The sequence below is a fragment of the Stigmatopora nigra genome, chromosome 11, assembly GCF_051989575.1.
Source record: "Stigmatopora nigra isolate UIUO_SnigA chromosome 11, RoL_Snig_1.1, whole genome shotgun sequence".
NCBI lineage: Eukaryota > Metazoa > Chordata > Actinopteri > Syngnathiformes > Syngnathidae > Stigmatopora > Stigmatopora nigra.
In genome coordinates, this window is record NC_135518.1 from 13,142,201 (window position 1) to 13,426,171 (window position 283,971).

The window sequence follows — 283,971 nt, forward strand, 5'->3', positions numbered from 1 at the left end:
AGGCCGTAATGTTACATAAGTGGAAGACAAAAAATTATTTTGCCTTTAAGATTTTCTGCTACGTCGTCATCGGATAGTAATTAAACAATCAAAGACTTTATTAGAATGTTTATTATATTATATATTTTGTGATAGGACAGTTTTGGAAGATCTAGGCAAGGAATATGATCTTTAAAACCTTCAGACTAGTGTGCAGTAACCTCAGTCTCAGTTTGCTGGTCCCTATCTTGTGGACTTTATATATGTGGCTCCACTTTTTTGAACTAGGTCTACAATGTCTTCTGTGTCTGTCTTGATACTGCAACCAAGAAATTTCCCAAATATGGGATGAAATAAAGTTCTAATCTAATATAATCTAATGACATTGTTTCATAGGTCTCTGCAAAACTGTTTATTAACAGTAAAAGATTTGTAATGTTTACCAATGTTAGCTTTCTCTCAGGACCGAAAGCTATGTGTTAATGCTAATCAAGACACAGAAAAACGGCATGTTTTCCTATTCAAATTTTGTATGTCAATTATTTAAAATTCTTTATGAAAGCATTAAAATAGATTGGAAAAATAATGAAATATTTCTTGTCGTCCTCACAGGCTCGTTATACAAGCATGGAAAGGCTGAAAAAACCCAACAACAACAACAACAATTGAGAACACAGAAGGAACTGTGCCCGCCTTTATCGTCACGGTGAGTAAAAAAAATAGCCAAAAACCTCAAATCAACATCTGCTCGCACAAACGTGTATAATTGCGCTCGCGGCTGCAGGAAAAGGCGCTAAAGCGGACAAATCCGCCATGACGGCCAAACGAGGGCGAAAGAAAACGGCTGAGGACGGAAAACGGGGACGGGGCTCGGATTTCCCCATTCGCAAGACGGCTCGGACATTTGTCTTCATTTTTCACGCCGGCTTAGGGCGCGGCCCCCTCGGCTGGAAATAGTTCCGCTTGGGTTTCAGGCCTTCGGAAACATACGGCGCTCCCACCGCATGTGTTTATTGGAGCGGGCCGCCCGCCGCCTTCTATTTTTTGACCGAGACCCGAGCCCACGTCGCCTTCTCTTGCGGCTCCTGCCGTTTATGTTCCGAAGCGTTCTTTGGGGTAAAATGGGCGATGTTTTTGGGGTTTTTGGGATTGGACCGGTCTTCGGTTTGACTCTAAAACTCGAGTACGTTGTCTTAGATTCGATGAGTTAAATCGATGTGTCAAAGTGGCTGCCCGGGGGCTAAATCTGGCCCTTTGCATCATTTTGTGTGGCCCGAAAACATAAATCATGAGTGCTGACTTTCTGTTTTAGGATGAAATTAAAATGAAGAGTATAGATGTTTATTACATTTTCTGATTTTCCCCCTTTTAAATCAATAATTGTCATGTTTTATTCAATTTTTTGCTGTTTTTAGTTCAAAAATCATTTAGTAAACTGTAAAAATATATTCTAAAAAAAGCTAAAATAAACATTGTTTTAGATCTATAAAAAAACTGTATATTCAGGGCTTTTAATCCAGTTCTTTTAATCCATTTATTTAAAAAAAGCAATCTAAATTTTATATCTAAAATAGTCTTACATGATCAAAAAGTATACGGCTTTCAAAGTTCAATTATTTACAGCTTATCCTCACAAGGGTTACTGACCTTATACAACAAGAGAACCCGAAAAAAATGATAAAAAAACACACTTTCACCATTTTTGTCAGTTATACTTCTTACTAAGTTATATTTCTTACTAGTTATACTACTTATTTATCCGTTTTTGACCTTGATTTGTGCTCAGAATTGGCTAGATTTTTTTGTTGTTGCCTTTTTTAATTTGTCTGTGACGTTTTGTTTTGTTGTAACTATTTTTTTGTTGCCACTCATTTGTTATGATGCCCTCAGATGCTCTTTTGCCAGTAACACAGGGGCAGCCTGGCACCTGCCCAGGTAAAAAAATATCTAAGAAATGCACTCCAATGACTTTCTCCAAAGTCTATTTTCAATTTCTGAGCTCCAACACGTAAAGGGATAAGATTAGCCTGACATGTTTCTAGGAAGATTAAGGACTTTGTACCATACAACCTTTTTAGAAATAACCGCCACTGAGTACAAATATGTCGTATTTTGCATTTTGCATGGGAAAAATCTTCTTTAAAAAATGATTCATGACGTTTTTGTTTAGATTTTCCTGCAGGAATTTTCTCAAAATGATCTTATGGAGGGTGGGGCTCTTTCTGCTAATTTTAGGAGAAAATCTGTGCAAAAAATGGGAAGGAAATTGGACAGCTGCAACCAAACAAAAAGAAGTAAATTTGGAATTGTGGCCAAATCTGGTGAAGCGTGGCCGCCCGCTTACGGGACGGGATGTCCCGTCTTTTCCCTGAAGCCACGCCGTACCGTGGTGTGCCGTGGCGCTTCCTGACGGAATAACTCCGCGACCTCCCGGGTGTCAATGTGTTCACATTGTCGAGCCACACATATGACACCTGTGTTCTTACACACACACTTACACATACATAGAGACACACATTGACACACAATGACAAGTGCTTTATTTTTGGCGAGCGCTCACTTGGCTGCTGTTCGTTTATTGGCAAGATGTACGCGCTAGTTGCTCCAAATTCTGTTCATTTTTTTTTGTTCCTGGACATCCTTTTGGACACTTTCATTTATTATGTATTTCTGCTTTTTTTATTTGGATCCGTTTATGCACACGTTAGGATTTTTTTTCAACTTGCAGCCCAGAATACAACAGGGCGTGTATAGGTATAGGTTATAGGTATAGGTATAGGTTGTAGGTATAGGTTGTAGGTATGGGTTATAGGTATAGGTCATAGGTTATAGGTCATAGGTCATAGGTTATAGGTCATAGGTTATAGGTCATAGGGTATATGTTATAGGTATAGGTTATAGGTATTCTCATTTAAATAATAGATATAAAATGAAAAGCAGACATAAGTAGATAAATATTAATAGTAATTCAAATTATTTTTTTAAATCCCCTTTTAAAGAAATAGTCATAAAAACATGCATTCCAAAAAATAAATATACCTTTTTCCACAGTAAAAAAAAAAACTTTTGCAAGTAACATGAGGAAAGAATACTATATATAAATGAATATTTATATCTGTCTAACCCTCTTTTTTTGTTATTGTTGCTTGTTTTGCAGGTCTTCTTTCCATATTCCAAAGACGGCCAATCTTACTCATTTGGATCATTTTTGAGGTAATTTTTTAACATTCCTTAACAAAAAAAAAAACTATATTTTTATCACAATATCTGGCAAACCAGCAGCCAACTTTTATGACATGTTTTCAATTACGTTCAAAAGCAACTTTTTGATTGGCGGGCGGCTATTGGGGAACCATTTCGACTGGCAGCTAATTGCAATCATCATTTTAATCAATGAAAATCAAGAGCCCTCATTAATCTATTAACTCCTATTAGTGATGTCACGGAAAATGACGTCACATCCAACAGACCATCACACACTGGAAAAAAAATACATTTTTCCAGCTCAAATTGGCCTTATTAATCGTCTCACTCCACCATGACCGCATTCCTAAGCAATAGGGGGCGCTACACTAACCGCAATCACTGATAGGCCAGTTTAGCTAATGAGAGAAAGGGCAATAATAAGTCTGAGTACTTACTATATTTTACTTTTCAAATTTTATGAGTGTAAAATGTGAAACTAATACGAATAGTGTACTTTGAAATGACGGCGACTTGTGATTTACGACGTTTTGGAAGTAACTGAGCCTCCAAATGCGCACATAAAATATAAAACCATAACACAACATAAAACCAAAAGTTTATGGCACTGCAGGTGGTGCAGGGTGTTGTTCTTCTCACCCTCTAAAACGGGGACGGGCGACTCGCCGCCAAAAGCGCCATCTGTCGCCCTAGACGTCGCTAAAAGCTACTCTGAATCGCACCCGAATAAATCATCTGACGGGAATAAATCATATGTTGGGAATAAATTATCGGACGGGAATACTTCATACGTTGGGGATGTCTTCTTTACAGCATGACCTTTTTGGGTCTAGGATAGACATGGGCAAACTACGGCCCGCGGGCCACATATGGCCCGTTAGGCCTTTAAATCCGGCCCGCCGACGTTGTCCAAATATTTTTTCCCCAAGATGGCGCCGTCATGCGGAAGCCAGTGGCAGTAGCTCTGTCCACTCTTATTTGTTTTTTGTGTTTTACAGCCCCTCTATATTTTTTTAAATGACATTTTAATATTTCTTAATACATTCCTTTACTTACTTGACTTTGTACTTTATACTTTTTACTTTAATGATGACTAATGAGTATGTTAATACTTTAGTCCTTTTTTCTGTTTATGTTTCATATGTACTGTTAACGGATGCACTTTTTTATCTGTATCATATCTTTGCTGACCCATCTATCAAATTTTTAAAGTCAATGTGGCCCCCGGGCCCAAAAGTTTGCCCACCCCTGCTCTTCTACCAAATATTTTAAGTTTCTAAGTCAAACTGTCCTTGGGGAGTTGATTTTAACAATCATTTTAGTTTCTCACTGTCGTATTTTATGGACTATAAGGAAAACCTTAAAGTTTGACTGCGAATATGAACGTTAAGACGTTCCGGACAAAAGCTTGATCCGATCCGGTTTCCGTGAGAATGTCACAGGACGACTCGAGCTCGGAGCTTAGCCGTCTTACAGCTGCGACGTCGGTAGCCAAGGAAGGGTACCCCCTTCGGCACTTGGAAGCCGCCCCCCCTCCCGATCCCCTCCCCAGGCCTGATTGACAGGTGTCTGCCGATCCCCCCGGCTTTGCGCCGGAGATCCCGGGGTCCTCGCTTGGCTCATCGATAGCATTCATTACTCCCGAGCTGAAGGCGACAGGTGCTAAGGCCTGAAAACTTCGTGCCCCCAACAAATTGAAATTTATTGCAACCCCCCCCCCCCCCACCCCAACCTCCTCCTTAATTAGCTGAGCCGGAACATAAGACACAGGCACGAAAGCTGGCAGCCCATAAAACAACACTTTGATGTTCACGTCTTTAGAATCGTCTTAAAAACCAACAAAAATTTAATACAATTTGATTCATTTGTGAATTAAAAACAAGCAGTTAACTATTAAAAATATGCTTGCGATTAATGACAATGAACAAAATTATGCACAAATTATTTTATTTTCAATCTCACAGAAAATTAAATTAAAGTATCAACCATTTAATGAATAAAGTTTAATTTAATCTAATGTAATTATCCATCCTCTCAGTCCAAGTTTGCTTGAGCAATGTCATGCTTTTAGCTTCAGGCTATTATATAATGGAAAAATCCATTGACAAGCTAATAGATAGCATTGGAAGTACTTATATTGTATTTAATATTTCTACCGCAAAGTGTCATAGGAACAAAAATGTAAAAACAAAATGACAATACCACAAAGGATTTTATATTCTTTGATATTAACATTCAATAAAACAGTTTACTTAATTATTTCAGATATATTTATATAATTATATTTATTTATATTTATATATATAATTTCAGTCATTTTTCCTCGTCGAAATGCCTTTGAACTCCAAATTTCAACCCGCCGGACTGAAATTTTTCGCCACATTCTTGTCCCGCGGGCCTAAAACGGCACACCTAATAAAATTATTTCAAATGAAGTTAACGCTAAACCTTGAGAACCTCTTCACCTTTCTGTCATCTATAGGACGACCTCCAAACATCTTCAGGTGGCCTCGGCGGCTTTGACGGGTGCCCGGTTACCTCCTACGCCGGACCCACTGTGTGTGGATTAGATTAGATGATTGGATTAGGTATGGCCACACCACACAAACACACACACACACACACATATATTGCCGTTTGCTGGAGGCCACATGATGGTCGAAGGGAGATTTGAGAAGGCTTATCCCAGGACAGATAGAGTGGCAGAGCACAGCTGTGCTGAAATGGTTTATGTGGGCATGCACACACACAAAAACACACAAAAAACACACACTCTGGACACACACGCATTCACACAAATGCTTGAGTGTAAAATTGATTTGCACATTTGGCTGTGACCTCCACGGAATGATGTCAAGCGGTCAAGGATTTTGCAAAAAAAGGCTTCCCGTTTTCCAAAAAGTCTAATGTGAGGTCAATAAATGACCTGTTTTTGAATGCATTCATATACTTATGCCATGGCATCTCTGCCTGTCTGACCTATCTTACCTTTTTGTTTTAGTTGTTGGTGCTCCCCAAGTGTGCTCGGATGATTTCCTCAGGTGAGAATAGTTCTATCTTTGAATGGTGAAGGTCTTAGGTTGTTTTTGGTTTTTGATCTTTTTTGCAAAATCGCATTAGGCGTTTCAAAGCGCAGTTTTTGGGGTTATCTTGGGCAAGAGTTTGCAGCTCCTAAAAAAACGACATAGTATAGTAAGGCTATTTTTTTTATTAAAAACTACATAGTATTGTAAGGCTTTTTTCTTTTAAAAAACGACATAGTATAGTAAGGCTATTTTTTCATTAAAAACTACATAGTATTGTAAGGCTTTTTTTCTCTTAAAAAACGACATAGTATAGTAAGGCTTTTTTCATTAAAAACTACATAGTATTGTAAGGCTTTTTTCTTTTAAAAAACGACATAGTATAGTAAGGCTATTTTTTCATTAAAAACTACATAGTATTGTAAGGCTTTTTTTCTCTTAAAAAACGACATAGTATAGTAAGGCTATTTTTTCATTAAAAACTACGTAGTATTATAAGGCTTTTTTCTCTTAAAAAACGACATAGTATAGTAAGGCTATTTTTTCATTAAAAACTACATAGTATTGTAAGGCTTTTTTCACTTAAAATACGACATAGTATGGTAAGGCTATTTTTTCATTAAAAACTACATAGTATTGTAAGGCTTTTTTTTCTTTAAAAAACGACATAGTATAGTAAGGCTTTTTTTTCTTTAAAAAGTTTGCAGCTCTTACAGTAACTTTTACGCGAGAGTCGCCGGACAGTTCATGGACACGGCGGGGGCGGCCCACTTTCATATCCACCAAAAAGATGGAAGACGGCCTCCGTCCCGTCCTGGGCTGATATCGTTAGCAGACACGGGCGTCATTACGCCGCCGTAAATATCCCGCTGACGTTTATCGTCCTCAAGAGGGCTCAAAGCGCTAAAGCCGTCCGATCCCGCTTGATCCTTTTGTCAAAGAGCGAGATAGCTAGCCACAGAGACCTGCTCACCATGGACCCCTCCCCCTAACAAAAAATTATCTCACCAATGCAAAAGTATCAACCAAAGGTCACAAAGGTCAAGGCCTTTGTCAATAATTCTTCGGATAGGTGTGTCCCAAAATTTATTTTTAAATACATTTTTCTTGATTTAGTAGCTTGAAGCAAAGTATTATAATATTTTCCCTGTGCCTCCACTAAGAGAGCCATTTTTGATTCGGGTTTGAACTTTGCTTGCAGGCCGCTCGGGACCAAATAAAGCGGACAGACGAGACGTGAAAACCAAACGGCCCGTTGAAAATAGACATCCGGCGTGGTGTTGTTGGCGCAGACGGTTTTGTGTGTCAGGTGTTTATGTGGCGACAACGCCGTGCCTCGCGCTGCTCTGGCGCTCATCCTCGTCTTCGTCTTCATCTCCCTTTCTAGGTCTGTGTGAGGGTTGACTTCCCAATTGGAAACTGGCAACGTTTTCCACTTTCAACCTGTGCAAGAAGCCATTGAAAATGCCAAGACTTCCAAGGGGACCTTTGACAGCCGCCTCAGTATTCAAAAACAGGCCATAAAGTAAGGTAAATTAGGCAGTATAGTAAGGCTTTTTGCTTAAAAAACGACATAGTATAGTAAGGCTTTTTGCTTAAAAAACGACATAGTATAGTAAGGCTTTTGACTTAAAAACGACATAGAATAGTAAGGCTTTTGACTTGAAAATGACATAGTATAGTAAGGCTTTTTTTCTTAAAAAACGACATAGTATAGTAAGGCTTTTTTTCTTAAAAAACGACATACTAAAGTAAGGCTTTTTTTCTTAAAAAACGACATACTATAGTAAGGCTTTTTTTCTTAAAAAACGACGTAGTATAGTAAGGCTTTTTTTCTTTAAAAAACGACATAGTATAGTAAGGCTTTTTTTCTTTAAAAAACGACATAGTATAGTAAGCTTTTTTTCTTAAAAAACGACATACTATAGTAAGGCTTTTTTTCTTGAAAAACGACATAGTATAGTAAGGCTTTTTTTTCTTAAAAAAACGACATAGTATAGTAAGGCTATTTTTCTTAAAAAACGACATAGTATAGTAAGGCTTTTTTTTCTTAAAAAACGACATACTATAGTAAGGCTTTTTTTCTTGAAAAACGACATAGTATAGTAAGGCTTTTTTTTCTTAAAAAAACGACATAGTATAGTAAGGCTATTTTTCTTAAAAAACGACATAGTATAGTAAGGCTTTTTTTTCTTAAAAAAACGACATACTATAGTAAGGCTTTTTTCTTTAAAAAACGACATAGTATAGTAAGGCTTTTTTTCTCAAAAAACGACATAGTATAGTAAGGCTTTTTTTTTCTTAAAAAACGACATAGTATAGTAAGGCTTTTTTTCTCAAAAAAACGACATAGTATAGTTAGGCTTTTTTTTTCTTAAAAAACGACATAGTATAGTAAGGCTTTTTTTCTTAAAAAACGACATAGTATAGTAAGGCTTTTTTTCTTAAAAAACGACATACTATAGTAAGGCTTTTTTTCTTAAAAAACGACAAACTATAGTAAGGCTTTTTATTCTTAAAAAACGACATAGTATAGTAAGGCTTTTTTTCTCAAAAAACGACAGTATAGTAAGGCTTTTTTTTCTTAAAAAACGACATAGTATAGTAAGGCTTTTTTTCTCAAAAAAACGACATAGTATAGTAAGGCTTTTTTTCTTCTTAAAAAACGACATAGTATAGTAAGGCTTTTTTTCTTAAAAAACGACATAGTATAGTAAGGCTTTTTTTCTCAAAAAACGACATAGTATAGTAAGGCTTTTTTTTTCTTAAAAAACGACATAGTATAGTAAGGCTTTTTTTCTCAAAAAAACGACATAGTATAGTAAGGCTTTTTTTTCTTAAAAAACGACATAGTATAGTAAGGCTTTTTTTCTTAAAAAACGACATAGTATAGTAAGGCTTTTATTCTTAAGAAACGACATACTATAGTAGGGCTTTTTTTTCTTAAAAAACGACATAGTATAGTAAGGCTTTTTTTTTCTTAAAAAAACGACATAGTATAGTAAGGCTATTTTTCTTAAAAAACGACATAGTATAGTAAGGCTTTTTTTCTTAAAAAAACGACATACTATAGTAAGGCTTTTTTTTCTTAAAAAAACGACATAGTATAGTAAGGCTATTTTTCTTAAAAAACGACATAGTATAGTAAGGCTTTTTTTTCTTAAAAAAACGACATACTATAGTAAGGCTTTTTTTTCTTAAAAAAACGACATAGTATAGTAAGGCTATTTTTCTTAAAAAACGACATAGTATAGTAAGGCTTTTTTTTCTTAAAAAAACGACATACTATAGTAAGGCTTTTTTCTTTAAAAAACGACATAGTATAGTAAGGCTTTTTTTCTCAAAAAAACGACATAGTATAGTTAGGCTTTTTTTTTCTTAAAAAACGACATAGTATAGTAAGGCTTTTTTTCTTAAAAAACGACATAGTATAGTAAGGCTTTTTTTTCTTAAAAAACGACATAGTATAGTAAGGCTTTTTTTCTTAAAAAACGACATAGTATAGTAAGGCTTTTTTTTTCTTAAAAAACGACATACTATAGTAAGGCTTTTTATTCTTAAAAAACGACATAGTATAGTAAGGCTTTTTTTCTCAAAAAACGACATAGTATAGTAAGGCTTTTTTTTCTTAAAAAACGACATAGTATAGTAAGGCTTTTTTTCTCAAAAAAACGACATAGTATAGTAAGGCTTTTTTTTCTTAAAAAACGACATAGTATAGTAAGGCTTTTTTTTTCTTAAAAAAACGACATAGTATAGTAAGGCTATTTTTCTTAAAAAACGACATAGTATAGTAAGGCTTTTTTTCTTAAAAAAACGACATACTATAGTAAGGCTTTTTTCTTTAAAAAACGACATAGTATAGTAAGGCTTTTTTTTCTTAAAAAAACGACATACTATAGTAAGGCTTTTTTCTTTAAAAAACGACATAGTATAGTAAGGCTTTTTTTTCTTAAAAAACGACATAGTATATAGTAAGGCTTTTTTCTCAAAAAACGACATAGTATAGTAAGGCTTTTTTTTCTTAAAAAACGACATAGTATAGTAAGGCTTTTTTTCTCAAAAAAACGACATAGTATAGTAAGGCTTTTTTTTTCTTAAAAAACGACATAGTATAGTAAGGCTTTTTTTCTTAAAAAACGACATAGTATAGTAAGGCTTTTTATCTTAAAAAACGACATACTATAGTAGGGCTTTTTTTTCTTAAAAAACGACATAGTATAGTAAGGCTTTTTTTTCTTAAAAAAACGACATAGTATAGTAAGGCTATTTTTCTTAAAAAACGACATAGTATAGTAAGGCTTTTTTTTTCTTAAAAAAACGACATACTATAGTAAGGCTTTTTTCTTTTAAAAACAACATACTATAGTAAGGCTTTTTTCCTTAAAAAACGACATACTATAGTAAGGCTTTTTTTTCTTAAAAAACGACATAGTATAGTAAGGCTTTTTTTTCTTAAAAAAACGACATACTATAGTAAGGCTTTTTTCTTTAAAAAACGACATAGTATAGTAAGGCTTTTTTCCTTAAAAAACGACATACTATAGTAAGGCTTTTTTTTCTTAAAAAACGACATAGTATAGTAAGGCTTTTTTTCTCAAAAAGCGACATAGTATAGTAAGGCTTTTTTTTCTTAAAAAACAACATAGTATAGTAAGGCTTTTTTTCTCAAAAAAACGACATAGTATAGTAAGGCTTTTTTTCTTTAAAAAATGACATAGTATAGTAAGGCTTTTTTTTCTTAAAAAAACGACATAGTATAGTAAGGCTTTTTTTCTTAAAAAACGAAATACTATAGTAAGGCTTTTTTTTTCTTAAAAAACGACATAGTATAGTAAGGCTTTTTTCTTTAAAAAACGACATAGTATAGTAAGGCTTTTTCCCTTAAAAAATATATACTATGTCGTTTTTTAAGAATAAAAAGCCTTACTATACTATGTCGTTTTTTAAGAAAAAAAGCCTTACTATACTTGACGTTTTTTAAGAAAAAAAAGCCTTACTATAGTATGTCGTTTTTTAAGAAAAAAAGCCTTACTATAGTATGTCGTTTTTTAAGAAAAAAAGCCTTACTATAGTATGTCGTTTTTTTAAGAAAAAAAGCCTTACTATACTATGTCGTTTTTTAAGAAAAAAAGCCTTACTATACTATGTCGTTTTTTAAGAAAAAAAAGCCTTACTATACTATGTCGTTTTTTTGAGAAAAAAAGCCTTACTATACTATGTCGTTTTTTAAGAAAAAAAAGCCTTACTATACTATGTCGTTTTTTGAGAAAAAAAGCCTTACTATACTATGTCGTTTTTTAAGAATAAAAAGCCTTACTATAGTATGTCGTTTTTTAAGAAAAAAAAAGCCTTACTATACTATGTCGTTTTTTAAGAAAAAAAGCCTTACTATACTATGTCGTTTTTTAAGAAAAAAAGCCTTACTATACTATGTCGTTTTTTAAGAAAAAAAAGCCTTACTATACTATGTCGTTTTTTAAGAAAAAAAAGCCTTACTATACTATGTCGTTTTTTAAGAAAAAAAAGCCTTACTATACTGTCGTTTTTTAAGAATAAAAAGCCTTACTATAGTTTGTCGTTTTTTAAGAAAAAAAGCCTTACTATAGTATGTCGTTTTTTAAGAAAAAAAGCCTTACTATACTATGTCGTTTTTTAAGAAAAAAAGCCTTACTATACTATGTCGTTTTTTAAGAAAAAAAGCCTTACTATACTATGTCGTTTTTTTGAGAAAAAAAGCCTTATTATACTGTGTCGTTTTTTAAGAAAAAGTTCTTAAAAAAATGACCATGTATAGTAAGGCATATTTTCTATAAAAATGACCATGTATAGTAAGGCTATTTTCTTTAAAAAAAAACACATGATGCATTTGAGCAATAAGTCATATTTGCCTTTATTGTTCACATAATGAATGAATCAAGACTTCTGTATGTACAAGATATCTGTTGAATGTAAGTTACAGTAAACATCATAACTTTGGTCATGTGACTTTTATGTCATTCACAGCATCCAGTTGGGAAGGGTACGCTGACCGGCTGCAGGAGGAGTTGGGAGAGATGCACGTCGCCACCGCCTTCATCATGCCAGGTAGAAAATCATGTCACCACTGTAAAGATAAAAGTGTCATAAGACAAAAATGTTGTCATCTTGGACAGTGTTGAGAAATAATTGTCTTTGTGTCATTAAAGAAGCTTTCAACAATGTGGAAGAAGAGCAGGAGGAGGAGAAAAATGGAGAGCAAAAACATTCCCACTATTATTCAGGTAAATCAAAGAGATCAAAGTATAAGTACTACTGACCACACTTACAGGGTGGTGGCCCAGTGGATAAGTCATCAGTCTTCCACCTTTGTGGTCCTGGGTTCAAATCCCTGTGCCTGCAAAGATTTTCATACTATTGTTCAAGTAAATGAAAGAGGTAAAAGTATAAGTACTACTACTTACTCACACAGGGTGGTGGCCCAGTGGTTAAGTCATCAGTCTTCCACCCCTTTGGTCTTGGGTTCAAGTCCCAGTGCCTGCAAAGATTTTCCCAATATTATTCAAGTAAATGGAAAAGGTAAAAGTATAAGTACTACTATCTGCTCTCACAGGTTGGTGTCCCAGTGGTTAAGTCATCAGTCTTCCACCCCTTTGGTCTTTGGTTCAAGTCCCAGTGCCTGCAAAGATTTTTCCACTATTATTCAGGTAAATGAAAGAGGTAAAAGTATAAGTACTACTACTTACTCTCACAGGGTGGTGGCCTAGTGGTTAAGTCATCCGTCTTCCACCTCTGTGGTTCTGGGTTCAAATCCAAGTGCCGGCAAAGATTTTCATACTATTGTTCAAGTTAATGAAAGAGGTAAAAGTATAAGTACTACTGACTACACTTACAGGGTGGTGGCCTAGTGGCTAAGTCATCAGTCTTCCACCTCTGTGGTTCTGGGTTCAAATCCAAGTGCCTGCAAAGATTTTCATACTATTGTTCAAGTTAATGAAAGAGGTAAAAGTATAAGTATTACAAATTACTCTTACAGCGTGGTGGCCCAGTGGCTAAGTCATCAGTCTTCCACCTCTGTGGTTGTGGGTTCAAGTCCCAGTGCCTGCAAAGATTTTTCCACTATTATTCAGGTAAGTGAAAAGGGTAAAAGTACAAGTACTACTACCTACTCCCACTGGGTGGTGGCCCAGTGGCTAAGTCATCAGTCCACCACCTCTGTGGTCGTGGGTTCAAATCCCAGTGCAGGCAAAGATTTTCCCAATATTATTCAGTTAAAAGAATAAGTCAAAATGCCTAAGTGTGTAACTGAATAAAGTATTCAGTGGTGGATGAAGCATTTTGACAAAAAAATGACTAAGTGTTTCACCCCATATCCAAGGATAAAACGTTTCAACACCTATGTATAAGTGGGGCACGAGTTGGTGTAGTGGGTTGCACACTCGCCTTTGCACCGAGAGAACGTGAGTTCGCTTCCCGGTGTCGGCGGTTCACTGACCAAGCAAGCGGTCGAGGGTCGGCCGAAGGCCGACCCGAGAACGCCTTTCGCACAGACAGGTCCTTCAACTGTCTTCCGAACTGCCGAAGGCAGTTCGGAATATAACCTTTTGCTGAAAAGTATGACTAAGTGTTTTATATAAATTAAAAAGTTTTTTTTTTTTCTTCCTCCTTCTTGTTCCATTTTCCAGACTACTTGGTTCGGCTTTCAGCCAAAGGGCGACAGCGGGAATCGAACCCTGGTCTCCCAGACGGGAGTCCAGTGATCTAACCTCTGCGCCAACCAAGTGACTACACTTTCCTAAGTCATCATCTGAGTTTCTTGACAAGAAGTACACAGAAACAACTAAGTGAAAATGTGTCCCGACCCGGGAATTGAACCCAGGCCTCCCAGACAATAGACAGGTGACTTACCCACTGCGCCATGCTGTCCACACCTTACCCTCAAGCAAGGATGCGTAATATGGAGAATGAATGAACAACAACTATACTATGTCTGTTTTTTTAGGGGGAAAAAAAGAAGCCTTACTATACTTTGTCATTTTTCACTGCAACAAGACGAGATGACATGACATACCAAGCCAATACGAAGGCGACCGGTCGGGGTAGAACTTCATCCGCAAGCTGGTCCCAAACGTACTCAATCCTGTCAGAGAGACCACAAGAAGGAATCCTTACTATATTATGTCATTTTTAATAAATAAAAGCTTTACTATACTATGTCATTTTTTACTTTTTAAAAAGTTTAACTATACTATGTCATTTTTTACTTTTTAAAAAGCCTTACTATTTTATGTGCTTTTTACTTAAAAAAAAAGCCTTAATATACTATGTATGTATTGCAGTTTTCTACTTGTATACCTTTGTCACACCACCACTTAAGCCTCCGTCTCTCTCGGTGGCGTCGTCTCCTCCGGCGGTCTGCCAGGAGACGATGATCACGGCCCCCTGCCCCCAACCCCACCACCCCCATGCGGCGTCGTGTTGTCAGCACCACCGGCGCTGAGTGAGCGCTCGGCGTTTATCGGTCCGCTGGGAACCGCCTGTCATTGCCGGATTCCTGCCAGTGAAGTATCGCACTGGCGCAACTGCTGCAACTGGCGCAAGTGGCGGCCGGAACTGGCGCAAGTGCCACACAACTGGCGCAATCACGGCAACTGGCGCTTGTTTCCACCGCCGCACGTCATCGTCAAATTGCCTAAAAAGATACAGAGACGTTCAATACATTCATCATTGACTTAAACCAAGGGTGTCAGACTCTATTTAGAATCTTTTAAATTTATAAATGGATTAAAAGCCCTAAATATTCCATTTTTATAGATCTAAAACAATGCTTATTTTAGTTTATTTTGTATATATTTTTAGATTTTACAAAATTATTTTTGAACTAAAAAAAATGATTAAAATATGACAATTATTGATTTAAAAAGGGTAAAAAAAAAATCAAGAAATGTAATATACATCTATACTCTTCATTTTAATTTGATCCTAAAACAGAAAGTTGGCCTACTTTTCCGGGCCACAAAAAATGATGCAACGGGCCAGATTTAGCCCCCGTGGACACCCGTGACTTAAACACTACACTTGAAAGAAAAGACAAGTGTATAGTCATACCTCTACTTAAGAATGTATGCCTCGAGGTACAACATTTTCAGAGTACAAAAGAGTGGGACATACCTGTGAATACTTGGTGACCAGTCTAGTTTGTGATCCTTCCATCGCCTGAAGTCAGCTGAGTTGAGACTCCAGCACCTCACAATTCTGAAATGATATAAAGAAAAAGTAGTTTAGGGATATTAACACAAACAAAGTATAGTTGTTTCTCGAGGCAACTGCATTTGATTTGAAGAAATAAAATAAGGAGCACACACTTTCTTCTCACTTGTTTATTTTGGGGTATAAATGTTGGGAATGGTATGACATTGTTCCTAAAAAAAATAATAATAACAATAAAAATGTATCTTTAGTATGAATTGCCAAAGCGACGAGCTCCATCTCCTGCGCGGGCCAAAATGATATTTTTGGGCAGCTAAAACTTTTTCCATATGCCTTCCCAAGATTCTACGCTATGCCTTGGCGCCATTGGTCCGTTATTTGGGGGTCTTCCTCAGTTCCAGAGTCTCTTGTAGAAGACGGCAGCCACGCAGAGGGCCAACAGGCAGGCAAACGCCAGCACCCCGACGGCCACGGCCAGCCCCGACGAGGCGCCGTCCGTCGGGGCCTCCTCCTGGGACAATCCGGCGGCGTCAACCAGCTCCGTCTTGGTGACCAGCAATGGCGAGGTGATGGTGTACGGCTCGGTGACATCCGGCAGCTGTCTCTTCTTGCGCCTGTTGTTGCACTGCTTGAAGGTGGCGCAAGTACTGGTTTCACACAAGCGGGTGATGCAGTGCAGGTAGTACGTGGACACCGTCTGGTTCTGCTGTTCCACGAAGCGGAACGCCGGGAAGTGGAAGCGAGCGCTCTGGCTCTCGCCGTTTTCCACCACCGTGGTCAGCTGGTCCTGCGAGCACGGTACGAAGAGATTGAAGAAGCTGGAGTTGCTGGGCAGCGGCGAAATTGAGGCGTAGCAACGATCCAGGAGGACGTGGTATTGCCCCGTCAAGTTGGTGGCTTTCACTTCCACGTAGACGTCGGTCCGGAGCTCCAGGCCCAGCTTGGGGACCACCAGGGGCTCCAGGTAGGCGGCGTCTCGGAACAGCTCCATGGTCAGCGTGCTGAGGAAACTGCCATTGTTGTCGTCAATGGCGATGGATGAGCCCGATACATCCATCTGGGTGTTGTTCAGGAGGTACTCTAAGGGGTAGGCGCATGAGTAGTAGTACTTGAGCTCAGCGTTGTAGGTTATAGTGCCGCTGGTGGGGTCCACTGAGCGTACGATGCCGCTGACGTTGACCGTCTGGATGTTGGAGAAGTCGGAGAAGACGCCGGTACCCGTGGCGCTGGTGGTGAGGAAGGTGCTGCCACAGCCGTACGTGCTATTGAGGGGGAAGCTGAAGCGAGCCACCGGGGGTGACACCGTCTCGTCCAAGGTGGCGCGGCACTCTGGGCCTGTAACGTGGTTGAGGATCAGGTGGCTGTCGTTGTAGCCCGTGTAGATGACCGGGCAGATCTGGATGGCTAGGTTCAGTGAGGATGTACCGCACTCTACCGTCAAGTCGTCCCATTGTGGACGCCGGGCGTGGCTGCCGCATTCGGCTAGGGTTAGGCAATGGATTCTCGTTATGGTGGACAGGAATATTAGTAGAGGGAGCTTCATCGTTGAAGTTGGCGGTGGAGAATCGGCGACTTGGAGTTGCACTGGAGGTTCTTTATAGGCCGGGGTCTTCGGGGATTGGACCAAAATAAGGTCAAAGCAGCTCGGTTTAGGTACGGGCGGACCGTGGCCTGGGGGTAACCTCCTGAAATCCGAAGCATGGGGATCGTCTAGAAATACGGGAGACACACAGAGCTCCAAGATTCAGTTTCGGGGGGTTTGATTCCCGAAGAACAATGGCGAAGAATGATGACTTTCTGGCCGTGGGCTTCATCCCTGACCCACTTTGCGTGACCTACGAAACAAAAACCAGGTTTATCAACGTGGCTCTAATGGTGTATTGGAACGCAAAATCTTGAGTGGGGTGATGGTCCAGGCGTTATTCAGTTTTAGGGATTTTTGGGCTTTCTCTAATTTGGGGAAACATGTTAGCTGCTCAGAAAATATTGCATGGCGGAAGGGTTCTTGAGGCATTTTTAGTGGGTCAGGATTGAGATGCTCCAAGGCAAGACACATTGTTTGCCGAAAGAAAATCCGGCAAATGTCACAGAGACGATGATGATGAGCCTTCAATTAGTCTTGCATAAATACGAGATGGAAAGAGGATGCTTTGCTTCTTAATAGTCACGACATCATTGTTTGAGAGCAGATATTTGATCCAGGTCAACGGGACTCTAGTTTTGGGAATATTAACACACTAGGTTGACAATTGTAGTTATTTTTGGGGGTTTTCAGAGAAGCTCAAAGGTCTCACTTTGGTTTTTCATTCCAACTGAGGTTCTATCTTCGGTTTTTCATACCAACTGAGGTTCCATCTTCAAAAATTAAAATCTTACCTTATTTACATTGAAATGGTCACGTTTTTTTAAAACTTGGAACTGCATTCTCAGCCTTTGACCCGGTTCACACCAGATAAAATATCATCTTTTGTGAAGCCGGCATTCCTCATCGCTTTATGATAAAACTATAAAATATCATATATGGAAAAAGAAAGAAAGAAAGAAAAAACGCTGTAGGGTGTTTTGGGATCTAGTGTGTAAGTAACATCAAAAATAAATGTCCTCATCTATTGTACGTGTACTTGTACTTGTTTAAGATTGACCTTAAAAAATGACGTCGGCTCATTTCAACTCGACAAAGTATGTAATAAAAATATTTAGACAATTTAATGTCAAAATATGAGATAAAGGAGAAACTATTGTCTTGCACCAAAAATAAATATCTGCAAATTACTTTTTACCTGAATAAAAATAACTATTTTACAGAAAACAATACACTAATAAAATATTTTTTGAGTATTTTTGTAACTTTAGTACTATGTTACATGCAATTTTTCCAGGCTCAGCGTATTCTTCCACTTTGCATTTTTAATACGGTAAATTCCACACGTATGCTTCCCTTAATTTCCAAATCCTTTAACACGAACTCAGACAATAGCGTGGCTGTGACGTAGCGGCGTTGATTTACGAGGTACTGATAGTTGTTAGCGAAGGCTGTAGCTGCCTTTCTCTTTCAAGTCTGACACACGCACATTGACACGCAGAAAAACACACAGTTGTCCTTTCATGTGCGCTGGAGAGCAACTGTTAGGCCCAGCTGTTCTTAGCCCATATATTCATCACGCGCACGCATGAATTCTGTCCAGAACAACGCAATACTGGGAACAGATATGATCCCGTGCAAAATCCTCAAGGCCTAGCACTAAAATATTTTTTTATTTATTTTTTTAAATCTCTAAAAAGTACAGGAATCCGGCGTAAATCTAGGCTTCAACTTTTGCGGCTTCACTACATGGGTGGATTTTTTTTCCTGGGGGAATTTAAATTTTTTTGATTGTTTATTTATTTTTTATTTCATAAAAATGTGAAAGTCAACACTGAAACTCAAGTGTACTAATGTAACAAAATATATATATTATTTTTTTAAGTTCATAAAAATAAGAAAATCAGTGCTGAAACTGAATAAATTTTTAATTTTTATTTTTTTTTAAATAGGAGTGACTACTTTACGTTTTTTTGTTTATCACGACCATGTCTGTGCACATTAACCGCACTAATCGAGGGATTACTGTACTTAAAATTTCAAGTATTACCACGCTTTTTCATTAACAAATATATATGTTGCCATATTGCCATTCTTTTAAATTTCACATTACCAAGAGTTGCCCTACGATTGACTGGCCACCCAATTCAAAGTGTCTCCAGCACCCCCCTATTAACCTCACTAGTATAAGCAGTCTGGAAAATGAATCAATATCATTAACAGTATGCATAACATTAGAACCCACACTAAAAAAAGTGTATATATTCCACCACATCCAAACACACACTTGTCGGGTCGCCCCGTCATGGTAATGGATGGGCCGTGTGCGGACGCCGTTGTTATTGTAGTGTGTGCGTTTGTGCGCGTATACACCTGCTAGTATATGGACGGCGAGTTGGTCCGGAGCAGCTGGATGCTGGGATTTAAGCTGCGACGGGATAGGATCAGACCACAGCTCGTAAAATACACACACACACACACACACACACACACACGCAAGCTTTATGTGGCCGGCTCACTACAACAACTGTGTGTGTGTGTGTTTTTCAACCGCACCAAATTAAAGCGCGGCCCGAGGTGTCGGCCTCACGTCTGGGTTTGCGTGCTTCGCGCCATACACTCGACGTATATACGTGCAAAGTCTATAAAGGGTTCTCACAGAAACTCGCAGCTGCGCGTCTGTTTGGGAACCCAGCGCCACGGCGTTGGAGGCTCGGCCTGACCTTTGACCCGAGGGAGGTGCTAGGGTAGCTTTACCATTACGTGGGGGTTATTATTATTTGCGTGGTATTAAAATTTCATTTGAGCCAAAGGCTCACTCCCTAACTCGACTCTGCAAAATCTATTTGCGGAATGGAGGCTGCCTGTGCATATGTACAAGTCATTAGCATTAGCGTGCGTGTGTGTGTGTGTGTGTGTGTAGCCCGACTAGCGTACCTGCCCTCCTTAGCGTAGACCGGCACCCGCCGCGCGGGATCTGCGGTCCACTCCATCATGTCGGTTCTCAGGGACGGCGCAGGAGATGGATGCCCCCCCATTGTTCTTCGGCTGTCACGTAAAAAGTTCCCCACCTGTAAAAAAAGCATCGGCAAAAATTAGTTTGGAGAAGTGACTTGAACATTTGGTGCATGAAATTACATAACATTCTGTTAATGAGAGCCTTACGACAACAAATTCATTCATTCAAACATTAATTCAAACATTCATTCATTCAAACATCCATTCATTCCAACATACTATAATTCATTCATACATACATTCATTCAAACATTCATTCATTCAAACATTCATTACAACATTCATTCATTCAAATATTCATTCAATCATTCAAACCATCAAAGCAAAAAACAAACTGCGTCATAAGCTAAAACAACCAAAGTAACAATTTCCGACTACATCCAAATTTCTAAATCAAGCAGCCAAACTAGAAAATCCCAAAATCATTCAAAGTAACAAACATACCAGCTGACCCCCCCAAAGAAAAACAACAAACCTAACAAACACTACCGACCTACCTACCTACCAAAGGTAACCCATCACCAATAAACCAAACGAGCGACCAGGGTTAAGAATCCAAGCCAGCAACTAAAGAAACAAACTCTGCGTCCACCCTTGCTCCTTTCAGCAGCTGTTTCCATGACGACAGCCACTGATTCACAACGCTTTACCCACGCTAAATTATACTGTACAGAGAGGAAACGAGCTGCCAGACGGGAAATGGCCACTGAAAAAAAAAGCCTCCAAGGTCAATGACTCACTGGACGCCACTCAGGAGGACCGCGGGGCCCTCTTTACGGGGGCCGGCTCGCAGCTTGACACGCGGATCGGGGCCCGGGGCTCGTCGCCGTCGCCCCCCAACAAAGCCAGATGTCCGGCGAGGGCGACGGGAACTTTTCCATTTGGGAAAGCCATCAAGAGCGCTTTCCATATTTGACCTTCACTTGTCCGTGTGCAGTAAATAAAAAGTCTCGCCGGTCTCGGGACGGGCGTCAGAAAGACTCGGGGGACCAGAGCGAGATGGCAAAAGACTCCCAGGGAAGAACATCTGGAGGTCAGGACAGGTCTCTAATCTTCTGGGTAGACTTGGGAACTCAACGGTCAGAAAAACATGGCTTGGCGGTCCGATACGAGTTCAAACTAGCTTAGCAAAACCAAGCAACTATGTCAATCGACCCTTAAAATGCCAAAGCTAAAATGTTACCAGCAAACAAAGTAGGACCCTCAAAACCAGACCCATTTAATAAGTAAATTGCAGTCGTCATTACAATTTAAACCAGTCCCGATTGGTCGGGAAGAAGAAGAAGCCAGTTTGTTTTTAGCCATGCCAAAATGAGTTGGACTATTTGGAGTAATGCCCCCCAATCCATTCATTAGCTCCCCCTAAGCATGTGGGCCTTTGTCAAGGACAATGTGTTGATCCTCCTGAGCCGCAGACAATGTTGTTAAAATCCCATTTTTCCTACATCTTGTTTGTCAAATACACAATACGGATTTCCAATGGTTAACAATGAAACGTGACCAATCCCTCAGTAAAAGACCTGAATCTTAGAGGTGCCATCTTTTGCAAAAAAAAAAACAGCAGCTTGTTCTGATCCAGGAGCAGCTGTGGAAACACGCCTGATCAGGATTTCCCTCCAAACAGCTGGACAAACAACACACACACAAATGCAAGACACCAATGTGCACGAGTGACGACATTTGGACAACATGGTACAATAGACACTTGTGTTTAATGTGAGTGTGTGGTGTTTATGAATGAATTTCAAGTGTGTCTATCTGACAAACAGTCATCCACTATCATTCACACACTAAGCAGGTCATCACCCACCATAATATAACTCACTAACCAACAAACTACCATAATAAGAATGCAATACATTAACAAAGCCACTCCAATGATCAAACTCCCGAAGTAACAATCATCCTAAACCAACCAACCCCAACAAATAATCCAAGTCCACCCAAAGTAATTACCTATATCCTTATAACAAAGCAATTTACAGAAAAAAACCTAAAATAGAAACCAACTCAACACTCAAAACAAATGAAATAAATGTCCAAACAAGCAAAGTTTGACATAGACTACTAACAAACTGTGAAATATCATTTTGGAAGTGACCAATCGCCAATGGAGAGCCGACAATTTCACTTAAGCTGCCCCGTTTGCGGTTTCGCAGACAATTGCCAATTAGAAATCCGCTCCATTCTGACACGCGGTCTTTTCCACAATGTCGTGTGTGTGTGTGTACGCACAAGACCGCAGATCAGCAAGGTGCTGAAACCTCTCGGCTTCACACACTCGCACGGAAACACAAAGCCTGTTGTAATGAACACATTAGCATACATCAGCTATGCCTCACCCGCTATTTATAGGCCGCTTTCATGTGTGTGTGTGTGTGGTGTGTGTGTCAGTGTGCAAGTTGCATATTTGGCGTGCCTGACCACAACTAAAACCACACGCTCGTCTTACAAGGTACGACAAGGTTGGCCAGCTTTCGGGAACAATTACGTACTCAATCATCTGAGAAAAAATGTGTGTGTGTGTGTGTGTCCCAAATTAGAAGAAGAAATGTAATTGAGGTGATCATTTCAAACATAATATTCTATAGTAATATAGTGCAGTTTCATAATAGATTTAAAAAAACAAAGGTGATTGTACTAAATTCAAATACTATTGTGCAAAACTAAAAGTATTGAAATGAAATATAAAAGTAACTCAATAATTTAGAATTATGTTTTTATGTACTTTGTTTATACTATTTTTAATTGAAGGGGCAAATATTAAAATTGTATTAACAATAATTGTAATCAGTTTAATTTTGTTTACTTATTAAAATTAAGCAATGGTGTAACTTTCAGCTGCTTTTTATTATTGAAATGTTGAAGTTTTTGAAAATATCTAAAAGTACACCTACAATTTAAAATGTCCCAAGTACTTGCAGTTAGATTTTATTTTCAAAGTACATTCATATATGTATATATTTATTATTTATCTAAAAATGTTACTGTACACTGAGAATAATGAATTAATTCTTCTTCACCACTTTAAGAATTTCCGTGAAATGATTAAGAACGATGACAGATCAAATCTAACACATTCCGAACTAATGACCAGAATGGCGCTTTCCGGCCTCGAAGTTAAAGGGAGGGAAACAAAAAAAACAAAAAAGTATAATCAGGTCATCTGTCGTCAACATTTGCGGTAATCCTTGGTCGTGTTTCTCTCCGAGTGAGCAACTTTGCGGATTGGAACCCAGCTGGTCGCTCATGTCTGTCAATGCGGCTATTACCATCCAACTCCCCCCCACTGGTGTGTGTGTGTGTTTGTGCATGTGTGTGTGTGTGTGTGTGTGTGTGCGACCTTGAAACTAATGCTTGAACATTACACCCAACACCTTGCCACATGCACAAACGTTAGCCCGAAGCTAATGACCCTTTTGCGGTTATATAGCAGGCCTCCGCTGCCATAGCAACAACATTCTACACTGTACGTATGCAAGTTGTGTATTTTTAAATGACGGGAGGCGACGTTGCATAGCTAAACTTACTAAGTATTTATAGCGCTTGATCTATACAAGGTTATTGCGGTGACAAACTGATTGTCAAAATGTGGCTGGAGTATCGCCAGTGGCACCCTCTAGTGGGAGGTGAAAGTATCTGAGAGGGAAAAAAATGCAAAAAAAAAGGGAAACTATTTAGGAAAATGTTTTTAGTACTTGATTCTGTTTTGAAAAGTGTTTTAAATGTTATATTATGTTTAAATGTTAGATCAGTAGAAAAAATATACAAATATACACTATACAAGAGCATATGTACTGTAAGTATTGTAAAAACTAGCTAGTAGCTTAGCGATATTTAATTTTACTTTTCTAGATTTTCATAATGGGCAGATTTTTTTTATCTTTTTTTGTTTTTTCAACAAAGTTGTACATTTACGTTTTTTTCTAAATCACCGTTGTAAAAATTAACCGGCAAACATCCCAAGTACTTCTGTTTTTTTCCCCTCTCAGGCAGAGCTGAAGTGTCACAGTGCTAAAGCGGCTAGGACAATGCGCTAATGCTACAATGGCTCACTAACGAGAGAGTGTGCCGTGCTAATTACCCTGCAGAACAAAAGGGACAGCAGGTGTGTGTGTGTGAGAGACTTTTACTGAAAAAGAATGTGCTAGCTCAAAATGCTACTGTTTACATAGCTGGCATGTATCACATTGGCGTGTGTAAGTGTTAAAAATGTTGTGTATGACTTTGTGAGTGTGTCTGTGTTTTAGTATTCACGGTGACCCCCTCCTCCTTTGGAAGGGGGAGTTGCGGACACGACAGCTTGAGCGACAGGCCGCCCGCAGCTCCACCGTGCTGATGAGTTTAGCTGTCACCGTTAGCTAGGTTGATTGTAGGAAGGTTAATGGGTCAATGGGTAGCATTGTAGGGAATTGATTTGGAAGTAGAATGTGGTAAAGTTAACTGTTTTTCCGTAATTTGACGGATTGTTCTTAGGCGGATCGCATTATCGTGCGGTCAGTTGGTTGTTGAATCAAAAGTTGGAAGATTCTAGGGGTCTAAGGTTCTGGAATAGCAATCTGGTCTACAGATGCACCCGTATGATCTTCAGGGTCAACTTCAGAGGTTCACTTGTCACACAAACGCTGATTTTAGAGTTTACTTAGAACTGGTCCCACTAGGTTTAGGGGTCTTAGGGGTCTTTTTTTTTTAGAGAAGGGGCGCTTGAACTGTTTTGCACATTGACATTGCTCAGTCTATAAAAACTTGTAGTCATTGCTAGGTATTTTGGTCAAGTTCAATGTCGTTCATCTCATTTTTCGGGAAATGAAAATGCGCCCCCGCAACGGTCATGTGGTATACGGACGGCAAATTGATTTTCACATGAAGTTCAAGTGAACGGCGCAGTTTTCACGCGCCTCGTATCGAGTGACGGCGATGTGCCGAACTCCAGATTATCCCCCAGCTGTCCCTGGCAACTTGGTCTTCTGCACACGGGGTAACCTTTCCGTCTCAAGGGAGTGGATGGGGGTGGGGGGCGCCGAGGTCCACCCGACACCGGATCCGCCCTCCCTTCGGTGGAATTCCCGAAATGGCGCGGCGCGGACGACGGGTGGATGTCGTCTTTGAATGGCGTTTATTTGTTGGCACTCGCCGATGAAAAGCTTCCCATCAACTGCATGTTAATCTTGTCTTTTAATTGTTGTCGCTTTCTTTTTTGCCGTCACTACTGCGTAACTCATCTTTTTTGTGCCCGCCCCCATGCATTCTTGCCACTCCACACACACACAAAAACACATACCCTGACATACATTCTAGTTTCTGCAAAGCCACAATTATTCTATAAACTTACCTTCACAGAATCAAGAGATATATACTATATGCACAACTATACACCATAGCGCCCAACAAACCAGTAATAAATGTATGTATACCTAACCTGCACAATCTACCTTACATCAAGTTCTACCTAGCAACAAAACATAATTTACCTAGCAACAATTAGCAATCAAAATACCACTATCTGCACACATATATAGCAAGAAACTTTTAATATCAATTTACAAGCTTACTTACAGTAAAGAGGGTCTCCAAACTGGTTGTCAAGGGTAACCAATGAGGTGTCTGCTAAAAGATCAGCACCTGGCTGGAATCCACTGATGACACCTGCAATACATCAATTTGGTTAAAACCTTAGCCACTGTATACAGTATACTTGAATATTTACATAACTAAATAGTAACTACCTTAGATCTTCCCTTTAATTTGTCATATATCTAGGAATTAAAGACAACCTCACTGAGCACACTGAGCAAACACAAATATCAAACCTGCATAGCTGCTGCATGCCTATTACACATAAATGATCTAGTCATAAAAAAACAATGATTATAACATCTTAATAAATATCACTAGAATATGCACAAATCAGACTTAAATTTTACCTTATGTTTCACATCTGTCCGTCTCACTTCTCATTCAGATGGTCAATTCGGCGTCGTCCAAACTTTTCCATCGTTACACTCCCTTACTTTAGCTTCGCGGCATCTTTTTCGGAGATCTTTTCTCACCCAATTTCTTCTATTTGCGCATACCTCGACAGCCGTTCCATCTTTTAAAAATCGGATTTCTATTTTACTTTTACTTAGCACGATCGTTTCGCCATGAGGCCTAGATGCAGCTCCGTAGAGCCGTTAGCTAGATGCTAACCTGAAAAACGCATGGACGTAGGTATAACGCAATGTTAATGACATTGATTGGCTGTGTAACTAACGTAGCCAATCAAAAGTTAACATTTACTCGTGTTGCGGAAGTAAACACATGTGACGTAAAATGCATCTTATCATGGGCTGGACGTAGTGTTCGTCATAGTGTGCTGCACGCTCGTTGTGCGCGGAGTAGTGCGCTATTGCGCCTGCGCAAGGTGAACATAGAGGGTTATTACTATAATCAAGATATTAGAAAATTAAACACCGAATGTAAACAAAAAAAAAAGCCAACGAGGTCAGATTGAAAATGTCCAATACATTTTTAACTGATTTTGTTCCCCTGTTATGGAATTGGAAATTGGTCCTTGCATCTTTTAATATTTTTGAAAACTTAAAATTTACATCTATTCATCTGTGTTGAAGATTTAAAAATTGTTGGATTTCCTCAAGTTAATTCAAAGCATTGATTTTCTGCAGACTTAACTTTTGGATGTGGAAAAAGAAAGAAAAACTAGCTATTATATGATTATTTTGACAGCAGCGAGGTGGAACATTGTGTCCCCCAGGCTAAAAACCTGAAACGGGTAAAAAAAGAAAATAAAACAAAACAGTGTGCAAACGTGCCCTGAAAGATGGCAGAAAAAGACTTCAATTGAGTTATTACACTTGGGAGAGCGAGAAAAATCTTAACTAAATTAAACCCTAACGAGAAGCAGTCACTGCCCTCACTAAGGGTGTCCAAACTGCAGCCTGCGGGACAACTGTCCACTTTTTTCCAGGCCCCGAAACAAATTAGGAAAACATCATTGAACAAATAGGAGCTTAGATTATATTGCATTTCTCATCTTTAACGCTAGAGGGAGATTGTCACTTCACTATTATTTATATTGTATATCAATGTAATTTGCTTTACATAAATAAATTAGTTATTTTTTTAAATCTGATGTGAAGAGCTATCTTGGTGATTTTATTGACTAAATTTGACATATTTTCTATGTTCAGGCCAACATAAACAAATGGAAATATTACAGCTGTCAATCACAAAATGCAAAAGTGATTATAAAAATTTAAATTTCCTTACCTTAGGATGATTTAACTGCTTGAAGCCTTGAATGGTCGCTGTCAGCAAAGAATGGATTTGACGTCCATCACCATCAATGGCAGCCAAGGAATACTACTATTTTTTGACTCAATTCCTATCCATTATTTAATAACTATAACTGGAAATTAGCCTTTAATTTGATGCAAAAAAAATCCTAATTGTGTATTAAATAGTGCTGTTTTCTCCGTATTTAGTTTCCTCTCCTTAATGATGATGTTTTTAGACTGCGAAAATTCTCCTCACATGAGTCACATGACCAAAGTCTGGCACGGGGTCAAGAGGTCATGTTTGGAGCCATGTTAGTAGCGTGGCTTATAATGAGGCCCGAGCTCAAGCCTTTGTGCTGACAGACAACTTTGCCCTGGAGACACACGCTCACACACACACACACACACACACACACACACACACACACACACACACACACACACACACACACACACACACACACACACACACACACACACACACACACACACACACACACACACACACACACACACACACACACACACACACACACACACACACACACTATGTTTACGCACGTGTGTGTTTACGATGGCCACTTGAAAGCGGCTGGCTAATTGAATTAACTCACCTAAAAGTGTCTGAGGAGACTAAATTGATGCCATGAGACACACGTGTTTCATCCATGTGCTCAAAAAGCAAAGAAAAGCCTGTAAAAGTCAGTTAAACGGATTAAAAAATATAATAATAAAAAAAATCTAATATAGAATTAAAGTATTAAAAGCCTGTAAAGTAAAACGCTGTTGTTTATTCTCTGAGTGACATGATTGACAGCTCGTGTCCTTCTTGGGTGGTCTCAAATGTGTGTGTGTGTGTGTGTATTAATGTTAGCCTTTCAGCTAGTTTTCAACTTCTCAATAACTTCAAAAAATATACCAAAAGTTATTGCTGTTTTTAGAGTGGCATTGCGCAAGTCCAAATATGTTAATTTTCCCTTTTACGTTCAGATATTTTTTTTTACATTTTGAGTAGTCATTTAATTTTTGTAAATAGCATGAGAGATAAATAGACACTTGTAAAATCTGTGGGTAATACATAGGGGATTGTTAAAAGCAAAGGATGTGATTTTGGTGGCTCAGTTTGACATGAAAGGCAAATTTGTGGCAATTATATTTGACAAAAATAGTCTGCAGATAAATTAGACACACTTTATATAATATTGGCATTTTGAGAGTCAAACATGGGAATTTGCAGTAAAGAACACATGCATTTTCTATGAATAGAGGTTTAAAGTTTTTTTAGGCAAAAGTGGGAAGTTTTTGCATAAAATCTAAACTTTTGAAGAAAAATCAGTAATCAAAGTTGCTCATCAGTGATAAAAAACGATTTTGAGGGCTACAAATAGCAAAAACAAAGATGAGCATGGACGCCATTTGTTGACTTAATGGCATTAAGGGGGCAATTTTTTTGCAGGTTGACCACGAAAGACACACCACCAGCATTCTTGCGAATGTTTCTCATTAGCGGCCATTCTTTCTGCTTTCCTGCGCCGACACCTCCATCCCACGGCACAGACTAAACACGACGACTGACAGACAGCCCAGCCTGCAGCGTTACGGCACCCCCATATTATCCACACAATTTAATAGCTGGAGTATGTGGCAAAAATTTCATGCAAAATCTTGCCTTCCAATTCCCATTTAAAAATATCTCTTCTTCTACTTTAGGATTTTTTTCAAAACGTCTACTTCAGGGAAACCATGTGTTTTCAAGTGTTCCTATTATTTATGAGGTGCGCCTCTGTATACTCCAAATGAATGGACACCCATTTTTGATGAATTTTGCCAGTAAATAGCGAGGAAATTGATTCAAAAAATTTACAGGAGGAAATATTCTCGCCTGATGACGTACGTCGCCCTAAAAAAATTATTTTACGCTGTCTTATTCCTTCTTCCTCCTTTTTTTTAGTGTTTTCCGCTGCGTATGGATTGAGTGAGTGGTTTTCTCGCACAGGAAATTGCGAGTCTGTCAAGGGGATTGCGGCGCGGAGTCAACCTCGTAAATCACCGCTATAACGGCGGCCACCTTAAAAATGAGCAACTCCTCGTAGTTAAGATATTTTGAGGGGGGTTTAGGGTTCAGGGGATTTCAAAGTGGGGTACATAGACGTCATTTTCAAAGCTTAAATGCTACTTAAGTGAATTTTTTTGCCATTTTTTTGGAAGGGTTAACGTCAAATGGTGGATTTTTCAAGTTAGCTTAGCTCGTAAAAAGTGTTTTTGCAGAAAACGCCAGGCTCGCTCCGTTTTGCTGTTTATTTTTGGTGCTTTTAATGGGCCGAAATGAACAGTATTGTGGCTTTTGGGGAGCGCACAGTGGCATTATTGTTTGGGGGAGAATAAACACGCAAGGCCACGTACGCCGCGCGACTATAAAAGCGTAGAATAAACAGGCCGGCATGGAAGGAGCGGGATTGAATGTCTGTTTACGACTTGTCATGTGAAGCGCGGCCCTTTAAAAAAATCACTAATTACATCAGCTATGTATGGAGGTTGCCTGGAAAGTAACTTAATATAGCCGCTTTGTTAATGTACTTTAGTGTACATTTGTCTCTTGGGTATTCGTTTATTTTTAAATTTAAAAAATAAAAAAGCAAATTTGACTGATTGGTGATTGGTCCAGACTCTTTTTGATGCGTATAGATATCAATTTTGGATCAATTTGTGAAACTAGCCTTTAAATGTTTTAACAAATAAAATCCTAAATGATTGTTTTTTCCAAAATAGCCAAGGAATTCACATTTGGGTGTTTTGGTCTATAATTTTATGATTGACAGTTCAACTTTGGCTCAACTAGTGTCTAATGGCTTTGATTATTTAATTATTTTTAGTCCAATTTGGAAACCCGAAATATATTTACTCAATTTTATCTGTATAACTGGCCAAGTTATAAAATTCAGCAGAAATTTCTCCATCCTTTAACTTATATACTGAATTAAAGTTGTAAAATGCGTCCATTTAACACAACCTTCTTTTCTATCAAAGTCAATTTAGCCCCCATTTAAGTCAAATGCACGTGTTGACCTCATTAAAGGCCAAAAGGGGGTAAAATGGCTTCCTCCTCCATGATCTGGGTCAACTGTGGTTATTAAAACATGTTTCTCCCTTCCGCTCACATGAGGAGGTGTGATGGCCCCTAACCCCCTGCCTAGGCGCCCCCCAATCACTTCCCAGAGCCCCCAACACGTGTCGCGTGCAGAGCACTTTTTCAACAAGCCAATCACTTCTTTCTTTGTATTGAACTGGATATCCTGGAGTAAGACCAGATAAAAAACAAGTTCAAAATGAAATACGACCACCAGGCCGGAAACGTCTCATGAACCAGGGCACAACCCAAGAGTGCACACGAAGAAATAGCAAGAGTCAAGTGAGCAAGGCTTTAAGAACTCCCAATTTCCAGCCAATTGGATCAAATGTAGCCTTTTGAGATGCGATTCCTGCCCGGCAACCACATCCCGGAATTTGTCAGACGTCAAATCGACGAGGCGGTCGCCAGGTATGATTGAGGAAAGAAAGTCCTGCGCCATGATGGTGCAGAGAGGAAATGTGAAAAGGTGGACTCGGGTTCAAGCACCCTTGGCTAGACTTGCGCCGGTCCAAGGCAGGCCGCCATCACCTCATCACTCAAGACGCCGCCATGATGAAATTGGCCGGCGTGCAGCGAAACGAGCCGCCACCTCATTCATATCTCAAAAGCCTCTCAGTGCCAGATGTGCCTCCAAGTCTTATTGGACGGCGCCATTGACGGCCAGACAGTATCCTTAGATATTAAACGATATACTTAGATATTAAACAGTATACTTAGATATTAAACAGTATACTTAGATATTAAACAGTATACTTAGATAATAAACAGTATACTTAGATAATAAACAGTATACTTAGATATTAAACAGTATACTTAGATATTAAACAGTATACTTGGATATTAAACAGTATACTTAGATATTAAACAGTATCCATAAATATTAAACAGTATACTTAGATATTAAACAGTATACTTAAGATATTAAACAGTATACTTAAGATATTAAACAGTATACTTAAGATATTAAACAGCATACTTAAGATATTAAACAGTATACTTAAGATATTAAACAGTATACTTAAGATATTAAACAGTATACTTAAGATATTAAACAGTATACTTAGATATTAGACAGTATACTTAGATATTAGACAGTACTTGGATATTAATCAGTATACTTAGATATTAAAAAGTATACTTAGATATTAAACAGTACTTGGATATTAAACAGTATACTTAGATATTAAACAGTATACTTAGATATTAAACAGTACTTGAATATTAAAGAGTATACTTAGATATTAAACAGTACTTGTATATTAAAACAGTACTTGTATATTAAACAGTACTTGTATATTAAACAGTACTTGTATATTAAACAGTACTTAGAGATTAAACAGTACTTAGATATTAAACTTATCTCTCATGAATATAATTTTGAGAGCTGGTTTCAACAGTAAGACCGGCGACCATACGTCCGGTCACGCACGTACAGTATGAACGAGCTACAAAGTCAGGTTGGAAATCCCCGTGGGCCAGATTTGACCTCCTACCAAACTGTATGTTTGACACCGCCGAGTTAAATCGTCAAGTCAGAGAAGAACAAGAGTTTCTTTCTTGGTCGTTGTGACAGGTAGAAAAAAAAATGCCGTCTAGAGATGAAGTCAAAGAAAGATGGAGGAGGTCAAAGTCCATTTATAGTTGCACGCCGCACTATACATATCGCGGTCACGCGGCCGCCGCCACAAACTTGATCTTAGGAAACAGCACCCGCCGTCAATCAAAACGGCACCCGAGCGGCCGAGCGCCGACGGCCAATACGGGGAAAAACAGGCCGTGAGTGACAGGTGATAATTGAATTGAGGCAGAACGCCGTTTCGGCAAAGCGGAACCATCTCCGATCTTATCTTTCCAACCCGTTGAGAAATGAAGGCAAATCTTGGAAAGAAGCCTACAATGTGATTTATGCTCACATCCGGAACTTCCAGGCTTAAATTACTGTCTTTATTTATCAAAGTTATGTTTAACGAGGTCAACTCATTGGGTGATGTTAGGGGTCCAATTCATTTGGAGTAGGGAGGTTTGGCAGTAATTTTGCTGGGGGTGGGGGGGGGGGGGGTTAATGTATATATACACTATTTGTTTTACTATTATAGCATATAATCTGGGAATATTATTTGACTGTGTAGGGAATAAGTTGACGTCAACATTGTCCTGTTTAGCTTATTTTTTAAAATGTTTACATTTAATTCCAGTTTTAAAAATACTATACATGAGTTCTATGGTCTAAAAAAGTTGAAATATGCAAAAAATTGTTTTCATTGATCGGGGAGGGGTCGCAAACACAAACGCGCCAACATCGCCCCCTATAGGCTATTTTCCCATTTGCAATTCTGTCCATCTGGACCTATACTTAAAATAAAGGCTCACTAATCAATTACAGACTTATTGTTGCTTGCATATTTCAATTTAGCATGCGTATCTTTAGCCCGTTTTAGCACAAAATATTCTTGTTTATTTACTAACCTTGACTTCCGAGCATAATTTCAATATGTTTTAAAAATTAAGGGCAATGGATTATGACAGTTTATTATTAGGATTGATCAAAAAGGTATTAAAAAAAAGAAAAAGTTTACTTTGCGGTATGGTGTTAAGCGATGGTGAGGACGGCCTTCTCGCGTTTCCTTTGTCGCTTCCGTTTGGTGGCCAATCGTCCCGTGGCTTCGGCAAAGAACATCACTTCTTCCTTGCTCTCTACTTCCCGCTGGAGGAACTGCAAGCCGGCGCCATTGAAGCCCATAAGGTCCTAAAAGGAGGGAAGAGGAGAGATGACAAGGGTGAACAAAAAATGGCGCTCGGGAGTGGGTGGACTTACGTGGATGTCCTGCACCCTGGACAGGGTGTTGCCACGCAGGTCGTCAATGATTGGAAGAAGCTTCTGGCTGCTGGAGATCTGACCAAAATGAATTCTGAGGATGGATAAAGAAGAAAGAAGCCATTAAAATTGTATTTTTTGTTCACAAGTATTGGAGGGAGGAATGAGTGTAGTAGTACCTTGATTTGTAATCAAATAGTAACATAAAGCAAACCATTGTGAGTTCAATGCGGGGGGAAAAACATGAAGGTCAACAAAATATAGTACAGTAAGAAGAAACATGGCCGCGAACATTGAAAAAAAATTGCCTAATAGGGTCAGAGTTTCAGCATGAATTTTCATTTTTATGAACTTAAAAAATATATATATTTTTTAGAGTGGATTTTCATGTTTTTATGAACTTAATTTTTTTTAAATTAGAATTAATAACATAAAAATTCCTCGATTATCGTGATAAGTGAAGTCATGATAATCGAGGGAAGACTGTATATCCCTATTGAAATGAATACAAATGTTAGCTTTGCTATATTTTCAAATGAGGGGGCAGACTACAGGTGAGTCATTTTTTTTGGGAAAATATTTTAAATTGGAGGGCAGTAAATGAAGTGGACTCACTTGAGCAGGAAAAAGAGGCAACGGCACACCAGTTCCACTTGCAGTCCTTGTTGGATGAAGCCATTAAAAAGTTCCAAGAGATCCGGAACATACGGGAATGGTAAAACCAGCAGGGACACTTCCAGCTCGCTGACACACCACAACAATTCCATTTATATTTATATTTTTTATAGTTTTTATTTTTTGGGAGTCACTCCTTACCTGGATCTGACTTTCCTGATGACGTCAAGAACGTAGCGGGATGGCTGCAAGTGGGAAGTTTTAATTTTAGCTCTTGTATTTTGGGAAAAACGTGAAGAATGAATAAAAAGAGGAAAACAGTATTGATAGTAAAAAACCCAAAAAAGACGACTATGGCAGTTTCTAAAGCCAAAAAGGAAGAGAATTGTGAGAAAAAAAACGTGGAAAGGATACAAAGGGAATTTGGGAAGAATAATTATGATGAATTTATTCATGATTCTAAAATATTGGCTTACAAATAGTGGAAAATATCAATTGGCAACATTTCCTTTGGTTGTGTGTGAATTGCAAGTTGTAAAATTTGATATACTCACAGATATGTTTCCAAAAGCCAGAAGAATGGGATTTGGTCTGGGGAGTTCCAACTACAAGTGCAACAACAACAACAACATTTTTCACTTAGCAAACAAACTCTCACTTTTGAGACTCAATAAAAAATAAAAAAAACATCTGACCTTTTTCCCTGCTCGCTCACAATCATATTCATATTCTTCCATCTTTCTCTTTTCCCCACGAAGGACCTCCAAAGCCTCCATGATCCGTTCAGCCTGCCCATCACAAAAAAAACAGGCCGATTAGAATCCAAAAATTAAGAGTAACAATTTACATTTACTTCAGTAACATTTGTAGAAAAAAAACGAAAAAAACAAGCACTGCTAACATTATTTATACTTGAGATTTATGAAGGAGAAACTCTATTCTTGCTCACCTTTTGTGGGCTACACTAGAGTGCCATTCTACAGGCAAAATTGATAAATATGAACCAAAATGCACAAAATACTCACAGCTTTGACCGTCTCCACTGTTTTCTTGGTGGCCGGCGCGGTTTCGCCCTGCGCCTCTCCGGGTACCTGTGGAGAACATTTGCGGAAACGTGATTGGCTACGGTGTATGAGACTGAAAACCGCACATTAACGTCCACTATGTAAAATATCTTCCATCGTTAATGTAGAATAGTACACAATATAAATCAAAGATATTATTCTATGGCATGATGCTTACCACGGGGGCGTCACCTTTGTTCAGGCTCTCCTCAAACTCCGCCTCTCGCTCCTGTCAAAAAGCCACGTGTTTAATGTGGATGGGGAATCTTAAAACAAAAAGGATTTGTTCTTGTTCTTTCAACTGGATTCTTACCACTTCCCGTTCCTCCTCCAGGATGATGGGTTCCCGGGTCCTCTCCCACAGTCGCAGAGACCGGTCGTGCGATGCTGTCGCCAGGTGGTCGCCGTTGGAGCTGATGCTCAGACACCACACCTCGCGATGGTGGCCCTGGGGTGGTTCGCCATTTCAACAGAATTTCACATTGGATCGTAGTTTTTTTTTCTCTTTTCCTAGGTCTTCAATGTCTTGTGTATGTGTTGCTACTCCAACCAAGGAAATTTCCCGAATATATGATGAAATAAAATTATAATCTAACCTAAATCGAATCTAAATCTAATCCAGATCTAATACAAATCGAATCCAGATCGAACCCAGATCGAATCCAAACTAAATATAAACCAAATCTAAACTAAATCTAATCCAATTCTAATCTAAATCTAATTTAAATTTAAACTAAATCGAATCCAATTCTAATCCAAACCTAATCTGAATCTAATCTAAAACCATTCACATAATCTAAAACAAAATGGACCCTCCAGCCATTTTTCCAGAGAAACTGACCTCCAAAGTCTGGATGTGTTCAAACTTGTCGGCGTCCCACTGCTTAATCTTCTTGTCCTTTCCCGCCGTGAAGAACAAATGCGTCTTGGGGACAAACTGCAAAGACGTGACACTACACACAAAGGGGGGAGTTTTTTAAACTCTGATTGGACCGCGGGGAACCTCGACGTAACCAACCTGTCATCATGGGCAAACATCGAACGGTGACAGTCGCCGAAGTCCAGACCCCAGATCTTCACGTTGCGATCCGCCGAGCCCGTGGCGATCAGAGTGCTGTCCTGGGTAATGCCACCAGAAAAATACTCATTTCAGAAATCTTTCTTAAATTTAATGCCAGAATTTTGACTTGATTCTCAGACTTTAAAATGATAATTGCGACTTTAATTCCAACGATTTTAACGTTACTTACGTGCGTGATGTCCAGACAAAGAACAGGCAGTTTGTGTCCATACAGCGACAAGAAGAACTTCAGGGAGAAGACGACAAAAGCAGCAAAGAACCATCACGTGAGCGCATTGCTGATAAAATGTGGGTCTCCGTCCATCTCCCCGTCCAGCCTGTTTACCTTGAGCGTATCTGTGTAGAAGATTTTGACAGTGCAGTCCAGCAGGGAGACGGCCAGCAGGCGATGATTAGGAGAGAACTTCACACACAAGACGTCTTCCTCTAGCTGTAATGTGCGTGTATGCTTCAACGTCAACCTCCTGCAAAACATTCCAAACAGAAGTAAAACCATGAACTAGCAAATAGCGAGAAACAGGGGGTCAAAGAGGCTAAAATATCCTATATAAAACTTAAGACTGTCTCTGGAATAATTGAATTAAAAGTTACTTGTGTCCGCCAGTTTCATCCTTGACCAACTCAAAGTCCCACAACTTGACCGTCTTGTCTGCGCCTCCGGTCACGATCCCCCGCTGAAAACATCACAAACACAAAAACACAACACGCTATTATATATAACAAAAGGAATTATGTAACTACTATTAGCATAGCAGTATTTGTAGTAATATAGACAGCTCATGCCACATAGGGATGCCTTAATCACATTTTTGCATGAGTCCAAATCCAAGTCAGCAAATTTTGTCAATCCATCCAAAAGTCCCAAAATTAGTTTAAAAAATATATTTAATTTTAAATAAAAACCCCCAAAGTAATGATTTGAGCTATTTATAATAGCTTCACATTATTATTTATTTTTACAGATGAGATTTTCATTATGTAGCTGTAGTCAAACCTGGTCTGGGGAAAGACACATGGACCACAGGGCCCCTTCATGGCCGCTGATTATCTCCAGGAGGGTTCCGGATGCCAACTCGAAAATCTGCAGAGAGCCAGCCTGACGCGGGCAAAGAAAAACAATGAGTTTTGCAGTGAGATGAGGCAACAAAAATGTGTGGTAGACGGGTTGTACCTTGGTTCCCAGGATGATTTGCCTATCACCGGGCACAAAGAGGGAGCACAGGGCGTATTCGCACTCCATGGTACGTACCACCTGAAGTGTTGACCTACAACAGCAGAAAATACACAAACTCAGTTGATTTTATAGCATACTTACTTACTCTTACTATGAATTATTTAAATGACCACTGTTTTTATGAAGTTATCTATATAATTATTCCACATTAAAGACCCATATCATTGATATTCTTATTGATATGTGGCTCTGTGTATTCTTTAGAATAGTTTTTTTCAAATACTACATTAATACAGTACATTATGTTATTATTTTCCATCCAGTTTAGCACTTTTTAAATTTGACTAAAGGACAAATACTTTTAAAGAATTTGTATTTAAAGGAAATGCCCTTAAAATAGAACTTTTAGAATTATTTTCTTCATAAAAATTCAAGTAACTAATATTTTATTGACTATAAAATTAGACATGCGCAAAAAATACTACATGCACTTAAAATTAGACAATAATTGAGGCTGAAAAGTACCTTTGACAAAAACTTTTAAAAAGTGAAAATGATAAAATGAATCAAATATTGCACCTCACCTATTCCATACTTTGACAGTTTCGCCAGACGCCGACAACAGAGCCAAGTTGTCGGAACTAAACGCAACCGTGCGCACGTCGCTACGGTGTCCGCCCAGTGTCAGACGCGCCGTTTTCCCGACTATTGCCGGCGCCTTGTCCTGCGTCTTTACACTATACGTCTCCAACGTGTTGTTGTGCAGCAGCAGCGCCACCTTCAGCTCGCCGCCAGCACACCGGAGACAGTCGGCCCATCTGAGGTAATCAATTTGGACTCAAAGCTCAGCTGGGGTCGAATCAGGTCATGTGACCCGGCTTTAACCTCACCTAATTTTGTGAGAGGCCTTGATGTTGCTCAGTGGAACGATCTCGTCCTTCAGAAACTTCTCCACGACCGGCTCCTCTACCTCTATGCCTTTTTCCGCGTTTCTGAAATAAAAAAAATGCTCATCTTTATCATAAGATAACGAGTCATAATCGGTCAATATGTGCTCTCCAACATGAGGTTGTGCAATACAAGTATTCATTGAATCATGATCTGTTTGTTGTTATTTGTTCAATTCCCCCCTGTTGTGAGTACTCATTTATTTATTACATATTCATTGATTATTAATGTGTTTGCTTGTTGGTTGTTGAAATTTGTGCACTTTGTAGTGAAGCTTGAATCTCACTACGCTTGTATAATGACAAAAAAAATCACCAATAAAAAGTACTTACTTGGCCGCCTTTTTCTTGGCTTTCTTCAACTTCTTGGCCATACTTTTGTGCACTTCTTCCTCTGACAGCACAGTGAAAAGCTCCAAATTTGAGGTGTTACCCTAAAGGATGACATCCAGAAAAAAAATTCACCTTTTTTTATGAAACGCGGTGGTTTTCATTTTCACCAAAACCGTTTTTGACTTACGTGACAGGCCACGATTCTGCCCTTGCTGTCGGTTGTCAAAGACACAACTCTGTCTGTGGCCTGGCGGAGGATGGACCCCGCTTTGGTGCAAGTCAAAATGCGCTAAAAAACAACCAAAAAAAAAAAAAAAAAAACAATCAGTGTTGCACTCCAATCATAAAGACATTATTTATGTTTTTTTTTTACATCTTCTGGGCTGTCATCCGCCTCTTCTTCATTCCCCTCGTCTTCCTCCAGCACACTTTTTTCCTTCTTTATTTTGGGTTCACCTTCAGCTGGCTCCTAGACATCATTTTGGACACATTGTCATCAGCCAGGAGGCAACCAAAGACTTATTGGCATCTATAAAGTGTTTTGGCTCTGGGTTTACCTCCTCCAGGTAGTCGATGTCCCACGCTCGAAGCTCGCTGTCGGACGAGCCCGTCAGAAGCCGTTGCTCATCATTGAGGAAGGCCATGGCCCAAACCTGAGGACGTCACAAAAAGTCAAATTATGTATTCGGTGCTACAATTCACCATTGAATGGATACTTCTTTTAAGAGAAGAATCCCTTGCTTAACTTCATTAATTCCCGTATTCTGGAAATTTCATTGTCACAGTAGCAAGAGGGTGAGAATACAGACACAGAAAAATACATTTTAGACATAAATAAATAGGTAATAAATAAGTTGATAAATAAATTTTTCATATTATGTGAGTTATGTAGTATATTAGTGGTATGAATAAATTAGTTGTAGTGGGAGTCATGTTACAGTTGAACTATATTTTTACATTGCAAATTGTGGACAGCTCTTCAAATTTGCACTTTTTAGTTGACATTTGTGTAACATTCATTATTTACAAGCATAGAATGAATGCAACAATAAAAAATATTAGATAATATATCAAATTTGGAACTGTATTGTGATTAGGTAGGAGTATTTTTTTAATTGGTTCAAAAAACATGGCAAAACCGTTTTTATTTAAGTACCAACCAAGTAGCACCCGGAATTGTATACAATGATTTTGAGTATGAAACTATCAATAAAAAAAAATCAGGTCAATCTGTCACTCACCTCACTACGATGGCCCACCATAGTTTTAAAGCAATGTTGTGTATCCAAATCCCACCACTTGACAAAACTGTCCTTGGAACTGTCAAAAAACAACACAACATTCTCCATAAAGAGGAATAAAGTTATTCCGTTTTCAATGAGATGTTACCTAGTCACAAGGAGGTTCTTATCTTTGAGGAAGAACGCTTGCGTGACCTCTCCTTTGTGTCCTCGCAGTCGGTAGAGACCACTTTCGTTGATGACATCCCATACGATGACTTCTGTGTCCTACCAACCAAAATAATGTAAATTAGTGGCAAGTTTTGTTCATTGTGGACTTTAACTTTTACACATGACTTACTCTGGAGCCTGTGACGAGTCTGGCTCCTAGTGCGTCGTATTGTATAACCGTGACGGCGGACTTATGCCCGTTAAAGCAGACGTTGCTTTCTCCATTGATCAGGCTGAATATCCGTACGGCGCCATCATCGTAACCCACGGCGATGTGAATTTTGTCTGGCGATGGCCGTATGAAGCTCACCTCGTGTTTTAGGCCGGGAAGGATCATCACCTGGAGGATGGAAAAATACCTGAGCATAAAGTATGAAAAAGAAAAGTATTTTGCTCACCTTTTCAGCTTTACGGGTGTCCCAGATGAAGACATGCTCGCACGCTGCCACGGCAACATGACGACCCTGCTCGCCACCGCGGAGGGTGACGTAGCAGATGTTGGCCTTCTGGCTGCCGATTAAGCCGAAGACGGGGCCGGATACATAGCGTAGGTATTGTTTGGTTAAGCCCATGATGAGCCAGATCCCTGAGAAAAAAACACAGAAACACAAATTTATAAACAAGAAAATACAGTTTGTGAGGTGTTGCACTTCAACAAATATTTTTTTGTGATCATATAGTTCGGCATCCATGGTAGCTTTCCTATTTATTTGGGTGGGAAGTCAAATGATGTGACGTTTTACAGAGAAATATTTGCATACTGTAAGAAAATGGGTTGATTTTTCTGCTACTATTTTTTGTTGTTGATGTAGATTTCTGGACATTTTACAGCAGTAGTTTGATGGATTAAGATCGGCTACTTTAAAGAGAATGATTACTTTTACAGAAACTCCCAGACGGAAGGGGATCACGAATAGAATCAATGAAAATCATTTTTAATGCTTTTAAGTCGGCCGATCCGGATAGCAATGTGCCATAAATCGCTGTATACTGACACAAGCTTGTACACACGTGTTGATGTTTCGAAATCGACAGATCGCCCCCTCACATTGACCATAAATGCATCCCCATTATGTACAGCACTTTTGAGATCTAAATGATATCCATCAAATGTAAAATATGAAGTTATTTACCTCAGAATTGTTGCAACCAGCGTGTCCTGTCTGGCACTCGTGTGGAAAACGCTAAAAAAAATATCTAAGGCATAGTTAATCGATCCAAGATTCACATAGGCAACTGCTAAAGTTTTTTTTAGTTTTAGTTTGTTTAAACGGATATTTTACAGATACACCACTTTTGTTAGATTTCCGAATGATGAACAATAGGATATAGAAGTACTTTTAAAACAGTATGTTTAGTATCTTATCATTTTCATTCATTTGCTTCTGTCTTGGAGCCGAAATGCATGCTGGTACATTTTGACTTGCACTGTTTATGACACGAAAAAGAGTTGCTTCTCTTCTTTTTCGTTCTTTAATGTGTCTAATTTGATTTAATCTTGATCAACTATGTCTTCAAAAGAGAACAATGTCCAGGACATAGACACCAAACTTGCTGAACGTAAAGCAGAGCTCAACAAACAGGTATTGTAAATAAATGACTACTATTGACAAAGAATAAAACTGAATTAATTGCAAATCTGATTATTAATTATTGAATATATTATATATTATCATTTAGATCACGGAGCAAAAAGTGGCAGTTGACGAACTATCAAATTTGAAGAAGGACAGGGTGAGTCTTCCTGGATCTAAGTCATTTATGTATAATCTATAGCATATTTGTATTAATCTGATTAAAAACATGTCTCCTTTTAGAAAGTGTACGTCCAACAGAGGAACAGCAACGTTTTATTCCTGGCCGATAAAGGACAAACCTTGAGTTCCTGCAAAAGTAAGATTTTTTCAACCTCCAATCATATCCTCAATTCTCAAATAGGTCTCAAGTATATATTTCTTGTCCAACAGAGAAGGTTGACACCCTGACTAAGGAACTACAAAGCCTGTAAAACTGACCACTCCGACAACCATGTGTGGCATCTTTTGTATCGTTTGTCCAGAGTCTGGTCCCTTAACAAAGGACGACGTAGTATGTGATAATTTGAAAAGGAGAGGACCTGATTCTAGTGTAGATTTAACCGTCTCAGGCTCCAATCCGTCATACCAATGTTATTTCTCAGCCCATGTCCTCCACATGAGAGGTCTCCTCACCCCACAGCCCCTCCAAGACCATGCTGGAAACCTCCTACTCTGGAACGGGGAGGTCTTTGGAGGTTTAGAAGTCCCCCCTACTGAGAATGATACTTCAGTTGTCCTGAGACATTTGTTTAATTGTAGCGATCAGACTGATATTTTGTCTGTCCTGTCCGCCATAAGAGGTCCTTGGGGTTTTGTGTATTACCAAAAGAACCAGGACTGCCTTTGGTTTGGTAGAGATTACTTTGGAAGGAGAAGTTTACTGTGGAAATATGACCAAGAACGGAAGGCCTTGACACTTAGCTCTGTTGGAAGCTGTGGTCAGTCTGACTTGGGTTCAAGTCCGTGGAAGGAGGTCCCAGCCATTGGTGTGTACAGGATTGACCTTAAGTCATTTGTACAATCTGGATCACCTACAATAGAACTTTATCCCTGGTTTCAGGTCCGAGATATCGCCACCACCATGGAGACTACCCAGGAAATAGTCCTGGGTAGCTGTGTCATACTGAAAAAGCCTACAGATCTGCTCAGATCTCCTATTTGTCCTCTGAATACAATACTGTATGAGCCCCAATCAAATCCACCATTTGGGGGTGATCTGGGGGAGCTTTTGGACAAAATTAAAAAGGACAAAGCAGTGAAAGGTCTCATCGAGGTCCTCAGTGAGGCTGTCAGGAGACGGGTTCAGACTTCGCCTGATGAACTACTGGATAAGAATCATTCCAGTGTGGCTATACTCTTCTCAGGTGGTATTGATTCTATGATTCTGGCAGTTTTAGCTAACAGGCACGTTCCTAGCTGTCAATCAATAGACCTTCTCAATGTGGCTTTTCAACGCCAAGAGACAACCAAAAGTCAAAAACCTAGTCAGAGTAAATCTGAAGCTGAAACTTGCAGTAAATTTGATGTGCCAGACAGAATAACTGGCCGGTCTGGACTTAAGGAACTACAAGTCTTAGCTCCGGAGAGGCAGTGGAACTTTGTGGAAGTGGACGTTACACGAGAGGAGCTCCAGCAAATGCGGCGTGAACGCATCAGTCACTTACTACACCCGTTGGACACGGTATTGGACGACAGTATCGGGTGTGCTGTGTGGTTCGCGGCCAGGGGTAAAGGTTTCCTAGTCCAAGATCACAACCCAAGCAGTTTCACGTCTTCAGCTAAGGTATGGAGTTGCTACCTGCCAATGCATGAAGTTCCTTAGGTGAATAATTTACCTTTAAATGGGTCATTTTTACTCTGTTTTCAGGTTATTCTGACTGGAATTGGAGCAGATGAACAGCTAGCAGGCTATGCAAGACACAGAGTGAGGTTCAAGACATCTGGACATGAAGGACTGGTCCAAGAAATAGCCATGGAGATTGGCAGGATCTCTTCTAGGAACTTGGGCAGGGATGACCGCACCATTGCAGACCACGGGAAAGAGGCCAGGTGGGACGTTTAAGTCAATTCTGTGCTTTTTAGTTACTTTGGAAGTTCAGTATTTCAGGATTTTGTCAAGAATTGAATTGCCAAGAAATGCCAAACAAAGGTCTCTTACTTTAGATATTCACTAGTGGAAGCTGAAATTATTGACTTTTATTTAACTGGCTCAGTCTCATTCTAGCAGTACAGTTCAGTTGTATTTCACTTTTTTAGTCATATTAAGGTGCAAAAATGGAATGGATGTTTTCTTCAGGTTCCCCTACTTGGATGAGAGCGTGGTGAACTACCTGAACACTCTGCCAATGGGAGAGAAGGCTGATCTGACGCTCCCACGGGGTGTCGGAGAGAAACTGCTGCTCAGGCTGGCCGCCCGTCAACTGGGTCTTGGCCCATCTGCTGTCTTGCCCAAGAGGGCCATGCAGTTTGGGTCGCGGATCGCCAAGATGGAGAATGGCCGTGAGAAGGCATCGGATCGCTGTGGGAGGCTAATTGGCGTGTAGGAGAAAAAATCCATGTCATTGTCTTTGAATGAGATTATTCAATAAAATTAAAAATGACATACCTTGTGGTTTCTTTACACCATATAGGAGTTCAGGTCTTGAAGTCTCTCTTTAAAATACTCGTCACACTCCATGTAAGACTGCAAGTTCCCAACATCGAAACGTCCACCAATCTCGTATACATAAACCGGTTTTCTGTAATAAATATGTTGTATTATCTGAAAGAATGCCATGACAGAACATGTTGTTTTACCTTGGAATAAGCCAAGACAAAAAGTTTCCCGGGGCATCTTTTTCCGGCATAGGAGCATCCTGCCATGGTGGAAATATTAATTTAAATGAAAAATCATGACTGAATGATTAGCATTTACCTTTTTCTCGTGGAGAAAGTTAGCCAATAGGGGCAGACTTTTCTTGGACAACACGTAGAAACAAGGACACTGGGAAGGAGGATAACCCAACAAATTTAGTTTTAAATCTTTTATACTTTCTTTTAAATCTTTTAAAAGTGCATTAAAAAACAATTTCAGGCTTTACTTACCGCCCTTCTTGACTTGGTGTCGGAGGGAAGCGGTTTTTCCTTCATATGTGTGGCTTGAAGTTTAGCATCAACTTCTACTATTCCATATTTGTGGGTTTCTGCAAAATAAGGAATGCAATAAAGTCAATAAAAAAAAGCTATCTAAGAAACTAGTTCTTCACCATCGTCTCTGCACTGGTAGGACAGAAGCACACTGTTGTCCTCACATTCTTCTTGAAGCTCAAAAAACCTGGACTTGAGCTGAACCAGGCTGAAATCTTCTTTGAAGAGAGTATCACTATTTCCAAAATTTTACTGGTTAACATTTTTACTTTTTAATTTAATTAAGAAACTTACCCTCCAATAACAAAGACATGGTCTTCAATCTGAAAGTGGCTCACAGCCAGTTGAAGACAGGCCACTGCACCAAGGCGATCCTAGAAATAAAATAAAATAAAAAACATTGAAATTTAAGATGCACAGCTTTTTGAAAAATTATAACGTTATTACGTACATCGTTGCTTCTGGTTTGGTCACAAACAATGCTGACATTTGGGAAGTTTGCAGCCCATTCTTCGAAGGCGGACAGGTAAACAGCATTGGTCTAGGGAAAAACAATATCAAATTTGTCATCATTTTAGCACCAGTTTCTCAAATGGATATGACATTCTATCTCATATGGATGGCCATACAAAACAAGGTCAAAAAAGTGAGCAAAGTCCATTTAACTAAACCTTATAAAATGCCTATTCATCTAACAAAGTACTCACCACGACATAGATTCCATCCACCGCATTCGAGGTAGTCAGTGCTCGGACCCAGTGGCTGAGGAGAGCGCGGTTCCCTACCGGCAGAAGCGGTTTGGCGACGCCGGCCAGGTGAGCGAAGCGCCGGCTACGGTCAGCGGCGACGTCCCGCTGGAGCCTGGTTCCATAGCCTGCGGCAAGGATCACCGCCTTCATCGATGCTCAAAAGGAGGGCGACAACTACAAGAAATTAGAGCAATATTCATTATTTCATATTGATTAAAAATCCGTTAAAGTCACAGTTTTAAAGACAATAAACTTATACTTACTGGTTAGCGCTTGACTGCTATTTTTCCGGGGTGAATGTCACGTGGTGTTGTGACGTTCAGGAACAATTGGAATATTTTCAACCTTAGGGTAGAGGATTAGGACTAGAAATATAAATATGATGCATTTCTTAGCATGGTTATCATTAAAAAACACAATGTTTCACTGCAATAACAACATTGTTTCATTAAAAAAAAGTTACTTTGGAAAATGAAGCAGATGTGACATTTCTGCAATGTGTTTGAGGTGATTTATTTACTACATAGCAACCTACACATATTTTCTTTAAGTAGAAAAAAAGAGGGAACAACCCAGTGAAAGTTTTTGTCTATTTTTTTAGTGCTTTTTTACTGCGCTTCTTCACAGCTCCTCTCAACGTCCTGAGCCACGTTTTCATCCTTATCCTTTTTAAGCACCACTTGTGTTTGCGAAGGCTCCACTACAGATGTCTCCATTGGTTCCTCGGATGCTTCGGGTTCCAAATCGGCATCCGTTTTACCATTTGGTTCCTGATCAAGTTTGACAACAGTTTCAACTTGAGTTTCAGGTTCAAGATCTGCTTGAGACGCCGTCATAATTTTAAGTTCGGCTTCTGGTTCGGCCTGCGATTCAGGTTCGGCCTCGGGTTCAGGTGTTGGTGTTGCGTCAGCTCTTGCCAACTCCCCCTTTAAGATATTAAAAATAAGGTTAAAATGTCATCATAGGTCCACTTGTAACAGAATTACAGTAAAAAAAATGTCAAGTTGCATACAAATGATGAAATATACCTTTTTCTATTTTCCTATACTTTTGGGTCATTAGGCAAAACTAATGCAAAACATAACATCATTTCATTTTCTTTCAAAACTGTATTTACCTCCGAGGGGGTGTTGACTACCTTCTGTGGTCTCCCTTGATCTACTTGTTCCTGCTCCATAGGCTCCTCCTCTTCTTCCTTATTCTCACTAACCATGACAGTATCCGGTTCTCGCTCCAACACTTGCGTTTTTGGTTGTGGTTGTGGTTCTTCCTCCACCATGACAGGAACCTTCTCAATTTGAGGGATCTCCTTCACCATGGGCTCCACCGGTTTGGGTTCTGCTTTTTTAGTGGCTTCCAGGACCGTCATGATGGATTGTGGGATGTGAGCTTGCTGTTTCACGCAAAAAAAAACAAAACAAAAGACAGCTGTTTGGTATACTAAGGACTTCTTAAGATGTATTTTAGGCTAAATCTTGCCTGGTGTAATGTGAAAGATCGAACGTGGTGCAGCAGGGGCTCCCTCATCTCGGGGCAACGTTCAAAAACGCTGGATAATTGAGCGTGAGGCAGCTGTAGTAGGACGCTGTACGACTGAGGTTTGGTCCTTTGACAGCATTTGACGAAGCCTTCCCACACTTTAGGGTATTTCCATACCTTGTGGGAGGGGGAATACAAATAAAAATCATTTTTTGGGTACCATAAGGATAATGAACACAAACCCAGAAAATGTAATATGTAGCTTCTGATGAAAATATTGCCATGGCTTGTTCACCTGCTTGATGATGAGCCTGGATAGGATGTTCATAACGAAGGCACAGAGTCGTGGGTACATGGTGAGCGACTGGATGACGGTCCTCATGAGGAGCATGGGGAGGGGGTGGAGCTCCATCAGCTGCTGCATCACCACGGCGAGAACCTCAGATGTGTACACGTTCTTCTCGCCAAAGCACAAGTTGGTCGCTGAAGATAACACACTTGGTTAAAACATATCAATGATCCATTTAAGAGACATTTTCTGTCATGGATTTGAGCATCTGTGTAGTTAGGTCACCTTTGATGATGGATTTCATGTCACATTTGTTGGAGTCAATGTGGTGCAAAGCTATGAGCAGATCTCCTGGGGTCAGCGGGGACACCGATGAACTTCCTTCACCTGAAGAACCACACGTGTCGTCAAAGAACAGTCATAGCATACTAAAAGTATTTTGCATGAAATGATCTCACACCACGGACATTTGGTCGCCGGTCAAATGGTGACAGAGAGTTGAAACCAGCTCTCAAAATTATATTCATGAGAGAGAGTTTAATATCTAAGTATACTGTTTAATATCCAAGTATACTGTTTAATATCAAAGTATACTGTTTAATATCTAAGTATACTGTTTAATATCTAAGTATACTGTTTAATATCTAAGTATACTGTTTAATATCTAAGTATACTGTTTAATATCTAAGTATACTGTTTAATATCTAAGTACGGTTTAATATCCAAGTACTGTTTAATATCTAAGTACTGTTTAATATCTATATACCTTGCATCCAACCTCCTGGTTAAACGACTTACTGTGCTGTGTTCCCAAGAGTCGATTAAAAACCTCCTTGACCACAATGGGGTTGAGTTTGATCAGCTTTGGGAGAGCTTGGATGACCTCCGCCTTTCACATCAAGACAAAAAAACAAAAGTTAGTTTTTCATTTTTAACCTAAAATTACCAAGACAAATTACCTTTTCTAGCCCGTTGATGACTGGGATGAGGAAGCGAACATCCGGTACCCGTTTATGGTAAAGATCTCGTACCCGTTCCACCAGCTCCGGAGATGGAGGCACTGTGTAAGTGGAGGGTGGATATGATGTCATCATTTCGAATAAAACATGTACTAGTAATACTCCATTTTTTTTAGCTCAGCGTTACCTTTATCTGTCAAAATGTGCAGGCAGCGGGTCACAAGAGTCTCCGCCCCTTTTGGGCAGTTTTCAACCAGAAGCAAAAGCTCAGGAGACGCCATGCCCATTCCACGAATCTTTAATAAGGACATATGTTAAAACATCAGTTATTACCATTGTCAAACTGCCCAGAAGATCAAGTATGCGAGTAAAAAAAAAAATTAAACCAATTTGGCAGATTTGGATTTTTTTATGCTGCTTCTGACAAGTTTAGAATTTTGGCTCTTTATGGCTAACTTATTGCAAATTGGTAACTCACCGGTAGCTCGATGGCTCGAAGCACGCCACGCTTGATGTCCGCAATGGCCTCCGTGTAGACAGACGCCAACTCGTGCACCAACTTGTGGTTCAAGGGCAGCAAAGACAGGTAGAGGAACAGGCACTGGCGCACAGTCTCTTCAGTCCAAGGGGACGCCACCTCTGTCCCCACAAAACCACAACCAGGGAGTTTAGACAAGGACTGAGGCTTAAAATGGCGGCCGGGTTCAAACCTGTATCTTTATCAGCACCAAAAAGCAGAGACGGGGGGTTGGGGTGGACCAGAAGTTGCATGTAGTTCAAAGCAAACTTCTCAATGTAGTCGCGGAGATGGTCTTTGTCGTACATTCGCTTCAGAAAAGCCAAGGCCGTCGATCTCACCTAAAAAAAAAGATTTTAAAAGTGCTCAATTTGAGCAAAAAAAGATGATGAATCAAGTGAAATTGGAATAGTTTGGTCCTCACCTTCTCCTTTTCATGAGAGCTGAGATCAAGGAGCACGTGAAGGTACTGGAATTGCCTTGAAGGCCTTTTAATGATGAGCTCCTTCAACGTGGACATGCCCAAATACACACGAGACTGCAATAACATTGACAGAAAGTCAATAGATGGTCTTCTGTCTGTTTATCTTGTTGACATACCTCATCTTCACAGTAACGTCGGATGACTTCTAAGGCCGACTCTGTGATGATGGGAGCTTCAAGGACCAGTTTGGTGAAGAGTCTACCAGAAAACAGAAAGAATTACCGGAAAGAGTCAATCCGTGGAGTCAATTTCATGCAACAATGCAACATTTGGAATGAGCTAGAGTCTGTTAGTTGGGTCCTCACCCATCTTTCTGCTCAGGCTTCTCCTGCAGTCCAGACAAAAGCGTGTACAGACATTGGTCATAGCTATCCAGCAGGCCCGTAGGAAGCTGGCTAAGGTAAGTGTTGTACTCTTGATAGAGGAGCGAAAAGGCCAGCTCGCTCCTGGTGCGGATGTCTTCCAAGATAAAATGCAGTACGTCTTCCTTCATGATGCCCTCAAACTGTGTTACTAGCTTGGAGAGGAGCTTAGTTCGGACCTAGCAAAACACATGACATTTATTAGGAAAGCATTATAATATTTAACAAATGGCTGAATGTTAAGACCAACCAACATATGTGCAACTATGTGTATGTATAAGCTTACATGGGACAAGCCACTCTGAGTGATGGTCTTTTCCGAATGGAGGATGCGTTTGACAGTCTTGGAGGTCAACTGCTCGATCTGCGTCTCCGATAAAGGCTGGACCACATCTGACAGCTTGAAGACTTTCTTCCTCCCGGTGGAACCCGCCACTCTATTTCCACAAAGACAAAATAAGGAGGGATGCTAGGTTTTTGGTTATCGTCATGGCAACTCACTTGTTCTGCATGGATGGAATGATGGGATCGGGAAGCCTCTTGACGACGCCCGTAGTAAGAGGCTTTTCTTTTTCGGGGTGACCCAACACCGAGATAGCCTGGCCCAACATCAGTGGGACTTTGCGCTTAATGAGCTGGTCCTTAGAACCCGTTCCATCATCGTCGGGGTCCGCGTTACCCATGTCGTTCTCTCTCGCTTTGCACTCCTCTAATCCTATCGGCGGTACCCCCAAAAAAAACAAAATTTGACGCATTTCAAGGCACTGAAACGCCCCATTTTCCCCCGGCTGGGACCAACCTGGACCGATGCCAGCCGCGGTCATCTGCGTAGCCATGAGTCTGGCTAAATGTTTAATCTGGGCATCAGTGCCTGCAGACTCCACGGGTGTATACGTGGCCTGGAAGGAGGCCGGCATGGTGTCGGGTAGATACACCATGCTGATCAGCACCTGGAGAATCAGCATTATCAGGTTTATTACATGGACTAAAAACCTGGTCAGGTCATGTTAGGTGCTCTTACCAGATTAGCCACGTTGTCAGCGTTGAGCAGTGGGCGCAAGAAGTCGGCGGTGAGGTCAATGGCCGACTGCGTCGCCGGAACCGGAGCTTGCTTGGGGGCCGAAAGAGGGGCCGGCTCTTCCTTGTCCTCGTCGTCTTCCATCAGCACTGGCTCTGAAAATAAAAGTTAGCTTAACCCAGGGGTGGGTAAACTTTTGGGCCCGGGGGCCATATTGACTTTAAAAATGTGACAGATGGGCGGGTCAGGGGAAGATAGGATACATATAAAAAAGTGCATCCGTTAATAGTACATATGAAACATAAAGGGAAAAAAGGACTAAAGTATTAACATACCCATTACTTATCATTAAAGTATAAAGTACAAAGTAAAGGAATGTATTAGGAAATATTAAAATGTCATTTAAAAAAAGATAGAGGGGCTGTAAAACATTTTTACCCAGTTTGCCCATGTCTGGCTTAACCAGTGAGTACAAGGAAACGGGTTGCATTTTACAAAAGTGTCAAACCAGCTCACCCATTTTGACCTTCTTCCCTTCCGTGTACTGGTCATGCCGCGGCCTCTTGCGCTGCTCTCTGACGGCCGGTGTGGATCGTGTTATTTCATTCTGGGGCATACCCAAATCCAGCAGCAAAGTGCTGATCTGGCCCTGGAACTCCAGACTGCATGGATGCTTGAGAACCGCCACCAGGTGAAGTTTCAGATTCTTTCGCACGCTGCTCACTTGCGACTTAGCCAGGGTGGGTGGAAGATTGGCTAAATAAAGAGGAAATATGCTGTTTATTATTATTATTTTTTAGATATTTGTATGGTAACTATGATTTGTTTACTCACCATGTAAAGTCTCATAAGCCTGTACCACCTTAGACATAAACATAGGCCTCTGACGGGCTAAGGTTGCTAACGATCCTAGCGCGGTGGTCAGGTTAATGCTGGAAATGGCAGGATGGACCATAAACTTGAGCAGCTTGTCCAGCGCCAACTTTCCCTCATCGCAGAGAACACCTGTAGAGCAAAATGTCAATCTTGGGTCTGTGGGTAGTCAGTACTTTATTCATTTTTTTCTGTTCATGTTTCATATATACTGTTAACGGATGCACTTTTTTATATGTTATTTTATCTTGTGCTGACCCCACCCATCTGTCATTTTTTTTAAAAAGTCAATGTGGCCCCCGGGCCCAAAAAGTTTGCCCACCCTTGCAATAGATCCATTATTATACGGCGTTACTCATACCGTAGCGGATGTACGCGTGGTCTTGAGGTACTTTGTCCAAGGTGATGTCGCTCTCCTGCCTTTTGGGAACGTCCGAGTCGGCCACACGGGGCGACAAGGTGACGATGAGCGACTCGGTGAATTTGATGGCGTGGGTCCGCACGCCGTCGTTTTCCGAGTCCAGAAGTGAGAGGACGTCACCTTTCATTTGAGTCACCATCTCCCAGCAGGCCTCTTGCATGTCAGATACGCTTTTGGCTCTGACTAACCACTGGAGTGGAGAAGGTAGCAGATAAAATAGGGTTAGCTTAGAAATTCTTTTTGGCAAGGTGGTTTTGACTTGGAGGATTTCTCATAAAATGACCTGAAGAGCAATTTTGTGTATTTGGGTGAGCGTGAGGATAGCTTTCTTCACCACATTGACACTTTCATCTTTGAGGAGCATGTTCAAGTTTGCGATTAACCTGAGGAGCAACTCGTTGTCTCGTTTACTGGAGAGATAAAAAATAAAATAAGTGTCTTAACTCAGCAATGGTTTGTTTTGCTGCCATTGGATTAGAATAAAAGCACCCACCATGCTTCCTCGATAAAGCCAATGACAAACTTTCTCACTTCGATGGATTTGTCGGTCTGAAAGGCGATCATTTCCTACACAGTGAGGAATAAAAAAAAGATGATTATAAATTGGCCATCTAAAGCACACTAATGTGTCCTTACGTCTATAAAATTGTCAAGGAGAGATGGATTTTTGTTGATGATGAGCTCCTGCACCTGTTAAAGTAAATTCCGATACTTTAAATCAATAAACTTGGAGAAGAGACAATGAAAGAAGAATATTTTGATTTGAAAATAATAATAATTTAATTCAATGTTGAAGAGAGTGCATACTTGTTTGAGTACTGCTAGCTTCTCATCTGTGGGAATCAAGGCAGCTTGATTTAAAAGATCCACCACCTAAAAGCAGAAATATTCTTCACTATATGTCCAAGTTACATTTTAGTAATATTTTGGATAGATTAAGATATGTAGTACATACCTTTTCGCTGGTGGTCATGTCTATGACATGGGTTGCCTCTCCGTCTTTGACGGAGAGCGCCATGTTGCCTTTTTCTCTTTTATTCGGGGTATAACATGATCATATCATTGATTCTGAAAATATTGACATAGATCCAATGTCAGATCCGAATCCGATCTCAAGTAGCAAGTGACATAGAAGGTAAATTCTTATTTGCTGCTAATGTGCTAGCCACCGACATGCTAAGAACATAGCAGATCTCAAGATAAAGTTAGTCAAAAGTGTGACATCAAGGATCCCTAAATAACACGATTTCTATACGCAACGCATACAAACGACAAATTTAACATGAAATACCTGAAATCAAAAGAACAGATCTTGTGCTATTCGTAAATAAAGCCGCCAGAGCTTGAGTGCGGCGGTGGTTCTTCTTCATGTATTAAACCTTAACAGCCTGCAGCTGCACTGCCCCTATCGGAGACACTTCGTAATACATTTCCGCCTGTTGTTATTACTCGAGTTTAGGATTACATTCATAATCGAACAACATAGTGGTTTAAAACCCATAAAAATGTCAAATTAATAAATACAGTTATGGGTTCTGAGTATGATATTGAAACGCCGCAATAATGTATTTTTTAAGTTGAGCAGTTTCCTTTTCGCTATATTAACTTTCTATTATTTTGAAAGCTCCTCCCGGAAGCCTTCTTGTGCAGCTGTTGGTTAGCGGACAAACTCATAAAAAAATGGCGGCGATAATCACCCCAGGAAGGAATGCAAAAACCTCAAAACATAAGTTTTAACCAAGCAAGCGGAGGAGCACATAAATTTCCAAAATATTTTTGGGTGAAACCTTTTTTGGCTTTCCAATTGTGTCTAAAAAGGAAAAGGCGTCGTCGATCGTGAGTGACATTAGATTTAAGCTTTTTTCCCCTTGCATATATAATAGCAGCTATCAACAGCTGTATGTTTAACCGTCGACTCTCTTTTCCTTATTTACAACATGTCTACTCTGCTGATCTGCTGTCAGATGATGTTTTTCATGCAATAATTGCACGGATCTGTTGTTTTCTGTCAATGACACGATTTGCAGTGAACTCAAAAGCCAAATTGGGGGGGGGGAAATGTCGTATCTGTCATGCTTTTTTCTCATACTGATCCATTTTTTTTTTATGTTGTCTACATAGTGTGGCGATGGAGTGTATGTTTATCATGAACCGGGTGGGCTCACCGGGTACCTCGGTTGCAGCCCAGCGAAGGCGGATGGCCCTGGGGGTGATCATACTCTTACTTGTGGACGTCATCTGGGTGGCCTCTTCTGAGCTCACATCAGTAAGCAGCACCTTGCCTACGGAAGCCTGATTTCAAAATAAAGAGGAAACAATAAATCATCATGCAATCCATTACATTTGACACTTACTTATTTGTTATAACAAAGTCATTAAAAGTGATTCAATTATTTATGTTATCTAGGTTTTAATAGGTGAAAATGTTCTCTATTGATTAGCATTTGTTATTTTATTTTTTTAAGTGAATATTTTCCAATAACTAGAGCCATTGCCAAGGAGACTGAATTTTTACCCATTTTAATTATTATTATTTTTAAGTGAATATTTTCCAATAACCAGAGTCATGGCCAAGTGGACTGAAATTTTACCCATTTTAATTTTGACAAAAATATCAAATTTACACAAACTTGTCGCAATTTATTTGGAAATTTATGAACCTGTTTTAATTCCATTTCCCATTCCAGTATATTTTCAGGAGACAGGAATACAACAAGCCCTTTTTTAGCACCTTTACCAAAACATCCATGTTTGTGCTCTACCTGCTGGGCTTTCTGTTGTGGCGGCCATGGAGGCAACAGTGTACCGGTTCGCTTAAACGCCGACACCCTTCGCGCGTAAGTACTCTGAACTTCCAGGGAAATCCGAATAAATTTCAAAATGACGTAAACGTGCCCTGATATGCCCGAAAACTACATATTTTTTCATTGTCTGTCCACAGTTCAGCGACGCGGAAGCCTACTTTGCACCCTGCGCCAGCGACACGGCTATGAACAACTGCTTGGTAATTATCCCATTAAATTCAGTTTGTCTTCGTCCACGTTTTCCATTCTGCGACTCACGTGAACCATTTAAATAGCGGCGTTTCCAGGTTCACTGGAATGAGAATGTGGAATGTGTCTCCTTTTTTTAGGGCTACATTGTTTGCTATGTGGAAAAAAATAGGTCATCCTGATCTGATTTTTCTCTCTTTCAATGTCTTGTAATTGGAGAAAAAAAATTGGAACCTATTGGAAATGAAGGATGCAGACTTACCGTATTTTCCGGACTATAAGGCGCACTTAAAAGTCTGAAATTTTCTACAAAATAGACGCGCCTTATAATCAAAAATTAAAATGTGTCATTCATTGAGGGTGCGCTTTATAGTCGAGGAAATACGGTATTAGCTCAAACATGTAATTCCTTTAAAAAAATCCTTTCTATTCTCTTACCTTTCAATTAAATGATCCAAAAATGTGACTGGTTGTATGAAAATGTCATCAATCATTGGGGAAAAAATGGAACCTACAAAAAAATGGAGAAAGCAGACTTATTAGCTCAAAAATGCCATCGCTTAAACATTTTAATTAATTTCTATTCTCTTACCTCTAAATTAAATGCTCCAAAAAATTTGACTGATAATACGAAAATGTCATCAATCAGGTCACTCGCGCTGTCCATTTTTATCACATTTCATGCTATAAAATGTCCCATTTTAACCCATCATGTCTCTTTTACCACACAGAGTGAACCACTATATGTCCCAGTCAAATTTCAGGAGGTACCCAGCGACCTCTCCAACTGTTTAATGGACGCAGACTGCCATTCCCGTGAGTGTACATCTCGGTATTTTCCATCCTCCCACTCGTGGATTCCAATCCACCCCCCTATTTTCCCAACATTTGTGTTTAGCAGCTTCCAAAAAGCATCGAGTACGTTTTAGCAACATCATGGAGGTTCGGCAACTGCCCTCCACGCAAGCCTTGGAGGCCAAACTGTCTCGCATGTCTTACCCGGCCGCCAAAGACCACGAGGCCATGTTACGTACGGTGGGGAAACTAACCATCACCGACGTGGCCAAAATCAGCTTCTTCTTCTGTTTTGTGGTAAGCCCCTCATTTTTAACAACATATTCCTTAATTTACAAAATATTCCATTACATAGCTCCTCCCCCACTGCAAAATTTTCTACAAAAAAATGCAACATATCAACAAAGGCTGGCTCTAGAGGTGAATGTGTTGTTCCACCAAATAGCAATTAGCAAATGTGTCATCATATAAATAAATCTGATTATTAATATGTGCCATCCCTTATTAACAAAGACTTTTTTTGAGCAGTGGTTCCTGGCCAACCTGTCCTATCAGGAAGCACTTTCCGACACACAAGTGGCCATTGTCAACATTTTGTCATCCACGTCAGGTGACTCACCAGTTAGCCAAGATTGCTGTTTTTTTTTGGCGCACTTGCTTAAATTGTCTTTTCCGAACAGGCCTGTTCACCCTCATCTTGGCGGCTATTTTCCCCAGCAACAGCAGCGACCGCTTCACCTTGTCCAAGTTGTTAGCAGTGGCTTTGAGGTAAGTTGTGTCAAAAACTGAAAAACCAAAAAAAAAAAAATACATTTAAAAATTACTTTCACCCATAGGTGTCAATTATGTATATATTAATCATAATTTTTGCCCTGGTTTTAGTTTTGTGTGTATGTATAATTCCAGAAAGAATGAAAGGGTTATCCTATTTTATTTTGTAATAGAGACGCCATTACATTTTGGGATAAAAGGGCCAAATTGAAAATGTTTTTGTCTTCAAGATAACCCAAAAATGAAGAAAGGGCTTTTTAGGATATGTTAAATATGTTCAAATAAAAGGTTAGATAATATTTTGGAGTCCTCAAGTCAAGCTGACCAAATTCTTTAAAATAATGACGTCATTTTTATGAATGACTACAATTACTACAATGAATAAAAACAGAAATGCACGTATGGCTTACCAATTACAGTATGGGAGGAGTTGCCCTGGTCAGCCTCTCCGCCATGGACCGGCCAGACGAGAAAGCCACCATCGGTAAGCGCCAAGATCCGAAATAGCGGAACAAGAAGACGTAGAAACCTCTCCAACGTCCTCCTCTTCGTCATTTGTCCAGGTTCCTTGTGGTCACTGGCCGGTGCCATTTTATACGCCATCTACATTGTGATGATCAAAAGAAGGGTGGATCGGGAGGATAAGCTGGACATTCCCATGTTCTTCGGTAAGGTCCTCGTCATTCAAAGGCGACCCATTCGAGTCTAGGTCTGAGACTTTTGTTTTTTTTGTGTTTTTCAGGGTTTGTAGGTCTCTTCAACCTTCTTCTGCTATGGCCAGGCTTCCTCCTTCTTCACTACACAGGATTCGAGGCCTTTGAGCTTCCAAGCCAGCTAGTGTGGACCTACATCCTCATCAATGGCCTCATTGGGACCGTTCTCTCCGAGTTCCTTTGGCTATGGTGGGGGAATGCGCCAATGCCAATACAAATATGGGCTTTTAGAATTTTGAACAAGACTTGAATTTGCCTTCTCAGGGGATGCTTCCTCACATCTTCACTGGTTGGGACCCTAGCCCTCAGCCTCACCATACCGCTATCCATTTTAGCTGATATTTTCTTACAGAAGGTCAGTTTTTGAGTCCCTTGGGGCAATTGGAATGGTTTTAAGGGAGCGTTGTGTGCTTTTAGGTTCAAGATATTTCTTGGTCCTCTTAGAAAAATGTACTAACAAATGATAAGGATGTGGACTTAGCTTGTTTTCTGGTTTTTGTTCAGGTACGCTTCTCCTGGCTGTTTTTCGCAGGGGCCATCCCAGTTTTCCTCTCCTTCTTTATTGCCACGCTGTTATGTCACTACAATAACTGGGACCCGGTCATGGTGGGCTTGAGGAGACTGTACGCCTTCGTTTTTAGAAGACATCGCATTCATAGGTGAGCTCACTTTTTAATCCTGACTACAATTTATCTCGGATTCCATTACAGTAATCCCTCAATTATCGCAAATTAACGATTTTTGTTTTATTTTAACCTTGGATGTGTTTGATAAGCCAAAACAGTCAGGAAAACTCATTTTTAAAATGAGATATTGCATGTTTGGTTCATATTTGTGATGAAATATTAATCATGGTAAGTAAAATGGACTCTGAACTAAATGTTCAAGCCAAATTTAATTTGGGCGTGGCCAAAACTAGTCTTTAAATGGCATTATTTATGACTAATCACGCTTCTCCTCCCTAGGATCCCTGAGGACAACGAACTATGCGAAAGCTTGATCCCTTTGCACACTGTCTCCCTCAACCAAGGAAGTTTGTGCTCGTGATTTACCGTCAAGTAAGTTTTCATCTCTCTCACTTCCCAACTAGTGTGCAAACATCCTCCTCCCACATCACTAAATATTTCCAAAAGCTATCCATCTCACCATTGCGAACAGCAAAACATCTTCTTGACTCACCACCACCACTCATCCAAAGCCGTGTGTTTGTTCAAACAGAAAACTCTGATAAGATACGTACCTGGTCATTGCGCAAATATTTCCAGTCTGGAAAAATGTGGAGTTCTTTGGGGTCCCTTTTTCCTTAACATTGGCTGAAATGTGGATAAAGATGAAACAAAAATTAGAAGGAAAGACAAAGTTTAATATCTAAGTACTGTTTAATATCTAAGTACTGTTTAATATCGAAGTACTGTTTAATATCCAAGTACTGTTTAATATCCAAGTATACTGTTTAATATCTAAGTATACTGTTTCATATCTAAGTATACTGTTTAATATCTAAGTATACTGTTTAATATCTAAGTACTGTTTAATATCTCAGCACTGTTTAATATCTAAGTATATTTGACCAGCGACCAAAAATCCGGCGACCAAACGTCCGGTCACGAAATAAACTAGCCTGTTAGCTATTTTTTAAATTTATTTTTTTAGTAATTTCATTTTTTTTCACCAAACACACATTCCACAAATTAGAAACAAACTCCTATAGCTCCAATCAAGACAAATGTATAGACATAAGCTCCGCCTTCTGCATATTTTAAAGATTTTGTGTTGTTTTTCTAGGTGGCCCACATTTGGTAGTAGACAGAGACAATGATCCAATCATCCATTCATCCATTCATCCAGCCAATCAGTGCCTATCTACCATTTGAATGCTCACCTTTTCCCCTAAAAAACGTTTAAAAAAGAGAGGTACTACTCAAGATACCGGACATGGCAGATGGTTATTATCGTCGGGATAGGACAAAGAGGTACGATGAAATTCCACCCGCAAAAATCACCACAAGTCTTCGTGCATTGGGACAAATTTTTGCACTTTTTCACTTTTTGCCTTTTCTTTTTATGGCCTTTTTTTTCTCCGGGAGATTACTGACAAAAACACTTTGGAAATATTGTCATGGACTTGACCTTTTTTATTATTTAAAATGGCGGGTTACTTGGTGGTCACGTGGACTCATTTTTGGGTTAAAAAATGGCGCTCTTTAATGTGAAATTTTACCTTTTTAGTTCATTACATTTATTTTAAGACACTTTTTGGGTCATTTATCGGAGTCAAATTGACATGGAGTCATTTAAATCACTTTTTCTGATAATGGTGTTAATATTATCTCATAATTGACTTAATAATTTCAACTTTTTGGAGGGTTTAACGTGAACTGCTTCCACATTATAAGCTACCAAGCCTGTTTTTGTTGTATTTTTTGACCACTACACTTTATATTTTCTGTGTCACTGTAATTTATAACTTCTACTTTTGAGCCAAATCATTTTTTTGTGTGTTTATGTCCGATTCCCAATAAGGAGATGAAAAAAAAAACATGGTGGAGTGTCCGTCTTTAACTGGAGCAACGAAAAAGTCGCCAGTTTTCGGTAAATGAACAGATTCAGCACTTTAAAAACAAAAAATGTCCGTTCTTCTATTCCACGTAAATATGGTGTCGTGTTGCTTGATTTGTATGATAAAACTAAGGAAATACTTTATGAATTCTTATTGAAATGTTTGTTTGTTTGCTTTTTTTCTGTCTCAGGTACTGTCTTGATTGTTTGGAAAATAGCGCGTGGCTTTTAAATGTCAATCACTTCTTTTTCTATTGGATTTCTTTTTTTTTTCATTGTAAGGATTCTATTTCCTGCCTTCGATACGCTATTAAAGAAATATCTTTTTAATTTTGGGCTTCTCTCATTCATTTTTCTAATGGTTTTAATATAGCTTGAAAAATTAATGAAAATCAAACATATTCAAATATATAACTTACCTCAAATAGAACCCAACATTTGTCATACTGCATTTTCCATTTAGTGTATCCACTCAAGGGTTTCAGGGGGTGCTGGAGCCTATCTCAGGTCCACTAAAGTCTGTAAGCAGGGCAAAAGAAGACAAAGAAGTGAGTTAAATAAGAAAAGATAAGATTTTTTACCATGAAATGATCTATTTTGAATATTATCTTGAATATGAACCAAAATTTGAGTTGTTAACGCTATAAAAAGTCCTCAATTTAGGGGCTCAATTCAAATCCTTTCAATTAGGGATCTGGTATTTGAGACCATTGGATTTTGACTTGTTCACCCCCAAAAAAGTGAACTTTGAGTGAACTTCAAGTCTGAATATTTCTTGGTTTCAGCGCACGTATATGGACGACATCAGTCCATATCAGTGGTTAAGCCAAACCCATTAGTGCTAATGATAAGAAAGTAAAGCTAACCTCTGTCATGCTGTTTAATGTTTAACCGTCCTGCCTTGGTGGGAGGGACCAAAACACTCATCCCAAGTTCAGCCCTATGTTTAAACCTTTCATTTTCATAGACTGAAGTCAGAATACTCGACTTTGGAGAGTAACACCATAAGAAGTCATTTTTTTCCTTCTGAGGACTTCTAAGGCAGTTTTTCCAGTATTTTAGGGTCAAAACTTTGGAGTCCTGGTCTCAATCACGGTAACTGCACCCAGGAGTTGATAAGCTGCAATCAGTATGAGCAAAATCCAATCCAGCCTCGGAAATAAGATAGCGCTTGAAAAAGCCTGGACACAACCGGAACTCAATGGCGACTTCAAGATCTTTTTGTCCTTATTTCTTTGCTGAGTTGGAGTTGGAGCTTTTTCTTCTGTATGAGATATTTGGGTGATATATTGGGTGAGTTGGAACCCACCTTGGGGTTGTCTACGGTCAAAACGGGACATCCAAGTACCTGTTTTCTTCAAAAAATGACCCATATAGACTTTTTTTTAAATGTTGAAACTGGGAACACACTGGACTGACTTAAAAAACTCAATTGAATGGAAATTGAAACCAAAATTGAGTCAAAAATCCTTAAAATGTGGTTGGTTTTGGACCAAAACCATTCTCAAATGACGTCCTAAGAATTCCATCTAAATTCCAACTCAACAGGATTTAATCTTGAACCAAACAAGGCCATTTTGCAACCCTTTGGGTCTTTGCTTCAAGCCCATCAAAGACACCAAAGACACGCCACCCAATGGAGACAGAAGAAGAAATTCCTGAGGAGAAGGATTGGAGTCAGTTGGAATCCAATTATGGCGTAAAAATCTTCCTGACCATCTTGTATACCCTCATCCTGGTCATTGGCATTGTAGGTAACTCGGCCACCATCCGAGCCACGCGAGTCCTCCTGCGAAACGGCTACCTTCAACGGAACGTGACGGACCATGTGGTGAGCCTGGCTTGCTCAGACCTCCTGGTTCTACTGGTGGGGTTGCCTGTGGAGCTCTATAGCGCCATCTGGTTTCCCTTCACCTCAGCGTCTGGCGGGGATGGCGCTTGCAAGCTTTATAACTTTGTTTTGGAGGCGTGTAGCTACGCTACCATCCTCAATGTAGCCACGTTGAGCTTCGAGCGCTACGTAGCTATATGCCATCCCTTCCGATTCCGGACCCTGAGCGGTCGCCGCACCTCGGGATTGGTCGCCCTGGCCTGGCTGGTGTCGGTGTTAGTGGCGCTGCCCCTGCTGGTGGCCACCGGGACACAGGGTCACGTCCCGGTCTCGGCCCAGGAACCGGTCCAGAACTTGACTTTTTGTACTAACCTGAGGGAACGTTGGCAGATGTATCGGGTTAGTATCTTTGTGGCCTTTGTGGTCTATCTGCTGGTTTTGGGGGGAGTGGCCTTCATGTGTCGGGCCATGATCCTGGTCCTGAGGAAGTCCGCGGGGGTGTCGGATGGAGACTGTGGGACAAGTGGCATAGCGGTCAGGCATCAAAGTAATAAGGTGAAGATGGCCAGGAAGCAGACTATCATTTTCTTGGGTAAGATTTTGCATTGAATTATGTTCTTTATAGGGTTTGGATCTGGGGTTTGGCTATTTAGAGATGTGGTTGGTGGTAGTACAAACCTGGTGTAAAAAGTAAGATTCAAAAATTTGAAAAACTAATGAGTTTGAAACAAAAGTACTGTATTTTCACGACTATAAGGCGCACCTAAAAGTCTGAAATTTTCTACAAAATAGACACGCCTATGTTTAAATATAACATGAGTTTTGCAGTAAAATGATGAGGATGCCAAAGTAGAAGCGACAAATAGTCACAAAATGTCTCTTTTTATAACAATTCTAAATGCACGTCTGTATGCTAATTCAATTCCACCATAGAAAAATAAGACCTATTAATTGAACTAATCACAATGATCCTACCAACCAAATTGCTTCTTAACGTGCTTTGATTAGAAATGTCACTTTTGCAACCTGAATGACAATCAATGAAAAAAACAACACGATTAATATTCCTCCCAAATACCCAGAGAAAAACAACAAAAAAGTCATTATTCTAACTTTACCTCCTACAAACGTCCGCTAGACAATTTAATACCTTTTTATTTTGACTCTGGAAACTCAACAGCCAGCTTCCTATCAACAAATAAATAAAGGAACCTTGACAATATCATGAGGTCATTTCAGTTGGCTGAGATTCATTAATACGCAATCTTTTCGCAATCACAGTCCATTTCAAATTCAAACTCCTCAATAAATTATTTATTTGGGCTATGCGCTGTGGAGTAATTCAGAAAATAAATGACGCCAGCATTGAGACCCTTCAAAATCCCTCAGTTAGATTTTTTTTTTAAAAGTATTCTCCATTTTCTGGGGCTCTTTTGCCATTAAAATGGTTCTTATAATAGAAAATTGATGTTTTTTTTAGTTTTAATTCACCTGTGCAAGTTACCGTATTTTCACGACTATAAGGCGCACCCTCAATAAATGACACATTTTATTTTTTTTGCCTTATATAAAGCAAACTGGATTATAAGGCGCATGTATTTTGTAGAAAATTGGGATTGCAATGTTTAAATTATGTGCTAATACTACTATTAATACTACTACTACTACTAATAATAATAATACTAGTACTAATAAAGACAAAAATGAAAAAATAAAAAAATGTGTAATTTTGCAGATGACCCAAAAAGTGGGAAGAATACAAATACTCGATTTTTGTTTGTAACAATCAGCAGGGTTGTTCCCAACACCCTGACGTCTCAAAATGCCAATTTCCCTCCTAGGCCTCATCGTGGTCTCCCTGTTGGTGTGTTGGTTCCCCAACCAAATCCGCCGCCTGATGATGGCCGGCGCCCCAAAGTCCGCCTGGACCACGACCTACTTCCACATTTACATCACCCTCCACCCGGTGGCCGACGCCTTCTTCTACCTGAGCTCTGCCCTCAACCCCTTCCTATACAACGTGTCTTCTCGGCAATTTCGCCAGGTTTTCGTCCAAGCGCTTCGCTGCCGTTTGGCCGTGCGGCACGTCAACGAGCGAACCGTGACCGTCTCCGGCGCCCCGTCTGGCCGATCACTGCGACCCCTGCTCTTCAAATCTCTCCGGCGAAGTCGGGGTGACACCAAAACAGACCCCGCCCATTTCGAAGAACGTAAACATGGGAACGGAGACGCCACGTCAACATCTGCGTAAAATGCTTTATTCACTTAAAAAATGAATAAGTGATGAGATGAACATACACCATAATATCAGTGATTCTGTCCAATGAAAAATAGGCGTACTAACAACAACCCCCCCCCCTCAATACAGAAGTTATTATCTATAATATTGACATGCATAACAATTCAATGCTCATCCACAAGATGGCCGACCAATGCTTTTCTCATTCGCAATTTTTGCCACAATATTTACAAGCCTAGATGAGTTAATTTGAGATGATTGCAGTTAATATTATTAAAGTATTTTGGTATTTTTCAATTAGTAGTATGCCATTAGATTTCAATAAAAATAAGGAACCATCTTATACTGCATATCCATATTGACAAATATCATATTTTATAATCTCCACTGATTTTTCCAGGCCACATAGATAAATAAGACTTAACATGCAATAAAATAATTTAGTAGAGGCAAAAAATATAAGCCTATATACAGGATTAAGGCACTTTGTAGTAGTTTTACCCCTACCTATACCAGCACCTGGTCTCGAATTTAGCTCCTAAAATGTGTACTTTATAGGGTTGAAGTCTGGGAGCATGACAAAAAACTTCCAAATCTCACACTGGACACATTTTGCCATCTTGCCATTAACATTTTTAGTATATTTTTGACCATTAACTACTATTTTCCTTGACTTTGGCTGAGGAATGAAGAAAGCACCACCGAGAGGCCTAAAACCGACAAACACGGCATGGCTAGTCTAACAGAAGCCGAAGCTTGGGTCCGCTTTTTATGTCGTTGGCCGTTACAGAGCGGCGTGTTGCAGCAGGTGATGCAAACCGAGTTCATCTTGCCCGTGCAGAACTGTTGGTAGCCCGAAGAAGCGATAAGACAGGCTCCTGAGGACGCACAGGATTTGCGGTAGTGGATTCCTGAAAGGAGGATCCAAGATAGTCAAAGAGGATGGATAGATTTAAAGATGATGGGAAGACGTGATGACACAAATGCCAATGCAGACACAAGACAACAAAGAATGAAAATGAGTCCACTTTGAGCAATGTTCCCTCTATTTTTTGATTGTTCTGGGCAGAAAGACAAACTCCCTGAGTGCACTGAAAACCAGTGTGAGTGACATCATTGGTCGCTATGGGTATAACACTTGCCTTAAGCAGGTGCATGTCAATGTTTCCTCCAATTTTTCATGTAAAACATGCTGTAAAACATGAAAAACATAAGAATGGACAGAGGGAAAGGGGTATAAAAATAACAAATAAATACAAAAAAACAAGTTTGGATTTTATTTACTACGCGCCATATGATTGCTGCTGCGCAAAGAAGACAAGAATAGTGCACAATTGCGCACAGCTTAGAGGGAAAATTGACTTTGCAAGAAGCACAATTGCGCTACAACAGGCTGAAAGATGCTCACTAACAAGCAAGGATGAGTTCATGAACAATGAATGAAAAAAATGAAATTTCCAGATTTAAACCCTATCAAGCAAGCACTAAACAACAACAATGCATTGAAATGTAAAGCATGCCAGAATTGAACCCCATAGAGTCATTTTTTTTATCTGTTAAAGACAAAACAATGCAGAGTTCATCTTGGTTTAGATTTTCTTTTGCGTCATTCCACTAATGCAGTTGCTGGGAAAATGCCAATTTGTTTGTCACGCATGGTGACGCTTGATGGAAGTAAATTACGCTCACTCTTAAGCGCAAGTAAGAACATTTCTTGTCAAATTAGGAGCAGCGTTTGCTCTTTTAAATGACAGGCATGAAAAGAACGGGGGGCAGCGTCGGCTGAAATAGAAGCAAAGGGAAAAAAACAACTTGTTTTTGAGGACAAGGAGTCTTCATGATTGTACTTTTTTTCCCTTTCTGCTAGAAGAGAAATTAAATGACTCATCAAAATGACCCAGTGAGTTGAAATGAATGAGAAATGACGAATATTCATGTAAGAAAGACAGAAAGATGAAAATACTGACTGAGATGTCTTAACATATTGCTCTAAAATTCGTATAGATTTTTTGAGACGCTTAACCACGCCCACTATACATCCCAAAAACCTGATAGGCTAGAGTAGGGATGACGAATAAGTTAGACCAAAATAGCGCAAAATTTGAAACTGTCACAAGAAAAATCAGCCAAATCGTTTTTTAAATTGAATTACCGTATTTTCACAACTATAAGGCGCACTTGAAAGTCTGATATTTTCAACAAAATAGATGCGTCTTATAATCCAGTGTGCTTTATATATGGAAAAATTATTTAAATGTGCCATTCAGTATAATGCAGTGCACCTTATAGTCATGAAAATATTTGTTTTGATGAATTGGAGTGAGTTTTAAGAGCAAATAAAAATAAGAGAAGCATTAATTCAGGCAAGGAACCACAGTTGATAAGAAATATGAAGCAAAGAGCTGCATTAATTTAGGCTTGGAGCCGCACGGGGCTCGAGAGCAATGTGTTGGCAAATTCCATGTACCCCCTAACCTCCATGTATTGAAAAAAAAACAAAAATAAAAAAATGAAATGTACATACCATCTTCCTTGACCAGAACCTCATTCTGGCATGTGTCCTGCACATTAATGGTGCAGTTGACCACAAAATCTGGCGTGGTGCAGTCGTGGGTGATCTCCTCGCATTGGTAGCATTGAATTTGCAAAGCCAGTCCTATGCCATAAAAAAAATCAAATATACTTGGTCATCCAAATTGTTAAATTGTTTTTAACTAGGTCTACAATGTCTTCTGTGTCTGTCTTGCTACTGAAAACCAAGGAAATGTCCCAAATAAGGGATGATATAAAGTTCTTATCTTACCTTATTTTATCTATAAAAAAATGGCCACATTTATGAAATTTCAATAGGAATGCAAACAAAATTAGCCCACGATTCAGCTTAGTGCAGATCACGTGTTGATAGAAGAGGCATTTTTTGTTCACCGGTCAACTCAAACAGGGCAAAACTTAAAAAAAAAAAAAAATGTAAAATTAAAATCAAAAATAAAAAAAAATGTAAAATTTAAAATTTTTAAAAAATTGATAAGAAAAGCAACAAACCCTAAGAATCCATACCTGTAGCTGCCTATAGAGGTTCACTCGCCTAACTTTGGCGCAGGCAGACGCGGGCTCAATTCCCTCAAATTGGGTTTGCACACCTGACTGGCGACCAATCTAGGGCATCATCTGCCTTTCGCCCAAAAAAGTCAGCTGGATGAGTCTCCAGCAACCCCCTCGTAGCTTTCAAGGATGCACGTAATGGAAGATGAATGAATGAATGAATGATGAGTCCATACCTGACTTGAAGAAGAGAAAGTGGAACAAAGTAAGAAGAGTGAAGATAAACATGTTCCTTTCAAAGTGGAGAATTGCAAGCCGAGTAGTGGAGGAGGAGGCTCAGTGCAGGACATACTGTAGTATAGTCTGACACCTACCGGCACTCCCAACCTCTCTTCTTATGCTCAGCACACACACACATTTACACACACTCCCTATCTCTTCACTGATTGGACAACCAGCATCAAATAGCCTGCAACGCTTCATGAATACAATGACATTTGAATAGTTTGCATGCAAAAAAATGCATTTACGCACAATAAATCAGCTTTTTGTGAGCTAAAATTGACTCCAGCACCCCGAAATAAAAATCCTTACCGTTTCATAATGTGTTTCCACAGTAAAAAATGTAAAAATACCATTTGTAATGATTATTTGTGACAAAAAATGCACTAATGTTTCCACAAAAATGTGAAAAACATAGTTTTTGACAAAAAAATGCCCCAAAAAAGAACAAAAATCCAGTCCCAAGTACTGAAATAGTTCCTTTTTTTATTTTCCCCCTCCAACATAAAACAAATTAATATACAATTTCATAATCACTGCAAAGGAAACAGACACCAAAAACACCACCAAAAATATGTAATGGCTCAATATTTTTTTCCAATAGGAGTTACAATAAATGTGCAATAAACGGAAGCGTCATAAGTGTCGTAAATACTAGATGAATATTAGAAAAATACAATATGCCTTCTCATTATTATGAGCCTTTTTTTGTGTATTTCCGCAATAATAACACATTTTTTTTTCTACCCGTATGTCAGCATTACCAATTTTTCTCTTCCCTGATCGATTAATAATTAAAAAAAAACATTTGCTACTAATACAAACACCACTGCTATTTTTTTTTGTTTTTAATCAACATGCAAGTTAGCATAGTTGGGAAAATAAGAGGTAAATAAGAGGTTTAATGCTACAATACCTCTAAAATATATAGATATAAATATGGCTCAGTTGTGAAAGGGTTTTAAGGACTTTAACGTTATTGCCTTCATTTTCTGTTTTTGGCTAAAATTTACATGGAAATTTAAGTTTGGGGGAAAATCCTGCTCTTTGTGATTTTTATAATTGTGAAAAAAAGTTCTGTTATTTGATTGGACGGATGTTTTTTTTGGAGCTTGGGAATGCAAATATGTTCAATTTGTTCGGTTAAAAAAATTGGAGAATGTTGACAGGTTATTTCAGCCAAATTTTGGATGTTTTCCAAGGCTTTTACTTTATGAAAAAGTCATCTGGACTCCCAAGGACTGGTTTTAGTAATCAACAAGAAATTTAAGTGGACATGTCTTGCATAAATCATGTCCAAAAGTATGAAGAAACCGTGCTATCAATAGAATGTGAAGTCAGCCATTTTGGCTCGAAGTTTTAGCAAACTTGCCCTGGAAAAGTTTCAAAGACTTCCACTAGAAATTATTTCACCGTAAGAAATGAATCTAAAAATCATCCCATGTTTTCTAGATTAAAAAAAGAAGAGTTAATCGCCATTTTCCTGACCTCAAAACAGAATTTGCGAGCCAAACACGTCAAAGTCGAATACACGCTATGTGGGAATGTCAATAATCACACTAAAACATCACTAAAAAGACAGAATACGCCATAAAGTGAGAATGTAAACAAACAGCGGCGTGGTTTTTCCTTTTAGCGGACAAACTAAGACAAGTTAAAGTCGTCTTTTAAAGCCGCAGCGTCAATCGGGGACAAAAATGCCAGTGAGGACGTTAAGGTCCCGTTCCGAAAGTTCGCCAAGTTGCCCCCGATGTCATCGCTACGTGCGGAATAACCGCAAAAAAATGCACCGTGGAGAGATTTGCACGTCCCAGAGTTGCAAAGTGACAGGATACATAATATGTGATATGTGACAAATACTTTTCACGTCATATTTTTTTTCCCGTGGTGGTAATTTGTAATGAAAATGCTTAAAATGGCATTTATTTGCATAAAAAAAGACCATGCAGTAAAAATTATGATAATAATCAGAGATATGGTTGTGGATGTGGGAAAAAGTGCATATTGTTTGATGACCTTAATTTAAAACACAATTTAGAGGATTTGTTTACTAACTGAAAATTGGATTCAATGATCCCTGGTTGCCAGATTCACAAATCCCTCTTTAAAAAAAATATGTTCCATTTTAACGCAGAAAAGATTATTTTTATCATTTGCGTTGTCATACGCTGACATTTGCGTCATAGTGCGTAATGGATGGTACTTTTTTTTTTTTTTGGCTTTCATTTCTTACGTCGTTTTCACCTCCAATAGCAACAACGATTGTGAAAGTATAGCAGCTGTGAGCCGGATGTGAAAAAAAAATCACCACCTTAGGGGAAATAATTAGTTTTTTTTGTTAGTTTTGTCAGCTTTTTGTAGACAAATGTGTGGCCAGATGGTGACTAATGTTGTGCACTATTTCCAACTGGATGACGGGAACGGATGTAGCCATTTTTGCGCTACGTTGTGATTGGATGACAGAGATGTGTGTTTGTGTGTGTACTTGTCGAGCCACGATTGGCTGGTGTGGACATCAACGTTCCAGTCTTGCGTGACGTCCGTCCACTTGGGCTTGAAAACTGGGAGCGTTGAGGCTCTTCTGGAGGAGCTTTCCAAGGTCAAAAGCTCTAGAAGAGAAAGTATTAAAACATGCAATTAGTCTAAAATACACATGTTCCGATCCAACACTATTTTTGGTGTATCAGACAAGATGGGATCCGATTTGGAAGTGTATGACCAATTTCTTAATTGGAATGTACATAATTCTGGAACGATAAAGTCACATTGACGATGGGTGGTCTTACAGTTGGCGAGCTGAAGCCTGGTGGGCTCATTCTGTTGACTCTGAGGGCTTCTCGTCTTGGCTTTGACGTAGGTCAGCCTCTTTGGTTCCAATCCACCTGAGGAAAAAGACACACCAACAGCAGAAAAGGCTTTAGTTTACAAAACAAGGACAACAAGGACTTAAGGGACTCTGTTACAGTTCACCCAATGTGTATTTGGTTCTATTGACCTCCAGTTTTTTTTACCTAGGTCTACAATGTCTTCTGTGTCTGTATTACTACTGCAACCAATGGAAATTTCCTGAATACGGGTTGAAACAAATCTAAATGTACTCTTCCATCTCGTTTAGTTGCATTAGTTTTTCAAAAAAGGCCAGGTACTCCTTGGTATAAATAAATAACATTTGTCGTTTCCAAGCAAGACTATATTTTCTGCGCTAATGTCAGAAAAATGGTACTGATATTGTTTGTGGAGTAAACATTTTATAGTCATACATTTCACCTGTTTTCCAAGCCACTTATCCTCACTAGGGTCGCGGGGGTGCTGGAGTCTATCCCAGCTGACAGGTTAGCTTCTGAATCAGGAATTTTATGCCATTTATTCCTATTTTAAGTGTTAAAAAACAGCTAAAAAACGAGATAAGACTCTCTATCAAAGTCTAAAGGTGTTAGCATCCACCTGCAATTTCCATTGGGTTTCCTTAACTTTACCTTGCGGGGGTCTCTGGGTTCCATGGCGGGTATCACACACACGGGCGGACGTCACAACGGGTTGAGGCGGGGGGAAGGCCACGGGAGGGAAAGGCACTGACTGAACCTGGGCGCCCTCGTACAGGGGGCCGGGCAACCCGGCGCGGTCGTCCCGGAAACCCGAGGGTATCCTCCACCGGGGTAACGGGGGCGCCTCGTCGCCGGGGGAGTCCGGGACGATCCGGGCCGGAGGCGGCTCGGCCTCGGGGGCGGACGAGGGGGGCTTGGGGAGGAGGTGCAGGATGGAGGAGAAGAAGGAGCAGGATTCGGGGAGGGGGATAGTCCCGATTCCGCTGTCCAAGGTTCGCATCTGGCAACCGGACCCTGGGGCACAAGGAGAGCCATTGACGGAAGGCTTGGTTTTTTTTTTGGGGGGGGGGGGTTAAAGGGGGCGGGGTTTAACCAGCATGCGACCACCACACTGACAATGAAATGCACCATGGGATGGCATTCAAATACGCAACATGTGTGCGTATTTTATATGCAAGACATTCTTCTGACTGCATCGTGCCATTAAACACATCTTCCCGTTTTTGTACTATAAATTCAGCCGTGAACACGAAAATATGGCGTCTTAGCATGAAATGTCGGCCATTTTCACTGCACATATTAAAATTACCATACAACGAAGATAAGAGCACTTTTGTCGCAATTTTCCACAAAAAAATGACACGTACACCCAAAATAAGCATCGAAACAATCAGTGGCGATCTAATTAAGAGAATTAGATCGAAAAATGAGGTCAAGCCCTGACATAGGATGACGACAAAGCTGGCGTCGGCGGCGGCGTGGAGACGCGATGGAGGTGACACCGCCGAGGTGACCTTTACCTTCACAAGGCAGAATGTCCAGATTGCTCCAAAGTGGCTCCTGTCACGATGACGGTACATCTTTTAAAGTTCACATTACTACCTCGGGGGTGAGTTATGAAGGGGTGACGCGCGGGGGTGCCGCGTTGCCGTCCAGCTCAATTAAAAACACCCAGAATCAAATTGGAATCAATCTATTATTCATTCCAATGACAATGGCCATTTCATTTCCTTCCTTGCCTACAAAGTCCATTTGAATTTATTTTTTTTAGCCAAAGCCTACAATTATTATGCGTACCCCGTATACTCTGGGCGCCGGAGCCAATCCCAGAGCCAATATGTGGGCCCTGAACTGGTTGACAGCCAACTTCAATTTTGGTAACATGCATTAATCGTTTTGGAAAAGCAAATTATGTATTCTACAGAAATTGTGTTTTTTGTGTAAAAAATTGGCTTTAAATACCTGATCTTAGAATTAAAAAAAATAGTTATTTGAATAAAATCGGTGCCTCTTATTCATATACAAACTATATATGGGCCACTTTAATTTTGGAAAAATGCATTAATCATTTTGAAAAATGATGATGGATTCTACAGAAATTGTGTTATTTGTGTCAAGAAAAATGTCTTTTTCTGGTTTAAAAAATAAAAAAACATTGAAAAGTAAAATAGTTCCTCTTGTCTATATATCACCTATAAATGGGCTACTTTAAACTTCGTTTTTAAACTGTTTTTCACGTTGTACATAGTCCTAAATAAACGTAGAATGTAAAATAGCATATGCAAACAAAACCTTATTATTCCTCAAAAGATAGTTACTATACTTGACTATGACAGGCAGTCGTGCTATATGCTAGCTAAACGTACAAAAAAGTAAAAACAAAAACTTACCGATAACTGCATCCTGTAGGGTGGTTTTGATGAGAGCTCCATTTTCTCCGTCAAATCTCTGGTTCATCGTCTGCATTATCAGGAAAGCATCCAAAACGAGTGAGTTAAAGGCGTACGAGCCGCCACTTGGCGGCGCTGGCCTTACCTGAGCACCCCCGACGACCTGCGTTTCGTGAAGTGATATCCCCGGGCAAGGCATGGCGATGAACGCTCGCACCGCATCGTGCGACTCTCTTCTTCCCGCAGGGCTAAAAACGAAAAAAAAAACAGCCGTTCATCGCCAACAATTTGTCCAGCCAGCGTCACATGAAGATGGCAGAAAAGGACCTTACCACTCTTTTCCGTCACTTTTCCTCCGATCTCTCTTCTTCTCCGACTTAGTCTGCTTCCCTCCCAGCAACGAGGTGATCTTCTGATCCCTTTTTTCGTCTTTGACCTTGGCCAAGTCGGGTTTTTTGGCACTGGGCGTCGGTAGTTTCCCCTTACGGAAGCCAAACCAGTTAGCCAAGGTAGACCCGGATTTGGGTTTGACTTCGGCGCTCCTCTCCTGTTCCTGAGACTTGTGTAAATTCTCCTCGATGCCCAGCATGACCTTCTCCTCGATGGTAGTGATGGTACTCTGTCTCTCCGGTTCTTCGCAGACGGGTTCTCCGAAAGCGCTGCAGAACTGTTGCTCGATCTGCAGACGTCTGGCTTGTTCTCGTTGGAGTTTTAGACTCTGGAGTCTTTCGCTAGAGGAGCCCAGACATGGAGGACACGCCAGGCCTTCTTCAATGAGGAAGTTGTTCAGTAGGGAACGGTTAGTAGGGCAATGGTAGCTACTGGAGCAACTCATACTCCCTGGAAGAACGTCCCCGAGGGAGTTTAAAGAGCTCCCTGAGTGGGTTTTGATCTGAGTGCGCACTTTGCCAGACCGGTTGAAGCTGGGTCGGTCTGCGTAGCGGGCTCCGAAGCTCTGGCTACGAGCCTTGGCACCGTTCATACCCATGACCGGCTTCAACGGGGGTCTGGTGGACACGGAGACGGAACGCTTGAAAAGCCAGCCTTCCTCGTCAAAACCCCAGTCCAGGACTACGGCGCCATCCGGGGCGACCGGAGGACCGCAGGGCTCGGAATCTAGAGAATTGCACCGGGTTTCAATCTTCCGCCGGACTTTGGCGTGGTCTGGCATCATGTGCGGGTCGCAGAGGTACGTTTGGTAGGTCTGGATGCTTTTTAGAGCCGGCTTTGGATCGTCTTGGTTGTGGCGGTTCAATGCTAGGAAGGTACCGCTTTCTGGTCCTGAGATGGCTTCGTGGGATCTGGCATTTGCAGGAAGAGACATTTTAACAGCTCTGGACCCGGAACTTTGACAGTTGTGGTAGAACACGTTGGAGTACGTCTGAGGCGGGACTTCGGAAAGTTTGGGCTCGCTGATGCTTTGTTGGGATCTTTGCAAAATGTTTGGATTTGGCAACAGGGAGGGCGGAGCCATTCCGCCGTGGTACGCAATGGCCGATTCTGAATCTTCTGTACTTGGGAGTGGTGCCATCCTAGAAGAATGGGCGTTAAAGACGACTTGATTCTCGGTTGAGACGTTAGTCTGGTGTCCGGACATGGTTTTCCCAACAGTGGCGCTCTGAGGGCGACTAGCACGGCCGGAATCTGACGAAGTTCTGAGGAGGAGAGACGTTGTCCGACCTGGCGGCATCGGTGGTGATGGAGAAACTAGCTCTGAAGAAAACGGCTCGGCGACGACTTGTTCCTGTTTGTTGTCCGCCTCCTCGTGATTGGACAGAATCTTGGCGGACTGCAGATTCTTTGAGCCTTCATCAACTGCAGATGGTTTCGTCAAAGTGGCGCTTTTAACAGGCGAGGCAAGCGGCGATCGCTGTTGCAGTCGTTCAAGAGACTTGCAAGTAGACGCTGACTCCTCCTCTTTCTCCGTATCATGACCTGAACCATGTAGTTTACCGTGATTGGGTCGTTTATTGGGACTACCAGATTTATGGCTCCAGAAGAGGTTTTGGTGAAGAGGCGAGTGGATATGTTTGTGCTGTTCTGGCCCGGCGTCGGCGCTCTTGCTACGTAGGATGAACGCTTTCCTGGCCGAGTCGCAGAGTTGCGGTTTGGGTTTGAGGTTCCGGGAAGTCCCGGCCTCGCCGTGGTGAGAAACCTCTGCCGACGAACTACGTTGCCTGGCTTCGCAAACGCAGCTCAAAGCCCTAGTGGCCGAATGGCCAATGGCGGGATTGGCATCCCTGGTTCGAGATTCCAAGTCCATGCGGTCTAGTCTGGATTTACGGTCACTGGATCGTTCTGGGTTGTTGTTGTTGTCACTCAAAACGTCACTGAAGTTCTCCTTTTGGACTGGTGGGTGTTCCATTAAGCCGCCATTTTCAAGATGGGTCAAGTTCTTCGAAGTGGCGCTAGCTAAAGGTTCTTTCGGACTATCTGTGCGAACTGACGTGCTATCACTTGATTCCTGACTTTGAGACATCCGAGAATCATTGCTACTCTCATCAGAATCCACTATGGCGATTCCTCCATTGACATTTTTGTTTACCTTGTCCTTCCCTCCCGCCAGATTATTTTTCCCACCCATTGAGTAGATACCCTCATTTGAGGTCATACAGTCCTGGCAATGTGGTACAGATCGAGGAGTTGGTTTTTCCCTGGAGACCCCGGTCTGGAGACGCTTCAATCCTTTGAGAATATGGCCTTCCTTCCAGCCAAAGTCTGGGTGTTGACCCGATACGGAACCAGCACTCATTCTTTTGTCCCGGCTGGCTGGGCACTAGATCGGGATAACAATCACCGATTAATCGGAGACCTAAAATTCCCAGAAGTTTTGAGAAGGGAGACTTACTTGTTTGGACAGGCCTCGACCCTCGGCCCAAGTATGTGAGCCGCTAGAGTACTCGCTACCGGATAAAGACAGGTCACTACCGCTACTTCGTGGACACGTTAGGCTTAGCAGACTGGGCCATCGTCCTGTTCCAATAGCTATCTTTCCATTCCTTTGAATTACCTGTAAAAGAAGTCAATATTTTTGCGTTTCAGTCCATTTTCGAACAAACTGTCAAGGACTGAAGGTCTGATTGAGGCTTCTTTGACATAATTTCATTAAATTGATGAAACTACAGAACTATTTTGCAGTTTTTGGACCGTGTATGAGACCTGAGAACCTGAAATGGGCCCCAATTGTAAAGAGTTAGTTAGCATGAAGCTAGAAAGAATCTCATTTTGAAGGAATTTAGTGTGGCAATTTCTCGGATCATCGTTTATGCAAAATATCGTGTGCAACCTCTGTGGGACTCATAAAGGATGATGTGTTTTGTTTGCGACTTCTCTGGAGACGGGAGCATTTCAAATTCTAGCCTAAGGTGAAGGAAAAACAGTATTTTCCATGGCTGGGGATGTTGCAATAAATTAAGAATTTAACATTTGCGCAAGATTAGAGATATATTTTAATCTAGTCCCTTGGGCCACTTTGATATTTGGTTGATATATTTTAATGACGAGTCTTACGAAAATGGCTTATGAAGTCATGCATTAACAAAACAACAACATTTTAGCGACATTTTACATCAATTCTAGACACAAAATTTCCCAATTTTTAAATATCCTTCAAAGACAAACCTGTACTAGAGGTTTTGTGCGGTAATGCTCGTGTTGTTTCTAAAAGCTTTGAGCATTGTTGAGGTAATGCATACAGATGGTTTACAAAGGCCAAACCTCTGTCAAGTCTAAAAGTATGACCTTTCAGAAAAGGTTAAAGACCAAAGACAGCATTCCTCGACCAGATCACCTCACAGCATACTAAATTAGCGGGTTAGACTCCCCTGGATGCATGGCGTTACATTACGTACCGTATTTTCATGACTATAAGGCGCACTTAAAAGTCTGACATTTTCTACAAAATAGACAGTGCGTCTTATAATACAGTGTGCTTTATATATGGAAAAAAATAAAAGTGTGTCATTCCTTGAGGGTGCGCCTTATAATGCAGTGCGCCTTATCGTTGTCAAACTACAGTACACATTTGTACTTCCCGTCTGGATGTATTAACAATGCAGACTCAACAAAATGGAGAAAAATGCTCAAATGTGCTCAAAAAGCCAGTTTCTTTCTACCACTTACCCATGTTGACTACCACTTATACTACTTATTTATCCCTTACTATTTATTGATTATCTATATATTAGTTTGTTGTTGAGTCCATAGACAACAACAACTTGGCACTGAACATCTCCAAAACCATGGAACTCATCCTGCACTACTTATTAATTCATTTATTTCTTATTTATTGGTTTATGTTGTTGTTATTTGCACACTATGTGGTGAAAGCTTTAAATCTCATTATACTTTTATAATGACAATAAAAGCATTCAATTCTCCTACCTGGGGTGCAGGACTGGAAGACTTTCGGACTCGTTGTTGGAACAAGACGTTGAGGATACGGTTCTGCTGCTCCAGGTCGAAGACTCGCGTCCGCAACTTGACGCATTCTTCTTTTAAGTCCTGTCCAATTCATAAAATGTAGAAAATATATAAGTACAATGTATACAGTTTCTCTGTTGTAATGACATCAAGTCTTACCTTTTGAGTGAGAAGAGCCTGAACGACTTGATTGGCCACCTGGATCAGGAAAGACAATGGACATTTAAAGCAACATTGCAAAAAAATCTCAAAGTCAATCATACCTCATCCAGGCAGCGCTCATATTGCTTCCTCTGGTTGTCGTTTTCCAAAGACAAAGCCGAGTTTTCAGCCTGAAAGAGTCACAAATGACAAAAAACAATGCGTTACGGTCAATATGGCGTCTTCCCCTAATACTTGAGAGCTAAAAAAAATGTTTAGGAAAGACTTTGAGGGTTCTTTTGGACTTGGTTGGCCTCACAAAGGTCACGTCGGCTCGAAACTCGACAATCAAAGCGCGGAAAAGGTCAAACGTGTCCAAGTTTGGAGTCGCAAGTGTTGTGTGCGTTTACTTGAAAGACTTCACTGCGTCCCATTCTCTTGTTAATTGGCATTTTAGGCCATGTTAAATTTAATGAGGGAAGGGAAGCAGGCTGCTCAAGACAGCTGCTGATTTGAGCCTCAACATCTCCTACTCAGTCTTAATGAAGTGACTGGAAAGAGTGAAGAGAAGAAGAAGAAAAAAATCACCCTATCGCCTACCTCGAGAGCTTTCAGTCGTACGAGAAGCGAATTGCTGTTGTTTTCTTCTGGAACGCCGCCGGCCTCTACAGATTCCGAAGTCGTCGTCTCCATTTCCGGAGGAATTGGACCCTCCAGACTGTCCTGCTGCTTCCACATTTCCTCCAAAAGTTTATCCTGGAGAGACAGGAGAACAACTCAAGTACATGTTGGAGGTTTTCCAAGAGCTAATTTGATCCAATAACATGACTTGGGATGTTTTTTTGTACCTTGTATGCTTTCATCAGGTCCAGCGGGTCCACTTTTGGGCCTTCTAATGAATCCTGGTTCTGCAGTAGTGTTCGTACAGTCTCCTCCATTCTGTATTTGGGGAAAAAATGGTTAAAAGTATGGCTAAGGGTGATTTTGTTAAACTTATTTTTTAAGGGATGTTAAGTCTGTCACAATTGATTGGTTAATGAACGGATGGTAAGTCGGAATGCAGACCTGGAAGGACGTTTATCAAAATGCTGATGCAGAGTGATGGCTATCCAACAACCTTCGTGATTACTTGCATATTGTCGTTAATCGTGATGCTCTTTTTACTTGATTATGGAATTATTTTGCCGAATTTGCGCTTAAATTGTTTAATTTCCAATGGAGTTGTTTTTAAGTTCCGACCTTAATTGTTATTATTGAATACCTAATATGCGATGATTGTTACAGCTGTTGTTTTTGCTTATGCAATTGGATTAATCAATAACCTTGTAATTGTTTTGATTTATGGCCTTAAATTCATCAGAGATGCCAAATTAATTAAATATCCTTAATTAAATCAAACATCCCCCTGTATTGTTTTATAATTATATTAAAGTATAATTATTAATGAACCTAACACACCTGCATTTGTCTACCATTCCTCATCCCATAAATACCACAAACAGCCAAATCGGCTTCTGATCATCTAAATCCCAAAAACAATTTCTTTATCAACATTTCTAACCCTTTGATATCTTGTTTTTCAAGCCTTTTATCACTCTGTTCATAATAAAAATACATATTTGGCGCTGCAGGATCCTCCAGAGTATCAGCAGCACCATTTCTACAGTCCCCCAGGGACAAATGTCTTTTTAGGCACAACAAAACTAATGAGAAGCTCCACTTAGAATACAAAAAACGCCCCAAAAATTGAAGGGAATAATTAAGAAACTGCTCTTTTCTGGCCAATGTCCCCAACATGTTTGATTTTGTTGTGTAACTCCGCCCATTTGGCATATTATTCGGCAGATCACCTCGGAACTCATCACACACTTGGCTGAGCAGATGCGGAAATGGTCAGAGTTCATCCAAATATTATTCCTCTTCATCAGGCGGATGGGAAATCGATAGTGTAGTCAAAGTCGAGTTTATATTACATTACGGTATTGCAATGTCAATGGAGCATATGAATTATACATTTGGATTTGTAGTGGGCTTTCTCATTAGGATTTTGTTGAGGGTTGATTATTTCAACAAAGACATGTGTAGTGACATTTTCTAAACTGCTTCACTAATGACATTTGTCATTTAAGATTATCTTAATTCCAGAATACTTAGTCTTAAATCAGTATTCTGAAAAGACACCTGATGAGGTCTGTGATTGATTTTTAGGTTGAAATAGAAGGCAGAATATATTGCGGTATTTTTTTAAGAAATAAATGTACATTTAAAGAGGGAAATTTAATTCAAGTTAGAACCTGGTTTTTGCACATTTCTTCAATTTGACATTAAATTGGACATCTTACAGAGCAAAAATTCTTGTCTTGCCGCTTAATCATGTTTCATTTGGGCAAAATTACTTGTATGAATTAATTAAAAAATTCAGGTTTCATTTAGGCAAAATTGTCCGAATTAATTTAATATATGTATATAATTAAATTTGCTCCAACTGTCAGCACTTGAAATTAAAATGGCCAATTTACAGCTTAATATAGACGAAACATTGAGAAAAACTGTTACTCACAGCTGACTTTTTATGTTAAAAAATTATATACTTGTGCCTAAAATTAGCTTTAAAAATGCTGCATTTCTAACAAAAATAGCTGACTTGCTATTCAACTTCCCCCTTTGCTAGATAGACCTGTCCACCATATTTTGCATCAGCCTAACATCATTTGTTTCCCTTTAAAAGACTGTATTTGTACTTCTATATAAAAAAAAAATCACCTGGAGAAGTTTTTTGTCAGTGTGACCATCTGCCGGGCCCTCCACCACAAAGTCGGCCTTCTACCACACGCAGATGTCGCCGATCCGCCGAGTTCTATCGAGGATCCGGATCGCTATCAATAGCTGCGGGGTACAGAAAAAAAAAGAAAAAAAACATTGTCTTGTTGTTTCGCTACACGGAGCGCATTTTAATTGCACTGAGAATTGCAGATAAAGTCAAGTGCATCTGTTTTTCTCCCTCTTTATGCCTCAAAAGTTCCATTTGTTTATTTATTTTTCCCTTTCAAATAGAACCGGTAACATTAGTCAGTGCAATGCGTATATATTGTATTTCTCATTGACAAATGGTCGTGCGCTATCCTATTAGTGTGCATATTGGGAATACAAATTCAATCAAGTAGTATTCTATTAAACATATTTTATTACTATTAACTATGGGTTGGATAAACATATTTTAGTACTTTCAACTATGGGTTGGATATATATTTTTTTAAAATTAACTTCCGTCAACAGTGGGAAAAAAGCGGGGGTGGTGTCTATCGTAGCGTGCATTCAAATGACACGGATAGGCCATCGGAAAAGTGCGTTGAAATGATAATACTCGCAAGACTGATAAAATCGGGGTCAACTGCCATGACACTTTTGCTTGAGGCCATTTGTGATCTTTGTAGCGCTTTTCCACGCTGATGCTCTCAAACTAAATACACAAAAGACGTACTCTTGCTACTAAAGTAAAGAAAAAATACTATGCTTGGGATAGAAAGGAGCACAGTGAAGGCTTTCCTAGAAAGAGTGAAAAAGATAAGAATAGTGCATAGAAAAACTGTAGGAATATCTTGTACTGAGTGGCACAGCCATCTAGTGGTAGCAGGAAGAATGTTACATAAGGAACTGAATATTTGCTATTATATCTTATTTAAATAAAGTTCTCATAAGTGCGTTAAGTATATTTGACTTAAGAAAAAATAGAGAATGACTATTACAGTGTAATCAATCAATATTTGGTGCATTTTTTGCGGGTATTGGTCAGTAAGGTTATGTTGATCCCTTTTTGTGTTAATATTTCTAAAATGGCTTTTTTTATACTTTCCAATTCAAAACAGGATTATTTAAGCCACCATATAAGAATGTAAAAACACTTTGAATAAAAAGTAAATTGAAAAGAATTGTTAAAGTGCCTTACTTTTCCATAAATATTGGAATGACATCCAGCATTTATGAATACAATATAGTAATATAGTCATAAATATGCAAAGATGAGCTTCAAACATAAAATGTCCACGAGATGGAGTTGTGCACTCACTTCTTCTAGCTGCTAATCTTGCATCATCCCAATTTCTAAAAAGCCTCACATTAAAATTTAAACAAGAGATGGATGAGATGAACATCACGACTCAGTGTGCGACCAGTCATGAAAGACATTTGTCTATTAAACAATAACAATGCAAAAATGGCTAAATGTTGATCATTTTGAATTTCCCAATGGCAAAGAATACCAAAAACGACGTAAGGAAAAAAACAGAGGAATGATTTTAATCCTCCAAAATGAACTTTTTGACAAAAACAAAGCAGTCCAATTAAAAAAGGAACAAAATGACTTTACTCAAACAAGCCAAGCCATTGTGTAACATGACAGAGAAACTCACTGGCTGCTCTTCGTCTGGGAAACTTTGTCATTGTCCCGCGCCACAAAAGAACCTCGGCAAGTCGCGGGTGGCGTACTATGAGAGCCCGTCGTTTATCGTCGCTGGGGGGACAAACGCCGACGTTTGTCCCGCTTGGCTATAGGCAGACAAACAAAAGCTAGCCAACGCGTGCCGAGGAATGGACTCCCGTGTAAATGGCGTGATTATACGTCTTCCTTTGGGCCGGGAGGGGAGGCCAATTGATGTAATCAAAGCAGCAATTGAGCCTCCGGCGTGGCCGGAATTAGGACGAGGCCTCTCGAGGACGCACGCGTCCGCTCCTTTCACGACAAACGCTTTTACAAGCTAATGCGAAGCTCGTTAGAGTCTTAGTAGGTTTACAATTGGAAACAAATGAGGTTTTCATCCATTTTTGTGTTTTTTTTCCTATTGAGGCCTTGATAAGTTTACCAAAAGTACAAATAAAATTCAATTTTAAGGAGCTGAGCTATCATAAATTTCTATTGGTCTTTAAAAAGTCCTTAGCAAACTTTTGTTTTTCAAAATAAAGGAATAGCTACATTTAAAATCAGCTTTTTAAAATGGAAACATTGATTTTTTTTCATTTTTTTGGGCTATTTGAGCAAGTTTTGTGATGTTTCTCCTTGCAAAAATACTTTGGAATGCCAATCTCCAAGTGAATGTTTCTGGGGTGAGAGTTTATTCAAAAATCATTTTTGAAATGCTGACATTAAAGAAATTTGCAATATGATAGAATCACATTACGTTCAAATAATATCAGCCATTTAACAATGTGTACTACATGTTCCTTACTTATACCCTTGAGGGGTGCCGCAGTCGAGCTAAAATATCGTATACATTCTTTTTTAAAAGTACTTTGTGAGTCTAGAATGATTCATTGTGATAGAAATAGTAGCTAGACATTTTCAGCTCTATTTTTTCGCTGATATACTTTGATTCTGTGGCGGTATTTTTATCCGTTTTTGATGTTGCAAAGGTTGTTACCCCGCCGAGACGACGTTACCATTCTGTCGCTCTCGCATTCTAATCTGGTCCCGCAGTGTCTTTTCTAAAAATAATTTAAAAAAATCTACTCCAAGTAGACGAGTTCAATCTTGGAGCAAAAGCTATTTATTGCTATTATCAAAAAAAAAATTAAAAAACAACTCCATTTGATACTTTTTTATCCAGGTGGGAACAATCAGAATTATTTTGGACATGAGATCGTCGGTTTAATGTTAAGTTTGGGGGAAAAAAAATCAAAATAGCTTTTATTTTGAAAGTTGTGATGGGCAAAAATTCAAGCAAACTTGCAACTGGAAAAAAAAGCCTTGTGAGCATTTAAATGAATATTAAATTAAATGCTGTTGATATTTGGCGCCCCTTGGCGAACTTGAGATGTGTCATTTGGATTTTGGCTTTGAACTAGATGCGTCAATTGGGGGTCCTCAAAAGGGTTTTTGCAGAATGTTTTGTGACAGCTTAGACCTTCAATGGTGGATTTCTCCATGGGATGAGTTGAAAGTCGCCAAACAGCAATTTTGCCAACCCGTTTTTAGTCCGCTCAAAGAAATATGAATTGAGTTCCTTCCCCAAAGAACTGTGAGCCCAATGCACTAAGCACTGCCGCTCTCAACCGGTGCTCGGACGTTTGGTCGCCGGTCTTTTGGTCCCTTTTGGTCAAATGGTGACAGAGTTTACTGTTGAAACCAGCTCTCAAAATTATAATCATGAGTGAGAGTTTAATATCTAAGTACTGTTTAATATCTAAGTAGTGTTTAATATCCAAGTACTGTTTAATATCTAAGTAGTGTTTAATATCCAAGTACTGTTTAATATCCAAGTACTGTTTAATACCAAAGTACTGTTTAATATCTAAGTACTGTTTAATATCTAAGTATTGTTTAATATCTAAGAACTGTTTAATATCTAAATACTGTGTAATATCCAAGTACTGTGTAATATCTAAGTATACTGATTAATATCTAAGTACTGTTTAATATCCAAGTACTGTTTAATATCTAAGTATACTGTTTAATATCTAAGTACTATTTAATATCTAAGTACTGTTTAATATCTAAGTACTGTTTAATATCTAACTGCTGTTTAATATCTAATTTTCGCAGCTTCACTACAGTGTGAATTTAAAAAAAATACATTTAAAGTTCATAAAATTGTATTTTTTGCTACTAGGACTCAGCACCAAAGAAGAAAAAAAATATACAATTAATTTTTGTGACCCTATTATAGCAGTTTTTCGATTACAGCAACCATATCTGGTCCACATTAACCACAATATCAGAAGGATTACTGTATTAAAGCTAAACCTTCTCCTCTCCATTGAAATCCACATAAAAGCATTCTACGTTCCATATAGAATAAACCACATGGCCATTTTCTTTATGCCTTTACAGCCTTCTTCCATACTTTCATCATGGTATCCACTTGGTGGGACCCTCTCACCTCTGGGCTAATGTTGACCCCCTTTTTTATTTTTTAATGGCGCAGTCGTATCGACTCCATTAGACGGTCGAACGGCCAACAATGGCCGTTTCCCTTCTCGGAGATCGAGAACGTGCAGCTCTTTTGTCCAGACTTCATCTACGCGGGGGTCAACGCGATCATACTTTACGCTTAACATTCTTCGCAAAACATAAAGAGGCAGAGCGGATGGCGGGTAGCGGGTTCTTTAAGCGGTTACCGTGACAACCGGGCTCCAGAGTGCCCAAATTCGATTTGGTGACGGTACAGCGGGCACGGCGACAGACACACAAAAAAAATGGAGCATATTTAAGGGTGTTAGCAGAGCACTAATATGGCACAGATTGGGTTAACTCTTGAGTACGAGAATGAGTCAACTTTTTATTGGCCGGCGGAAAATTTTAGGGTACTTTTGGGTCACTTTTGGTCAATTTTTTACTTTGAGGGATGCTTTTTTTTGGTTACTGCTGAATTTTGACATTATATGAAATCCTTGACTCACTACATATTCAAATACACACAAAAAAGTCCATATAATATATACAAAAGTATTTTTTTAAAAACACTAAGCACAAATATGTCCCCCCTAAATCCCATTGGAATCTTTTTACCTTTAGCAGCTCATATTTTTGAATTGGAGGTTGATTTGCGACGCCATTGTTTCATTCCTTCCACGAGCAGAAACAATCCCAGAGGCACCGGCGGTGGCTAAATTATTGACGCGGGTCTTAGCTTAGCCTAGTTTCTCCACGACTTTAGGGGAAGGAAGCATGGTGACTTGTTGCCTTGCGTGACACTTCTCCTCCCTGCTGCATTATACATGCACACAGTCTGTGTAACACACTTTTGCCCAGGTTAACTCTTAACGCTTATATGTATATGTATATATGTGTATATGTATACGTATGTATATATGTGTATGTATATATGTGTATATGTATACGTATGTATATATGTGTATGTATATATGTGTATATGTTTATATGTGTATACGTTTATATGTGTATATGTATATATGTGTATATCTATATGTATATATGTGTACTATATGTGTATACGTGTATATGTATATATGTGTATATGTATATATGTGGATATGTATATATGTATATATGTGTGTATGTATGTATATATGTGTATATGTATGTATGTATGTATGTATGTATGTATGTATGTGTATATGTATATATGTGTATGTATATGTGTATGTAGTGTATGTATGTGAATATCTATGTAGTATGTGTATATGTATATGTATGTATGTATGTGTATATGTATATGTATGTATGTATGTGTATATGTATATGTGTATATGCATATGTGGTTATGTATATGTATATGCATATGTGTATGTAGTGTATGTATGTGTATGTATGCATATATGTATATGCATATGCATGTGTATGTAGTGTATGTATATGTGTATGTATATGTGTATGTATATGTGTATGTATGCATATATGTGTATGTATGTGTATGTATCTATATGTTTATGTATATGTATGTAGTGTGTATATGTATGTGTATATGTATATGTGCAAATATGTATATATGCATATGTGTATATGTAAAAACATGGTCACTTTGTACCTGAACACAATGACAAGAGATATTCCCATGTTATCTCTAACCACAATATGCTAAAAAAAAGAGCATTTCCATCATTTTTTTGCCAAAATCCATCTCTCTAACCCGAACCCACATTTCCCCACCATCATTTCTCCCCTCCAAAACAAAATCTGACTCCCCCTGTCATTTTTCCTGCCCTCCCCCCCAACGTAAACAACTTTTCTCCTACCTCCACGAGAGTGATGACTATGCTGGAGCCGGCCGGCCGGCCACCCGGAAGTACTACGACACCCGATGCTATGCGACCTCATCAAATCATTCAACGTGATTAAACCCATATTTTTTTAATCAAGAAACATCTTCCTTCTCCACAACAAATCCCGACAACCCGTCAAATCTCGCAATCCTTACCTCACCACAGAGGACGGACGCGTGTCAGTCACATTCCGAGAACACCGGCGACCGGTCCCATCTCCCCAATCTGGGTCGGCGCCGTTTCCATCCCGTCATCCATCATTGGGAAATATCCACTGCCTTATTACACACACAAAAACAGCAAAAATTACCCAAAAATGTCAAGAGAGAGGATGTTGAAGGCAGCAGCGACGTGACAAGGACTCGGCAGTTTTTCCTCTGCCTCCTCTTCCTCTTCCTCCCTCCTTCCCCTTTCCTCCTCCCCTCCTCGCCGTCGCCTGGCTGCCTAATTCGCCGCTTTATCGCTCTATTTGTGTCTTTCTGTGATGCTCACCCGCGTTTCCACCTCACTGCTCTCTCTCGCTCTCTCTCTCTCTTTTTTGCTCTCTCTCTCGCTTTCTCAGCTGCCCAGAGGATGCTGAACATGTGTCGGGGTGGGGGGATGGGGGCCATACACTTTGTAGGTGACATAGGTGGACTACTTTTTGGGGGTTTGTTTTGGGTTTTTGAGGGGGGAGATGGGGGGATTTTTATTTTTGGCTAATGTTCTCGTTTCTGTGAGACACTTTTGTGATTTTGGAATCTTAAGGATGGGAGGAAAAGGCTTAAGGGGAAAAGAAATGATAGTGAAAAGTGGGGGAGATTTGGACGGGAATTGTAGAAGTGGGCGTGGATTAGTTGTTTGTTTTTCCATTATATGAATATATTATCTTTTCATGCTAATTTACTTTGCAGTTGTTTTAATGGGAAAGTCAAATTAGTGCATATTTTTAGTATTTAAAAATACTGCGAATACTACGGAAAAATGCACCAAACAAGTATACATTCTATATTTTTAATGATTTCATTTTTTCTCCATTTCTCTGAAATGAAAAATTAAGTATATTGATGGCAAATGCCCCAAAAAATTATATATTCAATGATGATTGCATTTTTTATGATTTCATTTTTTTCCCCATTTCTTTAAAATTAAAAAAAAGTATGTTGATGACAAATGCCCCAAAAAATTATATAATTCTAAGATTATATTTTTTTATGATTTCATTTTTAATCCATATCTTTGAAATGAAAAAAGTAAGTACATGAATGACAAATGCCAAAAAATATATACATTCTATAATAATTATAATTAATAATTCGATAATATTTTCTATGATTTCAAATGTTCTCAATATTTTTTAAATTAAAAAGTATGTTAATGACTTATTTTCTTCTAAAAACCACCCACTTTTCCTGTTTGCTATGCTCATTAACATTAAATAAAACAAGCTTCCACCAATGCTCCCCCAACCACAAAACAACCATTTTTTTTTCCTCGAGTCTGGCCACGCGTGTCTCCACGCCACATCGCGGCGTCGGTGGAAAGAAGATGAAGTGGAAAGAAGCAATTATGAGGAAAAATTGGACAAACATCGCAGTGGGCGGGGTAGGGGGGCGATGCGCCGTATATTTATAGAAAAAAAGCCTTGGCGGAGGACTACGCGAGAAAATAAGCTTCTCTATTTCCTCCACGCCATCACACGTCTTCCAAATGACGTGTTGATGGAGCATCATCATCCCTCCCCCAAAATGCGCTTAGTCAAGGTGGTCCTGAGCTAAATGATAAAAGTGGGCCGGCTTATTAAAGATGAGAAATTAATATTAAGGAGGATTTGAAAGATGCATTGATATGAACGCATACAAACGTGCCACTACCACAAAAACCTCCGGGCTTATGCTTTGACCTAGATTACGTGGTGATGCTCGCCAGCGTGACAGCCGCTGAGCATTCCTGTAGTATGCGAGGGGTGCATGAGCAGAGGAGGGGAAAAAAATACATTGGTGTGGAGGAAAAAAGATGGAGGGGGGATTGTGTGTGTTAAGACGCGGAGAGAAAAGATGAGAGGCTGCCATGCTTGTGTGACTAAAGCTGGGCTTGGATGGCGTACAAAGACTTACCGGGAGGAGGGGGCGGGGGGGCTTGAGCTGGAGGATGAAAACCGCCTCGAAAAGGGAACGGGGTGACTGGGAGGGGGTCTTCTTATGTAACTTGAAAACCTGCAATACAAGGAAAACTGTTAATTTTGGTGAAATAAAGGACAATATATGTGTAATTCAAGTGATGAGGACTTTTTATGTGACTTGAGGGTCGATATCATCCAAAAATGACTAAAAAATATGGACGCTATGTTGAATTTCAGGGAAATTGTAGGGAAAATATTGAAGAATTGAAATTGATACAAGTGATTAGTCGTTTTTAAGGTTATTAGGATGGTGTTGAGGTTTAGTTTGCTAGTAAGATGAGAGGCTATGCAATGAAATGAGATGGTTGCTGGAAATATATACAGTATTGATGGCGCTCCATCTATTAAATATGACGTGAAAATTGCACAGGCTCGCTCATGAAACATTGAAATCAAATCCATTTTGGTCACGCCATTCTAGGGATTTTCACATCGGGCCTCTCGGTCAAAATCATCGTGAGTATGTGGGAAGCTTTCATTTTCCAAGGGTCGCGGGGGGTGCTGGAGCTTATCCCAGATAAATATTGGATGCAGGTGGAGGAGGAGGGCACCCTGAATCCGCCAATCACAGGGCAAAAGGAGACAAAAGACAACCAATCACAGCTAGGGTTAGGCAAATTTTAAGTGTTAAACCAGCTGGCTTAGTATGCATGTTTTTTTGGGATTACCCAGAGAAAACCCACGCAATAATGTGCAAACTCCACACAGAGAGGACCGACCCAGGTTCGAACCCACGACCCCAGAACCATTTTGTTGTCAGGTCGCTCTGTGTGAAGCATTTTTGCCAAAAACAAATTCAACCACATTGAAAGTGTGGAAAATGCAGGTTTAATTTCACATGCGCACCCTTTGCTGTTCTTTCCAAAATGGGCCGATATCTCGAGCCAGGGCCCATTCGGCCAATCCTCGACACTCATTGGGGGTGAAACCCACCAGGGCGGTGCCCTTAGTGACTACTCCATGGCCCCCTGCCAACTCGGCGACCCTGGCCGTGATGAGGGAAGCCGGGACGTGGCAGTAAGGCCGACCCCCGACGTTAAAGGTCGGCCAGGGCGTTGTGTCGTCGTTTTGCCCGGGCGGAGCACCAGGCACGCTCTCCACATTGCAGGCGATCTCCACAGCGCCCTCATGAGGCAAAGCCAGGACCTGGACGCCCGGAAGACCTCCTGGGGTGGATTCTCGGATGGCGGCGGCGATATGGCGTCCTATGGCGATGTCTTGGGTGTCGATGGTGACGTTACAGTTCATAACGTAAGGACCGGCCCCAACACCTATGAAAAAAATAATAATAATCAATACATTGGATTTGCATTCATTCATTCATTTTCTGAACCGCCCATCCTCATATAGGTCACAGGGGGTGCTGGAGTCAATCCCAATTAAGACAAGGGGAGACCCTGAATTGCTAGTTAGCTAATTTTAGCTCACTTGAACACTATAATAGATACAGGAGCTAAATAGATAAAATTCTGATTATATTATTGCACTCGCCAGTAAGGCCGAAACGTTTTTGCGGCACCGGTCCAACGCAGGCCTGGATACTTTGCAAATCCGCCATCTTTTTGAACCAGCCCATCTCCTTCCTCCTCTGCGCCAGCCCACGTTGAAGCGGGGTGTCGGCCCACCCGAAGAGGAAGACGCTGGTGCCTGGTACTCGCTGGGTGAGACCCATGGCGATAGCTAAAGATGTCCAGGGAGAAGTCCAAATCAGACTTACTCAACATAAGGGAAAAGCTAACAAAAAAAAACGTTATCTTACCACGTGATTCTCGAACGCAGTCTTCAATTCCTACATCCTCCCCTAGAGGGTAGATGGGTACCAGATCCACAGCGCCCATTCGTGGGTGGAGCCCCGAGTGGGTTCGCATGTCAATCAACTCACAGGCCTTCTCGCAGGCGGACAAGACAGCCTCCCCTGGTGGAGAAGAAAAAAAAGTTTTTCCTCGAATAATCACGAAAATGGCGTACGACTCACGGATAGATTCGATGCTGGCCACGATGGTGATGACAGAACGGTTGTAGTCGCGGTCATTAAAGATGTTCAATACCGTCGTTCCATTTCTTGGAGTACCTGCTTAATAAAAAAATATATTTGGGAATTGTAGTTAACATAATGGCTGTTTTATGGCATTTATTGTATTATGGACTTGCCTTGGTAGTCATATAAGGCCGCTTTGGCCACGTTTTCCACCAAATCCTTCCTACGAGCCTCAGATACGTTAAGAAGACATGTCACCAGACGTCTTCCCAATGAAGTCGCTGTCATTTTTCTGCAGGATTGATAATAATACATTCATAAAAAATTACAGTATAAAATATGTTCCATGCATTGCATTAATAGGAAAATTGTCGGCTTTTTAAGGACAGTGAAGTAGTTTCTCTCCAAGTATTTCTCAATACTTAGCAATAGTTTGTCTTATTTTCAGAAAACTGCCACATCGATGCAATAACATTTTAAAAGGTGGAAATATATGAAATATGTATTGTACGGACTACCTTTTTCTTCAATGATGGCCATTCGTGTAGGAAAACACAACTTTATACAAAGTTTGTTATTCTATTTTGGTATTTAGTTGATTCACGATCGGACTTGAGCGTTTTGCAGAACAATTTGGATCTTTCCCAGTGTCTTTTGTGAGAATTATTTTAATCATCGCGATTGTTTGCAAACAATAAAACTTGGAAATGTTTGGCACGATTTGGCGTGCAACTCATTAAAAGCCATTTCGCAGACTAGATAAAAAAACACTTCCGGGTCCGTACATGAATACATTCCGTATGGAACCCACACGAAGTTTTTTAGAAACACATTTAACAATGCAAAAATAAGATTACCTTGTGAGGTGACAACTTGAATTACAATTCAAATTAATGCCTGAACGTTTGACAAGAACTCACTAATTATCAGTGACAGTGGTACAAAGTACAGACATTGTGGACAAAGTCCACGTTGCGTTGTTGTGGGCAGACTGCAGTATTTTTGCGAAACAGCGACTCACTGTGGACACAAACCATATAAAAATAAACCAAACGCCACAAATTGGACACATTGGCGTGCGCTCCCTGAAAAAGATTACCAAAAGGATACCGAGACGTCATGTAATGTATATTATGAAGTATTAGGAAACAAGAATTCCATTTGTTTGGGGGATCCGGGAGCGTATTGCAGTGCTAAAATTCGATTGAACGCGGAGCTAAACGCTTGTTTTGGGTTGGATTGAAGGATTACAATAGTGACAGACAGGACGATGACGACCACGGTGACTCCGGGATCGAGTAGCCGCCCGGTGGGAGTCTCCAATAGTCCGGGAAAGCAGAGGCTTCACAAACTGCTGGCCGTGCCCGGTTTTAAAGCCAATATGATCAACGATCTTCTCCTCCTACGGCCCGGAGATGAACACGAACCACAAGGAAGCAACAATAGTAGTAGTAGTAGTTGCAAGCATGTGGTGTTTTTTCATGGGGATATTCAGGTAAGCCCAATTTTCTCCAAAATCGACTGATTAGTGGGTACTCTTTCTTTTTTTCTGCATAATTTCTACAATAAATTCAAAATTATCATTTTTTTCATGACTGGAGGTTCCATAGAATTATTTTTACTAGTTTTTTGGGGGATTATGGGACAAAATGCAAAGTACATCCAGGAAGAAATCCAGAGTTTTTAACCCTTGACCTTGGTTCATTTTTTTTTTTTTTGCAGATTGTGCTAAGCACTTAACAACCTTGCTCATTTACAATTGAAATTAAATTTAATGATAGTTATATTGCCTTCATAAAAGACAGTAGTCTTAGATTTCCTTATGGAAATAAAATGAGAGCATGTTTATAGTGTCCATGATGACCTATTTAAAAAAAGGGCCTATCAAATATCAGAAATGGATCATGAGACAAAATAAATCATTAAAAAAATTACGTCATAATATAAGTTAAATGTAAGATGTTGTATTTTATCTTTCAAGAAAGCCAATTAGAAATAAAAAAAATTCCACTGATCATCACAAGGGTGCTCAGCTAAATTAAGGCATTCATAAATTATTGCTAACCAATCACAGATGTTAATTTAAAAAAAAATGCATTTTTTTGTAGTAACTTTACTAACCGATATTATGCAGAAGAAATGCCCATAATAACCTTCCTCTTAAATCTGGTGTTATTTAAGACTAAAATTTCAATATCTGGTACAAAAGAAGAATATTTTCTGACTTACAGGACTTCCACGAGGAAATGGCGTCCCAGCCGGATTGCGCCCAGTGGATGGCGTGGAATCTGGAGCAGGTTGTGGTCACCTTAGGGCGCCGTTTCCCGGGTCACTACGTGTGGGTGGTGCGCGCCTCCCGGAGGTACTTACGAAAATTCAGCAGCTACTGCAACTTCGTGGAGAGCAACATGTTCGGCGCCCCAGAACACGCGCCGTACTCCCCCGACGGGGGGGCGCTGAGCCACCTCAGGTCACCATACCCGTCTTCCATTCTCCGCCAAAGTGGGAATTTACTAAGTTTTTTTTTTCCACGCTACAGGTCTTTGTTGATCCACGGGATGGAGCGTGTCGGCTTGCAAAACCACCTCCAGCCACAGGGCGGCGCCACCGCTGGGTTTTCTCTGACTCTGGTGGGCTTCAGTAAAGGATGCGTGGTCCTGAACCAGGTGCTTTACGAACTGGACGGCGCCAAGGCCGATCCAAGTCTGGGGGACTTTGCCGGGAGTATTTCGGACATTTTCTGGTTGGATGGGGGTCACCCGGGGGGTAGCGAGACGTGGGTGACGGACCAGAAGCTGCTGGGACATTTGGCCGCAAGTGGGATTCGAGTCCACGCCCATGTTACCCCGTATGAGGTCAGGGACCCCATGCGAGCCTGGGTAGGCCGAGAACATGAGAGCTTTGTGAAGACCTTGGAGGAATTGGGGGCGTGTCTACATCGCAAAGTCCATTTTGAAGACCAACCGCCGTCCATTGAAAACCACTTTAAGGTCATTCAGGAATTTTGAATTTTCTAAAACTTAGTGGTTGATGGGTGAGCTAAAAAATTGCAAAAATTGGATTATCTTGAAATTGGAGAAAGAAAAAGGTTATGTGAGGACATGCTTGAATTATTTTTGGTCTTGTTGGAAATTGCGCTGTTTTTTTCCAGGAATTTTACTTGCAATGACGCATTTTGACCTATTTTTTTTTAGTTTTTTTCCGTGTTTTGACTGAAATTATAGGCCCAGATTCCACTATGACCACGACGGTCGTTATTGTTGAATGTGACAAAGTTATAATCATCATTCCATTTTATTTTTTATTTTAGCTTTCAACACTGTAAAAAATGTTCACAGTCAAATTGGGAAATAAAGTATTGGCATTAAAGTTTTGCAGGCCTTTTTCTTCATTTATTAGGATTTTAATTTGATTTAATCTTTGGTAATAATGCTAGTTGGATATAAAAAAGTCAAAATTTGTAACTTATTTTATGGTTTTGTCCAATTTGTCTGTAAAATCTATCAAAATTTTGTCATTTTATGATCAATGAAAGAAAATGTTAACACATCTGATATTATGCATTAAAAATAAAAACTATTATGAGATAGATTCCCAAACATGACATTTATAGGATTTTTTAAAGTTGCAATGCATTATTTTTTTTGAATTTTCACTAAATGGCCATTTTGCAGCAGCAAAAACAATCGAATGATTCAGATTTTTGTTCTATTTTTATCTTTAACTTTATTTCTACCACTCCCGAGGTTACAAATGAACCTTTCAATAATATTTTATCTGTTAAACATGACTTTTGAAGACAAAGGCCAACACATAGAAGCCAAAAGTCACATTCTCCATACTTTAATGAGCATTTTTTTGCAGAATACGCATTTGTGCTTTCCCACAATTCATTAGCTTGTTCTTTTCTTTTTTTTGCTAATCCGGTAAATAAGAAATCCAAAATAATCAAACGTCTCTGGAGACGCTCATATCATGAAAATCTGACTTCTTAAAGGATATTAAAATATTTCAATGAATTTTTTGCTGGCATAACAGCACAATTGAATCAGTCACTTAATAGAAAAAATAAAAAAAACAAAAACTAAAGAATCTGAGTAGCTTTTTTAGCCCAAATTAGAAAGATCTATTTAAATTAGCACAATAACTATTGCTTAAAAATTGAAAAAAAACATTTAATTCAAATTTAGGAAGCTAAATTTTGAGCATTTTCCCCAAATTTTGACAATTTTAGAGAGAAAAAATTCTCTGAGTGATCATTTCCTTCAATTAATTGTGTAACCATTTAATATTTTTGCTATTAGATCTTACAGTAAAAAACATAAATGTGCATAACACATTTTAGACCTTGAAGCTTATTTCTCGATTCCTCCGAGACGGCTAAATTAGATCTTATATACAGTATATATATACTATAATTTCATGGTCACCTATTTATCAATCTGAAGAAAACCCAGCTGGATTTTTTGCTCTCTCAGAGTAGCCCTCCAGTTCTTTCGGGTGACAGCATTACGGAAGAAAACATGGCCGTTCTATGCAAAAAAAGGCCTTCCTGTGTTTGCTGGTGATCATAACAACAACAACAACAAAAACAACAACAAACAAGAGCTCCCCCTCCTTTTCCATGCCATTTCAAGTCCACTTTTCAAAACTTTCGTCATCACATTCACTAGCGCCCATCCTATCTATCCTCAACCTTCTTAAATGCCAAAATTTGGACCCACTTTTCCATCAAAACCCTTTCTCCAACTTATCTTAACTCTCCAACATACAACAACCAAAAAAGAACAAAGTATGAAATCCAGCACATAAATAAAAACAATAAGAATAGTAATGGTTTTTTTGTCTATTTATATATATAAAGCGCCATCGGACACTTCTCTAAAAAAAAAGCGTGAATGCAAGAACTTTTTGTGCTAATGAGGAAGTGCTAAATGCTGGTTCCCTTTTCTTCAGGCGTTTTTTTACGCAAGCGGAATAACATTGCGTCAATCACTTATATTTGATCACCTGAGAATCCGATTAACACTGAATTTAAGCCTAAAGTTGAACAATTTCAAAACAAAATGTTTTCTTGTAAAAACCCTGAGCTAAATTTAATCGCTCCAAACATTGGAATCGCGAGGAAGTATCAGGAATGTTTTTCTCATGGCACTATTAATAGCATCCACCTGGACAAATTTAAGCCACGCCCCCTCACGACAAATTGGCTGTCAATCAGAACAGCCGTGGACGACCATAGAAGACATTTTCAATACTTTTAGTTTAGACGAGGCGGCTTTTCGTTATTCAGTCTTAGCTGGAACTACAGTCGGGAAAATGTCGTTTTGGGGCGACATTAAATCTATAAAAACAAAGAAATAAACAGTTAAGACATTTGAAAATCTCTTTGCCGGCCAATTAACAAGGCGACTTCACATACTGCATCCATTTCCGTTAATTAGCAGCATTTTTAACGACCAAAAAGAGACCAAAACGGGACCAAAAACCCAACAACTAATGGCTAATCTGATTATCTTTGGCTTGTGTTAATCTGGCAATTAACAAATGACGTAAAGTATAAATAAATGGCCCGTCGGTCTAAAAAAAATAGTTTTAAAAGCTATTTGTGGCCGGCTAAATATTTTTTAGAAGTCACCGTCTCCGAGAAAGCCGTGCTCGTCCAAGCGTGAGCGTTTGGCGTGAGAATGCGAGGTCTCCAGGAAGTTCTCCTTGTCCTCGGGGTCGTCCAGCGGGGGCGCCGCCCACTTGCTGCCACAGCTACGCTCGCGGACCTCGCGGCTCGGCGCCGGTTCGGGTCCAGGCGTGTGCCATAGCCAAGGGTGGGTCATGCACTCTGCGGCACTGGGACGGTCCCTGTCAATCACAATTTATAGTCAGCGGTATAAAAATGGAAAAAAAATTCCAAATCGACGAGGAAAAGTGAGTCAAACCGTTTGGAATGTTTGGAGATGATATAAACTGCAATTTAGGGAATAAATGGGAATATTAGGGTTAAAAAATAAGCAGCAAAACCCTAAATATGTTTGTTTTTCCACTACAATCCATTGTTTATTGGCCCGAAGAAATTTATGAAAATATCCTTGAATTTTGTCCACACAGGAATCTTAAATTCAACCTACAAAGTCAAAATCGGAGCTGTAGAACTTCAAGATTTTGGTTTCCATGAATAAATGAATCAACGTTTCAAGCCACCACTGTAGCTTTTAGATAATCAGACATAAACCCAATAGAGAATGCTTTTCTGCCTATGTCAAAAACATTTTCGTCTGTACCTCCAAAACCAGGAAGCCTTTCACACAAAACAGAATAAAAAGTAAACTAACGGGAAAGTGAAGATGATGAAGGGGGTGTGGCCTAATTGTTACTTTCGACCACATTCTGGGACTTAAAATAAATGACACTTTGTGGTTATGAACTGTGCAAACAGCCATTGACAGGTGACCTTAAAAAAAACAAAAACCACAAAACAAAACCAATGGTGCTGATCTAAAATAAAACTCACTCGGGTGCTTTGACCAGCAGTTTGCGAATGAAATCTACAGCCAGTTCAGAAACCCTGGAGAAGGTCTCACGGCTGTAGTCCACGTTAACCTGCGACACGTTCAAGTACGTCTCCTGTTTGTCGTCGCCGACGAATGGAGACTCGCCCGTTACTAGCATGTAGGCGATGACGCCTACGCTCCTGGTTGGGGAGAAAATATGGCAGGATTTAACAACACAGAATACTAAAAATGAGAAATAAAAAAAATATGAGGAATGTTACCACTCACCAAAGATCTGTCGATGTTGTGATGGGCTCATAGTTCAAAATTTCTGGGGCTGAGTAAAGAAAAATAGAGATGTTTATTAGTATTGTTATGTTAAGTGAAACCCTGGAATTTACAGATGGTCTCCATTTTTCCAGTTTTTTTGTGGTGCAGCGCAAAATAGGGGAACGCAAAAAACGTGAAAAACGGGGGAATGCTGTACTTTAAATTGTTGACTTTCTATTTCATTTTGGACTACGCTTTTGAGTTTTTGACGTTCCGACCTAATTCCAAGTACAAAGTGGGCAAATTAATACAGAGGTTAATAAAAATAATAGTACAATTTGTAAATTTCTGGATCTGTATGAGTCTTGTTTATTTTTATATAGTATAAATAGATAATTTATTGTGTGGATGTGAAAGTAAATATATTGTGTATTTTAACAAAAAAAGGGTTTTTACTTTGAAAGAAAAAATCATGTGTCCCCTTTAAATGACCTTTTAGTGAATCCTCCACGGGAAGTGACATTGACATCATCTGTCGCCAGGCAAACGCTTGTGTTGTTATTTTTTATGCTTACCCACATACTCAGGTGTGCCAAGAATCTCTCTGAGCTCCCCAACCGCGCCCAATCTGCGTGCCAGACCAAAGTCTACAATCTTTATGTCTCCGGGAGGGGAAAGGCTGGTCAGGAGGATATTCTGGGGCTAAAATACAGAAGGGAATAAAGTCAATGTGAGGTTGAAAACAAAAAAAAAATGGACGTGACTATCCACCTTGAGGTCCAAATGCACCAGGTTGCTCTGGTGGAGGAGGTGAACGCCTTCCAACGTTTGCCTGATCAGACGGGTGATTTGGGCTTCGGGTAACAGCTCCTCGGACACACAGTGATCGAAAATCTCGCCGCCAGCCGCGCTGGTTGGAAAAAAAAGTCATTGTGATATAAATTTATGTATTTTATAATCATTTGAAAAGTTGCAAATACATTTCAGAGGCAGTACTTTGAAAATTTAACAGTTTCAAGCCTTCAAATGACTATTTTTGGTCAATTATTAAGAAAATAACATTCATTTTTGAAGATTTAACCCTTTATAGGGCAACTGAGCAATGATTGTTACTTTTTTAAGTTTTATTTTTTGTTGTATTTGTTTTTTATTATTGTAGATCATTAGAAAGGAATGCATAGTTCATAAAAGTTAAGAATAAAACCAATACACCAATAGATTTTTCCCCTCAATCACTCATTATATGCCAGTATGCCCATAAACGTCCAATTCATTTAAACTGGGAGGTCTGGCCATGAATGTTCATCTTTCAGTGTCACAGAATTTGACTTGGGTGGGCAAATGAAAGCTGGTTTATTGGTCAATGGCAGCCAATGAGTTACATAAGTGGTTAAAAAAATGCTTTGAAAAATAATAAAAGGGTTGAATGTGACTCACCAATAGAAAAGCTCTCAACCATGTCACCCACTTAAACTTTAAATATTTGTTTTGCATGAATTACAACTAAAGTCTTGCACACACACACACACACCTAACCCACAAAACAATACTAAGTCCTTCAAAATAACTTTGACTTGTTTTTTATGAGGACAAAAGAACGTTGCTGGGAAACAAACGTTGATTTTCTGCCGCTAAAGGTTAATTTCCAAATAATTTTGACTCACTATTCCAGCACGAGAACGATGTCGTGGTCCGTCTCGTGAGCGGCGTACAGGTTTACCACCCTGGGGTTGTTGCGGGCCGTCTCCAGGACGGCCATCTCGTGGACCACGTCGGCCCGGCAGTCGCGGCCCCGCCTCCTTTTGCGTAGGAACTTGGCGGCGAACACCTTACCCGTGGCTTTCTCCACACAACGTTTCACCACTGCAAACTTGCCCCTTCAAACATAAGAAAGTTGTGTCAATTCCACATCTGATTTACTATTCCGCGGTCTAATCTAAAAAAATGGATGGGGAAACTAATTTATATATGTTTCTGGGAGGTTTTATAGTTTTAAGAGTACTTGCATAAAGGTGAAAGCGCAAAAAAAATAACAAGTGTTTCCATCAAGTTGTCATGACGTCATACTTTTGACTGCAGGAATAACACAAGTTAAACCTAAAGGAGGAAAACCGCTAAAACTGGTTGGACCAAAAAGCAAAGTTCATGTTTACAAATCATGGATGCGGCAATGCTAGAACACAATGTAAAAGGAACCGGGATTTGCACAACGGTAACGTGAAACCACTTTGTACTGTATATGTGGAGAGTAAATACTAACAAGTATGGTGTCACTAATTAGGAAAATAAAAGACAGTTATCAGACAAAATGTCAGCAGTTTCTTCCAGAAAAAAAAAACATTTTTTTTACCCAAAAAATAAAGAAGTCGTGTTTTCTGCAAAAAAAAAAGTGACTTCATTCCAGATGATTACAACTTTACAATGCAACATTATTTGCTTCTGTTCTGAAGAATACTGCAGTACTTATTCCATGAAAAATAACACTTTTGTTTTTATAACATGGAATTGTTCCACTCTTCAAAATGTTTGGGTAAAATCCAAAGTTTTTTATTCTTATTTTTGTTTTGACACTGTTTACTTGGCGTTAGGACTAAGAAATGATGTCATTTAAAAGCTGTTTCCCGTGAAATGTTGTGGGGAAACCCCCGATCTAAATGTTTCCGACTCACCTTCCCAACTCCCCGGTGACTTCGAATACAGCGTCCAGGGGCTCCGCGGTGATCGGCGTGTGACTTTCGACCAGCAGCCCGGCGGCGGTGAGCCCGCTGCGACTGTCAAGCCGCTTCCGAGACATCGTCCCCTCCAGCAGCAAGGCCTAAAAAACCGGATCACGAGTCGAGATGAACAACGGAGCCGGATCAGTGAAACCAAAATTGGGCGTTCGAAGCTAACACGACCGGCCGGCGGCTGCTACTTCCATGCTAACTCTGGTTAGCTTCCTCTGTTAGCGATTTTGTCAAATTAAAAGGGAGGAGCTAATGTACACACAAAAATAAAAGCTGCAAGCAACACATTCCCTGCGTTGACTAGCACATCCATTCGGTCGCCCATGTGTAAAATTACTTTTAGTCAGCTCCCTGTTGTTTTCTGGTCATTATCTTGCACGTCCTTCTTGATTAACACTTTTTCTACATAAATATCACATACATACGAAGCGCTAGATGCGTAATGGGGGCCATGAGCCTATCAGGACGGCTGCTATCTTTGTCGACCGTTTTGTGTCAGCGCCATTCGCTAAACGTAATACTAGATCGTGTACTTTTAGATTACTGTAAAATGCTAATATGTATTATAATAATGAAACACAACTATCTATCTGCCAGTCTACTATGAGAAAATCACTTACTTTGAGGTCTCCACAAGAGGTCACATGAGAAATACACTGCTTTAAGATGGCCGTCAGTTGGTGACGTCGCCAACTTTTTGCATTCAGCTCCGTGTAATATTGACGCTTCTTGGTAGATCGGCCTTATGCGCGTGCGCCCGTTTGAATTTTACTGGCGTTCAGCTCCGTGAAATATTGACGCTCCTTGGCAGTGGCCCAATGCGCATGCGCCCGCTTTAATTTTGTGCGCATGATTACGGTGTTTTATAAGTTTAAAATATGATATTGGGATCATGAAACTCAAACAAAAGTTTTGAGTGCAAATACGCCAATAAATTAGGCAATATCAAACTTACAAGGAAGTGATACATTATACTAATGCTACATTTTTAAATGTGGATATTGACATTACTGTAATAATTAAAAGTGCCAAGGGAACTGACCTGGCAGGCTTATATTATTTCCTTATTACTTTTTTTATGTCAAATGCTGCACCCAAACAGAATGATGCAAAAACAAATGTTTCGCAATTTAGCATGGCCGGATATTATAGTTCTAAATGAGGTCACCTCAAGCATTGCAACATGAATTGCAACAAGTTAAAAGAATTTGCTCCAGGACAATGAGGGGCGGGGCTATTGTCATAGGCATTATGAATCGCTTATCAAAACACAAACATCCTGATCCAGCCAGCCTAGCCGACCTTAAATTAAATGTGTGGCCCTCAGGCTCAAAAATCCCACTGCAAACGAAAACAGAGCCAACGCTTGACTTCTCGAGCCCCATTTGTACATTCAGTGCAAAATATATATTTATACACACAACAGGACAGATATGCTGTACATTTACAGTTATATACAAATAAGAGACAAACATGATGACTGCACACATGATCCACATACATGTGTTGTTGTATTTTTTGGAGTCAAAACAGCCCTATTGGTTCACACCCCGACTCACTTAGCAATGAACCATAACCGTCGACCTATTCCTAAAAAAAATAGGCTGGAAACGCGTGGAAAGTGACATTATTCGGGTAACATGCCATAATCGGACACATTCAAACTACATTGCACATTCCCAGAGCTCATTCAAAGTGACATATGCGGACTACTTGTTAGTTTTTCAACGCTTGGGTTATGACCGTGTAAAGCACAAAGGGCTCATGACTTGGATTTCCACAATGAAAAAAAAACAAAACAAAAAGAGAAACCCATCAATTGTTCCCAATGTCCTTTTTTTCTGATAACAATATCCTCATGCAGGAAAAGCTAGCAAGGACTGCCAGTGTCTTGCAATAGTTGAGCATGCAAATATCAAGCGAGAACACCACGTCGTGGTCACAGGTTTCACGGCACCCCCGGCGCAGCTCACGGAGCTGACCGAGGACCACTTCGCATGCACGATGCCATATAAAAGTGTTGCCATGGCGACCCACATGAGCGCTACTCTAGCCTCGGCCGATCTGGCGCCATGACACTTCTTTGTACAGTAAAGTTTGGTTTTGCATGCACCCCCATATAAACAAAAAAATAAGAGCATTTGAAATGTCACATGACGTGAAAAGTTTGGTGGTGTGTACTCAACAGTCTGCTTTTTATCTCATGCTGCCAAGGCAAAAAGTAATGGGATGGATGAGTCCCACATTAAGTACAAAGTAAGTTAGTGGGTTTTGTTCTGGATGCAGAATCATGTGACACCATCCCACCTAAACCAGTAATTCTATGTTATTCTTCACCAGTGGATTCAATACATTCCTTTTTTTAAGCAATTTGTAGGATAGGGAAAATCCATTGACAATGTTGTACATAGCATAAAAGACCAGATTTTTGCTCTAGGTTGTTTTAGAGACTTTGGAAAGGGTTCGTTTTCTGGCAAAGGACCCCCATAATTGAACATTTGGGATTGGCAAAAAAGTTTTTGGTCATTTCAAGGGCCCAACTGATTCGTTTTTTGGAATAATATTGCTTTATTGGGCCAATAGTAAGCATATTTTGGCTTTAAAAGGGTAAGATTGTACATTTCAGGTTTGTAAACGACTCTAATGATTGTGTTTAGCTCAAAATTTTGTCGATTATTTCCCTAGACACTTAAATAAGAATATTTTTCATCCCTTTTGGTTCCGGGCCGGACATTTGGTCGCCCAGACGTTTGGTGGCCCAGACGTTTGGTCGCTCAGACGTTTGGCCGCCTGGACTTTTGGTTACATTGGTTTTCCTTTGGGTATCCTACAAACAGCCCATTGACAAGTAAAAAACGCTCAAGTCAACTTGAACGTTTCCCCGTGTGAGCTTTCTCGTCCTAAGACGTACATTCAGTCAAAAATGGAATACATTCGTGTCTTCCTGTGCGTCAGCCGTCTTTGCAAAACCAGCGATTGGCCGTGACTCACGACACGGTCAATCAGTTTTAGTTAAGAGGGAATTTCTATGGTAACTGAGAGGCGTGTCGAGGTGGTAAACATCCGTGCGGCGGATTTTCCACGTGACTAGAAAAGTGCGCTGAAAGCATCGTGGGTATCCGTTCGTTTGTGATTGCAGCGACCAATCGACCATCTTCATTTTTCCTTCGTAAACAAATCACTCATCACGTCTGTACTAAAATACAGATATTGCATCATTCCAAATGAACCCTCCTGCTATGCCGGTTGGATTTGAAGTACTTCATCATATTTCTGAGTTCAAAATGAACGAGAATTGCCCGGCTCCCTCTGCTGGCAATTCGAAAACCAACAGGCAACAATAAGTCCGTGATTTATTGATGTAATTAATCTGCCGGTGAGTTAAATGAGGGTAAAAAAAGTTGTAATTCCTGCCTTAAAGTTTCTATTGATTTACAAAACCTGAAATTGACTTCAAAATGTTTACATTTTGAAATGAGCCTTTTTTTCAAATCATATTTGATCAATTTCTAACTTCTTATCTGAAAAATTTAAGTAAAACTTCCTTATTAATTTCTGATGTAAAACATTCAGCATTTTCAGCTAAATTATGATTATTTTGTATATAGTACAACTACTCTAGTTCTATTAGTTGTACTTTGTATACACATAGCTATTCACTTTCTATAGTATCTTATCTAACCTAAACACATCCACCCATATTACTATTATTTGGTAAGAGTAGTGCCATTTTGGATCCTATTTTGGACATGACAGGAGGGTTACAAGAATACATTCAACTTAGAACCAAACGTGCCTTCCTCAGCCTTTTCCCGTAGCACAAATGTCTAAAAAAAGCATTCTTTCGTGCCGTTAAAAATGAGCGATGGGGAAAATGTGAATGTGGCAGGAATTGGGCGACACAGTTTTGAGGTCCAGAGAGTTCTTCGCGGTCTCTCTCTCTAAGGTGCAGAAAGGAGGAGGAAGAAGAGGAGGAGGAAGAGGAGGAGGACCGACCAGTGAATCCGGTCCACTCATTGCAGTTCACTCAAGGCATAAAGCACACGTGTTTTTTTTTTGTCCGCTGGCTCGGCGAAGCAAATATGAACGATCGCCGTGGCGCTTTTTTGAAAATTGACTTCACCTCACTCACTCCAGGCCGAAGGTGCTGGTCTCCTCCACGGCCGTCACCAGTTTCTCGTAGAGCATGGAGAAGGATGGGTAGGGTGGCAAGTCCAGTCGGTTGAAACAAGTGTGCGCCCTGGGCAACAAACAGGTTGAAGATATTATTAGTATTATTATTCTTTTCAGTGTTTGGGAGCCACTCACTCTTCAAATTCATCATGTGTTTACTGTGAAATTTTGAATATGAAAAAAGGGATATATTTATATACATACATACATACACATACATACATATATATATATATATATATATATATATATATATATATATATATATATATATATATATATATATATATATATATATATATATATATATATATATATATATATATATATATATATATATATATATATATATATATATATATATATATATATATATATATATATATATATATATATATATATATATATGTACATACACATACATACATATATATATATATATATATATATATATATATATATATATATATATATATATATATATATATATGTACATACACATACATACATACACATACATACATATATATATATATATATATATATATATATATATATATATATATATATATATATATATATATATATATATATATATATATATATATATATATATATATATATATATATATATATATATATATATATATATATATATACATACATACACATATACATACATCTTTCCTACCTGGGTAAGGAAGTGATTTTCCCCCACTTCTCCACACAGAACCTGCGAGGCCCGTTACTTCCTCGTAGCGAGGCAAAGCCCTCGTAGGGAATACTGGATGTGCCGGTCACAAACTATACACAAAAGAGATATTAAAGGAAAATGAATGTATTGAACTAACAGTGTACTATTTTATACAGGTTGGGTAAAAAAAAAATAGAATAATTGCTCATTGTGTTTTTTCAAATTTTTTAAATGACAGTACTAGTGGTGGCCCGAGGAGGGCAGAACTGGCGCATGTGCAGGTCCACGTGCTCTAGCTACCTGCAGTAGTCGCAGCCTCTGCTCGTTGTTGAACCTCTCCACGGCTGCCCAGAACCAACGTATCACTATGTGGTTGTCATGGTAACCTGAGTGAGGAAAGGATGGAGGGAGGGAAGGAGGCAGAGATTTTATTGGTAGGATGCTTGGATGATGGCAGAGGCATGAGTCAGAGGAATAACAAATACCAAGTCCCGAAGTAATGAAAATTACGTTCTACGTCTTTTCAAAATGAATTCTTAATGGTGACGCTGTCCCGACCAAAGCGGGATTAAAGTTTTTGGTACTGACCTCCTCTGTACTCGGTGTTGTTCCTCCAGTCGGCCAGATCGATCTCGGCGGTACCGGCAATCACCAGCTCCAACTCCCTGGCGTCAAAAACCGACACCAGCCGGACGTCCACCACCTGAAACGTCGTACAAAAAGACCCAATTATGTGTAAATAATGTCCCTAGTCCAAAAAAAATCAACTTGCTTATTACCTCATAAAAGCCTCGCACTAGGCTTTCGGTCTGCTGAGCCACGCCCCTCTCGATGCGCCACTTGACCATCCTCTCAATGTACTCCTTCTTGTTCTTCTCCGACACTGGGATGGCGGCCCCGCCCGGCTTCAGCTCTCTCTCAGTGATCTGCCAGGTCAGGGAAAACGTTGACTCGTACTGGGCGCCATGTCTCCAGAGACTCAAGTCTTTACCTGTCCAAAGACCTCCTCGTTGACGGTGAACGTGAGGTCCAGCATGTCCTCGATGTCGTTGTCTTTCATCCATTGCAGGCTCTGGTGGAATTCCTCGTCCAGGAACTCCAGGTCGCTCAGATCACATGGTCTGTATGAAGCGCATGATAGGATGAAAAACTAAAAAAATCACCTTATCTAATCTAATTCTAGACCTGGAAGCTAAAATTTCCCAACTTACATGCGTAGAAGCCCCTTGTAGAAGGGACGAGTGAAGAAGGCATCCAGTAAATATTGATGAACCAGAGCCAGTCCAAGAATACGGCCACTGAAACGAAACCTAGTGCAAAATGCGAGTGTTACCACCAAAGCGGGCCCGAAAGAAAGACCGGTAGGCTGCCTCACCATTCGTGGTGATTGTCCACAAAAGCGGACATGGGGCTGATTTGGACTGTGTAGGTGTCGTTGGCGGAATATTCGAAGAGGCCGTAGTAAGGGTTGAAAAGTTCCCGGGAAACCAGGAAGAAGAACTCCCGGGAAGGCCCGCTGTAGTCCAACCTGCCCAAGAAAAAAAATATAATAAAATTAATCAAATTGTGTCATTGAAAATTGCATGAACCTCACAAACTGCTCACGACAGTGGACATATATTTTTTTAAAAGTTGATGTCATCTTAACTGCTGTTTGTTCTTGGTTTACATTTCAGTTTATTTCACAATGAAAAAACTGTCCCCAAAAATTCTTATATTATACTCCAGTGTAACATATATCTAAATTTTTATAGCCTGCAAATGTGGTCATTAATTTTCAGGTTCAATTCAATATAAAAATTATACATATCTATTTTTCATTTTATTTTACATGGCAAAGTATGTGTAGGCAAGACTACTCCTACTATTGCATGTTAAATAGGGGCTTCATTCAAATAAAAGTGTTACCAAATGTGTCCTCAGCCTTCAATAAATGTAACAAAAACATTTTTTTAACCATAATTCCTCCATAGAAAGACAAAATTCTTCTTCTCACCCGTCCTCGCCTACGAAGCTGACATAAAGTTTGCTTCTCTGAAGGTCTTTTCGGGAATAACACATGATTTGGTTAAAAGCGTCCTCCAGAAGGTGGTCCCGCCGTATGATGAGCCTAAACACACACACACGCACATTGTTGCCTTTCATTATTATTGCTACGCGCAGCATAATAAATCAATAGTTAGACCTTCCAGGTCACGGGAGTCGTAATTAAAAGTGAATTATGAGCGTTAACCACACAATGAATATTCAAGCTGTTCTGTAGAATGAAAGCATTTCCACCCACTTGACTTTGCCTGGTCCTTGTCCATAGCCTTTGGTCTCCAACTTCCGGTAGAAGTTCCTCAGTTTAGCTTCAAAATCTCGTTTGTAGGGCGCTGGAGCGCGAGCGTTGGCTCTTTGGGTGCCTAAAATATAAAAATAAATGAATGTATAAAGGTCTGTCGTGTATCCGGGTGAGGCTCGGCTTGTGTTACCAGGCGAACTCTGAGGAGACGAGGAGAGGCTGTAATTGGGGTGGAGCAATGGCGGCACGTAAGACATCACCTCCTCTTCGAATAAGCTGTTTTGGGTGAAGAAATTGAGCAAATAAGCAAACATAAACTGCCTGGATGGTGAATTTTGATACTTTTTCTTCATTCCATTGAATTGGATTACAAATGTTGGCGAGCACCCTCACCACAATTGTAGTAATTTTTAATTTCAATAACTAATAACCAATTATAAGTCCAAACTAACATCATTGGACTGTGGCCATGTCAAGAAAATTGAAAAAAAACGTTATAAAGTATGTGTATTTTAGTGTAAAAGTCATCAAAACTAATCTGGCACGCCAGGAATCGAACCTACGACTGTCTGAACCCAAGTCCAGCCAGTGAACCACTACACGGGCGTCAAAATAAGTTTAAAGAATTATCAAAATTATTTCAGGTATTAAAATAAAGATCAAATCCTTTCAAAAACCAAATTAGATTGATATCACCTGTCCACCATTCATGCAAATCCCGCCCCCTTTTGCTTGGACTCACCTGAGCAACATGACCAGGTCGGCGTCCCCTGACAGACGTGCCAGCCCATTGGCTCCTTCGCTACGGATGAACTGCACCTTTTCCCTAAATTCAAGCACACAATCACATGAACGTAAGCATCCATCATTGGATTCAAGGTTAGTTCTGAAGAAGTAGCAGATCTTACTTGAGCGAGTTGTTCCTGGCCAGCTCTGGTTGCCTCTCTTGGAGTATCTCAAAGACGTTGGGTTGCCTCAGAAAAGCCACAATCTTGTCATTGTACGCTGGACGGAAGGAGAAAGATTGACTTTAAAAATGTGCCAGAGGGGCGGGGTCAGCACATGATACGATACAGATAAAAAAGTGCGTCCGTTAACAGTACATATGAAAAAAAGGACTAAAGGATTAACATACTCATCACTCATCATTAAACTAAAAAGTGTAGAGTACAAAGTCAAGTAAGTAGAGGAATGTATTCAGAAATATTAAAAGGTGGTCTTTGTTTTTGCCCACTTACCTACAGGAACCACGTGGTCGTGGTATTGGCTGGAGCGACTGGACCCGCTGAAGGTGCTGGAAGGCCGAGGAACGGCGGACGAATTACTCTGCCGGGATTCGTCGGCCACCTGAGTGGAGAAAAGACACTAGAGTTACAGATGGCGTCCCCGGTTCGTCCATTTTGTTTTCATCGAGGGAAGTGCTCGTTAAAAATTTGGGGGAGTTCCAAAGGAAGGAAGACGGATGGAGCCATTGAACGGACACGACCTGGCCACGCGTTTTCTTTTGCGCTGCGGTGACGTGACTGCGCTACTGCGGTGGCGTGCGGTCGCCGGGTGGGTTTCTTACCTCGCCGGCGCTGTGGCTCCGCTGGCGGCTCAGGTGCTGGCGGTGGGCCAGCAAGCCGGTGGAGCGAGAGCTCTGGAGAGGTAGCCGCGGGTCGATGAAGGTGGTGGAGCGACAGTTGTGGTCCACAAAGAAGGGCTGAAAGGGGGTAGGACGTAAACATGATTTTAGGGGTCAGGCAAGTCTTCATTTGGAGATGGTCTCCACCAAAAAACAACTGAGCCTGTCAAGACTAGATGCACTTTTTTTTTTCTGGAATCTGTCACTAAGCCAAAGTACCAAAAACAGTTTTTTTAGAACCCTTACAAAACAGTTCCTACATTTTAGCAAATATTTTGGTAAACCTTGGGATCTTAGTAGTTTTGAGCTACATTTCCCTTTAGTGTGTAGAGGTTTACTACACAGACTTCACACTCTAGAATAGAATTCATAACTCTATAATAGAATTCACAACTCTAGAATAAAATTCACAACTCTAGAATAGAATTCATAACTCTAGAATAGAACCCAATTGAGAATGCAATTGGTGAAAGGAAAACAAGCAACAATAATGAAACTCTAAGACGGCCAGGACCAAAACACTTTGACAAATTTTAACTCTAATTTTAACTTTCCACTGAAAAATCTCCAGACTCAAACCTGACAGAGAATGCATTTTACATTCTAGAAAGGAGACTGACAGGATGAACCCCTCCAAAAACAAAGGAGGTAAAACGATGGATTGACCTTTCCAGTATGGTCATGTTTCATTTCCCATCCACGAGGAAGCTCCAGCTGCTTGTTGGAGAACATGTTGAGGAAGGTGACCAGGTCTCGGTTATGCTGGTAGCGCTCGAAGTAGTGAGCGTCTCGCCGCACCTTGCTGATCATGTGCTTCAGGCAGGTGTTGCTCGTAAACATGCGGTAGGCACTCTGGTTCAGGAGACAAAACCAAAATGTGTCAGATTCTATTTTTAAAGCCACAAAAACTGAATACAATGCAACCGCTTAAAATCTGTAACTTCTCTTGGGACTCCAAGTAATGATCCACAATGGACTTATTTTCTAAATCATGACAATTGAACGAAAATCCACAAATGGCAAAAGACACTGACGGGGTTTGAATGCAGCACAGTAAAGAAGTCAGGACTGCACAGGAACTTGGCGCTGGGGGACTGGAGCAGCAAGGAGAGACGAGATCGACTGCTTAAGTGACCCGCCGCACTTTCTCGTCTGTATTCTAAAAAATATCAACACAAGAAGATACCACACAACATTAGTTAACAAAATCTCCTCTTCCACTCCAAGATTTTATACAAAAACAATTCAGACACATAAACAAGTGCTGGCTCTAGAGGTGACTGTGTAGTTCCCTTCAAAAATAGTGCAAACTGGTATAAGTTGTCTATCCGTTTATCCGTTTTCTGACCGACCGACCAGAAATGTGAGGCATCATCTCGGCTTCGGGTTCGGGGATCATGTCGGGCGCGGGGTCCTCGGTTCGATCGCTGCTGGTTATGGTCCTCCTGATGCTCTGGTATCTGATGGGCCGAGAAAATTGAATCAGGTTTGAGGTATTTTAAATGGTGGATGGAGGCAAATAGTATTTTCTTCATGTAAATGTTGTCATTGGTCACCTGCGGTTCAGTTGCTCCATCTGCTGAATGGAGTTAGAGCGGGTCAAGCCCTGCGGCGCGGGGGGTCCGGTGGGTCTCTGCCATGTGGTGGTTCTGTTCACGTGATCCACAAAGAAGATTCTGCCGTGACTGTCGATCCGGGCCTCCCAGTCTGAGGGGGTACAGAAGGGAAAATTGTGTTAACCTGCGATCCGAACTGATGATTTGACTATTTTTGGAGATAAAGACTCACTAGGTGGCAATGGCTCGTCCACTCGCTGGTAACGGTGAATATCATGTCGAACAGACGGAAGAGACCGTACAGGATGCCCGTTGACGGGAGTACCTGATTCCGGAAAAAAAAAAAAAAATAGTTGTCCCCGACATATTTGACCTAAAGTTCCGTGCATCTGAGTACTGTTTAATATCTAAGTACTGTTTAATATCTAAGTACTGTTTAATATCTAAGTACTGTTTAATATCTAAGTACTGTTTAACATCTAAGTACTCTTTAATATCTAAGTACTGTTTAACATCTAAGTACTGTTTAATATTTAAGTACAGTTTAATACCTAAGTACTGTTTAATATCTAAGTAATGTTTAATATCTAAGTACTGTATAATATCTAAGTACTGTTTAACATCTAAGTACTGTTTAATATCTAAGTACTGTTTAATATCAAAGTACTGTTTAATATCTAATTACTGTTGAAAACAATATATATTTAAATGTTAAACTTTCACATGAATATAATTTTGAGAGCTGGTTTCAACAGTAAACTCTCAGTCACCATTTGATCGGCGACCAAAAGACCAAAAGCCTTTAGTTAGTTTAGCAAACCTGGCCATACCTTCCTCTCCATCTGTTTCTGTGGTAACTTGCTCTGAATCCGCCGAGCCCGTCTCCTCCGGCGGCTTGGCTTCGTTCCCGTCTGGCTCTTCGGACTCGCTTCCCGCCCCTTGCAGACTCGGTCTCCTGACCACAATCTCCACGGACTCCGGCGCCGAGGCCGCTCCTCCTTCCGCCTCCTCCGAGCTAACGCCTTGCCCGCCGCTAGCCTCACACTCGGCGGGTGGACTAGACGGCGGGGTTCCGGCAAAGGCATCTCCCCCCGGATCGATGGCGGCGTCGGCCCCTTCCTCCGCCTCCTAGGAGATGATCAAAACGGGAAACTATTATCTAGGCCATCTAAAAATAAATTCACTAACACTTTATTTGAACGTTTGGATGTGCCGGCGTCAAAAGACTGTCGTGATTGCGACGCGACACCTGTCATAATATAATAATCATAACATGACCCCTGTCATAATAACATACTCCTGACATGATCCCTGTCATAATAACATACTCAAGATATGAACGAATGCTTTTGTCAGATGTTGTTAGTGTCATAAGCCAAAAAAATAGCCAGAAGCAATAAAAACAATGTCAAATTTTCAACAAATGTGTTTACTATTAATATTTATGACATTTATGAGGGTCCTATAACACTGTCATGAGAGATACTCAAAAATGTGACCTCAAACTTGACCACGATACACCAACTGCTAAGGTCATAAATCTCCTGGCTACAAAATACCATAGGATAGTATGTAACACAGTTTACTTTTCTCTTTTTTTTACAGTTGACAAATGTATGTAACTATTGTAATGAAGTACTTTCTACATTGTGGTACTTCCTACCATTGAAAAGCATCTAATGTGTGTAAACAATAAGGTGATCTCAATATCACATAAAATAAGCATAAACTCACCATGGCCGTAGTCAACGTGATTGGACAACTATCCGATGAAGACACCACCGTCTGCTGTGCCGTAGCCATGGAACACGTGTCCACCTCTGAAGAAGGTTCCTCGGCCGTTCCTCTTCCCACCTCCGGGGGCTCTCCACCCTCGGGCGAAGTGTGTGAAACAGTCTCCGCGAACGGTGCTTCCTCCGCCTCGGAGAAGACTTCGGCGTCCAGGACATCATCCTCTTCAATACCCGTATGGACCACCGGGGGTCCTTGAACCGCCTCATCTGTTGCCCCATCCTCCTCTTCCTCAATCTTCTCCTCAACCGGCTTTGGCCCAGGAGACGCCCCGTCTTCATAAGGACCCCCGATATCCGGGGGGTCCCCGTTATGGAGCAGCGGAGACGGCGGCACGGGGCCCATTTCGGAAAACCCGGACCTCTCGTCGTCCTCGTCGGAGTCAATGTGCAACATGGCGCTCAACCTAGTGTGCGTGGGGAAGCTGGACCGAAGTTTGGGAGAGGCGGCGCCCAACGGTCTTTCCCCGGGACCCTTGGGGGCCTCGATAGCATCCAGGCCTTCGCTTAGTGACCTCTGAAGCAATTCGTGGCCCTCCAAAAACCTCGCCCGAGTTCCCATGAGCAGCAGCTCCTTATCCGGGTACGCCGTGGCTGCTGCCGCCATTGCCCCGCCTTCCCAGGTACCTTGAGAACCTTGCGATCCAGTAGGGGAGGGTCCCGCAGAAACCACCACGCCTGGGAGGTGATGTGGAAGATCCTCATCATCTGATGGCGTCCCCGGAGCTCCATTGAAGTTGGAAAGGCCAATGATGGAATCTGGAGAGGCACCTGACCAGGGAAGAAGATCTTAGATGAACACCTCCTAATTTTGTCCTTTGGGTCTTGATCCCCAATTCTTACCATCAGGTCCAGTGGAGGTGAGTTCCACTTTGAACTGCAGCTGTCCACTGACATGTTCCGTGGGTAAGCGTCGACATAGGGGGAAAGTTACAGGCTGGATTCTGAGAAAAAGCAAAGTACTCATGATTACTTTGTGGTAAAGTACCCACAACACCCACCTGGGTGGTGACCTACCCTGGTATTTTCTCAATGAGGCGTTGCACAGGGATGGTCAACTGCCCCAGGAAGCGCTTGATAATGGGTCGACTTTTAGCAAACTTGTCCTTCACCTCAATGTACAAGATGTCCGTCATCAGGGCGACAAAAGTATATTTCTGGAGAAGGGCGCAGAGGGTTACGATTAGGACCAGAGGATTGGGGTTCAAGTTTTTTCCAGGATATGGTAGTGACCTCTCCATGCCAAACCGGATTGACGGTGTTGGCAATAATGGCCGAGCGGCGTTCCTGCCCGTGGTGACTGAAGACCGGGAAGACGCTCCTCTTCCCAGGGTGAATGGACATTTTCAGGTACGGATCCGGATGGAAAAACATGCCCTTTTTCAGGCCTATAGCACGAAGATCTGAAAAACAGGAACAAAAATGGCCGTCAGGAACTCCAATCTGACCTACTGGGTTTTTCTGTCTGACAGTCACTTTGTAATACATTAAAACTCAACATATAGAATTAAATACTATCATTTTCCCCCAAAAAACAGATATTTTATACTTTTGTGATCAACCTTGGTTTCCAGAACTATCATTCAAAATGTATAGTATTTGGCACCCATAATTTAGAGCATTTCAGTACACGGGTATCCCGCTATATTCTATGTATCTACTCACCCGTCAAAGTAAAGCTTATGAGTTTCCGAGGATGTTCGATGCCCACCTGCTCTGCAAGACCCTCAACCTAAAATAAAAAAGGCAATATTCACGATTTTGCCAATGGTTTCATGATTGGGTACGTCACCCACCAGGACTGCTGTATTCTTCACGGTGATACAGGGGGTTGTTGCTCTCAAGGCTCCGCTTACGCCGTGATAGTACTTGAAACAGATCTTGGTTTCGGCTGTGGGAACAAGTTTTAGAAAGGAATTCATGATTTGAGCAGTCCCAAAAGCTTTTATTGAGATTTCTCCAGGAAAAAGCTACTCACGTTCCATAAAGTATGGCCCGGCTTCCAGCCTCCAAACGATCTGACCCTTTTGAGTCCCGTTCACCCCTCGGTTCTTACAGTCCCACACGTTGGATGGACTGGTTTCATCTGAAGGACAGTAGAAATGAATGTGATTTGAGACCAGTAAGACCCTCACATGATGGTAGTATTCCTGGAATAGTCAAATGTAATAAACAAACAAATGACAACATGGTAAAGGAATAGCTTTTCCCCCTTTTTTCAGTATTGTACTGGTCTACATTGTTATTTTTATTAAATATTATTAGGGTTATTGTTATAGTTATTATTAATGATGTGCATATTCTGTCTTGTGCTAGGTGCTGAAATCACAGGGAGGGATGAACTTGCTGACCTGGTTAATGCGCAGATCAATGACGGCATCATTGAATGTCAGCTTAGTCAAGGAAGCCACTAAGGGTGTTAAGACCTTGGCGTCTGTAATCAAGTCCTGCATTCATACGATCAATATCAAGCCACCTGGATGCCACCTCCTGTTTTTCACCCTTAGACAACTTCAAGGTTTGGGTGTGGGTTGCACCAGAATGGATGAGAAATATACATGCTCAAAAAAGCCAAAAAAAAAACCGAAACAAAACTATCTTCCAATGATCCAGTAAAAGTATTGGGTTTCCGTGTTCCAAAACTTTTGAAGTGGAGCAAAGACTCTTGATAAGAAATTTGCCTGTTGGACACTATTACTCCAGTATTACTTTTCATCACCGTCAGAGAGATGCAGAGCCCGATAGCCTTGATCAGCATTCGCTTGTTTCACCCGGCAAGCACAATTCCGAGTGGGATCACGTTAGATTGGTTAGTATCACGTCAATGTATTTGTCTTTTAATATCTTCTTTTTGTTAATTATTAGGTGAAACTTAAGGTTGTGTATTCGGTTCGATATGACCTATATTCTAGCGCCAAATTCATAAAAGTGGGAAAAAGTATCAGGCATACTTTTGGGGGACATCAGAATGCATCTCGCTACTCCTTAATAATTATCTTGACTACTACTTATTATGTTGACTACTAATTTATTATGTTGACGACTACTTCTTTTTTATCATCTTGACTACTACTTATTTATCATGTTGACTACTACTAATGTATTATGTTGACTACTAATTATTTATTTTGTTGACTACTAATAATTTATGATGTTGACTATTTATTCATTATGTTGACTAATTCTTATTTATTATCTTTATTATGTGTATAAATGATTTTAAAAAACACACCTAAAGTCCCAAGCAAATTTTCCATTCATAAAAACCCCTCCCAATCTCAAAATCACCAACCAATAATGACACTATATTTTTTTATCTCCGTTTTCTGTTACAATGACCTATTCTATTCAGATGGAGCTGTCCTGTGTTACTCAAATATTACATCACCTTGCCCCCCATCCTTTCTCACCTATATGGTAGAGTCCAATCCAGTCGGTAGCATCCACCTCCTCCTTAATATCCCAAGATATGACGAGCGTCTGACCCCGGTTGAGGGTAAAGTCCAGCGTGGAAGCGGTCAGCGAAGACCGGCTCTGCGAGCTGACCAGGTCGGTATCGCTGTTGGCGCGGGGCAAACCCACCGGCCCGCTCACCATAGAAATGGCGTCCACGGAAGCCCCGCCCCTCTCCGCCAGACTGCGCAGGTTCTCCGGGCTCAGGGTGTGGCGCAGGTTAGGGCTACGCCTACGGGGGGCCGAGAGGTGTTCACGGCCCCCTACCGCCAAATTGGGCGCGTTGTGGGTTCGAGTCCGGGCGGGTAGGACGGCGGTGGCCAAGGAGGGACGCATCTTGAGTTCTTGACTCGGATTGGAGGTGGCTGTTTAGAAAGAAAGATTTTTTTTCTTCCCCTGCAGGTTTAAGCGGGTTTAACGTGGCTTAAGTTTGGATAACACTTGTCGGTGTGCTCCATTGCACCAGCGTTTCTGTTCCATCACCACCTGGAGACAAGAAAAACAAAAGAGAGATGGTTTAATTGTGTTGTGTGGTGGCGACCAATCCCAAGCAATCTCCGAAGGTCACGTTTTTTATTTGAGTTGGTCACGGCAGAACGACAACAGCAAGCGTGGCGCTTACCCAACACACTCCATTTGGATCCTTTCCACGTTACGTTTAATCTCCATTCCATTACTTTTGACCTAACGGCGGATTACGGATTGATTCGGAGAAGATGACAGGAGGGGCTGATTGTTATAAGCGTCTAAAAATAACTTCCCTGGCATCGTGAGAATACGTACTCATCTGACACCTGGGAACAGTCATGATTGGGACCATGTAAGAGCAAGATTATTCTTATATGTTATTCATATATTTGCATCACAATCATAGGCATGATCATAGTATCATATGCTGTGAAAAAGTAAGTAATTGTGCATTGTACGAGTGCTCTAGATTGGGAGTGAACGCAATAAGTAGCAAAAATTTCCAAAAATACAAATCTTTCAGGCAACAAAAACACTGACTTCAAAATCACACTAATTGGAAAATTACACTGGATTTAAACTCAAATGTACAACCCTAAAACACGTTTTGTTCAACCTTAACCTTGCTTAAAACTCAAATTCAGAAACCTAAGCCTTACATAAAACCTTTGTGTTAAAACCCCAGATGTTTATGATTGTCATCAACTCGTCTCTGTGTATTTAAACCCTTTGTATTATTTTGTATATTTGCTTTTTGATTAAAATCCCAAATTTTGCACCAACACTTCTCTTGTGTTAGCCTACTTTTGGGTTCTACTTTACTCCCCAATTCATGCCAGAACAATAAATACAAAAACACGGGGTTTAAATACACATGGGGTTGATGACAATCACAAACACCTGGGCCACAAAAAGCAAGCATAGCAAAACATCAACAAAACATGAAAAAAACCTTCCATGAAACCCCAACCCTGCTCTCAATAACACATTTGTATATAAACCATCCCCATTAGAATCTTCTATATACATTGCCATTAAATAAAACTTAAAAAGCCATTAGTGCTAACATTTGCTCACCTAAATTTCCAAACCTATGGGCTTGAACCCCTATTTTGAGACCCTAAATGCTCTTACGGCGTACTGATTGAAATGTTAATTAATTGCACCACAGCGCCTTACTGCTGACCATCTGCTATGTGTGTGTGTGTGTGTGTGTGTGTGTGTGTGTGTGTGTGTGTGTGTGTGTGTGTGTGTGTGTGTGTGTGTGTGTGAAGACGAGAAAGCCTTCTGTGCCCTGGTGGAGGTGACTGCAGCACTTTAGTGTATAGCACAACGACTACTTTGGGGGCCACGGGGTCATGTATAAAAAGTACATTTGGGGATAGGGACGAAGAAATGATGAAGAGGAGTACAACTTTACGGAGTAATTTTTTTTGCGTGTCGCCAGCTGCCGTGGAAATCCGCCGGTCAGACGCTTTTTGTGCAAAAATTCTACGCTGACTTGCAACAACTCTGCCTTTTTTCAGTTGTTGTTTTTTTGGGGGGTGACGGAGACATATGCAAGTGTTCACTAGACTTAGAGTGTGCATATTTTCTGCCAGAAGTGAAAAATTTATGGAAAAAACACAATAGCACAACACCCACCACAAAAAAAACCATCAATGGAGTTTGACTAGGCCCCAAATTTCCAAACACTCAAAAAAAATACCCTAAAATCCCAATTCCACATCTTCCATGGGAATCCCTTGACCTCCGCATCTATAAAAGTCAGTCATCAACTCCAATTTGAACACCAGCACACAGAATATCCCAAATCGATACAGTCATCGTAGCTCTCATAAATCAAGGTGCAGCCTCTTTGACGCCATCCCCCGCGAAAAAATTCGTACAGTCAAGGCCTCACTTTTCCGATACTACTTGTCCGGGATCTCATCCACAGGTTGGCGAACCCTGCCATCTTTGTTTACCTTACCACACACACATCAATACCCACAAAAAAAAAATTCTCGTGACTCCAGATCTACTTATGCAAGACCCCGAAGCCAATAGGCGTCTTCGAAAAACCAGATCATCTTCCACCACCATGGCTTCCGGATAACTGGAATGCTTTCCCCCTTAATCGACGAGGGTCTCGGCTACACTACCTGCATACATGGACGCATATGCATGCGTGGCTATTGGATTACTGTGGGAATTCCCTACGTCATTTTTCCCCCTTCCCTTCCACGCTCTGGTAGCGCTTTCCCAGGAGATGCACACACGTTAAACGACGCGTCGAGAAGCCGTCGCGCTTACCTTTGACGCAGAGGCGAGGAAAAAAAAAGGAATCAGGGGGAGGATGAGGAGGAGGAGAGGATGGCGCCCGGTTTCGTCTTCCCTCCTCACAGCTCGTTATCCCCGCAGTCCAAATGAGGCGAGACGGGCGGGGTGCAACCGCGGTGGCGGTGGGCCCCTCCCACAGCCGCACACAGAGCCACCAGCAGCCGGGGGGCGAGTCACGTAGAACGGGGGATGGATGGATGAATGACAGGATGGATGCACGGTGGTCCTGGACGGGCAGCCTCCCTTTAAAAAAAGAAAAATACACAAAATAAGCCTGAGGATGGTGTTGTGAGTCCTCCTGACTGCAGCCTAAGAGAAGTTCTACCATGAACATGCATGCATGGGAACCAGACAGCGTTTTTTTAGTAGCCACATGACGTCTTCAGGGGTTCCTGTGCACCACTATGAGGGAAAAAAAACTGGTGCTTGCCGCAGAGCACGATTGAAGCGTGATTGGCAACACAATAGCGCCCCCTGCAAGGTTTCTGGTACAGCGTACAATCTAGCTAATGTTGGTGTATATATTGGCATTTTTTAGGAGTTTTATTTGGATTGTTTGGACTATGGACTAGTGTTGTGAGCGTTGTTTTAGGGATTGGTGCATCATAGAAATATACATATATTCAAAAATATGTTGACATTCACACTGAAATATTGTATAAGTTTAGGGAAGACTACAAATGAAGTCTAAATTCGAACCCAGAAATGCTTAACCGAGGCAAACGTACTCACCAATAAAAACTCTGACAACACAGAGATAGACGACCACTGCCTAAGAAGCCAAATTCAAAGCATATTAAGTGACTAGTTAGGTGATATATTAAGTGACAATACTTTACTACTGTAAAAGTTATTTTTGTACAAAAAATACACATATATATGTATTTTTTGTGTACGAAAATAACTTTTGCAGTAATAAACAAAACATGCTGGTGCAAACCAATTACAACTAACCTGGGTGTGCAATGTTAAAAAAAACAGAAAACAAGTAGTTTGAAACCTTTTACTATTTTTCCTTCAATAAATATCTATAAAACAACATTACTTATTGCGATTACTATTGCAAAACCAATTTCTACATGATAGAATATCAAGAGTCTACTCCAAAATAACATACTATACACTATCTAAATACATACATTATATACAATTTAGAGTAGAGACCAAAATGCAATGATTTTGTACATTTCTGCGTTATTCAAGTATAACAACACCGACCTGTTTGACATGATAATGTCCACAAACCTCATATTCCACTTGTAGAAATGCTATGAAATTCAATGCATTGATGAAATATAGAAAGGGATCCAGCAGTGGTCAGTTTCTGTGAAGAAATGATAAAAGATTGAAAAAATAAACAAACATTGTCATAAAAATACAGTATCTCAATTTCAGCATGAACTCACTGGCAGTCATTTTTCATAATACAGTACAAAGGAGCTGCTCCAATGTTTTTTGTTTTGTTTTTCATTTAAATACATCCCAACAGCAGCTCTATGAAGCATCAATGAAATATTTACAACAATGAAACATGACTTCTCCAATATTTATGGCTCTTGTCTGAAGAGCTCTTTGAAAGTGGAGAGTTGAGTCACTCGGTACATTCAGCGATCTCAGCTCCGTCCACCAGAAGAGTGTGAATGAGTCCATCTCGTCGTTTTCCGCTGCTCACCGCCTTCACGCAGCAGTTGTGGTCGCCCAGACTGAAGTGGGTTTCTGTGCCATCGTCTACAAATTCACCCTGTGGGAACAAATCAGACGTTTGACACTTTCATTGGCGACTTCTGCTTCATCAGAAATAGAAACTAGTACAAACATGGGCAAACTTTTGGGCCCGGGGGCCACATTGACTTTAAACATTTGACAGATGGGCTGGCCGGGTCAGCACAAGATACGATACAAATAAAAAAGTGCGTCCGTTAACAGTACATATGAAACATAAACAGAAAAAAAGGACTACTTACTGCGGTTTCGATCTTCTGTCCATTGCACCAAATATCCATGGTGTCTTTCTCTGTAAAATGAGTAAATTTGATATAAGAGCAAAAAGAAGACAAAAGTGCATTAAGGGTCTATTGATGAGCACGACCTATTTGAACAGTGTGTCACTTATAAACGGATTAACAAGGCTAACAATAAAATGGGCACCTATAAGAAGCCTAAATGCTAACTCAGCGGTTCACTTCGACAAAGCATAAAGGGACCCTCATGTGTAAACTTGGGAAAATGTGTCGATATCAGTGCATTTTGTAGCCGAAGCTCACCCAAGACCACCCTGGAATCCGTCCCGTCAAGGTTGAGCAACCAAGTGCTGGTCATCTTGGCCCTGTTTTCCATATACTTTTTCAAGCTCTTGCCATTGATCTCCAACGTGTACTCGTAGGCAAAACCGCTGACTGCGTCGATGTTGATGGTGGCTTTGGTGTCCAGTTTGCCCACCACGAAAGTCTCCTTGCCCACCAGCTTGAACATCCAATCTCGCCTCAGCACCTCCTGCAAGAACAAAATTGAGGAATTGATGACCAGCATGTTAGAATAATAATAGATGGAAAACTCTAGAAAACATCTGATGTAGTACCTTTCCATCCACGTAGATGACTCTCTTGCCGGTGGTCGTACCGTGTTCGAAGGCAATCCTGTGGACCCCATCGCTCAGCGCGACCTCCCACACGCCGGCGAGGTCGCCAGACATGCTCGCTGCAGACGACAATGATACAAGCCCGGTGAGGGATCCACTTCACTCTGGATATCAAATATCATCTAAAGAGCAACATCAACCCTGACTGAGGGATGCTGGCATCATGACGTCATAATTACGTCGCGAAAAACGCAGAAAAGTGGGACGAGGATAACAATTCGAGCGGGTGTTTCAATTTGCTTTTGTTATTAATGCATCGCCGGAAACTCCTTGTCAAATAAAAGCAGCAAATGCACCAGTGACAAGTACTTAGTTCACATGTATTGTTAATGTTCGATATCAATTCGACTTAATACTTATAGAATCATATATTTCGATACTAGATCGATGCTTCTGAATTCGTACGAGTGTCACGCAGCCCTTGCAGTATTTATTTTGAAATACAAAACGTAACCCGGTGCGAGAAACATGCTTATAGTGTAATCTTAACCATTAGCTTTTAGCCAGCGCTAACCCGAACGGATATCTACTGAGAATATGCCTATCTGAACATCAATTTCGACTTAATTATACTTAATTCACCCTTGTACATTACCTTGGCTTCCTTGTGCGCTGGGGTCTAGCATAGATGCAAAGTTCTTGAGTGACTTTCGACAGTAGTTTTACGGTGCAGCGTTAGCTCGAGCTGGTAGCGATCCTGTAACCATAGCAACTGACATCCGCTTACGTGTACGCGTACTCCAAGCAATGCGCGTTTATATTAAAAACTAAACAAAACCGAAAAAAGACGTGGCCATTGCATACCTTAATAAAATTATTGTACCCCATGTGGAATATATATTAAAATAAGTATGCGTGTAAACGGTTTAGTTATCGCTCATAATTTAAAATGTACACTCATCGTCTTGCTTGTAAAAGTGCTATGAAGTTCAAGTATACTAAGGATACTATACAAATAATCATTCTAGCATGCCAGGTTAGCCAAGAGTAGTAGTAGTCGCAGTAAAAGAAGAATCTGCTTACCTAAAACCACCTTTGAATCCACCAAATCCAGGTTAAGCAACCAGTTGTTCATCACTTCAGCCCTATTCTCCATATTCTTCATACTCTTGCCGTTAATCTTCAGAATGTACTCGTAGGCGAAACCGTTATCCGAGACATAGATGGTGGCTTTGGTGTCCGGATAACCCACCATGAACGTTACCCTACCCACCTGCCCGAACATCCAGTCCCGCCTCAGCACCTCCTGCAAGGACCAAATTTGGATGAAATTGGACCAAATTTGGATGAAATTGGACCATCCCCATCAAAACAGTCTATCTTCACAATAATAGATCCGTTCAGGGTGAAAAAAGCACCTTTCCATTGACGTAAACGACCCTCTTGCCGGTGACAAACCCGTGCACGAAGACGATTCTGTGGATCCCATCGCCCAGCGCGACCTCCCACATCCCGGCGAGGTCTTCAAACATTCTTGCTGTTGTCTACAGCAAGACCATCCGTGGTGAAGTTTAAACTTCATCCTGGACGTCAAATATAAGCAAATTGAAACGCGATGTCAAAGCCGGGGAAAGTATTGACGCCACGAAACGAGGCAAAGTGCAACGAGGGTGAAAAGTCCAACGAGTGTTTGAATTCAGACCGTTGACGTTTTAACTTTTGGTAAAATAAAAGCAGAAAACCTCTAGTGTGAAGAGAAGAATACTCATAATTCTTGATGGCGTCTGTCAAGTTTTCTTAATAATTGTAAATAAAATACTTTGTAATACTAAATTAAGGAGGTTTGATTTGCTTGGGCGTCAGAAGGGGACGCTGTACATTTACTTTGAAACTAAAATCGGAAACCTCTAAGTGTAGAGTGCTGTCTACATGACATTTGTCAAACTGTAACAAACACGTGTTTATTATTTCTTTTCAATTCAAGATAGACATAATATATGTTCTTTTCACATCGGTTAATTATTCGTAAATATTTACAATTGGTTCCTAGACCAGGTAAACTGTTGGTTGACTTTTAACAATAGTTATACATTGAACTTGATCCGGTTGTTATCGTCATCAAAGCAACATTGTTAAGCCCTTGTATGCTTAACCCTCGGTAGGTGCTTATTATTTACGTATTTATTCATTTTATAAGTATTTTTTAAAATCCTCATAAGGCTATATGAGTGGTAAAATGAATGTCGTTTAAAATCATATCATTCGATGCTAAATTTAACGCAATCCAATTTAGACATCTTTTCTCAGCGATATATATATATATATAATATCAAAATACTGTTGAACGTTGAAAAACATAAATACTAAACATTTGAAGAACACTATGCAGTAGTATTTTGGTTGAATGTTTTTACTGTTGCAATCCCTCTCCAACCGCTAGGAGGCAGTAGTGGGCAACATCTGCAGTATAACACACACAAAAAAAACAGCAGTCGTTTGGTCTCCCCGTTCGTCACCCTAAAGCAAAAAACAATGAATAAAGCAGTTAACAGTCCTTCTATTCTTCTCCTCTTTCCCTACTTGTGACACTTTTTCACATCTTCCTCCATTCCTCTCATACCCCTTGAATTCATCCTTTCATCACATCCCCATTTTTCCCATCCTTCCTTTATTTCCCCTTCTTTTCTTCCTTTCATCCACTTTTCCATCATTCCGACCATAACATCCTTTTTCACTGTTGCTGTTTTTGGTTCATTTCACCATTCCTCCATCTTCCAGTCCTTTGACCTTTGACCCACCTTTTACCAACATAGTCTCATTTTACTGTGACTAAGCCCAACCTCGAAAAAAAAACAAAATGAGCCATCCTGTGAATGTCAGCGGAATTTATTAGCTCTCGCTCATTTCATTACAGGAGTTGCGACGCCTTCAATTGTCTTCCGTCTCCTCTGTCTTCTTGCCTTCCAGGCCTCCTTTGTTTCAAAAATTGGGGCCACCTTGCCAACACGCTTACTCCCTCTGTCTATGAAGCCAAGTTACAGTGTTTTTCTTTGTTTTTGTCCACGGGATGGCAAGAGATTAAGTTTGTGGACACAGGATAGAAGAGGCCAAGCTGTACTATATTGTGTGTGCTCAGTTGCGTGAGAGAACAGTAGCTCCTGTTTGGCTAGGAGAAGATCGCAATCTTTGTAACAATGCCTACACCCTCCTGAAACTCCCACTGGACATGTGGATTGTCTTCCAGGTTTTTTTTGGTCAAATGTAAGATCCTTTACTTAAAGAAGTTTTATATACCACTTGTCGCCATGAGGGATGATGGTGACCAATTCATTTTTTTGGACTATAAGTCGCACCTGAGTATTAGTCACTACGGCCAAAGAATGACCTATAAAGTGAAAAAAAAATTATATAGAGGTCAGACTAATTGTATTTTTGGAAGGGCTTTTAAAAAATGTTTTTAAAAATGTGTCTGTAACCAAGAAGGAACATACTTTACAGTAACAATAGTAAAAAAAATGGAGAACAGCATGCTTAGTAGGCATAACATAAGTTTTTCACATAACTAACCTAAAAAAACAACAAGAAAAAAACATAAAAGGACAAAGATAAAAATAAAAAAACAAAAGTCTTGCAAGACCAACCAAACAATGAAAAAAAGTGCGACTTATAGTCCGCACAATCCAGTAAATACACAAAAAACATGCAATTTTTCACAAAACCAGTTTTTTTGGGTCAAAAATTTCATCATCAAAAGACAAATGCTAACAAACCGGTCATTTCCATTCAAATCTATTGGATAGAAAAAAAAACTTACAATAAAAGTTTCAAAACAAACCAGTTCTCCCAGATGAATTGCAAATATTTTTGGAGTTAGCATTTGAATCAAAGCTTTTCATTGTAGTCTCCATTGTTATGAATGAAGGCTTTTTTTTGACTTATATAGTACTTGGTAGGCAACTAGTCTGGGCGTTTCCCACTTTTTGGTCAAAAGTCTTTTGGAATCGCCTCCAGCTAACTCCCAGTGTGATTCTTCCCCAGCATAAGATTGCGTCACGCTACAGTCTCATTTTTCCAGTCCTCCATTCAATTGGTCGTCAGCTTCCATTACAGCCGCTTTGATTTGTCCTCCCCAAAAAAACCTGAGCCACTACACTTATGTTCTCAAAGTATAAGTCTCAATCGCGGTCAACCACGCTTATGCTGACTCTGTTATTTTCCTGCCTTCCCAGTCTAAAGCTCCCAGAAAATAACCACGCGCAAACCAAAGCCATGGAAATGCACACTGGCCTGTTTAAATGTCCAAAACAGAAGACGACTTGTTAAGGATAAAAGTGGAGAAAAAAAATAAGGTATCAGTGTGACTTTAACAAATGTGTTTAAGACTGTGGATGTTGTTGACATTCCTTTCCAATACAGAAGGCTTCTGTGAGCCTTCAGATACAAAGATGAAATCATAAAGTATTTATAGGTTGGAGTCAAAAAATAATGTATGTGATATTCCCATAAAAATGTGTCCAATTGATTTGTAATGTCGTTGACTTTCTTGCTCGGGAGCTAAACTTTTGGCTATTTTACACACTTTATTGTCACTAAATTAAAGACGATTATGTTCACGACAGTTTTAGTGCGCAAACAAACGATGGCCCAAAAATGAAGATTATATGGCGCTAAAAGAAACAAGAGATATCCATCAAGCGGCTAAAGATATTCCTCTGATTTAGTCATTTTATGATACACGGTGGACAATTTCTGCTGATGTTTTAAGAAAATTGGCCTTTCAATCACTTTTGATGAATAGACACCAGTCAAAGCAATTTATATATAAATTACATTAAACTTTATTCATCCCGTATTCGGGGAAGTACTGTTGAAAACAGTAAATATTTAGATATTAAACTCTCATCAATATAATTTTGAGAGCTGATTTCAACAGTACTTGGATATTAAACAGTACTTGGATATGAAACCGTGCTTAGATATTAAACAGTACTCAGATATTAAACAGTACTTGGATATTAAACAGTACTTAGATATGAAACAGTACTTAGATATGAAACAGTACTTAGATATTAAATAGTACTTAGATGTTAAACAGTACTTAGATATTAAACAGTACTTAGATATTAAACAGTACTTAGATATTAAACAGCACTTAGATATTAAACAGTACTTACATATTAAACAGTGCTTGGATATTAAACAGTACTTATATATTAAACAGTACTTCGATATTAAACAGTACTTCGATATTAAACAGTACTTAGATGTTAAACAGTACTTGGATATTAAACTGTACTTAGATATTAAACAGTACTTAGATATTAAACTCTCTCTCTTAGATATAAAACGTCCGGTCACGCATTGCAAGCCACTGCAACCATTCTTAAACGTTACATACAACAGTTAGTGACATGGAAATTGATTTTCATTTCTTTTGCATTCTTCCACTAGGATGGCACAGCCAATGAAAAGCGTGCTGAAGGAATTCCAAGGAGAGGAAATAGAAGAAACCTTGTCCACAGCCTGCTCAGACTGGTATTTAATGCTGAATCATCTGGGCCAGAGTGAACAAATAACATCACTAATCAACGCCGTGGCATACGTCTGACAAGAACGAATTCTATTCACAAAGTAAGTAGCAAACACTCTTATCTGGCAGTACTTCAAATGTGACTTATACACTACGTCAAACTCCATAATCCTGATGGAAAGAATAATTAAGTGTGTAAAGGTCAAGAAAATTAGATTTAAGCAAATGGAAGTCCAAATAATTCTACATAGGGTGAAGTGGGTGCAGATTTTGTTCCAATGGATCCAGAAGGGACAGTTCAACCCAGGGGTGGGCAAACTATGGCCCGCGGGCCACATGTGGCCCGTTAGGCTTTTTAATCCGGCCCGCAGACGTTGTCTAAATAATAATATATATTTTTTTTACCCAATATGGCGCCATCATGCCGAAATGGATAAAACCAGATTGGTTTTACATAAATTATATTAGATTTTTTTTGTACAAAAGTTGTTGTACGATATACACTATTTGAAATGACAAAATACGGGGAAAAACCTATAAGTTGCTCAGCTTTTGAAGTTCACATGCGTGACTCTTTGTGAACCACTAAAATAAGAACAAACACATTATTCTGATACAGCATCTTGAAACCAGATAGAAGACAGATTGTTTTTTTTCCCCCACAACTGAAAACAATTTCCTGCTTAAAGTCGTTTGTGGCTAAAAATTCCACAATCGAGTATTGTGCAACTTAACTCTAGAATAACCCAGCATTTTCACTCAATTCTCTCTCCATGTCGTCCACTTCTGTTTGACCTTTGACCCCTTCCCTAATTTTCCTCTCTACATGCATAGTTGGCATTTTTTTCATGAAGTTGCAAAGACGGGACGTCACGAAAATGAGAAGTCAAGCCGGTAACCACGGTGATGAACCCAGATTTTTTTTTTGTTTCCATATAAGCATTGCCTAAGTCTCTAAAAAACTCCATTGATAAAAAACGCTGACTGGTCGCAACGCCTGCGGTCAATGCTTGAGTGATGACCGTCAAAACTGCGGTCAACCGCCGATAATACAATTTTGCGGCGGCGACGTTAACCGCCTTGAGTCTTCAACGTGTCAGGAAAACAAACAACACTATCAGTTAAAAAAACAAAAACAAAAAACTGTTGAAAAACTGAATTTTGTGTTTTATTGCGACAGAAGTTCTGAATTGCTGACTAATTGCTAAAAAAATTGACTATAGTAAGATCTTTTTCATCAAAAACAACTTTTAAACAAAAAAATGCAGTATACCGTTTAAACCAGGATGTTTTGGTGAACTCTAGTTTTAGTTTTTTTTTAACTAAAAGGAGATTCAACTGTCTTAAGGTCTGAATTGCTGACAAATTGCTTAACAATTGAATAGAGTAAGACCCTTTTCAACAAAAACAACTTTTTAACATAAAATGCAGTATACCGTTTAAACCAGGATGTTTTTGTGAACTCTAGTTTTAGTTTGTTTTTAACTAAAAACAGATTCAACAGGCCTCAACTTTAACATATCAAAGGCAAGACTGTCAGTAAAAAATGCAAATGTTTTGGAAAAAAAGGCCATGAAAAGCGCTTTCTCCAATCAAACCTTTTTTTTAAACTTCTGAAGTAGATTTTATTGTTTTTATTCTCCTTTTTTTGTGGTCGCTAACTACTTCTCCGTCATTTTGAAACATGCTCGCTTTGTTTTATAGGCCGACATAAATCAGTCCAATTTTCTTTCCTATTTATTTTTTGCATAAACACTGATTAATTTAGGGCAGCCTTCAGCCTATAGTAGCACATTAGTGCCTATTTGAGTTAAAACAGGCCCTCTAAAATAGCAAAAAAATACAATATAATGGCATTAATGCACCATGTTGTGTACAACTACTTGGTACATAATATGTACATCTTGTTTTTTTACTGGTTTTCCAACTGGTTATTTAACCAAGCTTTGAAGGCTTAATTTTCTCTCCAGCAATAACTTTTTTTGGGCGTGTGTCGACATGCCAGCTCAAAGTTTTTCTCTGCAGTTGCTTACCAAACGGCCGTTGCTCCACTTGGATGCGCTCGGTTTGCTGGAATGTGAGAAAAAAAAACAATATTCAGCAGCTGCTTGAGGAATCAACAAACGGCTGAAAATGTTTTTGCTTTTATTCATCTAAATTCTATCAAAAATAACAACAAGCACATTTAAAAAATCCTTAAAATCTCCCTTCCAATAGAATTGAATTCATTTCATAGTATTTAGCACCAAAAAAATTGAAGTCATGAGCAGAGAAGTAGTGTCTAACTCCATTACCAATGTTGAGTAAGAGTAACATAAACAACAGAAATTTCATTCTCGTCATAAACGTGCCAGTTTTTCAATTTTTCCCTTCCCTAAACCAATGATTTTGTTTTTCTTTTTATAGTTTTTAGCACTCTCTCAAAAAATGAAGTCATGAGCAGACAAGTAGTGTCTTAACTCAATTACCAATGTTGAGTAAGACTAACATAAAGGACCGGAATTCCATTCTCGTCATAAACGTGCCTGTTTTTTCTATTTTTCCCCCTCCCTACACTAAGGATCTTGTTTTTTTTCCCCTTCCCTACTCAGATTGTCAAAACACTGCATTCAAATCCCAAATTTGTGAAAACCGAGTCATGTCCTATTTTCTTGGCCTGAAAACAATGACTCACCAGCCCAAATCCCACTCGTCTGCTAGGAAAGTGAGTATCATTTTTAACCAATATGCGTCAAAATCTCCCCGTTAGAATGTCGGGACACCCCAAACCCGTCTTATTTTATGACCTCACCACTAAAACATGACTGGGCGAGGCCAAGCGGGGTAAACAGATGTTGCGTATAAGACAGACAAGGCTTCCTCTGTGCAGTGTCATGCTAATCCAAGACATTTTTTTCCGACTTTGGATATTATTTTCCAATCCAATGGCTTTACAACGCATCTTTCAATACAATTTATATCACCCGCAGTGCAAATTTGGCCCCATTTGTCAGAGTTGTGCTGAATCAATAAATCTTTTTGGGGTTTTTCTCAGGCTGGCTGCCAACCTGCACCTTTTATTTACATTTGACACTCTTGTATTGAGGCAGTTTGTTTGCCAAGAAAGGCAAATAATCCTTTTTAAGAAGTAAAAAGACAGGCTAGTTTACAAGAGGTGGAGTAGTGTAGAATAAAGTCCAGTAGAGATAATGTACTTGTTTGTAATGTTAGTCATTTCTTTTTTTACAGTGGGTGAATGATATATGCATGTTTTTGTCGTGTTATCTGGTTACACTTATTTTTTAACAATAGTCAATGTGTGTTAGCATTATGCTGATAAGGATTCAGTTTTTTTTTATAGATCTAAAACAATGTTTATTTTAGCTTTTTTTAAAATATATTTTTAGATTTTACAAAAGGATTCTTGAACTAAAAACATAGAAAAATGGATTAAAAATGACAATTATTGATTTAAAAGGGAGGAAATCATGAAATTTAATATACATCTATCTCTTCATTTGAATTTGATCCTAAAACAGAAAGTTGACACTCATCATTTACTTTCTCGGGCCGCACAAAATGATTTGGCGGGCCAGATTTGGCCCCCGGGCCGCCACTTAGACACCTGTGGTTTAGATTGCTTTATGGTGAGTTTTTACTTAAACTTCATTGGTTTTGACATTTAAAAAAATGAATATTTCGGTTAAAAATTGACTTTATGCGCAATTGCTGCCAATTTCCAAGTGAATTTATTCGTTAAATTCCCCATAACTGTGGAGCGCTCTAAATATTGAAATGTTTTAATATCCACTTGCATTTTAATCCACTTTAATAAGAAAAGGATGTGAATGTTGACTTGTTTTTTAAGAGCTCCAAGAGTGAAAACAAGCCGTTGTTCTGCAGTGTTGAGAAACCTCCCTCCGCACCAGATGTGGACAGCTGGAAGGATTGAGTAACAACCATTTTGCGTTTATGCGTACACGTTAAAGCCAGCATGGGGACTACATCAACATTTCCCCCGCCTCCAAATCTTCTCACTTGAACTTGGTTGGCTTCTCTGCAAACAGAAGGCAAGAAAAGGCCCTGATAAAATGCCAAGTGTCGCAAGATGCAAAGATAGGGAGGCCCCGAGGGCCCCTCGGAGGCTTGCCTGTCTTCAATAAACACACTTCCTGTGCCTTAAAGTGGCTCCTCTCCCACTTTTGAACAATTCAATGTGAGGGCTAGCTTCCTTTGAAGGTGCAGTTAAAGAGTTATAAAGTCACTTGGCCTTTTTTTTTTTTTACAAAATAAAGGTGCTGTAGATAGAATTTTTAGGATATTTTTAAGGATCAAGTTGTCTTTTCACTAGGGAATAAATCCATTCAATCTATGAAAAATGCTCTATTTCACTGGTGTCAAAGTTGAGGCCCGGGGGCCAAATTTGGCCCGCCCCATCATTTTGTGTGGCCCAGGAAAGTAAATTAAGAGTGCCGACTTTCTGTTTTAGGGTCAAACTAAAATAAAGAGCATAGATGTATATTAAATTTCCTGATTTTTTTTCTTCTTTTAAATCAATAATTGTCATTTTTAATCCATTTTTGTGTGTTTTTAGTTCAAAAATCATTTTGTAAAATCTAAAAAATATATTTTAAAAAAGCTAAAATGTCCAAACTGTCTTAATTTTGGCCTCTAATGTCATCCCAGTTCAGTAATTTCCCTCAAATGCAAATTTAAATATTCCTCAGATAACATCTTTTATTTTGAAAAGCACTGTCAACTTGAAAATATCTCAATTTCGACATTATATTAAATTAAAACTGAAAATGCACCAAACTCATTTATCATAAAACCTAGTTAAATACACCCCTACACTTGAGTATATATATATATTTTTTTTTTACCAAGTCCATCCATTTTTTCTAGCAAGTAAATCCCCCGGTCCTGCCCGCCATATCCGCAGCATCACCATCTGTTATGGGCCGGGGGTAGGGGCGTCCGTCCGTCTGTTTCCATGGCAACGCTTCACCCCTCCTCCCAAGAAACACAAAAGGGGGGGGGTAAGCTTTATTTTTTTGCGGGTCCCACGTGCAGTCACGCTTCCAGCTGTAACCCGAGCGCCCTACCGAGGGGTGCCGTAAACCACACAGATTACATACAGAACATTCCATTTCCACCAAGACAAGCTCACAATCTAGAGAGGGAATTAAAAGAAGAAAAAAATGCGGGGTCACAGTGAGATTAGTGGGTAGAAAACCCCCCACTGAGAAGAAATGCCACTCCTTCCCTTCCCCCATTTTACATACAACAAGGTGACCGTGCAGATTGAGGATGGCGTCCCATCCCCCGACACGCCCCCACGCACCAAAAAGTGGGGTGCGAAAAAGTAAGTCGGCAGGAAAGGGGGCCATAAAGAACATAAACTTGTTAGCTCACTCAAAACAGATGCAGAGGAAACTTTATTTTTGGACTGGCATACCTGTAAACTTTAAATTAAGGTTTTTCTACATGAAAAACGTGACTAATTGCCCAAAAACTTTATACATTTAAATTAAAAGTGTGTGTGTGTAGTTCATTATTTTTAAAATGACATTTTAAATACTTTAATAATGAGATTGCAACATGCTATGTTTAGTGAGATTGTGAAATGAGGTTTATTGGATTTCATAAGTATCCACCAAATTTGCCATTTTACGACTAAGAAACAATTTGGGAAGGGAAAAAAAACATACTGTTGCAATTATTGAGTCTGGAAACTGTTTTTATGGCTTGTTGGAGGTTTTGTTAGAGAAGAAAGTGGCAGAATGTGGAATTTTTGGACATTTGTCACTTTGCTAGATGAAGATGTTAAATGTAGTATGTACTTTTTGACATATTGTCTATATTTACTTCTGTTTTAAGGGTATTTTTTAACTAAAAAAATCCACTCGCTCCACAAATGTTTTTCTTTCCAGGTTTTCCTGTATTTCTTTTTTTTTTTTACTGCAAACTATCCGTGACCGGACGTTTGGTCGCCGGTCTTTTGGTCGCCGGTCAAATGTACTTAGATATTAAACAGTACTTAGATATTAAACTCTCTCTCTTAGATATTAAACTAATTTTGAGAGCTGGCTTCAACAGTAAACTCTATCTATCTGAGTACTGTGAGATTTGCAATTAAAAGTACTTCATAGCCACGCCCTTTTTTAACTTTTGTAACTCGCTATTGGACAGAATCCCACACATATAAACAAAGTTCACCTTAAAATAAAAGAATTTGAGACGTGCCCCCCGAGAAAATGACGACAACAACAGAATTCTTACCTGACATTTTGAAACCTGGCCATAAATTTAACTTCCTTATTGGGCCAATAATAAGATAAGATTGTTTATCTACTTTGATTCACTTTCATTTGCTCGGCCAAAGTCAAATTGGACAGTTGGAAGCAAATCTGGAAGAATTTTTCTATTCAGACACGTGCTGAGGCATCTTGACCGCTCAACTTTAAGTTAATATAAGATAAATAAAAAAACATGGCAACCCTAGTAGTAAGAAAAAGGTATCCAAGGTCTTCAAGTAAAAACATGGCAATGACTCCAAAGAATGTTACAAAGTTTACTTACCGAGTTCGCTATGTGGAACAAATGTTGGCGTTTTGGGGGAATAACTGACCCACATTCATAAAGTTGTGTGCTCAACCCAAAGTGTCTTTCAGCACTTTAACAAGAGGGTGCTTGAGGACAGCTCAGAAGAAGCTCTTTGACCTTTAGGAAATACTCTATGGAATAGGTGTCAAAGTGGCGGCTCGGGGGCCAAATCTGGCCCGTTGCATCATTTTGTGTGGCCCGGGAAAGTAAATCATGAGTGCTGACTTTCTATTTTAGGATCAAATTAAAATGAAGAGTATAGATGTATATTATATTTCATGATTTTCCCCCTTTTAAATCAATAGTCATTTTTAAATCATTTTTTCAGTGTTTTTAGTTAAAAAATCATTTTGTAAAATCTAAAAAAGATATTTAAAAAAAGCTAAAATAAACATTGTTTTAGATCTATAAAAAACTGAATATTCAGGGCTTTTAATCCAGTTCTAAAAATTAAATTGCTAATTGACCATATTTTGAGCTACAGTACTATTACGCATGCTCACATGCTATATATCCCACAAGCCCACTTATGACTTGAAGATGCCATCCACTTATATATATTCTTTGCTTCTTTTAACACAAAACATAAATCTGTGACAAGTGCTTTCAAGTAAAACGCCGCCAGGCCGAAAGCTTCGTCCAGCATCCGTATGATGCCGACTCTTTTCTTCTGGAATCTGGATTGCATCCGAGGAATAAAAGCTTGCCCTGAGGTTGACAATAGAGGCACGCTACTCTAGAACCGGGGGGGGAGGGTCTTACATTCCTGCACTACCCCCCGCTACTCACCCAACCATTAAACAATATTTTTTACCTCTTTAGATGCTTTGAGCTAGCCCAACTTATCAAAATATGTCATATTTATGGCAAAAAAATGATAACTCAATTGATGGCGCGGCTTATATGCGCATAAATTCGACTTGACATGCACGAAACGCCATATCGCAAGACAATATGGCCAATATGGTCATTTTTTTTTACAAAATAGAGACAAGATTATCAAATAAAAGGCTTAACAAAATGTATTTTAAATGAAATTTAAGAAAAAATAAAACATCTTGCATAAAACATGAAAAATATCACTAAAAATATCAGATGGCGCCACCATCTTACCTAGAGATGACAAACCAGACCTGGTTGTACTGATCACATGACTTCCTTATTGAATTTGTTTATGTATTAATACAGTATCTCAAAAATAGCATATTTTATGGTTTTTCTTAAGATTTTTTCCTTCAAAGTAACATATTTGTACTCCATGAAATATGGAGGTGAAAATTGGTAGTCAGGGGGAGGCTTATATGTGAGAAATTGTAAAAATTAACCATTTTAAGGGTACTGCAAATACGGTAAATATAAGAAAATATCAAGTTTTGACAATGATGGAAATGAGTCACTTTGAAGGACTCACTGACTCCAAGCAAACGACTCTTTAACCTCGTTTTGTCATCTTCCGAATCTCTGGGGAAAGTGCCGAGTCATCCCCTGGGGAAGAAGCGCAGTGTTTAAAGGGATGCTCACTTTTTGATGGAGTGCCGTTTAAAGCTGTACGTTAGGCTATTGTGCCGAGTTGGAAGGGTGGGTGGTGGTGGGGGGGATTTTTTATATTCCTCAGAGTGCTGAGCTCAGGCCTCCGTCGAAATTTGTGATTCACGGATGACCTGAGCAACGTGAGGTCGTAATGTTGCTCGTCAATCTCGGCGCAAAAGTGCCGCCAACTTTCTCTTTTGCCTTACAAATGAATTTGCGATTTTACGCCTGATTCAGATGACATTACAGGAGAGGAATGTAGAAAATAGGTATTTTGCCCTAATGCTAATTAGACAGTAATTCAAGGTCTTTCAGAAAAGGACCTTGGAGAGCTCTAAAACTAAAATTTGCATTAAATGATCATGATATGGTGAAGTAATATGATTTTTCCTGTCATAGAAACTTGCTTACATTTGGGTGGGTTATCCCCAGAATGGCTGCCTTAATCAGCTGAGCAAATTGGGAACGATAGAAGGAAATGAAGTAACCGGTAAGTAAACTATTCTGTTGTTTTCTTGACTCTTGGATAATGTATTGAGTTGTTTAAGGGGGGCTCAACTGCAGTAAAGTATACTGGATTAAAAGCCCTGAATATTCATTTGTTTATAGATCTAAAACTGTTTATTTTAGCTTTTTTATATATTTTTAGATTTTACTAAATTACATTTGAACTAAAACACAGAAAAAATGCAATTATTGATTTAAAAGGCTGAAAATACATCTATACTTTTTATTTGAATTTTATCCTAAAACAAAGTCAGTACTCATCATTTACTTTCCCGGGCCACACAAAATGATGCGGCGGGCCAGATTTGGCCCCCGGGCCGCCACTTTGACACCTCTTATATACACACTCATCAAAAGAGCCACATGTGGCTCCCGAGCCATAAGTCCCCTACCCCTTAAATTCACATGATTCAAAAAACTAAAGTTTTAAAGTAAAAAAAAACAACTAATGAAGATTTCTAAGGATGCACACACATGTACACAAAGTTAACTATATACATAGACAGCCTTTTTGTTCTCCAGTAGCTAATATGGGGGAAATATATAGAAAAAGGAGGTTAGTGTTGCATCAGGGGCAGCAGAAGGGGGGTGCAGAATGGAGGAGAAAAGGGGGAGCAGTGGAGTACCCACCCTGCAGCCTCCCCCCTCCTTCCCTCTCCGTCTCTCTCTCTCTCCATCCACTAACTCACTCTTTGTCTGAAACCCGGCGTGTCCACCAGTAGAGAGCATAAACGCACACACAAAACGACACGACGCCGCACAAGGATACAGCACCCCCACATCGAGAAGAGAAGACAACGCATGGGTTGAGCGGGGAATCCTCTGTACGTTTATTTGTTTTTTTTCTTTCCTGGGGACATTTTTTATCAACAGGAAAAAGTCAACCCGGCGAAAACGACCGCATCGGAATCACGAGGTAATTCTTTCGCTACCAGGCAAACAAATGCATCTTCGTATCGATTGTAGGGGGGCTTTATGGTAAACTTTTCGGCCAGGTAATAATTTATTATGATCAAAAAGTGTATTTTAAAGGATATATGTTGTCTCTACGAGCATCAAATTGGTCGTTTTTATGACGCAAAGCTTCTTGGGCGAGAAGATTTGCCAACTCACCCAAGAAAATGTTTTTTTCAAGCTTTATTTGTCCTTTCCCCCTTATGTTTAACCTCAGTTGATCGCTTATCGTTTTAATAAGAACATATTTCGATGTTTACTCGATTAATTTAAAGTTCTAGTATACGTTATGAGTTTGTGCCGTAAATTGTGATGGAAAGGCGCGAATTATCCTTTGTCTCAACGTACAGATTCCAATGATGTCGTTATTGTATATTACTCACTTTACCGATATAAATCTAATTATGTTCATTTCTGCGGGATGAGAAACACGTGGAGCATCCAAATGGACCACGAGGAACATTCTGGAGAAGGAGAAACACATTTACCACCTCATTATATGCTAAATAACATACAGGGTGACCCCCAAAAAGCAGGCCCCAAAATCAGTTCGACATCTGTATTATTATCATTGTGGTTAAAACCATGCAAACAACTGAAAATGGCGTATTTTCCAACATTGGTTAGGCTTGATCTTTCTTTCCCTCAGTATACAGGCCCCCACTTTGCCTGAAAATGTGGTGGAATTCTTGACCAACATCCCAGATGTGCAAGCCACATCAACATTTTTTTTCTTTTTTTCCTGTTTGGATCTTAGGTGGCTTAGTCTAGGATATAAATAAGGACTTAGTCATCTTTGTTGAAGTCATAGGTTGAAATCTTTGCTAAGCAACATTATTTGATTTTCCTAAAACTTTCTTGTTTGGGAATTTGATACCATTGAAGATCAAAAAACCTTTAAAAACAGAAACTACTACCGTGAGAACCTACACGTGCAACTCAAAATGCTCTTATCTCAAATCCCCTTTCCACATTGGAGTGTAGTTCCGTTTTTTTTAAAGATTTTAACCTTTTAGTTGTATTCCTATCTAGATGATTGTGCAAGTGGAGACTTGTGCTATTCCTTGTAAAGCCTGGATTCATGCAGAAACATTTTTTTTCTCACATGGTTAATGTCAAATTGTCATACTCATACCTGGGGAGCGGTCCAACGCAAACAGCTGTTCTTAAAGTGGGCGATAATACATCACAAACTGACGCCATTGAGTCGCTTTTCTCCGTTTATGGTCATGCATTTGACTTTCTCAATTGTGTTTTGATTGGAATAGATCAAACTACGGCCCGCGGGCCACCTACGGCCCTAGGCTTTTTAATCCGGCCCATCGACATTATCCAAAAAGTTGTCCTCAAGATGGCGCTGTCATGCGGAAGCCAGTGGCAGTAGCTCTGTCCACTCTTATGTTTTTTGTGTTTTGCAGACCCTTTATCTTTTTTTTACATGACATTTGAATATTTCCTAATACATTTCTTTTTACTTTGTACTTTATAATTTTACTTTAATGATGAGTGATGAGTATGTTAATACTTAAGTCCTTTTTTTTCTGTTTATGTTTCATGTGTACTGTTAACAGATGCACTTTTTTATATGTTATCATATCTTGTGCTGACCCGGCCCATTTGTCCAATTTTCCAAGTCAATGTGGCCCCCGGGTTGTTGTTTTTAGAATTATTTAGTGTTCTTTTTTGGCTAGGTGATGAAGCATTCTGGCTTTGTACATGCTTGATATTCTAAACTTGTTCACTTGGCATTTTTGTTATCAGATTAAAAACGGATTATTTAAGGAATGTGCATGAAGGTTCGACCAGTTTTTGCTGAGTCTACTTTAAGCGAATGAGAGCAGTGTTGCTCTAGCATTCCATTATTTAACGTGTCTTATATTTATTGGTTGATGACCTTTTGAGAGAGTTGTGGACAAATCCTTAAGTATTGCGAAAACTTTAATAGAGAAGCATGACTTAATAATACTTGTGTACTTGGACAGATCAAGACCAGAATGTCTTGTATCCTCTCTTTCTTGGCGCCAATGCTCCCATTTTTTTACAGTACAGACTAATTACCCCATGGAAGTTATGATCTCGGTCACGGTTAGTGTGAAACCACAAGATCTTTCTGTCATTTTTCATGCACCAGTTGCTTACTTTGATAAGATGTCGGCCTCTGGCAGAATTCCGTGCCCGTTGAGTAATTAAAACGGTGCCCGGTGTAAAATTACAATTGGAACACGTGCGAGAAATGTTGAGAACGTTGAAATTGCACAGTGGCTGTCAATATAAAATGCTTTGCTAACCGCAAATTGCTGTTATGAAGCCAACTTGAATTCCTTGTGGCAGCTATTTAGGCAGCAAAAACTTAACTTGATTGGGTCTACAACATCGCCCTCTGGTGGCATTAACCGGAATTCCTTTTTTTTTTCTTCCCTCTAGATCTGAGAAGCTGATACTTGCCGGAGAGTCAAGATGAGTTGGAGTTTCCTGACGCGTCTCCTGGACGAGATCTCCAACCACTCCACGTTCGTGGGCAAGATCTGGCTCACGTTACTAATCGTTTTTCGCATTGTGTTGACGGCGGTGGGCGGCGAATCCATCTACTACGACGAACAGAGCAAATTTGTGTGCAACACGCAGCAGCCCGGTTGCGAGAACGTCTGCTACGATGCCTTCGCTCCACTCTCGCACATCCGCTTCTGGGTCTTCCAGGTGATTATGATCACCACACCCACCATCATGTACCTGGGCTTCGCCATGCACAAAATCGCCCGCATGGAGGACGTCGACTACCGTCCTCGTCCCCGCAAGCGCATGCCAATCGTCAGCCGCGGCGCCAACCGTGACTACGAGGAAGCCGAAGACAACGGCGAAGAGGATCCCATGATCCTGGAAGAAATCGAGCCCGAAAAGGAGAAGGAGGTGGAGGAGAAGCCTAGCAAGAAGCACGACGGGCGCCGCCGCATCAAACGAGACGGCTTAATGAAAGTCTACGTCTTCCAACTGCTCTCCCGTGCCATCTTCGAGGTCTCCTTCCTCTTTGGCCAGTACATACTCTACGGCCTGGAAGTCTCGCGCTCCTACGTTTGCACCCGCTCGCCTTGCCCGCACATGGTGGACTGCTTCGTATCCCGCCCCACTGAGAAAACCATCTTCTTGCTCATTATGTACGCCGTCAGCGCACTATGCCTGCTCTTCACCATCCTGGAAATCATTCACCTGGGCATCAGCGGCGTCCGAGATTGCTTCTGCGCACCACGCCCGCGACCCCCGCCGACCCCCCGGCACTCGGCCCTGGCCAGTCAGAGGTCTTCCATCTCCAGGCAGCCTTCGGCACCCCCGGGCTACCACACAGCCCTGAAGAAAGACCCTTCAGGGAAACTAGCTTTCCGGGACAACCTGGCCGACTCGGGACGCGAGTCCTTTGGCGACGAGGCGTCTTCGCGGGAGCTGGAGAGGCTTCGCCGGCATCTGAAACTGGCTCAGCAGCATCTGGACTTGGCGTACCAGAATGAGGAGCTCAGCCCGTCGCGTAGTAGCAGCCCAGAGTCCAACGGGACGGCGGCCGAGCAGAATAGGCTCAATTTCGCCCAGGAGAAGCAAACTGGCACCACTGACAAAGGTGCGTCTTCTCCCAACCGCCATTTTTCCTACTATCCTTTCCATTAACTTTCTTGTTCTCCTTTTGGCGCAGGTATGCGGCCGTAGGCCGGGCGTATCGTTTCCAGGCCGACGCGGATCAGCGATTGGTCGTGAAGGAAATCAACCAATTAGAAAGTTTCTTTTTGTCAGTCTGCTTTGATTGTACGAACGAGACGAGGCGACTTCTTACGGCGTACCAAGTCGGAAAACTCAGTGTTAATGGTGGTTCAAGGTCCAAAAAAAAAGGAGGAGAACAGTGGTCTGTCTCAACCTGACGTTACTTGAGACAAATGAAGATCCAAAGTGCGTTGTTGTTGTTGTTATGTTTTTTTTTTTTTGATGAACTTGGTACGTCTCCCTCAGGGCAGCTACTTTTCTTTCCTCCAATTTTCATATATTCCTATATATCTTTTTTTTTGTTATATGAGAACTAGATTTAGTCAAGTTAAGAGAGGTGGAACTGTTGAAAGTTCAGTCTAATGCAACTCAGTTTGAGAACTGGAATTTCACTTTTTTTGGTGGAAAAGTGGAACAAAACCAGGAAGGGTGCAAAGTTTGAGGCATCTCGTGTTAAAAAAAAAGGGTACTGGACGAATGATTGCATCATACAAAGGCTCTCGTCTGTTTTTTATACTGTTTTTGTTGTTTTTTTCTTGTTTTTTTGACAATGTTGCACCAGCTATGCTAACGTAACACTCTGGAGGTGCCTCTGTCCAAAGACAAACAACCTGGGTAATGCTTGAAAAACTCGGAACTCTTAATATTGTCATTTATTTTATCGATAGTCTTGTCAAAAAAAAGACGCATTTTTTATATGTATATATAAATCACTGCTGTCTTAGCTCACCACTTTCTGGGTTGAACCTGTGGGATGAAGCAGATTTTGACGTTTTTGGTACAATAGACTAGTTTTTGTTTTTTGGGCCTATGTAAAAGAAATCGGTACTTGCAGCACATATTTGTTTTCAAAAAAAAAAAGAAGGGATATTGTTAATGTTGCTGAAAGAATGGCCGTTAACCTCGCAATCATATCAATGTGAATTCAAAGCCTTTTTCATTTTGTATGTGAAGTATTCCCATTCAGTGCCATTTTGTGCCGACTCAAATTCAGTCATCTCAATGTATTTTTTGAACAATGCTTTTTGTAAGATTTTGTACCTTTTTGTAATGATAGTTTTGGGGGTTGGTTTTATAAAATAAAATATTTTCAAAAAGTTTGCCTTTTTTCCATTTGTTTTAGTGGTTTGAGTAAATTTGATAATTTTCAGGTTGCCTATAATTGCCTTTTTCGTACAATTGCGGATTTAATACTTAATTTATATTAACTTGTGTTAATTTATTAATTAGAGCAACTTCACTACTAATATTCCAAAGTGCAAATATGACCAGAATATTTTATAACAAACACCTGGACAAAAATAAGAAAATCCCTCCCATTTCACATTATTTTAACATAATTTTAAACTCTATATGCGATATAAACATTTTGATTTTTATTTATTTTCAATTCAATATTTGTGTATCGGCCCAACCGACAAAAAGGGGGGTAGGAACCAAAGTTCTCGGGAGCCGTTTTATAGTCGGACAATTGTTTGACAAACACCAAAGTAACAGTAGAGGTCGGTAGCTGCTGCTGGTGAGTACTTATTCCCCCAAATACTTTCTCTTCAAGTTATTTTTTGATGATGTATTTACTAGATCTTGTAAGTCATATGTTTTACATTACATCCGTAAAGATTTGATCATGCGATCGCCAGTGGATTTGCTGTGCACGACGAAGAAGCATCGGAATCACGGCGTGCATTTCTAAAATCAACGATGGACGATCGCTTGTCTACATAACGTGAAAATGCCACTATCAGACATTTTGGACAGCCTTAAGGACAATCCGTACTTCGGGGCTGGTTTTGGCCTAGTCGGAGTTGGAACTGCCTTAGCAGTCGCTAGGAAAGGAGCCCAGGTAGGGATGGTGTTTTTCCGCCGACACTACATGATCACCCTGGAGGTCCCCAGCAAGGACAAAAGCTACCACTGGCTCCTCAGCTGGATCACCAAACACGCCACTCGAACCCAACACCTGAGCGTGCAGACCTCCTACACTGCGCACGAGAGTGGACGTGTTCAAACTCAATTCGACTTCCATCCCAGTCCGGGAAATCATATCATCTGGTGAAATATTAACTATTTGGTTGCTGGACTGCCACTATTAAATGGATAATAAAAATAATAATAAAAAATATTTATTGTTTTGTTGTGCAGGTATGGCCACAAGTGGATCAGAGTGGAGAGAACAAGAGAAAAACAGATGATTGACATGAATACCGGAACGCCGTGGGAGTCCGTCACCTTCACGGCGTTGGGACGGGACCGTAAAGTCTTCTTCAATATCTTGCAGGAAGGTACATGTTTTTTTTACCCCTTTTCCCATGATGGTGCCGTTAAAATTAGGGGGGACATTGATATGAACCTGCTTATGGCATTTGCATTCCAAGCCAGGGAGTTGGCGCTAAAGCAGGAGGAAGGTCGTACGGTGATGTACACGGCCATGGGAGCCGAATGGCGACCTTTCGGGTTCCCCCGGCGACGACGACCTCTCGGCTCGGTGGTGCTGGAGGCGGGCGTGGCGGAAAAGATTGTCGCTGACGTCAAGGAGTTCATTGGGAACCCCAAGTGGTACACGGATCGAGGTGGGTGGCAAACTATTTCAGATTGGGTTGATAGGAGTATGGCATATAGTGATTCTCAAATTGGTTAAATAGGCCTTTTAGGGTGGAAAATAAATATGATTAATCAAATTCAGCTTTTTATTCCTTTTTCCCCAATAGGCATCCCGTACAGGAGAGGGTATTTACTCTATGGACCCCCGGGCTGTGGGAAAAGCAGCTTTATGTAAGTTTTCTGCCAAAACTTGATTTCATGTGGGTCGGTCCACTTTAGATATGATATAATTAGATTTTTTTTCAATAAATGGATTAAAAGAACTGGATTAAAAGCCCTGAATATTCAGTTTTTTATAGGTCTAAAACAATGTCTGTTTTAGATTTTTTTTAATATATTTTTAGATTTTACAAAATTATTTTTGAACTAAAAACAGAAAAATGGATTAAAAACTGACAATTATTGATTTAAAAGGGGGAAAATCAGGAAATGTAATATACATCTATACTCCATTTTAATTTGATCCTAAAACAGAAAGTTGCCACTCATTTACTTTCCTGGGCCATACAAAATGATGCGGCGGGCCAGATTTGGCCCCCGGGCCGCCACTTTGACACCTATTCCAGTGTTAACAACCAAACAAATGTTGGTGTTTTAGAACTGCTCTGGCTGGGGAAATGGGCTACAGCATTTGTCTGATGAGTCTGAGCGACCGCTCGCTTTCCGACGACCGTCTCAATCACCTGTTGAGCGTGGCGCCGCAGCAGAGCATCATTCTTTTAGAAGACGTGGACGCCGCCTTCGTTAGCCGAGATCTTCTCCCAACCGAGAGTGAGTGGAAATTAGCCCTCTGCAACAATCTCACATATACCATATTTTCACAACAATAAGGCGCACCGCATTTAAAGGCGCACCGTCAATGAATGACACTTTATTTTATTTTTCCATATATAAAGCACACTGGATTATAAAGCGCATTGTCTATTTTGTAGAAAAATTAAGACTTAAGTGTGCCTTATAGTCGTGAAAATACGGTGATTAGATAACTTTATTCATCCCTTATTTGAGAAATAGAGTATATTCATTAAAATGAATGAATATATGGCTAGCTTTGGCTTTAAAATACTGTTAAAATTGAATTTTTCGTCTTTAAAGAAGCTCATATTTTTTACTTTTTTCTGTTATGTAGATCCATTGGCTTATCAAGGAATGGGACGACTCACTTTTAGTGGCTTGCTCAACTCTCTGGACGGAGTCGCTTCATCCGAAGCCAGAATCGTCTTCATGACCACCAACTATATTGAAAGGTACTCTCAAACCGAGCCCGATTCATTTCCACGCTTCATCCATCTTTTTTTCGCGTTAAAACAGGCTGGATTCGGCGCTCATCCGACCCGGCCGAGTGGACGTTAAGCAGTACATCGGACATTGTAGCCGTTGGCAACTCAGCCAGATGTTTGGACGTTTCTACCCCGACTTGGACGCGTCTGAGGGTCAACGTTTTGCCGATTGTGCGTTGAAGGTCAACGCGGAGATTAGTGCGGCTCAAGTGCAAGGACATCTTCTCATGCATAAAATGGACCCTGTGGGATCCATACAAAATATCGCCCAAATACAGCAATGACAATGCAGGTGGACTTTTTAATTTATTTTTTTTAAAATGACTCTAACGTGAGGAAAAAGTGAGGAATTTTGAAGAAAAAACTGAACAGATGGATCATGGGAAATAGCATATTAGTACAATCATGTTTTTGGGGGGGAGGTTTTATTTATCATGATATCAAATGTCATTAAAAAAATTCAGTTTGAAACTCATCTTCAATTACAAGTTTTTGGTATTTAGTTCAAATTTTTTGGCAAAAAAAAGTATATATTTTGTATATATTATTGTTGAGAAGTGGATGGAGATTTAGCAATATTTGCAAACGTAAGTAGTACTAGATTTCATAGTTGAGCCCAACAAAATCTACTCATAACATTTACCATCATTATTTTTAGACAACAAGGAATTGACTAACTCTTGGCAACATAAGGCGAGCAAAAAATTGCATTAAGTATCTCCATTCTTTTTAAATTATGTTTTTTTGGCTGAATTTAGGAGAGTTAGCTTTCTTCTTTGAGGACGCAATGTCAACATAGCAGGGCCAAAACTGCCAACTTATTCCTAGATTACAAACACATACACACAGACATAATGTACTTTGTAAGTAGTAACCAAAATACATTTTGTCTGGGTGAGAAGGGTTAAACTTTGTTCAACCCGCCCCTCCCCTCATTGAACCGTCGGCTGTAATCCAAACTCGCAAACATAAAACTATTTTCTACTCAACATGGCTGCCGCACGGAGAAGCTTGGTCGCCCTGGCTCAGCTTTGGGGGCCTCGAGAGAAGCCCCCGACTGTCAGGGATCTCCCAAACGTTGGTGTTTTCAAGTTTCTCTATCGTTTGGTGTTTCAAGGTTTTTATTCCAGGTTGCACGAGCTACAGGTACGAATAATACTTTTGATTTATTTAATAAGGGATAATAATGAGCAAAATGTGTATGTAAATATGTGAAATTTTGGGGCCAAATGCTAATTAGAGAGAAAAAAATTAAAATGTCATTCATTGACAGTGCGCCTTTTAATGTGGTGCGCCATATAGTCCTGAAAATACAGTATTTTAATTGCTATTGACTTCTAGGTATGAAGAGAGAAAATGCTTTGGCTAATTTAGCATTCTTTTTAAAGGGAACTACACATTCACCTCTAGAGCCAGCCAAAATGTACTCATGTATGTTTGTCAATGGTAGTAAATGACTTTAAGAAATAGTATTTGCTCAAAAATCCTGATTTATGGTGTTTTACTGTGGCTGTTGAATTATTTTCCTCTTGTATTGGCTCCTCAGCTCTACGAAAAGAAACTTTACGGGCCAATATACAAAGATGGATTGAAAACGGTGTCCCTGAATAGTCCAAAACTGCTGGAGGAACTTTTGCGGAGTGACGAAAAATTCCCTTCTAGGGGAGACATGTCCTTCTGGAAGGATTACCGAGACATGAGAGGATTGGGATATGGACCTTTTACCGAGTGAGAACACACTGTGTGGGGACAAAGTCCTGTACTCTGAATGTCAACCATATATACACAAATACATTGAGAAAATCAATATAGAGGTTCATGCAAATATGGAGTGATCTGACTTGATTTTTAAATGTGTTAATGTTATTTTTCAAGAGAAGGAGAGCGCTGGTACAAGCTGAGGAAGGCGTTGAACCAACGCATGATGCATCCCAAAGATTGTGCTCAGTATGGGAAGATTCTCAATGCGGTGGTGGACGACTTTATTGGCAGGATCGTCTTTGTACGCCAGCAAAGCCCCACTGGGGATTTGGTTCTCAATTTGGCACACCACTTCTATTGTTTTTCACTTGAAAGTAAGTGCATAGGCCTTTTCTTGCTTTGAATTTTGAGCAAAAGTGTTTTTGTTCGCCAATTTTAACAAAAGCTAACCAACTTTTCTTCGTCAAACCATTTTTTTGCATTCAATGTCATGGAAATATTTGGTTAACATGACTAAAATAAGATAAATATCGTCCAATGTGATAAATTTAGCTCTCTTTTTCTGCTTGATTAGTCCTGCAAAGTTGATTTTATTAATGTAAATATCAAGCATAAAAAGTACTGCATTTGTATTTTTTGCAATATATTTCTAGCTTATTCTCAATTACATTAATAAAATTAACTATGTAATTGAAAATAAGCTAGAAATATATTGCAAAAAATACACATGCAGTACTTTTTATACTTGATATTTACATAAAGTTTATTATATTAATGCAAATATCAAGTATAAAAAGTACTGCATGTTTATTTTTTGCAATATATTTCTAGCTTCTTTTCAATTATATACGTTTATTTTAATAATGAAAATATCAAGCATAAAAAGTACTGCATGTGTATTTTTTGCAGTATATTTCTTGCTTATTTTCAATTACATAAGAAATAATGCAACATAATGAATTGTGACTTTTTTAGCAACATACCTCAGGATTCTATTTTTCGACTTTAACAATACACTTCTTCCACACAGGTATTGCCACGATATTGTTCGAAAGCAGACTAGGCGCTCTAGAAAAGGACGTTCCATCCAGCACGCTACGCTTTATCGACGCCATCAGCACCATGTTTTCCAACAGCCTAGCCGTGGTGGCCTTACCCGAGTGGAGCCGCAATTTCCTACCCTACTGGCGACGCTACATCGCCGGCTGGGACGGCATCTTTGCCTTCGGTGAGGCGTCCAGTGTGGCCTCGTCATCTCAAATGTATGACGGTGTTGACACGCCCTCCATAAAAACACATGAAGTTAACTTATCGTATTTTCAGGACTATAAGGCGCACCACATTTAAAGGCGCACCGTCAGTGAATGATACATTTAATTTTTTTCCATGTATAAAGCACACTGGATTATAAGGCGCCCTGTCTATTTTGGACAAAATTTCAGACTTAAGTGCGCCTTATAGTCCTGAAAATACAGTACCTGCCTTTTTTATGATTTATTCCTAAGCCAAACCATTGATCGACAAGAAACTGGAAGATATTCAGCAACGCATCGATCGCAACCAAGACGTGGAGGGAGAATACTTGACCTACTTGCTGTCCAACACCAACATGGACACAAAAGATGTCTACGGCAGCATCGCTGAGCTTCTCTTAGCAGGAGTGGACACGGTATTATTATTATTTTGCATATTAAATGACCCTAATCCAAATATTTAACGAGACCCAAGCAATTGCACACTTCTCTGCGTAGCAGCAATCAAATGACACACAGTAAAAATTGGACCCAAAGTTGTCCTAGGCCTACCAAATCTTAAAAATAACCAAATATTTTCTCCTTTTTCCCCTAAAACGTTCACAACGCAGACCTCCAACACTCTGACATGGACTTTATACCTCCTATCCCGATACCCTGGTGTCCAAAAAAAGCTTTATGAAGAAGTTTCCCAGTTGAAAACAATGGAAAATGGCATCCCATCTGCTGAAGAAGTGACCCAAATGCCGTATTTAAGGGCTGTCATTAAAGAAGCACTAAGGTAAGATTAATTAGTTTCTCCCTTGTGATTTATGGATGACAGTTTTTTTGGACTTGGTCAATGCTTGTAGTTTTAACAGTCCATTTTTCTGATAGGATGTATCCAGTAGTTCCTTTAAATGCTAGAGTTATGGCAGAAAAGAGTGTTGTTATTGGGGGATATACGTTTTCACAAAATGTAAGTACTCCCATGCAATACTTTGTGATTTACTGACTAGATTCAAGACTAAAAAGTGGTGTTTTGAATTTTTTTGAAACAGACGGTTTTCACGTTCTGCCACTACGCCATCAGTCATGACGAGGAAACTTTCCCAGAGCCGTTTATTTTTAAACCTGAGCGCTGGCTAAGAGATGGTCGCCAGAGGCCAAACCCTTTCGGGTCCATCCCTTTTGGATTTGGGGTCAGAGGCTGTGTTGGACGTAGGATTGCTGAGCTGGAAATGTATCTGGTTCTATTTCGGGTGAGTTGGAAGTCATTGACATCCTATTGTAATCTAATTTTGGAAAATTTACATTCATTTTTTTATATATATCTAAATGACTATACTACTTTCTTTGGATTTCAGACCATCAAGATGTTTGAAATCGTCCCAGACAAAAGCATCGGGGAGGTTAAATGTCTTCATCGTACTGTTCTTGTTCCGGACCGACCCATAAATTTACATTTTGTGGAGAGACGATGCAAAATGCCATCTTAGAAAATTATATTCCTGATGAGAAGAATGTAAAAACACCGCAATTTGGAGGTGAGCTTTTGAGTGTCCATTCAGTCGTTGTTATACCAATATTTGCCACCGGAGGGCGACAAATCACAACTTTTACCTCTACTTTCACCCAGTGATGTTAATTGAAGAGAAAACAATATAAATACCTATTTATTATTTTATTATTCTTAATTAATCTGTTTTCAACAATGTTTTAATATAAATAATTAAATTCATGGCTATTGGAAAGGATCAAAAGACATAAACATCATGCATTATGGGATATTATTCAGTTAAATTATTCGGTGCAGAAAAACATGTTAATCTTGCCAAGTGTATTTGTGGGCATCAGTTTTTGAAACTATTCTAAGAATAAAGTTGAATCAAGGGACTTTGTGTGTATATGCACTTGGTGTGATGTTTGGTAAGTAAAGTTTGATCATGTTTCTAAGGAAAAATGAGCTTCCTGCAAAGGTAAGTGTCTTCCTGTGGGCCGATCTTATCACAATTGCCAATTAATGTGCAGACTTTCAAACAGATGGGCGTGTGCGACTTCACCAGGATGAACGCATGAAATGTTTGCTGGTTTCCAAACCAGCGAAATCGGTCCCTAATCACAACGATGCATCAAAATCCTGCTCTATTTCTTGTGTTTTAATCCACCAAAAACGAACACATAAGTAAATCAGAGAAGACGTCAACGCTTCAAGGTAAATATTCCTTTTTTCTCAATCCCTGTCTGCGTAGTTGACTTTTGGCAGTCATAGCAACGGAATCTTTTAATGAAGAAGGGCATAACTTTCCGGCAGATCCTGCCATTTTTTGACACAGAAACATTCACGAGGTAAACTAAAAGGTGGTAGATTAGCCCGAAGATTTGAAAAGTTGCGCTTGATTTATTGAACGACGAAATAGTTAAACTATGGCGTCATATAAGATGTGATTCATTTGAACGCAACACGAGCCCAATGGCCTTTCCTTTTTTCTTGCTTTTGAAGCGTGCTATTTTGGATTTCTGTGTTTTACAAACGTCATGGCGGTTTTTATACATGTTGACATGGCTTTCAGTTGGAATTTGCACACATTTAAAAGTTTGTTAGCATTCGTGCACAGGTAGAACGTCACAGATTTTTATTTGATTTGTGGTCACCTGTGCACGGTGTGGTGCGTTCAAGTACTCCATTATTTTGGCCAAGTAGTTTTGGCTTGCACGACGCTAAATAAAACGCCTACAAACATTTGCTTCTCTAATGAAACAATATTTCTTTTTAGATCGAGTCAACGTGGATCTTCTGTTTTCAGACTGGTAAGAGTTGGATTCATGTTTGGATTTATCTGGCTACCATAGTTACTACTTTTGTGTTTTACAGACAGCGTTTAATGGAAAACAAACAAATGAACGCATTTTTAAAAGCAACTGCTTTATTTCACGAGATCTGGATCTATCACGAATCAGGCTACAAGAAAGATGTCGAAATCTGAAATCAAACATTGGATCTCGATTATTCAGAACTATTCATTTATTAGTCTTGGCACATGTTCAGCAATTTATCTAATTTATTGTCAAACCTCAATCAGGATCTCCATGTGGCCTATATTTTTACTTGGTTAAAAAATGACATCAAATAAACATAAAACATGTCAAGTTAATAGTAAGTATGACTATAATGTGTAAGTATAAGCAATTTTATTACCAATACTTAAATCCAGTTTTACTTTTTGATATATCTTTAACAGGGGTAGGGAACCTAAGGCTCGGTAGCCATATGTGGCTCTTTTGGTGGCTTTCCGCCTTTTTAAATCATATTTTTCTTCATTAGTCTTCTGAATGCATACTCTTTACTATTTCCAAATATATACCATGATTATCATTTAAATAAGAAAAAAATAGTTTTAGCACTGTTTCAGCCTGTCATGTTCGATAATATATTTTGAAATGAAATTCTGATTGACTCTCCAGGATCTTCTCGTTGATGATTAGCGGGCCATGCAACGCCAAACCGACGGCCCAGTACGTATACATATTTCTCATCTATAATTGCAAACAAATAAAACAATGGACTATTTTCCCCAGACTCAAAAGGCCCACAAAAAGGAGCTGTGGATGGAATCCAGACCATCTTTTTCACCATGGCTTCAATTCAAGACAGACTCAGATGGAGAAAGTTAGTTCAACATTTGCAACAGTACACTCGCTTACTTTTGTAACACTCTTTCCGCCATTTTAGCTTGTGGAACCTTAAGCGAGGAAGCAGATGGCGTGCCGAGCATGGACAAATGTCCAAGTCTCACCAAAAGACCTTCAAACAACAACCGGATGCTCCCCATTAAAAAACGACGCAGTCTACGGAGAAGTCTGGTTAACTACATATGGTAAATTACAGCTTTTTTTCCTCCCAAAAAATACTTTAGTTGTTTGTCATCGTGACCGGACATTTGGTCGCCGGTCTTTTGGTCACCTGTCAAATGTACTTGGATAATAAACAGCACTTGGATATTAAACGGCACTTGGATATTAAACGGCACTTGGATATTAAACTGCACTTGGATATTAAACAGCACTTGGATATTAAACAGCACTTGGATATTAAACAGCACTTGGATATTAAACAGCACTTGGATATTAAACAGCACTTGGATATTAAACAGCACTTGGATATTAAACAGCACTTGGATATTTAACTGCACTTGGATATTAAACTCTCTCTCATGAATATAATTTTGAGAGCTGGTTTCAACAGTAAACTCTCTGTTACCATTTGACCGGCGACCAAACGTCCGAGCACCGGTTGTCATGATACACAACCCTGATATTTTATATACTTTTTTTTTTTTAAGCCAGCAACAGCAGCAACTGCTGGAAGATGATGAAGATGGTTTACCAAGTGATTTGGAAAAGGTATCTTATATAATAAACACACACTCATACAGGGCACATATGTATTTTATATGTTGAATAATGGGCTAACCAGTATTTTTTTTGTGTATTGCGCTGGAGAAATATTACCATTATATTCAAAATGGCATCAACCTGGAGAATTTGACTCCTCTGCAAGACTCTTGGGTGAACAACATCATGGGGAAGGTTCCAGGTCATCTGAAAAGTCAAAATGAGACGCTTGTGGTGCTACTGGATGAAGTTAGGGAAGACTATTTGCTTAGTATCAAGAGCGCAATATGTAAGGCCTCCATTTTCTAAGCTAGTAATTTATCATTTATTTCATTTCGAGAGTCTGCACTCATCAAATCTATTATTCCATCCATATTTTTTTATTACAGTGAAATACACATTTGGTGATCCGGTGGAAACGGACGAGGAAACGGTGAAAGAGCTCCCTCTTCACAGACAAGAGTACTTTCATCTTTCATTTATTTATTTCTATTTTGAGAAGGTCATCAACGCGAAAAATCAATTTTAAATCCATTTATTTTTCAGGTTGGTACGAGTACCCAAAGCCTGGAAAGATTCTTTCAAGATTTCTCGGAAGAAGATGATCAATTGGTTGCACTCTTTCAACCCCACCATGCAGCAGGTGCTCAATCTGTGGAATACCACTTACAGGTATGTTCGTTTTTCAACGTTCCCCATGGTTAACACAATAGCCACGTATCAAATGCGCAAACTAAAAGTGTCCCGGCAGAGATTTGCGTCTGATCGATATCGCCGAGCTTGGCAACGGAACGGAGCCCATGGAGTTGTCGGCCTTTCAACAAAATGCCAACGGACAGATTGGGAATGTCAGAGCAACCCTTCTCAACAAGTGAGCATTGCATTTCATCAAAATGACATTGTATATAAAGGAATTCCAAATCAAATTAAACTGAAATGCTAACTTCTACTTATGTATACAGTTGACTAGGGATTTATTAGTTATTTATTGCTTAGTATTATTATCTATTGATTATTTAGTTAATTTGTTTGTTGTCGTTATTTGTGCACTTGGTGGTGAAGCTTTAAATCTCATTATACTTAAACTCACTTCACTTGAACTCAATTCACTTCTCTTCACTTGAACTCAATTCAATTCACTACTTTTCACTTTACTTGAACTCAATTCACTTCTCCACTTCACTTGAATTCAATTCACTTCACTTTACTTCAACTCAATTCACTTCACTTCAATTCGACTCTTCAATTCAACTCAACTCAATTCACTTCACTTCAATTCGACTCTTCAATTCAACTCTATTCAATTCACTTCGACTCTTCAATTCAACTCTTCTCAATTCAAGTCAATTCAATTGAACTGAATGAAAGAGCATACTTTTTGTCTTGACCGAGCCAGATGGCTTCCCGAAGTGCACAACATTTTCTACCACGGGAGTCGCCGTAAGCTGGTGCCGCTGCAAAGCCAAACGGACAAGCTGCAGTCTTTTTTCAACTGTGCCGCCACGCTCATGTCCATCCAGCTGCAGAACCTGGTCTTGGACTCCATGAGGGACTACACCAAGTTTATATGTCCCAATCCGGTAAGGAGAAAATGAAAAAGCTCTTTCACTTTTTTTGTATATTTATTGTTTGTTTTTATCAACGCTATTTGTCATCCCAGGACTCCACGCAGCCCTTCGAAGAGTCGGTATTTGTACTCTTTCTCATGCTGGACGATCGGCAGATCTTACTGGAACCCGACCTCAAATCTTTTGAAGACGTCTTGCTTAATCTCTACGAGTTTATGCTCCGGTCGGTCACCTTGTTGCCACGCGTGGAAACCAAACTGTACGCCGATTGGGTATGTTCAGTTCTTTTTTATTTACCTAAGTCAACATATTCAAGAAAAAAAAATCTTATTCTAGAACAAAACAGCACACTATCGACTTTTAGTCTGAAGCAGACTGACTCTCAATGTATTCCAGGCCTCATAAAAAGTTAGAAAACATGTAGTTTTAATCTTTGAACATATATTAAGGCAATTCCCCTTGAAAAGTTTGGTCTAAATGTTAGTGCTCTGCAGACTTTTGCAAAACTTTTTTTGTCGTGGCTCTCCCAGGCGAGTTCCTCCGGGGAAACACTCAAACCGGTGATCTTGCCGGAGATCATCCAAGTCCAGGCGGAGGCCGTCCGCAAGGTGGTCGTGTCCGAGTACGTCAAGCCCACAGAGTACATCCACGAGTACGACAAGTACGCCACCTTGATCAACAAGGAGGCGGAGGAAGCCATGGATCGTTTCCTGGGCGAAGAACACGACTTCAAGGAGCTCTTGGATGAGGTCATCAACTACCAGCAGCTCATTGACTGCATCCAGTACACCTCACGCAAGGTGAAACCATACCAGCAAAACAATATTCGCTTTTTAAACGTTTTTTGGTCCACGAGGTAACTTCATTTGGTCTTGGTCTCCTATTTTAGGTGGTCCACCTGGGCATGTTTGAGGTCCAGTGCCACAAGCTCATCCAGGGCCTGGTCAAGAGGGCTAAGGACCTCCAGCAAAAACTGGTTTCGCAAATGCTTCATGGACATCAAGAAATCAACACCACGTAAGTTGTTTGGACAAAATTACCTTTTGATGGAAACTATTCACTGTAGAAAATTGTCTTTAAAAAAGTCAAGCTGAAGATTACAAAAAAGAAGCATTATTTTTATATAGTGTGATTTTTCTATGTTCTACAGATTATGCAATGAATTTGAAAAGATCGCAGAGAGGACGCTGAGCACGCCACCGGATACGCATTCACTCATGGCGTTGAAGGTATCAACACTAAATATGTCAAATTAGAATATCCCATATAATGTTTTTAACAAAATGAAACTTGCTTATTTAATACCAGTTGCCATAGATGTCCCATTTCTGGAATGCATTTTCTACATCTAGACTTTAGGAGTCCAAATCATTCAATCCTTCATTTTCTGAACTGCTTATCCTAATGAGGGTTGCAAGGGGTGCTTGACTCGACTCAACAACGTTCCCCATCCCCGCAGGCCTTTGTCAATAAAGTGAAGAGCACAGACCTGCCTCAGCTGGAGCAAAGATTGGCAAACTCCAACACGCAGCTATGCTCGCTCATCGACTACGTTTCGCTGTCGACGGCCGACATGGAACTCAACCGGAAGACCATCCAGTGGCTCAGGCGTCTGCCCAACATCTTTGAGGAACACGAACAGATCGTCTCGGAGAAGACCACGCAGTACCAGAACAGCTTGGAGGTTAGTCTTTTGCTTCAAGACCTCAAATCCAGTTCAGACTGTGAGGCCATTTTTGCATTTTATAATTCACTAGAGTATACATTGATGAACATGAATAGAAATGTCATACAAATACCCCCATTTCCTTGCTCTAATGGTGTTTTTTTAATGTAAATTTCCCCTTCTAGATGATCCGTGAGCACTTTATGGAAGAACTGGATAATTACAGCATCCAAGTGGAAGAGTTTACCTCCTTCGGCGACCTGGAGGATCTCAGCAAATACCTCAAAAAGGCTCAGGCGCTCAATTCTAAATTGGATGCTGCTATTGAGAGGGTAACAAACACACTTTGGATATTAATATTGAGACATTTCCCATTGTAAGTCCATCAAACCCAAAGAAAACTGAAACTAAAATATATTAGGAGACCTTCCATGGACTTTAGGAGTCGATCTGTTACAACATTTGGAACCTGATGAGGGCAGCATTGTCTTTAGAATGAATTTATCGACTTACACACAATGCTTATTATTTAAATAATCTCCCAGCACACGACTGAACATAACGTCTCAATTTACTCACAAAATCGACTATTCCATAACAATAATACTAAGATAATCAGAAAAAAATATTACTATTGAAATATCTTGCCCAAAATGATCCATAACTACTGAAATTGTATTATACAAATTATTTATGGAACGGTTGGCTTCTGCATAGATGAAACCGATGAGGTATTTGGAGGTACGAATCCAACAGAGGACTTAATATAAAATGGTATGTTTTTTTTCTACCCAGATTAATGAATTCAACATGGAAGAAGAGGCCTTCGAATGGCCCGCCTCCCAATATCCCCTCCGCAAAAGAACCCAAGACAAACTCACCCCCTTCCTGCGCTTATACGAAACTGCCAACGATTTCCTGACCAATCAGAGGCTTTGGCTTCACGGACCGCTTTCTGGCGTCAATCCAGACAAGGTAGGGACCAAAATCCCCTCTCCAAACATCCATTCATCAGTTTCTCTGTGACCAAACTCAGCCAGGCTCAGCTCTGGCACCCCTGACAACCGTTAAAAGTCCATATTTTTCTGCCTTTCAGATAGAAGGGGACGTCTCCAACTACTGGCGTTCTTTGTACAAACTGGAAAAAGGTTTTGGGGACGTTCCTAATGCTTTAGGCTTGGCTACCATCATGAAGGACAAAGTGGAGGTCTTTAAGAAGGACGTCCCCATGATGCAGGTGAGACACCGTTCGTTGGTCGGACAGATGTCTTTGATTCAAGATGGATTCTATCTGGGCAGGTACTTTGTAATCCAGGCCTTCGACCGCGCCACTGGGATATCCTGAGCGAAATTTCGGGCAAACCCCTCAACACGACGGACGAAGAGTCCGCCCGAATGTCCTACTTCTTGTCCCTGGACATGGAGGAGCATCTTCCCGCCTTTGAAACCATCAGCGAGTCCGCCAGTAAGGAGTACTCCCTGGAGAAGGCCTTGGAGAAGATGACTGGCGAATGGAGCGAGATGACCTTCAAGCTCCTCCCCTACCGCGAGACGGGAACCACCATCTTGTCCTCGGTGGATGAAATTCAGATGTTGCTGGATGACCATATTGTCAAGACGCAAACCATGAAGGGCTCTCCTTATATTAAACCTTTTGAGGTGGAGATACGGTAAGGGACCGGGGGATGCCACTCTTTGGGGTTTGGGTCGGGGTTGAAGACAAAAAAATCATACGAAAGACGGAAAATATGAAGCTTAAGAGGTTGGACTGATGAAATTAAAGGATGGATAGTTGTTATTAATAATAATAGGACATATGGTTTTATCATCATTGACTCGACAAAAGGCCTAATTGTCATTTCTACCCAAAAACAGCGACTGGGAAGGGACTCTACTGCTCCTGCAGGAGATCCTGGACGAGTGGCTGAAGGTCCAATCCACGTGGCTCTACTTGGAGCCTATCTTCAGTTCGCCTGACATCATGGCTCAGATGCCCGAAGAGGGACGTCGTTTCACCAATGTGGACAAAACCTGGAAGGACACTATGAAGCAAGTGGCCACGGTAAGCTCCTGAAACTCCAAAAACAAATATTAATATGGTGTATTTTATACAAAATAGTAAAGGGAAGAACATTAGTAGTGTGTTTAAGCTAGACATGAAAAAGTTTGTCATACAGACTAAGCCATATTTCGTTTTTCTCTACTGAGAAACATTTTAAATTAAATTAAATTCATCTTAAAATAACAGCCAGCATTGACATAATTAGTAGTTAGTCACATTTTAGAAAATTGACCTTTGCTGCTTTTTGTTTTGGCAAGAATTGTCCTAGAATACAAGAAAAATCTAGCAAAGTTTTGATGCATTTTCTGTATTTTGTCGATATAGAAAAAAAAAAGGCCATGATGGATTTCGTAGCTATCAATAGATAACTCCCATTATGCCACACTGACTTAACACAAGCATTTTTAACTGTAACCACTGACAGGTTACATAACGTTAGCGTCTCATCAATGTATAACGACATCTCAACTCGGTCACACATTTCAAGCCATTCTCACTTCTTCAACCACATCTTAAATCTTAAATATCTCACACCCCCCAAAAATAGAAGTCATCCCATAAAAATAAATGTCTCTATCCTTATAAAACAACTCTTATTTACATTTATCCAACAACAAAAAAAACCTACAAAACACCCCCCTTAGGTTCAAATTGATTCCTCCATGATTGTTATTGATTCTCCTTGAAATGCCTGGAACATTTTTCTCCCACTCAAAAAAGAACCTAAAATTTACAAGACAATACGACCCACTGCGGGCGTTTTGACGAACACGAATTTAATCCCATTTTTATTTTATGTTGCCTTTTTTTTTAATAGAATAGCCGTGTTATTTTATGCGTTTAGTCAGCGGAAAGCTATTCACTAGCAAACAGAAAGGGAGAACAATGCATCAATGGACGTATTAGACGCCATAATGGTTTTTTAATGCTGCGCAGATGCTCTCAATGGGCGGACACAAACGTGTCCTGGGCTAGATATGCCATGGTCGCCAATCTTCGCATTTTTCATTGTTCCACGCCGCTGCTTTACATCTCGCGGCGACGTGACGATGTGCTGAAAAGGCGGGCAATTGGTGGCGGGCCCCCATCCCTGGTTGATGGAGTCCATCACTCTTCTAAACAATATGGCAGCCGGCTTCTCATTAGAGGGTTTTAGTCTGCTGCATTGTTAAAAGCCAACAGGTTCATTGAAAAAAAAATGGGACGAGTTCCCATTATCGCTACTTGATTGTCTGTGGAACGCTGGATAAATGCGCTGGAAAGAAAAGACAAATGATAAATGGGATGTCGCTGACTTGTTATTGTTTTTTTTGCAGGGATAATGTTGGCGCTCGTTCAAGAAATGTTTTTATGAATGTTTTTGTTCTGATACATTGGTTTAAATAAGGGAAGGTGGAAAAGTTAGACATAGAGGGACAAAAGTTGAACTGTCAGTCAAAAAGCTGCATTGAAAAGGTCCATTCTGCCAATTTTTTGGTGAAAATATTATTTTTTATATTTTTTTAGTGGGATTTGATGAATTTGAGTGTGTTTAAAGGGAGAATAAGTACAGGAGAAACGTGAAACGGGTCAAAAGTATATACAAAGTATGATAAAAAGCAAATAACCATATATTTTGCCCAAAAATTTTCATCTATCGGAGTCAAAAAGCTGGATAAAAAGCTCCAATCTGCCAAATTATTGTTGAAAATATAATTATTATTGTTTTTTTAATGGGCCTTGATAAGTTTTTTGTTTCAAGGGAGAATAAGAACCAAAGAAAACATGAAACGAGTCAAAAGTATATACAAAATGTCATAAGAAGCAAAAAGATGCATATATTTTGTCTAGGAACCCGCATGTGGCTCGAGAGCCATTTGTTTGTTAATCTTTTATAGTAAGAAGATTTAAAACAAAAGTAATTGTTTCGCGACAGCAAAAAAGTATTTTAACAATCGAAAAAAAACGTGAAAGCGAATGAGGTACCCCCCAAAAACGGGCCAAAAAACGTGATAGCCGTCCTCAAAGACTCGGCAAAGGTTAACGACGTGCTCGGCCCACTTAAAACGAGACACATCAATTTGAGGCCTAAGCTCTGTGGTGTCAAATAGAAATTATAGATTTTGTCTGGGAGCTTCGCCGTCATCTTTAGCGACAAAAAAAAAAAAAAAACAGGCCACCGAGGGACCGAAAACACCGCACACACAAACACAGACGGGTGGCCATACTTGGATTTTTTTTTTCATTGACCCAGAAACACGAAATGAGGGCTCGTCTTTCTTTTTCTTCACTTAATTGCTTACTTTTCTTTGTAAGCTCATCCAATATTTTGTACCCTTTCTCACCAATTAATTGCTGTTCTCACTCTTTAATCGAAGCTTTATTAGGGTCTGTTTTTTTAGCAAAAAGATGGTTGTAAGATTGGAATTTTTACAGTGTGTTGTCCTTGTTTTCCCACAGGAAAGACACGTTTTGGTGGTGATCCAAATAAATCAGATGCTGGACCGACAAAAGAAGTCCAACGAGCATCTGGAGATGATCCTCAAAGGACTTAACAATTATCTGGAGAAGAAGCGTCTCTACTTCCCTCGATTTTTCTTCCTGTCCAATGAGGAGTTGCTGGAAATTCTCTCGGAGACAAAAGATCCCACAAGGTTGGTTGTTGACAAAAGAACATTTCTCCTGAGAAAAATATGCTGCTGTAAATCTGCCTAATGGCTCATATTTTTGTCAAAAGAATTGTTTATTTTTCTTGTCTGTTATTTTGGGAAATCTGCTTACTGTATTTTGCCTGGGTATATTAAATGGCAGGGGTATATTAAATGACGAACAAACGGGAGGCTCATAAAAGCAAAAATTATGTAATTCTACCCAGATATATTACAGGATTTTTGCTCTTAATTTGAGTTTCCCACTTGTGCGCCATTTAATATACCCCTACTGTTTAATATACTAATAAAATAAATGGCAACTCAGCCATTTGTATGGTGTTCATAATTATAGATACTTAAATTCATTAAAATTCCAAGTCTGACTTTATTAAGCAATAAGTAGTTTTAACCTGAGCAGTAGGTAAACTTCCCGTTTGTGCGCCATTTAATATACCCCTGCCGTTTAATATACCAGGGTATATTTAACTGCAAAATACGGTAATCGTGTCAAATTATTCAAACAAGAAAAGTCCACCTAAACTTTCTTTTGGTTGACGACTTCCCATAGAAAAATATCCAATAGGCCAATTGTTAGTATCTGATCAGATTGATTAATTAGATCATTCAATTTAGCATTTTTATCACAGTCAATGTCTTCCTATTTAAAGTCTATCAAACTTTTCCTGATGTATTCTTCTAGGGTGCAACCTTTCTTGAAGAAATGCTTTGAGGGCATCGCACGCGTCACCTTCACCGAAGAGCTCGACATCACTCACATGAAGAGCAGCGAGGGTGAACAAGTCCAGCTCGTCGACATCATCTGCACGCCTAACGCCCGTGGCCAGGTTGAAAAATGGCTCCTGGAATTGGAAACCGACATGATATCATCTTTGCACAAGGTGTCTATGATTGCCCTTTTGGGCGAGTTAAGCCAAACCGATTGGTTGAATCTTAAACCTGATGTTCGCAGGTCGTTGGGGAAGCTATCGTTGCGTACCCCAAAGCCTTGAGGATAGACTGGGTGCGAGCGTGGCCCGGTCAGGCGGTACTCTGCGTCTCACAAGTCTACTGGACCAAGGATATCCACGACGCCATCAAATCGGGACAGAAGGTGATGGCCTTGTTGAGATTTTAGCGTAAAAATGTTAACTAATTTGTAAAGAATATTAGCGAACAGCTAAACTAACCGTGACCGGACGTTTGGTCACAGGTCTTTTGGTCCCCGGTCAAACGGTGACTTTATTGTTGGAACCAGCGATCCAAATTATATTCATGAGAGATTAATATCTAAATCTATTGTTTTCAACAGTACTTAGATATTAAACAGTACTTCAATATTAATCAGCACTTGAATATTAAACAGTACTTGGATATTAAACAGTACTTGGATATTAAACAGTATACTTGGATATTAAACAGTATACTTAGATATTAAACAGTACTTGGATATTAAACAGTACTTGGATATTAAACAGTACTTGGATATTAAACAGTACTTGGATATTAAACAGTACTTGGATATTAAACAGTACTTGGATATTAAACAGTACTTGGATATTAAACAGTACTTGGATATTAAACATTACTTGGATATTAAACTTTACTTGGATATTAAACTTTACTTGGATATTAAACTTTACTTGGATATTAAACTTTACTTGGATATTAAACTTTACTTGGATATTAAACTTTACTTGGATATTAAACTTTACTTGGATATTAAACTTTACTTGGATATTAAACAGTACTTAGATATTAAACTCTCTCTCTCTCTTGGATATTAAACTCTCTCATGAATATACTTTTGAGAGCTGGTTTCAGCAGTAAACTCTCTGTCACCATAAGACCGGCGACCAAATGTCCGAGAACCGACTAACAACACAAAGATGGTCTTGCCTATTTCTTGACCCTCTCCCCAGGCCTTGGATGCCTACCTGGCCCAGAACAACCAGCAGATTGATGACATCGTACAGCTGGTGCGAGGAAAGCTGTCCAAACAGAACCGAGTCACCCTCGGAGCCCTGGTGGTACTGGACGTCCACGCCCGGGACGTGTTGGGCTTGCTGGTCGCTAAGGGCATCTCTGACGAACATGACTTTTTGTGGCAAAGCCAGCTGCGCTACTATTGGATTGTATGTGACTTATTCCATTTTGTTTCATTGGAAATGCTAAGAAATCTGATCTGTGGATTGACTTGTGTTTTTGTGCAGGAGGACACCCTTCAGACCAAGATGATCAATGCGGGTTTGCCGTACGGGTACGAGTACCTTGGCAATACGCTGCGTCTGGTCATTACGCCACTGACTGATCGTTGCTACCGGTAAAGCCATTTTGTTAAAGGACTGAAATTTATTTAGCATCCAATTAAAATTTCACAATGGCAAAGGGTGTCAAACTCGGGTTGGTTTGTGGGAAATGCCATTTTAGATCTAATTTAGATTATTTTGTAATACATTGGGTTAAAAGAAATGGATCAAAAGCCCTAAATAGTCAGTATTTATAGATCTAAAACAGTTTATTTGAGTTTTTTTATCAATGGAAATGTTGATTAATCATGTTTTTTTTAAGTGGAAAACGGAAAATATTTGTGTATTTTTTAGATTTTACAAAATGTTTTTTGAAGTAAAAACAAGTAAAAAAATTGCAATGATTGGTTCTAAAAAGGGAAAAATCATGAAATTTAAAATACAACCATAATCTTCATTTTATTCTTCAAAACCGAGATTATAAAGTCCATTTATCTGATTGCTACCTACCATAAAGACCAAATTGCTTTGCTATGACACTTTCTTCATCACCCCCAGTACTCTGTTTGGTGCACTCCATCTTCATTTGGGTGGAGCCCCAGAAGGCCCTGCCGGCACAGGAAAAACTGAAACTACAAAAGATTTGGCCAAGGCCGTGGCCAAGCAATGCGTGGTGTTCAACTGCTCGGACGGTCTGGATTACATTGCCCTTGGAAAGTTCTTCAAAGTGAGTTTAAGTTCTGTTGTTTTTTTGCAAGTACTACATTAAATGTCAATGTACCAGGGTCTTCTGTCTTGTGGAGCCTGGGCTTGCTTCGATGAGTTTAACCGAATCGATTTGGAGGTCTTGTCGGTGGTGGCTCAACAGATCCTCACTATTCAGAGAGGTATTTTTGTAACTTTTGTGTCGTTAAAGTCCAGTTCTTGGACTTACATAGGTGCTTACCAAACCCTCCATGTCTTTCTTGTCCAGGAATTGCCGCTCACGCCAAGCTACTCATGTTTGAAGGTACAGAACTGAACCTGGATCCATCTTGCGCCGTGTTCATCACAATGAATCCCGGTTACGCCGGCCGTTCAGAACTTCCGGACAATCTTAAAGTATGTATCTTTACTTGGCTAAGGAACCGATTCAACTCGTAGGTCGATAAGAGACGATTGGGTGTGGGGTCTCTCCGTAGGCGCTGTTCAGGACCGTGGCTATGATGGTGCCGGATTACGCCTTGATTGCGGAGATCGTGCTGTACTCGTGTGGATTCGTGACGGCTCGGCCATTGTCGGTGAAGATCGTGGCTACTTACCGTCTGTGCTCGGAGCAGCTGTCCATGCAGCATCACTACGATTACGGGATGAGGGCTGTCAAGTCTGTGTTGACTGCCGCTGGAAATCTCAAGGTAGGCCTGGTGACACGTTTTTTTTGGAGTATGAGGTCCAAATTGGTTTCAAAAGAGGTCTTTCGAGGAATGCCACAATGTCAATAGTTTAGTTTTTTGATACCAGACAATCAGATCAGGACTTTTAAACCAAAAATTATTTCAAGTCCACCTGATTTTTAACTGCCGATAGTTTTTGCTCCGATATCTAACAAAACTCCAGCTGTGAATTTTATTGAAATTGCCTCCTTTTGGGAATAGTTTCTTCTCATGTAATAGATAAGTGTGTCCACCCAATTTGTGATGGTTTGTAAAATTGGTGTAAGGGGATGGTAGTTGTTCTAACATGGTTTTGAAGGCAACACATACATTTTTTAGCTTTTGGGACATTTTTGGAAAGCTGAAAACAAAGTATTTCTGGAACCGGAAGATTGACTGGCAATCAGTTAAAGGTCTGTCTTACCTGTGACCCGTTTATCATGTTATAACATCTGTTTGTTGGGATTTAGCTGGCCTTTCCAGATGAGAATGAAGACGTTCTGCTACTGAGATCCATTATTGATGTCAATCTGCCAAAGTTTTTGGCTCAAGACCTGCAATTGTTTGGGGTACGAATGAAGAAAGCTGCATTCCGATTATCTGTTCTATGAAAGTTGCGTCAGTCTCTTTAAATGCATTTTCCATCTTTCAGGGTATCACCTCTGACCTTTTCCCCGGCGTGACGCTCCCAAAACGAGACTACAGCACTTTGCTGGACGCCGTCAAGGAAAACTGCGAGATCATGAACCTGCAAGTCACTGACTTCTTCATCGAAAAGATTTTGCAAGTCTACGAGATGATGATCGTGCGGCACGGATTCATGTTGGTGGGAGAACCTTTCGGAGGGAAAACCTGTGCCTACCGAGTGCTCTCGGCGGCCCTCCACGACGTCTTCGTCAAGGTACGAAAAAGCAAAGGTCATTTTGTAAAATCTAAAAAATTATATAAAAAAGCTAAAATAAACATTGTTTTAGATCTATAAAAAACTGAATATTCCGGGCTTTTAATCCAGTTCTTTTAATCCATTTATAAAAAATATAATCTAAATATTATAGTTGGCATTGATCAATAATTAACGTAGACCTTTTGCTATCTCATTTCTTCTCTTGCTGCCGTCAAATATTTACCTGGCCATCATTTTATCCAATCCATCTTTACGAATAGTTGGAGTTATTTTTTTTGTATTATCAGGAAATCCCTTAACGCTTATTGCCCGGCCTGAAAAACGAATATACAATGATATGATGGCGCTCAATACCTGGTGAATACGGCCATCCAATTTGTCAGAGCGCTTGTTTGCTGTCGCTATCAATCCGGCACAACTGGCGAGTCGGATTTACATGGCTGCTCGGCGACGAGACGGATGAAAGACTGCTGATGGAATGTCAGGGATAGCCGAATTTGTCACTGTAAATCGACTCAAAAAAAGTGTACTTTTCGCTTTTCTTTAGAAAATCGTTTGCAATATTTTTGAATTCTAAGATTTCAGACTATGGAGGACCAATAGGGACGGAATCAAGTAAACAAATATACTTTATTTGTATTTTTTTAAATGCTGGATTTTTGGAAATTGACATTTCTGTGTTCCTCCGCCAGGGTTTGATGGAGGAAAATGAAGTACAAATCACTGTTATCAATCCAAAATCCATTACTATGGGTCAACTGTATGGCCAGTTTGATCCAGTTTCCCACGAGTGGTCGGATGGAATCCTGGCTGTCAGCTACAGAAACTTTGCTTCTTCCCAGGTAGGCCACATTCTACATTTTCAGCTCTTATCAAATCCTTTTCAAGGTCACTCTATCCCATTCGAAGATTGCCTCACTCATTTTTATCACTAACACTGTCTGCACTATTCACATTTGTATGACAATAAGTCGTGACTTCTTTTTTTCTTTATTTGTCGCCTTCGAACAATGGAAAGACTTTCAATATGGGCGCCGAATTCAAGTTTTTTTGTGGTATAAAACATTTCCAGTCACTATCTTAAACTTTGTCTCACTACTTCAATACTTCATCAAAATGCGACCAATCGTCCGGGCGACCAAACGTCCCGGCGACCAAATGTCCGGCCAGGAGTTAGTATAGACAAATTACAATATTATTTTCTATTTTCAGTTAATCCATTGGGAATTTAATTCTCTACTACATAAAAACGGATTGATAGTTCTGCTCAAATAACAACTTTTGTGATGTTTTTTGCACCAAAACGAAGAAATGCAACAAATCTCAATGTACCCTTGTCTCCACCTCCCCCTCTTTTAAGACCCCCGACAGAAAATGGCTAATCTTCGACGGCCCCGTGGACGCCGTGTGGATCGAGAACATGAACACAGTACTGGACGACAACAAGAAGCTATGTCTGATGAGCGGCGAGATCATTCAAATGTCCCCCCAGATGAGTCTCATCTTCGAACCCATGGACCTGGAAGTGGCGTCACCGGCCACCGTGAGGAAGCCATTTTTCCACCACCACTTCCCAAAATAACATCCTTTTTACCCCACATTCAAGAGTTCTTACTCCTTTTTCTAGGTATCTCGTTGTGGAATGATCTACATGGAGCCTCACATGTTAGGCTGGCATCCTCTTATGTTGTCCTGGTTCAATGAATTGCCCGCCACGGTGACCCCGGCCCACAAAGAACTGATCGGAGGTCTGTTTGAACGTATATTGCCGCCCTGTCTGGAGCTTATCCGTAAAGCCACTACGGTATGGTAAAAACGGGTTGACCATTGGCTCCTCTGGAGTTGTAGTACTGTGTGGAAAAAGTGAAACTTTTTGTTTTTTTGTTTCTTTTAGGAGTTGTCTCCAACCTCCGACAGTAATCTGGTCAAAGCTCTGATGAATTTAATGGACTGCATGATGGAAGAGTTTCACGACGCTGCCGTGATGAAGCGCATGAGCGACGGGGACATCTGCTCCTGGTTGGAGGTTTGTACCAGCGAGATGAAGGCGACAGATGTTGCTAACATTTATGACCGTTGCTACGTGTTAGGGTAAAACACAGGATGTCATTTGGGGTCAAAAATGTGGTGACAAATGAAAGAATTCGTTCAAGACAATGAATTTAATGTGGCAGTCAGGTATAAATGGCTATTCGCTTTTCAACTAGATGCAAGTCAATGTTGAAATGGCCAAAATTAAATACTATTTTATTAATAAAGACAATGTAAATGTCAGAAGGAGCAGCACAATGCCCATTGAATCTAAGCAATTTAAATAATATACACTTATTGTTATGACTTGGTTTTTATAAAGTACATGTATTTTTTATTTTGTGTTACCTTTAATTCTATCCATGCTAAAGTTAAGGTTTTTTAGATGACAGCATTTTCCAGAACAAAGACTAATTTACGTTTTACTATATTTTGGAAGCTAGGAAACTGAGTGGTTAGCGCATTGGCCTCACAGTTCCGTGCTCGAGGGTTCGATCCCAGGTGGGTCTTTGCTGTGTGCAATTTGCTTGTTCACCTGGGCTTTTGTGGGTTTTATCCAGGTTCTCCACTTTTCTCCCACACCCCAAAAAATGCATGCTAGCCCAATTGAACATTCTAAATTCCCCCTATGCCTGTATCAAGCTGTCATAGGCTCCAGCACACCCTACCACCCAGGTGAGGATAACTGGTACAGATAAAGAATGAATAACTGGAAGCTAAGCCTTAACTTTCATTCCCTGCATGATTCCCAATGATCTATCACGTATTTTCTTGTCACTGTATCATGTGTTTGGCCCACTGCTGTTGTACCCCCATGGTGAATGTCACTGTAAAAAAAGCCTCCCCACATTTCCCATCATGTCATTATCATTACAAGCGTTCAATTAATCAACCTTTTAACAGCAGGAATGAACACCAGACTCTGGAGTCATTTGCAATTCCCGTAGAATCCTTGTTGTTCTTTCACCACACACACACAACCGTGGAAACACACCCACACATCCACCCACACAAAGACTGTTATCTGCAATGAACACTTCTCCGATATCAGGCCACACAACTGCTATTAGGAGTGAACTTTTTGCTGGTTTATGGGTAGTTGGAAGTTAATTTTGCAGTGTCGTTGATGCTCATTTATTTGCATAATTGCCCAAAACAACACAAAATGACTATTTATTGGCAATCTGTTGATCTTTTAATACAGGGGTTGTCCAAATCTGTTATTCTTCCTAAAAGCGTTCATGTTAATTTTCATTTGTTAAAGCGTGGATTGGAATCAGGAGTATTTTTAAGCATTTTTTAAAGTATTAAGGGCAACCAGCAACAAATTAATCCTGCAGTAAAATAATATTGTAAATTATCTATGCTAGATCATTTTTGCATAAAACAAATAATCAGTGCAATTTCAAAACATTGATAAAAATGTCCAATCAGCTCAAAATAGTCAAATGTATCACATGCTTTTCATCAGATAGTTTTTTTTAAACTAATTTATTATTTAAAACAGAACACTGCAATTTAACAGTTTCCTGTGTGTATTAGAAGCAGGTTTTTAGAGTATTTGTGTACTTTTTAAGCAATAAAGGCAATCAGCAACAAAATAATACAGAAGTAAAGGGATACTGTAATTTATCTATACTAACTAATCATTTTTGCCTAAAAAAAATTATCTGAGCAATGTCCAATCAGCTCAAATTAGTCAAAAATATCCCATCCTTTTCATCAGTTTTTTTTTAAACATTTATTTATGTAAAAGAACAATTTTATGGTTTCCTATGTTAATTGGAAATAATAGACGGTCTCACTGCTTACATGACTATCTCCACCACATTCCTAGTTTAATGCCTTTATTATTAAGATATACAAATTTCCCATGTCTTTTAAAAAAACCTATCATACTCCACCCACAGGGCATCTTCGTCTTCTGCCTGGTTTGGTCGGTGGGAGCCAGCTGCAACGACCCGGGTCGCCTCAAATTCGACCTCATGGTCCGGGAGCTCTTGAGCGGACCGCTCAGCGATGCGACTCGCAACCTCCACGCCATCCTTTGCACGGCGGGGCCACCCACCAAAGAATTGACTGTCCCACTGCCCACCGAGGACACTGTCTACCAGTACCGCTTCATCAAAGAGGTGAGCACCCCCACCACCAAGATGGAAACAACCGCCATCTCCAAAACCAAACGATACCCTCAGGGCAAAGGTCGCTGGGAGCTGTGGACGGAGGAGCTGAAGAGTGCCCCCCCTCTGTCCAAAGACATGCAGTTCAACGAGATTATCGTGCCCACGGAGAATACGGTGCGCTATTCGGCGCTTATGAAGTTGCTGGTTACCAATCAGAAGCCCACCATTTTTATCGGTCCCACCGGGACAGGCAAGAGTGTCTATATTACCGTAAGTGTTGGCCAACAGGTAAGGTAATTGTACATAATTGATCCAGTTTTGGAGTTTTTTTTGGGTAATTGCTACATTGGAATGGTTCCAAGAGCTCCTTGGAATGATAATCTGTCAAAATGTTTGAGTATTGTTAATTCCAGAAGGTCCGTTTTAGGTCCAAGTGTTTGTACAACTGCTGGCCAAATTATTTTGGTCACGAACATTAACAGAGGTCAAAATTTGACTTGTTGAAATCAATAGGGACATTTTGCAGTTTTGTTTGACATAAATGACCTACCGTATTTTGCTGTTTAGTATACCCGGGTATATGTAATTATTTAAGTTTTTTTTTTTAGCCTCCCGTTTCATATACCCGGTATGTTAAATGGCAGCTCAGCTTTTTTTGGTGAGATTTATATGGTGTTCATGAGGGCATAATTACAGATACTTAAGTTCGTTAAAATCCCAAATAGATTAAACAGTAATACGTTTTTGTAGTGTGAATATGAATATAGGGTATATTGCATTATCTCTTGATTAATATTAAATTTTCGCCCTTTACTCCGTCATGGGTGATATAAGACATCAAATCCATTTCAACTGGAAATTTTGGCACTGAATTTGACTTCCATTGACATTGCTACACATCCAATCCACTTTGACTGGCCATTAATGGCAGCTAATAACTGATCACCTTCCAACAATTATATTTATTGCTACATTTTCCTCCCCAATTCCGTTTTTTCCCAATAAAAGTGTGAGGATTGACTTCCATTTTTCTCCCCAGAACTTCCTCCTGAACCACGTTGACAAAGAGATTTACAACCCGCTATTTATCAACTTCTCAGCCCAGACCACAGCCGCCCAGACTCAAAACATCATCATGTCCAAGTTGGACAAACGTCGCAAAGGTGTCTTTGGTCCTCCTATGGGACAGAAAATGGTACTTTCCTCGACACGCCGTCCATGCACGGCAATCCAAAGACTATGTTGTCCAAAATCTATCCCAACAGGTGGTATTTGTGGACGATGTGAACATGCCGGCCAGGGAAGTCTACGGTGCTCAGCCCCCCGTGGAGTTGTTACGCCAGTGGTTGGACCACTGGAACTGGTATGACCTAAAAGACTGCTCCATGATTAAACTGGTGGACATTCAGGTCATGTGTGCCATGGGGCCGCCCGGTGAGTGGACATTTGGTTAAAGTAGAAATGTATAAAAGAAATTGATCTTCGTCTTATGGTTCTGCAGGCGGAGGACGAAACCCGGTGACGCCGCGCTACCTGCGCCACTTCAATATGCTGACCATTAATGATTTTGATGAGAAAACAATGTATACTATATTCTCCAGGATCATACATTGGCATTTTACTATTCGGTGGGTAAGATCACAGTTCAACATTAGATCACAGGTGTCAAAGTGGCAGCCCGGGGGCCAAATATGGCCTGCCACATCATTTTGTGTGGCCCGGGAATGTAAATCATGAGTACCGTTCTGTTTTAGGATCAAATTAAAATGAAGAGTATAGATGTATATTAAATTTCCGGATTTTCCCCCTTTTAAATCAATAATTGTCATTTTTTAATCAATTTTTTTAGTTTTTAGTTCAAAAATCATTTTGTTAAATCTAAAAACATTTTAAAAAAGCTCAAATAAACATTGTTTCAGATCTATAAAAAATCTGAATATTCAGGGCTTTTAATCCAGTTTTTTTTAATCCATTTATAAAAGAAAAAAAAACTAAATGTATCTTAAAATGGTCCGGACTATATAAAATCGAGTTGACAAAAAAAAAATTCTGCAACCAATTGATTTTGTAAGCAGAGATACAACTGTAGTCAAAATTAATGCAATTTTCATAGTATTTGATCTATTTTTTTCTTGCTTTCCAGGTTTTCCTTCCCAAAGACATTTGCATCGCTGACCACTCAGATAGTAAAAGGCACCATGTCGGTTTACAAGGAAGCCACCAAAAATCTCTTGCCCACCCCCCAAAAGTCCCACTATTTGTTCAACTTACGTGACATTTCCCGTGTGATCCAGGGCATCTGCTTGTCTCGCCCTGAAACGGCAGAGGAGCCGGCCACCATCAAACGACTTTGGGTACACGAGGTAAGACAAAACACAAAATTATTCACAACAAAATGTCAACAAATGTTATTTGGATTTCATTCCATTCGAACAACAGCAAGTGCCAATAACTGTGAAAATGGAAATGGACAAGATATTTTCTTTAGATATATTTTGAAAGAGCGTGGCATGGTGGACGGGTGGTTGACATGCCGCCTCACTGTACTGAGATTAAGGGTCGAATCCCAGGTTGGCAACTAATTGAGTGTGTTGCCTTCTGCCCATTGTTAGCTGAGATAAATAGGAGCCACCATTTTTATCCTTTAGGTCGCAGGTGTCAAAGTGGTGGCCCGGGGGCTAAATCTGGCCCGCTGCATCATTTTTTGTGGCCCGGGAAAGTAAATCATGAGTGCAGACTTTGTTTTAGGAACAAATTAAAATGGAGTATAGATATATATTTAAATTTCCTGATTTCCCCCTTTTAAATCAATAATTGTCATTTTTTAATCATTTTCTTCTGTGTTTTCAGTTCAAAAATCTAAAAATATATTTAAAAAAAGCTAAAGTAAACTTTGTTTTAGATGTATAAAAAAATGAATATTAAGGGCATTTAATCCAGTTATTTTAATCCATTTATATATAAAAAGTCTAAATATTCTATCTAAAATGGTCCAGCCCACATGAAGTCAAGTTGACGTTAATGCAGCACGTGAACCAACCCGAGTCTAACACCCTTTCTCCAGGTTTTGCGGGTATACTACGATCGTCTGGTCCAAGACTCTGATCGCTCTTGGCTGGTGAGCCACCTCCACGTGGTATTCAAAGACCAGATGGAGGTGAACTTCCACCAGCTTTTCCAGTACCTGGATCTGGATCAGGACGGCATTGTGATGGAAGACGACCTTCGCAGTCTGATGTTCTGCGACTTCCACGACCCCAAGGGCGACGACCGCAGCTACCGCGAAGTGGTAGACCTGGACCAGCTTCGGCAAGTGGTGGAATCCCACTTGGACGAGTACAACACCATCAGCAAAGCGACCATGAACTTGGTTCTGTTCCGCTTCGCCATCGAGCACGTTTCCCGCATTTCCCGCATCCTCAAGCAGCCCAGTGGACACGCCCTCTTAGTCGGCGTGGGTGGTAGCGGTCGGCAATCCCTAACCCGTTTGGCGGCGCACATGGCAGAGGCGGAGCTCTTCCAAGTGGAGATTTCCAAGACATACGGCATGGTGGAATGGCATGATGACCTCAAACTCATCATGACCAGGTCCACATCCGGCGAGGCTCATGGCGTCTTCCTCTTCACTGACACTCAGATCAAAATGGAGTCCTTTTTGGAGGATATCGGCAATTTGTTGAACACTGGCGAGGTTAGTGCGAGAACTTTGTGGAAATCCAAATGAAAATTCAGCTCTGCCTCCTTCATGTTTTGGTCTTTTAACCCGATTTTTGTGGTTACAGGTGCCTAATCTATTCGCGGTAGACGAGAAGCAAGAAGTGATCGAGAAAATGCGAGTGTTGGACCGCCAACGGGAACGCGATAAGCAGACGGATGGCAGCAACTTGGCACTTTTCAACATGTTTGTAGAGCGCTGCCGCTCACAGATGCACGTGGTTTTAGCCATGAGTCCCATCGGAGATGCCTTTCGAAACCGACTCCGACGTTTCCCGGCTCTCATCAACTGCTGTACTATCAACTGGTTCCAGGTAGAGTAAATATACAGTACAAAAAGTGTGAAGTCAAGACTGTAAACTTTGTAACTCCTCCCCAGACATGGCCTGAAGACGCTCTCCAAGCCGTGGCCTGTCGCTTCTTGGAAGACGTGGAGATGTCGGACGAACACCGGGCGGGTTGCATTGACATGTGCAAGACTTTCCACACGTCCACCATTACGCTGTCCACTCGTTTCATGGATGAATTGCAACGACACAACTACGTCACCCCCACTTCTTACCTGGAACTCATCTCTACCTTCAAGAGCCTGCTGAATGCCAAACGAGCGTAAGACCGGCAACCCACCAGGCTCACCCTAAAAAAAGTGCAACACTGACCATCTGGTTCTTCTCTGCTTTTTCTAGCGAAGTGATGACACAGAAAAATCGGTATGTGGTGGGACTGGAGAAGTTGGAGTCGGCGTCCTCGCAGGTGGCCACCATGCAAGTGGAGCTGGAGGCGTTGCAGCCTCAGCTGATCGAGACCTGTAAGAAAGTGGACGAGATGGTAGTCCAAGTGGAACGTGAGTCGGCCGAGGCGGCCGAGACGGAAAAGGTGGTGAAGAAGGATGAGGCCGTCACCAACGTGCAGGCTATGGCCGCCAAAGCCATCAAAGACGAGTGCGATGCCGACTTGGCCGTCACCATGCCCATCTTGGAGTCGGCGCTTTCCGCCCTGGATACGCTCACGCAGAATGTAAGTATTGGTTTGGATTGGATAACTTTATTCAGCCCGTATTTGGGAAATGTTGTTGTCACAGTAGCAAGGGGGTGAGAATACAGACAGAAAATACATTTTAGACATAAATAGATGGGCAATAAGTAAGTTAATAAATAAAATAAATACATGAAAAAATATATAAGCGTGTTGCTGAAAAAAATATATACACATACATACACATACATACATGTACATACTTGTAGTACATACATATACATACATGTACATATAGTACATGTACGTATAGTACATGTACATACATGTACATACATATAGTACATACATATAGTACATACATATAGTACATACATATAGTACATACATATAGTACATACATATAGTACATACATATAGTACATACATATAGTACATACATATAGTACATACATATAGTACATACATATAGTACATACATATAGTACATACATATAGTACATACATATAGTACATACATATAGTATATACATATAGTATATACCCATAGTATATACCCATAGTATATACCCATAGTATATACCCATAGTATATACCCATAGTATATACCCATAGTATATACCCATAGTATATACCCATAGTATATACCCATAGTATATACCCATAGTATATACCCATAGTATATACCCATAGTATATACCCATAGTATATACCCATAGTATATACCCATAGTATATACCCATAGTATATACCCATAGTACATACACATAGTATATACCCATAGTACATACACATTCATGGATGGCCAATTGCAGTGCTTTCACTGATTAATTCATGTTTCATATATCCTGTTCCTCCAGGATATCACTTTGGTCAAGTCCATGAAAAGCCCACCCAGTGGCGTCAAGCTGGTCATGGAGGCCATCTGCATTCTCAAAAAGATTAAGCCGGATCGTGTTGCCGACCCCGGCAGCGGCAAAAAAGTGGAAGACTATTGGGGTCCTGCCAAAAAGCTTCTGGGTGACCTCAAATTCCTGCAGACCCTGCGTGAGTTTGACAAAGACAACATCCCCGCCAACGTCATGGCTGTCATCCGTGAAAGGTACATCAGCAACCCGGACTTTGTACCCGAGAAGGTTCGAACGGCGTCCACCGCCGCCGAGGGCCTGTGCAAGTGGGTTTGCGCCATGGACAAATACGACGGGTAAGTTCTAGACTTTTGGAGTGTGTTGAGAAAAAAATGGACACTGTCTAATCCTTTTAAAGTGGGAAATTGACATAATTGAGATGTGTTTTCTACAGTGTGGCTAAGGTGGTTGCCCCCAAGAAGGAGAAATTGGCTCAGGCCCAGTCGGAGCTGGAAGTGGCCTTAACGGTCTTGCAGAAAAAGCAAGCCGCCCTCAAAGAAGTGCAGGACCAAGTGGCTAAACTCAACCAGATTCTGGAGTCCAATAAGAAAAAGAAAATTGAACTGGAGAACCAGGTTTGGTCTTATGTCAGATTCTTGTAACAGTGCTGACAGCTCAAGAAGCTTTAGCTAAACTTGCGTACATTTGTTCCAGGTGGATTTGTGTAAAAAGAAACTGGAGCGCGCCACGCAACTGATTGGCGGCCTCGGTGGCGAGAAGACTCGTTGGAATGAAATGGCACGCATGTTGGGGATTCTCTACGATAATTTGACTGGGGATATTCTCATCTCGGCGGGAATCGTGGCTTATTTGGGGGCATTCACTTCCAGCTTCAGACTGGTAAGTTGCCAATGAAATTTGATCTGTTTTCAGAAAGTTTTTGACTATTAGGATCTGACAGTTGTTTCTGGTCAACATAAGAAAATTCAACTCTTTAGGTTACACGGTTTGGACAAACGTAGAGTGAGAAGCTTAACATACACACAATCCCTTGATTTTTGTGAATAGCTATTTGATAATTCATCCAGAGTAGTTGTTTCTCTTCCTGGGAAAGAAAATACTTGATCAGATGTGTATGAATTCATATGAATGTCAATCTATAATTGTTTATGTACAGAAATAAGGTCATCTATCGGCTAAGCGGTGATTTTAATGATCTATTTTTTGCTGTTTTCCAGGAGCAAATTGCTGAATGGTCGAGTAGTTGTAAAGAGAAGGAAATTCCCTCCTCATCCAGCATCACTCTAACAGCTTCCTTGGGGGAGTTAGTCAAAATCCGGGCTTGGACCATCGCGGGGCTTCCTACTGACGGCTTTTCCATCGATAACGGAATCATCATCTCGTGAGTCTTAGCCCCGGTTGTGGAATACCCGCCAATGTTTGCCAATAGAATCAAAGTCAATGCATCTTTACCATTGACTAAATATACGTATGGTATTTCTAAACAAATTCCTTGTGTATGAATCTGGCTATCATGTGATATTGATATTCAATTTGTTGCTATTTGCCTGTTTGTGTGCACAGAAACGCCAGGCGGTGGCCTCTGATGATCGATCCCCAGGGCCAAGCCAACAAATGGATCAAAAACATGGAGAAGGCCAACAACCTGGCAGTCATTAAATTGAGTGATCCCGGCTTTGTTCGTACCCTGGAGAACTGCATTCAATTTGGAACACCAGGTGGGGGCTACTCAATATTCACTTTGCCTATTGCTATACCTTCCCTTGTCTGTCTTTTGTGGCAGATCCAAGTCCCTTTTTACCACTATTATCGCTTAAGAGAGATGGGTTAATAGTCAATTTATACACTGGGGTTTAAGGCTTTAAATTCTCTTCAGTAGGGGAAGTAGGGGAGGTCATATGTCCTGTATTACAATGTCTTTTTCACCAAATGCTGTAAAGTATCGTCCTGTTGGGGAAATGTCAACCCTACTTGGGCCAGGCTCAGGAACCCTCGCAACCTTGTGGGGGAGGTACACTTGGTTTAGATCAAGGGTTTCAGACTTGGTTCGTGGGCTGCTTTAACGTCAACTTGATTTTATGTAGGCCGGGCCATTTTAGATATAATATTTAGATTTTTTTTTATTTTTATAAGTGGATTAAAGGCCCTGAATATTCAGTTTTTTTATAGATCTAAAACAATGTTTATTCTAGATTTTTTTTAATACATTTTTAGATTTTACAAAATTATTTTTGAACTAAAAACAGAAGAAAATGATTTAAAAATGACTATTGATTTAAAAGGGGAAAAACCAGGAAATTTAATATACATCTATACTCTTTATTTGAATTTGATCCTAAAATAGAAAGTCAGCACTCATGATTGACTTTCCCAGGCCACACAAAATTATGCGGCTGGCCAGATTTGGACCCCGAGCCGCCACTTCAACACCTGGTTTAGATTTTTCTCGCCAAGGCAAAAATTAATGGTTTTTAGACTACCTGCATTAGCTAGTGAGTTCCATTATGAACTGGCAACCTCTTGTAGAGGTGCCCTAGTTTTCCCCCAATCATCCATGCCTCACCGTGTTTTTTTAGTCCGATTCATTATTGTTCACAACCTACAAAATCTTTTTATCTGCCGCATAACATCCCATTTGTTGGTTTCCTAAGCGAGGCATGTGTTGATTACAAACACAAATGAAATATTCACATTGGCACGAGCTGACCTAGTTTATCCAACTAGGCAAAGCTCGTCAACGTCCGTGTCTTTGGATGCCACTTAAAGATCTTTGCGGGCCACCTAGAGGCTTTCCGTCATTTATTAATTGCCTTAATGTTTGCAACACGAGAACAGCATTATCATACGTAATGGCGCTCCAAATTAATATTTAGACGATGGGAAGCATTTGTAATAATTCATTTTGTGCTGCTGATTGCTCATTATTGTGCACAAATCCGGCTTTTGTATCCTAAATTACTTCATTTACACTAAGCCAAAAACAATAGTCGTACAAAGTGATTGGCTTGTTGTTATATTTACATTTTTTTTGGGACAACAGGTGTGCCTGAGACCTAAATATGTCTATAAAAAGTCAATTATTGATAATATGTCTGGACAAGGCTTATTTTTAACTTGTTTATTGGCCTCCGGGTGAACTTTTTCTCTCAAAGTTCTGTTGGAGAATGTTGGCGAAGAGTTGGACCCAATTTTGGAGCCTCTTCTCCTCAGACAGACTTTCAAACAAGGCGGCGCCATTTGCATCCGTTTGGGCGACAGTACCTTTGAATATTCGCCCAACTTTCGCTTTTACATCACCACTAAACTACGGAACCCGCACTATTTGCCCGAGACCTCCGTCAAGGTATGTCGGGAGAATTGGGAAACATTTTTTTTGCTATATATACACCATAATGGCTTTATATGAACTTGCCCTTATTGATTGTGTTGATGCTGATTCTTGTTAGCGACAATATTTCGGTCTCTAATCCAAAATGTCAATTTATGAGTGAAATTGTCAGTAAATTCACATGCCCATTTTCACTTGGATATATTTTTTTTCATAAATGGATTAAAAGAACTGGATTAAAAACTCTGTTGACCATTGCTCTTTTAGGTGACCCTCCTTAACTTCATGATAACCCCGGAAGGCATTCAAGACCAGTTGTTGGGTATCGTAGTGGCTCGTGAGAGGCCTGACCTTGAGGAGGAGAAACAGGCTCTCATCCTTCAAGGAGCTGAGAACAAGAGGTACACAGAAGTAGAATGGATGCATGGTAGTTATGTCACAAACCTCTGGTTCATGGGCAAGACAAAATATGATATCATAGCATTTCTGGAAGGATTTTTTTGCTTACATATTGTCAAATCCATGACATGAATCCCATTTGATTTCTTTCCCAGACAACTGAAAGAAATTGAGGACAAAATCCTGCAGGTTTTGTCATCATCCGAAGGCAACATCTTGGAAGACGAAACCGCTGTGACCATCCTCTCGCAGTCTAAAGTGCTGGCCAATGAAATTACAGAGAAGCAGGCGGTGGCCGAGGTGACGGAAGTGAAGATCGACGAGACCCGTCTGGGTTACAAACCCATCGCCATTCACTCGGCCATTCTATTCTTCGCTATTGCCGATTTGGCCAATATCGAGCCCATGTACCAGTACTCCCTCACTTGGTTCATTAACCTCTTCATCAGCTCCATCGATAACTCGGATAAGAGTGACGATCTGGATGCCAGGTGAGCGAGTGCCTGTGGAGAAAAGCCTGCCTTGTAACATTTTAGTGTCCTGATGGTGTTCTGTGGTTTCCAGGTTGAAGATTTTGAGGAACCACTTCACGTATTCTCTCTACGTCAACGTCTGCCGCTCACTCTTTGAGAAAGACAAGTTGCTCTTCTCATTCTGCCTTTGTGTTAGTTTGCTGATGCACAAGAAAAAGGTACATGTAAAATTTAAAAATCATAATTATAAAGTTCAGGGTATTGGACTATGGCGTAAATTTTAAGGATGAACCTAAAATGCATCAAGAAATTGGACAGGTTGTCTTGATTTTTTTTAAATGTTTTGGTTCAAAACACGTCAAGATTTCGAACAATGTTGGATCTTCCAGTTTCTCCGATTTGCTGCTTATGATCTGAATTCCAATGATTTGATCTGACCTACAATAATTTGTCTTGATTTGATCTGAATTGCAATTTGCCTTGATTTTGATCTGAATTCCAAACATTTGTCTTGACTTGATCTGGATTCCAAACATTCGTCTTGATTTTGATCTGGATTCCAAACATTTGTCTTCATTTGATCTGAATTCCAACAATTTCCCTTTATTTTTTATCTAAAAAGCTATTCTAGACTAAAAAAACCCAACTCGGTTTACCCAGCTGACATTCCCTGTAAAACCTAATCCACTTTAACTTAAATTGTTGGATGAATTGTGGAGTATCGTTCTCCACGGATATATTCAAGCACACCATACATTTATACATAAATAACATTCCCAAATGTCTTAGGTGAATGAAGAAGACTGGCACTTCCTATTGACGGGTGGCGTCGGACTTGACAACCCGTACTCCAACCCTTGCACCTGGCTCCCCAAGAAGTCTTGGGACGAACTTTGCCGACTGGACGCCATGGAGCAATTTAAAGGCTTGCGAAGGGACATGGCTCAAAACAGGAATAGCTGGAAAGAAGTCTACGATAGTCCGGTAAGAAGCAAAGTTTCTTTCCTTGTCAGGCACAATCTTTGAGTTTTCTAGAACTCTCGAAATGCTCCTACACGGCCTCATAAGACTTAAGTAGCGCTAAAAACTAATTCAACTTAGTTCAGGGTGGAAAGATTAAAAAGATTGCGCCGATAGTTTCCCTTTAAAATTTCCCTCTGGCATTTAAAAATGATAAAGGAACTGTAAGTTGATCTAATGAAATCTCTTCATTTAGCATTTTTTTGGGCTAGAAGCACCCGCCCTCACTATCTGGATGCGTTAGCAGCTGTTCTATCGACTCTTGGATTTATAATCAAGGCGCACACCCGCTGCACTTGTAATGAAATCCAGTTTGTTCCAGATGCAGAATTTACATTGGTCACAGTTGAGAGAACAGATGTTCCGTCAAGTTCAAGCACATGTTTACCCCCCAGGAGAGCCCAAACGAGGTGTTTTCCAGGCCGTGGACAAACGGCCTTGGGGGGGGATAGTTCCAAAATGTCCAGGCTCACCAGTTTTATTCTATAGATCAAGGGTGCTTGACTCGGGTTGGTTCATGGGCCGCTTTAATGTCAACCTGATTTCATGTGGGCTAGACCATTTTAGATATTTATATATTTTTTTATAAATGGATTAAAAGAACTGGATTAAAAGCCCTAAATATTCAGTTTTTTTATAGATCTAAAACAATGTTTATTTGAGCTTTTTTAAATTTATTCTTAGATTCTACAAAATGATTTTTGAACTCAAAACACAGCAAAAACGGATTAAAAAATGACAGTTATTGATTTAAAAGGGAAAGTCAGGAAATATAATATAAATCTATACTATTCATTTTAATTCGATCCTAAAACAGAAAGTCGGCACTCATGATTTACTTTCTCGGGCCACACAAAATGGTGCAACGGGCCAGACTTGGCCCCCGGACCTCCACTTTGACACGTCCTACAGATGAATGACTTGGTTCTAGCTCTGTAGTTGATGACTTATCCCTGCCGCCATTTCTCCACAACTTTATCTTCTTTAAATGTGTGCAATCCTGTCTTCTCACCAGGAACCCCACCTGACTCCCCTCCCAAATGAATGGCAGGAGACGCTGACCCAGTTTCAGAGGATGCTAGTTATCCGATGTCTCCGACCCGATAAGGTTAGTACTTTTACCTACCACTAACCAGGATACCTTGATAATGAAATGAGATGACTTCCTTCTTCCCTCCAGGTCATCCCAATGGTCCAGGAGTTTGTTTCCAGCAGTCTGGGACGCCCTTTCATTGAGGCCCCGCCCTTCAACTTGGGAAACGCCTTTGGTGATAGCCACTGTTGCGCCCCGCTTATCTTCATCTTGTCCCCAGGCTCGGATCCAATGGCGGCTCTGCTCAAGTTTGGACACGAGAAGGTACTAAGGCACAGGTGTCAAAGTGCGGTCTGGGGGCCAAATCAGTTTGTTCTTTGTTTTAGGATCAAACTAAAATGAAGTGTATAGATGTATATTAGATTTCCTGATTTTCCCCCTTTTAAATCAATAATTGTCATTTTTAATCAATTTTTTTCTGTGTTTCTAGTTCAAAAATCCTTTTGTAAAAACTAAAAATATATTTAAAAGAAATGCTAAAGTAAACATTGTTTTAGGGTTCCTGATTTTGCCCCTTTTTTAATCATTTCTTAAGCTCGTGATTAATTTTTTGGCCACATCTGCCTGTCCACCTCAGGGTTTCACAGGGGACAGGCTGACCTCTCTTTCTCTGGGCCAAGGCCAGGGTCCCATCGCCATGAAAATGATCGAAGCCGGCATCGCCGACGGCACATGGGTGGTCCTGCAGAACTGCCACTTGGCCACGTCCTGGATGTCCACATTGGAAAGAGTCTGCGAGGTTAGTTCACACCACCTCGGGGGAAATCCTTTGAGCAAAATGACCTTTCAAAGTGGCAATTGATGACTTTCTGGATCTATTTGAGCAGGAGCTGAACCCGGAAAACACGCACCCCGAATTCCGTCTGTGGCTGACCAGCTACCCGTCACCCACCTTCCCGGTCGCCGTGCTCCAGAACGGCGTCAAGATGACTAACGAAGCTCCCAAAGGCTTAAGGCCCAATATTGTTCGCTGTTTCCTAATGGACCCCATCTCGGACCCCAATTGGTTCGACGCGTCCACCAAGCCGGTAAGTAAGTGAGCTAGTACTATATTCATTTTCTCATGTAGTAACCAATTCCTTTTACCCAATAATATCTAAAAAGGTACAAAAATCCATCACAAATGTATGTAATTTGACATGTATATATATTTTTTTATACATCCAATCACAATTTAATATCCATTAAGCATATTTTCAATCTCATTATTGAATTGAATACTTTAATTGTTATTGTTTTAATAAATAGGTAGTCTAAAAATAAATAAGTTGGAGTGCACAAATAACAACAAACACATACATAATCAATAAATAATAATTCTCATAATACTCAATAATTAAGTAATTCATAAATAAGTAGCCAACATAATGCCTAACCCCACAGCCACACCCTATTTTTGTTACCCGGCACCATAGGTGTATGGTTCAATTCCACCCTCCTGTTTGTGTCAGCTTCAGCTGGGAAAACATCCCTACCTCTTGATCTCGACCACACTTGTCTTTCTTTCCCAGGGCGTGTTCAAGAAACTCCTGTACGGCTTGTGTTTCTTCCACGCACTCACCCAAGAGAGGAGAAAATTTGGACCGCTGGGTTGGAACATTCCTTACGAGTTCAACGAGACCGACTTGAGGATCTCGGTGCAACAGTTGCAGATGTTCCTTGAGCAACATCAGGTACACCTTAAAGGAACACTGTCCTAAGAACAGCATTTGTTCGTTTTTTTTCTTCCCAGTTCATAATCCATAGATGCTAATATATATATTTTAGTAGTACTCCGATTGTGACTCCACATTAGCAGTATTTGCAAAAAGCTTTTGACATTTTTACATTGTTTTACAGCCCTTCTATCTTTTTTAAAATGACATTTTAATTTTTCTTCATACATTCCTTTTTACTTTACTTTGTACTTTATACTTTTTACTTTAATGATGAGTGATGAGTATGTTAATACTTTAGTCCTTTTTTTCCTCTATTTATTCATATGTACTGTTAACGGATGCACTTTTTTATATCGTATCGCATCATGTACTGACCCCACCCATATGTCAAATTTTTAAAGTCAATTTTAGCCCCCGTACCCAAAATTTGCCCACCCCCGTTCTAGAACATAACGCCATTCATGCTAAATATATAATAACAACACAAACTCCCCCCCAGGAAGTACCTTTCGACGCCATCCGCTACATGACAGGCGAGTGCAACTATGGCGGCCGTGTGACAGACGACTGGGACAGACGGACATTACGTACCATCCTGGCCATCTTCTACCACAAAAACCTTGTGGACAACCCCGACTACAAGTTTGACCCCAGCGGGCTCTACTACGCACCCCCCGAAGGAGACGTAAGCACAACAACAACAAAAAATACTTTTTGTCTTGTGTCCATTGACAAAAGTAATACATTAAGTAGAGACAAACAAGTATACGCTTGAGCCCAAGTGTGTTCCGTTCCAGAGTGGCGGCCCCCTCGGAGCTTGCATCTTTTATTCATGAAGTCACATTAACATAGTCATTATAACAAATGTCAGCTATCGGAATGGTTGCCTTTGCACAGCTGTTTGTCATTTTTGTTTTTAATTCGCCTTTTGTCTTCCTCTCTCAGTATGACAGTTACATCGAGTACACCAAATCCTTGCCACTCAACCCCTCGCCGGAAATCTTTGGGATGAACGCCAACGCCGATATCACTAAGGACCAGGCTGAGACTCAACTGCTGTTTGATAGTATCTTGCTGACACAGGTATGCTTTTCAGTCCACTATTACCATTTTTTTTTTTAAATGTAACTTTTTTTTACTCACTAATCCAGGGGTGGGCACATTTTTCGGCCCGGGGGCCACATTGACTTTAAAAATTTGACAGATGGGCCGGTACAAGATTAGATACATATAAAAAAGTACATCCGTTAACAGTACATATGAAACATAAACAGGAAAAAAGGACTAAAGTATTAACATACTTATCACTCATTATTAAAAAGTATAAAGTACAAAGTCAAGTCAAAAGTAATGTATTCAGAAATATTAAAATGTCATTTAAAAAAGATAGTTCTCCCTGGGCTTGCGTGGGTTTTCTCTGGGTACTCTGGTTTCCTCACTTAGCCCAAAACATGTATGCTAAGCTAACTGGTTGAACACTATATATGACCTAACCCTAGCAATGATTGGTTGTCCTTTGTCTCCTTGCACCCTAAAATTGGCCACCTAATCAAGGTGTAGTTAGCTGGGATAGGCTCTAGCACCCCCTACAACCCTTGTGAGGATAAGCGGTTTGAAAAATTATCAAGACTCCCACGTATTCATCCCTTTTTTATTTTAAAGACAATTTTTTTAGCTGACTTTGAAAACCCAAAATCTGAATAAGCATTCGTCCAATCTGAGCGGCCATTTTTCTTTGAACCATTTTTAATTCCCGTTCTCATGCTTAAAGCAACTCCTTCTAGGTGGCAACACCAAAAGCTTTGGAGTGAACGGTGCTTAAAAGCAAATAATGGATGACAAAAAAAAATCAGTGACCCTGCAAACATGTAAATGAGCCACGCTGGCCTGCCAGCGTGAAATTGCAGAACCTTGTTTTGATGCCAGCGAGCCTCTTGGACGCCTTCCCGCTGCCTCCACCGAATCTTGGCCTTGATCCTAGGTGTTCATTTGGAAAAAGGCCTCTTCTTCCCGAGTGAATATTTTCATTTTCAGGACAAAATTGGCACGCAATTCAACGAAAACACGATACGTTGCAAAAAATAAATTAACAAAAAACCCACAATTCCGCAAAAAGCGGCGTTTGGCTTCGGGGACGTTCCCTGGGGCTTCCCCCCCTCGACGTCTTTTTATAAGTTAACTCGCCAGACTTCAATATTTGATCGCACCCTGCGCTGAAATATGCGATGCAATATTAATTAAAAGGAAAGTACAAATGTATTTTTTAGTTGTTTGTTGAGGAATCTCCAAAAAAAAAGTAGATCCAAATTCTCCTTATTTTTAAGAGGCTCGTCTTGCCTTTGACGTTGCCAAGACCTCGTCGACTGATCCCACGTCGTTATCGTTCGACGTCGGGTAGAAAAAAAAATGTCTTATTCTGTCAGATTTCCATCTTGCCTCATCTACGTCTATATAAACAGATTTCATATTGCTCAAACTTTTATACTCCCCAGTTTGGGTTCTTTTGATATTTTATACATTTGCCCACCAATTTGAACTCTGTATTAATTTTCTACGTTCGTTTATACACGCCTGCCAAAATTGGACGTCTATCTTCGTCAATTACAGCCAAAAATAGAATAAAATTGAATTTAAATGCTTTTTATTGTCATTATATAAGTATAAAGAGATTTAAAACTTAACTAAAGTGCACAAATACAAAAACAAAAACAACAGAAAAATTATTCACTTGTTCATTCCATTCATTTTCTGAACTGCTTTATCCCCACTAAGCTTGCAGGGGGTGCTGGAGCCTATCCCATCTCACTTTGGGCACTCTAAATCGGTAGCCAGCCAATCACAGGGCAGGGGGAGACAGTCAGTTAATTTAAAATGTCCAATTAGCATGCTTTGGAATATGTGAAAAAACTGTAATACCCAAAGAAAACCCATTCAAGCGCTGGGAAGAACATGCAAACTCCACACTAGATGTACCGACCTGGATTTGAACCCAGAACCCCAGAACTATGAGTCTGACGCGCTAAACACTTATTTAATGGGGGAAAACTATCTTGAGTCTGTTTGTCTTGGCTGTTATGGCCCTATAGGTTGGATTGGTTGACATTTTATGTTATATTTTACATTATTACCCAATTCCAATAGAGTAAATCAAATAGAAATATATATTACACAGCCAGTAGTTGTTTTTGAGGGAAAGAATGAAATGTGCCCCATTGACCTTTAAAGACTGAAGCAAGTTTATTCATTGAGGGGACTCCATTTAATGGGGTTAATTGACAATGCGTGGAATTTGTTGGCATTCTAATACATCCTCATCAGTCTCCGTGACGGCATAGCGCCGCCGCCGCACTTCAGGTGGAATTAAAGAGCTATTAGTCAAGCCCCGGCTGGCGCTTGGCTATCATTAGCCCATAATTCTACAATTATACGCTGGCCGGGTGACTGAGCAAAGTGCGCACACCCGCCCAAAGATGCCGTTTTCGCGGACAAAAGTGGAAAAATTGTCACTATTTGAGGATTCGGCCAAGCAAATCGCAAGTTAGGAAATAAAACAAAATTAAAAATTCCAAAATACTTAATAATTTTAATATAATTGACTCAATTCGCCCAAAAACGAGTAGAATGAAGCATATACTTAAAACTAGAATATTTTTCACTGAATCTTTGAGAGTCAAAAACACTGAATAATTGATATCAAATTAAAATTCTTTAATGGTCCTGCATAAAAGATGTAAAACATTTAATAGAAAAAAACAGCCAAATTTTTTTAAATGTGACTTCTGACTTATTTGATTAATTTTTGGGGGAAAAATCAGGCAAGTAAGCCAATAAAACAAAATAATTTAAAATTCCGAGCCACTTAACAATAATAGAACAACACATTAAAATTCTTTAATAGAAAAAAAACAGCCACAAAATTGACTTATTTGATTATAATTTAAAAATTGTCTGGCACCACATGTAAGAAAATGTCACCCTTATTTATCTACACTTTTTCCGCATCCTCATTGAAATTTTCCAAGCCAACATCGAGTCAAAAAGTTTACCCACCCATGGGCTTTCCATCAAATAAAGATAAAAACCAACATATGAAGAAACTATCTGAACTGACAGTTAACAAATGTCAAATTTGACATCTTTTGTAATAACAACTCTGATCGGACTGCTTCTCTTTCTTTCTCTTTGTCAGTCTCGTTCGTCGGGGGGCGACGCCAAGTCGTCGGACGACATGGTGTTCGAAGTGGCGGCCGACGTGCTGAGCAAACTTCCGCCCGACTACGACTTGGAGCTGGTTATGCTGCACTTCCCCACCAGCTACAATGAGAGCATGAATACGGTGTTGGTGCAGGAGATGGGCCGCTTCAATAACCTGCTGTGCACCATCCGTGACTCCTGTGTTGACCTCCAGAAAGCCATCAAGGTACACCAATCCATCAAGTTTAATCTCCAAGTCTTCTCGCTTCTAGCTTCTTCTCTTTGGGGCAAGGGTGTCAGACTCTGGTTGGTTCGCGGGCTGCTTTAACGTCAACTTGACTTCACGTGGGACCATTTTAGATATAATATTTAGATTTTTTTTTCATAAATGGATTAAAAGAACTGGATTAAAAGCCCTGAATATTCAGTTTTTCATAGATCGAAAACAATGTTTATTTTCGTTTTTTTTCAATATATATTTTTAGATTTTATAAAATAATTTTTGAACTAAAAACACAGAAAAAAATATTAAAAAATGACAATTATTGATTTAAAAGGGGGGAAATCAGGAAATTTAACTGGGCCGCTTTAAGGTCAACTTGATTTCACTTTGGTTTCTCATTTTAGATAATATGTTGCTTTTAATCCATTTATTTAAAAGTAATCTGTGTATAAAAATCCCTAAATATTCAGTTTTTATAGATCTAAAACTTTATTTTATATATCTTTAGATTTTACTAAGGTTTTTTTGAGCTAAAAACACAGAAAAAACGGTTAAAAAATTGACAATTATTGATTTAAAAGGGGGAAAATCAGGAAATTTAATATACATCTACACATTTTAATTTGATCCTAAAACAGAAAGTCAGCACTCGTGATTTACTTCCCCGGGCCACACAAAATGATGCGGTGGGCCACTTTTGGGCCCCCTGGTCCTCAACTTTGACACACATGCTTTAGGGCCTGGTGGTGATGTCATCTGAGCTGGAGGAGGTGGTCAGCAGCATTCTGAAGGGCAAAATCCCTGGCATGTGGATGAAAAAGTCTTACCCCAGCCTCAAACCGCTTGGGAGCTACATCAACGACTTCATGGAGCGACTAGAGTTCTTGCAGGTACAACGTTTTGGTCAAAGCCAGAATGGCGAGGCACTTCATCGCCATCTTTGTATTCAGGGGTGGTTCGACAACGGGACCCCCGCCGTCTTCTGGGTGTCGGGCTTCTTCTTCACGCAAGCCTTCCTGACTGGGAGCCAGCAGAACTACGCTAGGAAGCACACTGTCCCCATTGATTTACTGGGTTTTGATTTCGAGGTCCTGGAAGACATCAAGTACAAGCGACCCCCAGATGACGGTGAGACCATCGATGGGTCGATTGGGGGGGCTTTAAGGTCTTTACGAGGTTTACTTGATCAATTGCAGCAAAACAGTAGCAGACAATGAGGAGAAGAGAAATAATTAGTCAGAATTAGTCAGGAAACCCATGCTTTATACAAAAAAAAATATATTGTATAAGAAGTCAACTGTGTTTAGTTTTACTAAATTATTTTGGTCAATTTAAGTCTTTATAATGCATTTTAAAACATTTTTTAAATATATAATCACTTCCGATTTACTCATTTTATTTATTTAAGTCATTTTAATATGGAAATACATTTTAAATTGTTGCTCTAAATGTAAAAATATCATAATTAGCACATGAAGGAACAAATTGGATAAGATGAAGAATGAAAAAGGAACCTGATTAAATATTAGAGAATCTTATTAAAAATGTCATTGCTCATATTTGGTGTAAATTGGTGAACAAATTGAATAGAATTGATGGTAAAAATAACATTTTCTTCAGTCTTATTTGAAATATTTTCCCCCATTTACTCAGTTGGAGGCATTTTACATATTTTTGTACAAGAACTAAATTCAATCATGGGCATTTTTACTTTGAGGTAACGTTGAAATGAAAAGTCATGACAAGAAGTTAATTCTAACCGACAGCCGGTTGACGGAATTGGAATAGAAAAAAATAGAAAAAGGGAATAACTGGATGACAACACATCCACTGCTGTCACCACTCTTTAGTCCAAATCTTTGAGACGACTCCCCCCCACCCTGTCGGTGCGGACCCCTGGCCAGGCCGATAATGTCATCACACCGACACACCACGTCTTCCCACCTGTCACAACGCAGACAATCGGGATCTTTACAAGTGGAACAGAGACAGGAATAAGGACAATTGGATTTCAGCTTAATATTTTTCAGACAGTTTATTCCATAGGAATTGAACCCAAATCCGAACCCTACTGTGAAGTCAGTTTTGAAGTAGACAAAGATCAACAGACCAGTTATAGAGCAATTAATTGTAAATGTGTGATATTTTTTAAAACATTTTTTTTTAGGTGTGTATATCCGTGGTCTTTTTCTGGATGGCGCCCGATGGGACAGGAAGACCAAACTTTTAGCAGAGTCCTACCCTAAAGTCCTCCATGACACCATGCCTGTGGTGAGTAGGTTTACAAAACTACTTATTTATTGCTCATTTGGGTATTTGTCTTTAAAATAATGTCAGAGTGCCAAAATAAATTAGAGGCTAGGCGTATTTATTACATTTTAAAATTGTATTTTTTCCTGAATAGATACATGAATAAATGCTCACTTCAAAAACTTTCACATTTTTTATTTGTTGTGCAAACATAGGTGCTGAAAACACATTAAAATTGTCTATATGATTAGTTTTTAAGTTTCATTAAATTGAATTTATGGTCATTTAACCTTAACTGCATGTCAATTTTCCAAGAATATTAAAAACTAAAGGTTATATGTTCCTTTTTTTAAATAATTGAACTTTTGGAAATCTTTTGTATCTTTTTCAGAACTTTTTGAAGAAAAAAAATCATTTAAAATTGATTTTAAGTCAATTTAACCTTAACTTCAATTAGTTTTAGTTACTCTTAGTTCTTACATTCCATTAAATTGAATTTAAGTTCATTTAACTGCATGTCAATTCTCCCAAAATAATAAAAAATAAAGGTCATATCTTTTTTTAAGATGATGGAACTTTTGAAAATCTTTTATAATCTTTTGAGTGACAAAAAAAAACTAAACTTCACTTCATTTATGATCTGATTTTAAATAATCATTGCCATTTTGAAACTCTCATTAAAAGCCAAGTAAGACCTACCGAATTTTTTTTTCCGAACGGAAATAAACGGGCGTTTTTAAAGTATCGTTGACAGCCTTCTCCGCTCATCAAGATTTTGTCTTGTTTTTTTCCATCTCATCTTTCGCCATCAGTGCTAATGAATAATGCGTAGCACATCATTAAAAAGGTGTTTATTATTCGCGGAGAGTGCAAAAACACAACACGGGCCGCTTTGAAATGCAAATCTGGACGACTTAGCTTCTGATTGTTTTTAGGCTTTTCTCTTTATGTTGTTGTTTTACGCCGACGGCCCTCTTGATCCAATTTGCATAAGGAGGAGCCTCTAGGGAGTGACACCTCGTTATCACTCTTTCTCTTGGAAAAAGTTACAATTGGAAATTCCCATTGTAGGCCTGGTTAACCCCATTTTTTTCTTCTCAGATGTGGCTGAAGCCGATCAAACGTCTGGACATCCCCGAACGGATGTGCTACCTGTCGCCCGTCTACAAGACCAGCGAACGACGAGGCACGTTGTCCACTACCGGACACTCTACCAACTACGTCATCGCCATGACGCTAAGCTCGGACGTGGATGCCGAACATTGGATTCGGAGAGGTGTGGCTCTCTTGTGTCAACTCAGCTCCTAAAAAGGTCACTTTATTTTCTTTTGTTCTTATTTTTGTCGCAAGCAAGACCGGACTATTTTTGGGATGGTTGTTATTTTGTCTTTGTAATAAAGTAAATTAGACAAGGCCAGAAAATGAGGTTATTTTAGGAAGGGTGATTTCGTACTCGAGTATAAGCCGGATTAGGCGAGGAAGAGGGAGTTTAAATAGCATTTTTTTGGAGGAAAGTTTTGAAAAAATTGAATAGGAACTAAGAACCAATGTGTTAAATTAATAGTAAAATAGTCATAAGTTGCAGGCCTAACCAAACTACAAAAAAAGTTCAATATAGTCTGTAAAATAGGGAAAAAATATAGGGCGCATGGGAGTTTAAGTAGCATTTTTGGAGGAAAGTTTTTAAAAAACTAAGAACAAACATGTTAAACAATGAGTTAAATTAATAGTAAAATTAGGATGTAGCATGTTAAGTTTTTTGATAACTATAGTTTAAAAATTGCAGGCCAAGCCAAACTACAAAAAGTGCGACTTATAGTCCGTAAAATCAGGAATATACATTGTTCATATTGTATAGTACATAGATATAATTTCGCTTTACATTTTTAAAGGCCTGTCAATTTTTTGCATGCAACAGTTTGGTCATTTTTATAGAAATTTAGTATGAAACTTTGGAAACATTCGTGCATACCCTTTAAAAATACTTCAGAAAAACTTCATGTTAAATCTTTTATTGTCCTTAGTTGAGGCCAGAAAAACCGCACAGACGATAAACGTAGAACATCGTAAACAAGATTGATCGTTGACCTTCATTTAACACGTCGATTTTCACAAATGTATGGAAATCATCAACTTAAAACTTGATTGAAAGTGAGACAGCCAAACGGATTAAAACAAAAAAATGCACCATAACAAACCTGGTGACCAATCTTAATCGAAAAACAATAAACAACGAAAATACACGGCGGATCTCTTGGGAATGGCAGCACTATTCCAAGGTCCTTTTTGATAAGCAAAATCAAAACTGTCAAACAAAAAAAATACACCGTTAGTTTCTTACTTTGACTAACAATAACCACCTTTTTTGATGATTTCTTTACTCTAAAATCATGTTGACTTGCCAAAGTCAAACAAACTTAGTCGCCTCTCTCTTTTCAGGCACAAAGCTACTAACTAATGGTCCATTCTAGTAGTACTCGGTAGTACAAAGCACTTTTTTTTATAGTCGACGCGAGAAAAGACGCACCAGTTGCTGGAGTAGCCCCACACCCCCAAAAAAAATATTTTTAACAAAGCATAATGTCACACTATCAATAGCGTCCGTACCTGTGTTCTAGCAGCTAAAGTTTAGCCATGTGTGGCTCAAGAGCAGCAAAACCAGCAATGGAATGTCAATGGAAGGAAGGTAAGAAGATTTTGTTTCTTCATATAGCACCATTGGTAGTTTTTTTATTACCAGTAAAGTCATTTTTACACCAGTACAGGTGTTATGGGTTGTTTTGGTCTGGCTGGCCTAATATTTGCTGTTTTATGAGGATTATAAATATTGAATTTTGTGTTAAATTCTTATTCAATGGGGTGTAAATAGTTTGGAATAGATTTTTTTATTCGAATATGTTCATTATAGACGAATAAAGTAACAAGTACTCAATTCACGTTCGTTGTTTTCACTGGACTATTCGTCACGAGACCAATTTCCAAGTTTGCCATTTAGATAGAGTCCCAATTTTTTTTTTTAGGCCAAACCAGATTACAATATGAATTATGAACAAATTATGATGTCTCTCCATGATGATTTAGCAACACGCAACAAACAGTACATGCAGGACAATATAGACAATCTCAAGTCTGAGATGCAAAAGTTGCACCACAAAACAACGAATGGACTTTGGACTTAAAGATATGTGACCCAATGCAGTCCAGGTCTAAAAATGTCAACTTTGCAATTGGCGCCAGTGTCGATTTAGACGTTTTCAGCAGGATACTTGCGCCAAGGGGACGGCGATGTAGGCGAGTGAGGCTCCCAAAAGGAACTATTTCCATGCTCGTTTCGACTCGGCATCTTAAGAACTGCCAAAACAAGTTTCAGAGGAGCTAAATGCTTTATCCCAAACACAGTCGGGTGGCTCAGTCGTGTTTTCCGGGGGAAATGCTGTAACGGATGAAGAATTTGGCGGGGGTGGTGGAGGGTTGGTTGGCACAGTGTAAACATGACAAATGCTGTTCGGGCGACAAATGAGACTCCTGAGAAGGAGAATACTGACAAAGCTTTCCACTCTGCTTTTCTTTTTCTTTCTTCCTTCCTTCCTGTGAGCGTGGAGTTAAAAGCCCAAGTCGAAAACGATGCGGTCTTCGAAGATGGCGATGAGTAGCATGATGCCGAAGCCGGTCAACATTCCAAGGTTCTGGAGGAGGAAGTGTCCCATCTGGCAACGCTTGTGTTCCTCGCTATCGCCGTGTAGCATCTCTGGCAGCTGAAGGGAAAAAAATCAAGAAAACCGGTGAACAAACCCTGTATGTCCACATTCTCGTTGAACTGTATTGAATGTAAATATTTTTTCATGCTGTAGCAGAACCATATTCCATGCACTATAAAGCAATGTGTCTCCACTAATTTCACGAAAAAGTTACCAACTACAAACAAATTTGGACTTGGCACTAAAAATGTCAAGAAAAATGCTGAAATATGTCTTTTAACACTTGCTTTTCTAACATTTCTGTTCTGAGGACCATGTAGGAGGACTTCACCGACCAGCAAGACTGTTTTAAATTGATTGGACTACGATTTGGGGTCAAACTTTTTGGACTACCCTGTATTTGTTTGACCAGATTTAGTGTCAAATGTGCATAACACAGGACAATGCTGGGTTTTGTTCACATTCTAGGTGCAATGCGAAATATCACATGTCCTGGTTTGTCTTCTGGCATATTACCCTGGAAACTTTTTGGAGGTTGTGCATGGTTATTAGGATGGGAAACTGCCTTGGAATTTTGGGTGTTGGAAGCTCCTATGCTTGTTCATGGTTACAACGTGGATGGGAGAATGCCTTGGAATACTGGGTGCTGGAAGTACTTATGTTTGCTCATGGTTACTACTTGGATGGATGACTGCTTTAAAATACTGGGTGCTGGAAACTCTAATTTTGCTCATGGTTACAACTTGGTTGGAAAACTGTCTTGGAAAACTGGGTGCTGGAAACTCTTATTTTGCTCATGGTTACTACTTGGATGGGTGACTGCCTTGGAATACTGGGTGCTGGAAGTACTTATGTTTGCTCATGGTTACTACTTGGATGGGGGACTGCCTTGGAAAACTGGGTGCTGGAAACTTTTATTTGAAATGACCTTATTTTGGAAATATTTGCCTCGTGGGAAGCAGTTTGATCAACAACATACAAAAATCCTTTAATCACCTTTACTAACAATGGCTTATACAATATGGTTAGCCAAATTAAATGTGAAAGATTTACCACTATACAGGTCAAAAATAGCTTTGGTCAAATTATGGGTGTTAAGTCAAACATCAGATCACATGTCTTGGTTGGTTTTTTGGCATACTAACTTGAAAAAACTTTGGAAATTAAAAAGAGATGTGTATATGGTTAATACTTAGATGGTATATTGCCAGGGTGCTGGAAAGAGTTTTGCTTGCTCACCTAACCTTGTGAGAAGCAGTTTGGTCCATGATATACACAAAACCCACACTCACCTTTACTTAGCTTATGTAAATAAGTTGGGCAAACTCAATGTCAGGTTAATGCTAGATTTTGTGCAAATATATGATGAAATGCAAAACAATCAATATTAAATCCTGTTTGGCCTTCTGGCATACTACCATGAAAAACATTTTTTTTAGATTAAGTAAAGTTGTGCATAATTACAACTTGGATGGGAGAATGTCTTGATATACTTGGTGCTGGAAGTTAAAATGTTTGCACACTTAACCTAGTGAGAAGCAGTTTGGTCCACAATCACACAAAACCCTCACTCACCATTACTTAGATTGGTTGGCCTAATTTGATGTCAAATGTGCACTACATGCAGGTAAATGTTGGCTAATGCTAAAATAATAGGTGTCAAGCCAAACAATAGTCTAATGTCCTGGTTGGCCTTCTGGCATATCACCCTGAAAAAACATTTGAGGTAAAGTGGGATTGTGCATGGTTACTATTTGGATGGGAGACTGCCTTGGCATACTAGTTGTTGAAAACTCTTGTATTTGCTCACTTAACCTTCAGAAGCAAATTGTTCCACAATAAACATAAAGTCCTCACTCACCTTTACTTATAAGTATTTGTGCGGCAAGTTTCATTTTGCTAAAACTATAGATGCTACTCAAAACATATAATATCATGTCCTGTTTGGTAGAGTCATGTGAAATTTTAATATTTTGTAGGTAAGACCAAAGTGGCTCTGACGGCTCAGTGGTTAGAGCATCGGTTTCTGAAATCTCAGGTCGTGAGTTCAAATCCCGGCCCAGTCTACCTTTTGTTTATTTTTTTCGTGCCCAAAACCGATGACAAATTTTTTTTTTTTTAATAGAATTATTGGGGGCTCCGCCAGCAGAGTGGTTAGAGCACTCTCCTCTGACACCCAGGGTCGTGGGTTCGCTTCCCGCTCACTGCCGGAAACAAAAATCTTGGTTCCCTCCCGCCGAAGGCGGGAGGGAACCAAGTGTCTTGCCTCGGCCTCCGGCGAGGGAGGGGGGCAAAGGTGTTGCGGGTGGGACAAGACCGTCGGTCCACCCCCGCCGAAGGCGGGGGTGGACCAAGGGCGTTGAGGGTGGGGCAAGGGTGTTGTGGGTGGGACAAGACCGTCGGTCCACCCCCGCCGAAGGCGGGGGTGGACCAAGGGCGTTGAGGGTGGGGCAAGGGTGTTGTGGGTGGGACAAGACCGTCGGTCCACCCCCGCCGAAGGCGGGGGTGGACCAAGGGCGTTGAGGGTGGGTCAAGGGTGTTGTGGGTGGGTCAAGAAAGTATCTCCAAGGTCCCCTCCCGCCGAAGGCGGGAGGGGACCAAGATTCTTAAGTGTCCCCTCCCGCCGAAGGCGGGAGGGGACCCAATAACCTTTTGTTAAAAAGTGGTATAAGTGTTTTGGTCCCATCCGCCTTTGGCGGGTGGGGACCCGGCGTCTTGGTGTCACCTCCTATCCACCTTTGGCGGGCAGGGACCCGGCGTCTTGGTGTCACCTCCCACCTCTGGTGGGTGAGGACCAAGTGTCTTGGTGTCACCTCCCACCACTGGTGGGTGGGGACCAAGTGTCTTGGTGTCACCTCCCACCCCTGGTGGGAGGGGACCAAGTGTCTTAGCCCCTCCCACCAGATGCAGGCACACTAAGATTTATTTTCCAAGTCATGACCGGGATTTGAACTCAGGACCCTGGGTTCCAGACACCCAGAGCCCAATGCTCTAACCACTCAGCCAGCAGAGGACATAACAAATTCACTAAAAAAAAAAAAAATTGACGTGTTTTGGGCACAAAACACATGTCAATTTTTTTTTTTTTTACTGACATCATTGTGGTCTCTGCTGGCTGAGTGGTTAGAGCATTAGTCTCTGAGATCCAGGGTCCTGGGTTCAAACTCCAGTCACTACCTGAAAACAAAAATCTTGGTGTCCCACCTGCTTCTGGCAGGCATGGACCAATTGTCTTGACATAATTTACCAACCAGGATATGATATTTCACGTTTTAAGTTGAATTTATAGTTTTAGCAAGAGTAAAATTTGATATTTTTCATGAAGTTTGACACACAAATATATATATAAGTAAAGGTGAATGAGGGCTTTGCTTAACCTCAGAGTTTTTTCAGGGTAGTATGCCAGAAGGCCAACCAGGACATGATATTGGTTGTTTTGCATTGCACCTATAATTTGAGCAAAATCAAGTATTTAACAGTGTAGTGCAAATTTGACATTGAGTTTGGCCAACCTATCTACCTAAGCCTATCTAAGTAAGTGTGAGTGAGGGCTTTGTGAATATTGTGCATCAAACTGCTTCTCATGAGGTTAAATGAGCAACCATAAGAGCTTCCAGCACCCAGTATTCCAAGATAGTCTCCCATCCAAGTAGTAACCATGTACAACCTTGGTTAACCTCCAAAGTTTTTTCAGGGTATTATGTCAAAGGGTCAACCAGTACTTGAAATTGAATGTTTTGCATAACTCATAATTTGAGCAAAATTAAACACTGTCCTGTGTAGTGCACATTTGAGATTGTGTTTGGCTAACCAATATAAGTATAGGCAAGTGAGGTTTTGTGTATAATGTAGATCAACCTGCTTAACACAAGGTTAAGTGGGCAACCATACAAACTTCCAGCACCCAGTTTTCCAAGGCAAAATCCCATCCAAGTAGTAATCATGCACAACTCTGCTTAACATTGAGAGTTTTTTTGGCAATACACCCAGCCAACTAGTAACCATGTACAACTTTGATTAACCTCCAAGGTCTTTTTCAGGGTATTATGTTAAAGGATCAACCAGTACTTGAAATTGAATGTTTTGCATAGCACCCATAATTTGAGCAAAACCAAGTGTTGTCCTGTGTAGTGCACATTTGACATTGTATTTGGGCAACCAATATAAGTAAAGGTGAGTGAGAGTTTTGTGTATAATGTGGATCAATTTGCTTAACACAAGGTTAAGTGGTCAACCATTAAAGCTTCCAGCACCCAGTATTCCAAGGCAAACTCCCATCCAAGTAGTAACCATGCACAGCTCTGCTTAACCTCCAGAGTCTTTCAGGGTATTATGTCAAAGGGTCAACCAGTACTTGAAATTGGATGTTTTGCATAGCACCCATAATTTGAGCAAAACCAAGTATTGTCCTGTGTAGTGCACATTTGACATTGTATTTGAGCAACCAATATAAGTAAAGGTGAGTGAGGGTTTTGTGTATATTGTAGATCAACGTGCTTAACACAAGGTTAAGTGAGCAACCATAAGTACTTCCAACACCCAGTTTTCCAAGGCAAACTCCCATCCAAGTAGTAACCGTTCACAACTCTACTTAACCTTCAGAGTTTTTTTTTGGCAATACACCCAGCCAAATAGTAACCATGTTCAACCTTGTTTAACTCCAAGAGTTTTTCAAGGTAATGTGTTAGAAGTTCAACCAGGATATGATATATGTTTTGCATTGCAACCATAATTTGAGGAAAACCAAGCATTGACCTGTGTGGTGCACATTTGACATTGTATTTGGCCAACCAATATAAGTAAAGGTGGGTGAGGGTTTTGTGTATATTGTAGTTCAACCTGCTTAACACAAGTTAAGTGAGCAACCATAAGAGCTTCCAGCACCCAGTTTTCCTAAGCAAACTCCCATCCAAGTAGTAACCATACACAACTCTGCTTAACCGTCAGTTTTTTTGGCATTACACCCAGCCAACTAATAACCATGTACAAACCAGACCATAAAACCAAATGTTTTGAGTAACTTTAACCAATTCCTTGCACATTCTTCATTGAATTTGGCCCACAAATCTAATGTGTTCCAAACCATTTGACCCATTTAGAAATTTCAACTTACCATATCCACCAAAGCCACGTAGAGGAACATGCCAGCCGTGATGGCAAAAATCCAACTGGTGACATTATGCGTATACTGTCCCACCGCTGTTCCAATCAACATTCCCACGTAAGCCATCAGCGCCGACAGCACATTGTAAACAATGGCTTGTTTCACAGACATTCCTGCTTTCAGCAACACAGCAAAGTCACCTGAAATCACAACACACATCAAACTCTGCAAAATTGAAGTCAAATCCTCCTCAGAAATGACACCCCGGAATCAAATCCACTTCTCCCCCGGTAACCGATTTAAGGAGCTAAACAGGAAAAAGGACGCGGCCTACATTTCCTCCCCGCTTGTGACAAGTGTCCTCTTTTCTTGGCTAATTACCGCGGTGAATTAATCACCCCTCCGCTGTCAGCAATCAATCAAAAGCCCGCGGCGAACTCTTCTTCGGCATCCCATCTCCTCGACACGCCCACCGCTATTAAAAAGCAGCCTTTAATTAGCATCTGTACCAACGTTTGAGGCAGCTCATCTTTTGCCTGCCGTCTTTCCTTAGTTTGCTTTTGTTGGGACAACTTCGTTTGACAGTCATCTCTTTTTTACTGGGGTCGAAATTGAGAAAAAACACACTTGAGATGGCACTTGTGTTAAAAGTGTCTGCCATCTGGTTGGAGGCAGCTGCGAGGGAAAAACATCAAGGCTTTTTAAAGTTGCGGGACGGCTTAAACATCTGACGTTATGGCGAGCGTTATCGGGAACGACGCTATGAGCGTCACGGGTATTAAAAGTTGGCTATTTGTAAGAAAAAAGTCAATGTTATGAGATTGTAGTCGTTTTAAAGTGAAGAAAAACAAGTGATGAATATAAAAACTGACATACTTGAATTATAAATGTTTTAACATGATATATTTCTATGTTTTTTTTGCAATGTGCACATATTTAATAAGTGGAAATTAATGATAATTGTAGATTTTTCCAGTCAAAAATTGACTTTCACCTTTAATTTCTGCCCTAAAATAAAAACAAAATTAAATACCTTATGTATTTTATATAGAGCATCTTTAAATATCCATGAATGAGTATAAAAACATTCAATTCAATATTATTTCATATTTTTAGAATTAATAAATGTTTTTTTTAACAAAAAAATACAATTTTGGATTTTGAAAAATTGCAATTAATGGTTTAAAAAAAGCGGATAAACAGGAAAATGTGTAACAGTTCCTGCATGTAAATGACGCTCAATAACGGGGTGTCGCGTGGGGGCCATTCGCCAAACGGCGTGTGACCAATGCCGCGTGACAAGTGCGTGTTGTGTTTTGATTTGTTTTGTTTGTTGGTGTGCAGCACTCACCAAGTTCGTGAGGGAGTTCGTGGCAGAAAACGGCCACGGACGTACTGATGCCTCCCGTCAGGTCTGCGCTGAACGCTGCCCCTGAAGGGGACAAAGTGCAAAGACAAATGTCAGTGAGGCAAATTGGACACCAGGAGACAAGGAAAGAAAACTGCTGTTGTCAGAGCTTGCAAAAAGCAACATTAATACTTAATAATCACAGCAAATTTATGCAGAAGCTTTGGAAGATCTTTTGTTCTAATAAAATAATTTTAAGAGGTTTTAGAATTGTTTTTAGATACAGTATTTTTCTATTAGACGTCATATCAACTCTAAGAGTTGAGTGATTCGTTTAAAAGCTGTTCATAAATGGTTATGGAACATAAAAAAAGTAATATAACAAGGATTTTGAGAAAAATAACACTTAAAATATCCTAATTCTACCTTTAACATGCTTAAGAAAATTGAAAAGATATTAAAAATCCCTTTTTTAACCCTTAAAATGTTAAGAAAACTAAAAATAATAAAATAGGCAAAGAACCCAAAAGTATAAAAAGTTCTTGGCCACTATTCTTGCACTTAACAGCTATTTTTGTATTTTAAATTAAGCTTCTCAACAACTTTAGGGTATTTTTTTAACAGTCACAACCCTTTAGTTTGAAAAGTTTGAAGTGAAACCTTCTGGAGCGAGAGTTTATTCCTTGATAGATTCACCAATAGTTTTCCTTTCAAAAACGGAATCATTTCATCAAAAAATAAAAAAATTCACCACTTCAAAAATAGATGTAGAGTAGACAGAGTAGACAAAAAGTCATTAAAATTTGAAGGACAAGTGTTACCTATAGCCAGCCCATCGCTAAAATTGTGCATGCCATCACCCATGATGACCATCCAGGCGATGCTGGCGATTCCGGCATCTTTCATCTCCTGATCCGAGTGGCAGTTAGCTGCGTGGGAGTGTCCGTGTCCATGTCCGTGCTGCTTGGACCTGTGTCCATTCACTTTAACGGGTAAGCGACCGGCGTCGTCGACTTTCAGGGGCGTCTTGGTGCTAGGCGAGTCGGGTGGCTGCAGCTCCGTCAGTTGGGTGTCGTTGTGCTCGTGTTCGTTGTCGCAGGAGACGGCGCTGCTTTCGGGGTCTGGAACAGAACAACGAGGTCATTGACGGGCGAACCGAGGCCACGCTAGGTGAATGGACACCACTGGCTAAGTACTCACCATCACCAAGCGTCTTCAGGTGAACCCATTCGGCTTCGGATCGCCGATTGAGTTTGTGATCGGACAGCTTTCGTCCGATTTTGCCTTCCTCGTCGGCACCGTTCGCCGCCTTCTGGAAGGCCACATGTACATATTTTATATATTGAACGCATTATGGGGTCTTTTGACTGGACATGGTTTTCTCCTTCCTTACCTTTTGGTCCTTGTAGTGCTTATACATGCCGATACAATGCTCAAAAATGAAGAGGAGGTAAATGCCGGTCAACGCCGTCAGACCCTTCCATACGCCATCGGTGCTGTGGGCGTGGTTGCTGTGGTCGTGCGGTCCTTGAGACTGTCAAGACAAAATAAAAGTGTCAAGTGTTCGTATGAAAATTTGTGATTTCTTTCAATTCAAAACAGTACAAATAAAAGTTTAAGTAGTTTGGGAACGTGACCGGACGTTTGGTCGCCCGGACACTTGGTCGTCTGGACATTTGGTCACCCGGACGTTTGGTCAACTGCGCTAGTGGACTCACGTGAGGCAGCAGGTGAAGAAGAGCGTCCCCGCTAAGTGTCCCCACGGCCAGGGCCACCAGAAACGTCAGCAGGAACTTGAAGCAGCCCTGGTTAAGGATAGGCACCAAAACCACACCCAGAAGAGACAGCAGGCTGATGATGGTGATGGACACGAAGCCCCAAACCCATGTCCACACTGTAGAGAGAAACAGGTTTCAACCCAAATACAGTAATACCTCGAAATACAAGTATCCCAACACACAATAATTTTTACATACAAGAAAAACACCAAGATAATTTTTCACCCTCAGATACGAGATGAATTTGGTGACCAAGTTTACGAGAGGCTGCATAAAATAACATGTTTTTTTGCATTAATCAGTGCAGAATTAAATGAAAAAAATGTTTTTAGTTATTTTATAGTACTTGAGAAACAAGTAAATTGACATACAAGCTCAATCCTGGAACACATTGACCTCATATCTCAATGTATCACTATAAAAACAACACATAGGCCCTATTTATTCCGCAGATGTTCAATTCCCATGCCCTTGCAACGATGACAAGGCAAAAACTTTCCAATGACATTTCAGCAGAATTCCGCCTCATTTTTATTTCTCCTGCTGGCATGCCCGCGTTCAACGGCGTTGATGGAAGACAGGATGCGGAGCGGCGTGATAAAAGCTATGCTATCGTTTAAAAGTGTCAAAACAGCACAAGGCCAAAGCGGCCAACTTGAGGACTTTTTGGTCACAGAGGACAAAATGCTTAATGTTGTATGAAATTCAATGTCGTGGGCTTGCTATTGCAAAACTGGATCTTTTTGGGGGGATTTTATTGACTAAAAAAAGCATGCGTGGAATGAACAAAATTCTCCTAATAGAATGAATAATAATAATCCTGAAGTATATGAGGATATTGATATTTATATATAATCATATTTACATTGAAACTATATTTAAAAAGATTAAATTAGAGGCTAAATATGGATTGCATGCGAATGAAAATGTATACTAAAATGATTTATTCTACATTTTATTTTTACTACTGGATCAAATGAGAAAATGTCCAAAACCACAAAAATCAAGAAAATCACTCCTAGCTTTTTCTAACATTGTGATTTTTTCTCCTAATTAATAATTAAGTATTTAAGTGGAATTTGGGAAACTACCTGTTGACTATTTTTGCAATTTTATTTCTTAATTTTCCATTCATGTCTACCAAAACTACAAAATAAATTGCAACTTTGTCGTCAGTTTTCAACAGACATTTGAAAAACAGCTTTACTAATTCTTGTTTTCCAGTTTTGATAAAATGACTGTCATATTTTTCAACTTTGCCATGTTTTTTCCTTCATAATCTCGCGCTGTATATATTTTTCTTCTCGTAATCCCACATTGGAAACTTGGGCAAAGCGGGATTAGTAAAACGACAAAGCGTCATTCTCACAAGTCCACTAGGAAGACATTTAAAGACGCATTTCAAGTAAACGCAGCACCAGAGGCGGAGAATTGACTAATGAATGCAAAAATGACAGTGGCAGGCAGCCACGCCGCCTTTCCACGTCAAATGGACCCCAGGTGGGCACGTTTCACCAGCAGATGATGTGTCTTATGCCTGACAGAGTGCTCTTTAGAGAAACTGAATCAAGCTGTCACTGTCTCATTAAGCAGCTGTAGGATGAAGACATATTAGCCAAAAACATTTCCCCGGGCTAAATTTGCCCTCCCAAAACAGCCGCAAGTTCATCTTGGAGGAATCTGGACTGAGCCTGAGGGTCTCTGGGCTTCTACAATTTGGAGAGCTGGCATCTGGACTAGTCTCCATGGGACAACTTAGTCCAATTACAAAAAAAATGGAAGACTGTTTTGTTAATGCTAGTTTTAAAGCAGGGAGGAATATTTTTTTGCAGAGTTAACGTCAGGATTTAGTGGATTTAGTTTGAAATGCTATTGAAATAAAAAAAAACAAGTCTAAATTCTAGATGGTCTTTTCTGCAAAAACCTTAATCCCCTAATAAACATTCCTTGTATTTTTTTTTACCTAATACGGTGCAAAAACAGTAATAGATCTATTTTTAACGAAGAATGCGTTTTCTTACATAGTGCATTTTTTTGACTGGAATTTTTAGGATGGACATTTTTTTTGCAAGAAAAAAACTTCCGTTCAAGTACCAATGGGACAACAACAAGCTCAAGATGCCAAAAAGCAGAAATTGAGCTATTTTTTTTTTTTACAAAGAATGTGTTTTCTTACATAGCATATTTTTTTGACTGGAATTTTTGGGATGGACATTTTCTTAATCCAAAAACAAACCTACATTAAAGTACCAATGGAGACCAACTAGTTAAAAGCGCCTCTGTTCATACAACTACTTTCCAGATAGCTATAACCTACAAAACATTAATAAAGCTCAATGTTTTTTTGCAATGAGCACGTATTAAAAACATGGAAATGAATGGTAGTTGCCAAAGGAAAAGTTGCGACTTGTAGTCCGGAAAATACGCTACTCTGATATTAAATTAGTCAGATATTCCACCAAATGTTGCATTTTTCCAAAAACTTGTTTTTTTTTCTCTCAAAAGTACTCTACGAATTATTTGAGAGCGATTTAGAACACACTTGCATGTTAATAAAGATCCTCATCATTAAAAAGAGAAAAATTCAATGCAAATTTCCTATAGCATCCCTCAATGTCTTCTTTTATCATATCTATTGTTCTGAGTCTGCCTCAAAAGAGCCAAAAACTGCCTTTTTAAAAAAAATGTTCCATCAAGAATACTGTAAAACACATTTATACAAGCCTTACAATACATATTCTCACTAAACGCACTGCATCGACCTCCCGATCTCATTATCCAATCGTCGCTTTTTACTAAGAACGCCTTGCGTAAATGCGATTTTCTCTTTTCGCCGGCGGCGGCACGGGTGGTCGTCGATGACGACGCCGGCAAAAGAAGTCAGCCGCCATTCTCTCCAATTATGACTCCCTGGCCAGTTGCATCTTGGGAGAAATGGCGCGGGGTGCCGCTTGCCGTTTCCTAATTGGCATTGGCGCAAAACGAGGGGCATTGTGGGATGGCGGTGAGAAAAACAGCTGTAAAGCAGATGCTGGCAGGAGGTAAAGGGAAAAAATGGCGTGGGGGTGAATCTCGCCATGGCGTGCGAAGACTATCATTTGTCGCTAATAAGATGCTATTTTTGCCCTTTTCAACTCATTGGGATGACGATGTTCTGGTTAACATTTATATTTTTATGTCTGTGATAGAACTACAGGTAAATCCAATGGAGGTTTTTTATTAAATAAGAATTATAAAACAATGGGGAAGGAAAAGAAAGTAAATGTTTACGGTTCTCCAAAAAGTCTTCAAGAAAAACTGTAAAAGTTGCTTTATATTTGTCGCCATTCGCCGGAAGGCTTGGGAAAAAAAAACACTACATATCTTGATGAAGCTGTCAATATTTTTGGGCGGTCCCCATGGTAACAGAAGCCATAGAAAAGTCAAGGGTGGTGTCGGAGCTACTTTTGCACACCTGCGTTCTGTTTGTTTTGTGCTTACATTTATTGCTTATATATTCTTAATTGCTCTCCATTTATTATTTATATTCTTAATTCTGTATTGCTTATATATTCTTAATTCCTCTACATTTATTACTTTTATTCTTAATTCTGAATTTGCTTATATATTCTTAATTCCTCTTCATGTATTGCTTACATATTCTTAATTCTTAATTGCTTACAGAATGTTAATTCTTTATTGCTCACATATTGTTAATTCTTTATTGCTTACATATTCTTAATTCTTTATTGCTTACATATTGATAATTCTTTATTGCTTACATATTCTCAATTCCTCTTATTTCTAGTCTTAATTCCTCTTATTTATAGTCTTAATTCCTCTTATTTATAGTCTTCATTCCTCTTATTTATAGTCTTCATTCCTCTTATTTATAGTCTTAATTCCTCTTATTTTGGACTTCCTTATTTTTTTACTTACATTTATTGCTCATGTATTCTTAATTCCTCTTATTTTGGACTCTCCCATGTTATCTGCTTACATTTATTGCTTATATATTCCTAATTCCTCTTATTTTCAGACTCTCCCGCAAGACTTACTCTAAAAGAAATCTCAAGATCCAATCTCCCGCACAAGTGATTGAACATAACCCCAAAATTTGAGGGTAAATAGATGAGCTAAAGACGTTAAGCACGAAGCTCCCCACAGAGCCAAAGGATTTATTGACGTGACGAGACCAGATCACGCGGCGGCTCTTTGTGTCTGATGCTTAATCTCCTTTATGGCGCTGCATTTAATTAGTAATAGGGCTTAGCCTGACAAATATACATTTGTGAGCAAAACTGTGGCTTAAACGCATTAAAAAATAGTGTAAGGTTGAATGGAAGAAAAGATAATGGACCGAGTTAAGAGATAAATATGACTACATTGGTAAGGTCAAGTGGACTAAATCTCAACACTGTAAATATTGACTTTTACTTGCTATCTGGAATAAGTGTACTCCAAATGTGATTTGATACTGATTGTATTGAAATGCATGTTGGAGTGAGTTTGATAGTTCTTACCGGAATTGACGTTCTCGTCCTGTTTTTGCAGGTTATGGCGGATGCAAACCCGTCGGTCAATCTGGTAGAGGAGGGCGGGGCACAGGTAGGTGAACTGACTTGGAGAGATCAGGGAATTGGGACTCAGTCCGTAGTAGCTGAGGAGCTGGGTCAGGTTCAAACACTGGGATGGACAGAAGAAGGGAAAAGGTGGTGGAGGTTATGGACATTTAATGGAGTTAACTTGCTGTTAAGTATCAAATTAGATAAACTTCATGGTGAATATGTTTAAAGGACAAATTGGAAAATTATTTTTGGGCAAGGGTGTCAGACTCGGGCCATTTTAGATATAATATTTAGATTTTTTTCATAAATGGATTAAAATCCCTGAATATTCCATTTTTTATAAGTCTAAAACTGGTTATTTTATCTATTTTTTTGTTTTACAAGATTATTTTTGAGCTAAAAACAGAAAATATTTATTAAAAAATGACAATTATTGATTCAAAAGGGGGAAAAAAATCAGGAAATTGAATATACATCTATACTCTTCATCTTAATTTGATCCTAAAAACAGAAAGTCGACACATGATTTACTTTCCCGGGCCGCACAATATAATGTGGTGGGCCAGATTTGGCTCCCGGGTCACCACTTTGACAACTGTGCATTAATAGGAAAATAGGGAGAAACAGTCAAAATAAGCATTGTGTTTTAGAGGGTGATTTAATTAACTTAAGAAATGTACCCACCTCCTCATGCTGATGATACAGATGTCCATAGAGAGCAGGTCCAGGAACAGTGGCGCCGTCGGCGCTGTCTGCGATCACCGGCGCTTCTCGTTTGTGTTTATGAGATTGATGCTGAGCAGATTCATCACCGTGCTTGTGATCGTGGTTATCGGAAGTGGACGCTGGGGTGGACTGGGTTTTATTTTGTCCTCGAAGTCCTCGCACTCGTCCTGGTTTTCTTGGTTTTTTGGTCTTGGCGTCTGTAGGGGCGGGAGATGATCTCGGATCGAGGGGTGCCGTGTCTGTGGTTGTTTGGGAGTGTTTGGGGTGTTTGTTGTGATTGTGTTCGTGGTTGTGGGCGTGGCCATGGTCATGATCGTGACTGTGTTCATGTTCGTGATTGTGATCGTGATTGTGCTCGTGACCATGTTCGTGGCCATGTTCGTGACCATGTTCTACTTTGGGCTCCTGGTGGTGTTTATGCGGGTGTTCTTTTGTCACATTAGAAGCTATAATGGCGGTATCGCCATTCCGACTACATTCCGTCTTGTTTTGTTCTGTGTGGGAATCGCCATGTTGATGATGATGACCATGTTCGTGGTCGTCACCATGCGAATGACCGCCCTCCTGCGCCTCCAAAACGACAAGATGCGTCACATGATCGTGCTCATTATGATCCAGATCGATCAATTTCACTTCGCCAAGTCCAAGACTGAGCAAAAGACTTTGAAATCCTTCAAAATCCAACCTGTCCTTTTGACCGTAACTCCTGAAAAGTTCTTGGATGTAATAGTGCTGTTCTTCTTCTAAAGAAGCTTCTTGAGTGTGCGAGGATTCCACGGTGGCGAGATCGGGTCTTGGGATGTAGGGCGCTTGGGAAATCTGTAAATCATTGTGGTCCTGATTGGCGTGGCTTTGGTTGGCGTGGCGACGACCACGGTGTTGTTGATGGTGTCCGTCTCCGTGGCAGTGGCTCGGTTGGTGGTACAAGAAGGTGAGGACGCAAAGGAAACAAAATCGGGTGTGTCCGTGGACTTGCATTGTTTCGGACTTCAAACCCCACCTGTCAATCAAAAAAACAACAACAAAACTGATATAAAATACAAGCAAAACACACAAATACACTAAAACCCATAGGAAGTATTATAAAGCCAAAAAAAGCCAATTTATGCAGATGGAATATCCAAACTGTTATCTTGTAGTGAGAATGATGTTGACTATTTAACGAGTACACAATACAGTCTTGGGAGAATTGGGCAACAAATTGCTCATTCTTCCTAGTTAAAAAAGCCCCAAGCTGCATTTTTACTGGAGTCAAATGATTCTCATAAGGTCTACTGCAAAGCCTCCAGGGAAAGTGCTAGCAATAATAGTCGAAATGGACGAGTGTTGGCCTCGGGGCATGTTGTCAACTTGAGATATTCAAGCACATGCTGACAGCCAACTACATTGAATTGATGCACAATTATAAGGGCTTACTAGCAAATTCTGATGAGCAAAATAACAGGTAACACGGCAATATTTACTATGATATAAAACAATTTGTTAAGTCAACCATTACATGAGTAAATTGGTGTTTATTTCACATTAAAATTATGATTCAGCCCACTTATTATTTTATTTACATTTCCAAAGTATTTATGTTATTGTCTACTTATTATGAAAACGATGTATTTATTGCTTGTTAATTTCTTAGTCTTTGTTATTAATTTACTATTTATTTATGTTTGTAGTTATTTGTGCATGAATACTTTACACTTTTACCAATTTTATAAATGTCGTCATACGCAGTTTAGCTTTTGTCGAGTTAATGATGATGACAAAGCCTATGTCCGATTATTATTATGAATATTATTATAATTATTATGAGTATGATTGTGATTATTGTGATTGTGATTATTGTGATTGTGATTATTGTGATTGAGATTATTGTGATTGTGATTATTGTGATTGAGATTATTGTGATTGAGATTATTGTGATTGAGATTATTGTGATTGAGATTATTGTGATTGAGATTATTGTGATTGAGATTATTGTGATTGTGATTATGGTGATTGTGATTATGGTGATTGTGATTATTGTGATTGTGATTATTGTGATTGTGATTATTGTGATTGTGATTATTGTGATTGTGATTATTGTGATTGTGATTATTGTGATTGTGATTATTGTGATTGTGATTATTGTGATTGTGATTATTGTGATTGTGATTATTGTGATTATTATGATTACTACTTAGTGACCCTTTAAATCTCTTTATACTACAGTATAATGGAAATAAAAGCATTCTATTCAATGTATATTTGCCTTTAAAGTCCCCTAGAACAAAAAAAATCGAAAACGCAACAGAAAAATCAATGAATGCAACTATGCCTAATCCAATAATACACATTTTTATGCTTAAATCATCATCCAGTACTTTCTTATCCCAGTGCAAACTAGCAGAAAAGTAGTAAACCGCCAATAAAACCAGTGTCACGCGAGCTAGTTTTGCAGATAGTCGCATAGATTGCAACAATAGCGCCGCCAACTACGATAAGGCGAATACCAGAACCAAGATTTTTTGGTTCCCATCTAAAACGCGAACGAAACCGAAGCAGAACGACGTACCTCCGAGGCCGGCTGAACGAGAAGCGTGAAATGACGGCGGATGGCGCTCGACTGGAAGGTTCCGCATTAGAAAGCGACTTCACAGCTGTCGACGGCGTTTATAAAGGCAGAAAAGAGAGGTTGACCTCTGAACCCAAACTGCTGATAGGGTCGGGTTAACAGCGGTGCTATTTTCACATCACACCCTCCAGTCACAGAGTCCTACTGTCTTTTGTTGATTACGGGCCTCGTTATCTGTCACAATGTGGAACAGGGAAGGCAAACATCTTGAAGACGTTGATTAAAATCAAGGCGAGCAGAAAAAAAAGTAAGACAAAATTCCTCACTGACCTATATTCATCATTTTAACTGAAAACCAGCCTGTGTCACAACAAGTTCACTAGCACAAGGGGTGGCAAACACGTTGCTCTCGAGCCGTATGCGGCTCTTTGCAGCTTATATTTAATATATATTGTGGCTCTTTGCCTAGTTTTATGTTTTTTTCTTATTTTTAGTCACACTCCAATCCATCAAGGAGCATTAAAAACAAGTAATAAATTATATTTAATTTTGTTTTTTGGGCAGATTGGATATTTTTTAATGTGGCTTTTGACGTACGAAGTGGCTCTTTGACTCTTTTTCAGATTTTGGCTCTTTGACTCTAAAAAAATGGAATTTAGGTCACTTTTTTACAGAGAAAATGTGTTTAAAAATACAAAATAAGACCTATAGGATACAATGAACTGTTAATTTATTTTATTTCAGGATGGAGAAATAGATTAAAGACATTTACTTTTAATTTGGTAGGGTTCAAGTTTATCCTATAGTCCTATAGTTTGACTCTTAGTTTCAGATTTTGGCTCTTTGACTCTTACAGTTTGAGATTTTGACTCTGACTCTCTTAGTTCAAAATTTTGGCTCTTTGACTCTCGCACTTTCAAATTTGGGCTCTTGACTTTTTATAATTTTATATTACTTATGTTTTTATTTTTTTACTGGGAAAACACACTGGAGTAACACCACCAATGTTGTTATACGCAGTAGTGTATAATGACTAATTTAATTGTGGCAGGATTTCACACTCACATTAAGGAAACAATATTAAATAAAAAAAATTGATCACTTACGCGAATATTCTTTTTTGTGGATCCCGCTTCTGAGGCTGATATTTGAAGCACTTTTTTTCCTCACAGCTGCACTCTGGGGAAAGAAAAAAAAATCAAAATTGATGTCATAAGTTTGAGATTTGAATAAATTGCCTATTTCAGCACTATGTTTGGATAATGTTCTCGGTAGACGCAATTCTAAGATGTATCAGAATAGCTGAAAAATGTATGCTTAGCCAACTGGACGGAGATTTTAGGAGACCTAACTAAAGGTTTATTTATTCCCCTGAAGGACGCCGAGTGGCTGCCCGAGGAGAAACAGCAGCATCTCGGAATTTTGCCACAGTTCATTTGTTGGGTAGAATGTGACGAGCGTTCAACCAGATAATACTTGTGGAAGGCTAAGGCGGAACACGTGGAAATTTCATGGAGACACTTCATTACCAAAAAAAGAAAAAGAAACAACACTTGGCTATGGCATCATCACTCATCAAATAAACAAATACAATAAAAAAAGCTGAAATTTAGAAAAAAATCCCTCAAAACTCAATTTTATTTGTTAAATTTGGTCCAATAATGCAGTTTGAATGGTTGTTGGTTAATTGATGCTTGTATTTTGCACTAAAAAAATATTGCGGGTGAATAATTGGTTCTAGAAAATAGTTTGTAATAAGACATAAGATGTGTACTATGTTTTAAAAATCCAGGTCAGGAATAATGACAGCAAGATTTCAGTTATTTATCACTAAAGGGAATAACTTATGTTTCAACCTTAAGCTTCTTCATATGAATCTCATGACCAATGTTTCTCATTTCTGAGTCAAACATAACCCTGAAGGAACATGGGAGGGGGGATAAAAACATAATAAAGTAGTTGTACAGTAACTAGGTTTAGCAGGTGTCTCGTTAAACATGTGCCAATTTATCTAAATAAGCTTTTAAAGGGGAAAAAAGTGAAATTTGTTTTTTTTTGCGGGCCCAAAATGAGCAGTTGACTAGTTTCCCAAAGTGCAAAAATACTCAAAATGACGTCAATTTGAAGAAAACCATCATCTTTTGCTTCTTTGAATTGAATAAAATTCAAGAACACATTCTGAGAATGAGTGAAAAAAAATAGATTTTAAAATCAATAGCCAAAAAAGTATGATTAAACACACCAATCGATGCCCTCTTGTGGACAATAGATCTCAATCTGAAACGGAGAAGTCTTTTTTTTGCATAATGGCTCTCTAAAATGTAAATTATTGCTATGATTTTAACCTTTTAATGCCCAAAGACTACAACATTTCAAATATAAATTGTCATAAATTTTTGTTCATCAGAAAATATCGCTGTATTGCCAAAATTAACTTAAATGCAATACATATTGCTTAGATTCTTATGAAATATGTACATGATATACATTGTAACTGGCTGTAAATATTATTTTAAAGTTTAAAAGGCTTTTCTAACATTGTTTGGAAAGTTGTAAGGGAAAAAAATGACAACTAGCAAACAATATACAAAACAAAAACAAATAAGGACTTAAAATTTAGCTTCACTTCTCTGTAATACATTTTGATTGAGAGTATTTTGTACATGCTGGAAAGTATTGACTAACCCTAACCCTTGTATAAACAAGACTATAAATTATATTAAGGGAAAAAAAACTTGGATATTGTGGGGGTGTGGTCCTTACCTTCTTGTCAAACTCCACAACAAATATATAAACAGTCTTCAACCAAGGTAAGACCATCGAATGGTTTCAGGTTCAGAATTTGGAGGCTTAACTTATTCGTGTGCGTGTGTGTGTGTGTGTGTATGTGTGTGTGTGTATGTGTGTGTGTGTATGTGTGTGTGTGTATGTGTGTGTGTGTGTGTGTGTGTGTGTGTGTGTGTGTGTGTGTGTGTGTGTGTGTGTGTGTGTGTGTGTGTGTGTGTGTGTGTGTGTGTGTGTGTGTGTGTGTGTGTGTGTGTGTGTGTGTGTGTGTGTGTGTGTGTGTGTGTGTGTGTGTGTGTGTGTGTGTGTGTGTGTGTGTGTGTGTGTGTGTGTGTGTGTGTGTGTGTGTGTGTGTGTGTGTGTGTGTGTGTGTGTGTGTGTGTGTGTGTGTGTGTGTGTGTGTGTGTGTGTGTGTGTGTGTGTGTGTGTGTGTGTGTGTGTGTGTGTGTGTGTGTGTGTGTGTGTGTGTGTGTGTGTGTGTGTGTGTGTGTGTGTGTGTGTGTGTGTGTGTGTGTGTGTGTGTGTGTGTGTGTGTGTGTGTGTGTGTGTGTGTGTGTGTGTGTGTGTGTGTGTGTGTGTGTGTGTGTGTGTGTGTGTGTGTGTGTGTGTGTGTGTGTGTGTGTGTGTGTGTGTGTGTGTGTGTGTGTGTGTGTGTGTGTGTGTGTGTCAGCCTTGGGGAAAAACCACACGAACATTGTGAAAGTATAAACAATAACAATACAAAAGTATGGAAAAATAAGTTTTCAAATGTTCAAATAAATTGAGATTTTCAGAGAATACATTTTTGGGAAATTTTAATCCTTGAATATAGTTTTTTTGTTTTATTAACTGAATTAATTTGATGAAATAGTCATAAATAAAGTAGGAATATTGGCAAGAAAAGGGTGGGAAAGTTGCAAGTGGGAGCAGATTGCAGTTTTAAAGAAGTACAAAGTATCTAGACTAGGGTGATCAAGTTTTAGAGTTTTTGGCTGCAAATTGTACTTTTAAAGGAGCATGATTTTGTAAAATAAATATATATATTCATAACTGGTCTAGCTGTAATCACAAAATCATTCTTAAGCTGTTTGTTTACACAAAATCATGCTGCGGAAAAGCATGATCAAGCATCTGATTTTTTGGCAAAACCTGAATGGCCTTTTTATGAAGTTTGAGTGATTTAAAATTTAAAACTGAGCAATCTGGATCAGATGACTTTGCTACAATGCCAAAATCTTTAAAAGGGGATTTTGTTTCGGAGTCCCAATAACAAACTGCACTTATTTGACAACAACTAGCAAGATATGTTATTTGAAATAAATATTTCACCTGATATATACTAGTTTTCTAAGCCATTTTGTATTGAACTGTATTAAGAACAGATTAGAATTATAAAACAATTCTCCTTTTGTTATGTACCTACACAAAGCTTCTATTGAGAAATACGTGCTTTTACAGGAAAGCCATTAATTCATTTCATTTCGTGCCACTTATACTCACAAGGTTTGCAGGGGGTGTCGGAGCATATCCCGGCCAACCAGGTTTGCCACATTCCAAAGGGAGTTATTAAAATAATGTCAGTTATTAGCAGACGGAAACTATGGCTCATCAGATTGATAAAATATTTTGTTCACTTGTTCAGGCAGGATAAAAAAACTGAACAATTAAGAATTTTAAAAAGTTGGAATTTAGGTCACTTTTTTACAGGGAAAAAGTGTTTAAAAATCCAAAATAAGACCTATAGCATAGAATAGAAAGTTAATTTATTTTTTAGGGTGGGGCTCTTTGACTCTTACAATTGGAGATTTTTGGCTCGTTGACTCTTTTACAATTGGAGATTTTGGCTCGTTGACTCTTTTACAATTGGAGATTTTTGGCTCGTTGACTCTTTTACAATTGGAGATTTTTGGCTCGTTGACTCTTTTACAATTGGAGATTTTTGGCTCGTTGACTCTTTTACAATTGGAGATTTTTGGCTCGTTGACTCTTTTACAATTGGAGATTTGGGCTCGTTGACTCTTTTACAATTGGAGATTTGGGCTCGTTGACTCTTTTACAATTGGAGATTTTGGCTCGTTGACTCTTACAATTGGAGATTTTTGGCTCTTTGACTCTTTTACAATTTGATCTTTTTGGCTCTTTGACTCTTTTACAATTTGATCTTTTTGGCTCTTGGACTCTTTTACAATTTGAGATTTTGGCTCTTTGACTCTTTAACAATTTGAGATTTTGGCTCTTTGACTCTTTTACAATTTGAGATTTTGGCTCGTTGACTCTTTTACAACTTGAGATTTTGGCTCGTTGACTCTTTTACAATTTGAGATTTTGGCTCGTTGACTCTTTTACAATTTGAGATTTTGGCTCGTTGACTCTTTTACAATTTGAGATTTTGGCTCGTTGACTCTTTTACAATTGGAGATTTGGGCTCTTTTACAATTTGAGATTTTGGCTCGTTGACTCTTTTACAATTGGAGATTTGGGCTCTTTTACAATTGGAGATTTTGGCTCATTGACTCTTTTGCAACTGGAAATTTTGGCTCTTTGACTTTGGGATCGAGAATTTACTTTTAATTTGGTGGGGTTAAAATTTATCCTATAGTGCAAAAAAATAATTTTAAATTTGGTCAAAAGGCTCTTAAAATTGCACGCAATATATAAAAGAAATGCACTAAAAATAAGCTAAACTTGAATGCATTAATGAGGCCTTCAGTTTTGATTGAAGCCTTTCCAAAAGGTCAAGTAAAAATAAGTTTTAGTTGGATTAATCAAATTTCACGAGTTGAATTGGACACTTGTGCCAAAGCAATGTAAATCCAACCCTCGGTGCGACCCCTAAATAGCCCACTAGGGCTTAGTAAACGCGCCATACGGATGACTACTTCTCTCCATTATAAGCAAGACCAGCCATCTACTTTTTAAAAAAAAAAATCCACAAATCGCCATTAAATCAAATCAGATGATCAAGAAATCAAGTCCACGCCGCATTAGATCGCAGCACGTGGCGAAGATGAATACGCCGATGAAGTTTCCACTAAAAAACAAATCACTGCGATCTTAAACTAAACGATCGAAGACTTTAACATGTCCAAATGAAAAAGATCAGATCACCCCAACAAACATTTGTTTGTACGTGTACAAAAAAACTACAGATTAGGATCGACATTTAAGCAGCTGGTAAAAAAAAACGCAATGCAACAAGAGCTAGCAGACATCCACACAGGAAATGAATCTTGAAGAGAAGAGATCGTTAAACTACATGATTTGAAGTGGAAATGCAGGGCGATCGCGGTTTAATTAAGCTTCGAATGGACGAGCAAGCAAAGAGTGCACTTGCTCGAGCCCATGTTGTGGGAGTGAATGAAGAGTAAATGGTTTTTTTGTGTGGTTACCTCACTTGAGTGCCGTGTGCATCTCGTCTCCGCTCCGTGCGAACAAGGGGGTGGGAGAACTTCCGCGTGTGTATATTACGTCACAGGTAGCGTAGAAACGCCCATTCACCAACTCCACTTACGTACGATCTGGTTACTCCTAAAGGAAAGAGGCGGGGTCTTACGTCATTGGCGTTGTATATTGAGGAATACTGCTGCTCTGGTTGAGCAAGTTTAAGGCTACTGCTTGACTATTTACTACAACAAAAAGAAACTAAATACAAAATTGGACAGTGAAACAAGATACTAAATACAAAATGGAGTGGGAATATGTGCACAATATCAAGCTAGATTTATTTTTTGATTCATGATCTAGAACTATAAGGAGTGTGCATATATAGTAATCCCTCGAATATCGCGGGTAATGTAGATCAGACATGGACGTGATAATCAAAAATCCGCGAAGTATGATAGTTCCAGTTGTGACTATATAGCATACTATCCATGGAAAGATATGGTTAAGATATCATAAGTACTCCTGAAACCTTTGCAAGGACAAATTGTAATGAAATATGTACATATTAACTATCCAAGGTGCCTCCGATTACTGCCTGTAGGTGGCTAGGATAAGATATAGCTATAGCACCCCCTGTGACCCTTGGAAGGATAAACAGAACGGAAAATTATTGGGAATATCAACAATATGCATATTCTAAAAGGGGAAAATGGCAAAAAAATGTATCAGTATGGTGACAAAACATATGTTTCTATTTTTGGGAGGGCAAAATATTTTTTTAAAGCAAATGTAAAGAAAAAAAAAGTGTGCGCATTGTTCCAGAAGATAAAAATGACTGAGCACAGACGATCAATTTTCCCCTCAGCATCACCACTTGCAGTCCCTTTTGTTTACTTTGGACTCATGATGTGCAATATCCACGTAATCAATGGATTGACACGCGCCGCATCGAGCAATCTGTCTGTTAATACGGCGTGAAATGATTTTGCGTTCTTGTTAGGCTGGAAGTGTCTAAAATCCAGGATGCTAGGGTCTCATCTTCTCAGTAACTTCTCAACGTTCCAAGTTTGATCCCAGCAGACGTGAGATAATAACTGCAGATACCCGGCGTGAACTGCGCTGTTGGACTCAGCCCGGCTTTACATGTATAGTCTTGTAGTGGGAGCCGTTTTCCTCTGAAGGTTACTCTCGGTGGAGATTAGTCAATTTAATATTCACCTAACCAAAATGGAAAAAGCATATTCAATATGTTTGGATGGATTTTTGCAATCCAGTTCAAAAGGATGTTGTGCAAAGGAATAGAAGCACTAGAGCATGGCTGCAATGTAGAAATAAATCTGACCCAACAACAACAACAGCAACAGTAGCAACAGGAACGACAGCAACGACAGCAACAACAGCAATGACGACAACAATGACAACAACAGCAACAACAGCAAAAAATGCAAAAAGCACCAAAAACAACCACAACAACCACCAAAACAACCACAACAACCACTAAAAAAACCACAACCACCACCAAAACAACCACAACAACCACCAAAACAACCACAACAACCACCAAAACAACCACAGCCACCAAAACAACCACAACAACCACCAAAACAACCGCAACAACCACCAAAACAACCACAACCGTCAAAACAACCACAACAATCACAACAACAACCACAACAATGACAACTACAACCACAACAACCACAACAACCACAACATCCACAACAACCACAACAACCACAGCAATAACAACAACAACAACCTAATACAAAACTGTATTATGTCCACCATAACAAACATTCGACCACCTTTGAAACTGAATAGGAGGCGACCATTTTGGTTCAAGTGTGTAGTACACAATATTTACTTGCATGTATATACACAAAATATGATCAAAAAGCAAAGAGCCACATTCATTTTGGCCGGGAGCTTCATGTGGCTCGAGAGCCGCGTGTTCACTATCCATGCTTTAGAAGGAAAAAAGTCATTTTTAAATATTTTGAACTGTTTCATGCACAAAGTCAAGTGTGTTTTTGTGTGGAGTGTCGCTTTTATCTAATGGAAATCATGTTTGAAAGTGAATTTATTCTGCAAAATCAAAGTCACAGTGCAACATCACAAGACTAAAAAGTTGTAGAAATTCATATTGATGAATATACTTTAAAAATCTAGTTGATTCCAATATTTGTTCCCCCTCCTGATTTCAACATGAAAACATGCAAGTAGTGTCACCACCTTTTACAGTGTTCGTCGTCTATTTACGGGTGAAAGTCTCATTAACTTTTACGATATTATAAAATGACCTCTTATCTTTTGGGTTGCGTCACGGACTGGCGGGAATGAAAAATTCAGCCAGCTGCTTCTTGTTGTATTCCTTGTTGTATGATTTATTCATGGCCACGGCCCGAAACGCTTCTATGACTTTCAATCTGCACAGAAGGCAGTCGGCCCCCGAAGGCCCAAAACAAGTGGGTTAGTGCGGCGCTCTTTCTGCTTTGCTCCATTCACCAGAGACACACTCAAGCTATTCTTTGCCAAACTTTGTTTATGTATAATAAATAAAGTACATCTCTATCAGGAATTCTCATTTATCCAACTTAAGACACATGTTATTTCATTTTTCACCATTACTAATAAAGCGAGGAAGCGCCAATATGATGGAATAATCATAATTAAACAGCATGAGAGCAACTTTTCCCCCTTTTTTTCACAAAACCTTGATTATATTAATTTATTCTGGGCTGTAACTTTTATTCACATTGAAAGGTTCTTAAAAAAGAGCCTCAGCCAATGCGAGGTAGAAATTATGATAGCAAATCGACGGACAAGTGATTAGGGAATATTTGGGTAAATTCCCTGCAGCTCAGGATGTTTTCCTTCAGGCATTTTTGCAGCCTGACTGTCAGTATTTAACATTTACATGCTCGAATTCACTCAAATGTGATGCATTTTAACCTAAAATGGACAACTTTAGACTTTTTTTCTTTGCCATTATGATGCATATGTCCATTTTTTTAGTTTTTTTTATATATATATATATATACACATATATACCTGCATATATACACATACATATATATATACACACATACATATATACACATACATATATATACACATACATATATATACACACATACATATATATACACACATATATATACATGCATATATACACATACATATATACTTGCATATATACACATACATATATATATAGACATACATATATACACAAATATATATACAAATACATACATATACACATATATACACATACAATGGTGTCAGGAGATGATTTTCATACATTTTTTTAATAAAAATGAAATGATCTCTCTTCATTGTCCCTGAATTTGACTTAAAACTGTTGTAAAACCAAAATGACAGACTTGCTGTTCAATTTTGGTTCTTCACAGGTCTTTCTATAATGGGCGTAGTCAGATTTTTTATATATTTTTTTCTTCATAACTGTAGGGTAACTTTGTATGTCTGCATATATCAGACATTGGCTGGCAAATGCCAGGAAAAGTGGTATCGAAAAAGCAATCACTTTAATATTCACTCAAGACATTGACTGAGAAAAAGGCTTTCTACCTTACGTAAGTTGAAATCTCTTGTGTTTTGTATAGCCGGGGGGAGAAAACAGCAAGTGTTCTATTCGCTGAGCGACTGAAGCAGCAGACGAAAACCACTTGAACTTTGAAAAGAAACCTCCCCGAATATACCCTCGTCACCGTCAACTATCAACATAGTTCTAACAAAAGTCAAACATTCTAAATGTCATCCAATATCAAAAGGTACTCTGAAGCACTCAAAGACTTTTTTGCTCCTTTTATGCAGCTATTGTCAATGTGACAAACATAAATTTGCTTGAGGCAGAAACCATATAAGCCGCTGTTCATGGCCATTATGCAAATCTCATTGTTTTTAGGACTCTTTTCAAACCTCTGCTTCTTAATAAATTATTTTTGCCATGAACACTACCCATTATATAATATATAAGTATATATGTGTGTATGTATATACAAATATATATAAATATACTTATATATACACACATATACACATACATATATATATACACACATCCACATCCACATCCACATATATACACATGCATATATATACACACGTACACATACATATATACACACATTTATCCACATATATCCACATATACACACATATACACACATATACACATACATATATATACACACATAAACATACATATATACACACATTTATACACACATATATCCGCATATACACACATACATACAAATATATACACATATACACATACATATATACAAGTATATACACATATACACATATTTACACATATATACACATATATACAAATATATACACATATATGCACATATATGCACATATATGCACATATATACACATATATACACATATATACACATAAATACACATATATACACATATATACACACATATACATGTATATGGGTGTATATATGTATATATACACATGTACACATGTACACATTAGATATATATATATTATATATATACCCTCCACCTTAGAACTGCGAGGCCAACTAACCACTCGACCGCTAATTATGACATTATTCCAATATTCCTATGATATAGATTGAAATTGATTCAATGAAGGCCAAATCGGCGTAGAGGATAGATGAGTCTGCCCTTAGACAGTCAATGGCCAACTTTGTTTAGCGATGAGATCCCCTCTTTAATGAAGTCTGCAGGGGAGGTGTGGAAAGCGATAGCAGGAGATGTGGATTTAAATCATAAACTTTTATAGAAGAGCCTTCCTCAGGCTCCTGATTGAAGAACCACTTTTAACACTGGCAGATAAAAAAAAAAACATTAACACCCATTTTATGCATGCACGTATATTTCCTCTACTAGATGTGAAAGGTGGACTTTTTTATTTTATTTCTGTTTTTGCTGCAGGTGTCAAACAGGCGGCACGGGGGCCACATCTGGCCCAACACATCATTTTTTGCGGCCCTCGAAAATCAATCATATTTTTTTTGATTAAACTCAAATGGAATAGTAAATATTGACTGTTTTTCCTCTTTTAAAAAATAATAATACACATTTTGAATCTAAAAAAATGATTTTGCCTTACCGAAACAGTGTGTTTCAAAAAAAATACACAAACAATATTAACATTTCATTCCATTGTTAACCGAGGGGTACGTTTCTATCTGGAGGGCGCTGGTCCATCAACATATTAATACGCGTTATGCTCTTGTCCTAACAGAAGCACACTTCAATCCAATTTCTTCCACTAATGAAGCCATTATTTTTGCGAGTATCAGATTTGCTAGTGTGAGGTTAATGGCTTCATTAAGCAACAAATCGCCACCCGGGGCTCGCCTAATGTGCTTTGCCTGCGCCGTCTCCACTATATTTCATCATTTGCTGCCTATCAAAGTATTAAATTACACTCAAATAGATTATCCTGGACTAATATTGTGCTGCTTTTATTGTGGAATGCCACTTTGCACAACGGTTTAGGACATATAAATGGCTTCAGGCTAGTAAATATCCAACTATGGATGCAATTTTAAAGACAAAACAGGCTAAATCTGGATTTCTATTGACAACTAACGCAAGCCAAGGTGACGTGAGCAGTTTTTAAAGGTTTTACAAGTTGGAAAATACTGCATTTAACCCGAACTATTGGTAATGGAGTTGGGAAGGGCGGAACAATAAAAATGATAATGTGATGTGAGACAGGGGTCGTATTGAGTAAATATCTTAGAAGGAGAAGGAGTCAAAAGCCATACGATAGCCTTGAGAGTCAAGCATTTTCAAGTTTGATGTTATGTTTAATACAAATGGCTCTTAAGGTTGCTTTTCTTGGCTGACCGTGGCTGAGTTATAGTAGTAATTACCCTTATTTTCTATGCATAATTCATGTCTAAGTTGGTGTTTGTAAGCCGAGTAATGGAGAGTGAAAATACATACATTCATTTTCTGTAGTTCTCATCCTCAGAAGGGTCGCAGGGGGTGCTGGAGCCTATTCCAACTGACTTTGGGCGACAACCGGACTTGTTGGTGGTCAGCCAATCGGATGCTACGAGATGACAAAAGACAACCAATCATAGTTAGGGTTAATTTAGAGTGTTCAACCAGCTAGCTTAGTTTTTGGGATGTGGGAGGAAACCGGAGTACCCGGAGAAAACCCATGCAAGCCTGGGATCGACCTGGGATCGAACCCACGACCCCAGAACTGTGAGGCTGCCCACTAGTCAACCATATTTGCAACATCATAATTAAATCTGCTTAAATAAAAAAAAAATCACAAAAAAATAGTTATGGCTTCATATTAAGAAGGATAACATGTAAACAACCCACGTGGGATCGAACCCACGAGCCCAGAACCGTTAAGCCGCCCACTAGACCACCATATTTGCAACGCCATAATTAAATCTGCTTGAATTAAATATTTTTTCACAAAAGAAAATCTGTTATGGCTTCATATTAACAGGGAGAATATGTGAACTGGAGCCACAGCTATTAACTGAAATTAAAAATATAAATACATAAAAATGCAATTGTGTAGTCTCAAAAACCAAAAATTCTAAAGATGATGTCACGTCCCCCACTTTTTCAACCCCCTGAAAAACCTTTATAATAAAAATGCATAAAAGTTGCTTGCCATACCTCACACATTCAATTCTTCTTAGCCTAGCACTCGTCTTCAAACATATTTAATATATTTATGTATCAAAAATGACTGGAGTGTCCCTTTCAATTCATTGGCTAACTTGTCTCCCAGTTTGAAAGTGACAGCTGCGAACCAGTAAAATAAACGACACTTACAAAAAGATGCGCTCACACCGTAATTGTGTGTCTGGCTTTTGTTTGTGGAAAGAACATTGGAGGGACGCCGGCGTAAATGCGACTTCATCAATAAAACAGCAGCAATTGCTAACATGAATACACAGCTGTGACATCTTTAATATTCTCATTTATTTCCACCAAACGTGCTTCAACTAACCTCTTCGTTCGGAATATAAATCCTTTGATTTCCAAAGAAAAGACTCTTTTGGGGTGTAACATACCCACCCACACACAAATTGGTAAAGCGCCACCATTCAATTATGCTTTGTTACATTAATTTGCATTAATTTGACTGTGTGTCCTGTGTCCTGGACATTGTAAAAAGACATTATCCTTGAGTGACGCTAGTTAATGTTGGCATAGAAACTTTAATTGTGACGCTCAGGGGGGAAGTTTTCCTATTGGTTCCACATCTGTCACCGTTTTGGTTCCAGTTAGTGTAATAAGGCTAAAATTAATCTTTTTTGTAAGGGTACTTTGCAGCAATTATTGTATTATTAGATGGGATTAGATAGCTTTATTTAGCTGGTATTTGGGAAATTTCACTGTCATAGTAGAGGGTGAGAATACAGACAGAGTAAAAGACAAAATAGATATAAATAAATAAGTTAGTTGATAATAAAATAGATAAGCGTGTTGGGAGTGAATTAATGAAAATGTTAGCATTATTTATGTTTCTGTCCTTAGAAAAGCTAAGTTTTCTGGCCTTTATGTTTTTTTTGTGTGAATTTGACAGCATCCTACAGAACAATAAATTATATAAATTCGAATAGCTGTAGGCTATTTCAGCTAGGGACTAATTATAGGCTGTGATATAATAGTGAGGTATCATCACTTCAATTGGTTGCTATGAGAAAGCTAATCTTTGTTTCTGTAAATATCTTTGATTTTAATAGCCCAGTAAACATGGGAATTTGTGTCCTCTACTTGCATACGAAAGACTTTAAAAAATGATACATTTAAGATAAAATAACAAAAATGGACATGCTTTATCGACATAAACACTGTAGTGTATTAAATGATAAAATAATTTAGGTTGATCAGTTGCGTTAATCAAAGTTTGTCAACCAAATATGAATGGTTTAGAAAAAAAGACAGAATATAGATTCAATGACTCAATTCAATGACTCGATTCAATGACTCGATTCAATGACTCGATTCAAAGACTCGATTCAAAGACTCGATTCAAAGACTCGATTCAATGACTCGATTCAATGACTCAATTAAATGACACGAATCAAAGACTCGATTCAAAGACTCGACTCAATGACTCGACTCAATGACTCGACTCAATGACTCGACTCAATGACTCGACTCAATGACTCGACTCAATGACTCGACTCAATGACTCGACTCAATGACTCGACTCAATGACTCGACTCAATGACTCGACTCAATGACTCGATCCAATGACTCGATTTAATGCCTCTATTTAATTACTATATTTAACAAAGTAGCGCCATGATAGTGTAAATGATCATAAATCTAAAAACAACTAGATTGATACATTGGGAATACCGATCAATAGTATTATGATCTGTCAATTACTGTATTTTCAAGTATTTTACCCCCTAAATACTTCAAAATTTAGGGTTCCATACGGCATTTACGATATCGTTGATTAGATTTCCGATCCTTGGAAACATTTCTACCCCGTATCGATCCCCCCTCGACGCAAAGTTTGACCGCGGCAACTCCTCTTGACAAAGGGTTACAGAACGCCAATAAAAGACCAATCCTCCACTGGCGCTCCAATCAATGCGCCAAGTTGTTAGCGCCTTACGAAACGGCCCGAGCCGGAAAGGTGAATGATTAATTCGGGCCGCAACGAGCTGATGTTTTTGCAGTTGATCATCACCTCGGGCCGCCTGGCGATCCTTCGCCATTAGGATTTCGGTTCCCGTCTACAAATAATGATCTCCTCGGAGGACCGAGATATGACTGGAGACGGACGATTACAGAGAAAAAGCTACAATCGATGGATAATGAATGCCAATGAATCTCTGGTGGTGCTAAGGGGGAGGGCGAGGCGTTCGGGGGCTCGCGAGGCCGCCTTTGATTAATGTCTGGCGGTGCATGGTAACAGGGGATATCCCATAATGCATTGCATCGTCTGGAGACTTCATTTTCTTGGGCTTCAATCTCTGACTAAAGCCGTTCTATCCTCTGGCGACGTTTTTTTGAAGGGGAAAACCTTCCCCGCTGATGTCTCCAGGCTGCCCGAGACACAAATCGGGACATTAGCGCGGTGCATTCGTGGTCATTAATCAAGTGTTCCGACGCAGTTCAAATCCTGTTGTGCAATCTTAAATGATTTTTACGGTAGGGTTTATTTTTCGTTTGTTTGGGCTCTTACTTGTCATCTGTTTTTTGGTGTTAAAATGGTTTGACGATTATGAAGTTTTAAGGGAAATCTGACTATTCGATATTTTGGTTTTTGTGATAAGTTTTTGTCCTTTGGTTGCGTTTTTTTTAGGTCAAAAAGACGTCAGCGAACCTGAAACTAATGTGTAATTCCATCCTAATTAATATGAAGCCAAAAGACTTTTTTTCGGGTGAAAAAAGATAAAATTTGAGCGGATTAAATTATAATGTCGCGAATACGCCGGCCAAGTGGTTAGCGGGCGGCCTCTCAGTTCTGGGATTGTGGGTTTGATTCCAAGTAGAGTTTTTCCCAGGCTTGTATGGGTTTTTTCTGGGTACTCCAGTTTTCACTCCCACAACCCCCAAAAACATGCATGCTAAGCTAACCCGATGCTAAAATCCTCCTAGCAATGAATGGTTGTCCTTTGTTTTTTCGTGCCCTGTGATTGGCTGGCTACCCGCCTGAGGCCCTTAGTGAGCTGGGATATGCTCCAGCACCCTCTGCGAGCCTTGTGAGTTTAAGCACTTCAGAAAATAAATGCATTTTGCAAATATCTTGACATTTTAAATATTCCTTCATTCATTTTCAATAGCATTTAACCTCACAGTAAAATAAATATACATCTATAAAAAAAGAGGCACAATAAACAATCCACAAAGAAAGAAAAGTCTCATCTACTGAATAAATGTTTGCAAACAAACAATATAGTTTTTCCTTCCAGTCTTGCAATATTTTAACTTTCAAATCAGTCCCCAAGACCGTAAGGCAAATGCATTTAAAAGCATATTTGCAAGAGAAATTAAGTTTCTCCCTTGGGCACCCCAAACCGTTAAATGTAAAATGGGGGGAAATTGTGAGAATAGATCATTCCAAGTGGTCTTTATTGGCCTCGCCGTACTCTTCCGAGGTCACAACAAGTGCACAATAAGCAATGCCTGGATTCATGGGCCAATGGCTGACATCAATATGACGCTAATGTCATTTGGTGACGCATCCCGCTCGTTACTGGGACTGGCCAAAAGTGCTCCCCCGCTAGCTGGAATGACTTACATGTCAAGAAAACAAATGTTATTACGCCACAATATTAGATATAGCTGTTATTGCCGTGACAGACGTCGGAGGAAAGTCAATGGATTTCTCTTGGATTTCATTCACTCAGTTAAAAAAAAAGGAAATATTTGGTCTCGTTATTTTGCCTGTGATGGAATCTAAATTAAACGCAGGCGCCTGACGATGTAGTGGTTCACTAGTTGACCGGCAGCCGATCGATTTATACTCAGTGGTGGTGTGATGGTGAGTGTGGATGGTTGTCTGTTGAAGTGGGTGAATGATGGGTGACTGGTTTAGGGGGTTGGGTTAGGCTCCAGCACCCCCTAACTTAGGATAAGTGGTGTTGGAAAATGAATGAAAATGAATCACACAAGGATCGTTTTGAATAATTTCACATTAGTGACTCAAAATACTCCTAAAATGACTGATTTTTGAAAAAAAAAAATTGACTTTACTCTTCAAAATGGATAAAAATACTGAATTGCTTTCCAGTGCTGAATTATGAAAATATGCAAGTTCTTGAATGAATATGAATCACACAATGATTCATTTTGATAATTTCACATTAGTGACTAATATGAAGTCACTGCTAAAATGACTGTTTTAAAAAAAAATCGACTTTAGTCTTCTAAATGGATAAAAATATTGATTTGCTTTCCAGTGCTGATCCAGTGCTGAATTATATGAAAACATTCTATTTCTTGAATAAAAATGAATCACACAATGATCCATTTGAATAATTTTACATCAGTAACTAATATGAAGTCACTCCTAAAATGATAGTTTTAAAAAATTGACTTTACTCTTCAAAATGGATAAAAATATTAATTTGCTGTCCAGTGCTGATCCAGTGCTGATCCAGTGCTGATCCAGTGCTGATCTAGTGCTGATCTAGTGCTGATCTAGTGCTGAATTATGAAAATACGCTATTTCTTGAATGAAAACGAATCACACAATGATCCATTTTAATAATTTCACACAAGTGACTAATATAAAGCCACTCTTAAAATGACTTCTTTTAAAAAAATTGACTTTACTCTTCAAAAATTGATCAAAATATTGATTCGCTGTCCAGTGCTGAATTAACCGTCCTCGTTCGAATGAGTCAAGCCAAAAAGCTACAAATACCCAATGCAAGATTTACACACTTACACAAAAGGTCTGCTTGATTCATACGCCTTCATTTCATTTCATTTCGGGAGACAACGAGATTTCTAGAGATTTTGCTGAAGAGTGGAATCTGTCTTGCACTCTTTAGAAGCATCACCTTTTATAAGAGGGTGAAAAAAAACCTGCAAACCTTATAATGAGACAGCTAGGGATTGCTAAGAGAAGGGAAAGTACCTTGTGAAGTATGTCATGCTCACCCACTCTGGTGACTTCATTCTTTTATATTAAAACAAACTACCATTTCTTCACTTATTAACAAAACAAGCCGAAAGTGACTTAAATGGACTCTTTCAAAACGGCTATAATTGGCGACATTTCACCACAACAGATCAAAATGTCGCCTCTAATGGCTTTCCAAGCTTCCAGTATAATATATCTACAGGAATAATACACTGAACTACAGAAACATACCATAATTGTAAGAAAAAACATGGACAACCACAAAGAAAAACAACAATATCCTCTCACAAAAAGTCCACTTAGGTCAACTGGATATTCTAAATTGCTCAGTTTATTACAATAGGCGCTAACTTTCTAACAACCCGCACTTTTTTGACCATTTACCCGTCAAATATGTGTCATTATATGACATTGGAGCATAAAAAAATCAACAAAATACGCGTCTACCTGTCAAATTTCCCCTATTTTTATTACCGTATTTTCACGACTATAAGGCGCACCGCATTATAAGGCGCAGCCTCAATGAATGACATTTTTTCCATATATAAGGCGCACTGCCTATTTTGGAGAAAAAATAAGACTTTTAAGTGCGCCTTATAGCGGTGAAAATACGGTAATTGCTATTGACTTCCAGGTATGAAGCACAGTCACCTCTAGAGCCAGCCATTGTTGATGTTTTGTATTTTTTTGGTATAAAATCTTGCAGTGGGGGAGGAGCTATATGATGGAATATTTTGTAAACTAAGATGGCATCTGCATATTTAACAGTATTGTTTCAGTTCAGGCGTTTGTGTTTTTTTTTAAATATCCGACAGTGGTGTTTTTTTGTTTTTGGTTTTCTGTTTTTGCCATATATAAGGCGCACTGGATTATAAGGCGCACTGTCTATTTTGGAGCAAATTTAAGACTTTTAATTGCGCCTTATAGACGTGAAAATACAGTATATATAAAAATATTCTCATCTTAGTGGGAATTCTCAAGCAAGACAGTGAATGACTTATGTATGTACGATAGAAATGTCAGCTAATAAAGTATGCATGAAGGCACCAACTCAGAGAAACTGCAGCACAGAGTTGTGATATAGAATACTATATACACACTTTTCTTTTATAATACCATTTTTAGCCACACGAGGAAAAGCTTTATGCTAACCTTTTTAAATAACATGGTGCATAGTTGTCTTTTTCCGTCTTTTCAATGGATTATTAGAACCTAAAAACGAATGACCGACAGCCATTTTGTGCCAAACGTGAGTTTAGTTTCTAATTGACACGAGCCAAACTGGTTATTCATGTTGTCTGTTAAATGTTTTGAACAATTCAATCAAAAAGACTGTCGTTTTTTCAAGTTTTTTCATGTTTTTTCATGTTTTTTTTCACTGCCGCTGACGTTCTATTCAAGGTTTTTATTCCCAGTGCTCCAAAAAAAGATGAAACAGCGAGTGAAATATTGCAAAAGTCGGCAGAGACAGGTGGCTCATTATCCACCTCATCAAGAAAAAAGGGAAAGACGATAAAAAAAAAAAAAAAAAAAGGACCACCGAGGTTTTCTTTTGCCACGTCACGCAACACCTTGTTTCGCTTTGAATTTTTTTTTTTCCGGGTGTAATTAGTTGCAAGGACAGAATTAGGAAAAAAAACCTTAATGATGCTTTTTTTTGGACTTTGTTCCTTCTTCTTTTTTATTCAGGCAGTCTTTTTCTTTCTTGTGTTTCTGTGAGGTAAAGGTTGAGAGATATTGAAAAGGCTCTTTGGTTCTTTTTAATATTTCGCCGTGTATTTTTAAATGTCAGTGGAATAAAGAAAGAGAGAGAGAATATGGTGGATTTTATGGAGAGGAAGTAGAGAGTGAATTGCTTTGGAATTAAGGAGTTGGGTGACAATATTTGGGAGGAAAATGTGTTTTCAATGGGGTTTGAGTCTGGGGATGGACAGGAGTAGTCATAATATTCTGCTTTTTCACATGGAAAACCTCTTTTTTGTTTAAAATGGCATTTTTTGGGGGAATCTTGATGCATTCTCTATTAGATTTCGTTCCTAGGATTATTGGATTAAGATGAATAGGATTATGTGAGTAATTTCCAACTGTTTGCACCTAAAACCCAGTAAAAAAAACCAATTGGCATTCATTATTTACTTTCCCGGGCCACACAAAATGATGCTGTGGGCCAGATTTGGCCTTTGGGCCGCAACTTTGACACCTGTGCATTACAGTAATAGAAAAATAAGGAAACACAGTCAAAATAAGCATTGGGTAGTGTAACATAATTAACAATTGTATAAATAGATCTTAAAAAGACACAACATAACAAGCTATTAGCATAACAGTGAAAAGAAATACTATAAAAACTATTTAAAAAATTTAAAAGTGTAACTTGTAGTCCGGAAAATACGTTAGGTTGTTTTTCCACATGGGTAGTTTAACATACCAGAAACAGAGTTGAGTTTTTTCCTTATTTTTTGTGTGTTATTCCTCCATTTGAAAAGTTGCTTGTTATACATAATTCCAGTCGACAGCTTGAGTACATGATCATGTTTCTGCACTCACATACACGCTAGCGTTTTTATTTTTTTTTAGTGCGTAACAAGACTACAAATCATTTCATCTAACTTGTCACTCTTATGCTGCTCATTTCCACCTTTTACTGCAGAATTAATGGATGAGGAGTTGCTTGACCCTTAGTTGGATATCTCACAAATCACATGTGGCGCTTTAATAAGCGTTTTAGACTACTTTCGTAATAGTAGTAAAAGAAACTTTGCTTTTAAAGAAGGTGAAAAAAGATCTGTAATGTTTGACCTTGGCTTGGCACGAATAAAACCACCATTATTTAAAAAGAAATACCGTATTTTCACGACTATAAGGCGCACTTAAAAGTCTTACATTTTCTTCAAAATAGACAGTGCGCCTTATAATCCAGTGCGCCTTATATATGGAAAAAAACTGAAAATCAAAAACGAAAAACCACCACTGTCGGATATTAAAAAAACACAAATGTGTGAATTAAAACAATACTGTTAAATATGCAGATTCCATCTTAGTTTACAAAATCTTCCATCATATAGCTCCTCCCCCACTGCAAGATTGTATACAAAAAAATCCAAAACATCAACAATGGCTGGCTCTAGAGGTGACTGTAAAGTAGTGAGTGAGTGCTTCATACCTGGAAGTCAATAGCAATTACTGTATTTTCACCACTATAAGGCGCACTTAAAAGTCTTAAATTTTCTCCAAAATAGACAGTGCGCCTTATAATACAGTGCGCCTTATGTATGGAAAAAATGTCATTCATTGAGGGTGCGCCTTATAATGATGTGTATTATAATGCACTGTATTATAAGGCGCACTGTCTATCTTTAGATTGACTAAAAGCAACAGCTTGAACATCACCCTGATGGCGCACTGAGTTATAATAGCTTTGAATTTATGTTCATTTATTCCCACTCAGCAGCCTGAAAGCCAGTTATGGCACTATATAACTTAGGATGACAGCGCCACGGCTGACGTGCGAGCAATGCACAAGGCTTTGCTGCACTAGACGCTATCTCGGAATACAGATATCACGACACAAGGGAGGGAGTGGGGGGAAAAAAGAGGCTGCTAAAACCATTTAAAACGTGCTGTTTGAATTTACAATAACACAGATGTTGAAGTCAGATGGAGAACTAGGAATGTGTGGTCCAGGGAAGTCAATCGTGAGTGCCGACTTTCTGTTTTAGGATCAAATTCCAATGAAGAGTATAGATGTATATTAAATTGGCGGATTTTCCACCTTTTAAATCAATAATTGTCATTTTTAGTCCATTTTTTCAGTCTTTTAGTTCAAAAATCATTTAGTAAAATATAAAAATATATTTAAAGTGTTGTAATTGTTTTAGACCTATAAAAACTGAATATTTGGGGATTTTAATCCAGTCATTTTAATTCATTTATTTAATATTATATCTAAAACATGACTGGACGTTTGGTCGCCGGACGTTTGGTCGCCCGGACGTTTGGTCGCCGGACGTTTGGTCGCCCGGACGTTTGGTCGCCGGACGTTTGGTCACCCAGACGTTTGGTCGCCCAGACGTTTGGTCGCCGGACGATTGGCCGCCTGGTGATTGGTCGCCATGTGATTGGTCACCGGATGATTGGTCGCCCGGAAGATGGGAAATCAAGTTGATGTTAAAGCGGCCCGCGAACCAACATGCTAACATTTTGTCTCTCCATTCTGGCTAAGTATATTCCCATGCCTCTTTTTTTTATATGGCACTTGTTCTCATTAAAGTTGTAGGGGAAGTGGAGCATATCCCAGAAGACTTTTTTTTGGATTGAGCGCATACCCCTGACCAGTCAAGTCTGGGGTTTCGGTAAGCAACCAATTACTGGATGTGGTATTGGCTATGGACAACTTAGTCCCTTCAGTGACTACTTAAAGGTGAAATTGGACATGTTGTGGAGCGCTTGTTGTCAACTTTGCGAAAACGCTGAGTCGGAAAGTAGCTGTCAAAGTGAGCTATGTTTCAAGTTGCTCGGCGGGCCTGGCGGATATCTGCAACGTTGCCATCAATCAAGCTGCATTCTTTTCTCAGCCTTTTCCATCTTACAAAGAAAGCACCCATCGCTCCATATTTTTGGGTGTTTGCTACCTGAAGGTTGATGCTGCCATCTCAATCTAAAGGGGAACCCCAATGGCAAATGTTGTGCTGGAAAACGTAGAGATTGGTAGAGTAGGCGTTTGACATTGGTGTCCGACAAAGAATTGGGGGGAAAGTGAAAGCACGCCCAAGGGTTTTTGTCCTGGGATGGAGACTAAGGCGTATTTGGGAAAGTTAAGGTTAAAAGTTGAGTTGACTATGTGAAGATAAGAGTGGGTTGCATTAGTTATTTTTTTGAGAAATGAAGATACGAAGTTACAGTCGTGATCAAGAAGAATTGAAATACTTATGTTAAAGTAGGGGTGGCACAAAGAGTCAAAAATGTTCAACTTTGGGAGTCAAAGAGACAAAAATGTTCAACTTTGGGAGTCAAAGAGCCAAAAATGTTCAATTTTGGGAGTCAAAGAGCCAAAAATGTTCAACTTTGGGAGTCAAAGAGCCAAACATGTTCAACTTTCTTCCTGATTGAAAAATACATTTGCATATATATTTGTATTAAACTGTATAAAAAAGACGCAAAGTAGAATTAGCCAGCTCATATCACTTATTTTTTTGAAAATAAGCATTTTTAAGTCGATATACATTTTCAAATATTTCAGAACCTCAATTAAATAAAGTAATGTAAGCCACAATTATGTTAAATTTGCTATCCAAACACACACTACCTCACAATTCCTAACTTCCCAACCTTCTAAAAACCAATAATTTCTATAACAAAAACTACCATTCACCAACCAACATAGTATATCCTTATTAATTCCTGTAGAGGTCGCAGTAGTTCTTATTTCCTATCCCTAACCCAGAACACTAACACTATAGTTTTCAAGCTTTCCAAATATTTTTACAAAGATCTAATATTTACAATGAACTAAAATGTAATCTTTTAATCCCTATGTGAACTCTAGTGTTCAAATGAGGTGGTAAAAATGTTGGTAGTATTTTCACCTGCACATAAAAACAGTCCACACACACTCAAACACACTCAAACAAACACACACTCACGTCAAAAGCACTCACCTTTACACTAATGGATCTCCATTTGTCTGTGTAAACGCAAGGTGAACAGTGCAACTGGAACTTAAAGTGCTTTGTTGTGTCCAGGGACTTGGTGTGTTTCTACCTTGCAGAACATCCATATTTCCTCCTAACTCAATTGCTATTTCTTTCCCTTTTCCACCTGTGCTGTCCTTTCCTTTCACCCCCTTTTAAATCCCTTAGGAGCTTCCAAAATAAACAAAGTGCTCTCCGCGGTCTACTGGGCCGGCCTTCGTATGATCAGCACACAAAAGCTACAAATGTGGAATATGACAAGCAATTTCTATCATAACACGACACATGAATATAATGTTAAAGAAAAATGTCATCCAAGCCGGAAATAACAAAGTATTACTGCCTAATATTTTCCCACAAATGATAATATACCTGACAGTAAGTATATTCAGGTCTTATTATTGCCATTTTATACTTAATATTGCATCTTGATGAAAATAATTACCAAAAATACTATAACTTACTTCGATAAGTTGTAATTTATAACTTACAAAAAATAAACAACTAATTTTCCATCATTTGTCTTACATGGAATATGATATGTTAACTTGGAATCAGGTAAACAAAGTTGACAATCAAACTCACAGGGTTTAAATAGACACAGGGCTGATTACCTAATCATGAGGAGCTAGTTACAAAAGAAAGGGAAGCCAAGAGGGACACAAGAGGCAAAAACACGTACAAAAAAACCTAATAAGATGTGACAACTTACTATTAGTGGTTTTGGATTTTGATTTATAGAAATTGCTTCTCCGCGATACTACTTGTTATGGCTAGCGTTAACATATTGCTTATGTATACTTTTTATCGCTGTACTAAGTGGCCAATTGTGTTGCCAGCTCGCTTGTAAAGCCAGCTTTTGTTTCGCACATGTCACCTCATTAGATACTTGGCTGCGCTGTGAGTGTACTTCCTTGTCTAATGCGTCATATTTAATCATGTTTCAGGCAATCAACTCTATGATAACGAAAAATAATTAATATTTTTGACCATATAGAGTACAATGTTACAATTTTGGACTACAAAGGACCCTACAACCCACAACACACCCCCAAAAGTGGCTGACCTTTAAAGAACATGTTTTGGTTCATCTTCCAAATCCTACTTTCCACGGAAATGTACACAAAAAGCCTGACATCCAAACACAATGTGACAAACATCAGACAGTTCTTTGCAAATAGTCTACTAATAGACATAATGCATTCTATTCACTATAACACAGGTGTCAAATTGGCGGCCCGGGGGCCAAATTTGGCCCGCCGCATCATTTTGTGTGGCCCAGGGAAAGTAAATCATGAGTGCCAACTTAATGTTTTAGGATCAAATTAAAATGAAGAGTATAGATTTGTATTACATTTCCTGAATTTCCCCCTTTTAAATCAATAATTGTCATTTTTTAATCAATTTCTTCAGTGTTTTTAGCTCAAAAATCATTTTGTAAAATCTAAAAATATCTAAAATATCTAAAATATACATTGTTTTAGATCTATAAAAAAACGGAATATTCAGCGCTCTTAATCCAGTTCTTTTAATCCATTTATAAAAAAAAAAATCTAAATATTATATCTAAAACAGCCCACATGAAATCAAGTTGACGTTAAAGCGTCCCTCCAACCAACCTGAGTCTGACACCCTTGGGCTAATTCAACTAACTAGCCATCAATCCATCAAGAAACTGACTCCTCGCTAACCCCGACCACAGCCCGAGGCTCGGTTCAAGTCTACCTACGTCAGTGTGAAGGTCTCTACCCTTGATTACAGGCTTTTTTTTAAAAAAACAACCTAAAATCCACCCTCCATATCTTCAAGTGTGCCTTGAATCCTTCCCTTTTATTTTATTTTCCTTTTATTACAGCATCCCACCATCTTTCTACGGGCTCCTGAAGGTCAGGTGAAGGCGAAGCGAGGGATTATGGGAGCTCAGTGAATAGCCTTTGTGTTCACTAGGAAAGGGTGAAGTTAATGGCTTAGAGAGGAGTGTGGGAGGTCTCCAGCCCGTGAAAACGGATGCCTTTTATTGCAGATTGACCCTCTGCTCGAGTCTTTTCCGATCCCGTCTGGACGGAGACCTGGGGAGGGCGGTTGTGTGGCGTAGGTGGGGGGTTTTGGGGGGTGTCTGCCTGGATTTGCAGTTAATGTACCGGTTTTAATGAAGTCGCTACGGTCCGCCGGACGTGTCCATCCTCTTGTCGATCGCCCCGGGTCGAGAGCGAGTCTATCGGAGGTCGTAAGTGGCGGCTGAAATGTGGGTTTTACGAGCCTCCCTTGACTAGTGGCCGGTGGATAAGAGTGTGCTGAGGATAGGGGGGCTCGGTGGTCCTTCAATGGAGGATATTATACAACAGGAAGGCTACAGTTGTTCCCAATTAGCAGTAAGAGGGATTTGTAGGTTTTTTTTGAGTGACTTGGAGTGGTGTGATGGAAGGCTAACATGGTTTAGTATTGAGGAAAATAATGGATTATATGATAATTGATTTTTATAGGCCGGGGGTCCAAGCACGGGTCAATGTTTTCCACCAAAATTCTGTAAAATGTTATATTTTTGCCTAAGATTACTCTTATTTTGCAGAATTTTTCTCTCCGAACCGCTTCCACAAAATTAATGTCTTGAAATATGATTTGCAAATACAAGTGTTCCCAAATACGAGTTTTTTTGGAAGAGATTTCTGTAAAAAAATGGATGAAAAATAGCAGTCAATTCAATTGACCTGATCCCAAATACGAGTCACTTTTTGAAGAAATTTCTGTAAAAAAATGGACGCAAAACCTAACCCTAACCCTTTTGTATAATTGCACCTCAAATTTTGGCTTTAAACAAAGAGCTGAAAAACAAACAAAAAATACATGGCTTTGGTAAAGTAGAGCATTATCATACTATATAATAATCATTCTTAATGATCATCCACGTACGAGCTATTGTAGGAAAAGTGTGCGTCATGCACATGATGGTTGTGATGCTTTGGGAATTTCAGTTTTGCGGCACTACTAATTGGCGCGCTAAAAAATCTCCTAGTGCACAAGTTTGGGCGGCGCTATAATCTGCATGTGGTGTTGCTTGACACGTGGGTCAGGCGGGACCGTCTGGTCTTGGCTGACAGGTAGAGGTGAAAGCAATTTGACAGGCAAAGTGACGAGCCTTGTGGTCACGCTTGCTTCACGCAAGTACCACGGCTGCCAATAGTCAGCGAGTATTGGGACCAGCTCGGTGGGCTTAGCTCACTCATGTGCACCAGGTACTTCAATAGTTCAATCTGGGGGATTTCACCCCCTTCTCTCTACACACACACACACACACAAAACACAATTTGTCTTAAACTACAGAGGTATTGCCAGCATTTTGGTTGCTGAAGCGACAGCAATATTTGCTAATAAAATCGTACTATGTGGTTGGAATGGCCAAAATTTGCCGTTATGTAGAAAATATGAATGCTATGGCTTGGCAATATATTTCTACAAATACTACAAATACTTCAAATGCTACAAGTATTTCAAATACTACAAATGCTACAAATACGACAAATACTACAAGTACTACAAATACTACAAGTACTACAAATACTACAAGTACTACAAGTACTACAAGTACTACACATACTACAAGTACTACTAGTACTAGAAGTACTACAAGTACTAGAAGTACTACAAGTACTACAAATACTACAAGTACTACAAATACTACAAATACTACAAATACTACAACTACAACTACTACAACTACTACAACGACAACAACTACTACTACAACGACAACAACTACTACTACTACAACTACTACAACTTCAACTACAACCTACTACAACTACAACTACTACAACTACAACTACTAATAGTAATAATAATAGCGATAATATTTTCTAATAGTTATTTTGAAGTCAATGAAGCAGAGGAATAACTTTCTCTCAAATATTGTTATTTGGCTTGTTGTCAATCCACAAAAGATGGAAAATGGACCATTTTACATAAAAAATAATCCAATCCAAATCCAAAAAGACAATATTCATTAATGAGTATTTGTCATTTTTTGAGTGACTCTTGCCCTTAATAATATAAATGTCAGTTGTTTGTCGTCCAAAAAAAAAGTAAGTGTGTTAAAGTCTGTCTTAAGAAGTTGGAGCAAATCTTCAAACACTGCCAAAACTGTCAATTACAAGCACACATTGTCAGTGTCTCGTTGGGAGATTCCGATTTGTCCTTCCTAAGCCATTCAGCTTTTCATCACTTTGTAAACAGGCCTTTTGATGGCGCCCTGTTATTAACGTCTTGGCTTTACTAGATAACCTCAACTCAGCTTTCACTTGCCAGCAATAGCGTCAAAACATGTCACGTTAATCTGTGTTTAGAGATTAATGCTTCATCTAAAGATGTCACAAATGGATGCCAATGCAAAATTCCCTCCAGACTTGAGAAGCTTTTTGTCACCCTCACATATCTCATTAAAACTAAATAACATCCCCATTCTATGTATATATTGTTCTTCTTTAACATATCCCCCAGAAAAAAACACATAAAAACAAAAAAAAACAATCATTTCCCCCGTTTTATCATAAAAAAAACCCCTTGGCTGCTATCCAATTCACCACCAATCAAAACAGCTCCTCACAATCCCTTTAAATGCGTAAAAAAGACGGCAAATCTGCCTTGTAGCTCACTTTTTTTGCCAAAAAAAACAAACATACGCTCTAAGCCTGAACTGCAGGACTTGTATAAGAAACTGTGTGTGTGTGGGTGTGTGTGTTCATATGTTTTTGTCTTTGGGTCCGTCAGGGGGACGCTGTCAAGTTGCACGGCGGCGTTTTTTATCACGACATTACCTCCCACCCTATCCCCATTAGCAGGTGCAGATGGCAAAGCTCCAGTCACAAAGGTGCTCACAGTTGTCTGCGTTTTGGCAATTTGCACAGCACACCAGATGGAAGGGAGGTGTATGTAACGCTTTGTGTAAAGTGCTTGACCCCTGCGGGCCTCTTTTATACAGTAAAAACCGCTGTACATTCACTATGGCACTACTGCACTTGTTTTAGTCTGGAAATGTAACAGCAAGACTCATTTAGATAGATTTCACGACCATTTACAATCAGCTAATGAATGGTGAAAGTCTCGTTTTATAAGATGGAGGAAGAAAATGATGTGTTTAGGGTATAGGCTGTAAAAGTAAATCTAAGGTTGTATTAGAATTAAACGAATTGGGCAGTAAAAATTATAAAACGAAGGTTTATGTTTATCAATAGACTTGAGTGCATGTGTGTTAAAGTTGCGGCTCGGGGGCTGAATCTGGTCCACTGCATCATTTTGTGTGGCCGGGAATGTGAATCATGAGTGCTGACTTTCTGTTTTAGGATCAAATTCAAATGAAGAGTATAGATGTATATTATATTTGCAGATTTTGCCCCTTTTAAATCAATAATTGTCATTTTTTAATCATTTTTTCTGTTTTTAGTTCAAAAATAATTTTGTAAAATCTAAATATATAAATAAATTAAAATGAAGAGTATAGATGTATATTACATTTCCTGCTTTACCCCTTTTAAATCAATAATTGTCATTTTTAATTCATTTTTCTGTGTTTTTAGTTCAAAAATCACTTTATAAAATCTAAAAATATCTAAAAAAAACTGAAATAAACATTGTTTCAGATCTACAAAAAACTGAATATCCAACACCCCAAAATATTCCCATCACACGTCCAATTTCATGTATGGCAAAGACCAAAAGTCATCTTAATTTTACCTTTGCAAATGATTTGGCAACACATCGTCAAAAAACGACCCACCCCTTACCCCAGAGAGCCAATTGTTCCTAGTTGTTCCTGTGGGTGGCGCCGAGCCAATGGGCACGGAGGCCACCTGTCACCTCGGATCAACGGGCCCACCTGCGTCTGTCACGGTGCCAGAAGAGGGACAGAGGGGCACATTTCAAATGAGTAGATGAAGTTTAAAATGCCAAAATGACATTGACGGACCACTGGGACGTCAGTATGTGTGTGTGTATGTGTGTGTGTGTAAGTGTGTGTGTCAGTGTGTGTGTGTGACTTTGAATGTTTTGGTGATAATGAGAAATTCCGCCTTTCCGTCTGCTGTGTTTTGCGATAGAGCGCCGACCTCCGTCAAGGTGACGGATGAATTTACTCTCCTCTCTTTTAACTTGCTTTTAGGCACCAGGCGCACTTTATAGAGGCTGGAATCAATGTTTTGCTTTGGAAGTAGGATTCTCTTCATTTGGGGAAATGTGGAGCTTTCCAGTCAAATGGTAGCAGAGAGTTTACTGTTAAAACCAGATCTCAAAATTATATTCAGTTTAATATCTAAGAGAGAGAGTTTAATATCTAAGTACTGTTTAATATCTAAGTACTGTTTAATATCTAAGTACTCTTTAATATCTAAGTACTGTTTAACATCTAAGTACTGTTTAATATCTAAGTACTGTTTAATATCTAAGTACTGTTTAATATCCAAGTACTGTTTAATATCCAAGTACTGTTTAATATCGAAGTACTGTTTAATATCTAAATACTGTTTAATATCTAAGTACTGTTTAATATCTAAGTACTGTTTAATATCCAAGTACTGTTTAATATCGAAGTACTGTTTAAAATAGAAGTACTGTTTAATATCAAAGTACTGTTTAATATCGAAGTACTGTTTAATATCTAAGTACTCTTTAATATCTAAGTACTCTTTAATATCTAAGTACTCGTTAATATCTAAGTACTCGTTAATATCTAAGTACTGTTTAATATCTAAGTACTGTTTAATATCCAAGTTCTTGAAAACAGTAGCTATTTAGATATTAAACTCTAATGCATATCATTTTGAGAGCTAGTTTCAACAGTACTTAGATATTAAACAGTACTTCAATGAGAGAGTTTAATATCTAAGTACTTCAATTCAATTCATCTCCATAAAATGTGATATATCATCTACAAAAATGGAAGGAAATATGACGACATGATATGTTACAGTCAACAATTCTCATTATTGACATACAGAATATTTTTCAATGAATAATAAATACTATGACCATAAGTGTACTTTCACTTTTACATTTTTTTTTCATTCTCTAAGTTTTGAGTCTATAATCATCTTATACTTAAGAGACGACAGCATCATAAATAATAAAAAAGAAATGTCTCCAAACAAGTGTACTATTATGAACGCACCGCAATCTTTTCCATCCGTTTCACTCCAACAATGACTATTTCATTACGAGCTTAATGAGATTGTATTTATTAATCACCTTTTTGGCTCATCAAGTCAATTAGCCGTCCCCCCCAACCCCCCGGGGTGCGCACTTTCTGTCTGCGACTCCGGCGACAAAGTGACGATGATGGAGTTCAAACCAAGGCTAATTAAATGCAAAACCAGAGTGTTTAACAGCACTGTAAACATATTAAAATTACAAAGCTGACATCAAGGCACATTTCAAGTCTTGCTCTTTCTTTGCTTGGATGGACGGAGAAGGGAAGCTAATTGAGCTTTTCCACTTGGACAATATTTATCCTGATGCAAAGCAACCCGCCATCGACTTTGTAATTGACCCCTTCAAATACGTTTAATATTGTCAATAAGCAACGTTGTCACAGATGAAATGAAAAGAAATTTAAATGGCGGATTACTTAAAGGTTATCTAGGTAAATGACTTTATTATCAAAGTAGCAGTTTGCCTTTACTGCCTCAAAATAGTCAATAAATAAATAAGTGCAGAAAATTATTATTTTTTTAAATGTATTTCTCTTTACAATATCGATTTTTTTGCTCTCATCCAATGGAGTTCATTATTAAATATTAAATATTAAAGTGTTTTTTTCCTTATTCTACCTTGAGGCTGTAGATATATTCCCATTTATTCCCTCATAGTATAACTACACATATTTGTTCATTACGTTTGATTTATTCATTTTCATATAATTATGTTTAAGCATACATATTCATCTAATTGCTGTTAAAATTGTCTTCAGGCATGTTCCTAAAATGCCTATTCTGTAAAGATTTAGTCTCTTCAAAGATACAAAAACGGGACGCCAAAATGTATCGTTGAAACTATGAAGTTTTCCACTATACAGTTCTTAGATTAAGGTTCAATCCTCATTGTTTTCCGACCCCTGGCCCTGCGTGGGTTTTCTCAAGGCACACCGCATTCCTCCCACATCATTGTGTATGTATATATATGCTTATATATATGTATGTGTATGTATATGTATATATAGAGAGAGATTTCAGCAACATGCTTATTTATTTACATATGTATTCATGTATTTATTCATTAACTTACTTATTAACTATCTATCTATGTCTACAATGTCTTTTTCTGTGTCTGTATTCTCACCCTCTTGTTACTGTGACAACAAATTTTCCCAAATAAAGTTATCCAATAAAGTTATCCAATCCCAAAAACATAGCCACAAAACCACCCTAAATTTCCCTCTCCCATGGTAGCTTTTGATTGGCTGACAACTATCTCAGGAATCTCAACAATTATCACCCACATCCAACTAAGACAAGCTCCAGCATCCCCGCGAACGTACTAATATAAAATGAACAAAAGAATAAAACCTGACTTAGTAATGAATCTTTCTGGCGAAATCACTAGTGTCCAATTGTGATGATGTGGGAAAACTACGGTCATTTACATTCAGCTGACTTCACTTCCCGTCATCTATGATGAATAAAACTAAAAAGGAAAATGTTTAATTACTTCTATTCACTGGCTCAGACGTCTTTATTCGAAATGAGTACAATGGGAGGAGGCAGAAGGAATGAATTCATATCGTCGTCTTGATGGCAAAGACGTGGGATTGTTTGTTTGTTTTTTGTTTGTTTTTAAATATGGAATAAATAATGGTATTTCCGCCTCCTACCCTTTGCGTACCTTCACTCCCAACGCAATATGCAGGAGGTCTGATTACGCCTTCATGCAGGCTGTAAATTGAATATTTATTGAGCACTCCGTCAACTTTTAGCCGTCCTCTACCCAACGTTTGCATACTGATGCCAAGGCCAAAAGGCCGAAGAGATTCGGTCGAGATAAATATAGTGTGGGTGAAATTAGTGTGGCGGGGCTTTAGCCACGGACCTCGTAAATAAATTCTGCTTCTAAATTGGTCACTCGGGGGCTATTATCCAACTTGAAGGATAAAGCGGCATCAAGTTCACTTTAAAATCTATCAGGGATCCTGATTTTTGGAAGTTAAAAGTACATTTTTTACAGTTGATTGAAATAATGAATGATTAACAGTGTAATACAGTTTTGACGAAAAGAAAATACACATTTTTTCGTATACCGTATTTTCACGACTATAAGGCGCACCGCATTTAAAGGCGCACCGTCAATGAATGAAATATTTTATTTTTTTTCCATATATAAAGCACACTGGATTATATGACGCCTTCTGTTTTGGGGAGAAAAATTAAGACTTTTAAGTGCGCCTTATAGTAAATAAATATAGTAAAAATACAGTAATCTGATTCACTTCAAGTCAGATTAAGAATCCTTATACTGGATAAAATATAGAATGAAACAAGAACAATTCCAATTGCCGATTGGCTTCAAAATCAATTACCGTATTTTCACGACTATAAGGCGCACTTAAAAGTCTTAATATTTATCAAAAAAAGACAGGGCGACTTATAATCCAGTGTGCTTTATATATGGAAAAAAAATTAAATGTGTCATTCATTGAGGGTGTGCTTTATAATGCGGTGCGCCTTATAGTCGTGATAATACGGTAATGCAATTTTAAACCATTGTTTACAAATGACTTCTGTCAGAGTCCCTACCTAAACTTTACAAGACTAAAGCTAGTAAATATCTAGTCCAAAGCAACACCTTATCCTTCCAAATATGTCAAAATTGAAGGACACAATAAGACGGACAGGAAATAGAAGTCCAGAAAGATCCTGAAAAGCTAAGTCACAAATGCTAAACTACTCGGATTACAGCGAGCAAGCCGACATCAGCATTCTGCTCCACATCACGGGACCCCCGCCCGAGTCTTTTGAGCTTGACGCAGAGAGACGGGGACATTTGAGGATGCCGGCGGAGCTCTGAATAAATAAATGCTCCAGTTTGGAGCCTTGACATGTGCTGCTTTATCACGGACAAGACTTTGAGACTTTTATCGTGACAATGACTGTCCTGCAGGCCCAGACCCATGCGGGTCAAAAAGTGCATGGTCTAGCTTTTATCTTAAAAAATATAAATATGAAAATACCCCAAAAAATAAAAAAAAACTGTTAGCATGAACTATTTTAGACATTATACAGTACTTACTCTTGTTCTTAAATATATTTACATACAAGTGTTTGTACTTGAACTCAAATTGATATATAGGCTATTTGTCAATACTTTAGATTTTGAACCCTGAGTTTTTTAGTCGATTTTTTATCGCCTGATTTTGAGGCCCGAGTTTTATAGTTGAATCGGATTCATATTCCAAAACTTAATACTTTTGCACACTTGGGCCTTTTAATTAAGATTCCTAAATGTCATAATTCATACACAAATCCACTCAGAATTTCTTCTTTTACGATGAATATAAGTCAAAAATATTCACCTCACTTCCAAAGCACTTTTTTTGTCATGTATTCAGTCCCAACAACTAATTCCTGTAATCAAAAGACAAAAAAAATCTTCTCTAAAACTAGAAAAAGCTTCACCAAAAGGGACAACAATTAAAACACTTTAAAAACAAACTATTTCACAGAAATCTGTCGAGTTTTATACTCGAATCGGGTTCATATTCCAAAACGTAGTACTTTTGCACACTCTGACCTTTTAATAACAATTCTTAAATGTCAAAATTCTTCCACAAATCCACTCAGAATTTTTTCCTCTTAAGCCATAATCTTTTACAATGAATATTAACTAAAAATGTCCACCTCACTATGTCCAAACCTACGATTTCTGCCTTCACCATTTCAGGTTCGACATCTAGAAGCCTCGTTTTTTAATATCCAAGTCCGTACACCACGATAAAAAAGAATTCTAGTTGAAGTCAATTAGCATCGGTGTTTAATTTGACTCGTTTAAAGATGACAAAGATTATCATCACAAAGAGGATAAATACATGAAGTGAGTTGACAAGACGGTTCCAGCTGGTGAGAAGGAGCTTTAAACTCATCTCGCAAAAGCCGTCTGTTCGTCTTTGTGTCAATTTGTTGCAAAGACTCAGCAGCTGGAATGTTACCCAGTGTGGGCACAACGCGTTACCCGTTGCAATTACTTCACGGCCAAAATATCCTCTTCTTCTATTCCAAGAACAACAGATGCTTCATCAAGTGACGCATTGCCATTTGCGCACTACTTGGATTGCTCTTTATTTACATAATATGTCAAATCCAGTTACTTTTATCCATTTTTTCTCTTAAAGCTCTCACCAAGTCAACATTTTATTTACAACCTCTACAATTTTTTTATATCACCTCCACGTCCTACTGAGCAGTTTTGGTGGAAGCGTAAACATACCCACACACACTACCACAAATATCATAAAAACAGCACAATCTATCAATGAGATTTATGCATAGCCTAGTATACAGATTACCGTATTTTCACGACTATAAGGCGCACTTAAAAGTCTGAAATTTTCTCCAAAATAGACAGGGCGACTTATAATCCAGTGCGTCTTATATATGGAAAAAATAATAAAATGTGCCATTCGTTGAGGGTGCGCCTTATAATGTGGTGCGCCTTATATATGGAAAATATGGTATTTAGCTTCTACAGTCAAGTTTGAAATAGAATAAGGCTGGAAAACAACAAAATCTGTACTGACACTGATAAACGCAAAAAAATATATTGAATAAACAATAGTACTTCAACCAATAGTGGCCTCCACGCAAACAAAAAATCTTAAAAAAAACTTACTGTATTTTCACCACTATAAGGCGCACTTAAGTCTTAGAGTTTTCTACAAAATAGACAGTGCGCCTTATAATCCAGTGCGCCTTATATATGGAAAAAATTAAAATGTGCCATTCATTGAGGGTGCGCCTTATAGTCGTGAAAATACGGTATATCCTGTTATTTTGTTTTGGTGGACTTTAATATAGTGAGAGGTCAAAAGAGAAAATGACCGTGTTTTTTTTTTTTTTTCATGTAGCCTGTCTGGCACCTTTAAATGCTATAATAATTTATTCATAAAGGTCTGAAGACTAACCTTGACCGTTAACTTTCCACATCTTTACCAATAATCAGAGTGTTTTTAATTTCTCGGAGGTTTTGACAGAATCTGCCCTGGTTAAACTAAAAAAGATGAAACTGACATTGAACCCAAATGACCTTATTTTGATTATATTTCTCACTTGTTGAGATGTTTTCTGAATCTTCTTATGATTGATAAATCAAACTATTTGGTGTCCAACAGTGGGCATATATTTTTTTCCAAACATTGTGATAAAGTAAAAAGCCTGCAGTTCAATTAAAAACAAAATCGCTAATATCGGGTTACATTTTTGACATTCATGGGAATCCTGATATGTTAGAATTATCCACCAAAATGTTTAAAAATGGAGCTTCTATAAATACTGTATAATATCTAAGTAGTGTTTAATATCTAAGCACTGTATAATATCTAAGCACTGTATAATATCTAAGTACTGTATAATATCTAAGTACTGTATAATATCTAAGTACTGTATAATATCTAAGTACTGTATAATATCTAAGAACTGTATAATATCTAAGTACTGCATAATATCTAAGTACTGTATAATATCTAAGTACTGTATAATATATAAGTACTGTACAATATCTAAGTACTGTACAATATCTAAGTACTGTATAATATCTAAGTACTGTATAATATCCAAGTACTGTATAATATCCAAGTACTGTATAATATCTAAGTACTGTATAATATCTAAGTACTGTCTAATATCTAAGTACTGTATAATATCCAAGTACTGTATAATATCCAAGTACTGTATAATATCTAAGTACAGTTTAATATCTAAGTACTGAATAATATCTATGTACTGTATAATATCTATGTACTGTTGAAACCAGCTCTCAAAATTATATTCATGAGAGTTTAATATCTAAATATCTACTGTTTTCAACAGTACTTAGATATTAAACAGTACTTAGATATTAAACTTCTCTCTTAGATATTAAACTCTCTCTTATGAATATAATTTTAAGAGCTGGTTTCAACAGTAAACTCTCCGTCACCATTTGACCGGCGACCAAAAGACCGGCGACCAAATATACCGGATATGTAGGATAGGGGGGAAAAAACCGCAAGGTATTTTGTCGAATGCAGCAATTGGGCAGGAATATATGCAGTACAGCGTCTTTGAGGTCATACATCTCGCTGGGTGAAAACGGACAGCGTTAATGAGTGAGCTAGCAGCGGCGCTTTCCAATAACGCTCTGACAAGACGGCCTTGGGCAGGAAAGCTAAGTGACAGACGGACAAGCCGAGTGGAAAAACTGTCGGGACAGGGGAGCTGATGGGCCGCCGGCCGAGAACAGCGTCGCACAAAAAAGTCTCGCCGTCGCTAATTAAATGATAGAATCTGCTCAAAAGAGGAGTCAAAAATAAGGCCTTCACGACTCATACAAATCCCGAATAATCCCCAAACATTATTGATGTACTGATGCTCATTAACATGTTAAAAAAACATGGCGGAAAGTGAGTATATATTTATCATGAGATAAATATGGGATTTTAAGCAATAGGGAAAGAATTGTGACATGTTTTAACATTTTTTTTAATGGATTATTTTCCTAAAATGTCCTCAATTAACAGTTTTAGTTTTTAAAAGAAGTATAACTTTCCTAAATTTGGGAATGTATTTTATTTTTAGTGATTATTTTCCTAAAATCTCCTGAATGAGCAGTTTTAGTTTTTAAAAGTTTAATACAAAGGAAAACTTTCTTAAATTTGGGAATGTCAGATGGAAACATAACAAATTGTCTCAAAAAGTTTAAATGGAATATGTTGACAAATGTTTTTTTTGGTGAAAACATTGAATTTTGGGGAAAATCTTTGCCATTTGTAAAAAAATATATATATACATATATATTTACTACTCTAAATCCTCCTCAATGTGTATAAAAAGTACACCAAAAAAGATGGATGAAACAAAAGCATCTAATTTTGTTCAAAATGTCGATCCTTTGGGAAATTAAAAGCCCAAGCCAAAGAAAACAAAAGCACAAGCTGCCTCCTTTTCCAAGTTAATAGGAAGAGGCTGGCGCGCTCAGCTGGACTGACACTGATGAACAAGAAGTTTCAGAGGGTGCCGTGAAATGGGCGCCCTCGGCCATTGATTTCCAAGTGACACTAAAGTGGCTGTTTGGAAAAGATGACCTGTCAGTGTTTCTCAAGGGGAGCGAGCATCCACTGAGGCATTACCGGAGGAGATTCGAGCGTGACGTGGCAGATAGGAACACCACACACTGCTGGACCTTTACTTTTTTTTACCCGTTTTTTTTTACCCACTCATAATCAATAGCCTCAGGTCTATGACCTGTGAAGACATATGCATTTTTTATGTTTTGTTATAGGGCAAGGGTGTCCAACTCGGGTTGGTTGGCGGGTCGACTTGATTTCATGTGGGCTGGATCATTTTAGATATAATATTTAGATTTTTTTTGTTTTATAAATAGATTAAATGAACTGGATTAAAGAGCCTGAATATTCAGTTTTTTATGGATCTAAAACAATGTTTATTTGAGCTTTTTTAAAATATATTTTTAGATTTTACAAAATGTTTTTTGAACTAAAAACACAGGAAAAAATGATTAAAAAATGATAATTATTGATTTAAAAGGGGGAAAATCAGGAAATTTAATATACATCTATACTATTTTTTTTAAATAAATGGATTAAAAGAACTGGATGAAAAGCCCTAATTATTCAATTTTTATAGTGAAAGAAAATCTCTTTTAATCATTATGTTACATATTATAGTGGAAAACAAACTATTTTTATATATTTTTAGATTTTACAAAATGATTTTTGAACTAAAAACAGAAAAAAATGATTAAAAAATGACAATACTTGATTTAAAAGGTGGAAAATCCGGAAATATAATACACATCTATACTATTCATTCTAATTTGATCCTAAAACAGAAAGTCGGCACTCATAATTTACTTTCCCGGGCCACACAAAATGATGCGGCGGGCCAGATTTGGCCCCCGGGCCGCCACTTTGACACCTGTGTTATAGTGAATAGAATGCATTATGTCCATTAGTATACTATTTGGAAAGAACTGTCTGATGTTTGTCGCATTGTGTTTGGATGTCGGCCTTTTTGTGTACATTTCCATGGAAAGTGGGATTTGGAAGATGAACCAAAACATGTTCTTTAAAGGTCAGCCACTTTTGTTTTGCTCAAAAGTTGAACACTAAGAAATAGGATGGGCTGCCCTTTTCTTTGCCCGTGCAAAAAAAAAAAAAACACACAAACCATGGATTTGCCTGTCATGGAAATGAATGAATTTACGTACTTGTTCTTTTGGCGTCAATTTAGGCTCCTCCCCAATGGCATTCGATGTTAGGCTCCTCCCCATTGGCATTCGACACTCGTCACGATACCTTGAGCTCTTGTTTTGATTCGCTCACCTGTGAAGCATTAACAGAAAATTGATATCATTGTTATTCATCCATGTTTGGCTGGCTCTAATATGAATACATAATTTTTTTATTTTATTTTTTACCTTGAAGCATCACTGACACGGGTTCATTTAGCATAAAAATGGCTCATGCTAGATTTACTTTCCGCTGACAAAGGCGAAAAAAAAGCCCTCTTATTATATATCAGCAGAAAAATGATGAATATTAAGGCTGACATTTTTTTCACCATGATTTAAAACCATTCTCAGGTGACATGATGGAAACCAGACACTTTCCGTTTATGCAATATATGAATTATTTTATGACAAAGAATGTCCACTTTGGGTAACTCCATTTTTTTTTTCGACAGGGGAGTAAATCTGGTGCAAACTGGTATTTCTCAGTACTGTTTATTATCTAAGTACTTTTTAATATCTAAGTACTGTTTAATATCTAAGTACTGTTTAATATCTAAGTACTGTTTAATATCTAAGTACTGTTTAATATCTAAGTACTGTTTAATATCTAAGTACTGTTTAATATCTAAGTACTGTTTAATATCTAAGTACTGTTTAATATCTAAGTACTGTTTAATATCTAAGTACTGTTTAATATCTAAGTACTGTTTAATATATAAGTAGTGTTTAATATCTAAGTAAAGTTTAATATCTAAGTACTGTTTAATATCTAACTACTGTTTAATATCTAAGTACTGTTTAATATATAAGTAGTGTTTAATATCTAAGTAAAGTTTAATATCTAAGTAATGTTTAATATCTAAGTACTGTTTAATATCTAAGAACTGTTTAATATCCAAGTACTGTTTAATATCTAAGTACTGTTTAATATCAAAGTACTGTTTAATATCCAAGAACTGTTTAATATCCAAGTACTGTTTAATATTTAAGTACTGTTTAATATCTAAGTACATTTGACCGGCGACCAAAAGACCGGCGACCAAATGTCCGGTCACGAGTAAAAATATGTCTAAACTTAAGACACTTCAAAAACATGGCAAAGATTTAAAAACATGTCTTTGCCAATGAATGGTAGCATAGTAAAAATATGTCTAAATCTAATAAAAATACTGTCATCTGAATTAAGGCTGCTCGAACATGTTAATAGTTGCACTGCCATTTTTTAGGTTCAAATTCAGGCCTGTATAGACTTTTCAAACATAGCATTTAAAAGAACCTTCTCAATGACAAAACATTGGTCTCCACCAACGATAGCCACCATTTCAGAGCCTGTGCAAAGTGACAACGTGATTTATTTAATCTATCACGTGGCGGAGTGGAGTTCATTAACGACACCATTCCATGAGACTCTTAAGAGGCTGTACTACGTACGCTTCATTGTCCTATCCCTTCCAGCAACGTCCATGTGTGTATGTGAGTGTGTGTATTTCATTACGCAACTAATTAACTGTCACTTTGAATATGACAGATTGCTATCTACTTATTAGAAATCTCCAAAACTAGGCGGGCTGTCTTTGTGCTACTGAACCGTGGACGCATCGTCGTCCACGTCGTGTGAGACGAACACATTCTCAATCACGCAAATTGTGATGGTGACAATAGTCAATGATTGTCTCAACAGCAAAGCCACAGTCAGCCATGAAAAATGCTCATTTAACACAATGCCATCATAAGACAACATAGATTTAAATAATAGGATTGGCGTTTTACTATTTGGATTCCAAAATAAGAGCTCCTATTTATTGCATCTTGGATTATTTACCAATTCTTTTAAACTACATATAAAGGCAAGTTGATTTATAATAATCAAAAAGTAACTCAAGGTCCACTTGAGACAATATTTGTTGGATTAATTCTGTATTATTATTTATATATGTGTATTTAATCATTTTTATATGGGAGTTCCGAGTACTGTTTACTGGAAGATAGGACTGACCTTTACCCCATAATGCAGACCTGGAAGGTCGCTTAAGAAATTGCTTAAAATTAAAAAATCAATGTTATGGGAAAATAATTCCCATTCATTTTTTTTTAACTGTTACCATAAATTGTAGAAAATTTGAACCAAAACACTGAATATAGCACCAGATTTTCTTGTTTATGAATTAGCTTTGGCTAAAAATGGGTAAATGCTCAAATTAATGTTTCCCGATCATGTTTTGTGTGTTTTTTGTGACCATCATCAGACATGACGGTTAATAGGTCTTTTAATTGTATTTTTTTTGGCAGCCTGTCTGGAAGAGTGACTAAAGAGGTTGTTTTCATGCATTAGCGGCAACAAGTAATTATTAAAATACATTTTGTTACCTTGGAAATGCTTTGAAAGGTTATGATTGAAAAACAAAATGTTCTGATCATTTTATTGGTCTTTTAAATGTGTAGATAAATATGTTTGGAAAATAAAGAAAGGTTTCAGGTTTACATTTATTAGCCATTTTGCTATCAGCATTTGAATACAACTTAACAATTTTGTCACATTACGGAAGCCACATTTGTTAATTAAAGATACTTTTGGAGTTTTCAGTCCTTTCAAACACACCCAAAATTTATCAGACTTGAATTAAAAGCAATTGTTCACGGCTTCATTTGTTAAAATTTCCAACATTTCCTTCCCGCCAGACGTTTTTAAGTAATACTACCGACTATTTCACAAAACTCAAAGCCCTAAAAAGTCAAAAGATTGGACCATAACATCATTACAATGTTCAGAAGCACTTATAATTAAAACTATCATCTCATTTCACTACTACAGAGACAACTAAGAGAGCTATTAATGCAAAAAAAAATCTTTTAAAGCAAGCTTTCATTAGTGAGAATTCAAAAACAAAAGCCCAAAAAGCAAATTTAGATTTAAACGATGTCCTTCCCCTTATTCGCTCGTCCTTTTACCGAAAATGAAAGCCCAGAATGATTACTCCGATCTAACTTCGCCATCGTCCTATAAAGCTATGTCACGACAGATGGGGCATTTTGTGATTGAGCAAAAATAATGTGATAAATGTGTGTAGAAAGACGAGTGAATAGTATCTGTAAATGCTGTCTGACTAGCCCGCAGAGTTTAGAGAAAAATAATCGAGATTGATGATGCATCGCTCACTGGTAGATTTCATTTGTCTGTTGTCGTGGTAATTCCTAATCAACAAATACAAGCTGTCGCATTTCAAGTGACACTCTGAGGGAGGAAAATGGAGAGAAGAAGAAAGTCTATAACGGCGTTCTTATCATGTAATGGAAGCGGGAAAAAAATTTGTTTTTCGGAAGGCTTCATCGGGAAAAAATGGTGGTTTTCGGTAGGCTTAGTCGGGAAAAGATGTTGGTTTTTGGGAGGCTTCATTGGATAAAAATGGTGGTTTTCGGGAGGCTTCATTGGATAAAATTGGTGGTTTTCGGGAGGCTACATTGTAAAAAAATTGTGATTTTTCGAAGGTTTAATCGGAAGAAAAATGGTGGTTTTCGGAAGGCTTAATCGGGAAAAAATGGTGGATTTCGGAAGGCTTCATTGGAAAAATGTGTGGTTTTCGAAAGACTTCATTGGAAAAAGATGGTGGTTTTCAGGAGGTTTCATGGGGAAAAAACGATGGTTTTTCGTAGGCTTCATTGGCAAAAAAAAATGGTGGTTTTCAGAAGGCTTCATCGGAAAAAAAAATGTTTTTTCTGAAGGCTTCATCGGAAAAAACTGTGGTTTTCGGAAGGCTTCATCGGAAAAATATGGTGGTTTTCGGGAGGCTTCATCGTTTTTGTCAGGATAGTGACCTCTAGTGGTGATAAAAATCAGTAAATGCTGCAATTTATCGGATGGCGAAACTGGTTATCCGCTTGGGAGGTCTACATGGTGAGGACCCACCAGGGATCAAACCAACGACCCCAGAAGTGGGAAGCCGGCGCTTAAAACACTTCCCCCATTAAGATATGGAATGCCTTTGATTCTACACAGTGTCGCAAAAACAAAACCTCCGGAAAACCATTATTTCCAAGATTTGAGAGAATACGAAGCGCGTGTAAGAAAGACGGCAAGGTTTGACTTTGCGTCTTCTTAATCCTTTCTTCCCTCCGCCACGACTTTCATTTCCTTCTCATTACTTTCCTCTCCGGCTTGATCAAAAGGTCTCGGGAGTCCGCACTCGACCTAAACTCTTTTAACCCCGACTAAGCTCGGTGGCAGCTCGTGTTTTATCGGCGAAGGAGCGCCAACTTTTTCCCGCGGCGAACACTGAAACTAATTAAAGTTGGGCTAGAGAAGGCGTCTTGCGAGGAAGGAAATGAGGAGAATCAACTTGACTGAGTGATGTTGCTAAGGTGGTGGCGGGGATTAACAATTGCGGGCAAAAGCGCCGTCTCGTGCTCGTTAATCTATAATGGCCCAGATTTGCCGCAAAAACTGGGCCTTTTGCAAGGCTGCCTTCCACTCTTTTGTTCCGCACGAGGCATCGACCGACTCCTATCGTACAACCTGCCAGTAAGAGGTTCAAAACTAATACTTTCTCAGTTCATTTTATCCACTTTCACATGCTTCCGACATTGAGGATCTGGCAACCTTAATCAAAACATTCCAATGATAATATTCTCTTCAAAAACTCGATTTAAATAGTTTGGTGTCATTGGCGTTGATAAGTACTTCCAGCCTTAACACTTTAAAATGAATGAATGTCTATCAATTACTTAAGAAATATATATTATATCATACAAAAAAATCATATTTTCCAATGTTATTCCTTGTGAGCCAAACTACAAATTTAAAAGTACATACATGTACAAATTTAAAAATACATACATGTAAACAAGTGCCTTTTCCATTTTTTTGTAATTTCATCACTGTTAAAGTGGAAAAAAATGAATATTTTTAAAAAATATGCTGTTGCCAATCAATGAGGATGCATTCCAGAAGAGTTTACTGCAAAATATTTGTCAGTCAGCATATTTCAGGGCACAAGGAGACAAAAGGACAATTTCGACTTTTCAACTAGCCTACTTTGCCTGTTTTTAGGATGTGGGAGCACCCAGAGAAAACCCACACAAGCCCAGGGATACCTTACAAACTCCACAAAGTACGGTCCCCCCTGGCATTGAACCCTAGCCCCCGGAACTGCGAGACATACAGTCTAACCACTCTACCAATCGTCCGGCGACTAAAAGACCAGGTGACCAAACCTCCAGGCAACCAAACGTCCGGGGTGACCAAACGCCCGGGGCGACCAAACGTCTGGGGTGACCAAACCTCCGGGCAACCAAACATCCAGGCAACCAAACGTCCAGTCATGGCCCTCCTGATATCTATATTTTGAGAATATAATTCAATTTTAATACTAGAATGAATAATAAAACATGAGTGCTCATTTTTTTTCTAACCTAGGTTAAATATGAAGGCCACCCGCATTGGAAAAAGCCGCCGGTACATGAAACTTCATCCCGTGTACTTCATACAACCCGGAACAAGGCAGACATATTTAATTTCCCAGGCAAAAGTATTGAAATATCACAAGATGACTTGAAGAGATTTTTTTTTTTATTCCTCCAACCTTAATGATTAAAAAAGTTCAACTACAGCTCGGGGACCGTGTGAGGCTCTCCGTCTTTTTTCCCGGTTCGTGCGTACTAAGGTAGGACTTGAATTTTCATGCCCGTCCACGTCCTGAGATAATTTGACATTCTCCTTGTAGAAATCCCTTTAGCTTCCTCTCATAGCTACCTAGCACGCACTCCAGCAGGCATTTCCGCTGATTAACTAAAAAGATTTCACTTTTTTAGACTGGTGGATCAGAAATTTAAAGCCGTTTTGGACAGTAGTATTCCATTCCTATGATTGAAATGCTTTAAAAATAATAAACTCCTTCCCAGAAATCCCTATTGGTCAAAGATGTGGAAACTTTCTTTCTGCTTTAAAACTGATTTACATGGTTTTCTATGATAGTGGTGGTCTGAAACATAAAGATAGCACAAAAATGAAATTTCAAAATACAGGATGAATGAAGTTATCTAATCTAATCAAAATTACAGGAGTTTTGTGATTCACTGAATGAAAAAGTGCAAAATTGGTCAACTTTTGGAGGGTTAAAACTTTGACAATTACAATTTGATTCGACCCTAGAATAAAACTCACAAATCTGAAAACCAAATTCCTAGCAATATTAATAGACTATCATTTTTTTATCGTTATGTATAGACCAAAATAAATCTATTACCAAAACGAGAAGGCTAAAACAGCGTGACCGGACGTTTGGTCGCCGGTCTTTTGGTCACCGGTCAAATGTACTTAGATATTAAACAGTACTCGGATATTAAACAGTACTTGGATATTAAACAGTTCTTAGATATTAAACAGTACTTAGATATTAAACAGTACTTAGATATTAAACAGTACTTGGATATTAAACAGTACTTAGACATTTAACAGTACTTAGATATTAAACAGTACTTAGATATAAACAGTACTTAGATATTAAACAGTACTTAGATATTAAACAGTACTTAGATATTTAACAGTACTTAGATATTAAACAGTACTTAGATATTAAACAGTACTTAGATATTAAACTCTCTCTCTCTTAGATATTAAAGTCTCTCTCATGAATATATTTTTGAGAGCTGGTTTCAACAGTAAACTCTCTGTCCCCATTTGACTGGCGACCAAAATGGGACCAAAAGACCGGCGACCAAACGTCCGAGTATCCTAAAACCTCATCTACAAACGTTTGATTTCTCCTGAATCCCAAACACCGTCGAAATAACTCAACGTTTAACTCCGACCGGCCTTAACGTATATTCATCCGAGTTCAAATCATATCAAGTAAAGAAAAGCCACAGCACATTCGTCCTTCTGCGCCATCGCTTGAGATTTTTGGTACGTCGAGGACTCTTCGGCGGCGCGTATAATCGAGGTTGTCCGTGTCTGCAAGACTGAAATGCGGCGAGTGTATGCGTGGGGCGCGATGATCGTTTATAGCAGAGATGTTGCAGGCAGGATCCCATTAAATATTCATCGCGGATCATTGGACATTCATATGCTGTCAGACGCTGCGCTCCACTCAGCCATTTGCTAAATCTTTCAACAGAAGGTCAAAACTCCTAAATAATAGTCAGCAGATGTGATTGGCCGTGGCTCTTGTCGAGCTCTTTGCACATTTCTTTGACCAGTGGGGCATAGTTTTGATCTTTGCTAGATGCGGGAAATGCAAGCTTTTTGTTTGTGTTCATCTGTTTAATGCAGTATTTTGTGTTTTTTTAATGAATATCATGTACAGGAGTTCAATTGATTCTATTTTGGTGGTTTAGAGTTTGTGGAATTGATGTTGGTGTTTATATACGGTCCTATTTTGATCAAAATTGGGATTTTTGCTAAAATAATACTAAAGGTTTGTATTTGATTAACAAATAATATTGAATTAAATACATATATTGTCATTATAAGTATAATGAGATGTAACGGTTCATTACAAAGTGCACAAATAACAACAAAAAACTAATAAAATGATTAAACTATAAATATATTGATTACTTTTGCCCCCTATTGTAGTTTTTTTAAACTATAAATATACTGATTAACTAGCCTTGCACAGCCTTCAATATTCTAACATAATATAACAAATATATAACAGTAAAAGAGTTCATAAATACCAACTAACAATATCAAAAGTCTTTAATTACTACTAATAATAAATAAATGAATAAATATCCAACATAATCCTGAACAAAACGAACCCTGGCTCCAAAAATAAGTGACCAGAATTTATTAATATAACCCCAGTTTCCTACTTCAACTGCAAAAGTTAAAAATCTAAAAGGCTTACATTAAAATGATTGCGCAGGTCACATGCCCTTTCCGTGCAAAGATTAGTTCCCCAAAAGTGGCACTTTGTAACCCAACTATCTGAATAACAAATGCTTCTAAATGTCATTGCAAGCTCAAGGCAAAAAAAAAAAGGATCAGTCACATATTTTCCTGCCATGTGCCAGTAGTCACAAATGTCTATTAGCGCCACTGTGTGTGTATGTATAATTAATGTGCAATACAAGGACACGCATCTGTTATTCTACACTCATTTTGCCACTGGTGGGCAGATGGAACATTACACCATTTTTGTCATGTGTGTACATTGAGAAGTTATCCTTATTTTTTTGATTATTTATTGGTTGAAAGCTTTAAATCTCATTATAGTTGACAATAAAAGCATTCAAATTAAACCAATTCGATCCACAAAATTATATCTACTATGTTTTTAACTTGTCCAGTTGCTTAAAAGCAAAGAAAACTGAAAAAAATGAACATATTTTTGCATCTGACAAGCCCAATTATGCTCATGTTTTCCATAAAAAAGAGAGAGCTATTCATGCTGTTCTTTTGTTGAAAAGTTCACTCTGACCTCAAGAGTGCATTTGGCAGAATCAGTCCAAATTGATGCTACTTTCCACCCCGGGATGGACAAAATTTAGAATTTAAAATCAGTCAATTCAATAAGCCAGTTCATGAAATTGATGAAGGTGGCGCTATTCAGACTCGGAGCGTTTTTGACCACGAGAGTACTGTATTTTCACGACTATAAGGCGCACCACATTTAAAGGCGCACCCTTAATGAATGACACGTTATTTATTTTTCCATATATAAAGCACACTGGATTATAAGGCGCCCTGTCTATTTTGTAGAAAATTTAAGACTTTTAAGTGCGCCTTATAGTCGTAAAAATACAGTACTTTCTTGCTTGTACATGGAAAATATTCACACGGGGTTCAAGGAGAGTCATTTAAAACACAGCCTACTTTGCAAGCCCCCTTTTTCATTTCCAAGATGAGTTTTCAAGGGTCTCCGGCAAGCCAATCGATTTTAAGAGTTAAGGTCAAGTACACAAATGAAACTAAACGCTACAGCCAAAATAAGGAGAGCCAAATATTCTGAAATATTCATTTCAACTTAAGGTAGAAGTTAAGGAGTTCAATACAGTGCCCAAATCAAAGTATGACGTCAGTGAGTCGTTTTCACCATCTCTTGAGTCGATTGCGAACTTTTAGTTGATTATGTACGAGACTTTGGTTTAAAAAAGTGCTTCAAATAACATTATTTTTGCTTCAAGATGGCTAAAAAAAAGAGCAGGTACATCATCTCACAAATTTATATCCTGAATTTTTACTTATTTTCAGATTACCGTGGTGCAATCTACTAGAACAGTACTAAATACATCTATATTCTTTATCCTCTGTGAAGAAAAGTCCTTTTTTTGTTCCAAGATGGTTAAAAAAAGAGCAGATACATAATTTCAATGCGAATATCCTGATTTTTTTACGGATTTCGCGATTGCTAAGGTGCTATCCACTACAGCAGAACTATTGACATTCATATTCTTTATCCTCTGTGAAGAAAAGTCATTTTAATCCCGCAAAAATGAGCTAAAAGCAGTTTCAAAGTCCTTAGACGACAAAAAATGTTTTTTTTTACTGGATCAATTAATACATAGGCCTCAATGGGTCTCAAATCCATAAGTGGGAATGAGTTAAATAACTAATTTCATTTTATTTTCAACTGGCTACTCTTCACGCAAATTTATCTTGCAGGAAAACCCCCCAAAAATTCCCAAATGTTCCAATTTATCAAGACATCAAAGTATATTTTCAGGTTAACTTAGCCATTGAATGCTTTTTGGACCCGAGTGTGTCCTAGTTTTGTGTCTACGGGACATTTGCGCTGGTTTCAGTGGGAGAGAGCTTTGACGGCGCCTTTTTAAATGAAAGGAAATGAGCCTTCTATTACCGTCGGCGACACCACCTGCTACTAGCGCCGTGGTTGTAATCCCAGGATGTCAACAAGTGACACCTCAATCACGTTCACCATCTCCCTTGGGAAAATTGCCCCCTGTCGACCTGAGGCAAGCTGAAAGGAAGCTGTATTTTGCCCGGCTATTTGCCGACTGCTTAATGCCGCTCTGCAGAGTGCGCTTACGTCCTCTTGACAGATTCCGTGCTATTAGAAGATGGGCCGTAATTAAAATAAATGGGACGGACGGCAGCGCTTTTTGGAGTGGAGACGTAAGACCAAGGCGACATATCAAGAAAAATGCTTAACTGGAGAAGCAGCACTTCTCCAAAAATCGTTACATAAATCTGACGTTGCCAAATGGATGAAATAGTGACTGAATAGATGCCACTTCCAGGATATGAGTCACATTACGGGCATACAGTAGGAGCCAGTATATAAAAAAATGTATTCCAGGGCCAGTATATAAAATAAAAATGTATTCCTGAGCCAGTTTAAAAAAAATAAAAAATGTATTCATGGGAATCCTAACATTACTGTTCTATATGGGGTCAAATTTTGAAGATAACTTTACAATATAATTAATTTACTGACTTGATCATGGGAAAATCTGACAAAATTATTCATTTCTGAACCACTTTATCCTCACTAGAGGGGGTGCTGGAGCCTATCCCTGGTTAGACAATGTATAGTGTTCATTCAGCTAGCCTAGCATGCAAGAAAATCCATGCAATCCTTGGGAGAACATGCAAAGTCCACAAAGGATGTCTTGGGATCGAACCCAAGCCACCAAAACTGCGAGCCCAACACACTAAACACTCAAACACCGCGCCACTTTGACAAAATATTTTTTTTCTTATATATATCAACAAAATTCACATTTGTTCTAAAAAAATTGCCCCTGGACCATTTTACCAACCCAAAAATCTCGAAAATCATTAACCCTTTCTCTCAAAACAACACTTAACCAAAAAAACATGATAATTTCCCCATGCCACTGACAAAAATCACATTTTTTTCTTATATAAATCAACAAAATTCACATTTGTTCTAAAAAATACCACCACTTTTTGCCCCTGGATCATTTTACCATGCAAAAAACCTCTAAAATCAATAACCCTTTCTCTCAAAACAACACCTAACCAAAATAAAAACACTATAATTTCCCCATATCTCCATAAAATGAGCAACATTAATGAAATACTGCATTTAATCCAACTACCAGTAGCGCTACATGATATCACAGAACCATATGAATAATAATGAAGCAGCCTGAACTGCTATTACACATTCCTTTTGGAAACGTGTTAGCTGCTCCTACTTAATAATTCATTAGCACTAATGCAAACTGCTGATAAATGGTAGCATGACTTATTCATTATTATTATAATATTAGCTGAAACTGAATAGATGTGAATGATTTTTTGGCAGTGTTCTATTTTAAATGCGGACCAAATCAAATGCTTTGGCCCAGGAGGTGAATTTCAGTCGGCATAAAACATGTTCATCGGAAATAGGGATTTTTTTTGTTGAAATCTACGTTCGTGCACTTCATTTTAGGATCAAATATAGAATATAGAGTAATTTAATAAGTATTTCCTGGTGCATGAGTTCTAATTATCATCACTCTTACCTTAGGATCACATGAGATAATGATTAATATTCATGAATGGATAATATCAGGATATTAATTAATTCAAAGCTCATTAAGCACCAAAAAATACATAAAAAATAGCCAATAACTAATTACATGCTTATTTTTTTTTCAGTATTACTTTACTTTGAGTTAGCTGTAATAAAAAGTACTTTGGTCCAGACATTTATTTCAAAAATTAATATTTAAGACATGATTTAATAACAAACTTATGCAAATTTGGCAATAAGGCATTAAATTGTTTTTAGGATATAAAAATATTTTGCATGAAGAAAATACACGTATACTTTTTCGCATTGATGTTAATCATTAATATAAATTGATTTTTCGGATTTGATTCATTATTTATTCCCATTGAGATTACTCATCATTATTTTTTCATGATAAGGATGAATAATACAAGCAATTTTTCCATTTTTAATGTTCACTAATGTGCTATTTTATCCCTGATGTTCTTATTGGCTCTTAAATTCCTCCTCCAAAAAACTAGAATGGGTTATTTCCTATTTTTGGGGGTGTTTTTTAATTGAATTTGTCTCCCTTTGAGCTTCCAGATGTTTCCATTTCCAACAGTGGTCAGCAGGCAATGATGGATTGGTCGCCAATGTTCATTCCTTTATGGTGGCGGACATCCCGACAGGAAAAACGCACGTGTTATTAATGGCGTTCATTAAGACTCAGCAGCAACGGAATAAAAGACTCATTAATGTCATTACAAAGGCCAATGTTTTCCTCATACTTTATGAAAAATATCGCTAAATTCATTCAGGTTACCTGGACGACTATTTTTCAAATAATTGAGATTTGTGACATCATTTTTTTGACCTAAAAAAATGGTTGCAAAAGGAATTTTGTAAGGGAAATATTCCAAATGACTACTTTGACCATTGACTCAGATTTTTTTCAGAATATTTTGAAATTTAAAAGCCTAAAAAATGTACTTATGCTAATAACTATTTTCAGTTTTTGTCCTTTTGCCTGTTCAAAATTGCATTAAACTATCACTTGGTCAGATCTTTATTTCTTTTATGTTCATAATTATGTACATTTATCACTTGGTCAGATCTTTATTTAATTCTAGTCATACATTTTTTAATGATAATTAAAATACTATCATTATTTTTTTACACTTATTTCCCAAGCAAAAATATACTTTACTTATTCTTATGTTATTGATAGTTTTTGTCCTTGTACCTGTTCAAAATTATATTAAAAAAATCACTTTTTACGAGCTTTATTTCATTCTAGTCATAATTTTTTTATGGATGATTAAAATACTATCATTATTTGTTTTTATTTTTTACTCTTATTTCCCAAGCAAAAATATACTTCACTTATTCTTATAAAAACAACTAGTTTCATTTTTTTTTCTTTGTACCTATTCAAAATCATATTAAAAAATCACTTTTTCAGAGTTTAATTTCATTCTAGTCATAAATTTTTGAATGATAATTAAAATACTATCATTATTTTTTTACTCATATTCCCCAAGCAAAAATATACTTCACTTATTCTTATAATAACGACTACTTTCAGTTTTTTTGTCCTTGTGCCTGTTCAAAATCATATTAAACTACCACTCGGTCAGAATTTTTTGGTTGAAATTTATAATAATATTATTATAATATTCAAATATAGTTTTTTACGTTAATTTTCCAAGCACTAATATCATCACCACCCTGCAAACCACGATTACGTGAGCATCATCTGACTCATAACCCCCATTTACTCATCAAAAAATGAGTATAGATGCGCCCCTGGTTAATTGTAGACTAGCTCTATGCCCCCCCTCCCACCACCCTGGAGACCCTATCAGTATTTCCTAGCCCTGCAGTCTAGGTGCAGTCGTAAGAATACCAGTCATGCATTAAAAAGCGATATGATGCATGTCGACAAGGCAGAAAACACACTGCAGCTCCCCCAACGTAGGAAATGCTCGCTCGAGTTCTGTGAACTGAAAGAAAAACAACTTGACAACCTGTAGATATTTATAGCGGGCATAAAAGGGGGTTGTGGGGGGGTGTTTGGGCGAGGGGGGGGGGTATCATGTCAAAGTCAAGGCCTTGGCAGAAGAACCCTCGGTGGCCTCTGTGCGCTAAACTCGGGCTAATTAAGATGATGCTTGTCATTTGGGATCACCTTCTTGGTCCTTATTGTCTGTGGCAGCTAGTGCGCGCTTCAAGGTTGACGGATTGTCATGCTGGTGACAGGTGATGAGGAGAATGATGGGATGTCAGTGGAATGGCGCTCACTAGAGTCAAGTCCGATACTAAGTTCTGACTATGGAAGGACTGGGTATGGTTTGCCATTGGTGGCAATTCAAACTTTTTCCAAGTGAGTGTCCATCATATCAAAAAGTACTTGTTTTTATTTATATATACGCATTAAAACTGACCAATAAAAGTTGGTGTTTAGTGTGAAGAAGTATCAAAGTTACTGTTTACGATATGATGTATTTTGAAGGTGGTTATATATGGAGACATGGCAGATTAATAGTAGTAGAAATTATATTTTTAAATAGAGCTAATCTTAATTGTGCATGTTAGTCATGAAAACACCATAATGGATTTGATGTTATGGATTGGATGAGATTAGAATGTTATTTTATCCTGTATTTGGGAATTTTTTTGGTTGAAGTAGGAATACAAACACAGAAGACATTGTAGAACTAGTTAAAAAAACTGGAGCCAAATATATGAAATCCACATGATCCTTATGTATATTTTATGTATATATTCTGGATGTCAAAGGAAGGCTAGAATACCAGATTAGGTAGATGATAGGCTAAAGCAGGGGTCGCCAACATGCGGTTCTCGAGCCATATCCGGCTCCAGGTCTAAATGAATGTGGCTCTTTGCTTCCTATCATATTTTATATATACTCTGCCCCATTTTCATGTTTCTCTTATTTTTTATTATCACACTAAAATTCATCAGGGCCCTGAAAAACTACTAATAAATTATATTTAAAAAATAATTTGGCAGATTTGGATTTTTTATGCTCATTTTGACGTAAAGTGTGGCTCTTGGACTCTTAAAGATTCACATTTTGGCTCTTTTTTCAGCTTGTGGGCTAAAAGGGTCTCTTTATAATGGTTTTTAAACTTACATGTCAAATAATAATAATAATAATTGTAGCTAGGAAGCATAAAGATGTTTTTGTTGTTGTTTAAATGTGACAGCAATTAAGTGTATATCCTTTATACATATTTCTTTCCTGCCAGAGGAAGTGCAGATGGAAATGAGTGTCTAAAAATATACTCTTGCACATGTTCTGCTTACATTTTAAAACGAGTTACACAAGCAAAAAGAGGGGAGGAAATTTAGAATTCTGTGTTCATTAGGTTCTATTGCACTAGACGGACTGCAAATTCAGAAATTAAAGCATAAGAAAATTGCTCTTGAAATGAAACGTATAAAAACAGTCCGCAGCTTTTTGGGCAAGAGAACACACCAAAAAAAAAAAAAAAAATGGAAAGCCTTTTAATAGCAACTCCCATCGGGATGCTGTGACAAGCTGTCAAAAACAACTTCCTTCATCTGGAATGTTGACTTGAAAGTTAGGAAAAGTTTGACTTTTTCCAGCACCTTTAATGCACTTGGAGAGATTTTTTTTAAGGGAAATAGAAACGTGGTTTCTCATTGGCTTTCAAGTGGGCGTCTTCTACCAGCAGAGCGGATTTACAAAGGCTTTATTTTGAAAAGTTAAGTTGAATTAAGATGATTAGGAGGAAGCAGTCGTGGGATTCCAAATGTTCTGATATGTATTGGAGCGTAAGGCCCGAAGCAGAAGCTTGAACGGCGACTTTGAGATTTCCTCAAAGAAAATGGTGCCAAAAACGGGTTATGTTAAGGGCGAGATGTTTAAAAAATATGTTTTCAGACTTGTCTTATTTCGTTTGTCACTGTCAAATGGTTTTAAGTATATTTTTGGTGTCAGGGAATAGGAATATTTAATGTAAAATATGACTTTTATGAAGGAATTAGGATTTTGGGTGATTTGATGGGCAAAGTGAGTTAGCTTAACATTGTTTGGTAAGGTAATTAATCTGTTTGGGGAGTTGAGTTGGAGGCAATTGTTTATTTAAACTGTATTTATAATGTTTTAAAATAACTTGGAATGGAAAAAAAGTTTCCTGATAAATTAAAATATATAAAGAAACTGTAATTTGATTTATAGGACAAAATGTTAAAGAATACAAGCCACAAATACACCAATTTATTGGAAATTTAAATTTTTTTCTATTAAATTAATCAAAACCAACTCTTTTTTTGTCATCATACACACCAACAAAGTTGTTATATTATTATATATTGTTCAGTTTTGTATGATGACACTAAAAACTTTTGATTATGATTAATTTAATAGCAAAAAAACAGGATTTTTGTGTCTGAAATCCAATAAAATAGTCAATTTGTGCCTTATATTCTACCACATTTTATCCTATACATCAAATTAGAGTTTTAAGGCATGAAAAACAGCCAGTTTTAGACTTTAAAAATTGTTACATTTTTAGCTTAAACAGTCTGGGCTGCTTAACATATGCTAAGCAAACATTTCCCATGGCTACGAAATCTATTACATGCTAAAAACCTTTCTGAAAAATGTGCCATGTACGATGCTAAGTCAACACAAGCCTAAGATAAAGTGCCAAGTCATTCTTTCACATATATATATATTTCCTTTTTTCCACTTCTGACTACTGCATCTATGTTACCCCATGATTTATGAGCTAACGGAGTCCATTGAGCTCCTTAAATCGCCTCTCTGGGGACCCACCTGTTATGTCAAAAAACCAATGACCAACTGTTCCAATTTTCTCGTTATATCATATCCCAAAAAATATTATTTTCAAGTCATTTTGCTTATGGCAAAATTCACGCTTCAGTGTATTCACTTTGTTTGTTCTCTGCGAAGAAATAAAAAAAAAATGCTAAACTAATCACGATGACTTTGTCCTCACTGATAGCGTTGAGTAATATTATGGTTATTAGCTTATGATTGACAGCCAAGGTGCCATTTTCACTGAACCGAGCCTGATTGATGCACGCGGTTAGAAATTGTGTTTAAATGAGTCATTAAAATGTGAGGACACGTACACACATATTGCCACATTAAATATACACAGATAGAATAGCAGTACGTAGACCAGATGGACACATACTGTATAAAAAAAAGTACTGTGAAATTGAAAAAGACTGACTTCTGTTGTAAAACATCTGTAATGCGCTCATTCATTGGAATCTTGAAATGAATTGGATCCAATAAAATTGCCATTTCAAAGTAAAAGCTTGCACTTCAGCACTTGAAGTATTAGCTTCTTTAATGGTGTTATTACGATACTTGATTACAAAACATAATTGGCACTTTTAAAGCCTTCCGGGAGACTACAGAGTAACGATGTTGCTAAAGCTATTAAATAGAGGAGTCACCTTAATTGTCAGGCGTTGAGGCATATATTGCTAAATAAGAAATGTCTAAATGTAATTGAAATTATATTTAAATTAATATTGGGATTGATGGGGGGGAAATAGGTAGTTTTTAACTTAAAATTGGAAGAAATTCAAGATAAATATGGCCTAAGAAACATTAGTTTTTATACCTTTAACTAATAATACTAACTAACTATTGATCCTCATTATTAATATTATTTTTTTTCAAATCTTATGATGGGTCTGTCAAAAAAAGACTCATTTTAAGGATGTAATACTTCAAAATAATTGAAAGATTTTGGGGTTAGAGTTGATTTATGAGTCATTTTGAAAAAAATATCCTACTCAAAAGTGATAATACATTTGTAATTGTCTTTATATATTTATATAGAAGTATAAGTACAACAATAGGGAGGAAATTCAATAAAAAATGGCCCAAAAATAACATGATTTATGTATTTTTTCTACTTTGAACTAATAATACTAACTAACTATTGATCCTCATTATTATTTTCATTATTTTTAATAGCTTATGATGGGTCTATTAAAAAAAGACCCACATAGCATAACATAACTCATATTAAGGATGTAATACTTAAAAATAATTGAAAGTTTTTGGGGTTAGAGTTGATTTATGAGTCATTTTGTTAAAAATATCCTACTCAAAACTGATAATATATTTCTCACTGTGCTTATATAATTATATAGAAGTATAAGTACAAGATTTTGTTATTAAAAAAAGAAAATTCTAATGGCAATCTTTAATTATATCTATGGACTGTCTGTTTTTATTATACTCTACTTTTTAATTCATCTTGGCATATCATTTTTGGGTCTAACTTCATTAATACTTCCATTAAAAAAATCAGGTAAATTCAATTTCCAACTCAAACATGATTAGTTTCCTACTTTCAATCTTAAGGTCATCATCTGTACTTTAATTAATAATCACACAATTCTGCAAAATTACCTTCTAATTCTAAGCACACTTAATGCTATAAAATATCACTAAAAAAAAGCTATAAATATTTTTAGCCACAGGTAAAAAAAATGCTGCGCATACCTAATTTCTTAATCAGCAATTTTCCATCATTTAAATGATTTTTTTTACTGCCGTAAGAACATTCCGTGATAGGAATGTCAAATCCATTCCACTAATTACACTGAGATGAGCTAATTAATTCCAAACTTTAAATTCAGGTCAAGTTGTACAACTGTCATCATAAAAGTTTTCAAAAACAATCTTTACTTTCTGTCTTGACCCTACAAAAGTATTTCTACCCCTATAGTCACAGAGGGGGGTGCTGGAGCCTGTCCCAACCAACTACAGGTGCACAAGTAATGATTTTTACTCTGAAAACAATAAAGCAGTAGATTAAGTTTGTCTGATTCCCAGCAATTCAAGTAACAGATATGACCGCTGTCCATGGTGCTGAAATACATGGTGCTGAATGACCAGTTTAACAATGATGAGAGCGAGCAAATCCGTTTGACGAAATATCCGTTCGACGAAATGTCCGTTCGACGTGATTGATAGCGAAATATGTCCAATCTAGTTTGACTGGCAAGATGGCAGCCATCTTTCTATCCTAGTCAAACCGGATTGGACGTCTATTTCCGTCAATATCCGTAAAATGGGATCACTCCATGCCAGTTTTTACTATTGAACTGAATTCTATAAAAAAAAGTAGTTATTACCTTCAAATGGGAGGAAATTTAAGAAAAAATGGCTCAAAAAAGCATGATTTTGCTTTTTAAATTTTTTTTAACTGATAATGCTAACCAACTATTGCTCCTCATTACTATTATTATTTTTTTTTTAATATATTATGATGGGTCTATTAAAAAAAGACCCACACAGCATAACATAACTCATATTAAGGATGTAATAATAAAAAATAATTGAAAATTTTTGGGGTTAGAGTTGATTTATGAGTCATTTTATAAAAAATATCCTACTCACACTGATAATACATTTGTCACTGTCCTTATATAATTAAATAGAAGTATAAGTACAACATTTTGTTATAAAAAAAGAACATTTTTATAGCAATTTCGTCTGTCTGTTTGTTATGCTCTACTTTTAATTCGTCATTTTGCGTCTAAATTCATTAATACTTCAAAAAATCCAGGTCAAATCAAAATAGTAGTTCCAAGTCCTTTGTTTTTTTATCTATTTGGAGTTCACACGAGTTCACCCGTGCCCGTCATCACCTCCGTTTGTGGCGCGATTACCACCTGTCAGGACGCCGTGGCCTGGGGGGAGTTTCGTGTGGAATGGCGGGCTAATTGCTTTATCGGAGCCTTTTGTCTAAAGGCTCGGAAATTGACTTGGAGTGTGTGGGGGAGGTTGAGGAGGGGGCTTCGGTCGGGATCATAAATTGAAAGGGATAAGGGAAAGAAATTCAATTTGTGCGGCAGTCTTGTCAGAAAAGCTTTGGCCGATCGGCCGCTAGGTGTCCGGAAGAGACGAGTGAACGGAAAGCAGATAACCACGTTACGACGGGGGGAACAAACACATCTTTGTCTAAAAAGGGGCCCGCTGGGGTGGGGGGGGGGAATCGAAATGGAGGGTCTCGGCAGCCCAGATACGCCGTTTTCTAAAATGCCCGTTGCCGTGGTTACACAGGCTTCTATTTGGACCAAAGCACTTTTCACTACTTTGAATGAAAATCAATAACAGGTGTCAGGCAATGTGAAATTAGTAATCCCTTGAAATTGCCATGACGTTTTGATTGACAATCTTTATAGGTGGTTTACAAATAAATAGAGGGATTTGTTCATTCGTTTTATGGACTGGTTTATTCGTGGGTGGGTCCCAGGGGGTGCTGGAGACTGGATCAGGCCCCATGCCGTGCCCAGTAAAAATGGAGAGTTCGTTTTCAATGAAATGCATTGAGTTGGGGTCAATTTTTAGTGATTTTATGGTACTTATAAGTGACTTTTTACCAATTTTGGAGGATTTCCTATGTTTTTGGGGGGTATTTACAGAATATAGTCAATTTTTGTTGATTTTAAGGCTTTTTCTGGTGACTTTCAATTGATTTTAAGGCTTTTCGAGGTGACTTTCCATTGATTTTAAGGCTTTTCGGCATTTGCAGGTGACTTTTTGTTGTTTTTCGGCATTTCCAGGTGATTTTTTGTTGTTTTTTTGGCATTTCCAGGTGAATTTTTGTTGATTTTGCTTCATTTCAAGTTACCTTCTTAACTCATTAACCGCCATTTTGACTGCGAACACCAAACTGCACCAAGCGCCCTAAAGCAACTGACGATTTTCTGTTTTTACAGTTTCTGGCCGTTGATTGGTACATTCAAAACCCCCTTGCCTTTGAGTTAAATGAATGATTAAAATGTGACAATCTATAGTGAAGTACATCCATAAAATGTATTTACTGTCGCTTTTATGATGGGATAATTGCATTTAACATTTACATTAGGGGAAGCTTTAAACGGCATTGCCAGGCGCAACTGTCCTTGAAGTAAGTCTTTAATGCCTTGGTGGTATATATCGAAAAAAAAAATGCGTCTGTTCAGTGTCCATAAAAAGCGCTGAGTGCTTTTTACAAGTACTTGCAAGCCAGGTGGCTATTTTCACACATTTATGCAGTGGGATGGGATGGAAATGGAGCACGGCTCACGGCTCTCTTCAGATCCGCCAGCCAGTGAACGAGTGAGCGAGTGAGCGAGTTCGCTTTCAGCCGTCATCGCCAATTCATCGGCGCTCACTTGACAGCGGCGTCGCCGTCGGTCATTTTGGCCTCAGCTGCCCTTTCAGCGAAAAGCCTCGCTGTGTTTGTTGACGTGACGGAATATCGCCGGGTTTTGTATTTTATAAGTCGTTGCAATATCTGAGACTGTTTTTTTTAACAGCGTGTATATTTTATATTCCTAAAATGTACTAGTAAAACTCGCTTATTTTCTGTTTATAAGTATGGCGTATTTTTTTACAGGAAAAATTGAGTTTTTTAGAGAAATGATGGTAACATGAAAATGTAAAAAACTTTTTTTTTGTTTCAGATTTCCAATTTAAGAAACTAAGGTTATCATAGTTAGTTAATAATCATACAATTCTGTAAAATTACCATCAAATACACTAAAATGCACTAAAATGGAATGAACTATGCATATTAACATTAAAAAATGCTATAAATATGTCTTAATCAGCCATTTTCCCATTTTTTTTGTTAAAAAAACGTTTTTTAAAGAAATAACGGTAACCTGAACACTTGTATTTTTGTTTAAACAATAAGTTAACCAATTTTTTACAGCTAAATTAAATCAGATTTTCAACTAAAAAAGCCAATCAATCAAATTTTCCACTAGAGATCCCTTAAAGATAAAAAACTCACAATCCATGCCCATTTTGAAAGAATAAGAAAAGAAAATAACCAAAAAAAAGTACCAATGAATAATCAATGAAATCCTTCCTTCATAAATCATGACTCACTGACACTTGGATTCATAATAAAAAAAAAACCTGTCTGCTTTTAACAGATGGATTTCCGAACAAGAGAGCAAGGTGAGAGTCTTCCTCCCTTTTTATTTAATTCTGTTTTAAGATATTCATCCGTGACAGCTCTTTGACTGACAAGGGCGAGTACGATTCTTAATGTGGAGCGACCTTTGACCCTAACGTACTTCTAAAGGGGGCAAAAATAACCACCGGCAAAGAAATGTGTTCATTTATTGATGGGCGAGGTTAGTCGCTTTCAATCGTTCTAACTAAAGAGTACTCCTATCTACCAAAAAAAACCCAACAAGACGTGACAACTTCTATCTCCACAAATCAATGGTTACCGAGGCTCCGGCACCCCTTAACACCATCATCCTAAAACTACAATCTAAAGCCAATGTTGGATTTTCCATTCCTATAAGATAGATTCATAAGACAAGTACTATTGTCACGCTAGTATACACGAAATGCAACAAAGTGACAAGTATCCCATTACCTGCCGCACATGATGTCAAATATTAAAGACTTTGGCGGCACTTAGTTGAAATGATATGCATCGTTGAATTGCCAACTCCTCGTTTGTCACTGCTTGGCTTCCATTTTTTTTTTTGCATCTCATCACTTAAACACTGACAGGAAAAGGCCAGAATAATAAGCATTGTTTGGCTGGCGGAACAAGACTTTGCACATTATTTTGGCGTGCTTTTCATGCCGTGCATTCGTCAACAAGCATCTCGCCAAAATGGCTCTCTATTTATTGTGGTTTTTTTTGTCCACATTAAAATAAATACATGTGATGATAACACTGAAAAGTATTTGATGTATTCTTTAAAGATGTTTCATGAAATATCCATAAGAATAATTCATGTGTACTATCAAGAAAACTGCAATATATGACTCAGCTTGGAATAAAACTATTAGATAATTAATAGTTTGACTTACATTTTTCTTGCTGGTAGACTTCTGCAGATCTCAAGTGTTGAAATAACCTTTAAAAATCAAGAAAATGCCTTTATTAATAGATGCAAATTAAATGTAAACAAAATAGCAACCATTTTGGATTGAATGGAAAAGAAAGTCTAAAATACTGCCAAATAAGGAGTAGAAATTCAAGCAAAATTTGCTAATTATTAAAAAATAAATCCAAATAAAAGATTGCATTGGCTCCTGATTTTCAACACATAAATCTTAGCCAATGAGGTTTCTCCTTAAACAAACAGCATCTGAATGCAATCAATTGATTTAGTGCCTTGCAAGACAAAAAATGGGTGAAAATGTTGGAGTTCAGGGGTCAATTCATCTAAATTTGATTGTTTAATTCTCAACACAAGTGGAAAAAAGTGTCCATACTACAGCCCAACAAATATAGATATATATTGCATCACTATCTGAGGTAAAACAGGGTGATATAAAAACATACGCCAACATAATAGATCACAGTCACAATAACTACAGTATGAAACAATCGATTAATTCTTGGCTGCATTCCATAACGCATAATCAGAGTGGAAAAATGAGGTTTAAAAAAATTAAAGCTTCCATGCTATGCATATAAGCTTCAAAGAGCAACATATATATATTAATATATATATGTCTTGGTTATGAAAGTGCTTAAAGAAGGTAGTAATGAACTGCGTGCTGTGTTTGGAAACCTCCACAAGCCCTTTTACGCCTGCTAATTTTCCCTCTGCTGCTATAAAATAACTCCTCACTCATTATTGCTTTTTGTTTCATCACTATTTTGAGATTAAAACTTAAAACACACCCCCCATTAGCAACTGTAACGATGTTCCTTGTTAGATTCCATCTTTGCAGTCAGGTACGTCTTTTTGAAAAGAACAAAGCCAGGATGCCGCAAAACATTATTCCAGAAAGCAGCTGGACATGGTGTAGATACATATTTACTGTAATTTATGAGCAGCCATAACATCCCTGTAAAAGTTTAGTAGTGTCAGTTGTGCGTTGGCCCCCCCAAATGGCTTCTACATTATTCCGCAACGACATGGTGGCAATTATTTGTGTGGGACTGCTGGGATGGAATACTAAATGGGTCTTCTAACTAGGAATACCTCTTAAAAGTTGGCAGTAGTTTGCTCAAAGTACTTTAATGCTGTTTGAGAGAGAATTCTAATAAAGTTGGGACAAAAAAAAAACACAAAAAAAACATGTATTATGATATTCAGAACAAGTTAAAAATCTGCCAAATTGGGGTTGTATAAATAAATAGTATTTTTAAATACTCCTGTTACATGGATACACATAAATATGATTTAAATATTATACATACTCAAAAGATAATAATTTCTTCAGTTATTTCATTCAGAATTATATTGCAATACTTACTAATGTGTATATATAATACTAAATCCAATTAATAATAAGTTACTTTGTCAACCCAAGCTAAAAATATATATCTTTAAGACTTATTTTATGATAATTTGTTTATTTTTTTGCTGTCATTTGACACTTTGTTTGTTTGTACCTTATTTTCACGACTATAAGGCGCACCGCATTTAAAGGCGCACCCCAATGAATGACACATTTGAGTTTTTTTTTCCATATATAAAGCACACTGGATTATAAGGCGCCTTTTTTATTTTGGAGAAAATTAAGACTTTTAAGTGCGCCTTAGAGTCGTGAAAATTCGGTAATTGCACTTGTCTAATGACAATAAAGCATTCTATTCAATAAATGTAATCCTTGACAGACTACATAACAAATCAGGCATGTCAAAACATTAAAGACACATTCCTAATTTTCCGTCATATACAAACTTTACAACATTGACGAGCATGACATAAAAATCCGAGTGATGGGAAAGTATTAAAATATTGTTTTTCTCAGATGACTGCTTCACGATCCGCATGAATTTTCCCGCCCGGCAACTGAGTGACACGGATGAGCATTATTTCATTCATTGGACGGCATATGTTCAAGATAGAAACGATCTGACCGTCAAAAAAGTATAAAAATATGCTCAAATGACTTTAATTCTAGGCAAAAAAAGTAAATGAATTCAAAGTACTATATATGTATTCAACTTGGATTGGTTAGGGAACCCTCTGGCGAACTTAGATTACCAGCGACTCCATCCTGAGAAATCCCCGAACCAATATTGCATTTTAATTTGACATTTTAACAATGCGAGACGTACAAAGGGAATGCAAGCAGCGCCGTGTCTTGCCCTACCGTAAAAAAAACAGCACGATAACCTTTTCCCAGCTGATAATTACAATCCTAATGTGGTAGCGAGTGCAATGCAAAAGTGGGAAAAGCATTTTTTTTCTTTCTAATTTCAAATTACACTAAGACATTTAAAAAGCTCAGCATGAGGGATAATGAAAGCTGGAAAATAATGATGTCATGCATCATGTAAATGTTCGATATCACCGGGAGCAAATCCACCACTGAGAAAAACAACAACAACTTGACATCTGCCTTATCATTGACATTATGGTTAATAATAATGGTCTCGGACGTTTGGTCGCTGGACGTTTGACAACATGACAGAGAGTTTACTGTTGAAATCAGCTCTCAAAATTATATTAATGAGAGTTTAATATCTAAATATTTATTGTTGAAACCAGCTCTCAAAATTATATTCCCCCTGGGCGACCAAACGTCCGGGCGACCAAACGTCCGGGCGACCAAGCGTCCGGGCGACCAAATGTCCGGGCGACCAAACGTCCGGTCACAACAATAATCATGGATCAATGTATTGATTTGTTGGGTTCAATTGCATCTAAATGTTTCAAAATTTAAATGGATTATTGTTCGATATGCTGTCTTAAAATAATTTTAAAAAGCCTCCCTTTTGGCTAAAAAATGTTCAAAAAAATGTTCTAGCTCCGCTGAAAGTCACCTAGTTTTCTACAAAATCACCCAACTTATTCCTACCTTTGCCAAGTTCAATTTTGATATTTTTGATCGAAAATTATACTATAAAACCTCTAAATGAATCCTTCTCAATTCCTTACATTGACCATAGATTTAACTCCACCAAGATCTCCCATTTTCTCTCTTCATCCCCCCCTCTTTCTTTCGCACTCTCGTCCCTTGCCATCCCATACTGTTCACTTTCTAGTGACAGTCTTTCATCCCATAATTCCGCTGGGGAAAAGGTAAGCATCAAAGCATCACGGCGCTAGCAATGTTTCTCTCTGTTCTCCTTCGTTGGCGTGTAATCATCCGCGGTGGTTTCAAAATTTTTGTCCAACATTACTTTAACAGCACAAGAATAGCAAGTAGCACAATGAAAATATCTTTCTTTGTTGCACTTTCATTTTTTTGGACTGCGTGTTTGATTGTTTTTGATCTTAAACACCATCAAAATGAATGAAGAGATGTAATATTTGCAGTATAAAAAGATTGGCCGATCAAAACGAAATTTTGAGGTCGTTTTCCAACATCGTAGAACACACAAAAATTGGAAAATAGCCAAATATGCTTTTTTGTAGTGAAATTTGGCCCTTTTTTTGTTGAAAAGTTTCATTTTTTGGTGACATTTTGCCCTCTTATTTTGTTGAAAAGTTTCACCGATTGTCACAAATATTTTTGGTAGCGATAAAAAAACAAAAATTGGTACCATGAACACTTTACGAAAAATAATTCAAATCACATACAGATCAATTCTGACCAAAAACAAGTTTAAATGGAATCGAATCATTGACGACCATAGAAAAATAATCAGCCAATGACAGAGGCTGAAAACAAAGAGTGTGTTTTCCATCCAAGTCAACCTTGCCAAGCCAATTTGGGCCTCCATTTTAGAGGCCTAATGGGAGATGGACAGTGATGGACAGCACGTGTGGGTTACTTATTAATCTGCTGGAGGCAATTGGAGAACCTCTATCGACCTGCACTAAATTAAATAAGGCCTTTCCCGAAATGGCATTATTCTCCCTCCACCCCCTTTCTTGGATGCTCTTTACAATTAGAGCAAAAAAATCTAAGCAACTGTGAAATGATGATGGATATTTGACACACATAATTTAGTGCGCTAATCTGAATCTGGAAGGTGAATCGTGGAGTGATAAAGTATCAGAGTTTTTTTTGTGTAAGAAGGTTTTAAGGAAATGAAGATTTAAGCAAGATGAGCGAACGGGTTGTGATGATTTAGAAGTTTAATTCTCACAGAGGAGTTTAGATTTGGAAAACTTCAGTTTTTGCGTTAATATATACAAGAAGATAGTCGCAAAACAATAAAAAAATCTGACAAACTTGAATTTTCTTGTTGAAAATTAGCTTAAACTGAGTATGTCATGTTAAAATTGTCAGTTAAAAATTGTTCCTGATAGGTTATTTGTTTAGGTTACAAAAAATATAAATACATTCATTTAATAGGGTTTAAAATGTTCAGATATCAGGAAAAAACATAGGTTTTACAATTGAAATCTTTCATTTTCATGATAGGGCATCTGTTTAGGTTACTACAAATATAAATACAATCATTAAATAGGGCTTAAAATGTCCAGATAAGAAAAAAGTATGAGTTTTACAGTTTAATTTACATTCTACATTTTACAGTTCATTTACATTCTCTTAACGATGGCATATTAAAGATATCTCAACTAGTTTTGACTGGATGTTTATCTGAATTTGATTATTGATGCCTTGATTCGCGTACCTTGACTAATATTCCTCATATTAGTAAAAACTGGATTGAGGAAGGAACAATGTATGACGAGTGAGATTATTTATTCAGGGTATAACAAGTCTACTGTCATTTTCAGGTTTAAAGTAATACCTAATTTCACAATTTAAAAAAGGTTTCCATTTCATGTCGCCATCAAATAAGAATTTGTTCTTCTTGCTTTGTAATCCTCCAATGGGCCTTTTTGTTTTGACTTACAACTAATCTATACAGAGGTACTTAGCAAGCTTTTTAGTCAATTCCCATAGCGTGACGATCTGGCCTCCTACCAAGCATTTAGTCGAAAACGTGCTTTTTATACGTTATTGTGCCTTCCGATGATATCTACACGGTCAGTCCGTGATGAGTCGTAGCCACCTTTCTCTTCCAAGGAGGCCATATTGGAAAATGACACTATAAACGCAGACCGTTTCACAAAGTAATGTGGCGAGAGAAAACGATTCGTTTGCAATATGCGTCTGCAAATTCATCTGTAGCTTTTTCCAATGATGGCGTTTGTGAGCTGGAATAAAAACTCCGATGGTGGGCGGTTGATGCTGAAAGCAAAGACCCTCCCCCTCCCCCCTACCCCATCACGCTTGTCATTAACACCACTAAAAGAATCCTTGGGGTGTGAGTGAGGACCACTCAACCTCTCACTCCACGGATCCATTATCTCCACATTGACTGGGCAAGGTAAGGAAGATGATGTCAGGGGAATACTATATATTACTATGTTTTACTATTGGTTTTATATACAAGACTATATTTGAGGACAGGCCCTTTGTCTTTTACAAGGAAAACTTCCATCTACAAAGACCTGTCCATCACATTGAGTCATTGGAGATGGACGTAATCCCAATCTGGGAAAATTCGTAATATCAATCTGGTTATCGCAGTTCCATCCAAATCTAGGCTAGCATTTTAAATGAAACCCGATATGCTGACGTAATGCAATCAAAGCATTAGTGGACCATTAGGGGGTGCACATCCTGCCATACACGGCCATGTTTAGCCTCATATAGAGCGACCCAGTTAATGTTTATTTATGGCATCAACATGTCAAACCACTTAAAGGGGAAATAGAGTTCGGCCCTGAAAGCAAAAGCTATAATTTTATACCTTTGTTTTTTATTTCATGGCCAAGAACAAATCATGAGAAGAAGGGTGTTTTTGTTCAGTAGTATTTCAATGTTTAAAGCGTTTTAAAAAGTCTCAATTTGACGACTCGGATTGGGCTTTGTATTTGACGTTATTATTTGTCTCGTACAATAAAAGGAAAGCTAGAAGGGTCGCGTTTTCGTCAACGTCACTCTATTTTTCTGTCATTTTTCCACTCTTAATTCTTAACATTTAATAGGGATGACAAGGGTACTGGTGATTGGCAGCGCATGGAAATGGTGGTGATGGAGCCTACAGTAGTGCAAAGCAACCTCTTTCAAGTCTACGGAATTACCGACAGCTGCTTTCCGCCAGTTTAATCCAGCGACCAGCCGCTTTTCTTCCTACTAATGAAAGAAATAAGACCCAGATTCTCACTTTGATGACTGAAGTTGTTGATTTATTTAAGGCTTTCATTCAGTTCAGAGGGGTTTTCGTTCTAACCCACCTAGAGGACACCATTTCGCCAATCTGTGGATGGCGGACAGGTGTATGTTTCCGCAGAAATCTCAATGGTTAAATGATCGGTTGGGATAAAAACCGGCAACCACAGTAGCCCTGGAGGACCGGGTTTCCCACCCCTGATAGAGAACAAAGAAATTCTATATTGCTAGTGAATTGCGTCATAATATTCTTCAAATAATTAGTTGAAGGGTCTGAAATGACTACATTGTGGCTGAGATTGTTAGTGTATCTTTCTCTAATTCTGCCCGACGACAATCTGGCAACCAGTTTAGGGTGTAGTCCACGTTTCACCGTAAATCAGTTAATAATAATAGTAAGATACCGTATTTTCACGACTATAAGGCGCACTAAAAAGTCTGAAATGTTGTTCAAAATAGACAGGGCGCCTTATAATGCAGTTTGTCTTATAGTCGTGAAAATACAGTAATTTTTAATTATATTGAGTATTATATATACATATTAGTAAGTATTGTTATAGATTTCAGAATGAAATAACTGTAGAAATTAGTACATGTGAAGTATATATAACATTTAAATAGTTTTTTTAGTCATATTTATGTCTGTCCATATAACTGGAGTATTTAAGAACAATATTTATTCATAAAACCATAATTTGGCATATTTTTAACTTGATTTAAAAATCATAATACATGTTTTTAGGGTCTTTTTTGACTCAATGTCTTAACTTTATTGGAATTGTCTCTGCAACAGTAGAAGTATTCCTACTTAGAAAACACAGTAATTTAAAACAAATACACAAACTTAATCGAATAAGCCACATACAACCCATTTAAAGGATGATTTTACATTGTCTCTAATTGTCTTCCATATAAACACAACAAATATAATTTTGATGCCATCCACTATACTTTTTGAATGATTTCAGATGCCAAGGTCAAAGGTGAGCCAAAGCTTCAATACGTGAAGGTTATCCACACGTATAGGCCAAGTCATGTCCTGGCCAATATTGAACATTTACTAAAACATGCACCAGAGGACTCAAATGTCACCATCCTAAGCAGGGTTCTGTCAATGCCTCACTGACCTTTCCCCGTGTTTAATATCAGGCTTTGTGGTACTCTAAAGGTTTACGCCCAAGTCCGGCTAAGCAGAAGAAGAAGATTTTTGATTTAAGTAAGTATTTCCAACAATACGTGGCCTTGATAGGAAGTTATTTTAGAAAAAAATAATGATTTTCAGGAAGGATTCTTTGAGACTTGACATTTTGAATCTTTTAAGATTTGACATTCAAAGTTAAACAGACTCTAATCATTAGTCAACTACTTTGAAATTTGAATATAATGTCACAATAACAGATAAAGGCAATAGGCACTTAGTCCAAAAAAAATGGAAAAGTGAAGGTACATACTTCAATTTGTTATTGACTTGAAAAGAGAAGTATTAAATCTGGATACTGCATATGAAATGGTAAGAAAATTAATTGTGTATCTTAAACTAACAATGCTTTAAATGTGGAAATACTTCTTGAATGCCCTATATTTTAAGAAATTAGCAGACTTGGAATTAATATTCTTAGCTTAAACTTTCGTTAGCACGACACACGATCCCTTCTGTGCAATAAATTCAGGTTGTACAATAACAATATGCAATATTTTAGATTTTACCTAGCCAGGATGTGACTTTTTACACATTTATATTACTATTTATGTTTTTGTTACTAGGAAAACACGCTTTCTGGAGTAGCATCACCAATATTTGAAATATTTTTGAAAACAGTAGTGATTAATAATCCCCGATGGCACGTTGAATCATCCGAAAGAATGAAGTGGAACGAAAACTTTTCTCCAAGTTGTCGGATCACCAAAATAATTGCTAGCAGGTTCTCTGAAGGTCAAATGGTGAGAGTACTTTCACATATACTGCATTACCTTTTCTCCCAACACTATATACTATGAACTACTCAACATTTAATACCGTTGAAGACGTCAAGTGCGAGTTACAGTGACTTAACCCATTGCAATTTCCTTAACTTAGCCTCCATTTCAATGCAAAGACATCCTAGAAAAGCAATTTAAAGTATAATACCCAATTCCTCATAGCACTTCATTGGATGAAGCTACTGTATCAAGTAGCAGATACTTGACCCTACTGTTGCCACCGGTAATTAGTAACAATTCTCTTCCACTTTCCTCATTGTTAAAAGTGTCATCAAGTGCTGACGGCAAGCTGGCAAGGGCGAGTTGAATTTGAAATTCATTTATTTTTACGATCCAAGCAATTAAATTGCAGACCATCTCAGAAAAACTTGGGTGGCGGCGGCAGAGTGCCAAACACTCCAAGCGCTAAAACAATAAAACACAATGACTCACTGGAGGGCTTGAAAAAGGAGGTTCAACTGTTGATTAATAAACACATTCATCGTAATTAGAAAGAATATTGCATTAAACGGGTCGAGGTAACAACCCTGGAGAACATTCCTGTACAAAATGTACTCTGTACTTTAAACTCTTGTGTCCAATTAATGGAAGAACTTTGTACATTTCTACTGAAGTATCAGCCTTCCTTTGATCACTTTGAAAAGACGGAACCACAAAAGGTCGGATTCACACTCCTAATAGAAGCTCAGACACTCTGATATCTTTTTTAACACGGTGTAGAACAAGCTTTGTAGCTTTGAAACATGGACGATACGTGTACTAGCCAATTCTCTGATTAAGCCATCCCACTGTGCGTTGACTGCAATTCTACTTGAAAATGGAGGGCAGCGTTCCAGAAAACGCCAAGATGACAAAGTACAACCACAACAAAAAAAACAGGAGGACTTAATCGGCACAAAAACTAAAGAAGAAGTCACAACTAAAGCATGGCATTATCTACAAAGTACAAGCAAAACAGCAAGACCCCGTCAGCGAGTAAACAAAGTACAAAAATCGGAAATACTCAAGGAAATATCCCTGAAGCAACTTCGTGTGACCTTAATACTAAGTACTACTAATGCACAACAGGTGTGTTTCTTGGCCCCGCCCACTCAGCTAACCCAGGTGAGGGGAAACAAAACCCTAAGAACAAAACCAAGACATTATACAATTAAATATATTATATTTAAAAAATGGATACCAGTATCATTTTCTATTATTGTGTGACAAAAAACTGCAAAAGATATTTAATCCATAACAAGGGTAAATGCCATCTGCCAATTAAATCTGTTTATTTAAATTTAGTTTAAAAACAGATGCCAGGAAAGTTACTAAAATGAAATATTAAAAAAATAAATAAAACATCCCTTAGTTGAAGTTTTTTTTGTAAATAACCAGAAAGCTTCTGGATTTTTTCCCTAAATTATTCCACGGTTTGCCACCCTTTAAAATCTAAAGTTTAGATTAATCGATTATAATTTGAACCAATTAGACGGAACCATGATTTCGGCATATTTTCTTTTATTCTGAATAAATTATGCATACAGAAATGCATAACTGCAGAAAAAACACAATACGCATTATATAATTTAAGCTCATTTAGGTTTTTATAAATCATATATCGTTCCTTGAATGTTTTTAACATGTTTCTGTTATGGAATGACAAGAAATAAAATGGCAAGAAAAGCCAGATTTTCTCATTCATGGGTGACAAATCTATTCCCGTCTTAACCTATGAAGTAACATTTCATTTCTTTTCCCAAAGTAGAAAAATAGCTTTGGAATCCCACATTGTTTTGTCACCCAGTTGGAGGTCAACAGCTGATGTATTCAACCTCCAGGCATTGACCGAAGACTTGGGTAAAGTAGCACCAGTTAACCAGCCTCGGGCCTTGTTTACGTAAATCGTAGCCATCTGTTATATTCACAACGATTTATTCTCAGTTGAAAAAGCAAGGAATTGCAATTTGGCAACAGTCGAAAAGCCGCAAAAACAAACACGAAACCATTTCAGCATCTCTATGCGTGGGTGATACATAAATACTTCTTTACAGTGAAAATTCGGATTTTTTTGACCCGATTAAATAGCTAAATCTTTGCTACTTCTCCGTAGTTCCCAAATAAACTTGGCACTAAGATTGGTCGCCATCCTGTGAAGTCATAATAAAGAGGTGTAGCAGAATGTGCAACATATTTCAGTCCTCACAATGTGTACAAACAAAATATTTAGCTTCCAGGCCTTGCACACCCACAGCTTCACCTCCACATAATATACATTTAAACGAGGCTTTTTGAAGTGGCTTTAAAAACCCCGAAATGTGGGTGTTTTTTTTTTTTAAGATGACGATGTCGCACGTTGATTGCCGCGTTTTTGTTTGCGGATAGCATTCCCTCCGGCGTATTCGCTATCTTCAATGCAACGGCATGCCAGAAAGCTTCAAGTGCAAATGCTTAAAGAGAATGAATAGCCCACTCTTTGGCTGACTTGGAAAGAGCCACCGTGTTCCTGTCTCAACAGGCTAAATGATGCCAGATGATGTGCTTAGTCACAGTCAGTAATGTACAGTAATACTTACTGCTCCTCCATTTAGACATCTAAGGAAATAAATCACAAAGGCTAGGGTCTAATCGCGTTGAGTATTCAGATATATGTACAACATTCAGTTTGTATTTATTCCACCTGCGAGCTACCGTATTTTCACGACTATAAGGCGCACAGAGTTTAATATCTAAGAGAGAGTTTAGTATCTAAGAGAGTTACGTTAATATCTAAGTACTGTTTAATATCTAAGTACTGTTTAATATCTAAGTACTGTTTAATATCTAAGTACTGTTTAATATCTAAGTACTGTTTAATATCTAAGTATTGTTTAATATCTAAGTACTGTTTAATATCTAAGTATTGTTTAATATCTAAGTACTGTTTAATATCTAAGTACTGTTTAATATCTAAGTACTGTATAATAACTAAGTACTGTTTAATATCTAAGTACTGTTTAATATCTAAGTACTGTTTACTATCTAAGTACTGTTTAATATCTAAGTACTGTTTAATATCTAAGTACTGTTTAATATCTAAGTACTGTTTAATATTTAAGTACTGTTTAATATCTAAGTACTGTTTAATAGCTCAGTACTGTTTAATATCTAAGCACTGTTTAATATCTGAGGTACTGTTTAATATCTAAGTACTGTTTAATATCTAAGTACTGTTTAATATCTAAGTACTGTTTAATAGCTAAGTACTGTTTAATATCTAAGCACTGTTTAATGTCTAAGTACTGTATAATAACTAAGTACTGTTTAATATCTAAGTACTGTTTAATATCCAAGTACTGTTTAATATCTAAGTACTGTTTAATATCTAAGTACTGTTTAATATCTAAGTACTGTTTAATATCTAAGTACTGTTTAATATCTAAGTACTGTTTAATAGCTAAGTATTGTTTAATAGCTAAGTACTGTTTAATATCTAAGTACTGTTTAATATCTAAGTACATTTGACCAAAAGACCGGCGACCAAACGATTGCAGAAAGTAGGCGAAAATCTGTAAAACACTATTTGATTAGGTAACGCTGTTGCAGGTATTAAATGGGTCCCATTGGATTTGCGACATCTAACATTGTTGATGAAGGCGATGCTTTTATTATTATATTATTGCTGTGGAGATGATATCTTGGAATGCAGTCCAATTTTAGACGAAATATTCCCTGTAGCATCTCACGAACATTCACACCAACTCCCACCAAGCTGAGTCATCCAACCAAGTCGTTTCTTTTCTTGGTTGTATTGTTTGTTGCTATTTTTAAAAGTGGGTTTACTGAGCTGTGTTAAAATGGCATTTTCATATCTTAAGAGTTCCCAGGTGACTGAGACAATGTTCCCAAGAATCTACAATTATTTGGGTTAGAATTCTGATCATGTTCTTGCAAAAGATGCATAACCAGAAATCAATAGTTGTCATTTCTAGTATGAATGATCATATCTGGTATTTATTTCTTTTTTTTTTTGCTAATAATGTGTTTCAGCCAACTGAAAACTGGTAAGCACTATGAAACCATATGATAAACACTTGACACAAGTCTTAGACGGGGTTCCCTTTCTGACACAATCCAGAGGGTTTAATATCTAAGAAAGAGAGTTTAATATTTAAGAAAGATAATTTAATATCTAAGAAAGATAGTTTAATATCTAAGAAAGAGTTTAATATCTAAGAAAGAGAGTTTAATGTCTAAGTACTGTTTAATATCTAAGTACTGTTTAATAGCCAAGTACTGTTGAAAACAGTAGATATTTAGATATTAAACTCTCTCATGAATATAAATTTGTGAGCTGGTTTCAACAGTACTTAGATATTAAAAAGTACTTAGATATTAAACAGTGATTAGATATTAAACAGTACTTAGATATTAAACAGTACTTAGATATTAAACAGTACTTAGATATTAAAAAGTACTTAGATATTAAACAGTGCTTAGATATTAAACAGTGGTTAGATATTAAACAGTACTTAGACATTAAAAAGTACTTAGACATTAAACAGTGCTTAGATATTAAACAGTACTTAGATATTAAACAGTACTTAGATATTAAACAGTACTTAGATATTAAACTCTCTCCCATGAATCTAATTTTGAGAGCTGGTTTCAACAGTAAACTCTCCGTCACCATTTGACCGGCGACCAAACGTCCGGTCACGCCACAACACCATCTCGCCCCACTGCTCCACCACCTAGTCTGCTTCAAGTATACTCCAATAGTCCAGTTCACATCTCATAAAAAACAAACCCAAGTTTTCACCACACAATCCGAACCCACTTTCCCCCACACAGCCCTGATTCATCCATTCATTATCCCACCCGCTTATCCTCACAAGAGTCGAGAGCAATGATACATATCCCAAGCATTTTTTTCCAGTCGCTCTGAAACGGCCTCTAACCAAAGAGAACTTGCTCCTCATTAAAAGTACATGATGCAATTCAGATCAGATGTTTGCAAGACATCACATTAGCTTAGCCGTGAGGGACTCATCCATTGTTCCACTAGGCTCTGCACGAGTATGGCAGCAGGGACACCAAGTACCACAGGCGCATTAACGCTGTCAATTGAGAGCCCCATTCTTCATTCCATTTCGCTATGATTAGCATTCTAATTTTTCAAGAGCTGCGGAAGGCAAGCCCTCTGCAAGCAGCACGAATAGATATTGTAAAATTACCCGATCAAAGGGCATCCTTGCGAAAAAAAAAATGCGGCTTTACCTGTGGGCTGTTGACGTCGGTTTTTCTCAGACTCATCCTTGGGTGTCGGGCTTTTTTTGGGGGGTTTATTTACTGAAGCAAAAATATTTTGATGGTAATTGTGCCGAGCAGTGGTTGCACCTTAAAAATAGTCAAATGTTATAGCTGGAATAGTATTTCTTTTTTGGGTAGAGAGGTAAAAAAATGGTGGATTCTATTGGGAAGGGCTGAGAGAAATTGTTATGGATGTTATTGATTTTTTGGTGGTTTTTATAGAAGGTCTTGTGTTGGGTTTAAATGAAATTTTGGATATGATTCAAGGAAAATGTGTAAGTTTAAAAGGGGTGATGGTGTTTTGGAGTTTTATCTGGCAACATTCAATGATTTTTATGACTCAAAAGCACACAAAAAATGGTGGATTCTATTGGAAAGGGCTGACAGAAATTGTTATGGCTATTATTGATTTTTGGTGTTTTTTATAGAAAGTCTCGTGCCGAGTTTAGATCGGATTTAAGGAAAATAAGTAACTTTAAAAGGGGTGATCGTGTTTTGGAGTTTTATCTGGCAACGTTCATTGATTTTTACTACTCGTTTTTGTTAAAAAAACCCCAAAAAGTCGGTCAAAATTCGACATGTGATAGTACGAAAAAAAATCGAATAAATGATCAAAAAATAACTCCAATAAAACCCATGAGTATTCACTTTTCCATCAACGTTTTGAAGCAGCTATTTTGGTGAATTCCCAACCTCATTTAAGGACTTGAAATCTGTCTTTTAAGTAAAAAAAAATGACCCATCCCTATAATTGTTATTTTGGGCTGATGCAAATTTTCCCAAGCCTTTTTTTTAAATGCCTTATTTGAGTGGAGTGTGCAGATTTGCCATTAAAAAAAGCGGGTGCAAAGACCTCTTTTATCATGGCTGCTCTCAACTTTAATTATACTTGGTGTCACTGCTCTGTTTGTCATCTGGAATACTCGGAGGATCACACGCGATCTAAGAGTTATTAGACGAGACGCCAGGAGAGAAGCGCTACCGAACCATCAAAGTCCAAAAGAACCAGCTTCTGAAGGAGAGAAAAATGAAAGCTGGCACCAAAACTGAGCCATCAGTCAGCGGCCTTATTTGTTTACAAGTGCACTGTCAGAACCCCCACTATGCCCAACGCCTCTCTTTGCCACATACACACACACACAACAGTTGGTGTCATTCATGCTGGGATTTATATCAGTAGTCCAAGTGCGAAAAGTCTACTCATCATTGTGCTTGTATTCAGAAAAGTGAGAAAGTTTGTTTTATTTGCCTGTCTTGAAAAGAGCCTAAGATTTGAATCAAAGTTGATTTTTACCTCTATTGCTATTTATTTCATTTTCTGTAACATATATTCTCAATAGGGTCAGGGTCAGGGGTGGAAGCTAGAGCCAGAGTCTATCACAGACAATCCCAAACAATCCCAGCCAATATCAGACAATAACAGCCAAAATGAGCCAATCCCAGGCAAGAGCGACCAATCCCAGCCTCTCACAGACAATCCCAGACAATCCCAGACAATCCCAGACAATCCCAGACAATCCAAAACAATCCCAAACAATCACAGACAATCCCAGCCAATCCCAGCTAATTTCTAATCATTTAATTTGTTGTAACATTTATCCTCAATAGGGTCAGAGTCAGGGGTGGAGGCTAAAGCCAATCCCAACCAATCCCAACCAATCCCAACCAATCCCAACCAAACCCCAAGCAAACCCCAACCAATCCCAGCCAATCCCAAACCAATCCCAACCAACAATAAAACAAACAACCCATCACATCTTCACGCAATTTAAACTCTTCAACCAGCCCATCATGTTTTTTAACACGTAGGAGGAACCCAAGTACCTAGAGAAAACCCACACAAACCCAGCAAAATCACACAAACCTCACATGGGAATATCTCAGAACTGCTAGGCGGACATTCTAACCCCTAATCCACCGTAATACTGCAAAAAAAGTCCAAATCCATAAACCAAAAATAGATGTTTACGAAGTACAGTAAGTCAATATTTGTACTTTGTCACCTCCCAACAATACGGTTGCTGCTGGCAATTCCATCAGTAGCCAATCAACTTTCCACGGCACTATACGACACACACACACAAAAACACAAAAATTCTTCTCTCTGTTCTCCAGCTGGAAGGCCACTCTGCTCTTTGTTGAACCCCCCCCGATGTGAGCGAAGGGCCGGCGGCGATCAACTCCTCCGTACTGCCTCTTCTTCTTACTCCAATTTCTACCCACTCGTTCCATCTCGCTTTCTACTTTGTTTGCGTCGTCTGGATTTTGTTCCCAGACAAACTCCCTTATCATTTGTCTGCTTATCAAAAAATACGCCTGAAAACGTGATAGCGTCTGAAAGACAACCAAAGGCCTCTTATTAACTTTAACACCGACTAGGCTTCTCCGTCTGTGATATTGGCAACGAGAGTCTACGTATTTAATTCCTGCCGTTCCGTTATTGTCTCAACAGAACGTCGCCGTGCCGACGGCGGCATTCCGTTCTGGCATCCGTGTCAATCGATCTAATGCTGATGTGTTCTCTTTGGCTTTGATTGGCTGAGTCCATTGACATTCTCATATAATGAATGGGAATGTGAAAATAAAAGTGTCAAGAATATTGTTTTTTTTTG

At 38.8% G+C, this 283,971-nt stretch overlaps 20 protein-coding genes, 3 long non-coding RNA genes and 1 pseudogene across 42 annotated transcripts; 11 read left to right on the forward strand and 13 right to left on the reverse strand.

Moving 5' to 3' along the window:
• The first annotated feature begins 587 nt into the window (after positions 1-587).
• LOC144204638 (uncharacterized) lies at positions 588-12,753 on the forward strand. Of its 2 annotated transcripts, none has more exons than XR_013327931.1 (9): positions 588-685; positions 3,137-3,192; positions 5,666-5,771; positions 6,185-6,224; positions 7,408-7,515; positions 7,594-7,736; positions 12,213-12,293; positions 12,395-12,469; positions 12,658-12,753. It is a non-coding gene; the product is annotated as an uncharacterized LOC144204638 (long non-coding RNA). The 2 variants fall into 2 exon arrangements; XR_013327932.1 differs by having other exon boundaries at positions 7,594-7,731.
• Positions 12,071-14,633, reverse strand: LOC144204637 (uncharacterized). Of its 4 annotated transcripts, none has more exons than XR_013327928.1 (8): positions 14,541-14,633; positions 14,257-14,325; positions 13,220-13,287; positions 13,117-13,146; positions 12,932-13,022; positions 12,650-12,864; positions 12,515-12,582; positions 12,071-12,312 (listed from the first exon to the last, which is right to left on the reverse strand). It is a non-coding gene; the product is annotated as an uncharacterized LOC144204637 (long non-coding RNA). The 4 variants fall into 4 exon arrangements; XR_013327927.1 differs by having other exon boundaries at positions 12,506-12,582; XR_013327929.1 differs by having other exon boundaries at positions 12,506-12,582; positions 12,932-12,985; positions 13,079-13,146.
• Positions 13,088-14,386, forward strand: LOC144204639 (uncharacterized). The gene is made up of 3 exons (XR_013327933.1): positions 13,088-13,315; positions 13,871-14,084; positions 14,188-14,386. It is a non-coding gene; the product is annotated as an uncharacterized LOC144204639 (long non-coding RNA).
• Positions 14,634-15,786: 1,153 nt separating the features above from the next.
• LOC144204640 (zona pellucida-like domain-containing protein 1 pseudogene) lies at positions 15,787-27,097 on the reverse strand (annotated as a pseudogene). Of its 2 annotated transcripts, none has more exons than XR_013327934.1 (3): positions 25,552-27,097; positions 19,915-20,048; positions 15,787-17,105 (listed from the first exon to the last, which is right to left on the reverse strand). The product of XR_013327934.1 is annotated as a zona pellucida-like domain-containing protein 1 pseudogene, transcript variant X1 (transcript). The 2 variants fall into 2 exon arrangements; XR_013327935.1 differs by lacking the exon at positions 15,787-17,105 and adding an exon at positions 17,113-17,230 and having other exon boundaries at positions 25,552-27,091.
• Positions 27,098-32,914: 5,817 nt separating this feature from the next.
• Positions 32,915-41,143, reverse strand: wdr3 (WD repeat domain 3). The gene is made up of 27 exons (XM_077727547.1): positions 41,016-41,143; positions 40,281-40,468; positions 40,013-40,222; positions 39,821-39,939; positions 39,673-39,751; positions 38,989-39,084; positions 38,805-38,900; positions 38,619-38,720; positions 38,432-38,532; positions 38,042-38,143; positions 37,736-37,969; positions 37,149-37,242; positions 36,972-37,073; positions 36,569-36,651; positions 36,303-36,441; positions 36,147-36,203; positions 35,915-36,015; positions 35,738-35,849; positions 35,210-35,344; positions 35,075-35,125; positions 34,858-34,923; positions 34,528-34,620; positions 34,387-34,437; positions 34,034-34,077; positions 33,833-33,961; positions 33,218-33,311; positions 32,915-33,148 (listed from the first exon to the last, which is right to left on the reverse strand). Exons 2-27 carry the CDS (start codon positions 40,452-40,454, stop codon positions 32,993-32,995), a joined length of 2,820 nt encoding a protein of 939 aa, XP_077583673.1. The 5' UTR covers positions 40,455-40,468; positions 41,016-41,143; the 3' UTR covers positions 32,915-32,992.
• A 128-nt stretch (positions 41,144-41,271) lies between these two features.
• Positions 41,272-41,999, forward strand: asdurf (ASNSD1 upstream open reading frame). Its single transcript, XM_077727546.1, has 4 exons — positions 41,272-41,465; positions 41,563-41,616; positions 41,700-41,775; positions 41,850-41,999. The coding sequence occupies exons 1-4, from the start codon at positions 41,391-41,393 to the stop codon at positions 41,888-41,890; spliced, it is 246 nt and encodes an 81-aa protein (XP_077583672.1). The 5' UTR covers positions 41,272-41,390; the 3' UTR covers positions 41,891-41,999.
• asnsd1 (asparagine synthetase domain containing 1) lies at positions 41,911-44,061 on the forward strand. Its single transcript, XM_077727544.1, has 3 exons — positions 41,911-43,242; positions 43,327-43,508; positions 43,756-44,061. The coding sequence occupies exons 1-3, from the start codon at positions 41,911-41,913 to the stop codon at positions 44,000-44,002; spliced, it is 1,761 nt and encodes a 586-aa protein (XP_077583670.1). The 3' UTR covers positions 44,003-44,061.
• Positions 43,641-45,719, reverse strand: LOC144203929 (uncharacterized). Its single transcript, XM_077727545.1, has 10 exons — positions 45,598-45,719; positions 45,293-45,508; positions 45,037-45,126; positions 44,880-44,959; positions 44,705-44,820; positions 44,544-44,641; positions 44,374-44,442; positions 44,256-44,314; positions 44,065-44,197; positions 43,641-43,987 (listed from the first exon to the last, which is right to left on the reverse strand). The coding sequence occupies exons 2-9, from the start codon at positions 45,482-45,484 to the stop codon at positions 44,077-44,079; spliced, it is 825 nt and encodes a 274-aa protein (XP_077583671.1). The 5' UTR covers positions 45,485-45,508; positions 45,598-45,719; the 3' UTR covers positions 43,641-43,987; positions 44,065-44,076.
• A 103-nt stretch (positions 45,720-45,822) lies between these two features.
• sympk (symplekin) lies at positions 45,823-53,160 on the reverse strand. Its single transcript, XM_077727543.1, has 26 exons — positions 53,028-53,160; positions 52,692-52,804; positions 52,544-52,609; positions 52,373-52,426; positions 52,230-52,303; positions 52,020-52,146; positions 51,677-51,926; positions 51,277-51,447; positions 50,959-51,198; positions 50,446-50,597; positions 50,224-50,374; positions 49,926-50,139; positions 49,711-49,861; positions 49,368-49,603; positions 49,179-49,260; positions 49,003-49,116; positions 48,772-48,919; positions 48,540-48,700; positions 48,249-48,357; positions 48,062-48,162; positions 47,901-47,991; positions 47,388-47,489; positions 47,109-47,296; positions 46,814-46,990; positions 46,452-46,727; positions 45,823-46,260 (listed from the first exon to the last, which is right to left on the reverse strand). Exons 2-26 carry the CDS (start codon positions 52,752-52,754, stop codon positions 45,943-45,945), a joined length of 3,816 nt encoding a protein of 1,271 aa, XP_077583669.1. The 5' UTR covers positions 52,755-52,804; positions 53,028-53,160; the 3' UTR covers positions 45,823-45,942.
• A 218-nt stretch (positions 53,161-53,378) lies between these two features.
• LOC144204677 (solute carrier family 35 member F5-like) lies at positions 53,379-59,897 on the forward strand. Its single transcript, XM_077728787.1, has 15 exons — positions 53,379-53,572; positions 53,858-54,002; positions 54,424-54,573; positions 54,678-54,740; positions 55,461-55,545; positions 55,628-55,821; positions 56,053-56,134; positions 56,205-56,292; positions 56,715-56,779; positions 56,859-56,963; positions 57,038-57,197; positions 57,273-57,363; positions 57,513-57,667; positions 57,974-58,066; positions 58,794-59,897. Exons 1-14 carry the CDS (start codon positions 53,445-53,447, stop codon positions 58,053-58,055), a joined length of 1,593 nt encoding a protein of 530 aa, XP_077584913.1. The 5' UTR covers positions 53,379-53,444; the 3' UTR covers positions 58,056-58,066; positions 58,794-59,897.
• A 644-nt stretch (positions 59,898-60,541) lies between these two features.
• On the forward strand, positions 60,542-67,051 carry gpr39 (G protein-coupled receptor 39). Of its 2 annotated transcripts, XM_077728800.1 has the most exons (3): positions 60,542-61,990; positions 63,240-63,566; positions 66,930-67,051. In XM_077728800.1, exons 1-3 carry the CDS (start codon positions 61,204-61,206, stop codon positions 67,034-67,036), a joined length of 1,221 nt encoding a protein of 406 aa, XP_077584926.1. In that variant the 5' UTR covers positions 60,542-61,203; the 3' UTR covers positions 67,037-67,051. The 2 variants fall into 2 exon arrangements, with proteins under 2 accessions (XP_077584926.1, XP_077584925.1); XM_077728799.1 differs by lacking the exon at positions 66,930-67,051 and having other exon boundaries at positions 63,240-64,904.
• Positions 64,030-67,183, reverse strand: LOC144204689 (ly6/PLAUR domain-containing protein 1-like). Its single transcript, XM_077728801.1, has 3 exons — positions 66,916-67,183; positions 66,162-66,293; positions 64,030-64,548 (listed from the first exon to the last, which is right to left on the reverse strand). Exons 1-3 carry the CDS (start codon positions 66,965-66,967, stop codon positions 64,298-64,300), a joined length of 435 nt encoding a protein of 144 aa, XP_077584927.1. The 5' UTR covers positions 66,968-67,183; the 3' UTR covers positions 64,030-64,297.
• A 1,749-nt stretch (positions 67,184-68,932) lies between these two features.
• On the reverse strand, positions 68,933-74,946 carry LOC144204492 (uncharacterized). 3 transcript variants are annotated; one of them, XM_077728513.1, is made up of 6 exons: positions 72,509-74,946; positions 72,322-72,424; positions 72,177-72,246; positions 70,438-70,800; positions 69,748-69,843; positions 68,933-69,570 (listed from the first exon to the last, which is right to left on the reverse strand). In XM_077728513.1, coding segments are annotated over exons 1-6 (3,054 nt in total). In that variant the 5' UTR covers positions 74,929-74,946; the 3' UTR covers positions 68,933-69,568. The 3 variants fall into 3 exon arrangements, with proteins under 3 accessions (XP_077584639.1, XP_077584640.1, XP_077584641.1); XM_077728514.1 differs by lacking the exon at positions 70,438-70,800; XM_077728515.1 differs by lacking the exons at positions 68,933-69,570; positions 69,748-69,843 and adding an exon at positions 71,307-71,346 and having other exon boundaries at positions 70,653-70,800.
• A 42-nt stretch (positions 74,947-74,988) lies between these two features.
• LOC144204564 (nck-associated protein 5-like) lies at positions 74,989-77,677 on the reverse strand. The gene is made up of 6 exons (XM_077728624.1): positions 77,588-77,677; positions 77,340-77,495; positions 76,862-76,930; positions 76,758-76,796; positions 76,560-76,679; positions 74,989-75,186 (listed from the first exon to the last, which is right to left on the reverse strand). The coding sequence occupies exons 1-6, from the start codon at positions 77,675-77,677 to the stop codon at positions 74,989-74,991; spliced, it is 672 nt and encodes a 223-aa protein (XP_077584750.1).
• A 10,772-nt stretch (positions 77,678-88,449) lies between these two features.
• ftcdnl1 (formiminotransferase cyclodeaminase N-terminal like 1) lies at positions 88,450-90,355 on the reverse strand. Its single transcript, XM_077728290.1, has 6 exons — positions 90,112-90,355; positions 89,767-89,885; positions 89,591-89,686; positions 89,375-89,530; positions 89,107-89,295; positions 88,450-88,886 (listed from the first exon to the last, which is right to left on the reverse strand). Exons 2-6 carry the CDS (start codon positions 89,879-89,881, stop codon positions 88,450-88,452), a joined length of 993 nt encoding a protein of 330 aa, XP_077584416.1. The 5' UTR covers positions 89,882-89,885; positions 90,112-90,355.
• A 284-nt stretch (positions 90,356-90,639) lies between these two features.
• On the forward strand, positions 90,640-92,885 carry c11h2orf69 (chromosome 11 C2orf69 homolog). The gene is made up of 3 exons (XM_077728249.1): positions 90,640-91,088; positions 91,825-92,063; positions 92,133-92,885. The coding sequence occupies exons 1-3, from the start codon at positions 90,864-90,866 to the stop codon at positions 92,599-92,601; spliced, it is 933 nt and encodes a 310-aa protein (XP_077584375.1). The 5' UTR covers positions 90,640-90,863; the 3' UTR covers positions 92,602-92,885.
• A 535-nt stretch (positions 92,886-93,420) lies between these two features.
• stk17b (serine/threonine kinase 17b (apoptosis-inducing)) lies at positions 93,421-99,804 on the reverse strand. 2 transcript variants are annotated; one of them, XM_077728664.1, is made up of 8 exons: positions 99,695-99,804; positions 99,018-99,163; positions 98,013-98,225; positions 97,120-97,258; positions 96,924-97,050; positions 96,367-96,415; positions 96,099-96,278; positions 93,421-95,449 (listed from the first exon to the last, which is right to left on the reverse strand). In XM_077728664.1, exons 2-8 carry the CDS (start codon positions 99,140-99,142, stop codon positions 95,221-95,223), a joined length of 1,062 nt encoding a protein of 353 aa, XP_077584790.1. In that variant the 5' UTR covers positions 99,143-99,163; positions 99,695-99,804; the 3' UTR covers positions 93,421-95,220. The 2 variants fall into 2 exon arrangements, with proteins under 2 accessions (XP_077584790.1, XP_077584789.1); XM_077728663.1 differs by lacking the exon at positions 99,695-99,804 and adding an exon at positions 99,412-99,530.
• Positions 99,805-101,825: 2,021 nt separating this feature from the next.
• Positions 101,826-117,833, reverse strand: hecw2a (HECT, C2 and WW domain containing E3 ubiquitin protein ligase 2a). Its single transcript, XM_077728390.1, has 30 exons — positions 117,412-117,833; positions 114,606-115,134; positions 113,174-113,281; positions 112,992-113,086; positions 112,861-112,927; positions 112,429-112,598; positions 112,213-112,352; positions 112,039-112,139; positions 111,140-111,966; positions 110,236-110,533; positions 109,638-109,730; positions 109,406-109,556; positions 109,206-109,309; positions 108,884-109,008; positions 108,516-108,701; positions 107,793-107,927; positions 107,464-107,572; positions 107,134-107,230; positions 106,968-107,051; positions 106,416-106,501; positions 106,226-106,346; positions 105,938-106,051; positions 105,317-105,469; positions 105,153-105,251; positions 104,933-105,062; positions 104,721-104,867; positions 104,530-104,644; positions 104,242-104,327; positions 103,939-104,051; positions 101,826-103,314 (listed from the first exon to the last, which is right to left on the reverse strand). The coding sequence occupies exons 2-30, from the start codon at positions 114,982-114,984 to the stop codon at positions 103,203-103,205; spliced, it is 4,545 nt and encodes a 1,514-aa protein (XP_077584516.1). The 5' UTR covers positions 114,985-115,134; positions 117,412-117,833; the 3' UTR covers positions 101,826-103,202.
• Positions 117,834-118,427: 594 nt separating this feature from the next.
• faima (Fas apoptotic inhibitory molecule a) lies at positions 118,428-121,682 on the reverse strand. Of its 2 annotated transcripts, none has more exons than XM_077728833.1 (6): positions 121,435-121,682; positions 121,100-121,322; positions 120,017-120,135; positions 119,703-119,931; positions 119,403-119,452; positions 118,428-119,179 (listed from the first exon to the last, which is right to left on the reverse strand). In XM_077728833.1, exons 1-6 carry the CDS (start codon positions 121,546-121,548, stop codon positions 119,030-119,032), a joined length of 885 nt encoding a protein of 294 aa, XP_077584959.1. In that variant the 5' UTR covers positions 121,549-121,682; the 3' UTR covers positions 118,428-119,029. The 2 variants fall into 2 exon arrangements, with proteins under 2 accessions (XP_077584959.1, XP_077584960.1); XM_077728834.1 differs by lacking the exon at positions 121,435-121,682 and adding an exon at positions 120,672-120,773 and having other exon boundaries at positions 121,100-121,401.
• A 275-nt stretch (positions 121,683-121,957) lies between these two features.
• Positions 121,958-139,966, forward strand: gjc4b (gap junction protein gamma 4b). 4 transcript variants are annotated; one of them, XM_077728844.1, is made up of 6 exons: positions 121,958-122,174; positions 124,246-124,365; positions 125,468-125,647; positions 134,061-134,151; positions 137,547-138,729; positions 138,802-139,966. In XM_077728844.1, exons 5-6 carry the CDS (start codon positions 137,580-137,582, stop codon positions 138,813-138,815), a joined length of 1,164 nt encoding a protein of 387 aa, XP_077584970.1. In that variant the 5' UTR covers positions 121,958-122,174; positions 124,246-124,365; positions 125,468-125,647; positions 134,061-134,151; positions 137,547-137,579; the 3' UTR covers positions 138,816-139,966. The 4 variants fall into 4 exon arrangements, with proteins under 4 accessions (XP_077584970.1, XP_077584969.1, XP_077584971.1 ...); XM_077728843.1 differs by lacking the exon at positions 134,061-134,151; XM_077728845.1 differs by lacking the exons at positions 124,246-124,365; positions 134,061-134,151.
• A 272-nt stretch (positions 139,967-140,238) lies between these two features.
• Positions 140,239-143,175, forward strand: bcs1l (BCS1 ubiquinol-cytochrome c reductase complex chaperone). 2 transcript variants are annotated; one of them, XM_077727988.1, is made up of 8 exons: positions 140,239-140,385; positions 140,486-140,918; positions 141,009-141,148; positions 141,242-141,436; positions 141,575-141,638; positions 142,066-142,238; positions 142,597-142,714; positions 142,779-143,175. In XM_077727988.1, the coding sequence occupies exons 2-8, from the start codon at positions 140,599-140,601 to the stop codon at positions 143,029-143,031; spliced, it is 1,263 nt and encodes a 420-aa protein (XP_077584114.1). In that variant the 5' UTR covers positions 140,239-140,385; positions 140,486-140,598; the 3' UTR covers positions 143,032-143,175. The 2 variants fall into 2 exon arrangements, with proteins under 2 accessions (XP_077584114.1, XP_077584115.1); XM_077727989.1 differs by lacking the exon at positions 140,239-140,385 and having other exon boundaries at positions 140,501-140,709; positions 140,793-140,918.
• Positions 143,176-143,717: 542 nt separating this feature from the next.
• Positions 143,718-147,473, forward strand: cyp27a1.1 (cytochrome P450, family 27, subfamily A, polypeptide 1.1). The gene is made up of 9 exons (XM_077728847.1): positions 143,718-143,893; positions 144,294-144,475; positions 144,623-144,822; positions 145,479-145,676; positions 145,954-146,117; positions 146,313-146,482; positions 146,578-146,659; positions 146,742-146,942; positions 147,048-147,473. The coding sequence occupies exons 1-9, from the start codon at positions 143,738-143,740 to the stop codon at positions 147,177-147,179; spliced, it is 1,485 nt and encodes a 494-aa protein (XP_077584973.1). The 5' UTR covers positions 143,718-143,737; the 3' UTR covers positions 147,180-147,473.
• A 264-nt stretch (positions 147,474-147,737) lies between these two features.
• On the forward strand, positions 147,738-188,335 carry dnah7 (dynein, axonemal, heavy chain 7). Its single transcript, XM_077728846.1, has 68 exons — positions 147,738-147,895; positions 148,458-148,491; positions 149,146-149,196; positions 149,260-149,350; positions 149,414-149,558; positions 150,024-150,084; positions 150,184-150,364; positions 150,465-150,537; positions 150,622-150,747; positions 150,827-150,946; positions 151,472-151,655; positions 151,736-151,915; positions 152,174-152,443; positions 152,533-152,660; positions 152,794-152,872; positions 153,103-153,327; positions 153,495-153,641; positions 154,105-154,284; positions 154,406-154,546; positions 154,609-154,979; positions 155,185-155,371; positions 157,811-158,004; positions 158,702-158,900; positions 158,972-159,112; positions 159,921-160,133; positions 160,212-160,321; positions 160,806-160,974; positions 161,032-161,134; positions 161,221-161,348; positions 161,429-161,641; positions 162,130-162,228; positions 162,312-162,560; positions 163,256-163,405; positions 163,924-164,106; positions 164,191-164,367; positions 164,458-164,589; positions 166,505-166,726; positions 166,790-166,987; positions 167,757-167,912; positions 167,983-168,151; positions 168,219-168,345; positions 168,861-169,080; positions 169,782-170,408; positions 170,500-170,745; positions 170,811-171,040; positions 171,118-171,448; positions 172,267-172,610; positions 172,709-172,889; positions 172,969-173,154; positions 173,493-173,656; positions 173,839-173,993; positions 175,428-175,618; positions 175,871-176,004; positions 176,158-176,493; positions 176,567-176,693; positions 177,265-177,459; positions 178,511-178,603; positions 178,676-178,852; positions 179,166-179,327; positions 179,416-179,616; positions 180,100-180,261; positions 180,746-180,931; positions 181,192-181,329; positions 184,436-184,666; positions 185,401-185,553; positions 185,614-185,791; positions 186,831-186,934; positions 188,015-188,335. Exons 3-68 carry the CDS (start codon positions 149,173-149,175, stop codon positions 188,219-188,221), a joined length of 11,904 nt encoding a protein of 3,967 aa, XP_077584972.1. The 5' UTR covers positions 147,738-147,895; positions 148,458-148,491; positions 149,146-149,172; the 3' UTR covers positions 188,222-188,335.
• Positions 188,336-190,475: 2,140 nt separating this feature from the next.
• On the reverse strand, positions 190,476-212,924 carry slc39a10 (solute carrier family 39 member 10). 5 transcript variants are annotated; one of them, XM_077727863.1, is made up of 12 exons: positions 212,815-212,924; positions 207,769-207,841; positions 206,663-206,896; positions 204,073-205,114; positions 203,344-203,506; positions 198,782-198,957; positions 198,457-198,597; positions 198,264-198,375; positions 197,885-198,184; positions 197,067-197,147; positions 195,725-195,915; positions 190,476-190,668 (listed from the first exon to the last, which is right to left on the reverse strand). In XM_077727863.1, exons 4-12 carry the CDS (start codon positions 205,090-205,092, stop codon positions 190,516-190,518), a joined length of 2,337 nt encoding a protein of 778 aa, XP_077583989.1. In that variant the 5' UTR covers positions 205,093-205,114; positions 206,663-206,896; positions 207,769-207,841; positions 212,815-212,924; the 3' UTR covers positions 190,476-190,515. The 5 variants fall into 5 exon arrangements, with proteins under 5 accessions (XP_077583989.1, XP_077583991.1, XP_077583988.1 ...); XM_077727865.1 differs by lacking the exon at positions 212,815-212,924 and adding an exon at positions 210,926-211,743; XM_077727862.1 differs by lacking the exon at positions 212,815-212,924 and adding an exon at positions 209,426-209,523 and having other exon boundaries at positions 206,663-206,747.
• Positions 212,925-283,971: the final 71,047 nt, after the last annotated feature.

Excerpts from the sequence above, each read along its gene's own strand:
- LOC144204689 (XM_077728801.1), bottom strand. The coding sequence starts at position 66,967 with ATGTTTATCTTCACTCTTCTTACTTTGTTCCACTTTCTCTTCTTCAAG. Across the intron at positions 66,294-66,915 it reads CTTTCTCTTCTTCAAGTCAG|GACTGGCTTTGCAAATTCAA; the intron begins GTATGGACTCAT and ends TTTATGGCATAG. Across the intron at positions 64,549-66,161 it reads GGTTCTGGTCAAGGAAGATG|GAATCCACTACCGCAAATCC; the intron begins GTATGTACATTT and ends TCCTCCTTTCAG.
- slc39a10 (XM_077727862.1), bottom strand. The coding sequence starts at position 209,482 with ATGGTCTTACCTTGGTTGAAGACTGTTTATATATTTGTTGTGGAGTTT. Across the intron at positions 198,598-198,781 it reads TTCTTCACCTGCTGCCTCAC|TCTCAAGGACCGCACGACCA; the intron begins GTGAGTCCACTA and ends TTGTCTTGACAG. Across the intron at positions 195,916-197,066 it reads CGAACTCCCTCACGAACTTG|GTGACTTTGCTGTGTTGCTG; the intron begins GTGAGTGCTGCA and ends TTGTGATTTCAG.
- asdurf (XM_077727546.1), top strand. The coding sequence starts at position 41,391 with ATGTCTTCAAAAGAGAACAATGTCCAGGACATAGACACCAAACTTGCT. Across the intron at positions 41,466-41,562 it reads AAGCAGAGCTCAACAAACAG|ATCACGGAGCAAAAAGTGGC; the intron begins GTATTGTAAATA and ends ATTATCATTTAG. Across the intron at positions 41,617-41,699 it reads CAAATTTGAAGAAGGACAGG|AAAGTGTACGTCCAACAGAG; the intron begins GTGAGTCTTCCT and ends GTCTCCTTTTAG.
- c11h2orf69 (XM_077728249.1), top strand. The coding sequence starts at position 90,864 with ATGACGACCACGGTGACTCCGGGATCGAGTAGCCGCCCGGTGGGAGTC. Across the intron at positions 91,089-91,824 it reads TTTTTCATGGGGATATTCAG|GACTTCCACGAGGAAATGGC; the intron begins GTAAGCCCAATT and ends TCTGACTTACAG. Across the intron at positions 92,064-92,132 it reads GGGGCGCTGAGCCACCTCAG|GTCTTTGTTGATCCACGGGA; the intron begins GTCACCATACCC and ends TCCACGCTACAG.
- stk17b (XM_077728664.1), bottom strand. The coding sequence starts at position 99,142 with ATGTCTCGGAAGCGGCTTGACAGTCGCAGCGGGCTCACCGCCGCCGGG. Across the intron at positions 98,226-99,017 it reads GTCACCGGGGAGTTGGGAAG|GGGCAAGTTTGCAGTGGTGA; the intron begins GTGAGTCGGAAA and ends TTATGTTTGAAG. Across the intron at positions 97,259-98,012 it reads ATCGTTCTCGTGCTGGAATA|CGCGGCTGGCGGCGAGATTT; the intron begins GTGAGTCAAAAT and ends TTTTCCAACCAG.
- dnah7 (XM_077728846.1), top strand. The coding sequence starts at position 149,173 with ATGCAACGCCAAACCGACGGCCCA. Across the intron at positions 160,975-161,031 it reads CCCTTGGAAAGTTCTTCAAA|GGTCTTCTGTCTTGTGGAGC; the intron begins GTGAGTTTAAGT and ends TCAATGTACCAG. Across the intron at positions 162,229-162,311 it reads AAGACCTGCAATTGTTTGGG|GGTATCACCTCTGACCTTTT; the intron begins GTACGAATGAAG and ends TCCATCTTTCAG.
- ftcdnl1 (XM_077728290.1), bottom strand. The coding sequence starts at position 89,881 with ATGACAGCGACTTCATTGGGAAGACGTCTGGTGACATGTCTTCTTAAC. Across the intron at positions 89,687-89,766 it reads GGCCTTATATGACTACCAAG|GTACTCCAAGAAATGGAACG; the intron begins GCAAGTCCATAA and ends TTTATTAAGCAG. Across the intron at positions 88,887-89,106 it reads AAAACGTTTCGGCCTTACTG|GTGTTGGGGCCGGTCCTTAC; the intron begins GCGAGTGCAATA and ends TTTTTTTCATAG.
- hecw2a (XM_077728390.1), bottom strand. The coding sequence starts at position 114,984 with ATGCGTCCCTCCTTGGCCACCGCCGTCCTACCCGCCCGGACTCGAACC. Across the intron at positions 112,928-112,991 it reads TGAAGAATACAGCAGTCCTG|GTTGAGGGTCTTGCAGAGCA; the intron begins GTGGGTGACGTA and ends TTTTTATTTTAG. Across the intron at positions 111,967-112,038 it reads CACCTCCACTGGACCTGATG|GTGCCTCTCCAGATTCCATC; the intron begins GTAAGAATTGGG and ends TTCCCTGGTCAG.
- asnsd1 (XM_077727544.1), top strand. The coding sequence starts at position 41,911 with ATGTGTGGCATCTTTTGTATCGTTTGTCCAGAGTCTGGTCCCTTAACA. Across the intron at positions 43,243-43,326 it reads GTTTCACGTCTTCAGCTAAG|GTTATTCTGACTGGAATTGG; the intron begins GTATGGAGTTGC and ends CTCTGTTTTCAG. Across the intron at positions 43,509-43,755 it reads GACCACGGGAAAGAGGCCAG|GTTCCCCTACTTGGATGAGA; the intron begins GTGGGACGTTTA and ends TGTTTTCTTCAG.
- LOC144204492 (XM_077728513.1), bottom strand. The coding sequence starts at position 74,928 with ATGAGTGCTGGTTCCGTATCGGGTCAACACCCAGACTTTGGCTGGAAG. Across the intron at positions 72,425-72,508 it reads AAAAGTGACGGAAAAGAGTG|CCCTGCGGGAAGAAGAGAGT; the intron begins GTAAGGTCCTTT and ends TTTCGTTTTTAG. Across the intron at positions 70,801-72,176 it reads CCTACAGGATGCAGTTATCG|GGTCCGGTTGCCAGATGCGA; the intron begins GTAAGTTTTTGT and ends CTTGTGCCCCAG.
- LOC144203929 (XM_077727545.1), bottom strand. The coding sequence starts at position 45,484 with ATGAAGGCGGTGATCCTTGCCGCAGGCTATGGAACCAGGCTCCAGCGG. Across the intron at positions 44,821-44,879 it reads CATGTCTTTGTTATTGGAGG|TGATACTCTCTTCAAAGAAG; the intron begins GTAAGTTTCTTA and ends TTTTGGAAATAG. Across the intron at positions 44,198-44,255 it reads TTGTCTTGGCTTATTCCAAG|AAAACCGGTTTATGTATACG; the intron begins GTAAAACAACAT and ends TATTTATTACAG.
- wdr3 (XM_077727547.1), bottom strand. The coding sequence starts at position 40,454 with ATGGGCTTAACCAAACAATACCTACGCTATGTATCCGGCCCCGTCTTC. Across the intron at positions 38,721-38,804 it reads CGGATGACAGCCCAGAAGAT|CGCATTTTGACTTGCACCAA; the intron begins GTAAAAAAAAAA and ends GTTGTTTTTTAG. Across the intron at positions 35,850-35,914 it reads ATGTTTGCCCATGATGACAG|TGTCACGTCTTTGCAGTTTG; the intron begins GTTGGTTACGTC and ends CTTTGTGTGTAG.
- gpr39 (XM_077728800.1), top strand. The coding sequence starts at position 61,204 with ATGGAGACAGAAGAAGAAATTCCTGAGGAGAAGGATTGGAGTCAGTTG. Across the intron at positions 61,991-63,239 it reads GCAGACTATCATTTTCTTGG|GCCTCATCGTGGTCTCCCTG; the intron begins GTAAGATTTTGC and ends TTTCCCTCCTAG. Across the intron at positions 63,567-66,929 it reads CTTCAAATCTCTCCGGCGAA|AGAAAGTGGAACAAAGTAAG; the intron begins GTCGGGGTGACA and ends GACTTGAAGAAG.
- sympk (XM_077727543.1), bottom strand. The coding sequence starts at position 52,754 with ATGGCGCTCTCCGTCAAAGACGGAGAGGCAACCCATGTCATAGACATG. Across the intron at positions 52,427-52,543 it reads AGCTAGCAGTACTCAAACAA|GTGCAGGAGCTCATCATCAA; the intron begins GTATGCACTCTC and ends TTACTTTAACAG. Across the intron at positions 47,992-48,061 it reads TCATCAACGGGCTAGAAAAG|GCGGAGGTCATCCAAGCTCT; the intron begins GTAATTTGTCTT and ends TTGATGTGAAAG.
- LOC144204677 (XM_077728787.1), top strand. The coding sequence starts at position 53,445 with ATGCAAAAACCTCAAAACATAAGTTTTAACCAAGCAAGCGGAGGAGCA. Across the intron at positions 54,574-54,677 it reads AACGCCGACACCCTTCGCGC|TTCAGCGACGCGGAAGCCTA; the intron begins GTAAGTACTCTG and ends GTCTGTCCACAG. Across the intron at positions 57,198-57,272 it reads TCCGAGTTCCTTTGGCTATG|GGGATGCTTCCTCACATCTT; the intron begins GTGGGGGAATGC and ends TTGCCTTCTCAG.
- bcs1l (XM_077727988.1), top strand. The coding sequence starts at position 140,599 with ATGCCACTATCAGACATTTTGGACAGCCTTAAGGACAATCCGTACTTC. Across the intron at positions 140,919-141,008 it reads CCGGGAAATCATATCATCTG|GTATGGCCACAAGTGGATCA; the intron begins GTGAAATATTAA and ends TTTGTTGTGCAG. Across the intron at positions 142,715-142,778 it reads ACCACCAACTATATTGAAAG|GCTGGATTCGGCGCTCATCC; the intron begins GTACTCTCAAAC and ends GCGTTAAAACAG.
- gjc4b (XM_077728844.1), top strand. The coding sequence starts at position 137,580 with ATGAGTTGGAGTTTCCTGACGCGTCTCCTGGACGAGATCTCCAACCAC.
- faima (XM_077728833.1), bottom strand. The coding sequence starts at position 121,548 with ATGTTTGAAGACCTCGCCGGGATGTGGGAGGTCGCGCTGGGCGATGGG. Across the intron at positions 121,323-121,434 it reads TCGTTTACGTCAATGGAAAG|GAGGTGCTGAGGCGGGACTG; the intron begins GTGCTTTTTTCA and ends TGGTCCTTGCAG. Across the intron at positions 119,180-119,402 it reads GACAGAAGATCGAAACCGCA|GGTGAATTTGTAGACGATGG; the intron begins GTAAGTAGTCCT and ends TTGTTCCCACAG.
- LOC144204564 (XM_077728624.1), bottom strand. The coding sequence starts at position 77,677 with ATGGAGGAGACTGTACGAACACTACTGCAGAACCAGGATTCATTAGAA. Across the intron at positions 76,931-77,339 it reads TACGACTGAAAGCTCTCGAG|GCTGAAAACTCGGCTTTGTC; the intron begins GTAGGCGATAGG and ends TGACTCTTTCAG. Across the intron at positions 75,187-76,559 it reads CTTCCAGTCCTGCACCCCAG|GTAATTCAAAGGAATGGAAA; the intron begins GTAGGAGAATTG and ends CTTCTTTTACAG.
- cyp27a1.1 (XM_077728847.1), top strand. The coding sequence starts at position 143,738 with ATGGCTGCCGCACGGAGAAGCTTGGTCGCCCTGGCTCAGCTTTGGGGG. Across the intron at positions 143,894-144,293 it reads CCAGGTTGCACGAGCTACAG|CTCTACGAAAAGAAACTTTA; the intron begins GTACGAATAATA and ends TTGGCTCCTCAG. Across the intron at positions 144,476-144,622 it reads GGATATGGACCTTTTACCGA|AGAAGGAGAGCGCTGGTACA; the intron begins GTGAGAACACAC and ends TTATTTTTCAAG.